Consider the following 288,358-nt stretch of genomic DNA (forward strand, 5'->3'; position numbering starts at 1 on the left):
TTGTGTCTGACCTGTATTTCTTACCTAGAGAAGCAGGCGACAATTCGATGAATGTTAAGCGTACATAGGTTATAATCCTTGCTCATGGGCCTTCAAGATGATCGCTCAAATGTAAAGTAAAACTGTGAACTTTTAGAATAAAAACAGGGAGAGGCTGGGGGTGTAGGGGTCAGTTGGTAGAGTGTACAAAGACATGGATTTGATACCCTTCATCTCATAACCCGGCATATGCCTGTGATCCTAGCTTTCAGGAGGTGAAAGCAGGAAGGTTGAAGCCAACCTAAGACTGTTTCGAGAAGAAGAAGAAAAAAGTAACAAAATCAAGGAAACTACCTGGCCTGTAACTTGAAGTCCCAAAAGTTATAGTCAATATTAAACACAACACGAGGGCCTTTGCTTGGACATCTTCTTTAAGAACCAGGACTTAGGGACTGGCAAGATGGCTCTGGTAAGAGCACTGACTGACAGTCCTGAGTTCAAATCCCATCAACCACATGGTGGCTCACAACTATATGCAATGAGATCTGATGCCCTCTTCTGGTGTGTCTAAAGACAACTACAGTGCACTTACATATAACAATAAATAAATCAAAACAAACAAACAAAAAACAGGACTTAGACTCCCCCTACTTCCATTTTTGAAACAAAGTCTCACTGTTGGCCCCTGGCTGACCCAAAACTCACTATGTAGATAGACCAGGCTGCTCTCCAACTCACAGAGACCTCCCTTCCCCCGCCCCGGCCCCCTGTGAACCACAGGTCCAGCCTGTGTCAGCAAATTGTATTGCTGACCTGTACGCAACATCTTCAACATTGCTTTACTACACACTAGTGACCCCTCCTTGGGTTGAGAGCGTCACACTTGGCTTCACACAAGGTGTCAACTAAGCCAGCATGACAAAGGTTAGGTTCTAATTCAATTGAGAAAAACTTTGTACAGAGGGGATATATTAATGGTTCCGTACCAAGAGATTAAATGAACCTCCCAGGATGAACTCTGCCAGTCTGCAGTCAGTTTCCAACTAGAATCCTTGAATCTTCCCACCACTCTGGGACACTTCTATCCCACTCTGACCATTCAGCATGTTGGTGGTAAATGAAGACAACTTGAGACAAAAATCTCTACTGGTCAGTATTTTCTGACCATTTAAAAACACAGGGAGCCGGGCGTGGTGGCGCACGCCTTTAATCCCAGCACTTGGGAGGCAGAGGCAGGTGAATTTCTGAGTTCGAGGCCAGCCTGGTCTACAGAGTGAGTTCCAGGACAGCCAGGGCTACACAGAGAAACCCTGTCTTAAAAAACCAAAAACAAAAAAAAAAAAACAAAAAACAACAACAACAACAAAACCACACAGGGAAACAAAAGGATGGAGAGCTGGGAAGATTGCTCTTCCAGAGGACTTGAATTTGATCCCCAGCACCCAGTGGGAGCTAAAAAACCATCAGTGACTGCAATCCCAAGGGCTCCACTGCCCTCTTCTCGTATCTCTGGACACTGCATGTACATGGTACACAAACAGTTATGCAGGCAAAATACCCATACACAAAAATAAATAATTTTCTTTCTTCTTCTTCTTCTTCTTCTTCTTCTTCTTCTTCTTCTTCTTCTTCTTCTTCTTCTTCTTCTTCTTCTTCCTCCTCCTCCTCCTCCTCCTCCTCCTTCTTCTTCTCCTTCTCCTTCTCCTCTCCTCCTTCTTCTCCTTCTCCTTTCTCTTCTCTTCTCTTCTCTCTCTCTCTCTCTCTCTCTCTCTCTCTCTCTTTGTTTTATTTTTCAAAATAGCATCTCACTGTGTAGCCCTGGCTTCCCTGGAACTCACTCTGTAGACCAGGCTGGCCTCGAAGAACTTACCAAGAACAGCGTGCCTCTGCCTCCTCCATGCTGGGATTAAAGACATGCACCACCATCAGTCCAGTCCGGCCAATAAAATGTTTTTAAAGCAAAACAAACAAAAGAGATGTGATGGAGCATGACTTTAATCCCAGCATTCAAGAAGCTGAGACAGGGAGCTGGAGAGATGGCTCAGCGGGTAAGAGCACTGACTGCTCTTTTGAAAGTCCTGAGTTCAAATCCCAGCAACCATATGGTGGCTCGCAATCATCCATAACCAGATTTGACTCCCTCTTCTGGTGTGCCTGAAGACGGAAGCTTAGGCAGATGAGTCTCTGTGAATTTGATGCCAGCCTGACAGGGCTAGATACATACTAACTAGACTGGAACCGGGAGAGTTGAATAGGGGCTTAGCCACCAGGAAAGGAAACCCATGAGAAGGTTCCAACTGCCCACTATGAACGGCCCTGGCCTGTGTCTCTAAGAATAGACGTACGTTGGCATTTCCACCAGCACTTGCCCTTGTTACTACCACAAAATTATCTTGAGACTTCTGTTAAACTTAGTCATGGACTAAAGTAGCTCAGAGTGGACTAAATATACACAGTCCATAGATAAGTCTCAAAAAACCACACCGCCACAAGCCCGTGAGGTCAGGAAGGGCCAGTGTTCAGATTATTTTAAGCCAGTCTAAGGCTCACAGTTGACAATCGGCTCTGAGACAGGAGCAGTTGCCTATCTCTCTGAGCAAATCCTACACCATGCCACAGATGGTCTTTAGTGATAGGGATGAGGATAAATCTATCTTGAAGTCTCAGTGACCAAGAAACACGATACTGAGAAATCTGGGAACCTAGCCAGCTCAGGCTGTGCTCCACAGAGCCAAACCTTATAGCCTCACACTGGTAGAGAAATGGTTGGTTTTACTCAAGTCTTCCAGCCTCATTGACTTAGCTACATTGATGTAGCTACACTACGTCAGGCCAGGCATGGTCATTCATCATTCCCGGTGATTCTAGCACTTGGGAGCTTAGGAAGAGAGGAACAAGAGAAGAAGAGAAACGCTGCAAGTTCTACCTGTCAGCACACACACACACACACACACACACACACACACACACACCACACACACACACACACTCAGAACCTAGGCATGTAGCTCAATGTTTTAGCATATGTCCAACATGTCTAAAGCCCTGGGTTTAACCCCTAGACTTAATAAAATACACGACCTCTATCAGAACTAGGAGATATTGACTCGTTGTACTGTGTTAAGATTCCTGCTTCACTAATTTATTTATTCAGTAGGAATCTGTTGACCATTTTTGTTTGTCTTGGGTTTATAAAAACCAAGGCTTCAATACACAGAGCAGGCTGGCCCCAACTGGTCTTGGTCTCCAGATACTCCTGCCTTAGCCTCTCTAGTTGCCAACTAGTAGCAACTAGTGGGGATGCAAACTAACCCACCCACATGCTGATGAACGTGTTTAAACTATTGCGGGCATTGGTTAAGATCTGGCATATATGAGAGATAAACAAGAGGGCTGTTTAAAGATGTAAGAGCATGGCACCACGTGGCAGTACACATCACTAAACCTTGAATTCCAGCACTCGGGAGGCAGAAGCAGGCAGATTTCTAAGAATTAGCCCAGCCTGGTTTACAGAGAGAGTTCTAAGACAGCCAGGGCTACCCAGAAAAACCCTGTCTTGAAAAACCAAAAGAGAAGACAAACAAACAAACGAAACAAAATTAAAGTTCAAGACTCTGAGGAGATGGAAACTAGCATCTATGAGGAAGAACTATGTTTGGAAGCACGGGTCCCAGCTAAGGCTGGATGACTGCAGATTCAAAACTAGGCTAGGCAACGTGTCTGTAATGAGCGGGAGAGATGGGAAAACCAGAGAACTGGACATGGCTTAGCTCTTACAGGCGTCTAGAAAGTTTAAGAAAGCAACAGCCCAAGTGGGGTAATAGAGGGCTGTAAGTTAAAGGATGTACCTTCTGAGTGGATTCTCAACATTGTGACAGTTCATCAGGAGACAGTCCAAATAGAAAATAATATTTTTTAAGATTTATTTATTATATGTAAATTACACTATAGCAGTCTTCAGACACACCAGAAGAGGGCGTCAGATCTCATTATGGATGGTTGTAAGCCACCATGTGGTTGCTGGAATTTGAACTCAGGACCTTTGGAAGAGCAGCAGTCAGTGCTCTCCACTGAGCCATCTCGCCAGCCCGAAAATAATATTTTTATTGAGTTAAAAACACACAGGAGGGCTGGTGAGATGGCTCAGTGGGTAAGAGCACCCGACTGCTCTTCTGAAGGTCCGGAGTTCAAATCCCAGCAACCACATGGTGGCTCACAACCATCTGTAACAAGATCTGACACCCTCTTCTGGAGTGTTTGAAGACAGCTACAGTGTTACTTACATATAATAAATAAATAAATCTTTAAAAAAAAAAAAAAAAAAAAAAAAAACACACAGGAGAAGCCAGGCGTGGTGGCGAACGCCTTTAATCCCAGCACTCGGGAGGCAGAGGCAGACAGATTTCTAAATTCAAGGCCAGCCTGGTCTACAAAGTGAGTTCCAGGACAGCCAGGGCTATACAGAGAAACCCTGTCTCAAAAAAACAAAAAACAAACAAACAAAAAGTCTGAAGGCTTAAGGAAGGGACATATGTGTTTCTCTAGAATATCTTCACGTCTTCCAGATTGTTGCACAACAACAAACAAAACAAAACAAAACAAACAAAAACAAACATACTTCCCCCATCACCACAAAAACAAAACAAAACAAAACCAAAACAAACAAACAAAAAACAAACAAACAAAAAAAACAATGATTTTTCTAGTGAAGGAAAATCACAGAAAAGAGCTAAAAAAAAAAATCTCTGAACACATTTCCCCCTAAGTCACAGGCTGACTTTTAAGGCTTTGGGTATAGAGCAAGGATCCCAATTCCCCCAGAAAACAACAGCCAGCGGGTAATAAACTGAATGGAGCTTTCAGCAGCTTTAAAGGGCCGAAGAAGTAGATTGACCTTAGGGTTTAAACCATGCTGAGACAGAGTAGCCTTGGGTAAACACTTCTCAGTTGAGGCCTCAGAAAGGCAGAACCCTGAAGTAAAAGACTGGTACTCTAAGAAGGACCTTGCGGGCTGGTGAGATGGCTCAGTGGGTAAGAGCACCCGACTGCTCTTCCGAAGGTCTGGAGTTCAAATCCCAGCAACCACATGGTGGCTCACAACCATCTGTAACAAGATCTGATGCCCTCTTCTGGAGTGTCTGAAGACAGCTACAGTGTACTTACATATAATAAATAAATAAATCTTTAAAAAAAAAAAAAAAAAAAGAAGGACCTTGCCCTGGATTAAAGGGCAAGACTACAATAGATCAGCCATTATAAAGCTCAACACATTCCCCAGTGAGATCAAGGTTACTCATTCTGAAAGAGAAACATTTGGAGTGCATTGTTCTTGTGTGCACACATGCATGTGTGTATGTGTGTGTGTGTTGTTGTGCTGGTGGTAAGTTCATTTGTTTTTGTGGGAAGTTTTGTTTTTCAGAGTGTAGCTCTGGCTGGTCTGGAACCCAGTACGCAGATCAGGTTGCCCTTAAACTCAGAGTCCCATCTGCCTCTGCCCCTAGAGTGCTGGGATTAAAGGGGCATGCCACCTCTGCCTGGCTACACCCCAGGCTGTCATTAAAAATGACCTCGAACTGATCATTCTGCCTTCACCTCAGGAGTTGGAATTGCAGGCATGAGCCTCCGCCACACCTAACTGTAATTCCTCTTATGGGGAAATCAAAAGTTAGTATCCGATGTTTTTCCTTGACACTAAGAGGGGGAGTTGAAGGAAAAGCATATTTGCCTCGTGATTTGAAGTGCATTCACATTATCTTACCAGTTAGGGCATCCCCTTTCGGGGAAGAAATGGGGTCAAGGCCACTTGGGTAACTCGGGTCCCAGATCTTCATTGGTTTAGATTCTGTGCCTACTTCTTTCCATCTCCGTGTCATCGTTTCCCAACTGTTTCTGGGTACAACCAATTCTTGAAATTTATCCTTTGTCAGGATGATGGTGGTGGGGATGTTTTGTTTTGTTTTGTTTTGTTTTGTTTTGTTTTGTTTTGTTTGAGACAGGGTCTCATGTAGCCCAGGCTTGCCCCAAACTCAGTATGTAGTAAGGTGACACAGAACTCCTTAATCCTCCTGCCTCCACCTCACGAACACTGGAATTCTGGAATTGCAGATGGACACTTACCACACCTGTCCTTGAACAACCAACCTTTTAGATCACATATGAAAGAAGCCATGAGCTGTTAGGTGGTGGTGGTGCATGCTTTTAATTCCACCACTCAAGGCAGAGGCAGGAAGATCTCTGTTCCATACCAGTCTGGTCTACAGATCCAAGATAGCCAGGGCTACACAGAGAAGCGTAGTATCAGAAAACCAGGAAACAAAAGAGAGAAAGCCTTCGGTTATCCATCAGACCGCCTCCACCGGCATAGGTCAGAGCTATCTTCAGTCATCAGTCCAACACTGATGGCTTTTAAGTCACACAGTCGTGCCTATAAGCATCAGGAAGACCTTGAAGATATAGCATTAGTTTTATTATTTTTCGAGACAGGTTCTTACTATACAACATATTGAAGCCTGCTTCCCTGGTATTACTTCCCTGGCATAACTGTAGCCATTTTGCTTCAGGCCTGTCTGCCAACCTATATTGCAGACACAGAAAGCAGCTTAGCTAGAGACACAGAAAAAGTTTGGCTCAGAGCAAGGCAAGTTGATCATACATCCTGTTATGCTCAGAGGTTTGTTATGTTTTGAGGACTGTACTTGGAAATTCTCCAGCCAAAGCCGTCTCTCAGGGCCAAGCAAGAGAGGGGGCAAGTTGAACTGTTATGTTTGAATGACTAAAAAACGTGGAAGGGCTGGTGAGATGGCTCAGTGGGTAAGAGCACCCGACTGCTCTTCCGAAGGTTCGAAGTTCAAATCCCAGCAACCACATGGTGGCTCACAACCACCCGGAATGAGATCTGATGCCCTCTTCTGGTGCGTCTGGAGACAGCTACAGTGTACTTACATATAATAAATAAATAAATAAATAAATCTTTAAAAAAAAAAAAACGTGGAAAAGGGCATACCACCCTATAGCCCCTGTATCTGCTCATGAGTTCATTGTGGGTTTTCCCCATATAAACTGACCCTGGACAATGTCCATGGTCACAGCAGCTTCCAGCTCCCAACTCTGAAGCTGTGTCCCTGATCAATCGGTTTTGGGGTAGGTGTTTAATAAACTGGGATAGTTTTATCCCAGTCTGCCTGAGATTGGTGTTTGTGTGGTTTGTGGGGCGATTTCTGGACCCTAACAAACCTAGGCAGCCAGGATGCCCAAAACCTCTAATACAACTGTTGGGATTCAGTAATCGCCACTCAAACCATACAAACACTGACCTCAGTTAAGCAAGAATAGTTTATTGAACGCATAAAATGATACTGGACATCCAGGATCACAAAAGGACTTCAGGAGCCTAGTTGTGGTACTAGTCTGCCCTCAGGGTAGAGTTTTTATAGGAAAAACCAGGTTCAAAAATTTAAAGGGCAAGGAGATGGGCAGTTGGTTTACTAGGCAAAATATTATCAGTATTAACCTTTAAGCTGATCGGTCCTGAGTAAGGTAAGGTGGGGAGGTGGAGGGGTGGTGAACAGGGGAATTTCAGAATATTGAGTAACATAACATGAGTATTTTAATCATAACTTTTTAGCTTGTTAGTAGCATTCTTCAGTGTCAGACACATTAGCCATAGTGAGCCCATACGTAGGAGCAGGAAGGCCTGCCTGGTTGTCCACTCTGACTCAAGCTGTTTTAGATATAACAGTTCATATTGACCTTCGATTTGATGGGTCCTCTGTAAAGCTTTGTGGAGCAAAACAGCGTTTGTGGTCAGCATGTCCTTGAGCCAAGTCACTTCTCTGTCAGTGACTGGCAGGCATGTTACAGCAATAATATGGAATAACTGACAGGCATGGAGCAAAATGGTTTCCAGCTATTCTAGCGGGGTCAGGCTATAACAACTTTAATCGTGAGATTATTCAATTGTTGGCAGCTTTGTTTAGATAACAAAACTCCGGATCTTTTTAAATGATATTTAAATTTTTGTCTTGTTTTGTTTTTTATCTTTTTCCAGACAGGGTTTCTCTGTGTAGCCTTGGCTACCCTGGAGCTCACTCTGTAGACCAGGCTGGCCTCGAACTCAGAAATCTGCCTTTCTCTGCCTCTCAAGTGCTGGGATTAAAGGCGTGTGCCACCACTGCCCGGCTAATTTTTATTTTTATATTTTTGTTTTTGGGTTTTTTTGTTTGTTTGTTTTTTGAGACAGGGTTTCTCTGTGTAGTCCTGGCTGTCCTGGAACTCACTCTGTAAACCTGGCTGGCCTCGAACTCAGAAATTTGCCTCCCTCTGCCTCCCAAGTGCTAGGATTAAAGACATGCGCCACCACGTCCGGCTTAATTTTTAAATTTTTATTTATTTTGTTTATATGAGTACATTGTAGCTGTCTTCAGACACACCAGAAGTGGATATCAGATCACATTACAGATGGTTGTGAGCCACTATGTGGTTGCTGGGAGTTAAACTCATGACCTTTGGAAGAGGAGTCAGTGCTCTTAACTGCTGAGCCATCTCTAGCCCTGATTTATGTTTATTTATTTATTTTTGAGAGGGGACCACCGTCTTGAAATCCTATTTTCTGAGTTGGAGAAATGGCTCAAAAGTTAAGAGCACTGATTGCCGGCTGGATGAGATTTAGCACCCTCCTCTGGACTTTCTGAAGACAGCTACAGTGTACCTAAATTATACAGTGTATAATAAATAAATAAAAATCTAAAAAAAAAAAAAAAAAGCACTGATTGCTCTTCCAGAGGTCCTGAGTTCAATTCCCAACAACCACATGGCACACGGTAGCTCACAACCATCTGTAATGGGATCTGATGCCTGCCCTCTTCTGGCGTGTATGGAGACAGCAACAGTGTACCATATACATAAAATAAATAAATCTTAAAAAAGAAAAAAGAAATCCTATTTTCCTGTCAATGCTAATCATTCCTTTTATTCAGATTCAGATGTTAGCTGTGGCCCACACTGAGCCTCTAGGACTGCCCTTCTGCCTAGTGTCCATTACTGGACAAAGTGCTACAAGGACAACGTATGTTTGTTTTGAATTTTCAGCACGGAAAAAACTTGTGGGGCATCTGTCTACATTGTCCTGGAGACAGAATCATGGAGAGTCGAAATGAGCTTTTACGTTTTAAACATGTATGTGCATGTTTGTTCAGTACGCTTGGAGATCAGAAGGTCTTGGATTTCCTGGAACTGTAGTTACGGATAGTTGTGAGTGATGGGAACTTGGTCTTCAGTAGTGTATGGTGGAAGGACCAGAGCATGTAAAACTGAAACACCGTCTGTATGCCATTTCCCTTGGCAGGGGCCAAACAGAATTTGTCTTGAATGCTAACCTTGAACTTGAGATCCTTCCGCTCAGCCTATAGATGCTGGCATGTCTGGCCTTAATTTCATTAGGAATTTTTTTTTTTTTTTTTTTTTTGGTTTTTCGAGACAGGGTTTCTCTGTATAGCTCTGGCCGTCTCCTGGAACTCACTTTGTAGACCAGGCTGGCCTCAAACTCAGAAATCCGCCTGCCTCTGCCTCCTGAGTGCTGAGATTAAAGGCGTGCGCCACCACGACTGGCTTCATTAGGATTTAAAAAAACATTTCTTTCTTGTAAAATAATGAGTAATTCAAGTGTTTAAAATTCTTTTTTTTTTTTTTTTGGTTTTTCGAGACAGGGTTTCTCTGTGTAGCCCTGGCTGTCCTGGAACTCACTTTGTAGACCAGGCTGGCCTCGAACTCAGAAATCCGCCTGTCTCTGCCTCCCAAGTGCTGGGGTCAAAGGCATGCGCCACCACTGCCCGGCTTAAAATTCTTTACTTCCTAATAATTGTAAGGGCCAGTGATTTGCAAAGAATGATACCCCAGACTCACATTGTATGCAACAGCAAAGAGCATTTGTTCCTCAGAGAACCTGCATGCAGGGGTCCACTATGTATCAGGATGGAAGACAGAGGTGTGGCTTTTGCTGGGTCAATTTAAAGCCTGTTAGGGTAGGAGTGGGTGACTTTTAACTTTCTTTTCCTTGTTTGGTTGGTTCTATTGGGATGGGTTTAAGTAGGTACCTTTGTGATTGGTTAAGGCTCTGGGGGATTTTGGAGATTTTTTTCTGATTAATACTTGGCTCAAAGTAGGTGGTAATGGGGCTTCTACAGCTCCTGACTGGCTGCCTGTCAGAGTTTTTTTTTATTGTTGTTTTTTCTTTTTTTCTGGAAATTGGCTGTTTTGGACTTTTCTAGTTCTGGGGACCAGAAACATAGGCCTAGTCTTCCTAATGGCCAGTTTGCAGACTGGCATGGAGTCAGTCTGGCTGTGGTTAACTCATTCCTCTCAGAATGTACTGTGTACTCCTTTAATCCCAGCACTTGGTCAACAGAGGCACGGGGATCTGGTCTACAAAGCTACATGTTGAGTTCCAGACCAGCCAGGAATACATATACATTTTTTTTAAATGCTGTTAGGATTCTTAGCAATTCGGGATTTTCTACCCCATAACTCCCCCTTGCCTTGAAACACTTGGCTCGCACTTGGGAGGCAGAGGCAGAGGCAGGTGGATTTCTGAGTTCGAGGCCAGCCTGGTCTACACAGTGAGTTCCAGGACAGCCAGGGCTATACAGAGAAACCGTCTTGAAAAACAAAAAACAAAAACAAACAAAAAACAAACACAAACAAAAAACCACTTGGCTCTGTAACAATACCAGTATGCTCTTAGTGGTTGTTCAACTGGAAGACATAATCCACCTTTTTCAGTCTAAGTGCAGAGCACGTATGTACCAACATATTAATTTGAAACAACAATCTGAAGCTACTGTGACGAGCAAGGGATTATACTTGCTCATTGCTAATATCCCCGTCAAAGCATTAGCAAGTAATTTTAAGAAATTCTTTCCATCTCTTCCCATTTTACAGGTGCCTCAATTTAAAGCAATAACAGGAAGCCACCAAGCAGGGAAGTCTGAGGAATCTATCCAAAGAGGGCTGGCAGTTGGAGCCTCAGCAGTTTAGATAAAATATTTACACTGGGCACAGTGGAACACACGTGTAATCTCTGCACTTGGGAGGTATAGGTAAGCAAGAAGCAAGGCCAGCCTTTCCTACATAGGGAGTTAAAGTACTTGAGACTCTAAAGATGGCTAGGCTAATTAAGTAAGCATTTACTCAGCTCTAGGGACCATCCTGTGTAACTCATATCCAGTACCAGATGCGATGGAGAATCTCCTAGGGTAGGATTCTGCCCTACCTTTCCCAAGAGGCAGGGGTATTCCTGCATCCAGTAAACAGGCGGAAGACACTGGGAAGACACCTTACAAATTCTTTATTTTGTTAACATTAAAACATTGAAACACACACAGGACAGCAGATATTCAGAAATCCCAATGCCCTATGACAAGATTTTAAAACAAAACAGATCTTGCTGGTGCTAAGACTAGAGCCCAGGTTTAGAGATGAAGTTTCTTGCAATAAGGTTGTCTTTGGTCAATCGGTCCATACTGTGAATCTGCTTCCAAATCACAGATTTGGGCTTCTAATACAGCTCAGTGGTAGAGCAAAAACCTTAACCAGGTTGAGGTCCTGGCACTCCCCCACCCCAATCCAAATTTATTGTGGAAATGCAAATTGCCACGGCAAGGCTTGGTATTTAGCTTAGCTTCTGTGGTAGCAAATCCCCAGTCAGCCTTAAATGTCCTTCAAGGCAAGTCATATCCTAACCCTGCCCCAGACTAACCTGACACGCACAGCTTTTATTGTGGCCATCTGCTTTAGTTAGTTGAATTCTATTTAATTTGAATCCTATCCTGAAATCGAAGCTCCAGGCCCAGGCAGCTACTCTTAAGCATCACTCTATCAAAAGCACCTGGGGGAAGAAAGGGAGAGAAGGCGACTTTCCTCTACGCTGTGGAAGCTAACATTTTTCTTTTGCCCCCCCCCCCCCCTTTTTCTCCGTGTTATAGCTTTTGGCTGTCCAAAACCTACTTTGTAGTGAGGGTGGCCTTGAACTCATAGGGATCTACCAGTTTCTGCCTTCAGCGTGCTGGGACCAAAGGCATGTATTACCTCAACTGTCTGGAAGCTGACATTTTTAAAGCTTACTTTAAGTTTTAAAAACAAAACAAATTACACATCTTCAAATAGGTTTCATTAAGCAGATAAAGCCACAACTTGGAATTCTGGGAAAATTAACAATTTTCCCTTAATAATCCCTTGCTGGCAGTACAGGTCCCCAAAATAGCTGAGTTTGATAGGCATGAAAGAACTTTTATTTAAAAAAGATAGTGCTTCATCAAAGAACATCTGAGAGAATCAGACATGTTGCCTATGCCTTGAGACAAGGTGTCTTAGGGGCAGTGGCTTAGTGGAGTAGCCTAAGGCAAAGCAGACAAATATAACCTGAGCATACCTCTAAATGCTGGACAATTTGGGACCACAAGAATGGAAGTTTCTGAGTGTCTTCCTTTCTGTCACCTACAGATCTCTAGCCACTATTAACTTCCTGAGAATAACCACTTCATTTTCAGAAAAAAGTAGAACAGGAGGGGAAGTTTTTACTTGGGAATTATCTATCCTTCAGCATTGACTTTGGGGGGTGAGTTCGAGTAAAAGCCAGGCTCCTGAGTATCTCAAGCTAACTAGAAAATTTCAAGTCTTTAACAATTGCCCAAACACCTCTTCCCTTTCCTCACCTCTCACAATGCAATGAACTTACTGCACAAAGCTTAAAGCTATGCCTTTACATATGGCTAGCTAGTCAGCCAATTCCACCATTGGACTTATCAACATTCTAGTAGGCATGGATACCTGGGATGTAACTTGTTGCCACAAAGCATATCTCACAGAAGTACCAGACACTGGGGGCAGACAGCAGTGCAGGGGTATGGGAGAAATCAAGTCACTGAAAGGTTATGAGCATTCAGACTTGGAAATAGGTCAAATTCCACACAAGATATTAATGGTGCCCTTTATGCTTAGTGGAAGACTCTCTCCTGTATCTTTTGCATCCAAGAAGCAAGGCAGACCTTTCATGTACCACTTTTAAGCCAATTAGCCTAACTGACAAGACAATTTAGGTTGGTTGGTTGGTTATCACAACCCCAAAATGCTTGGTGCATACTCATATTCTAAATAGCAAGTTGAGAGGACTGTATAGAATTTAAGTAAAAAAATTTCCAGGCAAGATTCCCAAGGGTACTCATTTGATGCCAACAGCACACACAATCCTGGTGTCTCAGTGATACATGACCACACTAATCCAATGAACCATGATCCAGACGCTCCAGTCCCAGCATGTAAACAGATATCTCTGCTCAGGGGTACTAGGTGCTAAATCAATGCAACGTTAACTAGCAGCGGTGAGTCTGCAAGTCTCAAGACCATGCTCACTCCCACTTGTACATATGGACAGTCTTCTCTGTCAAGGTGGCCAGATAGCTGTTCTGATTCGTTTCAAATGGGCAGATGTCCAGGACAGGTTCACCAGCCTTCAGGTTCTGCAGCAACAAGCCACTGCCAGCATTCCACAACTTAAACAAACAAACAAACAAAAAGCAAAAATAGAGGTCAACGGGGAGTCAGGCCAGGTGGGGAATAACTTTCTCTAACCATAACACTCTACAAAAACAGCACCCCTATGCTGCCTTTAAAAGCAAGCCAAGAACTCATTTCTTTCATTTAAGTGCCACAAGTCTTCTACATACTGTCCCTTCTAAAGACAAGGCCACTACCTCTGTCCTCGTGGAACATATATTTATTTTAATTATGTGCGTCTGTGTGGGATACCCGTGGAAGAATGGGATCTTCTGGAGCTGGAATAACAGCTGGCCCTGAGCCATCCAATTTAGGTGTCTGGAACCAAACTTGGATTCTCTGGAGGAGGAGTACACCCTCCTACTGCTAAGTCAGCTCTCCAGCCATGGAGCACACATCCCAACAATGTTTTATTTTCGAAAAGTTTTATTACAAGCATTGTGGGCCGGGCATGGTGGTGCATACCTTTAATCCCAGCACTCGGGATTACAATATATATATATTGTACTTTAGTCCAGTGTGGTGGAGCCTGTAACTGACTCCCTCATATATGCCATTATGCTTCATAGAGGCAAGTGCCTTACAACTGGGCTAGGCCCTCAAACCCCAAACTATTTTAAAATATAAACTGAAACAGGCTCACCAGTGTAGACTGTGACGCTTCATCCCCAGTACATACTAGGACATTGCCATTATTCTCTGGGCTTTGGAAGATGGCACTTTTGGTCAACAGTTTGCAAGTGGGTCCCCCAAGGAATGTTTGTACAGGAAGACAGGAACAGACCGGCTCTCCAGCATCGTCCAGTTTGTAAGACATCTCCAATAGCACAGTTCGGACAGTGTTATGGCTTTTATCTATGAGGCAGAGAATCAGTGTTACATCATGGAGGGAGGTGAAGCAAAAGAAATTAAGTATCTGAACCTCAGATATTTTCAACCGACTTGGCTAGAAAAGCTAAATACATTAAACCCCAAGCTCCTCAAAGCAAACACAGCAATGCAGCACACACGAGACCCTGACTCCTGGGCTAGGATGAAGGAATTACCTGCAGTAGGTTTTTCCTACTAGAGTAACAACTCCAAGAATGCACTGGTTTTATAAAATCACTGCACCCTCTGAGACCTGGGGAATTTATTGTTCAAGTGTCCTAATGGTATTTTCCCTTCTTCCATTGAGGACTCCATTAGCTAGTTATCAGAAAAGTAGAGTTATATCTGAGGTACATCTGAGAGACAGACAAGAACAGGAAAACAAAACGGGACCCCAAGCTTTCTATGTAAATCACAGCATGATTTGGTAAGAGCCAAAAGGCCAGAAGCAGCAATTCAAACAGTTTCTCAGACAAAACAAACACTCTGTTGGGCACTCTGATGATCTGACCAATAAACTTGACAAATCTACCTGTCATACATTTGAATACCAGAGTCAATTCCTTAGAACCCATTTTTAGGCCAGGCGTGGTGGTTCACGCCTTTAATCCCAGCACTCGGGAGGCAGAGGCAGGCGAATTTCTGAGTTCGAGGCCAGCCTGGTCTACAGAGTGAGTTCTAGGACAGCCAGGGCTACACAGGGAAACTCTGTCTCAAAAAAAAAAAACCAAAAAAAAAAAAAAAAAAAAAACCAAACCAACCATTTTTAGTGTTGACTTAAATCAGTAGACACAGATGCTGCTCCACTAGCCAGGCATGGTGACACGCTATCTGGCTGTTTCTAATCCCTTTTCTTAGGTGAAGTGAGGAGCAGACAAAAGAAATCTGAAGTTGAAGAGATGGATTCTTTTCCCTGGAGCTTTAAGTAGTAAACCTGCTTTTGTTATTTGTGAGTTGTCATGCTGCCTGTGACTCACCTGAACCTATCTTCTAATCTGGTTGGGGCTCTCTCAGACGGTAACTGTCTAGGTACGAAAAAACTGGACTCAGGCCAGGTAAGAGTCACAAGGGTGTCTGCCAGTATAAACAAATGTCCTGGAAGAGAGGCACCTATTTACAGGTCAGAACTTAAGGGACAAGGTGCTTGACAGGACAAAGACATTTCTTGTGAACAGTATACCAAAGCCAACCATCACTAAATACCCAGAATCCCATAAGGGCAGGGCTACAGTTCATGCCATTTCGAAGACCTCAGGACCAAGTTAAAGGGGCAAACCCTCACCAAACTGACCACCAGGGATAGATCCTTTTCTTTTCTCTTCTTTTCGAGACAGGGTTTCTCTGTGTAGCCCTGGCTGTCCTGGAACTCACTTTGTAGACCAGGCTGGCCTCGAACTCAGAAATTCACCTGTCTCTGCCTCCGGAGTGCTGGGATTAAAGGCGTGCGCCACCACGCCCAGCTTTTTTTTTTTTTTTTTTTTTTTTTTTTTTTAAAGATTTACTGTAACTGTCTTCAGACACACCAGAAAAAGGCGTCAGATCTCATTACGGGTGGTTGTGAGCCACCATGTGGTTGCTGGGAATTGAACTCTGGAAGAGCAGTCAGTCCTCTTATCCGCTGAGCCAGCTCTCCAGCCCCGATTCTTTTCTTTAAGTGGGAACAAAACAAACCTGTAAATCAATAGCTGCTCGGAGTTCTATCCATGGATTTGGAGGCAGTAGAGTTGAGCTGCCTAGATAGTTCCACAAAACCATGCTGTCCATCTTAACTTTGTTGGACTTAAATATGGAGTAACTAAAACACTGATCTGATATCGGGCTGTTTGCAGCTGGGGACTTTTCTTAGGTGAAGTGAGGGTGAAGTGGACTAAGGTGATGAGATGGACTCAAGGGTAGACCACCTCATCCTGTCACTGTTGTTAGATACAGCAGATTCTAGAGTGCTTAATTCACTTCCAGAAACACATGGCAGGAAAGCTGTCAAATATACAGGGTAGGGAGGCACTCTCTGTGAAAGAAATGGGAGCCACCATCTTCACTGTAGTACCAAGAACTGCAGCACAGCCTGTCAGCCTTAGAGAAGCTGACCAAAGCCACCTGGTTTCTTCTTACCTGTACCTCCTCCCCACCCCCCACCCCCCACCCCCAAAATAGCAGGCCCATAAGAACTTTCAGAACTCACCAGGTCTGTAAGTCACAAGACAGTGTCGGGTGCTGCTCTCTGTCTGAAAGTCTACAAAGCCCCCTGGCTCCAAGGACAGCACATGAGGCTTATGAGAAAAGTCTGATTTTAGCTCCCAGAAGGAGGCATTCTCCAATGTTCCAGCCAGCACCCCACCATAAGGAAATGCAGCCACTGCAGCTTTGGGTAAATATGACAGGGATACCAGAGGACATCTGAAGGCAAAAAAAGGAAATCATGACATACATTCCAAATACAACACTTGGGCTGTTCCAGACCTCATGACCAGAGGACCTGGGCCACATTCCCAACTCAACAGAAGTCAAACAGAAAGATAAGTATCCTCCTGCACCCTCTAAAAAGCAACGAGCCAGGTCTGTAAGAGAAATAAAAAGGAAATACATATAATATTCTGCACCTACTTTCAACAGAGCCGGGATTCAAACCCAGGACAAGTGGCTGAGTTGCACATTTAACACATCAAAGTAGACCTGGCCCCCAGGTTCTCTTAGCATCCCTCAGTCCCTACCTGGTTCTCCCAGCATGTTCCCACCCTCCACTCTGAACTTGCAGCCCAGGGGCTTGCCTTCCCCTCCCCCAGAGGCTTTTTCCCATATAACACAGACACTGTGGTCTCTCCCAAGTCACTTCTCCTTCTTTGTGTGAGTGCTCTCTCTTCCCACTTCCCTCTGTCTTTCCCTATGGTGACTTCACTGGCTTCCTTCGTTCCTTTGTTAACAGTGAACTCACCCAAAAGTGCTTTCCCAACAAATATGTCTTTATATATACTCTAATCTGGCTTGAATTTGCTCATTTCACTGAACTAACTTGTCCAATAGCATACATCATATGATTCCAAAGAAAAACCCTATAACAGGCTGGAGAGCTGGCTCAGTGGTTAAGAGCAGTGGCTGTTCTTCCCGAGGACCTGAGTTCAATTCCCAGTACCCACATGGCACACCTACAACTCTAAGTCCATCTAGTTCCAGAGGATCCAATACCCTCACAGACATACACAGGCAAAAATACCAACGTATTTAAAATTAAAAAAGAAAACCCTGTAACAAAAACACAGCCTAAAAGCAAATCATACTTTAACAACAACAACAAAAAAAGAATGATTTTTTTGTTTTTTCTTTTTCTTTTTTCTTTTTTTTCTCGAGACAGGGTTTCTCTGTGTAGCCAGAATGATTTTTTTTGTTCTGTTGTTTTTTGAAATATAATTTCTCTATGTAGTCTTGGCTGTCCTGGAACTGGCTCTGTATACCAGACTGGCCTCAAATTCAGAGATCTGCCTGCCTCTGCCTCCCTGGGATTAAAGGTGTGTGCTTCCACCATTGGCTGGCCAAAAAACAAACAAACAAACCAACCAACCAACCAAACCAAACCAAACCAAACCAAACCAACCTCTCTTTTTCTCCCCTTCAAGACAGGGCTTTCTCTGTGTAGCCCTGTCCTGGTTATCCTGGAACCTGCTAGCCTCCAATATTCGCTTGTCTCTGCCTCCTGAGCTTTGTGTGGGATTAAAAGTGTGCACCACAATGCCTAGCTTGGATTAGTTTCTAAATTTCCTTAGTCTCTACCAGTTTATGATCAACACTATATGCTAAGACACTTTTCACAAACACCATCCTACAGATCACATTCCTATGAATTTGATTATGCACAGTTATCCAAGCAAAACCATTCTCTTCTTTTTTTCTTTTCCTTGTCTTTTTTTATTTTTTTAGTGAGACAGGGTTTCCCTGTACAGCCCTGACTGTCCTGGAACTCACAGAGATCGGTCTGCCTCCCCACTGCTGAGAATAAACGTGTGCACCACCATACCCAGCCTCACAATTCTACTGACTCTGAAGTGAGAAAGTACCAGACCTTAGATTGCTGGTCAACTGTGGATATGCTTTAAGGAAAGAACTAATACAGTAGCAATCTATAAAGAACGCTGTGACCTACCTAAAGATAGAGTTCTACTTACCTGGCTTTCTGAGGAACTAATTCCTGAATATAGGTGTTTGTGTTCCGTAAGTCATAGATCAGAATTGAACCACTGGCTAGTCCAGCATAGACGTAATTGTTTTCGTCAAGACACCAGCAGCAGCTCCAGACAGGACGCCCAGTGTTGTAAGTCTGCACCACAGTATTTGTTTCTAGGCTGTGAAGAGATCATTACCACTCTACATTAAGAAAATCATGTATATAACGGTGATAATATTTAATAATAAAACATTTCACAAAACTGTACTTACTTTCTCTGTAGTTAAATGTAGTTAATTGTCACAGAGAGCAATGCAAGTTAGTAAAAACTGTAAGGAAAACCAAAACTCTAATCCAATCACCCAGATGTATCCAGTAACAATGCATCCCCCCACCCCACCCCAGACCTTTTGAGATGCTAGGCAGTGAGCCTAGGGCTAATGGTAGGCAAGCATTTCATCACTGAGCAACATCTCTAGCTTCTCCTTACCCCTACTGTTGTTTTGAGACAGGGTCTCACTGCTTAGCCCTGGCTGGCCTAGAACTTGATAAGTAGACCTGATTAGCTTTGATTTCCCCACACACACTGCCATCCCAACATCTATACAACACTGCTCTCGTTCAAACAGTTTAATATGTACTTTAAAATGAAGAGATGGGTTAGAAGTCAACAGCGCCTGTTGTTCTTGGGAGAGGATGGGATTCAATTCCTAGCACTCACATGGGGACTATCAACTATCTGGAACTCCAGTTCAGTTCCGGAGGACCTGATGCCCTCTTCTTGCCTCTACAAGTACTGCCTGCAGGTGGTACATAGCAGACATGAGGAAAACACACGCACACACTCACTCAAGCACGCACGCGCACACACACACACAAAATTCTAAATGGAATTTTAAAAAATTAGGATAGCCCAGCCTTTTTGCAGGCCTACAATACCAGCTATTCAAAAGGAAGGACAATTACAAGGTCAAGGCCAGTCTAGGTAAATTACTATGAGCCTCAGAGCAAATAATGAAAATGACATGGACAGAGCTATGATAGAATGCTGATCATTTCAGACCAGGCTCAATCTGAAGTACTATAAAAACCAACAAATACAATTCAGGTTACCGCACATTTACTTAGTGACCTGCTAAGTCGCCTTTTTAAATTTTTTTTCCCCTTTTTTTGTCCAGTCTCATGCATCTTGGGTTGGCCTTAGTCCCAATCCTCATGCCGCTACCTTTCAGGGGCTGGAATTACAGGTACCTGCTACCACAACCCCTCAATTTATGTCTACTTTTCTGTCTTTGTTTTTAGACAGGGTCTAACTCTGTAGTTCAGGCTGTCCTGTAATTCAACAAGTAGTTCAGGCTAACCTCAAACACATGGTAACCCTCATGCCCGTCAGGACCCTGAGTGCTAGGATTACAGGTGTCAGTCACTACACAGGGCTTAAAGACTTTGATTTTATTCATTTACTTACTTTGAGATGGTCTAGTTACATAGCTCTGATTGTCCTAGAACTCACTATAGATCAGCCTAAAATTTGTAACAGCTCTACCTGCCTCTTGAGGCTGGGTTTAAAGGTATGTGTCTGGCTGCTTATGTACTTATAAAAGAAGACAATAAGAGAACTACGTGCATCCTAACACTAAGATTAATTTGATGTACAGTGGCCCGGGCACCATCTTTCCCTTGACCCCTTACCTGGTCAGCTTAATAGTGCAGTCAAGGGAGGCAGACAGGAGCAAGCCTTTGGACTGACTGCTGAAAGATAATCCACGAATCTGCTTGTTGTGCATAGGAATATACTGACTGCTCTTCATGTTGGCAGTACTCAACATCTTAACACCAAAGCCTACCAAAGAAGAAAGTTAAAACAGGGATATAAAAGTAAGTCACAGCAAATAGAATTGTCTTCAAAGTAATTAGCACCTTTCAAAACGAATTGCTTACCTTTCTTGGAATCCAAGTCCCTAGGAAACAGCTCGTCATACAATGAAAATGAGCATTTCCCTAAGTTATACTTTTTTTTTTTTTGGTTTTGAGACAGGGTTTCTCTGTATAGCCCTGGCTGTCCTGGAACTCACTCTGTAGATAAGGCTGGCCTCGAACTCAGAGGTCTGCCTGCCTCTTTCTCGAGTGCTGAGATCAAAGGCATGTGTCACCATGATAACAAGCACCTTAGGGCTATACTTTATACACCCAGCAATAAACTATCAGTTTACATAAAAATATGGATCGTAAAAAAAAAAATTAAAGCATAAGCTGTATGTCACCATTTATATAAGGTTCTAGAAGGTGTACTGACAAAAGGCAGATCAGTGGCTGCCTGTGAGTGAGTAAAAGGAGAAAAGATAGACAAAAGACATTACAAATTTATACGATTTAATTTTATGACACTTGTAATTTAGTAAAGTTTTGAGACAGGTGGGCATGGTAGGATATAACTACAATTCAAGCATTACTAAAAGTTTGAGACCAGTGAGGTCTATATAGTAAGACCTAGTCTCAAAGAGTTCTTTGGACAAATATCAAGCATACTATCAACAAAAAGAGGTAATTCAAGATTCAAGGACAAGAGCAATAAAGAACTGAGATAAGGGGCTGGAGAAATTCAGATGTCAAGTTTTACTTAAGACTCATTTATAGTTGCCAGGTGTAGTGGCGCACGCCTTTAATCTCGGCACTCGGGAGGCAGAGGCAGGCGGATTTCTGAGTTTGAGGCCAGCCTGGTCTACAAAGTGGGTTCCAGGACAGCCAGGGCTACACAGAGAAACCCTGTCTCGAAACCCCCCCCCCCAAAAAGATTCATTTATAATTATGCTTTGCTTACATGTATGATGTATACCATGGGCACACCTAGTGCCCTTAGGAAGCAAGAAAAAGGGTGGTAGATCTCCTGGGACGGGAATTACAGGTTGTGATGGTTGTGAGCCGCCCGCCATGTGGGTGCCTGGGAATTGAACCCAGGTCCTCTGGAAGAGCAGTTAATGAACTTTACCACCTCTCCAGCCCTAGTTTTGGGTGCGGGTATATGCACATGAATGTGGGTGCCCATGGAAGCCAGAAGAGAGCATTGGATTCCCTGGAGCTAGAAGTGGCATTATAGGTGGTTGTGAGCCACTTAACACAGGTGCTCAGCTTTAAACTATCAAACTTCAAGAGTACCACTTTCCTGTTTGAAAGAGCTCCGAACCACCGGGTTATCTCTTCAGCTCCCCATTAATAAAATGACTACTATATTCTGTAAATTCTCTTATTCACAATTAAAAATATTAAATTGTATTTAAATTTGAATTAATTCTTTGGGCAGCTTTAAAAAAAAAAAAAAAAAAAAAAAGCCGGGTGTGGTGGCGCACACCTTTAATCCCAGCACTCGGGAGGCAGAGGCAAGCGGATTTCTGAGTTCGAGGCGAGCCTGGTCTACAAAGTGAGTTCCAGGACAGCCAGGGCTATACAGAGAAAACCCTGTCTGGAAAAACCAAAAAAAAAAACCAAAACAGATTCAGATTCATTTGCACTGGGATTTTTTTGTTTGTTTGGTTTTTTTTTTTTTTTTTTTTCACTCCTTGAACTCAGAAATCCGCCTGCCTCTGCCTCTGAGTGCTGGGATTAAAGGCGTGCGCCACCATGCCTGGCTTGCAAATCAATCTGTAATGCAAATGACACACAGGGTATATTTTTTCTTCTTGGACTGCAGCAGTGACAAAGGACACTTCCACCTACATCCTCTCTCAGGATAACACTGCTACTGGTATTGGTAATTTGCAAAGTAAAACCAATATTTGTGGAAGATTTTTTTTTTTTAAAGAATAGCAGAAGGCTATGCAGTGATTAAAGAACTACTTGTAGCTGAAAGAGACATTTTTCTATTTGTTCCAGACAGGAACAGGATCTCACTGTGTACACCACAGTGGCCTAACTTGTGCCTCACCTTCCTGAATGCTGCCGCTACAAATGTGACAGCAGACCCAGCTATTAAAGATATGGTCTTTTGTTTTGAGACAGGATCTCTTTATGTAGCCTAACTTTCTTGGAACTTGCTACATAGAACAGGCTGGCTTGGCCTGGAACTCATAGAGATCTGTCTATGCCTGCCTCTTAGGTGCTGGGATTAAAGGCATGTGCCAACATGCCAAGCTATGAAAGGCATCTTTGTAGCATCTGAAGCACTTGCATTAAACTAACAGACAGACAGCAAACCGACAGAGAGACAAACAAAAGTGAGTTGGTAGCCTGTTACCAGTACTTAATCACCACTGAGTCCAAGATCCTTCCGAAAGGGAAGGGAGGGAAGTAGTACATAATGATGATCTCAGAGAGTGAGTTGTTTACCTGGAAGAAAGGAGGCCTGAGGGGAGGGCTGGGAGGCCACCAGGCAGCTCAGACCATCACAATAGGCCAAGATTCGGCATTTTCCCGTCTGAGATATGGTGAAGGTCTTTTCTGAGCTGTATTTGCCTGGGCTCTGGCTGGAGGACAGGCATTTCCCACAAAGTGCTTTCGAGCGACTGCACTGCTGCGCAGCTGAGTTCTGATGCCGCACAACAAACTTTTCCAAGTCCTACAACATAAAAGATGCTATAAGTGAATGCTTCCCCTCTTCTTTGGGTTTCTTTCTTCTTTTTGTCCCCCTCCCCACCCCTACCCCCAACCCCACCCCTGGCACCCCCAAGACAGTTTCTCTGTGTAGCCCTGGCCATACTGGAATTTACTCCATTGACCAAGCTGGCCTCAAACTCACAGAGATCTGCCTACCTCTGCTTCCCAACTGCTAGGATTAAAGGTGAGTGCCACCACCACCCAGCTAGAATGATTTCTTGATTGGATAAAAGATTTCTTGCCAATCACGAAAACGACACGACTCTCAACTGAATTTCAGAGTAACTGAAACTCAGTATTAAGTAACTGAACTAAAGAAAGTAAATATTAGGGTAAAGAAATCTTTAATGGTTGCTATGTCTGAAGCCCTGGGTTTGGGGTAAATGTCCTATCATTGAGATAAACCTAAGTAATATTTAGGTTCTTCTTAAACTGCCCTTCTTTTGAATTCTGATTCCAGAAGTTTTCTGAATTAGGAAGGACAAACTCACCTGGACACGGCTATTGAGTTTAGTGCACTTATCAATAAGGACCTGAAGCTGGAGCCGGCACTGTGCAGACTCTAACTCAGCTTGCTTCCTGAGCATTTGCTCATTCAGTAAGTCACTAGAAGGGAAAAGCCAGGGACAGAGGAGCATTAGGAGAGCTGCAGAAGACGTCCCAGCAAGCCGACACAGTAAGCTCATATTGTGATACACACACTTTACTATAAGCATGTCATTGCAGTTCAATAAAGCACAAAATAATCTCTTTAGTAGCACGTGGGGCTAAACAGCCAGCCCACTGGTTAAAAGCAAGCAATGGAAGCCAGAAATAGGACTTCTACTACAGAATGGAGACTAAAAATAGCATAGGAAAATGAGGGAGAGAACCAATTCACTGCTTTGAGCTAAGACAAATTACAAAAAATTAAACTTGAAAGATTAAAAAAAAAAAACAAACCAAGATTATCTATTGGAGTAAGGGAAAAATCAACTAATGTTGGTTATCACAAAGTATGCAAACTAAATAGCAATCAAGTTAACAGCACTAAAAAGGCTAAAGCTTTAAAAGACAAGGAAGTTTACACTGAGCAAATGCTAACAAAAGGCCAATTAGAATAAACGCAAAATGCATGAATAGGTACAAAAAAATAACATTACACAACCATAAATTTGCATACACTTAAAGATAATTTCAAAATAAGAAACACAAAAACAAGAACAATATTTCACTTGACTGAAACAGCAGAGAAAACGATATGAAAGCGGCAATGACAAGTCACTCATTTATTTATGAGAAATTCAAATGAGCAGGAAAATGTTGGCATATGCTTATAATACTACTAACTAAGGAGAGTCTGAGGGAGGGGGAATCACGTAAGCTTAGAAATTAAGAGTCATTCCTGGGCTACAGAGACTTTAGTTCAAAGCAAAGACAACAGAAGAAACACTATATTAAGAGGGCTGGCTGGAGAGATGGTTCAGCAGTTAAGAGCACCAACTGCTCTTCCAGAGGTCCTGAGTTCAATTCCCAGCAACCACATGGTGGCTCACAACCATCTGTAACGGGATCTGATGCCCTCTTCTTGTGTGTCTAAAGACACCGATGTACTCACATTAAAAAAAAAAAAAAAAAAAAAGAAGGCTGGAGAGATGGTTCAGCAATGAAAGGCATTTATTACTCTTACACAGGACCAGGGTTTAGTTTCCAGGACCTACATGGCAGCTCACACTTGTCTGAACTCCAATTCTAGGGGTTCTGCTGCCCTCTCCTGTCCTTTGAGAATACCAGGCACACACATACTCATGCTGACCAAATACCCATCCTATGTATATTACATAAAGAATCGTTAAGAGAGACAAGGTTGGGGGGGGGGGGGGATTTCAGAATTATCCTTGTCTACCAAGAGCAAGGCCAGCTGGACTCAGTAAGACCATGTCTCCAAACAACAAAGGAAAACAAAAAGCCAGGCCATGGAACAAAATGCTTGAGTTAGCAATAAAAATTTTGTGCAAAAAGAACACAGTAAGCTGGGCGTGGTGGTACACGCCTTTAATCCCAGCCCTCAGGAGGCAGAGGCGGGCAGATTTCTGAGTTCCAGGACAGCCAGGGCTATACAGAGAAACCCTGTCTCGAAAAAAAACCAAAAACCAAACCAAAACAAACAAACAAAAAACCACCACAGTGTCTAGTAAATCACACTATAGCAGTTGATAATCCATGATATTAGACCTCAGAGTTAAAAGCGTCTTTGACAAACACAAATTTAAGAGATCACTCAGGGCTACATCGTGATCATGGAAGCCAACTCAGGCTGAGCCTGGTGGTACAGCTACTCAGGAGGCATGAAGGTCACCAATGAGTGGCTTCTTTTGTCTACAATGTGAGTTCCAGAGCAGCCTAGACAATGTGGAGACCATCCCAAACAACAACAAAATGCCCCCACAATACTTAAAAAGCAGACTTCTTTGCAGATTGCCCGAGTTGCTCTCCAAGAGAACTCATGGGCTCTAGTCAGTGATCTAGCCATCTTCAGAGCAGCTGTGACTTCAGAAAAGCACAACAAGGCCTCTTTGCACGGACTGACTTTTCATAAAGGCCTAAAACAAAAATGGCAAAAAGTAGGATTCAATAGTACAAAGGTGCAGTGTGGGGTCCCAGGACAGCCAAGGAGGGCCTCAAGGAGAAAACCTGACTTACAAAAATGTAGTCACAATGTTTTTATTGACATGTGTGCACTTTAACCACTTTTGCAATGTCTATTATTATGCTACAATGGTATCAGTTTACTCAACTAGTTAATCTACTTGAGCTAGATTATTAGCAACATAAATCATTTTCAACTAAACCTTTGCAAATATACTTTTTTAAAGAACTACTTTACGGGAGCAGGATAACTACGCATTTGCACTTGACAGCTATAAACTAACCTTTCTCATTGAGGTGACCAGATCTCAACAAGGAACACCTTGAGGAAAGATTTGTTTTGGCTCTCAGCATATGGTGACAGCATGAGGTGACGCTGAGAGGGAAGGCATGGCAACAGGTGGCTCCCTGACAGCTCACTTACATCTCTGCCATCAGGAAGTGGAGGGGTCAAGCTAGGTTAACTTTTTTGAGTAGGTTAACTCCTGAGGCCCGCCCTACCCAGTGAATCATTCTGGCAGCCAATCCTGGCTTCTTAAAGGTTTCATGGCCTCTCAAATGGCACCACCAGCTCTAAGTATTTAAACATTCAAACTTTACCAGTAAAATGTGAATAATCATATCCGAAACTTTCTCAATGGTGGATATTTTAAACTTAAGTCTTCCTTTTCTTTATAGAGACAGGGTGTATGTGGTACAGGAAGTGTGGAACTTGCTGGACATTGTTACTTTCTTTTGTTCTTGTCCTAGATGAATCCCAGGGCTGTGTGTGTGCCAGCCAAGTGCCACTGAGCTGGGTCTCCAGTCTCGGCCTCAGACGTGTGATTCACCTGCTTCTTTGCCTATGAACATGTCACCATTTGGGGAAAAAAATTGTATTATATGAGAATGTGGGTGATTGTGTGCCACACCACATACGTGTGGAAATCATAGGGTAACTTTGCGAGTGGGTTTTCTCTCTACCAGGGGTTCTAGGGTTCTAACAATCAAATTCAGGTCATTATGCTTGTACAGAGAGGGCTTGCATCCACTGAGCCATGTCTCGGAAGACAGGGTTTCTCTTTATAGCCCTAGCTGTCTCCTTGCTCTGTAGACCAGGCTGGCCTTGAACTTAAGAGATATATCTGCCTCTGCCTTACTTCCTGGCTATTAGCAACTATTCAGAGTAGAGTCTACGATGGCTTTGTTCTTTTTTTTTCTCCCATGCACTCTATGTGCAAACTTCACTTAACAGATCTTCTGAAAGAAAGCTATTTTAAGGGGAAGAGTGACACACAATCAAAAGCAGAAACACGCCAAGCCGGACATAGTGGTGTGCACTGGTAATTCTAGCCCTGGAGAGACAAAGGCAAGAGGATCACTGGTAGTTCCAGGTCAACCCAGGCTAAGAGTCTGACCGTCTCAAAATACAAACAAAACATGAAATACGGTGAAATTTTTTTTCCTTTGAGCTTCAGTCTCAGGAATCCTAGGCTGACCTTGAACTCTTTTCTCTGTGTAGCCCTGGCTGTCCTGGATCTCACTCTGTAGACCAGGCTGGCCTCGAACTCAGAAATCTGCCTGCCTCTGCCTCCCAAGTGCTGGGATTAAAGGCGCAAGCCACCACGCCCTGCACCAAGCTGCTATACTTCCAACCCTAGCCTCACATTTTAATTTTATTTTTGGAAATAGGGTCAATGTAGCTATGACTATCCTAGTACCAGACTGGCCTCAAACCCACAGAGATCTGCCTGGCTCTGCCTCCTGAGTTCTGGGATTAAAAGCATGAGACACCAGGCCTACCTCCTAGTTTTTTTGGGTTTTGTTTGCTTTGCTGTCTTAGAAATCACTCTGTAGACCAGGCTGGCCTCAAACTCAGAGATCTGCCTGCCTGCCTCTGCCTCCCAACTGCTGGGATTAAAGGCGTGTTCCACCCCACCACCCGGCTCTAGCCTCACATGTTTAATGTTGTATAAACAACAAATCATGCAGAATGTGATTATATAAGTAACTGTCTGAGACTATAATGTCACTGATTCTCACAGATCCCAAGTCAGAAGTAGGTAAAACCCCAGAGTCATAACAAAAGTAGACTGATAATTTCCTTATCAAACATGCTTAAAAAGAAGCAAAAGGAGTTGGGCAGTGGTGGTACACATTTCTAACAGCACTCAGGAGGCTGAGGCAGAGGCAGTGGGCAGATCTCTGAGTTCGAGGCACCAGTCTGGTCTACATAATGAGTTCTAGGACAGCCAGAGCTACACAGTGAAACCCTGTCTTGAAAAACAAAACAAAACAAAAACAAAAGCAGCAGGAAAAAGACTCTAGCCAGGCAGCTTTTCATCTTTTTTTTTTTTTTTTAAAGATTTACTTATTTATTATATGTAATAAGTACACTGTAGCTGTCTTCAGACACTCCAGAAGAGGGCATCAGATTTCGTTACGGATGGTTGTGAGCCACCATGTGGTTGCTGGGATTTGAACTCTGGACCTTCAGAAGAGCAGTCGGTGCTCTTAACCACTGAGTCATCTCGCCAGCCCTTTTTATCTATTTTTAAGACTTTCTGTTCTGTCCTTCCACCATACAGGACCTGGGTCTTTGATCTGCTCAGGAAGGTTTGGGAGTGCATGCCTTTATCCACTGAGCTGTCACCAGCCCTCACTTACCTTTTCATGCGCTCCTGTTCACTAGTGTCCAAAGCTCGCAGGGATCGGGCATAAATGACAACGATGTCACTGTGCTTGGCTTTCTTGTTGCACTAAAGAGTCCAATGAGACACAATCAATATGGTTCTAGGAATTCTGACTTAAGACACAGTCCTCCTTTAGGGCCCTTACCTGAGGACATTTTCGTGTTTGTCCTTTGAGCCATTTAGAAATGCATCTAAATCCAAAGAGGTGCCCACAGCGTAGCGCTGAGATCCGGTGGTCCCCAGCATTGGTCCATTGTTCCAAACATATTGTGCAAGTTTCACCTTCCTCATCTTCCATAGCAGATAGCATGTTGGGCTTCTGGGGAGACTGCCAGATGGAAAGTGAAACGAGTTCAAATAAGTACATAAGTTTATAAACCTGAACAAAAAGCTGCACAAAGAATGTACAACACTTACCAAATTCATGTCATTCTTATAAAATATAATCTGATAAAATACACGTTGTATACTATAGGTAACATCTGCTTCTAGGGGGCGGGGGTGGGGATGGGGGTGTCTGAGGTGGAGCCTTAAACATTCTCAGCATGTCTTCTACCACCAAGCTACATGCCAGCAATACTGATTTTTCTTTGCCTTTGTTGAGAAAGGGCCTGAATACAGAACCATACCGGATTCAAATCAGACTTTCTCACCTTGTGCACCTCACATCTGGCACACTTTCTGTTTTCTTTCTTTCTTCCTTTCTCTTCTTTCATTCACTCATTCATTCATTCATTCATTCATTCAGTATGGAGTTAAAAAGACACCTTTTAGGGGTTGGTTCTCTGTTTACCAAGTGGGTCTCCAGAGTGCCTTTACCAGTAGAAGGCTAAAGAAATCTACTAATTTTGACTTTACCCATCTTTGATTCTCTTTTTGTTCCAAAGCTACAGAAAGTGAAGCAAGCCGGGCAGTGGTGGCGCACGCCTTTAATCCTAGCACTCGGGAGGCAGAGGCAGGTGGATTTCTGAGTTCAAGGCCAGCCTGGTCTACAGAAGAGTTCCAAGACAGCCGAAGCTACACAGAGAAACCCTGTCTCAAAAAACCATGCTAAAAAAAAAAAAAAAAAAAAGAAAGTGAAGCAAAACCACTCTGGTAGGTACCATGACAACCAACAACAGGTAGTAGGTGGGCTCTTTTTTACTTTCTGGAAACAGGCTCTTGCTATACAGCCTAGTCTAGCACTGAACCATGTGCACCACCATGCCCCTCTTCAAATTTATGGCTTCTTTGTTGCCTGCCTGTGTGACGGTGTCAGATCCCCTGGAACTGGAGTTAGAGATAGCTATGAGCTGCCATATGGGTGCTGGGAAATGAACCCAGGTCCTCTGGAAGAGCATCTCTCCAACCCACTTATTGTTCTTTGTCTAGGGTTGAAGCCTCATTCACTAGCATTCCCTCTTCCACATTAGCATGTCTATTAATGTCATCCTTGTTCAAGAGGTTCTTTATATGTGCAAAAACAAACTGATCATCAATTCATACAGCCATAAAATATTCAGCTCATTCCAGTCAAAGGAAGATAAGAGACCATAAAAATCTTACAAAATATAAACACTGATCAATAAGCAATCATTTACAGATACTAACTGCAACTCAAGAAACTACTTTTTATTTATTAGACTGGCATAAATGGCTGCCTGATAATACCAAGTACTACTGGGAGGTTTCCACCCCTGGATGTGTCAGCATTTGGGAGGCTGAGAAAGGAGCATTGCTGCAAACTCACAGACACCCTGAGCCACTTCCTGAACCAGCCAGGAGTCAAGAGGGAGACCTTGTCTCAAAGGGAAAAGAAAACCGGACATGCTTATCGGTGCTTCAATAGCTTGCATAAATTTCCAAAGGCACATTCGTTGGTCACATCAAAAGTAAAACATCTTTCCTTTTATATGGCAACCTCTGCTATAAATAAATCTCATGACTATACTCACTACAATTTGTTAAGGTAACTATATAAAGTCTTGACTTATACGAGAAAATGTTTAAAAGGCGGGGAGGGGGACCCCAACAGGGAGTAGACTAAAATGTGTCCTGTGACAGCAAACAACAGATAGTAAAGCAAGGCCTGTCTGGGCTGCCTAGCAAAACTGTCTGAAACAAAAAATAACAGTGCAAGGTTGGGTGGTGCATGCCTTCAATGGGAGGCAAAGGCAGGGGGATTTCTGTGAATTCCAGACCAGCCAGGTCTATACAGTGAGATCCAGGTAAAGTCAGGACCTCATAGTGAAATCGTGACTCCAACAACAGGCTTTTTTCTTTTTTTAATCACAATGTAATCACATTCTGCTTGAATATTAAAAACTTCATTTATCTCACTTTTTAACTGGCATTTAACACCTTGTTAGGTTACTCTCAAATATCCCTAATTTTTTTTTTTTTTTTTTTTTGGTTTTTCGAGACAGGGAGGAAACAATCATGACTGGGCAGCGGTGGCCTTTAATCCCAGCAGTTGGGAGGCAGAGGGGGGCAGATCTCTGAGTCTGAAGGCAGCCTGGTTTACAGAGTGAGTTCCAGGACAGCAGAGGAGCAATCGCATGGTAAATGACTGAAATTGAGACCGTGTCTGCATCTCACCCACAGAGCCTGGAAAGCTTTCCAACTTAACCTGAAGCCTCATGTAACATTGAAATCTTAACCTACATTTAAAAGGATGTTCACGTTGGATGTGGTGGCACATGCTTGCAACCCTTGCGCTTAGTAGGTCAAGAACAGAGGATCCCCATTTAAAAGCCAAACTAACTTCAGGCAAGACCTTTTATCAGGACAACAATAGCGTTAGGTTACCTCTTTAGGGACTGCATCATCTCCTGTGACAGATGTAGCTTCTTGGTCTGTTGCGATAACTCCTTGTTCTATAAAGTTGTATGTATCCAGACACAGGAGCGGAGACCATATATAAAAGACACAAGTTAGCTATGAGAGACTAGCAGGAGAGAGCCTCACTGCAGCTATCCATCTGAAGTCATAGTATTTATAGTATTCTTGAAAATTTTAATATTGGTTATTTATTATTACTATCTACTTATTTTGCATATTCCATAAGTAGACAAAATTCACAAGTATCCAGCCCTCAATTTAAAAAGCAACTCAGGTGTTAAGAGAGACAGCTTAGTAGCTAGAGCCCTGGTTGCTTTTGCTCACAGCCATCCTAACTTCAGTTCCAGGGAACACGGTACCCTCTTGGGTAGCAGGCATACACATAATACACTCATATATAGATAACCCATTTATACAAATAAAATTAATCTAAAGAATATAAAAGCCTCACAAAGTCTAAGCCCTGCCCCACTGTTTTTGTGTAGATTCAAATGCCAGACAAACTTTAAACTGTGAATACACTTTTTTTTTTTCCTAGACAGGGTTTCTCTGCATATCCCTGGCTGTCCTGGAACTCACCCTGTAGACCAAGCTGGCCTCGAACTCAGAAATCCTCCTGCCTCTGCCTCCCAAGTGCTGGGATCAAAGGCGTGCGCCACCACGCCCGGCTTGTGAATACACTTGTAAAATTCTTTACAATACCACTAAGGACTTTTCCCCCCAATTTAAACAACTGTATTATTAACACTCCTTGAAAAATTAATAGTAATTTGTTACTATCACCTAACAATAGGTAAGCTAGTTTATATTACAGTTGTTCTGTACAGCTGACTAATTCTTGTCCTTTTCACTGCAGTTTTACAAGTCTTCCAAACTCACTCTCTTCCTCTTTGCTACGGACATGGAGAGACCTGGCCACGCACTTCCTACACCGCCAGCTTCTTGGACTTGGCTGACGATTTACTGCTTTACTTTCACATTAGTTTGACCTTGAGAGCAACATGGCCACCATCACATTCTAGCTCAACACAGTTCTAGGACCCAGGCAGAGTGCCAAACATTTTTAATGCCCTGCCACTTAGGAAAACATGCAGGGTCACTTCAGCCCAAATCTGAAGCTGGCCTTGTCAACTGAGAAATAACTCATCTACAAATAAAACCTTCGTATTACTTCAGGAAGATTCCGTGCGTTCACTCACTGTCATTTCCATTTTGACTTGCAGGCCTACCCAGCCTCTAAACAACTCTAAACAATCCTTTCTGGATACTTTATATAATGAATAGAATCACAGAAATTATTTATGCTATACACTGTTCTATTTTTAAGACACTGACATTTTTGTGTTTTGCTGTTACTAGATGCCAAGGTTTTCCTTACTTGAGCCTTGGTTTCATTAACTACGCTTTGCTCTAACAGCAGAATGGCTTCATCCTTTTTGGTATGCCTTTGTGTGCATACACGCCCAGCCTTGACACTGCTCCTAAGACGCCATCCACCTCCTTATCTCTTCTGTCTGTCTTCTCTAGAGATAAGGTCTAACTATGAGACTGGTCTTGAACTTGTGAGCCTCCTGCCCATCCTCTTCAGCAAGTGACTACCAGCACGTGTGAACTACAACTAGCCCATTCTATATACTAATCTGATTCACTTGAAAACTATTCTCTTTCATTGTGTAAATAACAAATCCAACCAATTTCAATGTTTTTCAGCTCACTATCCAGTTGTAACCACATAAGTCTTTTTTTTTTTTTTTTTTAAATGAAAGTTCTGCCGGGCGGTATTTGAAGTCATAAAATGGCGATTTCTCTCTCGGTGTTACAATACCAGCTAGATTTGTTTTTTTTTCTACTTAAAAACAAAATCAGGATCTGAAGAAATGACTCAGCGATTAAGAACATAATGCTGCTCTTGCAGAGTATCAGGGTTCAGTTCCCAGCAGCCACATGGTGACTCACATCCATCTATATCTCTAGTCCCAGAGAATCCAATGCCCTCTTCCCACCTCTTTGACCACAGACATGTACATGGTACACATACATATGTATAGGCAAAGCACTCATAAACATAATAATATAATAAAAATTTTTTAAAAATCTAAATATATTTTCTACAGTAAAAAGATACTGAAAGATACATCTGTGTATCAGGAGGTTTTAAATGTAATCAAGACATCTACTTCAATGGTTTCTGTTTACCTACTGCTAAATAAAATCCATTTACATAATACCTAACACTATACCAAGACTAGAAAGTCACAACTGAGACTGCTGAATTTATCATTTTTTCTTTTTTTTAAAGATTAATTTATTATTATATCTAAGAACACCGTAGCTATCTTCAGATGTACCAGAAGAGGGTGTTAGATCTCATGACAGATGGTTGTGAGCCACCATGTGGTTGTTGTGATTTGAACTCAGGACCTCTGGAAGAGCAGTCAGTGCTCTTCACCGCTGAGCCATCTCACCAGCCCATCACTTTTTTTCTTTTGAGGTAGTCCAACTATACAGCCTAACCTGACCCTGATTCACATCCCCTACAAATGATATTATCGACTTTTGTGCCAACAACACAAGTAAACAGAACTTTTAAATATACAACCTACTCTCTCAAATGTACCAAAGTGACTAAGGCAATGCTATCTTGTCCTGGCTCTATTTTGTGTCTGCTCAAACAATTAAATGTTTGTGCAAGCCAAAACATAAAACTAAAACAACCAGAGGAAGCATACTCAAACACTGCTAAGCTCTGCAAAAAAGATCAATGTTTCAAAGTTCTAACACAGATGTAATTGTGGTTTTTGACTTTTAAAATGATGTACCCCTGAATTTTGGCATTGAGATATACTCTGGCCATTGTTAATGGACTCTTACATTCACAACTGGCTTCATTAGCGTGGTTGTTGGTGACTATCTTGGGTGGATCATTTCAGAATAAAAAACAGAAAGGGAATGCCATTACACAGGGACTGACTTGTTGGAACATAAAGCACAAAAAACTAAGAGTTTATTTAACATCATCATAGCCAGTGAAATTTATCTATGCTTTATGGATTTTAGTTTTGTCAATACAAATCTAGAAAAACAGACCTGGAATGTTGGCTTCAGGTTCTTCTGCCTGGACAACAACCTCTTCATCCTCTGCAGAGCCATCGCTGTCAGAGTCAGTGCCTGACGGTGGATTCCTGGTCTCTGAATCATGAGCAGCGGGTAGTGGGTAAGGCTGAGACCTGCTTACCTGAAAGTAGGCATATAGTGGTGTATGTGGCACATACCTGTATGTGTATAGAGACAAAAGAATCACGGCACAATGGGTCATCCATGCAAGAACAATCAATGACAGTGTCAAGGAAAATCCTAGTTACTTCAGTCTATTTCCAGGCCGTTAAATGCTTCCACTGAAAGCTGAGTGAATCCTAACAGATCATAGGACAGGAGAGACGGCTCAACAGGTAACAGCGCTTGTGCTTACAGAGGACCTGGGGTGGTTCCCAGCACCCACATAGCAGCTCACAACTATCTGTAACTCCAGATTAGATCTGATGCCCCTCCTGGCTTTGATGGGCACTAGGCATACATGTTGTATATATATATACACTCACAGGCAAACACTTGGGCACTCGGAAACAAATGTAACTGGGCTAAAAAGATGGCTTAGTGGTTAAGAGTATTTAATTGGTCTTCCAGACCAAAGAAGCAGGGCTCAGTTCCCTGCCACCACGTGGGGGCTCACAATCATCTATAACTAGTTCTAGGAGATCCAATACCTCTGGCTTCCTTGGGTACCTGGACTCTCATGTGCACACCTCCACACAGCCCTCCACATAGACACACAATTTAAAATAATAAAAATAAATTATTAATATATATGTGTGTATATATATATATATATATATATATATCTTTAAAAAAAAAGAAAAAAGAAAAAGACCAGATTAGGCAAATAATGGTTACATATACTCCTTTTTCCACTCAATTACAGGGTCTTTAGGAGCCTAACCACCAAACAGATCACATAGAAAGGATTCTCTCAGAACAGGCTTTGTATTCCAACAGCACTGAGTTCCCCATGGTGGCTGTCCAACAGACTGTTTTTAAGGATAGGGAACACTACAAAAAGCATGGAGAATCACTTGCTATTCTTTACTAGTCACTCCCTATGTTACTACAGGCATTTGGCTAATTCTCAGTTCTGAAAACTTAATTCGAACTTTACTAACTCCTTTACTATTCTAAGGAGAAATTTTCCCAGTCCTATTCTGCCTTTTGTTTTGTTTTGTACAATCCTGGCTGTCCTGGAACTTGCTAAACTGGCCTTGAACTCACAGGATCCTTCAGGCCCTGCCTCCCAAGTGCTGCAAGTGCTGGGTGGCATGCGCCCCCCACAGCCTGGCATATTCTGCTATTTTTTGGTACAGTGTTAGCATGCATAAGGTCCAGAGGTCCTAAGGTGGATCTCTGGCTCCAACCCTAAAGAATCTCATAAGAACATTGTGTCCTTCCATCCCCTTTTCTTTGAAAAAACAAAACAGGGTCTCATCAAGCAGCCCCAAATAGGTTGGCCTTGAACTCTGAGGTCCACCTGCCTCTGCCTCCCAAGTGCTGGTATTAAAAACAAGTATCACCATATCCAGGTTTTTTTTCTTTCTTTTTTACATTGGCTTTTAACTTGCTATGTAGCCAAGGATGACCTTGAATTTCTGACCCCCGATCTACTTTCCCAGAGCTAAGATTAAATGGTATGCACCACCATTCCTAATTCAGTGTTGCTGGGAATCAAATCCAGGACTTAGTGTGTAGCAAGCAAACTTCTACCAAGTTGGCTACAGTCTTAAAACTAAGAAATCCTTTTTATCTGTTCTTAACTAAGCGTAGTTCTTTTGTTTGTTTATTTTTTGTTTTAAGACAAGGTATCCTCATTATGTAGACCAGGCTGGCCTCCAACTCAGAGATCCTCCTGACTCCACCTCCCACGTGCTGGGATTAAAAGAATGCACCACACCTGGCTGACCCCTTCTTTTTTTTTTTTTTTTTTTTTTTAAAAACTCGTGTGGCGGGCTGGTGAGATGGCTCAGTGGGTAAGAGCACCCGACTGCTCTTCCGAAGGTCAGGAGTTCAAATCCCAGCAACCACATGGTGGCTCACAACCATCCGATCACGAGATCTGACTCCCTCTTCTGGAGTGTCTGAAGACAACTACATAGTGTACTTACATATAATAAATAAATAAAAAAAAAAAAAAAAAAAAAAAAAACTCGTGTGGCATTTTGCCTGCATGTATATCTGTGCACCACCTGAATGAATGCAGTACAAAGGCCAGAAGAGAGACATCTGATCCTTTGGAACTGAGGGTAGAGACAGTTGTTATCTGTCATGTGAGTACTAGGAATTACACCCTGGTTCTTTGGAAGAGCAGCCACTGGTCTTTTTTTGTTGTTGATGTTTCGAGACAGGGTTTCTCTGTACTGCCCTGGCTGTCCTGGAACTCACTCTGTAGACCAGGCTGGCCTCGAACTCAGAAATCTGCCTGCCTCTGCCTCCCGAGTGCTGGGATTAGAGGCATGCGCCACCCCATGATTTAACTTAGTTATTTGATTTTGATTTTTTGAGACAGGATTTATGTAGATCATGCTAACTTCAAACCCAGAGATCTGCCTGCCAAGTGCTAAGATTAAAGGCATGCACCACCATACATTAAAAAAAAAAAAAAAAAAATCTTAAAAGCCGAGGGCGTACACCATGGCTGGGAAGCTCAGGGTAAGTCACCTGCCATCCAAACTCAGGGACCAGAATTCAAATACTCAGAACATGTGTAAACACAAGGATGGCCACTTGTAACTCAGGAAGACAAGAGATTCCCTGAGCAAGCTAGCTATTTAAACTAGCCATATGGGAGAGTTCTAGGTTCAACTGAGACCCCTCCTCAACACCCGTGCATACACAGGCATGCACACAGCTCATATACGCATTTGAAAACATTTTTAATTGAAAACTAAAAGAGGTCAACTATTAAAAGATACTGTTGCTGATAAACTTGCCTCTAGTGTTCAAAGCACGCCATTGAGACCCAACTCAATACTAAATGAAATAAACAAAGCAAGCACTAATTTTATCTGACCTACCAGGATGTGGGAATTCTGAAAAGTTAACCTTGGTGGCACTGGGGATGTGACCAGAATCTGAGCCTGAGAGTGGTACCTCAGAGTGGCATCAATCCCTTAATTCATATTTTACCTGCCATTGTCTTGCCTCTGAGACTCTCCAGCTCTGGCCCTCAAAATGGGTGCCATCCTCCTCCTTGTTCTTATTGGCCCCACACTGTGGTCTGCAGGTGGAGGTCTCAGCAATTCCAGCATGTTATGAAGCCTCTGCAGCCCGCTGATGAAGTTGTTCATTGAAACGGATCTAGCAGCTCCGGCGGTTGGGTTAGCACCAGATCCCTGACTAGGCTCCTCTGAAGTTCCAGGATTGACAACCTCCATATTTTCTTCTGAGGGCTGTACTTCCTCCGTCAAATCAATGGATGCTGGTGGCAGAGGCTGTAGAGTGGGCAGTCCATCTTGGCTGCTGACCACTTCAGCAGGGGCAGGCTGAACATGTGCTCCACCTTGGCTATTGGCCAGTTCAGCAGGGGCAGGCTGGAGAGGTGCCCCATTGCTGACGACTTCAGTTGGAGTAGCTGGTTCTATAGTACCCTCTAATGGTCCCTGAAGATGACTGTATATCACTTCATGATCCATCTCTGGGGATACAGTATTTATAAAACATATTAGTAAAATAGGTTTAAAAAATGTTATGGAGTTGACATGTCTTTCAGAATTTCTGTTTAAGATCTTTTATTAGCAAAACAAGGGTTAAAAATAAAATCCCAATAGTAAAAAATGTTTTGGCAACCAACTCTGAACCATAGAAGATCACCATGAACTCAGGGCCAGCCTGGGCTAAAGAATAAGACTTTATACCCAAAACCAAACCAAACCATTTACAACCATTTTCCTATAAGCACGGTTCCAAAAGAAAAAGGCCAAAATAATAATGAGGCTTAATTATTGGATACAAAAGTAATCCCCCAGAAACCTAGCAACAGTGTCTCCAACTGCATATAGACATTTACCAAAAACAAATATAACACTGTATGTAGCAGGTAACAGTTAACCTTTCATAGCATCAAAAGTGACAAAGGACAAACAGAAATGTCACTTTTTGGTCATGTGGTGCTGGGAGACTGAATGCAGGGCCCTGCACACACTAAGCATATGGCCCACCACCTGGCACCTATCTGCTTTCAGCCAGGCCACAGAAGACATTCTCACAAGCAGACATGTTTGTACTTATAACATTTAAATGTGAGGAAAAACCCGAAAGTGAGACTAGGGGTTGCAGCTTAGCACTAACCTAGCATACACAAGGCCTTTGGATTTATCCCAGCACATATGCAATTGCAACAAAGCCAAGATGGCTGGACTTGGTGACATATTGTAATCCTAGCCCCTAGAGGGTGAAGTCAGAGGCAGGAGAATGGCAAACTGTACTCGCCCGAACTACAATGCAGGTTTCCAAACAGCCTGAGCTATTTAGCAGGGTCTCATTTTAAGAAATAATTTTTAAAAAGATTTATTTATTTTATGAATATGAGTACACTATTGCTGTCTTCAGACACACCAGAAGAAGGGCATCAGATCTCATTAGGGTGGTTGTGAGCCACCATGTGGTTGCTGGGATTTGAACTCAGGACCTTTGGAAGAGCAGTTAGTGGCTCTTAACCACTGAGCCATCTCTCCAGCCCTTAAGAAATAAATTTAATTAACTAAAAAATAAAGTCTAAGATTCATTAGACCTGAGTAATAAATGCAGGTTTTTTTTCTTATTCTAATTTTTAGCACTGTTCAGTATTTTAAAATAAAACTTCCTTCCATGGCATGTCTAGAGAGCAACCAGTTCTGATTTCAACTAGAAGGTAACAGCAGTGAAGTTCACACAGCATCCATTGACTGTCACTGCTGGTGCTAAATAATACTGATCGTGTCTTCCACTTCTCAAAAACACAAGGAAAAAAAGTCCAAAATGATAAACCAAAAGCTACAATCAAGAATATACCAGGAGCTGTTCACTACTAAAACTCTAGCAGACTTCTAGAAAAGAATCTTATCAATTTTAAATTTTTATGCAAAAAAGGTGATAGGCTTTAAAAATTAAGCTCTTCACTACTCAAAAATATGTGAACTGATGCTTTTAATATGGCTCTAAAGTTTAACGACATCCTCACAAGAATTATCTTTTAAAAATAGCTCCCCCCCCCCATACTCCTTGCATATTTCCTCAAAACTGTAATTCCATCATTAGAGAGAGAGAGGAGGATTGCCTCAAGTTTGAGAGCAGTCCGGATTCCAGAGGGGGACTGTCACAAATAAGCATGCCTAAGTTAGGTCTAGATGCACTTAACTGTCCTCTCTGAACAGTGCTTCTTACAGGCTGCTATTTAAAGTTTACAATTTAGTTCCTCAATCACACACACACACACACACACACACACATCCAAAAACAAAACACGTTCCCCAAATCCTGGGCTCGTGCTCGTATGAGCCCCTTCTTTAAGTGACACAAACGCTAGTCCGATGGCCCCGAAAAGTCAGCGGCCCTCAGACCGTGAACTCCACCTCTGCCCCCCACCCTTGCTAAGCTTTGGTTTCGATAAACACAGAAGGCGGGAGCGACGGCTGCCCCAATAAACAGGTCGCCGGGAGCCCGCGGGGATTCAGTCAGACCCGGGTTCGTATCCAGGCTCGCCCTGTTAGTAGCTGCGGAACCAAAGTTAAGTTTCCTAACCTGTCTGCCCACGCCCGCCTCCCCGCAGGAAGAGGAGAATGAAAATATCCTTCGGTCGCAGTTCCGCTGCGGTGATAAAAGTTAAAACAGCGAGCGACAAGGGTCAAAGAGTCAGTCACCGGGGCTCGACCCGCGCGGGAAGCACCCGGAGAACGACTCCGTGGAGGGTCCGCAATCGGTGCGAGCCGAGCCCCGTCTCAGCTCCTCCCGAGCTCTCCCCCACCCCCCATTCCTCAGGAAAGGAGGAGGAAGAAGGTCGAGGTCCTCAGGCCGGACCGAAGGAGACCGCCGAGCTCCCAGCGCGCCCTCCGCCCACCTCGCTGGGCCCCGTGAGCAGCCGCAGAGCAAGGGACCACCACCCGCATCCAGAGGCCCCCAGGGCGGAGAAGAAGCAGGGAGCAGCCTCACCTGAGGGGACCAAGTCGGACGCCTGGCCGACCGCGACTTCGGCCATCGTTACCGCGCATCCCCTACTGCGCACCCGCTCCGCCCGCGCCCAGCAGCTCTTCTGGACCCTGAGGCGCCCCCGCTGGAGCCGCGGCTCGGCGAGCTCCTATTGGCCAGCCACTGCGGACGGCGACCAATCTCTTCTCTTCTTCTTCCGTCGGTCGCCGCCAGCTGAAATAGTGGCGCCCTCATTGGTCAGCCTTTGATACATTTCTGGGCGAGAACCTCCGGCCAAGGCGCCTCCTGCAATTGGTAGTCGTGCGGAGTCCGCCATCTCGCGCCCCTTCCTTTGAACTGTTCGGCGGGAAGAAGCCCTGAGGAAGAGAGTTGGTTTTTTTTTTTTTTTTTTTCCCCTTCCTCTTCTACTGAGAGTGAAAAATGTTAAAAGTGGCCGGGCGGTGATGGCTCACGCCTTTAATCTCAGGGAGGCAGAGGCCAGCCTGGTCTACAAAGTGAGTTCCAGGACAGCCAGGGCTATACAGAGAAACCCTGTCTCGAAAAACCAAAAAAAGAAAAGAAAATAAAGAAAGAAAGAAAATGTTAAAAGTGACTTCCCGGGGGCTGGGGAGATGGCTCAGTGGTTAAGAGCACTGACTGCTCTTTCAGAGGTTCTGAGTTCAAGTCCCAGCAACCACATGGTGGCTCACAACCACCTGTAATGGGATCAGATGCCCTCTTCTGGTGTGTCTGAAGACAGCAACAGTGTACTCATATACATAAAATAAATAAATAATTCTTTAAAAGTGACTTCCCCTGCTTCTTCCTAAGGTTTTATTAAAGAGTTTATCGATGATTTTAAAAGTTTGTCCCCAGAGTTCCAGAGCCTGTAGAGTCTCTCATTGGGTTGAGCAACTTGTCCGCAATGGTCGGAAAAAAAAATTTTTTTTTTAAATCTTGCACAATGTCTTCAACTTGAAAACTACTATGATAAATGGCTTGGAAATATAAATTGTCACGTAAGATTTTCCAAACATGTTTCTGAAGAAGGAAATCTTACTTAAAGGTCTTTAAACAAACAAACAAACAAACAAACAACCCAAAAGCCCTCTTCACAGTGCTGAGGGGATGGCTCAGTGGTTAACATCACTGTAATGCTCTTCCAAAAGTCCTGAGTTCAATTCCCAGGAACATGGTGGTTCACAAACATCAGTGGGATCTGGTGCCCTCTACTGGTGTGTCTGAGGACAGCAACCGTGTACTCATATACAGAAAATAAGTAAGTGCTGGGAACGGAGCCTGGGGACTAGCAGCCAGTTTTCTACCTGTGAGCCACTTCTTCAGTTCCCCGTGTACCGACAGTTATCCTTTCCCTTTTCTTGCTATCAGAACAAGCTGCTGCTGGTGTCCCGAGTGGCTAAAATAAGGAGAAAGGATTTTTGTTTGTTTGTTTGTTTGTTTGTTTTTCGATACAGGGTTTCTCTGTATAGCCCTGGCTGCCTTGGAACTCACTTTGTAGACCAGGCTGGCCTCGAACTCAGAAATCTGCCTGCCTCTGCCTCCCGAGTGCGGGGATTAAAGGAGTGCGCCACCACGCCCAGCAGGAGAAAGGATTTTTTTATTTTTGTATGTACACGGATATTTTGTGGACCAGGAAGAAAAATCTTGAACGGTTCTCTTTGTTGGCTAATTACACAATGAAAGGAAGCAAACAGAAAATTTGACTCTAGCCATCAAAGTCTTTATTAGCTTTATGTAAAATATTTAAATATAGGACTGGAGAGATGGCTCAACAGGTAAGAGCACTGACTGATCTTCCGAAGGTCCTGAGTTCAAATCCCAGCAACCACATGGTGCCTCACAACTACCCGTAATGAGGTCTGATGCCCTCTTCTGGTAAGTCTGAGGTCAGTTACAGTGTACCTATGTATAATAAATAAATCTTTAAAAATTATTTAAATATAGATAAGAAACGTAAATATATCTTGAATTCCTTTTCTTTTCTGAGACAGTCTCTTATAGCCCAGGTGGACCCAGCTGTCCTTGAACTCCCAATCTTCCTGAGTTTCTTCCTTGGTGCTGGGATTTATAAGTATTCTCTAGACTTTGGATTTTTATCATGTCTTTTAAATGTGCATTGGTGTTTTGTTTGCATGTATGCCTGTGTGAGGTCTTCAGATCTCTTGGAATTGGAGTTACAGACTGTTGTGAGCTGCCATTTTGATGTGTACAATTGAACCTGGGTCCTCTGGAAGGGCAGTGTGCTTGTAACTGCTGATCTCTCTAATTCCGAACTACTTTTCACATAGCAGAATACATAGGCCCATGATCAAATACTGAACAATCTCCTGGAAATTATTTATTTATTTATTTATTTATACCCCACCCCAAAATTTTTTAATTAAGAAATTAATAAGTGTAGCACAATGGTAAAGCATTTGCCTAGCATCTCTGAGGCCCTGGGTTCAAGATCCAGTACTTCAACAACAACAATAATTGTAAGTACATTGGTACCATATCACATGGTAAAAGAAATTTGAACCATGCAAATTCCCAGCATTTAAGAGACTGAAGCAGTAGAATTGTTGTAAGTTTGAGCAAGTCTGGGCTACATAGGAAGTTTCAGGCCAGTCTGGGCTACAGAGTAAGATCCTGTCCTTAAAACAAGGGGTCAGAGAGAAGGTTCGATGGATAAGAACACTTGCGGCTCTTCAGTTTGTTTCCCAGAATCCACATAAGGCAGCTTCTAACCCTTTGTAACTCCAGCTCCAGGCGATCTGACACGTCTAGTTTCTGAAGGCATCCCTAGTCTTATGTATGTATGTATGTATGTATGTATGTATGTATGTATGTATACTTTAAAATGCAAAATTGGATGCAGGGGATGTACTTCTACTGGTAGATTGCTTTCACACAAGGCCGTAGATTCAATAACCAGCACTGTATTTTATTTTATTTTATATTTTATTTTATTTTATTTTATTTTATTTCTCTGGATAGGGTTTCTCTGTATAGCCCTAGCTTCCAGGAACTCACTCTGTAGATCAAACTAACCTCAGACTCAGAGATCTGCCTGCCTCTGCCTCCCAAGTGATGGGATTAGGGCAGGGGAGTTCAACCCAGAGTGGTGACAGTAGGGGGCTTTTAACAGCTAGCTGAGGAATTAGGAGGAGTTGGGAAGAAGAGAGTTGGGAGGAGTCAAGAAGAGTTGGGAGGAGTTGGGAAGAGAGTTCTTCTCTTCTGGGTGTCCTTGGTGAAATTTACAAGGCAGGAGTGGGGAGTGAGTTCTTTCTGAATTTTTATCTCCGTGTCCTCGGCACAGGAAGGCAGGCATCTCTGGTTGTAAAATACAGAAACAAAAAGGCTTTTTGCTGGCTCTAGAGAACAAAGAGCTTCTTTCTGGCTGTATTTTTAGAGATCAGGAAAAACAAGCTTGGGGAATGTCCAGGGGCTTTACCTTCCAGGGAGAAATGCTCTAAGTCGGGGTCCCACAAGATCACAGCTTTAGGCTCTCAAGAAAGCCACTCATTTTGCCAACCGAAGACAATGGAAAGGAGTTACTGGCAGGCCCCAACTAGAGGGAGGGTTTGTAATGGAGAAAAAAGCATGACAGAAGAGAAGTAACCCGTGTTCTGTGGCATTTGTACTGATAGTGAGTCCCACACAGCATCATCTGTGTGGCTAACCCTTGGAGAAAAACTTAGAATTAGATTGGAAGTCAGAGAGAAAAGAAAGAAGGAAAACCAGAAGACAGAGCTTGGAATAGTTTGAGTCCTTGGAATAGCAGCTGTAAGTATAGTGTGTGTGTGTGTGTGTGTGTGTGTGTGTGTGTGTGTGTGTGTGTGTTGGAGGAGGGTTGGGGTGAGAGGGACAATCCAGCAGAGGTCCCAGAGAACGCACTCTGTAGACTTAGGCACAATCAGGTCTTCACTTCTGAATCGGGTGTGCGGAAAGCAGGCTTCAAGTGGAGGAACACATTTCAAGAGAGAAAACAAGCGAGCTGGATATGTTATTATACGCCTGTCGTCCCAGTGCTCAGGAGGTAGAGGCAGGAGGGTCCGAAGCGGTGAAGGAACATCAACAATGGAAAGCTGTTGTTAATGTAATTGAGTAAAGGGGTCAAGTTGCAACCCCATTGTTGAGGCCTGCTCCTTTTAAAATAACTGCAGCCATTTTGTATTCGGTCTCCATTTTTGCTCATAAGGTGAAATTAAGCTCAGGTTCTCATACTGCTTCCCAGAAGTGATTGTCCAGAGCTGACACTGAAAAATTCTCCTAAAAGGTCATAACACTATGGTTGTACTACTCAGGCTCTGGCATCTTAGTGCTCTGAAACTCCCCTGTTCACCACCCATCCACCACCCCGCCTACCTCCCTCAGTACCAATCAGCTTAAAGGGTCAGCTAATGATACTTTGTCTAGTTATCCAAAATGTAGTATTGCCTCTACTCTTGGCTTCTGAACTGCTGAACTTGGTTTTTTCCTATAAAAAGCCTGCCCGAGCCAGGCAGTAGTGGCACATGCCTTTAATCCCAGCATTTGGGAGGCAGAGGCAGGTGGATTTCTGAGTTCGAGGTCAGCCTGGTCTACAGAGTGAGTTCCAGGACAGCTAAGGCTGAGAAACCCTGTCTCAAAAAACAAAACAAAACAAAACAAAACAAAACAAAACAAAACAAAACAGCCTGCCCTAAGAAGAGACTGGTACCAGAATTAAGCTCGTGAGTCCTTTTTTATGGTCCCGATCAATCACTCTTGGAGTATGCTGCCTTTTTGCTTAACTGAGATGGGTGTTTGCCTGGTTTGTGTGGCGATTCCTGAACCCAACATTTGGTGCATTGGCTGGGCATGTCCCTTACCCTCAAGCACCCCTCAGTTATTGCTGGTGAATGCCACCAAGCTGGATCCCACCATGAGGAGCAGAGTTTCTGGTACCCCTGCAGTTCTCTTTCCTGGTTTGTTCTTGTTTCTTATTTGGTCTAGACTTTTGGAGACCCAAAAGAGGAGGGCTAGATGCAGCAGAAGGGAGGTCAGGAGACATTTGGCTTCCTCTCTGGTTCCCATGAGGAGAATGCCTGGTTCTGGATCTGGGTCCCTTCAGTGAGACATCTGGTTCTCGTCCCCTCCCCCAGTTCTATTGGTTGTCCTTGGCCCACTAGTCTGTCCACATCTATCAGTTTGTCTGTGACTTCATTTTGTTGCTTGATTGTTGCTCTGTGTTTCATATTCAGGAAAAAAAAAAAGGCTAAAACTTCATCTACTGGCCGTTTACTCCCTGATTTAGTTTTAATTTGTTTCAAGGATTTTTAGAAAAAAGTGCCCGATTGAAACAAAAGCTGATTAAACTCCTGCTGTCCTTGGAGCCCTGCCTCCTGCCTGGACAGGGCTAGCAGCAAGCCAGCAGCTCTTAAAGGGACAGCAGCAGATTCTTGGCTTCTCTGGTAAGAAAGCCCATGGCTCCTTCTGCTACAAAACTTCTGTGCCCATGAGAATGGAATTAAACAGGTAGCAAGGTGCTCCTCTCTTGAAATTAAAATTTTGTCGGTTTTAAATGCATAAATGGGGGGCTGGAGAGATGGCTCAGCGGTTAAGAGTGCTGACTGCTCTTCTGAAGGTCACAAGTTCAAATCCCAGCAATCACATGAGGGCTCACAACCATCTGTAATGAGATCTGATGCCCTCTTCTGGGGTATCTGAAGACAGCTACAGTGTACTTACCTATAATAAATACATAAATCTTTTTAAAAATGCATAAATGTATGTGGCCACTACATCTTTATTTCTGACAGGTCTTAAATGTATAAGTTTACTATGCTCTACATGTCTTGGTTATAAGTATTGGCTTATAAGATATGATGTATGGTTAAGAAATCTGTAACATCAGTCACAGAAAGTTGGCTCAAAACCAGTAACTCGAGCCGGGTGTGGTGGCACATGCCTTTAGTCCCAGCATTCAGGAGGCAGAGGCAGGTGGATTTCTGAGTTTGAGGCCAGCCTGGTCTACAAAGTGAGTTCCAGGACAGCCAGGGCTATACAGAGAAACCCTGTCTCAAAAAACCAAAAAAAAAAAAAAAACAACAACAACAACAACAACAACAAAAAAAACCCAAAAAAACAAACAAACAGAAAAACAACAAAACCGGTAACTCAGGGTTAAAGCCATTCTGGTAAACAACACACGGCCTGGGCCAAACAAAGAAACAGGTCTAAAGATTCTCTTAAATTGGGATAATATTTTTATGTAATTCTTGTTCTAAAAACCAGACTCATAAAAGATAGGATTTTAAAAATGTTTCTTGTGCTGAAGAGATTCCTTAGAGGTTAAGAGCACTGACTGCTCTTCCAGAGGTCCTGAGTTCAAATCCCAGCAACCACATGGTGGCTCACAACCATCTGTAATGGGGTCTGATGCCCTCTTCTGGTGTGTCTGAAGACAGCGATAGTGTACTCATATGTATAAAATAAATCTTTTTTAAAAAATGTTTCTTTACTGAGGTATTAAAGCTGAACTTCCATGCATTCATATACAAGAATTCTTCTTGATGGCAGCCAAACTTTGTAACATAAAAATAATGCTCTTGGTATTGATTTTAGAGACACTGGATTGTTGAAACTGTTAAAAAAAAAAACCCAAAAAAACCTTTGGTTTTGTCTTCTAAAAATTATGGTTACAACTCTATGACTTCACTCTTTAAAAAGATACTTTGCTTTGATACTGCAAAAGCAACTTTTAAAAATATTTAAATATATAAAGCGATGAGACATTTTACAATTTATTCAATATTTTATTAAATGTCTATTAATATACAATGGTTACAATAAGGGAGGAAATTTTAATAAAAATAACTATAATGAGGCTGGAGAGATGGCTCAGCAGTTAAGAGTACTGACTGCTCTTCCAGAGAGGTACAGAGTTCAATTCCCAGCAACCACATGGTGGCTCACAACCATCTGTAATGGGATCTGTTGCCTTCTTCTGGTGTGTTTGAAGGCAGTGACAGTGTACCCACATACATGAAATAAATAAATCTTTTAAAAACTAACTATAATGATGATGGAAACTACAACAACTTCAGAAATTCTAACAGGCAGCAATCAAATTATGGACCCACAAAGAGGGGACAATTATGATAAAAAGCTCAGACAATCCCTATTATGAAAGCCATGAATCTGATGATGGAAATAATAAATATGATAACACAAGGTTTTCTTTTTAGAAAATGCAACTATTGATTAATGCAATATGATGTCAGTTAGATATACATTCCAGAGGGTTTTTTGTTTGTTTGTTCATCTGTTGTAGCTTTGTCTTTTTCATTTCATTACATCAGATAATTTGCTCTGTAAATCGGTGATAATACCAGAAATAAAAATTAAGTGATTTTTTTTTTCTGAGACAGGGTTTCTCTGTATAGCCCTGACTGTCCTGGAACTCACTTTGTAGACCAGGCTGGCCTTGAACTCAGAAATCCACCTGCTTCTGCCTCTCAAGTGCTGGGATTAAAGCCATGCACCACCACTGCCCAACAAATTAAGTGATTTTTAACTTCAAAACTATATTAAAGGATTAAAATGTTAAGAATCACTGCCTCTTGAAATTCACTTCCTTTTAATTTGCCTTAGCTCTGGCAAGACTCCAGCAGCTGCAGCCCCCTCCTTTCAGGCTAATCAGCTCTGAAACTCCCCTGTTCACTTACATTTGAAATAGTGCAATGAGTCTCAGAAGTGTTGTTTTGTTTTCTGAAGCAGGGCTTCTCTGTGTAGCCCTGGCTGTTCTGGTACTCATTCTGTAAACCAGGCTGGTGTGGAATCCACAGAGATCTGCCTGCCTCTGGCTCCCAAGTGTGCTACAACTGTGTAGCTGAACTTCTGACCTTTAAACAGGGTTGAGACTGTGATCATCTATAGAACTTTTGAAGTTGGACTAAATACATTTTGAATGCTGGTATGGCTACAAGTCTTCGGGGGCCATGGAGTGGAGTGTGGTAGTTTGATAAAAATGACCCCTATAGGCTCATATATGTGAATGCTTAGTCATCAGGGGTGACACTACTTGAAAGGATTAGAAGGATTAGAAAGTGTGGCCTAGTTGAAGGAAGTACATCATTGGTGGTGGGCTTTGAGGCCAGTGCCAAGCCCACAGTCTCTTTGGGCCTGCCAATCAATCTTAGCTACTGCTCTAGCATCATGCCTGCTTGCCACCATATGCCCTGCCATGATGATAAAAGACTGACCTGTGAAAATATAAGCAAGTGTCCTCAATTAAATGTTTTCCTTTTATAAGAGTTGCTTTGATTGTGGTGTCTCCTTACAGCAATAGAACAGTACCTAAGACAATAACCTGTCCTTGTGAATTCTTCAACATTGTTTACTTACAGAAACATGGCCCAAATGTGCTCTAGCTTGTATCATCTAGAGTTAAGTTATGAAGAATAAAAGCAACATGTAGAGGCAGCAGAAAAACTCAAATGTTACTTTGTTGTTGTTGTTGTTGTTGTTGTTTAGAGTTCATGGCAAAAACAACTGATCTTTGAGGTAGAACAGTACAGCTGAGCAATCTGTCTTTAGTTTCCCAATAGCTCTGCTGTAGCTAACAGCTCTGACCTGACCGGTTGGCTTATGCTAACAGCTGCTGAGGTTTTGTCTCAAGAACCTGAAGGCCTCAGAGCCTTCAGATGTCAGATGGGAAATTCACACATGATGAGAGAGTCTGGCAGCTCTGCTGATATAACATATCTTTTTTTTTAAAAGAATTATTTGTTTATTTTATATATTGTACATTATAGCTGTCTTCAGACACACCAGTAGAGGGCATCCAATCCCATTACAGATGGTTGTGAGCCACCATGTGGTTGCTGGGAATTGAACTCAGGCCATCTGGAAGAGCAGTCAGTGCTCTTAATCGCTGAGCCATCTCTCCAGCTCCCACATATCTTGTCTTATTTGCTACCTTAACCCTCAGGTCAGATGTCTGCTCAGTTCTGCATTGTACAGAATGGACGGCGTCTGAAAATGTTCTACCTGGAATTATAAGGATGATTCCATATAATCATATCTGATCTCTTCCTCTTCATATCTAAAGACACAAAGATAAAAGCAGCTAAAACAGCATCCAGCTTCACTGAGTGATACCTAGAGCTCTCTAATTCTCATCCTCTCTCTCTCTCTCCTGTCTCTTTTCCTGCTCAGAACCCCTCTTCTCCTCCTTTCCTTCCATAAAAGGCCTTTTTACACAATGCAGTCTCCTAATACCTTTCTTGGTGAGAGCCTCCCATCTTCTGTGATTGCCTAGATTTCCAAATAATGTCCTTTCCTTCCCATCATAACTTGTTCTCAGGTCACTGGCCTTTTCCAGTGACAAGAAAATAAACTTTGGGTCAACATAATATCACCAATTCGTTTGGTTTGTCTTTTGAGACATGTTCTCATGTAGCCCAGCACGACCTCAAACACACTGTGTAGCTGAGGACGACTGTACTTGGAATCTTTCTTTTTCTTTTTCTTTCTTTTTCTTTCTTTCTTTCTTTCTTTCTTTCTTTCTTTTTTTTTTTTAGTTCCTTCTTTTTATTAACACATACACAATTACTTGTCTTCTGGTTTGTTGAAGCAGTAAGTCAGACAACACTTGCCATAGTAATGTCTGTCCAAGTGGCTTCCCATGAAAACTCCAGCACCACACTCATCAGAAGGACACTCTCAACGAAGTCGGCTAATTTTGCCATTTTCATCCACCTTATAGTATTTCAGCACAGCCAACTTAACCTTCTTCCTCTTATGCTTGTTCTTCTTGGGAGTGGTGTAAGACTTCTTTTTCCTTCTCTTAGCACCACCCCGAAGTCTCAACACCAGATGAAGGGTGGACTCCTTTTGAATGTTGTAGTCAGACAAAGTCCGGCCATCTTCCAGCTGCTTACCAGCAAAGATCAGCCTCTGCTGATCAGGAGGAATTCCTTCCTTATCCTGGATCTTGGCCTTTACATTTTCTATAGTGTCCGAGGGTTCAACCTCGAGCGTGATGGTCCCCCCCCCCCCCCACAAGGGTCTTCACAAAAATCTGCATCGTGGCGGCGGCTCCACCCACGATGGCGGATCGGAAAGGAAGATCCGAGCGTGGCCGACGGGGTCTCCTGGCCGAAGGACCCGGCCTTCACTTGGAATCTTTCTGCTTCTACCTATTTCCCACTAAGTGGATTGTCAAGTATCAAACACAGGGCTTTGTACAAGTACTCTTCCAACTATATCACTGGTCTCTGGATCACAGCAGTTTAGAGATTTCTGGGACCTGATGTACAAGTCAGACATGGCCATGAGCGTATTACCAGCAAGTTTTGTACTTAGTTCCCTGGGCAAAGAGAAGGACTACAGTATTTTTACTATTACAACTGTTATTTAACTCAGTGGCTTAAAACAGGAATATATTTACTAAGTTCACGTTTCTGTGAATTGGCAGTGGAGTCATTTTTTTTGGTCTTACGGGGGATCATTCATGCACCTGGATCAATTGTCAGCCTGGCTGGTCTAGCGTGAACTCAGATGAGACCGAACGCCTCTGCTCTGTGTAGTTCTTCATCTTCCCGCACGCCTACAGACCTTGCTCATGGATGGATACTTTTTTGAGAGACGGAGAGAACATTTTAAAGCCTCTGGAAACCTAGACTTGGAAGTAGTCCACTGTTATTTCTTTCACACTCTCTTGACCTAATCAAGCCATTATGCCAGCTTGGATCCAAATACTGGGGCAAATAGAGGTGGGGGCACAAAACCATTTGTCAACTTTTTCAAATAATCTGCAGCTAGTATTAGAAATATATTTTTTAGAAATATTGGTAGTTCTTATGCCAGGCATGGTGGCACAGGCCTTTAATCCCAGCACTTGGGAGACAGAGGCAGGCAGATCTCTATAAGTTCAAGGCCAGCCTGGTCTACAAATTGAGTTTCAGGACAGCCAGTACTGTTACGCAGAGAAACCCTGTCTTGAATGCCTACCCCCCCCCAAATTAATTAATTAAAAAAAGAAATATTAGGAGTTTTTTATGGCTGTCAATTTTGTTTTTTGTTTTGTTTTATGTTTTGTTTTGTTTTGTTTTTGAGACAGGTCTCTATATAGATCAGAACTTGATCTGTAGACCTGGATAGCCTCAAACAGAAATCCACCTGCTTCTGTCTCCCAAGTGCTAGGATCAAAAGTGTGCACTGCCACACTGGGATGAAATTATTTAGTTTAAAAAAAAACTTGGGGGGAGCAATTTATTTATTTTTATTTTATGTACATTGGCATTTTGCCTGCATGTAATGTCTGTATACAAGTGTTGAGTTCCCTGGAACAAGAGTTACAGATGGTTGTGAGCTGCTGGGAATTGAACCCAGGTCCTCTGGAAGAACAGCCAGTGTTCTTAACTTCTGAGCCATCTCTCCAGTCCCATGGAATTGTTTGTTTGTTTGTTTGTTTGTTTTAAAACATTTATTTGTTTGTTTGTTTGTTTGTTATATGTAAGTACACTGTAGCTGTCTTCAGATACACCAGAAGAGGGCGTCAGATCTCCTTCAGGATGGTTGTGAACCACCATGTGGTTGCTGGGAGATGATCTCTGGACTTTCAGAAGAGCAGTCAGTGCTTTTAAGTGCTGAGCCATCTCTCCAGTCCCCATGGAATTGTTTTCTATTTGTAACTAATAAGAACTTTGACAAGTTTGGTGGTCTATGCCTTTAATTCCAGCATTCAGGAGGCAGAACTGGAAGATTTCCTTGAGTTTGAGCCAGCCTGTTCTACACAGTTTTCAGGGGCTACATGGTGAGATCCCATCTCAAGTAAAAGAAAGAAAAAAAGCAAGCAAGCAAGGGAGAAAGAAGCTATTTGCTCCCAGCAATAAGTTGATGCTGCTAACAGATATGAAGGACAAATGTCCACTTTGTCCTCTTACACCTTCTTGTCCGTGGATTCTTCAACCGCAGACAGTCTCTCCAAGATTCCTATGAATGAACGAAAAGAAGGTGAGACAAGAGCGGGTTCCCGACACAGCCAAGCTGGGAACACGAAGACGCCTGCAGTAGATGAGGCACAGGAACGGTGTTTGCCGGGTCTGCCTGCTCCCTAAACCATCCTCACACAGGACTCTAACTTGTCAATCTTTGAAAACCCAAATCTCAAATGAGGCATGATGGTACGTGCCTATAACCCTGGCACACGTGTAAACCCAACTCTGAGGGGGTTCTGAGACAAAAGGGGCTACCAGTCTAGCTGAGAAAATGAAGCCCTCAGGTTCAAGAACAGACCCTGCCTCAAAAAGAACAAGTGGATGACCTGGATCAGCAGCTTGTTCTTCAGTGACAGGGTCTTGAGAGATTAGAAAATAGAGAAGATATGAAAGTTTGGGGATGTGGGTGATCTTGCATAAGCTTTTTTTTTTTTTTTTTTTGGTTTTTCAAGACAGGGTTTCTCTGTGTAGCCCTGGCTGTCCTGGAACTCACTCTGAAGACCAGGCTGACCTCAAACTCAGAAATCTGCCTGCCTCTGCCTCCCAAGTGCTGGGATTAAAGGCATGCACCACCACTGCCCGGCCCATAAACTATTTCTTATGCCAAGTAAGCTTATTGAGTAACACAGCACCTTATTACTTCTGGGTGAGACATGGGGCAGAGTCAGCAGAAACTGTCACACAATGGGACAAAGTCAACAAGAAGCTAATTAATGTTGCACAGGGAAGCACAAGATATCTCAAAAACATTACAGACCAAGCACACAGCAGCTTGGGACTGATAACCAAAGCCCAGTGCAGTGGGGGAGGAGTTGGGTTTCAGTATCTGGAACTTGTCCCCCGCAAGGCCTGGAACACAAGCCTTACCCTACTCTACCAAACATATGCCTCGTTTTAGAGAAGTAACCTTGGCCACAGGCAAAGCCTGAAATCAGGAATCAGCCCAGGCCTCAACAAATGTCGAAAAACAGAGGAGGATGTCTGCCCCCTTCTGGACATAACAGGCATGTACACATGGATATACAAATACATAAGCCAGGTATGGTAGTACACATCTTAATCCCAGCACTTGGGAGGCAGAGGCAGGTGGATCTCTACGAATTCAAGGATAGCTTTGTCTACAGAGGGAGATCCAAACCTGCTAGGACTGTACAACGAGATGCTGTCTCAAAAACAAACAAACAAACAAACAAACAAACAAATGAATAACCCCAAACTTAAAAAAAGTCTAAGTCAAGGAAATAACTGCAAGGATGAAACAAGAAGGAATGAGGGGAGAGAGGGAGGAGATCGGAATGGGATGGATAAAGAGGAGGGGGAGGAGAGAGGGGGGAGGGGGAACATAGGCTGGAGAAAGTAACCGGTCTCTGAACTCCTGCACTCCTGACTTTTAGGCTTCCTCATTCTTAGTTAGGAGGGTGCCGTGTGCATCAGGGGGCTCTGTGTTAAATTAATTTGTTTGTGTAAATTAATTAATTTGCTAGGGGCTGAACCCAGGGGCTCCCTTATGCTAGGGACGTGCTATACTCCTAAGCTACACCTCTAGTCCTGTCTTACAAATGGAATGGCACCCAACCTCTATCCACCCTGCCTTCCTGTCTCCTGAACTGCAACAACCAAAACTGTTTTGAGACATTGTCAAATGTTCCCTGCAGGACAGAGCTGCTGAGTTCACACTGCCCAGGGTGTGAACTACTTTACTGGAGATAGAAAAGAGAAGAGAAGAGAAGAGAAGAGAAGAGGAGGGGAGGGGAGGGGAGGGGAGGGGAGGGGAGGGGAGGGGAGGGGAGGGGAGGGGAGGGGAGGGGAGGGGAGGGGAGGGGAGAGGAGAGGAGAGGAGAGGAGAGGAGAGGAGAGAAGAGAAGAGAAGAGAAGAGAAGAGAAGAGAAGAGAAGAGAAGAGAAGAGGAAGAGAAGAGAAGAGAAGAGAAGAGAAGAGAAGAGAACTTGAGAGCTTGTTTGGAGGTTCTAGCAGGGGAACACAGCTACTCCTGTACCCTTGTGTAAGGACAAGATGTGGCTGCTAGTGTCCCCGGGTTTCAATGGCGGATCTGCCAGGATTTGCCACTGGAGGATTTAGATTTAATATGGCTTATAAGACTAGGATTCTAGTTGTTGCACCCAGTGATTGAGTTACCATTGTTTCTGAACTAAGTTTGTGTGGTGGTCTCCTTCACGTGGCGGTTCGACTGGGTTCCAGAGAGAAGGGTACATCGGCAAAGTGTGGGTTTGCCAGATGAGCACCACAAAAGGCCATGGAGGTTTTGCAGCCTGGGGCTGGTGTGGTAGCAACCCCACCAGTGGAAACTTAGTGAGCTGGGTGGAGAGATTTGGAGCTTTGAGTCAGAGAGTCTCCATGAGATAATGGCTGGCTGGCAAGACCATCCGGGCTGGGAGTAGATGGGTGTTGTGCAGGAACTTGCTGTGTTTTTTTGTTTGTTTGTTTTGTTTTGTTTGTTTTTTTGTTTGTTTGTGAGACAGGGTTTCTCTGTACAGCCCTGGCCATCCTGGAACTCACTCTGTAGACCAGGCTGGCCTCGAACTCAGAAATCTGCCTGCCTCTGCCTCCCAAGTGCTGGGATTAAAGGCGTGTGCCACTGCTGCCCGTTTTTTTGTTTTGTTTGTTTGTTTGTTTTGTTTTTCTGTAACACTTCCCACAACACTCTTGACTGAACAGTACTCTGGAAGCAGAGGCCGGAGGATCTCTGTGAGTTTGAGGCCAGCCTGGTCTACAAAGCAAGTCCAGGATAGCCACAGCTATGACACAGAGAAACCCTGTCTCGAAAAACAAACCAAAGCCGAAACCAAAAATCAAACAAAAGAAACCTTTCACAATCGTGAAATCAACACGCGGCTTACGTTCTCTGCCAGAAAGACTCCTACCGTCCACAGAGGGCCGTTGGGAGGGCTCATGGGCACGACACTCATTAATGATTTCCCGCAACAACTCAGGGCAATCCTGACCCACTGGTTCCTGCTTCTTGTCCTCAGCCACCAGCTCCCGGATCTTCTTAGAATCACAGCCTGGCATGGAAAAAATAGGATATGAGACTTAAAATTTTCATTCACGTACTTCTCTCTGGATAGTGATAGCTAGGATTAGAATGAGGGACTTAGTATGGAAAAAAAAGTAAGAGAGAAGCAAACGACAGACAGCCTGGAAGAAAAAGAAAGAAAGGAAGGAAGGGAGGGAGGGAGGGAGGGAGGGAGAGAGAGAGAGAGAGAGAGAGAGAGAGAGAGAGAGAGAGAGAGAGAGAGAGAGAGAGAATGACAGACCAGCTCTACTGACCAGTTCAGGTATATCCTACATTAGAGAACCAAGAGTCCAGGACAACACAGATAGGAAATTCCTGTCCTCTCAGAAGAGGACCTAACCCCAACCCCAGTAGAGCCAGCCATCATGTTCTTCACCTTCAAATGGGATCTTTCCAGTGGCAATTTCCCAGAGTACAATTCCAAAGCTAAAAGAAAACCAAGGGCTTGTCAGGTGGGTGACTTGGCAGGCAAAGAGCTTGCACTGTGCCACACTCTTTTAAATTTAATCTCCAGAATTACATAAAGGTGGAAGGAGAGAAATGGCCCTAAAAGAAGGTTGATCTCTGGCATCCACACACATTCTGTGTTATGTACACCCCCCACCCCTCTCTCTCTCTCTCTCTCTCTCTCTCTCTCTCACTCCCTCTCCCTCTCCCTCTCCCTCTCTCTCTCTCTCTCTCTCTCTCTCTCTCTCTCTCTCACACACACACACACAAACACACACAGATACATTAAAAATTTTTTTTAAATGGGCTGGAGAGATGGCTCAATGGTTAGAGTATTTGCTAACCTGGGTTCAGTTCCTAGCACCCACATGGCAATTCACAACCATCTGTAATTCCAGTTCCAAGCAGATCAGATGCCCTCTTCTGGCCTCTGTTGACACTGCACATGGTGTATATACATGTTGACATAACACTCATACACATAAAATAAAAAATAAGTATATCTTTAAGGTTTCAAAATAAAACCAAGAAACCAAGCACTCAGCACATTTCTTTTCCCGTGTCCCTGCAATGATTTCAGGGAACTCTGAATCTTCTGGTTACCTCCCTACTCAAGTCAATACCCCACACACCCAGTGCTAGGGAATGTAGCCTGAACCTACACACATCAGGCAAGTACTTCACCACCGACCTGAGCTCCTGTCCCTGTTCAGTAGAATTAAGATGGTCCTCAGAGGAGGGGTTTGCCCGGGACTGCCCTGTCCTTTCCACCCAAGTTAGAATCTGTACAGGAACATACCTATATATTTCAGCTTTTATGTCATAAAGGCAAAATGGATTTTTCAGTCTCTCAGGGGAGACATATATCGTTGAACTGGATCTCTCTGCTTTAGTGCTCTTTGCTGTCCGGCTGATGGAATTCTGTGTTTTGCTTAACTCAAATCCTGCAAGCTAGACAGACAGATGTGTTAGATGCAGACGTTGAAACGGCAAACTCTTGGGTGGAGGGGTAGAAGGGAGAGTTGGGGAGGATGATACTCCCTTGGGGAGATATTTTCTTCTTTTCTTTTCTTTATTTATTTTTAAAAAGATCTATTTATTTATTTTATGTGTGTGAGTGCATAATAGTTGTCTTCAGACACACCAGAAGAGGGCATCAGATCCCATCACAGATGGTGGTGAGCCACCACGTGGTTGCTGGGAATTGAACTTGGGAACCTCTGGAAGAGCAGCCAGTGCTCTTAACCACTGAGCCATCTCTCCAGCCCTATTGGTGCCTGCAGACTTTGCTTTTGTTGATACTAGAGGTTCACTTCATCATATTGTACCAATCAGGAGAAACGGTAAGACAGCTCTTCTCAATAGAATGGAGATGGTGGAAGAAAAGAACAGTTGAAGCATTGGTTCTAAGGGCCCTGTATGGTTGGGCAAGTTTACTTACTAAACTTACTTATTACTATTGCTAGTAACACACTATTAGTAATTTTACATTTGGATTTTAAATTCTTATATATATATTGTTGATTGAACAATTGAAATATTATACTACAACATGTTCAAACATTTAAGTTATTATGTAGATAACAAAACTGTTCAATTTTCATTGGGGAATTCATTATTACCCAAGAGAAAAGAGAAATATTTCACAAGCAGTATATTTGTGAGGCTTACTAGCAATAAAAAAGAGGAGCTAGGAATAATATAATTTCTCGGCTGTAAATAAATGTATAAATTTCCCTGCAAAATCCACAGCTTTTATCATTTATAAAAACCAGAATTTCTTCTTCAGTATTTCAGGGTTTGCTGTTGTGAAGGGTGGGGTGGTAGATCCACTATTCTGACTTTCAACATTTGACTGAAATTGCATGCTTGCCTCAGAGAAATTATTGTAAATGGTCTCCTTTGCCAATGGAGCCATGGCATCATCCCAGTGTTAGACATGGGAAACTTGCCTCAACTTACTCCCATGTGACTTGAGTTTCAACAGAATCCCTTGGTTAGTTCTCCCATTAACAGAGTTTATTTTCTACTGTCAACCAGATCCAAACATTGTGTTTTCCCAGGATGCCTAAGGAATGTCTTGCAAGGAGAGATGGACTCACTTAGGCCATTTTGCTTTTAGTCTGTGTAACTGTGATTAAGTAGATGTTGTGTTTTCAAAAATTTACAAATAAGAACAATGGTGACAATGACTAAATAACTAACAGAGCCAATAGCTAACTTGACAATGACCAAGTAAACTAACATTAGGATTTACTTTCATGGTGAAAGACTCAGCTCCAATCAGTGAGGCTGGAGAAGGGTCATAGAGCTGCACCATGGCTTGATTTTGTCCAGACACACAGTGACATGGGGGAAGACACTTAGGCCAGGGAAAAGCTCCGTCTACATGAAAGAACAGTATCTATGCATCTGTCTGCTGGAAGCCTGTTAGTTGCTGTTGAAATGGGCAAGCTCAGAAAACTCAGCAAAGTGGTACTGCTGGCTGGATGCTAATCTGGATATAAAGCTGTCATAGCAAAGAATGCCAATGGTGGGACCTCAGCTCCGTGCACCCCTACCACCCCAGCCCCCCACCTGCCCTCTACTCCTCCCTCCACACCCCCAGCCGTGGTGGCTGAGATTGACAGCTATCCCTGGCAGTGACAGTAGCCATGGGCAAGAAGAAAACCACCAGGAGGTCAGATTGAGTGTTTTGTGATTACAATCATCATAGGTACTCTATGGATATCCCCTTGGACAAAAGGGTCACCAACAAGGATGTCTTCCGGGACTCAGCTTTGACACTCAGAGCTACTTAAGATCCAAGGTCAAGCCTATGGAAGACAAGAAAGGCAAGGTCTTATGGTTCTTTCAAAAGCTTCAGTTTTAGGTGTTTTTTTTGTTTGTTTGTTTTGTTCCCATCACCAAAAATAAGAAAGAAGAAAAGAAAGTATCTGTGGATGACAAAAATATTCTTTTATAGTTTTGGAAATTTTTGGACAATGAGTTAAAAACTTCTTCCTCTGGGTGAATGAAACAAATTATGGTAGATTCTCAGCTAAACTTTGGCACTGTTCCCCTGAAAAATTGAGAAAGGTAGACTGCCAACCTATGCTCCTTAGTAACCTAATGATAAAAATGATCAATGATATATGAATTGCTTTAGGGTAGGGGTTGGAGGACCATAAATACCCAACAGGATTGCTGTACAACTATTTTTTATGGGAACTGGCTCATCCATTTCAGAGTCATTGAGAGGTATGTCTGGAGAGTTCGAAGAGATGTTGACTCTTTTAAGTCATGAGACTTCAAAGTCTGGGCGGCCTCATACCAACCTAACGGGAGCCCCTATCTTTAATAGCAACTGCTATGTGCAAAGCCACTATCTCCTGGATGAATGTGAGGACTTCCACTGGAGAGGACAGGTCAGTGCTGCTTGCAAGCTGTGCTCCCTGTGAGATCCTTGTAAGTGACCCTGAATGAGAAGTGTGGCCGCACAAGAAGCTTCTGAATCTGATTAACACAAGCAGGTCCCCTAGTAGGTATTGCAGTGACGTAGAAGTGGAGTCTAGCGTCTAAGAGAAATAAATGGTTCTTAGTTTATCCCTGCTCTGGGGGCGTGTGGGTGGGTTGGGAGGCAGGTGGGTATGTCAGAGTCGGGAGCAAAGGGTGGTGGGCACCCAGAAAGCTGTACAAGCAGGAGAAGAGATGGACCCAGTTCTAAAACCCTAGGTGAGAACTAAGATGGCACAGCCTTTCTGCAGTACTACTCTCTTCTAGCATCTCTGTAAAGCTCCGACCAACCCAGGGAGGTCTTGGAGGATGCGCTCACCTTTACTTGGTAGCCTCCGGCTACGAGGAAACTGGAGCTGCTGATGTTTCTGTGGAGTGTTTCCGAATGGTGTAGCCTGATTACAATCAAAAGTAGGGTGTATTAATGACCTTTAATGGGATCGCGAGACATTCTAGCACCCTACCTTTTGCGTGGGTGGCGATCTGTGGGCAACCTAGAAAAACGCACCTGCCCCGAATCAGTGTCAGCAGTGAACGAGTGTAGGGAAGGGGAAACCACTCGGGGGCTTCTGGCCTGACGTCCCATCATCTCTGAGATCATCAGTAGCACAGACAGACTCCTCCAGTTCTGGGTGGTGTCCGTTTGACCCTCCGATACCTGTATAAGCCTCTGGCTGCCCTCAGGACTAGGAGGCTGCGCACACTCATTGTGAGGTCTTTTTCTCTATCCAGCAGTTCCCTCAGGGTTCCAAGTTCACAGTACTCCATGACAATGGAGAACTCAGGGGGCTTCACTAGTGGAAAAGAAGCAAGGTATTGTAAAGATCCAGCCCCACTTAGGATTCCCACAACCACAAATCACCCCTTAGCTTCTGGTGACTTTCTCACTTTGGACATGTACTTTCTTTTGTTTCTAGCCTATGACCTGAGACCTTGACCTCTAGTCAACTCTCTTCACCAGTCCCTTCCACCTAGACACAGATTATGTGGAATTTAGGCTGCGGAATGATTGCCAGAAGGGGAGATGGGAGATGTTGCTTCCTCCTTCTAGGCAACAACAGCAATCATGAACACCAGGGAAAGCATAGCCACATCAACACCGATTTAAGTAATTAAAGCCACATTCTAAAAAAAATAAAGGAGACTGGATGTGGAGTCCCACTGTATTGATCACAACACCTAGGAGGCAGAGCCAGAGCTACGGAGTGAGATTCTGTCTTAAAACAAAGAAAAATACCTAATAGCTGGCGGCAGTGGGAAACTCCTTTAACCCAGCACTCAGGAGGCAGAGGCAGGTAGGACAGCATAGTCTACAGAGTGAGTTCCAGGACAGCCAGGGCTACACAGAGAAACCCTGTCTTGAAAGGGTAGGTATGTCAGACAAATTCCCTGACAGGCAGACAGACAGGGAGAGCAAGGTATAACTAGGTAAAAGGTGACAAGTTTCTAAGATGGTGGCTTCTTTCCCACTCTCCTGACCTGACACAAAATTCTAGCTTAGAACAAAAGCTTGGCAGGGTTGGTTTGGTTTTGGTTTTTTCTTTTTGTTTTCCCATCAGTAGGACACACGCACTACCTCTATGCCACCCAAACCCTGGTTTATAGAACAGTTGTGGGCCAGTCCTGTCTTTGTTCAAACTGACCAACCCAAAATCAGAGAACCTAATTCAGAGTCTTAAAAGACTTAAATCCCAGCCCCGGAGAAGGAGCTGGACCTTCAGACTCCCAAGTCTCTCTCTGTTCTCAGTCTCTCTCTCTCTCTCTCTCTCTCTCTCTCTCTCTCTCTCTCTCTCTCTCTCTCTCCCTCCCTCCCTCCCTCCCTCCCTCCCTCTCTCCCTCCCTCCCTCCCTCTCTCCCTCCCTCCCTGTGTGTGTGTGTGTGTGTGTGTGTTGCAAGGAAATACAAGGAAAATCAGAAGTTCCAGGAGGTCGGGCTGGAAAGGTGGCTCAGTGGTTGCTCTTCCAGAAGACCAAGGTTAAATCCCCAGCACCTACATGACACAACTTCTGTAACTCCAGTTCCAGAGACTCTGATAACCTCTTATGCCCTCCTTGGGCATCAGACATGCATGTGGTGCGAGCAGGCAGAAACTCATGCACAAGTAAAAACCGGAGAGGAGGAAGAAGAGGAAGAGGAGGAGGAAGAGGAAGGGAAGGAAGAAGAGGAGGAAGAGGAGGAGGTTCAAGAAGCCACCTGAGCTACATGAGACCTGATTTCAAAAAAATAAAATTACAAAGCTCCCTAACCCAAACAAATAACCTACCCTTTCAAGACAGGGTTTCTCTGTGTAGCCCTGGCTGTCCTGGAACTCACTCTGTAGACTATGCTGTCCTCAAACTCCAAGATCCACCTGCCTCTGCCTCTGTTGTGATCAATACAGTGGGACTCCACATCCAGTCTCCTTCCTTCCTTCCTTCCTTCCTTCCTTCCTTCCTTCCTTCCTTTCTTTCTTTCTTTCTTTCTTTCTTTCTTTCTTTCTTTCTTTCTTTCTTTCTTTCTTTCTTTCGTTTATTGAGACAGGGTTTCTCTGTATAGCCCTGGCTGTCCTGGAACTCACTTTGTAGACCAGGCTGGCCTCAAACTCAGAAATCTGCCTGCCTCTGCTTCCCGAGTGCTGGGATTAAAGGCATGCGCCACCATGCCTGGCTTTTTTTTTTTTTTTAGAATGCGGCTTTAATTACTTAAATTGGTGTTGATGTGGCTATGCTTTCCCTGGTGTTCATGATTTTTGTTGTTGCCTAGAAAGAGGAAGCAACGTCTTCCATCTCCCCTTTTTAGTTCCTCACCATTACCCTGGGAATTACTCTTAAAAATTTAGCACATGGGCCATGCGTGGGCATGGTGTGTACAACTCTAAGCCCAGTATTTGGGAGATAGAGGTAGGCAGTTCTCTGTGAGTTCAAGACCAGCTTGGTCTACATAATGAGTTCTAGGACAACCAGGACTACTTGATAGAGAAATCCTGTCTCAAAAAGAAGGGGGAGAGGGAGGTTGGAGAGATGGCTCAGCAGTTAAGAGCACTGACTGCTCTTCCAGAGGTCCTGAGTTCAATTCCCAGCAACCACATTGTGGCTCACACCCATCTGTAATGAGATCTGATGCCATCTTCTGCTGTGTCTGAAGATAACCTACAGTGTACTCACATACATAAAATAAATAAATAAACCAGAGAGAGAGAGAGAGAGAGAGAGAGAGAGAGAGAGAGAAATGCTATGTGCTATACAAGGCTCCATGACCTTTCTAAGGCCTGACTCATAGAGACATCATTTTTTCCTTCTCTTTTGTCTTTTCTTCAAGATGCTGTCAAGAGCTTAAGTATGCTTCCTCTAGTAATTTAAGCTTTTCTACTTTCTTTAAAGTTCTCCTCCCCACCATGTGTCTGTTTGTACACCATGTGTCTGTTTGCACACCATGAGGCTATTTGTCCACCATGTGGCTGCTTGTCTGTCCTGTGGCTATTTGTCTATCATGTGGCTGACCTCCATGCTTAAATCGAAAAGCACAGCTCTCTAACCTCTTAAGCTCTCACCTGCAGATCTAAAATTAACTTTTCTTTAAAACTCAGAAAAAGTAATGCATTAAAACTCGGACAGTATACTCTACACAAGCAGTCAAAGCTTGACCAATCCCAGGAGTGCCCTTACCTGTTTGATCAATGCAAATCCCAAATATACGCAAGATGTTGGGAGAATCGAATTTCTTCATGGTTTTGATCTCGTCATTGAAAGTGAACCTCACTATTCTAGGTGGGTGAAAGGAAAAATTAGCATTTGGAATTTGATGGTCCCTTAAAGAATGTACAGTATACTATACATTCAGCGTGCATATAAGCAGGTACTTGAGACACCATCAGCGACTCTTGGTATAGGGAAAACCAGAGTGACAGGCTTGGCTGTAAATCTAACTTCCCAGATGAACTTGGAGGCAGAAGGAATCCTTAAGTGTCTAGGACAAGAATAATCGGATTTGTTCATCTCTTTCGGGTACTTGATAGAATTGTATTTTTGTGACTTATATGGCTATACTGGCTAGTTTTGTGTCAACTTGACACAGCTGGAGTTATCACAGAGAAAGGAGCTTCAGTTGAGAAAATCCCTCCATGAGATACAACTGTAAGGCATTTTCTCAATTAGTGATCAAGAGGGAAAGGCCCCTTGTGGGTGGGACCATGTCTAGGCTGGTAGTCTTGGTTCTATAAGAGAGCAAGCTGAGCAAGCCAGGGGAAGCAAGCCAGTAAAGAACATCCCTCCATGGCTTCAGCATCAGTTCCTGCTTTCTGACCTGCTTGAGTTCCAGTCCCGACTTCCTTTGGTGATGAACAGCAGTATGGAAGTGTAAGCTGAATAAACCCTTTCCTCCCCAACTTGCTTCTTGGTCATGATGTTTGTGCAGGAATAAAAACCCTGACTAAGACAATGGCAAACTAAGATGACAAGTTTTTATTTTATGCTAATATGTCATATTTTATTTTAGTAAATGTCCTGAAAAACTGTGGTATGTGTTCTTGATTAGCAAAAATAAGATTAAAGATTATATACTAGGTGAACATTTATAAACAAAATCCCTTCTATAGAATGGCCTTAGGAATATGGGTGTCACTTATTAGGGAGGGTTACAGCCCCCATCTATTCAGTCCAATTTGTTCATTCACATGAGTGTGGGGCTGAAAGAGAAAGTAATATTTGTGCGCAGTCTGCCGGGGAGGCAGATTGGGACCAAAGTATACAGACATCAACTGTGTTTCAATATGCCAGCTATGAGAAATCTGAAAGTGAAATTAGGTAATTTCATTATGATAGTATAAACAAGAACAAAAACTTACAAAGAAACTTAACAGAGCCAGGCATGATGGTGCAGGCCACCAATCTAAGTACTCTGAAGGCAGAGGCAGGAGAATCTCTGTGAGTTCCAGGCAGGCCAGGACTATATAATGAGACGCCGTCTCAAACAAACAATAACAACAACAGATATCACCACCCCCTAAAATCTCAATCAGTTCCCTGATGCAAAGACCGATAAATTGATCCACAGGACAGATCAGAGACACAGGAACTAGACTGATGTTTATACAGAAACTTATATAGTGTGTGATGCTGCTTCCCAGTGGAGGAAAGAATGGGCTATTTAATAAATAATAGAGAGAAGACTGACTTACTCTGTGGAAAAAAATAAAACTAGACCCTGCATAATATCACATACAAAGACCGAGCCCAAGAGAATTAAAGCCTGAACTTAAAAATTAAAACTGGGCCTGGAGAGATGGCTCAGCGGTTAAGAACACTGACTGCTCTTCCGAAGGTCCTGAGTTCAAATCCCAGCAACCACATGGTGGCTCACAACCATCCGTAACAAGATCTGACTCCCTCTTCTGGAGTGTCAGAAGACAGCTACAGTGTACTTACATATAATAAATAAATAAATCTTTAAAAAAATAAAACTGGGGGGCTGGAAAGATGGTTCAAAGATCAAGAGCACCGACTGCTCTTCCAGAGACCCTGAGTTCAAATCCCAGCAACCACATGGTGGCTCACAACCATTCATAACTCTAGTTCCAGGGGATTCAATTCCCTCTTCTGGCCTTTGCAATCACCAGGCATGCAAGTGGTGCAGACATACATGCAGGAAAATCAGCCATGTGTATAAATAATAAAAATTATTAAAATTTAAATGTATTAAAGTTTAAAATAACAACAATAATAAACAATAATATGTTATTATCTAATCCTTTTAATCGTAGTACTGTTTAGGCCAAGGCAAGTGGAGGTCAATGAGAGTGAGGCCAGAGTTCCAGGTCTGCCAGAGCTACATAGTGAGATCCTATCTAATAGAGAGAAAGAAAGAAAGAAAGAAAGAAAGAAAGAAAGAAAGAAAGAAAGAGAAAAAGAGAGAAAGAAAGAAAAGAAAGAAAAGAAAGGAAGAAAGAAAGAGAGAAAGAAAGAAAGTAAGAAAGAAAGAGGGAAAAAGAAAGAAAGAAAGAAAGAAAGGAAGAAAGAAAGAAAGAAAGAGAAAGAAAGAGAGAGAGAAAGAAAGAAAGAAAGAAAAGTTAATCTAGGCATAGGGAGTGTATATTTTGAGAGCACAAATAATGAGGTGAAGTTTGGGTGTACCTAAATTAAAATTAAAGATGCATGTTTGATGATGGACATCAAAGCCAATGCTGATCATGTGATAATGGAAGATTTTTGCAATATCTATAGTTGACAAATAATTGATGTCCATATACAAGGTTCTTCTGCAAATGGGGAAAAAACAGAAACTGCAAATGTGACAGAAGAGCAGGCAGAAGATAGGAAGAGGTCGGTCACAGAAAAGGGAAGCCAAATAGCTATCGTGAGCAGTGCAACTTTAACCATGGGTGTGTGCTCACCTCTGTGGGAGAAGCAGGAAGACAAGAAAGTTAACATGTTCTTTATCTCGTGTAGATCCTAACTTCTAATGTTTGTGTCTGGCAAAGAAGGGGTTGCGAGAATGGATGTAGACTGTGAAACCAGAGAGGAGATCACAAGAAGAGTTGAGAGAAGGAGGAGGGGCAAAAGGTCACATGTCACACAAAAATGGAAAGGGAAGCTACTGAGGGGAGGGAGGGTTCAGGAGAGGGGGTGAAGATAGGAAAAAACAAATTGTATTTGATGGCATAATGAACCGATGGAGAGATCAGTTGCAAGTACAGGCATACGACCCTTGCCAGGTGGGTTGAATAGTATGGCCCCCATAGATGCATGTGTTTGAATGCTTGTCCCATGAGGAGTGCCATTATGAGGAGGTGTGGTCTTGGAGTAGGTGTGGCCTTGTTGGAGGAAGTGTTTCCCTGTGTGAGTGGGCTTGGATGGATCTTCCTATGCACACTGTGGAAGAGAGCCTCCTCCTAGCTGCCTGCAGAAGACAGTCTCCTTCTGGCTGCCTTCAGATCAGGATCTAGAACTCTCAGCTCCTCCAGCACCATGTCTACCTGCCTGCTGACATGTTTCCCACCATGATGATAAATGATAATGGACTGAATTTTTGAAACTGTAAGCCAACCCCAATGAAATGTTTGTCTTGATAAGAGTTGCCTTGGTCATGGTATTTCTTCACAGCCATGAAAACCCTAAGGCAGGACCCGAGTTTGATTCCCAGCACCCACCCAGTGGGTGGCTCACAACCACCAGTGACTACAGCATCAGAGGGATCTGATGCCTCTGGGCCTCATGGGCACCTTCACTCACACACACTCACTCACACATGTACATGTAATTTTTAAACATGTCACAATGAAACCCAATTCTTTGTAAGCAAATAAAAATTTAAAAGCCAAGCACATAAGATTAAATGTTCAAGCTGGGAGGTGACGGCTCTTATCTTTAATCCCAGCATTTGGGAGGTAGAGGCAAGTGGATCTCTTGTGAGTTCGAGACCCAGCCTGGTCTCCAGAGGAGCAAGTTCTAGGACATCCAAAGCTACACAAAGAAAACCTGTTTTGAAAAACAAAAAAGAAAAAAAAAAAAGAAGGAAAATGATCAAATTTATTAGTAAATGAAATGCCTTCAGATCTGATAGCACTTTATAAGGATAAAACAAATTTAGAAACACCAAGGATCAGTGAGTATATGAAATATAAGTGTTCTCAGGCACTGCAGGGGGTATAGTTCTTAGGCATTGCAGGGGGTATACTATATACTGTGGTTACACCTGCTCCACTCTAAGAGCTTCCTGGTAGTACTTAGCCAATTTAATATATGTGGAACCTGTGATTCAACATTTCCAATGGTGGAATTACAGCCCAAAGAAATTCTTGTACCTGTGTTGGGGATATAGCTTAGTGGCAGTGTTTGCCTCCCTGTGTAAAGTCCAAGGGTGAATTCTCAGTACCTCAGAATTGTCATACAGATTCTGTAAGGGCTACGTATAGTGGCATCACTGTTGGTGGGAGAGAGTTGGAAGCAGATGTTTTACATCCTGGGAAATAGTCAAAATGCACAGTGATACCGAATGGGTCACCAGATTCACTTAAAATGGCTCAGCACATACCCGACGCTGAGTCAGGAAAGTGAGGAATGTAGCGGGTGGACAGACCACTCTCTCTCACCTATGAAAACCTAATGAAAGAGCATATTTTACAAAAAAATACAGCGATACAACACAGAATTCCCAGCACCACACCAAAAAGAGAACAAATTGAGAAACAGGATTATAAGGTAAAAATTTGGTTGTTGTTTTGAGACAAGGTCTCTAGGTAGCCCTGGCTAGCCTGGAACTCTCTATGTAGACTAGGCTGACCTTGAACTCAGAGAGAGCCTGTCTCTGCCTCATGGGTGCTGTGATTAAAAACACGCACTGCTGTGTCTGGAAAAGACTATAAATTTTGAAAGATACATGAAGCCATGAGTAAAAGAGACTTGGGGTAGAAAGAGAGTTGCCCAAGACTGGCCTATTTCTTTTTCTTTTGTGTGCATGAGTATTTTGCCTGCATGTTTGTCTGTGTACCATGTGTGTGCTTGGCACCTGTGAGCCAGAAAGGGCGTCAGATTCTCTGGAACTGGAGTTCCAGGTGTGAACTTGATGCTTGTGCCAAAAATTGAACCTGGATCCTCTGTAAGAGCAAGAAGTGCCTCCCCCCACCAACTTCTCTGGTTCTATAGGCTCTGTTTCTTAATAATACAGACTAAGTCATTTAACCCTTTAGAGCCTGACACCCTCACCCCCATTTAATAAAGGAGAAAATATACCTTTCTCTTTGGGAAGTTGGTATGTATGAAGAGTCATATCCTATAGCTTACCCAACACTTTCGGCCTGGGGGTTGTTGAATACTTTGATGGTAACTGGAGATCTGTGATACTCTCCTCTATAAATGGTGCTCATTTTACTTGTCTTCAGTTTGGTCCACGGAGGTCCAAGATGTTCCTTTGGAATCTCCTTGATTTGGAGATCTTGTGGGATCTCCTGTGTGGGTTTTAGTGAGCCTGAGACAGAAGGAGATTTAAAAAGTCAGTGTGCTAGGAAAGTGTTGAAAGGGAGTGACCTCTTTGTGATGTGGGAGGGAAGTGCCACTCCATGAACCAGACCTGGTCCTGGCTACAGCTTCTCAGGGCAGAAGGTCATCTACTTCTAAGTTACAGCTAAAGTTGGCAGTGAAGCTTTGCGTACTTTCTTGTCCCCTTCTTCCAACCTATTTTTTTTTTCTTACAATGCATGGGATTGAATCAAGGAATTTGTTATGCTCTACTATTTAGAGAGTATTTACTATTGAACTATGTCTCTAGCCTCCTTTTCCAATCTTGCCTATCTTTCCAGTCTTAATGCCAGCCTCTCTCATCTCAGAGCCAACTCTATTCCTGTTGCCACATGGCTTGGCACTGGATCCCTGGCATCATATATAGTTATTTCAGATAAAAAAGGTTGTACATGGTACAAGTTCAGCAACTATACAGCTGTCAGCTGTATGGATGTTTCCTCATGGATTGAAACATTTTCTTCCTCAGAATGCCACAAAGCTCATAGGAAACTTACAAGACTAAGGAAGTTCAAGAAAATTACAGGACTTACTCACAGAAATAGCTCCATAGTAAATGTTGCTGGGTGAGAGGAGACTCTTGTGTAGGAGACCAGTGATCCAGCTTTCCTAAGTTTTTGCTCATGCTACTGTGGGAGGTTTTTAAGTAATTCAAGTGTCCAAGATCATCTATATGCCCATAAAGAACTCTCACCCATGCTTCTGAAAGTAATGGTAATATTTGTGCCCTTCCTCCAGCTTTGAGTAGGCTAAACAAACCCCCTATGGTTTTACAACCTAGTTAGAGTTGCCTGGCCTCACTACATTTGCAATTTCCTATGGAAGCTTTGAGGAGTTGACAGCCTGCTGAGTTTTCTTTGCAACTTAATCCAGCTAAAACAAAGGATTGGTCTGTGTAGCTTTCCCTATATAAACACAGTGTTGAAAATTAAACTTTGAGCCTTGATCAAAAACTTTGTCTTGGCTTCATCCTTCTCTGCGCCGCTCCCCCCAACCTTTTTCATTTCCAGACCCCCTTTCAGGTATACCCAGTTCTTCCATGGCTGCTGGACAGCTACAAATATTCACCAAGATGGATTTGGACAGAATGAATTGTGTGCCTGATAGTTTTATGCCAACTTGACACAGGCTATAGTCATTTTGGAAGAAGAAACTTCAATTGAGAAAATGCCCCCACCAGATTGTATGGGCATTTTCTTGATTGATTATTGATGTGGGTGTGTCCAGCTCACTGTGTGTAGTGCCACTCCTATTTTGAGTTCCTGACTTGACTTCTCGTAGTGACAGAGTGTGACCTGAGAGTAGTAAGCTGAAATAAGTCACTTCCCCCAACCGATTTGTTTCTGGTCATGGTATTTTAGCACAGCAAGAGAAATTAAGACAGTCTATCTTTTCCATTTCTGTCTAGGGTATAGAAATAGACTTCCCAAGAAAGCAAGGGGGATAGCTCAGCTGTAAAGTGTTGCCAAGTGTGGTGCTTTGAATGAAAATGGCCCTCAGAGACACATAGGCACTACTAGGAGTTGTGGCCTTGTCAGAGTAGAAAAGTTTGTTGTTTTTTTTTTTTAATGGTTTTTCGAGACAGGGTTTCTCTGTATAGCCCTGGCTGTCCTGGAACTCACTCTGTAGACCAGGCTGGCTTTGAACTCGGAAATCCACCTGCCTCTGCCTCCCAAGTTCTGGGATTGAAGGCGTGTGCCACCACTGCCCGGCTAGATATGGCTTTGTTGAGGAAGTGTGTCACTGAGGGTGAGATTCAAGGTCTCTGATGTTCCAGCCAGGCCTAGGGTCTCAAAATCTTTCTGCTGCTTGCCAATCCAGATACAGAAGAATTCTCAGCTACCTCTTCAGCACCATCTATGCCTGCATCCTGCCGTGCTTCCTGTCATGACAACAATGGACTAAACCTCTGAAGTGTAAACCAGTTTCAATGAAATCTTTTCCTTTATAAGAGTTGACTGTGATCGCAGGGCAGTGGTGGTGCACACCTTTAATCCCAGCACTTGGGAGGCAGAGGCAGGTGGATTTCTGAGTTCGAGGCTAGCCTGGTCTACAGAGTTAGTTCCAGGACAGCCAGAGCTACATAGAGAAACCCTGTCTTGAAAAATTAAAAAAAAAAAAAAAAAAAAAAAAAGAGTTGCCTGTGATCATGGCATCTCTCACAGCAATAGTAACCTTAACTAAGATACTTTGGAAGTATGACAACCTGGATCTGATCTCTAGAATCCACGTGAGAAACTGGACTTGGTGGTATGTGTATCCGTAACCCCAGAACTAGGGAAGCAGATATAGGTGAATCCCTGGGGTTTGTTTGTGCACACAGTATGTGCACATGTGCAGGTATTCACGCCTGTGCATGCACATATGGAGGGCAGAGGTTGACATCAAGTATCTTTCTCCATTGTTTGCCATTGTATTTATTTCCTAAAAATATTTATTTATTTTTACTTTATATGCATGAGTGTGTGTCTGCATGTTCGTATGTGTACCACATGTGTATATAACCCAAAAAGCCAGAAGAAGGCATTGGATCCCCTCGAACTTGAGTTAGGGATGAGTGCTGGAATTGAATCTGGGTCCTCTGCAGGACTAGTGGACATTTGTAACCACCGAGCTGTCTCTCCAGCCCCTGTCCAACCTTATTTTCGAGACAAGATCTCACACTGAAATCTGTAGCTTGCCGACTGGCTAGGCTTGCTGGCCAGTAAGCCCCAGAGATTTTCTTGTCTTCACCTTCCAAGGTTGAAGTCCCCTGCCTGGGATTAAAACATAGGTCCCCATGCTGTGCAGCAAGCAAGTTGCCCACCTAGCCATCTCCAAAGCCCTTGGTTTGCATCTGTTATAGACAGTCAGTAAATGAACTGGAACTTTGGTGCTGCTCGAGTTTGCATGTCGGATGGCTCTAGAGGCCCCTGTGCTCAGAGCTTGCTTTCCAGGATGGTGCTGATGGGAGGTGGTGGAGGCAAGTGATGGGCCCAAGGTATCTGGAGGCTTCTAAAGGGGATTGTGGGACCCCAGGCTCTTCCTCCTTCTCTCTTTTTTACTTCTTGACTATCCAAGAGTGTTTATGCTTCATTACATGTGTCTACCTGATAAGCTGCTTTGTGACAGACTCAAAAACAATGGGACTAATAAACTAATCGTGGACCGACTATCTTCAAAACTGTGAGCCCAAGTAAACTATCTCTCTTTCTAAGCTACTACCTTGGGTATTTGCTACTGTAACAAAAATTTGATTGGTATAGATGCTATTCATGGAAAAACGTATTATAACTATTTTAGCATTCTTTCTTAAAAAAAAAAAAACTTTTGGTAGTGAGCCAAACCTTTAATGACTGAGTCATATCTCTAGCCCTTAAATTATTTATTTATTTATTCATTCATTTATTTATTGAGGCAGGGTTTCTCTGGGTAGCCTTAGCTATCCTGAAACTCACTCTGTAGACCAGGTTAGCCTTGAAGTCAGAGGCTTGCCTGCCCTTGCCTCTCGAGTGCTGGGATTAAAAGCATGTACCACTATGCCTGGCCTAATTTAGTATTCTGACAAGTACTGTGGATTTCTTGCTGGTCAAGAGGCCACTTTCAAATGCTCCTTCATGGACAGAAGCCTGGATTAACTGTGACCATCTCCCCAAACTGTGAGCTGTTTCCAGTACTATCCAGGAAAGGAAATGCAAGACAGGGGCAGAATAGGCAGGAGCTCCAGCTGACAGATGAGTTCTAATTTGGGAACATTCGCTGCAACAGGGCAGGGCACTGGCCACTTACATTGCTTCAGGGTTTTGTTGATTTCTTCCACGCTAATTTGCAACTGCATCAGGATAACTTTCATATTTTCATTTCTGCGGGAAAAGGGGGGGGAGTGAGCACACAAGTTTAAAAATACAAGTGCTACACTGAAACCTGTGCATCAAAACCAAAATGTTAATTAAAACCACCAAGGTGACAATTTTTAAACTCTAAATAATCACCTGGTGGGAAATATTACTGTTAATATCCACCTCTGCATGAGTATTCATGCCTGCATGCCACCATGCTTCCCTCCATGATGATAACGAACTAAGCCTCTGAACTATAAACCAGCCCCAATTAGATGTTCTCCGTGAGTTGCCATGGTCATAGTGTCTATTCACAGCAATAAAACCCCAACATTAGACAGAAGCCAATCCTGCCCTCCACTTGAGGCAACATCTCCGAGCTACCGTTAACATGCCACCTTCCCTAATCCTGGATTCTCTTTTCTCTTTGATGGTATTTGGTACGATTACAGATGTCTTGGTTTCTCTTATTACAAAAAAGTTCTCATTTGCTTAAAAGTCTCCTCATTTGTACCATTTAGATGTCTTCTGCCAATCTGACAGGGCATTGAATCACCGCCCTCCATATCAAGTCGACATCACAGTTACTCCTCTGGGCTCAGGCATCTAAAAGACATATCTATCTATGTGTTCTCCTGTCCTTGTTTGTTCTCTGGTACTGTGATAAACGCCATGACCATATGAAACCTGAGCAGGAAAGGGTTTCTTTATTTATTTAGCTTACATTTTATAGTCTGTCATCCAGGGAAGCTGGGGCAAGGAGCTTAAGTTAGGAACCTGGTGGCTGAATTGCAGCAAAGACCATAGCGGAACACAGCTTACTGACTGGTGTGCTTTCTGTGACTTGCTCCACCTGCTTTCTTATACAACTCGGGACCACCAACCCAGGGGTGGAACTGCCCACGGTGGGTTGGGCCCTCAGACATCAATCATTAATGGGAAAAAAATCCTCACAGATTCGCCTACAAGCCAATGTGTTGGAACATTTTCTCAGTTGAGGTTCCTTCTTCTCAGATGACAGGAATGTGTATGCCTGCTTGTATGTCTGTATGGAGGTATCAGATCTTGGAGTTACAGACTCTGGTGGTTTGAATGGAATGGTCTCCATAGACTCATGTGTTTGAATGCCAGGCCCAAATGGAGTGACGCTATTAGGAGGCATGGTAATCTAAGACCTTAAGTTATGAATTGGAATTCCAGATATTTTTAAGAGAGAGTAGAGAAGCTGAGGGGACCCATGAGCAGGTAGCAACATGTCCCCTATTCCATAAAGACTTCTCCAGATTTCACCAGCCTCCCCACACAGCAGGATTTCTGAATCACAAGCATACACAATTGTTCAAACTCCTCTACTTTGGCAAACCAAAGTGAAGCTAGGATGCTCCCCGAGTCCATCTGCTCTCCCACCCTACCCCCAACCCTGGCCTACTCTTTCCCAGTCTTTGGGAGACTCACCCGTCTTCCTCTGCATCCTGTCGATCTTCCTGCTGCCAGGATGCTGGCTGGCTGACATCTGAAACGGTATTCCAATGATAAACCTGAAGCAGCAGCAACAGCTCCTCCCAGACGTCTCTCAGCTTCTCATTCACTTCATGGAAGAGGATCTTATCATTGCCCACACTCACAAACTTCCAAATATGGGACTTCTTGCTGAACTTTTCTATCTGCTGGTTAGCCTCCTTCAGGACTTCATCAAAACGGCCCAGGGCAGCAGTAATGTCATCGGGCAGGTTCTTCTTTCCTTGGGCCTGGAGTCTCTGGAGAGGCTGTAGCAGGCCGTGCACACGGTTTCCTAGACGCTGGCATTGTTTCCGGCAGTATTTCATCTTTTCACACTGTTCATAGATGAGCTGGCCTAACTTGATGATCTGTCCCAATTTATCCATAGCTGAAAGAGATGCATAGACTGGTTGAAATACCACAATCCCCTGTGTATCTGTTATTCAGTCGATGGAGATCTGTGATCTCAACGCCAGAAACGAGATACCTCCACCGTGCAAGACAGAGACAGTTTGAGGTGTGCCACATCTGTTCTAGCATTGTGATAAGGTTTGAACTGGGAGTATTGGTCACCAAGCGCTTTATCTTCAGCTTCCATTGCAACACCTGAGGTCATATGACTAGCACCTGACTATGGGTTGTGAGTGGATGGGATTTGTGCTGCCTCTTTGGGCTGAGACAGGTTTGCAAGGAGAGGAGCTCAGGGATCCTGGTATCCAAAAGAATGAGTCCCAGATTCCTGAATCAATTGCTTGGAAGAAAGTTGCCATGTTGCCACTATTTCTGCTATGGACTGTGATTGAAGATGCAGTTTCAGTTGTATGAAAGCCATTATATTTTGGGGGGCATCTTGGTTTTATTATTTAGCCTATTCTAACACAGATGTCCTGTTGAGGTATGAGAAATACCTCCAGGGACTAAACAGGCGACTTAAACCAATAGAGTGAGCTGACTTGAGCATTAGCCTCATGGCTAAGCCTTTGAGTGAGTGATCTTCAGCACAGCTTAGAGAGATGCTCCTGGAGCCAGAAAGATAGATGGTTTAGTGGTTAAGAGCATGTGCAGAACTTGCAGAGGAGACTCACTGTGCTCTTCTGACTTCTGCAGGCACTCAGGCACACATATGGTGCAATACATGCATGCTTGCATGCATGCATGCATACATACATATGTACAGGCAAAACACTCACACATAAGAAATAAGATCATAGATCTAAACTTGAAAAGCATTCTTTCGGTTTCTGGGACTCTGAGTGCAATTCAAACTTCTCCAATTTTTGCTTTGTTTCAAGACAGGCTCCCGCCACGTATCTCAGAATGCCCTTGGTCTCCCCGTCCTTTTGCTTCAGTCTCTTGGTACTCCTCTGTTTTTGACAGAAGGAAGAGTCCAGTGATTCACACACTCTCTTCAGATCCTATAGGAAAAAGCCATAAACTGGGCCTTGGGCCCACGGTCCGTCTGAAAACGTGTGGAGGTTATTGAGCAAGCTGACAGCCACTATTCTGCAAGGATAATGGATCTCTCCTTTTCTCAGGAGCAACCAGCAGTCTGGACTGTCATGTCAGACCTCTTGATTTTAAATCTTTCAAGCAAGCCGAAGAGTGTTCTTAAAATGTTGCTGCCTGGGGCTGGGGGATATTTCAGTCTGCAAAGTGTTAGCTGAATAAGCATGAGTTTGGATCCCCAGCACCAATTAAAACAAACAAACAAACCAGGGCTGGAGAGATGGCGCAGTGGTTAAGAGCACCCACTGCCCTTCCAGAGGTCCTGAGTTTAATTCCCAGCAACCACATGGTGGCTCACAACCATCTGTAATAAGACCTGATGCCCTCTTCTGGTGTGTCTGAAGACAGCTACTGGTTGTGAGCCTTCATGTGGGAAATGAGTTCTAGGACCTCTGCTTGCTCCGGTCAACCCCGCTCGATAAGTCCCTGCTCGCTCCAACCCAAAGATTTATTTATTATTACAAATAAATAAATAGCTGTAGCTGTCTTTAGTTTATCTATCTGTTTTTGAGACAGGATTTCTCTGTGTAGTCCTGGCTGTCCTGGAACTCACTCTGTAGAGCAGGCTGGTCTCAAACTCAGAGATCCGACTACCTCTGCCTCCCAAGTTCTGGGATTAAAGGTGTGCACCACTGTTGGGAATTGGTTTTAATGCTGTCATATTTCGGCTCTCAAAAGCTGCGCTTCCAGACCCGAGGGTTCCTGCCCCCAGCTGGCTTTGACTGGTAGTAAAGAGTTGCCATATAGCCAATGGCTGGGCAAGGAAACAGGGCGGGACTTTTAGTTTGGGGGGGGGCAGGCAAGGGACCAGGGACAGAGAGAGAGGGGAGAGGGGAAGAGGGGAGAAGCAGGGGGAGAGGAAAGAAGAGAACAATCGCTTGCACTTGGAGGGGGAAGGATCAGATTTAAAAGCTGCAGGAGAGAAAGCATCCTACAATGTAGCCGTAAAGGCAATGCAGCCCTACGGAGGTGGGGGTGAAGCTGCGCAGAAGGTAACAGGGCGGCAAAGATAAAATAGATTTAGAAGGTATTAAGCCAGGAATACCAGAGGGAAGGGTGTGTTAGCCGCTAGGGGAAGTTTAAAAATGCCCAGCCTGTGAATTAGTCAAGGCATATCAAAATTAGCTGTCACACGCTTGTGTGTGTGTGTGTGTGTGTGTGTGTGTGTGTGTGTGTGTGTCTTTTGTCTTTTTTTCCACAAATCCAGAGAGCTCTTGGGCTGAGCATGTGCGCGTCCTCCAAGAGCCAAAGCGGTTTAACTAATTCACCACTACACGCCACCACTGCCTAGCTAGATTTGCTAATTTTTATTTTATGTGTACGAGTGTTCTGCCTATATGTGTATCTGTGCATCGCATGCATGTAGAGCCAGGGCGTCAGATCTTCCGGAAGTACAGTTGTCATGTGCATACTGGGAATCAAACCTCTGGAAGAGCAACCAGTTTTCTTAACTGCTGAGCCATGTCCCCAACCCTCAAAATACTCAAAGCCATAGCAAGCTTCTCAATGGCCAGTGAAACAGCTAGGTTAAGAATTATCTTGGAAAAATATTAAAGCAACAGAGGAAGAGTTATCTTGGGGGCTAGATGAGATATCTCAGTAGTTAAGAGCACTTGCTGCTCATAGGACTTGAATCAGTGTCTAGCACCTATGCTGGTCAGCTCACAACTGCCTATAACTTAAGACTCCAGGGGCTCTGAGCCTTACTCTACCCTCCATAAGTACCCATACACATGTGGCACACACACACACACACACACACACACACTCATGAAAGAAAGGAATAAATCCATTTACAGATCAGATCACAACATGGAGAAAATAACTCCCTGAAATTCCAATCTGCCTTTAAAACATAAGTAAAAAAGTAAAACCAAGGACTGGAGAGATGGCTCAGCGGTTAAGAGCACTGATTGCCCTTCTGGAGGGCCCGAGTTCAATTCCCAGAAACCACACGGTGGCTCACATCCATCTGTAATGGGATCTGATGCCCTCTTCTGGTGTGTCTGAGGATAGCAACAGTGTACTCACATAAAACAAATTAAATAAATCTAAATCTTACCAAAAAAAAAAAAAAAAAAGTGAAAAAGCAGCCAAACTGAAATCAAGCATGTGAGTAATTAGTTTTCCTTGTCCCCAGGATTCCTGGGCAGGAGGCACAGGCATTAATGTCAGAGTACTCTTTAATGGCTGAGCCATCTCTCTAGCCTGTCAGGACGCTCTTAGAGAAAAATCAATGGATCTCGGGGCCCAGCCATTCCCAGATGGTGAGCCCAAGTCGTCAAGGCTCTTTCTTGGATGTCTGAGAGCAAAGGAGAAAAATCTGGAAGCACTACTAAATATATTAATTACTCATATCCTCCCCCCCCCCCCCAGCCTGGACTATACAGTGAGTTCCAGGCCAGCCAGAGCTACACAGTGAGATCCTGTTTCGATAAACAAATAAATAAATAGTCTAAAAAAAATCAGATGCCCTTTAAAAAAAAAACTTTACGTTAGATTATTCGTGAAATGGGCCCCAGAAAAGGAAGAGGGCGTTCATAGTTAAGAACTGGAATCCCGCTGAGTAATGGTGGAGCATACATGCCCTTAGTCTCAGCACTTGGCAATCAAGAGGCAGGCAGATCTCTGAGATCATGTCCGGCCTGGTCTACGGAACAAGTTCCAAGTTCCAGTGCAGCCTGAGCCACCCAGAGAAACCCTGTCCTGAGTCCCCGCTTCCCCCACCCCTACCCCAAACCCCCGTAATCGTCTGTGCTGGAAATTAATTGTCCTACTGACTACCCATCTACTCTACGACTTGGGCACCTCGGGGCGGGTCCCCAGTCCCCACCTTTTGCCTTTCCTCGAATGCCATTCCTCGATCTCCATCCTCCTTGGGCAAAAAAAGGTCAGCAGAGATCTCAGCAGAATAACAGCCCAATTTAGTTAGGGAATCGAAACCAACTCACCCTAAGTTCCAGGAAGTCCAATCTGTGATTCTGGGATTCTCCTGCTTCCTCCTGCCGCGCTACAGCTCACTGGATTCTACGTGATCTCCGAGGGGCGCTCGTCCGGTCTATCCTGCGCTCAGTTCCTGTAGGATCATCAGTCTCCCGCCGCTCCCGGACCGCGGTCTTCTGCCTCGTTGACAATGCACGCCAGGTCGGAGCAGGTCCCCGGTGTCCTGAGTCCCCTCCCTTGGTGCAACCTTAAAGCTCTCGCCTCTCGGAGGAACTCCGCACCAGCCGCGGTTCCCGCCTAAAGTCAAATTTGGGCCAACGCAGCAATGCTCCAGCAGAGTCCTCAAAACCAACCTGTCCGACAGCTATTTCTGTCCAGAGTTCTGCTCCGGAAGCCGCGGCCAGTTTGACACGCCTTCCCCCGGCTTTCTACTCCTACTGGAGATATGCCAGCTTCCCACACCCGCTCTCTGGACAGCTCCCAGTTGAAGCCCCTAGTTGGCTGATTCTTTCCCCAAATCCATTAAATAGTTACTCTTCCCAGGTTCTCTGTTTGAGGTCTTGAATTTGGGGGTTGAGAAAATAAGGTTGCAGAGAGCCCTGATAGCCAGTGTAAGGGATAGCCTGGAACTTCAGCATAATTAAAAAAAAAAAAAAAGAAAGAAAAAGAAAAAGAAAACGAAAGTGAGGCGGATGTCCTGAGTCATTTTCCTCTCTCGAGGCAAAAGGCCTTGTCCTCTGACTTCAACGTGTGCACTGGCCCTGGCACGCAAACGCATGCATACCACACCGGTAAATACATAAAAATGGAGGTAACCCGTAGAAGTGCTGAGGCGGTTCCTTTAGCTGCTTTGTGTTGAATAATCCTGGGGCAGGGGATGGAGAGTAATGGAGGAAGTTTAAGGGAGTGTGAAGTTACCCAAGTAGGGGTCAGTTCCTTTTTTTCCCCTTCTAAGGTCATCTCCAAACTTTGTTATTTTTCAAGATGAGTTTATTATTTGTCAGTTATACCCCCAGTTAGCTAGTATAAGAAATAACCTTTCATTAGCTAGTTGGTGGTGGCACAGACCTTGAGTCCCAGCACTCAGGATCTCTGTGAGTTCGAGGCCAACCTAGTTTACAAATCCAGTTCCAAGAGCGCTAAAGCTCTACACACACACACACACACACACACACACACACACACACTCAGATATATGTTGAGATATATATCTCAAAAATAAAACTAAAACAAAATTTAAAAAGAGGAAGGAAAGAAAGAAGAAAATGCCGTTGGCTGACTCATGCTATATAGCTGGGAAAGAATAGAAATAAATTGTATGGGGAGACATTTTACTTTGAGGCAACATAGTTCAGGGATGTCTGGGGGGCTTAGTTTACCTGTTTTCTCACTTCTTTTCTTTATTAAAGATTTATTTATTTTATATTATGTGAGTACACTGTCATTGTCTTCAGACATACCAGAAGAGGGCATCAGAACCCATTACAGATGGTTGTGAGCCACCATGTGGTTGCTGGGACTTGAACTCATAACCTGTGGAAGAGCAGTCAGTGCTCTTAACCACTGAGCCATTGCACCTGCTCCATTTTCTCTCTCTCTCTTTTTTTTTTTTTTTTGCCCTTTCTCCCCACAGACATTCCCCACAAGATCTCATGTAGCCCAGGCTGGCATGGAATTCACTGTGTAGCCAAGAGTGTTCTTAGACTGTTGGTCCTCCAGCCTCCCCTCCTTCATCCTGGGATAACAGAAGTGCACCACCACACTTCTTTTCTGTGGTGCTGTGGATTGAACCCAGGATTCTGTGTTTGCTAGGCAAGTTCCCTATCACCGAGCCAGCCCCCTCTTTGTTTTGTGACAATGTCTCTCTAAGTTACCTGAGGAGGTCTTGAACTTTTGTGATCCCTGCTTTCTTAGCCTCCCATGTGGCTGGAATAACAGACTCGGGCCATCAGGCCCACTTTGTAATTGTTCTCCCTTGTCAGTTGTCTTAGGTCTAGAGATTTATGTATGTGCCTGCCTTAGTTAGGGTTTTACTGCTGTGAACAGGCACCATGACCAAGGCAACTGTTATAAAGACATTTAAGTGGGGCTGGCTTACAGGTTCAGAGGTTCAGTCCATTATTATCAAGGCTGGAACATGGCATCATGCAGGCAGGCATGGTGCAGGAGGAAATGAGAGTTCTACATCTTCATCTGAAGGCTGTTAGCAGAGTACTGACTTCCTAGCAGCTAGGACTAGGGTATTATAGCCCACTCCCACTGTGACACACCTACTCCAACAAGGCTACCACTCCTAATAGTGCCACTCCCTGGCCTAAGCATTTACAAACCATCACAGAGATGATATATTGTGAGTCAACTCTCCTGGCAAAGGCAGAGGAGGGAAAATCTGGGAAATGTGTGACTCCAGGGCCAGCGAGATGGCTCAGCAGGTAAAAGTGCATGCCTCTAAGTGAGAGTTCACCTGGGACTCACACAGTGAACGAAAGGAGAGAGAAAAAAATGTCCTGCAAGGTGCCCTCTGACCATACTCTCACCATGGACATATGCTTACACACATGCACAAATTAACGACAAAGAAAGATGTAGTCTTCATAGAAACTTACTAGATTCATGGGGTAGTCAGCCAGATTCCATGGGGGAGAGGTCAGCACTTGAAGTTCTAGGTCAGAAGGCAGCCTCCACTCTGCTCAAGGCCATGGTCAGAAGAAGTGGGTAATTGTGTGAACTCTCACCAGTCAACCATAACAGTAGCAGAACTGGGCTCACTGACCTGCTAGAGCTGGAAGCATCCGGTGTGAAAGCTTTTGTAGTGGATTTACTAGCATCCCACCATCAATGTGCACGAGACCCATTTTCTCTGAATCCTCGCCAGAGCCTTGTTCTCTTGCTGTTGTTTTTTCATTATTAAAAGCTATTTAAATAGTGTGTGGATATCTCAAAGTGACTTTAATTGGCATTTTCTTGTTGACCAATGATGCTAAATATCTTTCATGGGTTCTTTGCCATAAGTAATTGCTTCTTTGATGAATGTCTGTATCTTCTGTTATTTTTTATTGACAAATCTTGAGAGTATATGTATTACAAATTCCTTGTTCAATATTTGGTATCCAAATGGCAAAGGAATAACAACTAAGGACAAACCGGCTGCAACCCGTCTATAAAAATTAACCCCAAAGGATTGTAGATCTAAATGTAAAACAGAACTAATAACAGTTTTAGAAAATGGTGTGAAATAAGCAGAATTAAATATAGAAATCTTTTCTTACTGAGAAAATTCTTGAAACATTTTAAGTGAGTATGATCAGATGGGTGTGTTGTGTGTGTATGTGTGTGTGTGTTTTTGTGTGTATATGTGTGTCTATGTGTGTGGTTGTCTTATGTGTGTGTGTGTGTGTTTATGTGTCTGTGTCTGTGTTCATGTGTGCTCATGTGTTTATGTGTGTATGTATGTGTTTATGTGTGTGTATGCATGTATGTGTGTGTGCACCCTCATGTGTCTGTGTGTTTGTGTGTGCACACTCATGTGTCTGTGTGTATGTGTGGGTGTGTGTGCACACTCACCTAAGCAGGTGTATGTGGAAGCCATAGGGTGACTCCTCTATTGCATCAACATCTTATTTTATTCTAATACTTAAATTACTTCACAGGTGTTTTGCTTGCATATACATGTGTATACCATGTATATGTAGGGCCCCTGGAAGCCAGAAGAGGGTGTCTGGTCCCTTGGGACTGGAGTTACAGATGGTTGTGAAGACTATATGGGTGCTAGGTATTGAATCTGGCTCCTCTATAAGAGCAACTGTTGTAGTCAGGGTGTTTATTGCTGTGGCAAAACATCATGACGAAAGAGCAAGTTGGGAGGAAAGAATTTATTCAGCTTACACTTCCACTTGGCTGTTCATCACCAAAGGAAGTCAGGACAGGAACTCAAACAGGGCAGGAACCTGGAGGCAGGCACTGATGCACAGGCCATGGAGGAGTACTGCTTACTGGCTTGCTTCATGTGGCTTGCTCAGCCTGCTTTCTTATGGAACTCAGGACACCAGCTGAGGGATGGCACCACCATGGGCTGGGCCCTCCCCCATTGATCACTAATTGAGAAACTGCCCTACAGCTGGATCTCATGGGGGCATTTCCTCAACTGAGGCTCCTTCCTCTCTGATGACTCTAGCTTGTGACAAGTTGATACACAAAAGCAGCAAAACTTTTGGAGGCAAACAGCTGGCTTTACTCCCCCATCTGTTGACTCATCCCTTGTCTTGTGTTTTGAGAACAGGGCAAAATAAACACAGGCGTGCACACTGATCCGCCTCCACAGGTGCTGAGTGGAATAGAACATGGATTGGAAGAGCAAGCAGGGCTCAACACATCTCAAAGCCCAGTGTCTGATGTCTCTCTCTGTGTATCTCTTCTGCACAGTGATTCTTTCAGCCCTTCTCTGCTTTCTACTTTTATGTTAACTTGATACAAGCTAGAGTTATCTGAAAGGAGGGAACGTCAATTGAGAAAATGCCTCCATTAGATCCAGCTGTAAGCCATTGTCTTAATTATGATCAGTGGGGGAGGGCCTAGCCCAAAGTGGGTGGTGCCATCGTGGGCTGGTGGTCTTGGGTTCTATAAGAAAGCCGGCTGAACACGCCATGAAGCCAGTAAGCAGGATTCTTCCATGGTGTCTGCATCAGCAAGTATACAGCAGTGTGGAAGTGTAAGCTCAACAAACCCTTTCCTCCTCAAGTTTCTTTAGCCATGGTGTTTCATCAGAGCAATAGAAACTCTTAATGAAAACACCTTTCTTATGGTAGTTCTTCTTGGTGTGTTGCACAGAATTTTAATTTCATTAAATTTTTTTTTAATTTTAAAGATTTCATTTTGTATTTGTGTGAGACATAGCCAGAAACCAAACAGATGGGGCCATTCAACCTTGGACTTTCAGCCTCCAAAACAGTCAGTGACATAAACCTCTTTTCTTAATAAAGTACCGACTCTCAGGCATTTTGTTATAGCTACACAAAATGGACTAAGACAGATGGATGGCAGGGGTGGCTATAAATAAAGACAGGTGATGCCCTCAAAGAGAATCTTAAGCTAATGGGGGAAGGGACTGACTAGTGTATAAAGACTCTGGTGTCTTGTCTTCAAGTAAATGAACCTGGCGTGTTTCTCTGATGCTTCTCAAAGTTAACCCTCCCCCAACCACTGTTTCTTACCTCTCAATCGTGTCCTGTGTCATCTTCACTGTTGTTCTTGTTGGAGGTTTTGTATTCCACAGAGCCTAGGAGAAGCTGGGATCCCCTCTTTTGTGTTAGCTTTCTGTGTGTGTGGGATGAAGATAGGAGCTCCAGCATTTCCCAAGGATTACACTTATTCTGAAATATGCATTATAGATTCAACTCATTCATTGGGCAGAATACCTGTGAGGGAAATTCCAGCCACTGCGGCTGTTTGGAAATCCACACGAGAGTATTCATTTCCTCCCCAAACAGTAGATAAGACAGGGAAGTTAGACCAGAGAACAAGACGGGAAGTTTTAAAACTAATCACACAAGCATGGTTTCTAAACAGGAACTCTGAAGACTGCCCTAACAAGGCGGGGCTGCATGCTGTCACCAGAGGGCAGCAGAGTCCAGGGACCAGAAGGCAAAAACCCAACTGTTCCTAGGCAGATCTGACGGAGACAAGGCTGACTTACTTATACTGGGCTTTGCTACATGTAGCTTATTGTTCTGTGCACAAGGCAAAAGGATACAAAGTACAAAGCAGAGATCAGAGTTCAGAGCTAAAGAAAGAATGCAATAGAACAGAACTGAGGGGTAGTTCCTCCCGCCACCCAAAGACCCAGTGGTCTGGGGAGTGCTAACACCTGGCTGGCGCTAGGTGCTCAGGCAAGAACAATTGCTAGATCAATAAGAGACAATGTGTGTATTTGCTTTGCTCTGATCAGAATTTAATGAGTTCTTTTGAACATGCTTTCTTGAATTTCTGCTGAGGTTGGATAGATTGTTTAAATGCTATTTATTGCCTTTGGCTACCCCCTGTAGCCTGCCTTTGCTATTGGTGGGTTCTTTTTTTCTTCCACCCTTCTCCAACCCATTTCTTCCACTGTTTCAACCTCCTAACACTAGATAGGAGAGAAAAAAAGGATAGATTGGGAAAACCGACATCTTTACTGTTAGAGTACTTTCTGCTGCGTAGGGGTATCAAGTTTTTGGGGGACAAGTTTGCTCTTCAGGATATCTAGTTTCTTCTTGTTCTTGTTTCTTCTTTGCACAAGACTACCTTAAAAAAAAAAGACATCCAGCTCTTGGGGCCCTAGCGTTTATATACTCTCTGAAGAGTCCCCCAAATTCCCAGAGTCACACGATCGCTGAGAACTGTCTGCCACTGTCAAAATGGCGCCCCTGCTACAGCAAGAGGTAACATAGTCAGCTGCTGTGGACAGTCTGAAGTCTGAAGCAGCCCCATGTCCTACACCTGGGACTAAAACAGAAATGTATTATTTTTCTTAAATGCATGTATGTATGTATGTATGTATGTATGTATGTATGTATGTGAGTACACTGTAGCTGTCTTCAGACATCCCAGAAGAGGGCATCAGTTCTCATTACAGATGGTTGTGAGCCACCATGTGGTTGCTGGGATTAGAACTCAGGACCTTAAGAAGAGCAATCAATGCTCTTAACCACAGAGCCATCTCTCTAGCCCCAGAGTGTCTATATTAACTCCACATCACTGTGTTCAGGAAACATCACAGAAGAGGAGGCATAGAGAATGAGGAATGCTGGGAGATGCTGTCTTTTTTATGTTTACATGTTTTATATGTTTATTGTTTTTTTAATTTTTATTTTTACTACTTTTTTTTATATGTTATTGAAATCATGACCTCACAGTAGCTGTGGTCACCTGTGTAAGACCTATCCAAGATCAAGTTAGCCAAAATCCCAGCATAGATGATTGCCGGGCTAGAGTTTATACTGAGGAACTGTGGGCAGTGGGTAGGTATTGAGGGATGGGGGAACTTTTTGGTTTTTCATTGTTTGTTGTTTGAGATGGGATTTCTCTGTGTAGCCCTTGCTGTCCTGGAACTTTGTAGACTAGGCAGGCACTGAACTCAACACATCCACCTGCTTCTGCCTCTGCTGGGATTAAAGGCATATACTATGACCATACCCAGCCTGTCAGCTTTTTATTATCCCATTGTCCAGAAACTGGGTACAACTTGCTCAGAGTGATAACATCTTCCTCCTTCTAGACCAGTCAGTGTCCCTCCTTCCTAGTGATAATGGAGTCCAGTCACCATCAACAAACACCAATGGGTCTTTGCTGGTTTCTTCTCAATGTTTTATTTTTCAAAATATACAATTTATTTACATCTTTATTTCACAAGTGCAGTTTTGTATATTTATCCCAAAAATCTCTAGATAGCTTCACCGTAAACAGTACAAATCATAGACTGGTCACACTGCCTCTCTTTAGTCTTTGCACCCATTGGGTTTTTGATAAGTTTCAAGTAGTAATCGCTTGTGGGTAAGAAAGGAACAAAAAGGAAGGCAAGATGATTTTTTTTTGTCTTTTACATAAGCTCAATACATAGGATTAGAAAGGGCCATCTGACCAGCTACTTCATTTGGGGCCAGATTAAAAATATTTATGTAGCTTATAAATAAGACTCAGGAGCAGTGAGGGCTCTGGTTACAAGGAAGGACAGTCTGGGTGGGAGAGGGTGGGTGATAAGGCACCACATACAAGTCCCTTCTTGGCTTCAGGAGGCACTTCTGGGAGGGTCCTGAGTGGGGCAGGTTTCTACCTGTGCAGATGGAGGCCAAGTATGACCGGGGCTAGGCTGGGGCTCTCACCAACGTAGACTTCTCCAGCCTCTGTTGGGGAGCGGTTTTGTGGTTTGGGCAGGGAGAGAGGAGACAGAGAAAGCCACTGCTGATCCCCAAAGACAAGGGCCAGGGCTCCTGTCAGCCTTGCAGAGGATGCCAGGCACCCTTGTGCTTTCTGCCCAGGCAGACAAGTACTGGATTACTTCCGCAGCTGATAGTACAGCTGGTATCTGGGGTTGGCAGGGCCCATAGTGGCTGTCCTGGGGTCTGGGAATGGCCTGTGGGAGGCATCATGCTGTTTCTTCTTGGAATAGCCCTTCATTTACTTCTGAATCATCAAACTCTCCCAAGAAAGGACAGGAGAATACGATGTGGCCACAGGCCTGCATGCCATGCTTCTGCTGTGACACCGGTCCCTCTGCTGCATGGGGAAGCCCCCAGGGAGCCCAGGGTTCTAAGGCACAGGTGGGGTCAGTTTCCTTCATGCCCCTTGGGGCCAATGTCTGGACCCTGAAACAGCACTGAGGGCTGAAGCTTAGGCAGGAATGCCAACGGGGAGGCCATCATTCTCTGGGAATGAGCCAGTCCCCAAGGGCCACGGCTATCAAGAGGATGCTATCCTCACACAGGAAGCCGGAAGGGAAGCCCTGCTTTCAGGTCTCCACCAGGCCCCAGGGCTAGACAGAGCCCGTCATGCCTGGCCAAGCTGACCTCAGCAGGTCTAGGTGGAGGTGGGGGGTAGGACATGGGTGGGGTCTGGGGATAGACCGAGGGCAGAACAGAGGGTCTAGGGGTTGTCACTGCATCTTCGGGTGGGCTTCCTCTGGAATGAGGGTGTGGAAAAAGTAATCCCACAGTTTAGTGCTGATGCCAAACCCTGCAGAGGGAGACAAACGGGATAGAGGATGAGGTGCTGGTCGAAGAGAAGAAAGACATTTACCTGGGGAAGGCGAGCTAGGAAAGAACCAGCAGCCAGGGACCAAGGACCAAATACCTACCTGTGTTTGTCCTGTTTCTGGGTTGGCCTGGCCCTACCTGTGTTCCCAGGTTTCCCCCCTCCAGCTTCCCTCTCTTCCTTGCTGGGACAACTCCATCCCTATCCCAGGGAGTTGTTCCTGGAATTCCAGCTTCCCAGACATCAGACACTACCTTCTTTTCATTTGGGCTCGGCTCCAGTGACTGCTGCGGAGACCTGTTTCTTGAATTACATTATGTGGGCTTTATATGTCAGCATGAATATATGTCAGGTACAAGAATCACTTGACTAATGAGTCCTGGGAGTGTGGCTAGGATCTTCAGAGGAACTCATTTCTGATTTCATTCAATTCAAATTATTTTAAGTTTTGATGTGAACTCAAACATTTGACTCAGTTACTGGACAACTCAGAAGTATGTTTGAAGCAACTTATATTGGTGAACCTGTATTATTATTAATTATTATTATTATTACTATTACTATATGTGTATTGGTGTTTTTCCTGTGTGGGGGCATCAGATCCCCTGGAACTGGAGTCACAGACAATTGTGAGCTGCCAGGCCGGTGCTGGGAATTGAACCTGGGACCTCTGGAAGAGGAGCAGTGCTCTTAACCACTGAGCCATCTCTCCAGTCCCCATGAATTTGTCTTTTTAATTACAGATTTTTATAGATCAAGTATTCCTGATGAAAATTTTAGCATATAAATCGAGATGTGTTCTCAGTACAAAACAGACTTAGTATAAGAGTCTGTAAGCTAACTCATATAATGGTCTTTATGTTAATTTCAAGATGGTAATACTTTGGTTATGCTGGTTAAATATATTACACACTTTTTTTTTCTTTTTCTCTTTTTCTATATGTGCGTCGGTGTTTTTCCTGTGTGGAGGCATCCAGATCCCCTGGAACTGGAGTCACAGACAATTGTGAGTTGCCAGGTGGGTGCTGGGAATTAAACTCAGGATCTCTGGAAGAGTCTCACTTTATAGCTTTGGTTGGCCTAGAACTCCCTACGTAGATCAGGCTGGTCTGAAACTCACAGAGATCTTCCTGCCTTAGCCTCCAGAGTACTGGGTTTAAAGGCATGTACCACCACCACCCAGCCCAACTCTTTCTTGCTTTATTTTCTTTATGACACTTAACCACTGTCTGAGATCATCTTTGCCATGTATTGGTTTCCTTGCTTGCCCCTCTCTGCTTAGCTGTCTATACACATGAGCTCTCTGTATAAGCCACTCCCTGAATGGAGCCCGGCTCTTAGTTGGGGCTAAATTTGCCAAATATATCAATAAACAAAAATCAAGGCCTTACCTGATTTCTGGTATTCGAAGTGATGCTTGACATGGTGGGCCTTCATGTTGTACAGGTAGGAGCCCTTGTGTGGAGAGCCGAAGTGCAGGTAGTAATGTGTCATGTCATAGAGGACATAGCCCAGGAGACCCCCAGCAAAGATGATGCCTCCCACGGTCTCAGGCAGAATGAGCCGCAGGAACACATAGAAGAAGGCAATCACTAGGGAGGCTGGCACTGGGGGGAAGACCAGACGGGAGCCATCAAACGGTGCCTGTTGGCAGAGAGGAGCAGGTGTCAGAGGCAGCCCAAGGTGGAGCCCAAGCCCCTGGGCCTACTTATGGCTATGGCGTGTCAACGTGGCAATGCCTCTTACACAGAACGGAGTGGAGCAGCTAGCTGGGTGCTGCAATGAGGGGGATAGCGACGTGTCCTGCAAAGGCTTGGTTGGTATCTTTGTTTGCTTTGAGACAGGTAGGCCAACATGCCTGAAAGACCCAGATAAAGTATCCCATTCCTTATTTCATAGTCAGGATGGGGCCTGGCAAACTTTCCAAGGGCAACCACACCATTTCCCAGGACCACTTGGGTTCTGGGACTTGTTAGCTACTAGACAGGAGCTCTGACCTCAAACACCCAAATACCAAGCCCTTTGTTACAGGGGCTATTGGGACACTGAGGCCTGATGTTAATCCAGACTGTGGCAAGAGGATTCTAGAGGCTGGGCACGGTGCTTCCCCGTCCCCTATTCCTCAGCCGGTGGCTTCTTTGCTGAAGAGGGTTTATGGGAACCCACAGAATCAGAGCCCAAGCCTCTGGCTCATGACCCTCAAAGGAAGAGGGCCGGCTACTCCGTTCCTTGATCCCCGAGAGCTTCGGTTTCCCCTGCGGAATGGGCGCACAGGACAGCCATCTTCAGAAGATAGCTTTACCAGCGTGAGGGGTTTTGTCTGTTTTGTTCACTGAAGTCAGGTTCAGTATCTGGAGTATTCCAAGAACATTGCTTGGTGAATGGATGAGTTGTGAGCTAAAGATGGTGATGGGTCTGGGTGATGTGTGTGTGTGCGCACACACACTAGAGCATGTACACACCCAACACACGTTGTTGGGTGTTGCTTGGATCAGAACATCCAACCCAGCCACCCCCCAGAGAAATCTCAATCGTTCTTGGTTTCCATCACTTCCAGCCCAGGACTGGATTCTTGGGACAGCTCCTAGGAGGTGGTGGTAGCCTTGGGGCTTTGCGGAGCTGGCTGCACGTGCTAGGGCCTGGCGTGGGACCCGCCCTGCTTACCTTGTGGTGCTGGCCGTGCATGACAAAATGCAACATGATGAGGTAATGGCTGTTGCTGGGGGGCTTCATATGGAACAGGAAGCGGTGGATGACGTATTCCACAAAGGTCCAAAAAAGCATGCCCAGCACAAAGAGGCCTATGAACACCGACTCCGGCATCATCATTGAATACTCTGCAGCGGAGACAGGAGGTCGGGGTTGATGAATGCCATGCACACACCTGTGCCTGGTGGCGTCAGAGTCCTTGACTTGTCACCCAGGCTAACTTAGGTATTGTTTCCCTCTGCCTAGTAGCTGTGGGCAAGCTACACTGAAAAGCCCTGTGGTGAGGTGGGAAGAAGGCTGTGGGAATCTATAGTGGGCTTGGAAAGGGCTCTTTACTAGAGTGATAGCTATTGGTCAGAGCGCCAGTGTTTTTCAATGGGGACTGTAGGAGGCACAGCTCTGGCTGAATGCTGGATCTCTCCCTAGAAGGGTGACTCGCTGGCACAGGGGAAGGAAAGGAGACCATCTTGAAAGAGTCACCAGAACCAGGAGTCACTGATGGAAGAAATGAGCAACTGGGGACCGTGAGTAAAGGTCACACAGGCAGGAAGGACAGGAAAACCTAAATACAGAAATGTCAACAGACTCGAAATCACAGTGTCTGAGGGGAAAGGTCAGCCTGAAAGGATGCAGAGAGGCTGTCCAGGTATCTCCAGGGTCAGAGTCCTTGCGATCCAGCCCTCTGATGACATCCTGCAGTTCTTCAGGCTCAGGTCTTGGCTCTATAAGAGCCTGCAATTCTAGTCCTTTCTGCTCTTGTCTAAGCTCCTCTTCATCTGTCTTACCTTCTTGGCTTTACCCTCTGTGATGGTTAGTGTTCACTGTCAACCTGACTGGATTTAACATCTCCATGGAAACACACCTCTGCGTGCTTCTGTGAGGGTGTTTCCAGAAACATTTACACAGAGCGGGGAAGAGCCATCCTGAGTGTGGGTCACACAGTGTCCTGGGCTGGAGTGAAGAGAAGTGAGCCGGGCAGCACTCATCTCTCCTGCTCCCTGACTGAGGGCATCAAGTGACCAGCCGATCTACACCCCTGCTTCAAGACCTGCCCAGCCTTGATGGACTAGCCTCAAACTAGGAGCCAGACCGATCGCTCTAGTAAGGCATTGGGTCAGAGCAATTAGGAAATTTATTATACAGCCCTCTTCCTCACTACTGCTTTAGCTATACTCTCTCTTTCTCTCTCTCTCTGTTTTTTTTTTGTTTGTTTTGTTTTTACATTTTGAAACTTTGTTGTATATTACATTCTCCAAGCAACATTATTTAGGAAGCTACAGAGTTATTCGTGTATGTGTGTATGTGTGTGTGCGCGTATGATGTGTATGTATGTGTGGGTCTTCTATGTCTGTCTGTCTGTCTGTCTCTCCCTCCCCTCTCTCAAAATAGCCTTATTATAAGATATAATCTTAAGGAGCTGGAGAGATGGCTCAGCGGTTAAGAGTACCGACCGCTTTTCCAGAGGTCCTGAGTTCAATTCCCAGCAACCACAAGGTGGCTCACAATCATCTGTAACGGAATCCGATGCCCTCTTCTGGTGTCTGAAGAGAGCTACAGTGTACGCATATACATAAAATAAATAAATAAGTCTTAAGCAGAACATAGTGGTGCATGCCTGTCATTCCAGTAACTGAGAGGCTGAAGCAGGATTGTTAGCTTAAAACCAGTTTGGGCTACACAATGAGAGCCTGTCTCACAAAATTTTCTTGTACCACACATTTCACCCATAAAAGAGAGTTCAGTGGGTTGTTTGTTTGTTTGTTTTCTAGCAGATTTTAAATTGTGTGTCCATTGTCGATCAAGAGTTGGGACTGGATGTCCCCTCTCAGGCTCTACTGTGGAAACTATACCTCTGTCCCTTGGATTGACGCCTTCACCCCACAAACTCTGATTGCTGAGTTTAATCACAGGTTGGTAACCCCCAGATCTATACTTCTATCCCACCTTTGGTCCTCCACTTGCCACTGTGTATCTGCCCATGGTGTACACAGCACCCCAGCACTAACCCTTGGCAAATAAAGCTGACTGCCTTCCTCTTTCTTTGGCCCTCACCCGTCCAGGTTAGTCACTGGGGTGTCCTCCTTTGGGGATAACCACATGTTACCAAAACCGTAAGTTATCTTCCTACTTCCAGCAGTGACCAGGACCTGTCACCCTCACCCACTTCAGATCTTCTTGGCAAAGTGAAAGAAGCTATGGGCAAGGGCCACAGAGTGCCTGCTTCCATTTAAGTGAAAGTCCAGACCAAGTACATTCGCGGTCACAGAAAGAGGGGAGGCCAGTGTGGGGAGGAGGGAGGAGAACGGGAAGGAACTGAGTTCCCTTCTGAGGTGTTTGGATGCTTGAACTCTATAGGGATGGTGCCTGAACTCAGGGCCACTGAGCTATTCAGATTAAAATGGTTTCACCATGTGTGAATCTCATCTCCACTGGTACTTGTCTGTTTCCTTATTATTATCGAGATAGCCTCCCCATAAGCACATGGCTTGTGGAGGAGGAGTGTATAGTTGCTTTTCCTGACAGCCTCTTCAGTGCTAAAATTACAGCCACGCACCACCATACCCGATCTGTAATTTAAATCTATTTGTCTACCCACTCATCCCTCTTAGTCCACTAGTTTTCTTTCAGATAGTTATTTTTAAGAGTGTGTGTGTGAGTGTGTGCTCATGTGCGCACATGCATGCGGGCCCACAAGAAAACCAGAGGTATCTGATCTCTTGGAGCTAGATTACGGAGAGGTCATCGGCTGCCTGACATGGGTGCTGGGACCGACATCAAGTTCTCTGCTAGAGCAGTGCCATTTCTCCAACCCCATGTCACAGTTCTGAATCCCTCTACCTCACCACCTATTGGCCCCCAGGGGCAGAGTCAGACCTCCACTCCTTCTTCTGTACCTTGTTAAGTCGTCCTATGATATCTCATGGCCTCTAACCCAAGTCTAGTCCCCACCCACCCCCACCCCCACACACAACATTCCATGTCCCTTAAGTCCTGTCCTTCCAGACAAGTCACCTGTATGGAGGCCCAATCAAAGCACTAGTGAGTGGTTCCTTAGATATGCCATGTCGGTTTTTTTCCTGCACACACAATTTTGCTGATGCTGTGTCCCCTGGAGTCCCCTTGCCTTTTTTATCCCTGGGGATCAACCCACATGGCTCATGGAGATGTCTCTAACCCACTCCTGGCTGGCTCATGCATCCTTCTCTGCCCTCGGGTGCCACCCTCAGGCACTAGGTACTGTACTGCCATTTGGGACTTTGCCCCCAAGTTGGTGGTAATAAGTTTTATTTTTTTATGAGTGAGTTCTTCTCTATGTGCCCAGGGCTTAACACAGAAGGTTCACAGAGACTTATTGGGAGAGAAGAGAGGTAGAGAAAGACCGTGATAGGCTTGTGCCCGAATAAACTTTGACCTGGGTCCCTCTATGAGCAGATCGGGAGACAGCATAGAGAGGTCCCTCTGAAGGACTCAGGTCGTCTGTACACTGTAGGCAGGCCCAGGCGCAACAGCCGGAGGGCTGCAGAGGAAGGGACACATCCTGAGCATATGGGAAGCAGGAGTGACCACTAGCTTTTTGCCTAGAGTCAGGCTGTTCTTATTTACATTAGCAGTCCCAGAGCTGCAGAGTGAGGCTCTGTCACTTTGACAAATGGCTCCAAGTAGGTCTCCAGGTGCTCCGGGATTACCCTTCCCTTGGAAATGCACATGACATGTGGCTCCACAGGCACCTATAGGTCCTATAGGTCCCACAAGTTCTACCCAAATCTGAAGCCGGTGTCTCCTTTGAATTTATAGTATACCCTGACCCTCTCTCTTTCCCTTATCTTCATTTCTTTCAGGATGTCATTTGTCCAGCAGCTGCAATGGGACCCCACTGAGTGTCCCTTTTACCTGGCTTGGAGAATTCTTTTTTTTTTTTTTTTTTTTTTTTGGTTTTTTCGAGACAGGGTTTCTCTGTATAGCCCTGGCTGTCCTGGAGCTCACTTTGTAGACCAGGCTGGCCTTGAACTCAGAAATCCGCCTGCCTCTGCCTCCCGAGTGCTGGGATTAAAGGCGTGCGCCACCACGCCCAGCGTGGCTTGGAGAATTCTTATTTGCTCTGCCTGTGATTTGTGCCTGGCATGGCAATCTGCGGGAATGAGAAACACACGAGGCAACATGTCTCTCACACCACCGTGGCTGGCACGGGGGCCACAGGCTTACTGGCCTGCCACACTGGACCTTTATCACGCAGGCCCATTTTAGCTGTCTGGAGAGGCCTGTGGTGCTGTGGAGCCCTCAAATCGCTGTCCTGGCCATGCAGAACAGCCCTTTCCTATAGGTCAAGCCTCCACCCGCCTCCTCACCCCAGCATTACCCAGTCTGCCCATCCGATGGAGCTGGTACTGAGTGACATCTCTGGAGATAGCCAGCAGAGGGACCTGGGCCAAAGCTTTAGGGTCCCCTTCCCCCCTCTGGCCACCAGCCCTGGCTGCCCTGTCACTGTTGGTAATTGTTAGGGGAGTGCTGGGCAGACAGTGGGCGATTCAGTGAGCAGGCCTCTGTGCAACAAGCCCTGTGCTGTGCCTGAGCTATTCAGCGTGGGCCGAAAGGGTAACCGCGGCTAGTGGGATGTGCATGGTAACCCACTGGGCTCTGGGCTCGGTTGTGGGGGGCACTTTCTACAGCTTGTTCGTCCCCCACCCTATATTGGGTGAGGCAGAGAAGCCGAGGGTCTCAGTGCTGTGGGAGGCTGACTTGCTGCCCTCAGGGAATGTAGGATGAAGAGAGGCCTCTGTGTGTGGAGGAAGGAAACCGTCTGGTGCATGTCGGGGACAAACTGTGATCAGGCGAGGGAACGTAATACCCTTCAGGTGCCGGGCAGATTAGCTAGTCAGGAGGCTGAGGTAAGCATCAACTCTGTGAGCCAAGATGGCAGAGAAGCCACTCTGAGAAACTCAGTTCTATGTGTTCTTTGGAGAATAGCCCATGTCAAACTCTCTCTGTCCCCCACCCCCTAACTAGAGGCTGGGGTGAATAGCTGGTCTCTACGTCCTAGGCTACAATGACCCCCGAGTCACTCATTTAAAAATTTCAGGCTGTATTTTGTGTCTGTGTGCTCATTTGTGTGTGTGAATACACACGTGTCTACAGGTATGTGGCAGGCATATAGAGGCCAGAGGACAGAAAACCATGGGTGATGCTCTTCCTCAAGAGCCATCCACTTTGTTTTTTGAGACAGAGTCTCTCACTGGAACTTGAAGCCAGACAATTAGGCTAGGCTGGCTGGTTGGCGAACCCCAGGGGTCCATGTGTCTCTGTCTCCTGAGCTCTGGGATCACACGTGTTCCCCGCCCAGCCTGGCTGTTTATATAGAGTCTGTGATCAAACTCAGGTGCCCGTGCTTATGTGACAAATACTTTACCAACTGGGTTATCTCCCCAGTCCCTTCCTCAACCATATTTTAATTAATTGTTTTAAAACCCTGGGAGATAATCTTACATGCACATAACCATGTACTATGTGTGACACATGCATACATTCTGGAATAACTATGTTTCCTCAGCTCTGAGAGGACAGAACAATAGAGGAGTCTCAGGGAAGTGCCTGGTCTGGCACAGGCTTCACAGTAAGAGAAGATCGGGTGTCACTAAAGGCTCAGCTTGTGTTGTGTGGCTCTTAGCTTTGAGGACAGTCTATAGTACTTGCATATCTTTCTCCCATGTTCTCCTCCGATCTGATGTGAGCACGGACTCATCTGATTTCAGCTGTGCCACCTTAAATACTGCTTTCATGTCTGTCTGTGTATGTATGCATGCATCTATCTATCTATCTATCTATCTATCTCTCCTCTATTGCCTTTTGAGGCAGAGACTCATTATATAACCCTGGCTAGCCTTGGATATGCTATGGCAGTTGAGGCTGACCTCCAGTTTGTCTTTGTTCTTGACATGCTAGGGTTACGGGTGTGCACCACCACCATTTTGTTTAGTTTCTGCTCATATGATGCTCGTTTTTGTATCCACGGGTTTGGGAGGATGACTCTTCTCTGTGCTGGGCTGTACTTTGAAGCGTTTGTGATGTGGTTTTCTATGCCCATAGAAACTCAACACAGTTTCCTGCCTTCAACACCCATGGAAACAAGTTAGGGAGAAGCCCGTTGTGGTATTACCTCTTGTGAGTGATGCGAAGAGCCGGATGTTGTCCTGGGTGAGGGTTCGGTAGTAGGACCAGCTGAGGTACAGCACCAGGGGCACCCAGATGATGGGGACACTATACCTGCAGGAGGGCCATCGGGGTGAGAGAGATATACACAGAGAGGGGAGGGGAGACGTCATGATCCAGCTGCCCTGAAGCATACGTTTTAACTACGGAGGGAGGGAGGGAGGGAGGTAATGTGAGAGCTGTGGTCCAAAGGGACAACGGTGTAAAGAGCAGAGGAAAAGAGGCAAAGCTGAGTCCGTTTGCCCATCCCTTGAGATGAGTCTTGAGCGGAAAAGAATTACAGGGTACTACAGTTACTGACCCTTGGGCAGCTATATAGACACTGACCTCTTGTGTCAGGAGGAACTAATTGCAGGAAAAATTGTTTCCATGGGCATGAAAGGCTTCTAACCCTACACAGGTGTTTAGAAAAAAGCAGGTGCACAGGGAAGGATGTTACCCAGATAGGAGGTAAAACCATGCGCAGGAATTGATTATGGATCTAGCCTGTCACACCCCCACCCTCCCCAGTAATTTACAGAGTATCCTTTATTATAAGGAGGGACTCAACTGCTCCTGCTTCTATATTTTCCCGGCATTATCAGAGGAGAGGGGTGGCCCGTTCCAGACCCTGCATGGTGCTCACCAGACAGTCTTGGAGAAGGCCTCGATGAGGTCTGAGTGGAAGAGGCGAATGGGCCTGGCCACTGGTTGGTGAACCCACTCATCATACTTCTCCCCCAAGTGGCCCACCTGCCACAGCAGAGGTTTCTGCCAGTCCACCAGGTCCTGTGAGAGACAAATCGAAAACATGGGATTCTGATATCCGTTTTCCACGTCTTAGTTATAGCATGCTGTTCCTTAGCACCATCTCAGCTTGTGTGGTCTGTGTGGAGCCGCTGCCCCAGTGGTGGCTTTCGGAGAGGAAACTCCATGCCTAACCATACTGCCCCAGATCAGACCAAGCAAGCTCAGGCCAAGAGCCATCAGATGCCTGGTTCTCCCACTGGAGTTGCTAGGTTGGTAGGGTGAGTCTGGAGTTGCCATCAGAGCTCAGCTAATGACTCAGACAGTGTCAAGTATGGCTGAACCAAGAGTTAGATAGGCTGACACCTGGCAACGATGTCTAAGAGCCCATGCTGGACTCCATACATATAAAAACCCATTATATTCTGCATTGCTAGGGCCCACATCATAAATGAATGAGGCCCCTTTCCCTCCAGAGCTGACTTTCTTCTTGATGTTGCCCCGGATAACTCACTCATCCATTCACTGAAGTAGTCACTCCATCAGTTGCTTAACCCTTGATTTTTGTGAGTATACATATGCGTGTGCTAGGCTCACACTCCACATGTATGTAAAAGACCACCTTTGTTTCACACAGCGTGGTGCTTAGCATGGAGACGCTGGAGTCCACCCTGGGTTCAAATCCTGGCTCTACCACTCAGTGTGTGACTCTGACAAAATACTATGAACTTTCTGGAACCCAGTTCCTTCAGCTATAAAAAAAACAGAATGATAACAGCGCCAGTGGAAGGTCTTCAGCAGGATGGAGCATATTAAGCCAGACATTTTAGTGCTGATTCAAAGAAGCCACAATTCAGAGGTAAGAGGACTAGCACAAATGCCCATATTTAGGGTAAGCAAGGGAGACTTGGAACCTGATCTGGGATTTGTTCGTAACATGTAAGACTTGGCTAGGTGGGGAGGGTAACGGCAGAGAGCATGGGGGTATAGATCTGGAGCTGAGAATAACTGTGGTCCAAGTCATAGAGCGGTTTCTTGACACTGCTCTGTGGATTACAGAAAGAAACCTGCTGCAGGCTTAGCAGGACACTCCATTCAGGTCTAGGACCTGGCGTCTTGTCTATCCTACCAACTGTTCCCCAGACACACACAATACACATCTCAGCAGCACTCACACGCTCACTCCCAGGGAAAAGATCAGAGACCCTATTTATTTTTCAAATTTAAAGATTTATTTTTATGCATATTTCTCTCTCTCACACACACACAGACACACACAAAGAGAGAGAGAGAAGAGGAGAGGAGGAGGAGGAGGAGGAGGAGAGAGAGAGAGAGAGAGAGAGAGAGAGAGAGAGAGAGAGAGAGAGCGCCACAGTGGTCCAGGAAACCAGCCTGCTCATCCCTTCACAGGCCTCCTTGCCAAAGCTGGCTCAGCCCCAGCAGGTCTCCCAGGAACTGGCCCTTGCTTGCTGCCAGCCTCTCTGAAATTCTACTGTTGCCACCAGAGCGGGTGGGATCTGGAACAGGCAGGTGAGGCCACCAGTCACTCTTATGTTTGTGACCAGGGCAAGAGGTGCAAACCTCACTCGGTTGCTGCTCTCCTCCTGACCGTCTCTGTAACATCATACCTTAGCCCAGTGATACAGTGAGCTCATGACTTCTCTGTCTATCTGGGGTCTCCAAGTATGCACACATGCACACTTTATACCAGGAAAAAAAACTGGGAGGAACTTTCTAGTAGACCATGCATATACCTTATCTTGCAGTGGTCTGCTGAGCCTTGCCCTAGAAGGGCCTGCGCAAGGTCACATGAGAGCTTGGTTTTGCCCCAACCTCAATACTCACTGAGCATGTATTATGTCAACCATGACAGTAAGAACTTTACATGGCTTAAGGCATTCACCCATTTCTCCACATTCCCGGCTGCACAGGTAACTACAATTACTGTCATCTGCAGGTGTGACACTGATCTGGTAAGGTTGCCCTGGTATATCTTCTTGTTGAATTGCCCTTTTACTTTGGAGTGGGGGGGGGATAGTCACCTGGGTCCCCTATAGTGTTCCTCACCCTGAAGTCCTTAGGGTTTAACACTCGTGGAGCAACCTCTGAGTCATCTCTCCATCCCAAATTGGTTCAGGTTTATGCTTTCTTGTGGTTTCCCGTCTCCTCTGTCCTTTCCTTCTTATTTGCCATAATTTTGTTTTACTTTTAAGAAATTTTATACATATCTATACTGTATGTGTGTATACACATGTGTGTGGGTGCATGCATGCCACAGTGGATTTATAGAGGTCAGAGGACAACTTCCTTCCACCATGTGGATTCCCAGGGGCTGAACCTAGATTACCAAGTTCGATTGTCAGCAGGAACCTTTACCTTATAAGCCATCTTACCCTTCCTGCATTAACTATTTAAAGACACACTACATCAACACCTCCATTGATTCTTAGTGGTGTCTCTGAATTCTTCCTTCTACTTGTTGTCTTAAGAGTGATACCTGCATCTTTTGTTTTACACCTGTCTCAGATGAGAGCCCTGGGTCTTCTATGTACCTCCTGACACCCGCACGCCTAAGTTTCATTTGTGCATTTAATTTAGCCTTAGATATTTTAAGAAAACAGCTTTTGAGGGTCAGTGAGATGGCTCAGTGGGTTCAGGCACTGAGGAGCTGAGTTCAATCCCTGGGACCAACATGGTAGAAGGAGAGGAATGACTCTCCCAACTTGTCTTTTGACCAAGTCCTGTGGCACACATATACACCCCAATAAATGCATGTATTTAAAAAAACAAACACTGGGCTGGAGAGATGGCTCAGCAGTTAAGAGCTCTGGCTGTTCTTCCAGAGGTCCTGAGTTCAGTTCCCAGCAACCACATGGTGGCTCACAACCATTTGTAATGAGATCTGGCGCCCTCTTCTGACATGCAGGTGTATGTGCAGGCAGAACACTGTATCCATAATAAATAAATCTTTAAAAACTTATAGTTATTATTCAGAGGTGTGGCCAGGTGGGCCTCTTCTCTCTACCCAGCAAAGGTTTGAGCAGTTTTTTGTTTGGTTTTTGTGTTTTTTGAGACAGGGTTTCTCTGTGTGGTGGTGGTCTGCCCTTTGATGTCCTGCTGCCATTTGGCCTAGCTAGGTAGACCAGCAGGCCCAGACACCTTCTACATACAGCAGGTTGCTGTCTACAGTCAGTGCCAAGGCTGCCTGTGATCTGCCCATTTCTTTACCCCTCACTGCTGAGGTAGTCTTCCTTGGTGGCCAGGAAGGGTCACTTGACTCTGGGGGCTGAAGGCCTTGCCTTAACCCCATAAACATCCCTCTCATTAGTAAGGGCCAACAGCAATCATTTTACAATAGAGGCTTTGTCCCGTTATTCCAGGGGTATAAAGTGGCACATCCATACAGGCACACAAGTGCAAGCCTTTCTTCTATGCGTAGAGTAACTGTATTGAGGCTCAGAAGGCCAGCTCTTGAAATGCCGGGTTGGTTGACTCTATAGTGAAAACCTCCTTATCTCCTCCCATAGCTTGTTCATTTGATATTTGTTTGTTTTTTAAAAAAGATTTATTTATTTATCTTATGTATATAAGGACACTATAGCTGTCTTCAGACACACCAGAAAAGGGCATTGGATCCCATTACAGGTGGTTGTGAGCCACCATGTGGTTGGTGGGAATTGAACTCAGGACCTCTGGAAGAGCAGTCAGTGCTCTTAACCACTGAGTCATCTCCCCCTGCCTCCCGTTTGATTTTGTTTTTTTTTTGTTTTTTTTTTTTTAAGAATTACATTTCATTTACTTGTGTGTGTGCGCATGCATGTGTACAAGCTCTTATGAGAGTGTGTCACAGGGCACTAGCAGGTCAAAGACAGTCTCCAGGAGGGTGGGTTTCTCCCTACACGACATTGGTCCTAGAGACTGAACTCACGTTGCCAGGCTTGGCACCAAATGCCTTCATTGGCTGAGCTGACTCACAGGCTCCTGGCCGTGTATTCTGAGACAGGATCTTGTTATGTACAGAGCCCTGGGCGACCTGGATTTCTCTATGTAGACAATGCTGTCCTCAAATTTGAGAGTTTTCCTGCCTCTGCCTCTTAAATGATGAAATTACAGGCATGTGCTACTGTGTCAGTTTGTAGCATCCTCAAAACAGTTTCCCAGGAGCTAAGCCCTTCACCTGGTGCTAGGTCTTCCCTTCACCAGGTGCAAGATCCTCCCTCCACCTGCTGCTAGCCCCTCCCTCCACCTGCTGCTAGCCCCTCCCTCCACCTGCTGCTAGCCCCTCCCTTTGCCCAGTGCTAGGCCCTGGTTTAACTGCTATGTGCATACTGTCTTTTTCCCAGCTTCTAGTCCTCCTTACTGAAGGACAGCATCTTCCCTTGGGCTAGTTCTCCCACTCCATGCTGCCTAAGGCTCTGGGAACAGAGGGAAGACACTGTAAAGGTCTAAGGCCACAGTAGGAGGTTGTGGGGGGCAGGGAGGAAGGAGGGAAAAATAGGACACAGGTCATGCCTCCAGCTTCCAGGCATCTGGAGACTTCCGTGGCTCCCTCACTTTGAGCCTGTGGGACCTGGTATGCATAACAGGCAAGTCTAGTGCTCAGTGCAGGGCTGTGTGGATGAAAATGAGGATATGCTCAGAAACTACTCTGGAATGGGTAGGTCACTGGGCTCGGGGTCTTCTTCGGTGGTTTATAGACCTGAGCAACAGGACGGGCCTAGGATGCAGAGGCGAGTCAGTGAGCGTCCAGGCCAAGCATTTGTGTACCCCATGCCCTTCCCCCAACATGGCTCTGCCCCTGCCCAGCCAGGAAGGGGGAGGCTGCTCCTGGCTATGCCAGGAATGCAGCAGGAGGAAAGGGCAGCCTGCTACCCAGAGAGTGGGCAGAGGGGGCCTGCTGCCAGGGTGAGGTGGGGCTGCCTCTGCTTTCCCTCTCATTCCCTAGATTCCCTTCCTCCTGGGCAGCACAGGACACTCCTCCAGGGCTGCCTCAACCTACCAGCAAGTGCTTTAGGGTCTGCTTCTCCCCGGGGGGAGCAAGAGCAAGAGATGACAGCTGCCTGGTGCCAGTAGCTCCTCCCACTGCCCTGAGCTCAAGCAATTGTTTAAGGAAAAGTCCAGGGAACCCCAGAGCATCGACTCTAGGGCATCCTTCTGAGACAGGGAGGCAGAGGAAGCAACAAACCAGTCAGGAGAGACTCCTGGGGACAGAAAGCGCCCTAGGAGTCCTGGCTACCTTTTCTACCATCCTAGTGATAAGCCATCCTGGGGGTCTCCCTGCATACTCATTATCTATCATAAGCCTCAATCTACAGATGGCTGGGGACTGTGATAACCTCACATTACAGGTGAGAATATTGAAGGCTGGCTGCTTAGCACAGATGCTAGGGTTGGACCTGACCCTGAGCACGGAGCTCAGAGCCTGAGCTCTTGGCACCTGGAGACCTAGACCACCAATCAGTGAAATCAGGGGCTCTCAGCTGTGAATTCCCTAGCACAGAGCCGTGGGGATTCTGCAGCAGTGTCTAGTGTTAGCTGCAGCGTTAGGCCAGTTGTTCTGCCAGGCTGTGGTTCTGCCAGGAGTGGTGCAGGCCTCTCCTGAGCAGGAGAGGAGGGACAAACTCAAGACCACCGGGGTAGCTCTGGATCACCTGACTTCTCCCCGGGTGCTCTGTGTCTCTCCACTCAGGATACATGAAGTCTGGGGAGTTGGCAGAGTACCCAGAAGAGAGCCAAGCTAGAGCTCACAGTCTGTTTTGTTTTTTTTTTTAAATCATTTCATAGGTGTGGGTTTGCCATGGTCCTTGTTGACTTATGTTAGACCCTCCAAAGAACAGAGCCCATCTGGACAACATCAGCACTTTGGCAGCTCTGTAGACCCTAGGAAATCCTGATATTAACGGTTATGTATATGGTATTGAGGTCAGGGGAGGAACTTGGAGGCACTGACTGCTGCACTGTCTAGGTTGTATGCAGAAAGATGCTCATGTGTGCTTGTATGTGTCGGTGCATGCACATGTGTATGAGCAGAAATGCATACATGTGTGGAAGCCAGAGGTAGACCTTAGGTGTCTTCATATTATTCATTCATTCATTTATTTACTTATTTCTTCTGAGACAGTCTCTCACTGAACTTGGAGTTCACTGATTGGCTAGACTGGCTTTGCTCATAAGGACTGGCCTGTCTACTTCTCTCCAGTGCCGAGATTACAGAGGCACAGGTGTCGGTGCTGGGACTTGAACTCAGGTCTTCATGCTTGTATGGTTTAGCTATCTCCCCAGATGGACCGATGCATTTTGATTGGTGATACACCTGTCTCTTCAGGGCAAAGGGTAGCCTATGTACACTGACAGCCTCGCCAAGATGAAGGAAGCTGATGCTGCTGGAATCTGGCTTAACTTGAGGCGGGATAAGGAGGAATATGTGGCACTTTGTAGATACCTCCAGAAGCTGTTTGGCTTTCTCCTTCCCTTCTGTAATCCCCTCTCCCAATTACAGGGTTTGGGGAGACTCGCTTTGGGCCAGAGGAGAGGTAAAGGGATTTCAAGAGACATGCCACGCACTACAGAGAAATGGGCTCACTAGGTATGGCCAGCCAGGCGATCAACCCGTGCTAAGCTGCTGTCTGGGTTGCTCACCTGTGGCTAATCTGTGATTAACACACCAGCAAGGGTGCTTAGCTGCTGGCCAGGTAACAGTGGCAGGAGACTTTGGCTCTACTTCACACGACATATGCTTTGGTTTCTGGCGTTTGATTTGTTTGCTTGTTATTTGGTTGGCTGGTTTTGTTTAGTTTGTTTGGTTTTGCCGTGGTTTCTCTGTGTAGCCTTGGCCTTTTGGGAATTCATTTTGTAGACCAGGCTGGCCTTGAACTCCCAGATCTAACTCCTTCTGCCTCCCAAGTGTTGGAATTAAAGACACGTCTGTCACCACTCCTGGATGGCTCCTGACATTGTTAACAAGTTAAAGTTAGCAAGTTAAATTACAGATGATCTCGTGGAAAACGCTTGGCTCAAGTACACACGCAGCAGCAAAACTGTTAATTCAGTCGGGCATGATGGCACACACCTTTACTCTGAGTACTCGGGGAGGCAGAGGCAGCAGCAGGTGGAGCTCTGTGACTTTAGCCTGGGCTACATAGAAAGCTCTGGGCCAGCCAAGGGTAGTGGCTAGTAGTGATAGTAGTAGTGATAGTGTGTCTTAAAAAGAAAGACAGCCACCCCAAGCTGTGCTAATCTGATAGGCATCAGTTGTCTAGGGGTTCCTGGGGGGGATGCTTCAGCAGACCCCTTAATTCCCATCTTCTCTACCTTTTTCCTGGGAGGCTGGCACCCCATTGCCTTCCAATATGTAATGGGAACAGAAGGCTAGCCAGGGAGGGCTCTGAAAAGAACACAGTAAGTGGCCTAAAGAGGAGGCGGGCTGAAGGGAGGTGTGCCCAGGAGTCAAGAGTGACGAGGAATTGTAGTTCCAGGCCAGCTAGAAGACATTTGGGCGTGGGAAGGTCTGGGTGTGGGAAGGAGTTGCAGTCTTGTGTTTTTACCTCCTAAGGAAGTCTGAGTCCTACTCAGCTGAGAGATTCAAGAGGTAATCTAGATCATTCTGGTAAAATTCCACACAGAACCTGAAAGTCAGACGGACCTCGCCTCCTACGGCGCGGCACCAGAGTCTCTTGCTTTTTTTTTTTTTTTTTTTTTTGCTCTTTCCAGATTCTTCTACTCCCAACTCAGCACGGTCAGCTTAGTTTCTCCTTAGTCCTTCCAGCCTGACCCACTTGGCTCCCCCACTTTTAGGGCCGGGAAAGCTGGACCCTGGCAGCCCATGGCTCCCTTCCTTGGCAGCCCAGAGGGTTCCCCTCAAATATATAGCAAAGGAGTCCTCCTCTCGAAAACTCGCCCCTGGCCTGCAGGCCCTCTGTGGTGGAGACAAAGCCACTGCCTTGTTGGTGTCTTTTCACAGCTTCTTAAGATCAACCCACCCTGACCTCCACCCTGACCCCCACCCTGACCCCCACCCTGACCAGGTCAGAAACAAACAGAGCTGATGGCTCCTGGTCTCTTCCTTCCCAAAGAGCTGGAGAGGGCTTGGGTGGTGAGACAGAGGGATGACTCTTGAGAAGAGAAGAGAAAAAGAAAAGAAGAGAAGAGAAGAGAAGAGAAGAGAAGAGAAGAGAAGAGAAGAGAAGAGAAGAGAAAAGAACAGAGAGGGAGGGCAGAAAAGGAGGAGAGGGGAGGCCAGAGAACTCATTTACTCCACCTAGGAAGCATGGCACTCAGATGGCTTTGCCAGGGTGCATGGGCTGGGGTGGGGAAAGCAGTAAGAGGACTCACGTGGAAGGTTGTTCCTTCCAGAGTAGTATGGACCCTTCTTATAGGTCATTCTTAGTCCCTTTCTCTCAGTTGAGAAAGAGGTGGGGGGGGGCTGAGTAAGACCCAGCTGTCTGGTTTGCCAGGTGCTAGGCTGGGAGTGGGCTAGGGAATGTCACCCTTTTCCTCTCTGTATAGTTTTCCTTCTTCCTCATTTTGCAAGTAATGGTGGAATAAAGCCCTGGTAAACTAGATCTTCCCCTTGCCTCATATAATGGTGACTGAGGGTCAGCCTTGAACCAGAGCTCAGAAAAACCATGGTGGGGGGGGACCTCTCCAGAGCAGGGGGTAAAGTGTGTGTGTGTGTCCTGTTCCCAACTTGTAAGCCACAGCAATTTGTGTGTGAGATATTGCATAGGCTGCCACACTGATGTAGCCCCAGTGAGCTCTCTTACAGTGTTCTCCCTAAGCTAATCTCACTTGTGCCTATAGTACCTTCCTCCGGCTACTCACAGCCCTGAATGAGGACAGGCCAGCTCCTTCCAGGTCTTGTCCCAAACCCTTGTCCTCATTAAAGGCCCTTCTGTTCCAGGACAAAGTTCTGTCTCTTGCTGTCAGTGTCCGTGGCTCCTCATTTGTTCCAGCCATCTGCAGAGCAATCCTAAAGCCCCCATGTCACTAGAGAAGGCCATGTATGCTAAGCGCCCCTCTCCTCTAGTCTCTGCCTTGGCCATTGCCCAAGCCCTGTGCTAGCGATGAGAGTAATTATGGCCCCTCCAGGAATGGGAGCCAGAAGAGGGTTCTTTCTGGAAACATGAAAGGTCTTCCATGTGACTTGGGCAAGCCCTTCCTCTTGGTGGTTTATTTTCTTCTTGGTCCCATGGCTCTCGCAGGGGATAGGGGCATGGAATAATCTCTCAGCTTCTTAGGCTAGAAGCACCACCTTTTTTGTCATGAGAGCTCTTACAGACAGGGGATCTCTAAGCCGTGGGGTCACAGACTTGAGGGTCCCGGTCAAAGGGGCCCGGCAAACAACCAGCTGTCAGAAGTGCCTTTGAGACCCATGTCCCATGTCCCTTCTCTGATCGCTTGTATTCCCCAGAACGCTACCCGCACCCCCTCCTGTTGTCATGACTGGGTCGAGGAGGGAGGGATAACTGTCCTATGTGTTTCCGTGCCTCTGGTGTCTGCTGTGGGCAGAGAGCACATAGGCCAGGCCCTTGGAAGCATTCGTGCACTCATATCTATTCCAAGAGATGACAACATTGGGGTAGTGCAGTGATCTCAGATGGAGGGATGTTATTTCTAACATCTGAGCTTAGTTCTCATCCAAGTCCCTTGGAGCCTTGCCGCTTTTCTGTACTTTCTGTAGGGAGCCCCCCGCCCCACCTCCCCTCCTTTTCCAGACCTCACCTCACAGCAGCTAGGATCTGCATGGTCTCTGGTCTACAAACAACATTTAAGACTCTGCATATACCTTCGCTTTCTGTGGCCCTATCTGCCACATAACATTTGCAAGTACCAGGATTCTTTATCCACAAGGGACTCTCCTGAGTGATCATAGGTGCCAGGAGCAGATTTGTCATGTACACTGGTCAGGGTGGGTATGTCGACCCTGTTACTGCCCCCTTTCTAGCTTTAGGGTTCCTGATGGGAGACCTGTCTTATCCCAGGTTATTTAGGGTGAGTTTCTTGCAGAGATCTCATGTACCATTTACCCCAGCTTCTCACCAGCAACCCCACCCCACCCCAGCCCCGACATCTGCAGCTTGGTTTGCTGCCCCAGGTCACACTTGGGCATCGAGAGCACCAGTGTCTCTTTTTCATCTTCCCTGGGCGCGCACACACCACGGCTTCTATCCCCACCCCCTGCAACCCCAGTCATCCCCAGTGTCCTGTGCCAGCTACCTTGTCCCAGTCCACCACTTTGAACTGTGGCTCAAGAGCAGGGTCTGTCTTCTGAGTCTCTGCAGAGGCTACAGCACCATTCTCTGTGGGATCCTGAAAAGAGAAGACACAAAATCACTCATGGGGGTGGGGGGAGAGGGAGGGAGAGAATAGAGCCCCCGAGCGCCTCCAGTCAAAGAGCTGGGAATGGGGGGAAAAAAACCATGGGTGGGACTGGGTGGGTGGAAATCAAGGACATCAAGAACTTTTGCGATCAGAGACACTGGCGTGGGTGTCATTATTCTTTGTGCTTCTCCCTTACAAAACAAAATTGAAAGACGCAGAAAGATCTGAGAGAGCAAGTCGACTATAAGGAAGTGAGAGAGCCGAGGGGTGAGAGAGCTGGCAGGTGCCAGGCAAACCAAGTCCCAGAGAGGTACTGAGGGCACCTGGTGGGGCTCATTGTGCCACACCTGAGGATGTCCCTCCTTCCCTCCCTTCCTGCTTGGTTGCTCAGTGGATTGTGTGGGTCACAGGCTGGTCCATGTGATCTCAGGAAAGGCAGGCAGCTGGGAGCCAGGTCCTCCAGCTATCCCAGTTAGTCCGGGGTCACGTGTGGGACAGAACTAGCTGAGGTGTGCCCAACTGGGCTCAAGGTTAAGTTAAACTAGCAAAGAGGCAGAGCCAGAAGGAAATGGAATGTGCTGGGGAAAATCCGCACAGCTTCAGCTAGCTCCGACTATCACGTGGGGTGAGGCCGGAGAACTCAGATTCGCTAGGAAGTAAAACACAGGCTTCCCTGTAGCAAGGGCAGGGACAGACCTTGCCAGCGGGACCTCCCTGAGCCCCCGTGCTCCCAAACAAACACAAGCCTAGCGGCTCTGGGAAGCCAGCAAGAAGCTCAGGAGGTCTGAGCAGGCAGCTGGGGTGTCTTTTTTCTTCTCCCCGAGACAGAGTATATAGCCCAGATGATCCTTAAACTCACTACGCAGCCCAGTGGATCGCAAACTCATCCTCTGCGTCAGCCTCCCCAGAACTGGGATCACAGGTGTGCACCACCAGGCTCAGCGGCACTGGGGTTTGCTACTGTGCTGACATTTTTCTTTCCTAAGACAGCTTGATGGTGATGGTGACCATGCTGGCATTTTCTGGGGAAAACCCAGATACGACACGACGTTTCTGTAGTTTTGCATCTTTGGGTTCTCAGCGTAATACCTGCTTCTTAAAATATCTCTGTGTATGTGTGTGTGTGTGTGTGTGTGTGTGTGTATTTTTAATTGAGACAGAGACTTGTTTTATATCCCAGGCTGGTCTTAAAACTACCACCCTCCTATCTCAGCCTCTTCTAAGCTGGGATAATAGATATGTATACACAGCTTCCAAAGCTGAACCATTATTATTATTATTATTATTATTATTATTATTTTGTTTTTTGTTTGTTTGGTTGGTTTGGTTTGATTATTGAGACAAGGTTTCTCTATGTAATTCTGGCTGTCCTGGAACTTACTATGTAGACTAGGTAGGCCCCGAACTCACAGAGATCTACCTGTCACTGCCTCCTGAGTGCCGGGATTAAAGGCATGCTCTACTACCATCTTAGTAAGGTTGTTTCATTTTTAATTATGTGTGTGGGTATGTGCACACAAGGGCAGATGAGGGTGTCAGATCCCCTGGACCTGGAGTCACAGGCGGTTGTGAGCTGGGAACCAAACCCACGGCTTCTGCCAAGACTTGTGTGCACTCTTAACCACTGAGCCATCTCTCCAGCCCTTTGTGGTTTTCTTTTTAAACAAAGCATCTTACACTCTCTTGAGGACCAGGAAGGGAGACTTTATAGCACATTATACATGGACACTCACTAAGATTCTGGGCAAGCTTCTTTTTTCTGGTCTGTTAGCAATTCAACTATCTTTCTTGTTCCTTTCTGGTTGGTTGTTTTTGTTTTTCCTTTCAGAGTCTCATTCTAGCTCAGGCTGGCCTGGAACTTACTTGGTAGCCCAGGCTAACCAAAATCTATTGGTGCCTACATTAGCACTAGGATTACAGGTGTGAGCCACCATACATGGCCTTACAGTTATGTTTTAGTTTCAAAATACTCCTGAGGGCTTTGGCCACTGTGCTATTATCAAGCCCCCTCTTTCCTAGATGACTTTCCTTCTGCTTACTCCTGTGATGGCTATCCATGGTTGCCAACTTGACTACATCTGGAATTCACTAAAAGCCAAAATGACCTGGCACAACTGTGAGGTTTTTTTTTTCTCTCTCTCTCTTAATTAAATCATTTGCCCTCCTGGTCTCCCACGGCTCCCTTGGTAGGTCACAGCAGTGTGTGCAGTGGTGGCCACTCCATGACAGGTTTGTCATGGCACCTGGTACTGCCATGGTGCCCAAGAGGAAGGTTATCTGGGTTGAAGGAGCCAAGGTGGAGCCCAGGAGCCACTCCCTGGCACTGTTGGGGATAGCGGGAGACAATAAATCACCAGAGTAAAACTGTAAACAGAAGGGAAGAGTGAAAAACTCATCTGAAGGAGGAAGACCCACTTCTAATCCCAATCTCTGTAGGAAGATACACCTGGGATCCAGAGCTTTTAAAGTGGAAGATAAACCTTTATAACCTGGGCCACACCTTCTGCAGACAGCCTATATAAAGTCATGGAAGAAGGAAACTTTCTCTCTCTCTCTCTCTCTCTCTCTCTCTCTCTCTCTCTCTCTAGCAAGTCCATTCCTTCACTGGCATTAGAGCCTACTTCTTTAGGATTCCCACATGTATTGAAGACCAGCATCCCCCCCCCCCCAATAAAAGTGCTTTTTAAAGGTAACTATCAGTACCACTGCACAAACAAGAGAAGATTCAATACCAAATACGTAGGAAATACAGGTTTACAGCGCAAAAGGCATCTTCTAGAGAAGGGCAGTTGGCAACTTTATATTAATAGTGGAAACAAAATATTTTAAAAGTATTTAACGGGGCTGGGGAGATGGCTCTGTGGTTAAGAGCACTGACTGCTCTTCTGAAGGTCCTGAGTTCAAGTCCCAGCAACCACATGGTGGCTCACAACCACCCGTAACGAGATCTGACGCCCTCTTCTGGTGCGTCTGAAGACAGCTACAGTGTGCTTAGATATAGTAATAAGTAAATCTTTAGGCCGGCAAGCAGGCAAACTGGAGCGAGTGGGGCCGACCGGAGCGAGCAGAGGTCCTGCATTCAAATTCCCAGCAACCACATGATGGCTCACAACCATCTGTATAGCTATCGTGTACTCATATACATAAAATAAACAAGCAAACAAACAAATACATCTTTACAAAAATATTTATCACACTTTGAACCAATTCTAAGGCTCTACTTGAAAAATTATTGAAAGTTCAGTTTCACTGAAATGACAGCTACAAATGGAAACAAACCCATTAAGGCTTTTGTTCAGTTCAGAACGTACTCTCTCTTAATTGCGAGAAGCGAAGGGACAGCTGCTCTGGGGCCCTGTTCCTCCTAAGACCCAGGAAACAGAACATGTTCTTACAGGGAAGTGTGACTCAGCGGCTCGCATGCCAGTATGAAGTGGCCAGTGGTTCTTTCCAGAGAGTTCTTTTGAGTCGTGGACCGACCCCGAGTGAGAGCTGACATCCATGAAGGATGAGAAGAGACACATGGAGATGGTGTAGGCATGAGCTCTTCCTGCCCTTTTCCCCCCTCTTCTGCTGCCCCAGCCTAATCAAAGCTCGAGGCCTGGAGGCCATCAGGCGGAAGTGTCCTGAGTGGTACGCTTTCAACAATTCCTGGAGTGACCACATAAACGAAGTACTCCCTGGGAGGCCAAATGGGACAGCACCCTTCTCTGTCAGAGGCCCGAGGTAGTATCACAAGACTTAACAGGCATCCGATGGAAAGTGACTTCAAGGAGAGCTGGAACCAGCCACACACTGACATCACCTATAGCAGGAACATTCTGGGTTGGACATGCCCCCCGCCCCCCAACCTCCCAATGTGTCTTTTATCATTGATTTTCTTAAGACTAGCTGTGAGACCCCAGAGGGTCTAGAAAACCCTTCCTATATGTAGATAGAAGACCCTCCAAGTGAGGTTTTCCTGGCCCCACTCCTGGGGGAGGGTGGGTGTTCCAGGAACTGAGACTCACCGGCAGCGGCTGTCACACACAACACACACATAGGTCTGGATCCTGTTTTCCAGGCAGTATTTATTTTGTATTCAGGTTGGGCTCACCCCTGCATTCCACAAGCAAGCACTATCCATGAATCAGAAGTGTGCAAAGGTCACCCCAGGGAAATAGGGTACAGCTCTAACTCTAAAAATCTCTAAACTTTTTTTTTTTTTGGAAACTTCCACAATGCATTTAAGACTCTCTTCCTGGAAGGAAGCCAAGGGAACTTTATAAACCAACGGAGAATCCCAAAGCTAAGAAGACTGTTCTGGTTGATGTCTTCAGGTCGGACCACTTTTAGCATTGGGGAGGACGGTGAGTAATTCTGTAGTCACACTTACATTGGCTTTCCCAAGAAGGATTAACACAAGAGCTAACGAGTGTGACTTGACAGCGGATGCCCCTTCCCACTTATGTCTAGTGACAGCTTTCTTATTTAGGGGAAAGGTAACTGAGACAGGATCTTGCTATGAAGTTCAGGCAGGACTTGAATTCACCATCTCTCTGCCTTAGCCTCCTGGTTGCCGAAATCACAGGCATTAGCACAATACCTGACAAGCAAGCACATTCTCGTAGGATCCATGTGAGGGGCACCAGACAGTCCTGTGTGTCTGGGTTCCTCCCAAATTCTTTACTGTGGGAAAATACAAAGGTGCTCAGGGCTGCAAGCTTATCTCCTCTCCTCTCCTCTCCTCTCCTCTCCTCTCCTCTCCTCTCCTCTCCTCTCCTCTCCTCTCCTCTCCTCTCCTCTCCTCTCCTCTCCTCTCCTCTCCTCTTTCCTCCCCTTCCTTCCTTCCTCCCTCCTTCCTTCCCTCCCTCCCTCCTTTCCTTCCTTCCTTCCTTCCTTCCTTCCTTCCTTCCTTCCTTCCTTCCTTCCTTCCTTCCTTCCTTTGCCTGTTGAGCTCCTTGAGGTGGGGGCCTGCTGGCCTTACCTATCCTGAGGCATGGGCCCTGGGATGGCACTCAAATACTTAGTGAATGAGAGGATTCAGTCGTGTATTGGCAGTCGTGTATTGCAGCCTGTTTAGGTGCAAAGATACGAGGCGGGTTTCTATATGGGCAGGGTGGCAGGGGAAGACTGCTCCAGTGCCTTCCAGAGGCTGCTTTTCCTTGGAAAGAGAAAGGCGGCTACAAGGAATTGCCAATGCAATTTGCCGAGGAGGTGACATAGGCTGGCACTTTCCCAGCTAAGAGTCACTGGACCCTGTGGAGAGTGAGGTGGGCATTTTGACCTCCTTAAATCCTTCCAGCCACAGTCTGAGGCCATTTGGGAGAGAAGCATGCAGAGAGCAGTACCTGCCCCAGCTTCTCCCAACTCAATGTCAATCACTGGCTGGTTGCAAGGTGTCACTTGTTCCTGTCTTGTGGCAACAGTTTTGCTTATACCCCTTGGCCTTCCTCCCCAGACAACTCTCCCACACCAAGCTCAGGCCCATTAGACCCAAAACCACAGAATATCTGCCAGGTGTTCCCTGGTAGCCCCCGAGGTTTCCAGATAGCTCCATCAATACATTTATTTCTTGGGGACAGCCTATCCCCAGAGTTCAAGTTCCACTGCCCCCATATAACCTCCTCATTTCCTCTTGGAGCAGGAAGTCAGTTCCTTGTGATAATGGCACCTCAACTCCTTGCTTCTATCTTCAGAGGCTGGATAGGTGACAGTATCAAGAAGAGTAGTCAGGGTGTGGCTTGTGGCTCAGACCCCTTCTGTTCATAGACCATGTCTGAGCAGGAGTAGTCTTTGCTTCCATAAACTGAGACGTGCTTGCATGAATTTCCCCCTCAGACTAGAGCCACCAAGAACGGCACAGTGCACAAGTTATTTTCCTCATTGCTTACTAAGACAGCAGACAAAAGCCAGGCTTACTTTGGCCCCTGGCTTGAGGACGCAGTATCTCACGGGAGAAAGGCCATGGTGGCAGAAGTGGGAGGGAGCTGCTTACACGGATGCATAGTCAGGGAGCAGAGAGAGATGGATGCTTTTCTTTAACTTTCTTTCCCCTTTGTATTCAGTGACTCCCACATTCAGGGTAGGTGTTCTCTGATTAGTTAAACCTTGCTGGGAACACCTTCCCCGCCAGAGGTGTGTTTCCATAGTGATTCAAAATCCCATCAAGTTGATAAAGAAGATTAAGCATCACTTTCAGATAAAAATATGAGAAACCTTTTGCTACAAGCATTGGCACAGAAGGCAGGCAGGCCAGCAGTAAGGGAATACTAATCGAGGTTCAATGTAAAGCAATCAGGAGATACTAATCAATGCTCGACGTCACGTGATCTCGGGCTCCGGGAGAATGGTGGGGATGGGCAGACTGTAGAGAATGTCTGTGATGAAGGGGCAGCTCTGACATAGATCCAGGCCATGGGAGATGAGGGCCTATTTCATCAAACTTAATGCTTTCTAAGAAGATCCAGAAAACGAGATTTTTATATGAAATTTCTAAAAAAATTTTTTTTCTCTCCCTCACTTCTTGTGGATGCTTGGGAAACGTTCTACTGACTTCCAACCCCAGCCCGGGGATGTGCATTTTTAACAAATTCTGTGGTTCAAACTGACATGCATGAATATAAATACAGTCCTCAGTGTGACTGTTGGAAAACTCCTGGTGAGCTGCTAAGTGTGGGTGCCTCACTCATTGAGAAGGAGGGGCAGGGACAGCCATGAACAGGGAGTTTGTTCTTTCCCAAATTCCCAGAACAAAGAATCTAGATGGGGAGGCTGGGCTGTACCCACAGGAAACAGGTATTCAGGGAACCCTGTACCAAGGCCATGGGTGGGTTGGGTAATAAATACACTGGCTCTTGAGGAACTCGGGTCTTAAGGTACATGAAGGGAGAGCCCAGGCCTCCTCTCCTCCTCCTCATGCAAGATGACAAGGATCAGCGTCAAGAGGAGGCAGAAGGTAGGGGCTTGGCATGTTGGTGGATGCTCCTTTATATTGGGCTCCTCCCTTCCTTTTTCTCTGGGAAGAAGCCACAGTCCTCACACCAAGAATGTCACCTTCAGAGTGTCACTTCACAGGACAGTACACCCTTCCATATTCGTAATCCTTCCAACCCCCAGCACTTCAGAACTGGACCTTATTTGGAAATACAGATGAGGGGATTAGGATATGTTCTGATGTAACATATTCTTATATAGCGGGGAAACTTTGATGTAGATGAGTACTACGAAGATGAAGGCACAGACAAGGAAGATGCATCAAGAAAGCCAGGGGGGAAAATCATCCTAATAGAGGTCTACCAGAAGCTGGGGTGCTGCCTGGACCACAGCTTCTCATAGCCCTCAGAAGGAACCTACGAGTTGTGGATACCTTTAAATGTTTTGTTTGTTTGTTTTCAAGACAGGGTTTCTCTGTATAGCCCTGGCTGTCCTGAAACTCACTCTGTAGACCAAGCTGGCCTTGAACTCAGAAATCCTTCTGCCTCTGCCATACCTTTAATTGTTAACTCGCTGTAGCCTAGAGTCATCTGAGAGAAAAGCCTGGATTGAGAATTGCCTAAATCACAATGGCCTGTGGGCATGTCTTTGTAGGACTGTTAATTGTTAATTAGTATAGGAGGACCCAGCCATAGTGGGCGGTATCATTCCCTAGGTAGGTAATCTTGGGATGTATAAAAACAGTTAACTAAATATAAGCAAGCAAACCAGCAAGCAGCATTTCTCCATGGGTTCTGCTTCACATTCCTATTTGAGCTCCTGCTCTGACTTCCCTCAATAGTAGATTGCAACCTGTAAAATGAAATTAGCCCTTTCCTCCCCTCAGCTGCTTTTGGCCAGAGTGTCTTATCACAGCAGCAGAGATGAAACTAGAACTTTATGACACCTTGGCCTCTGTCTTCTGGCCTCCAGAACTTTGAGGTTATATGTTCCTTGCTGTCTAATACACCTAGTTTGTAGTGATTCGTCATGTAAGCTAGTGGGAAGTCATTAAAGACTTATTTGGTGTCTCTTGGGATCCAGTTTATGGGGAAGAGGGATTCAATGGAGATAGAACACATACTGAAGGAGATATCGACATTGATATATGGAGTCAGGGTCTACATCTCATCCTATGCCAAAATGTCAGAAAGCTGAGTCACAGCCTTCCTTCCTGGCCCACGGTGGTAACCCATGCATACCTCTTAGAAGGGACATTCAACTGTTTCCATTCCTAGCTCAGAAGAGGCCTGTCCCCCCTTCTTTAAGGCCCAAGAAGTCACTCCCCAGTTTTCTCCACCTAGAAGTATTGTGTATCAGAGGAAGGCTATGCTTGGGTGTGTGTGTGTGTGTGTGTGTGTGTGTGTGTGTGTGTGTGTGTATGTGTGTATGTGATAACAAACTGCTGCTCTCTTTAACACAAACCTTGTTCTTTGTACCTCCCATCTCTTCCCCTAATGCATAGCTCCTGGGACAGCCATGGCATCTCCATGGAGAGCTAGCATATCAGTAGTATCAACATACGGCTCCCCAAGGGACTGGCAGGGTAGTTGGAGGACACTGAGGACCAGGAGGACCAGGTAACTTGTGCAAGATCTCTCAGATGAGTAGTCTCTGGGAAGGCTAGACAGATGCCCTCTTCTGGGGCTTCTCCGACAAGATTCAGATCTGGGAAGGACTCACTGGGATGTCTCCAAACCCCCAGCCAGGGTCCCTGTCTCCCCCATCCCACCCCTCCCACACTCTTCCAGTCCCCAGTCCCTGTCTTCCCTGGAGAGGGTGTGCCTGGAGGGCTCATGGGGGAGAGAACAGTGAAGAACAACAGAAAGCCTGCGTGCTGCAGTGCAAACAAACAAGTCCAGCATACAGGCCATCTGAAAGGAGGCAGTGTACGATGGGCGGGCGGGGGCTGCAGAGGGAGGGGGAACCGCATAAAGGAATGTTGTTGAGAAAGCTGGGGCTGGGCACCAAGGGATGGACAGATGTCCTTTTATCCCTCAGCCTGGCTTGTGCTTGAAAACCCTTTCTGTGAAATGAAGCTGGTGCCCCTGGCCTCATGTCCAGCTGCTCCCAGCCCCTGGAGGCTCTACACACCTGGTAGCACACTGTCCAGTGATAGGTGCGAGAGGCAGGGCCCTGAGAGGATGATGGTGGTGGGAGGGCCATCTGGAGTCATAGAGAGGGTGTTCTTTGCTAGGAGGGCTTTGTGTTGACAAGCCCACCTTCAGGGGCCCCCAGGAACAGCCTCCTGGGAGCTGGCTGTTTAGACAGCTGGAAACTTTAGCAGCAAGGAAGGCAGAAAGGCCTGGTAGTTTCTACTTCTAAAAAAAAAAACTGTTTCTGTCTCCCTATATCTAAATCAGAAGCCAGGTTTTGCAGGGCTCAGTTCTGGCTAATGTTTTGTGGACCTTGAGGGCCACATCTGACCACCAGCAAGTCACAGTATCCCCAAAGTAGGGCCATAATGAATGTTTGTATTGTCTCGGCCGTGTTAGGTCCAGGTCACTATCCCAGTGTCCATAGTAAGAAGAAAAATAGAGTGAGCTGGAGTGATGGCTCAGCAGTTAAGGACACTGGCTGCTCTTCCAGAGGACCTGGGTTCAATTCCCAGAAAATACATGACAGCTCACAACCGTCTAACTCAATTCCAGAGGATCTGATTCCCTCACATTGACATACATGTAGGCAAAACACCAATCAGTGCTCCAAAAATAAATACATTATTTAAAAAAAGGAAGAAAAGCAGGAAGAACGTGATGGGAAGCTTTTGCCGTGGTCTGACCACCTGTACCCCTTAAGACACATGGAAAGGACAGGGCAATGACTGGGCACCGAGGCCCTTGACTTCAATTTACCATGAATGTGGCATTTCTCCTGGTCATGAAGTGAGGTCCCTTTGATGCCATCACCTGCAACCTTGTCCCTGGAAGCAGAAGCCTGTTTATATAGGATGTCAAAAAATGGACCAGTAGCTTGATAACATTAAATTACCACTTAAACCTCACCAAGTGAGTGTGGCTACTGATGGGTTGTCCATGTGCCAGTGGGTGTCTTCCCCCACCCCCACATGTGCACATTGACAACACAAGTTGAACTCAATGGCATATTGGGGTGGGGTGGGGTGGGGACAAAGGACAATAGGACTTTATGGATTGGGAGGGGGATGTGTTGGGGAAGACTGGGGGGATGTTGGAGCAAGAAGATGGGGGTAGATAAAAACACATTAAAAACACATTGCATACATGTGTGAAATTCTCAAGGGATAAATAAAAAGTATTATGTATGAAAAACATTGCCAGAATGCCCCTACCAGATCTTGTCAGCTGCTATGAACTGTTCTGGGGACAGGGGTTTTGAGTTAGGGCTAACTTTGGAGCTTGGGATAGCCTTGAACTCATAGCTGTCATCCTTCCTCAGCTTAAGTGCTACAGTTACAGGATGTACCACTATGCTACATCATGTTACAGTTACAGGATGCACCACTATGCTACATCATGTTACAGTTACAGAATGCACCACTATGCTACATCATGTTACAGTTACAGGACGCACCACTATGCTACATCATGTTACAGTTACAGGATGTACCACTATGCTACATCATGTTATCCATTTGATTCTCTACCAAGTCTGGCCACGGACTGTTGGAACCTGCATGGGTTCTCTCTGACCTCTGACTTCCATTAGGGAATCACTCCCAAGAAAGTAGTCAAGCAGACAGCTGCATCTGCCCAAGAGATGTCTTATTTAGGGGTTCAGAGGGGTCTGTGCTGGCAATTCTCCCTCCTGGAGGTATGACCTAGGCTTGGTGAGATTGAACAAGGGGAGTTCTCTGAGGCTTCTGGATCTTTCTGAGCAAAGTCCATCCTCTGCTGCAGGAGTGGGATAGAAAGGAACAGAGGTTTGGTTCACATGAGAACATCGGCCACTTCAGGGAGTCAACGCCTTGAAATGTTTCTTTGCGGTATCATACAAACTACAGCCTCTCCAGCCTTCATTTCCTGACTTCTCAGACATCTCTATAGGATGCACTACCACAAGGAAAACGCCAGGAAGCCATCCTCAATCTATGTCGCCCCACTGAGCCAACACACACACAAAACAAACTTTGGATTCATTATGTGATGCCCCGAGATGTAAGGATTGTCCTCTCCATACTGGATACTGCGTTTGACTAATATTTTTAATTTGTTGATACCTTTTAATGATCGTGTGTGCACGCACACACGTGCATGTGTGCACGCTGTGGCACATGTGTGGAGGACAGAGAGGAAAACTCAGAGTTGGTTCTCTCCTTCCCCAATGTGGGTCCCAGGGATCAAACTCAGGTTGTTTGGCTTGGTGGCGACTACCTTTGCCTGCCGAGCCACCTTGTCAGCCATTTTATTTTATTTTGTTGAGACAGAGAGGGGCTCATATAGCATAAGCTGGCCTTTGAACTTGTTCTATAGCACAGGATAAGCTTGAACTGATTGCCTTGCCTCTACCTCCCTAGTACTGGGCTACAGATATATACCCCCAGGCCCAGTGTGCGCATTCCTGCAATGTTGGGGATCAAACCCCGGCTGTGTGGTAGGCAAGCACTTTATAAACTGGGCTACATACTGAGATCTTGGCTAATTTTTAAAAGAGAGACAAAACTGCTGATTTCTAAATAACCACGTACATGACCACCCAGAAACAAGATTCCTTCATTTCTTCATTTCTATTTAAGAAAATATTTGTCGTGTCATTATTTATACCTGTGCAAAACTACATGGTAAGAAACAACAATAGTCTCTGAACTGTTTTTTTTAAACCAACAATAATAAACAACGCCCCTAGCCAACAACAATGGCCTGCCTTATACCTAAATGCTTTGTCTGATTGATTCAGACAATTCCTCCTTCCCTTCCTTGGCTCTATAGTTCCTTCCTTTTATGGTGGAGGATATTTTTGCTTACAGAGGTCGGTGTCCCTGTCTTAGGTGCTTTGGTTGGATCTGAAACACAGGCTGTCCTATGTCCTATAAGCCTATGTCTCTTTGCCTCACCTTTAACCTGACAGCTTCTAGACCTACTCACTGCTGAAGTTAGGTAAGGCTGCAGAGGGGGCCCTCTAACTGGTGATGGGAGGCGGTTCCTGGGGAGTGTGTACTTGGAACTTTATATGGTTACACTCACCATCTTATACTTGGTGGTCACACAGTGTTTTAACCCAAGGGGATGAATTTCTTGACGAAGCCTGGGCGAAGGCTGTCCTGCCGAATGGTCTGTCTGACATGGCTGGGGTAAGCACATACTGCAACATGTCAGGCAGAGGAGACAAGAAGCAGCTATTTGTGACTGGTGTGCAAGCCCACCCAAGAACACAATCTCCTCTGATTTGGGGACTGTCCTCCCAGAGAGGCTGCAGCTCTAGACCAATACTGTCCAACAGAACCTTCTATAGTAAATGCAAATGTTCCATGTCTGAGCCATCTTGTTTACTATAGTAAGCCAGGTGTGATGGTGCATGCAATGAACCCCAGCACTTGGGAGGCAGAAGCTGGCGGACATCTGTGAGTTAGAGGTTAGCCAGGTTGATCCAGTGACTTCCCATCCAGCCAGGGCTACATAACGAGACCCTGTCTGAAGACTAAAAACCAAACGAAACCTAACCAAACAGATGCTAAGAGGAATTACCCTCTTACATTTTATTTTAAATAGAGTCTTAAGATTTTTATTGCTGTGACAAAACACGATGGCCAGAAACAACTTGAGGAGAAAAGGGTTTGTGCCAGCTTACATCCGGTTCCACATCACAGCCCTACACTGGGGAAGTCAGGGCAGGTTCTGATGTAGAAGCCATGGAGGAATGCTGCTTCCTGGCTTGCTCAGCCTGCTTTTCTATACAACCCCAGACCATCTGTCCAGGGGTGACATTGCCCACCGTGAGTTGGGTCCTCTCACATCAATCACACATTAAAGAAAACACATTACAGGTAAATCTTACAAGGGAGGGGGGAGGCGTTTCCTCAGTTGGCATATCCTTTCCCCAAATGACTCACGCTTGTGTCAAGTTGACATAAACTAGCCAGTGCTAATAGCTATGGATGTGGCTACCATGCTGACAGCAAGCTTCAGTCTCATGTGTGCAATTACTGTTTGAAAAGTTTCCTCAATTACTTCTCACTTCCTCTCCCTCCATACCTGCCCTCATTCGTGAAATCCCCTCCTTCTGTTCCTACCCCAGGACCTTTGCCCTTGCTCTTCCCTCCCTGGATACACGTTCTAAGGGTGTAGGCAATGCCATAATCAAGATACGGACTGTTTCCTTTACACCAGGAGTCCTTTTTTTTTTTTTTTTTTGGTTTTCCGAGACAGGGTTGCCTATCCTGGAACTCACTCTGTAGACCAGGCTGGCCTCGAACTCAGAAATCCGCCTGCCTCTGCCTCCCGAGTGCTGGGATTAAAGGCATGCGCCACCACGCCTGGCTGAGTCCATTCTTTTTAAGATTTATTTTTACGTGTGTGTGAGTGTGTGTGAGTGTATGTGTGTGTGAGTGTGTGTGTGTGTGTATGTGTGTGTGAGTGTGTATGTGTGTGTGAGTGTGTGAGTGTGTGTGTGTGTGTGTGTGTGAGTGTGTGTGTGTGTGTGTGTGTGAGTGTGTGTGTGTACATGATTGCAGGTGCCCATGGAAACCAGAGATGTCAGATCCCCCAGTAACTTGAGTTACAGGCCATTGTGAGTTACCCAGTAGGGTACCGCGTATGAGACTCAAGTCCCCTGCAAGAGCTGTATGGACTCTTAAATGCTGAGCTGCCTCTCCTGCCCCCATGGATCGCATAAACAAGCTCCAGATGGGACAAAAACAACAGGTGAAGGAGAGAGATCGAGTATCCAGACCCCTTGATCGGAGGCACCAGCAGTCTGAAGGTGCACAGTGCTTTGCAGCAGACACCAGACATGCTACTAGTAAATATGACAGCCTCTTGGCTCTCTCAGCCTCTGGGCATCCATGTGTAAACTCTGACCTGTGGGCAGTGCCTCCAGTCCCAGGCTGCACAGAGCCAGGCAGTGCGTGGGACCTGCTCTGATGCTGAGCTCAAGGGCAAAGCTGCTTCTACATTTTCCTTCCGTCATGCTCCCCTTTTCCTGCATTCCCCAGATTTTCACAGCCATTCATCCCTCAAATACGTAGGCGCTCCCCACTTTTGACCTCTCCAGCCTCTGCTTTGGACCCTCTAACCCGCAGCATGAACCTGGAGCCTAGGGTCCACCATCTGCATAGATCTGCATGAGCTGCTTTCCTCCTCGATTTTGCTGTTTGACCACAGGGCTTAGGGCAAGCTGAGCTGCCCCAGCCTCTGAAAGGTAGATTCAACTGTGGTATGATCTCAAGGCTAGGATGACTCTCAGCCCCTTCCTGACCTTTGCTTTCTATAGTGGAGTAGCCTCTTGTTTGGAATGGAAAGATATATATATATCTATCTCCCCTGTCTTAGCCCTCCCAACACTAGGATTATAAGCATGTGTGAACATAAACTTATATTAATGTATTTATTGTTACTGATTTTTTTTGGAGTGCTGGGGGATTGAACCCAGAGCTGTGCACATGCTGGGCAAGTATCTACCTCTGCCCTATACTTCCAGCCCTTTGACTTCCTTGGTACAAAATTGAGCTCCCAAATAGTATTAAATATATATGTAACATATTTATAGACATATTATATATTTAAATATATGTAACATATATGTAATATATTTATATATTATATATTTAAGTGTATGTATAATATATAAATATATGTAATAAATGTATGTTATATATTTATGTTTATCACACACACATATGTGATGAATGTAAAGTTTTTAAAGACCAGTCCAAAAACATTAAAACATAAATGTATTGCAACAACCAATTAAAAAGCTTAATTTTTACACTAAAAAAGTATATTATTAAGAAATAAACAAGAAAAACCATTGCGCATAGCTTATTCATAGGATGCTGCTCTTAAACAAATGTATAGAATCTTAAAGGAAGGATCCTTTCTAAGTTGGACCTAATTGATAACTTTTCTTGTATTTTTGCTGTGAGCCTACCCTTTGTTCGTTGAGCTATCTCTTAGCCCCCGATAGCTTTTTTTGCTAAAGAAAATGTGTCAAAACTTCTTGTATAGAAAAGGAAACCCACCGAATTAGCCAAACACAAACGAGAAGCCGAGTGGGAGCAGCAGCAGAGGTGGCTGGAACTGAGGGCACTGAGCTTTCGTTTCTAAGGACTGCCAATCAATCTAAGAAGAGCGGTCGGTCGGCAGGGAGATGTCTCAGTGAACACTGCCCTCGCTACCAAGCCTGACCACCTGAGTTTGATCCCTGGGGCTCACGAGGAAGGAGAGAACTAGGACCCAGGAGTTGTCCTCTGACTGGCACACACTCACGCACTGAGTAAATGAGTAGGATTTCTAAAAAGAAAAAGAGCAACTATTTAATAGAAAACAGGGGAAGGGTATAAAAGGCACTTTCCTGAATATGTATAAATGTAACATGAAAATATTTTGAACTCCTCATATTTTCTATAAGCCAAAAAAATAATGTTTTTCTTCAGCTATTAGTACAGAATTTAAACAAAACAACACCACACTCCGTTGGCAGGAACGTGAGTAAACTGGCATTCTTACAGATTTTTGGACAGCATTTTCATTGACATAAAGTTTGAGGATGCAGCTCAGAGATAGGATGTCTGTTTAGTGAGCACACAAGGCCGTTTATTTGAACACACACATACCCATGTACACACACACATACACACACACACACAGAGGGATTGTTCAGTGGTTAAATGCACTGGCTGCTCGTCCAGAGGACTCAGGTTCGATTCCCAGCACTCACGTGGAGGCTCAAAGCTGTCTGTAACTCCAGTCCCAGGGGGTCTGATGCCCTCTTCTGGCTTCCATCGGTGCCAGGCACGCCCATGGTGCACAGACATACATACAAACAAAACACTCATACACATAAAATAAAAAAGACAAATTAAGAGATTAAAACTGAAGTCTAGTTGTAATTTTTAAAAGGTACTATGCCACCTTTGAACAAACTGGACACTTGCAAACACCATAAACCTTCGAGAACCATCTGTCCAATTAAAGGCCTTGAGTGACTTTTGTTTGTTTGTTTGTTTGTTTTTTGCTTTTTATTTTTATTTTTTTGAGACAGGGTTTCTCTGTATAGCCCTGGCTGTCCTGGAACTCACTCTGTAGACCAGGTTGACCTATTATTTCAGCAGGTCCAGTATCCTACACCTAGAACATTCCATGGGGTCTTCTTGAAGCCCACAGCTGTTGGCTACATGTAAGGATCAAGGCCAGGTGGCAAATGCTACAATTACTAAGGCTCCCTGCCTCTGAGCACAAGGTCATATCTGTCTCTGGCTTTTTTTTGTTTTGTTTTGTTTTTTTGTTTTTTGTTTTTTGAGACAGGGTTTCTCTGTATAGCTCTGGCTATCCTGGAACTCACTTTGTAGACCAGGCTGGCCTGGAACTCAGAAATCCACCTGCCTCTGCCTCCCGAGTGCTGGGATCAAAGGCGTGCGCCACCACGCCCGGCTCTGGTTTTTTTTTTTTTTAACCCATCAAACTATGTTCCTTTTCCCTGCACCTGAAAGGTTCCATCGTTAGGTCCTGGGTATCTACTATACCCATATTTTGGTATTAAAAAGTCACTCAGAAAAGGTGGAACCAGAGGCTCAGATCTCTCTCTCTCTCTCTCTCTCTCTCTCTCTCTCTCTCTCTCTCTGTCCCTCTGTCCTTCCCTCCTCCCTCCCTCCCTCCCTTCCCACACCCTTCTTCCTTTCCTCCCTCTCTTCCTCTTCCTTTTGTTTTGACCCAGGTCTCACGTTGCTCAGGCTGGCCCCAAACTTTCTATGTAGCTGGGGGTAACCTTGAACTCCTTCCGATTCTCCTGCTTCTACACTCTGAGTAGCCACCTACTTTATTCAGTACTGGGGATCAAACCCAGGGCCTTGTGCATGCTAGGCAAGCACTCTACCAGCTGAGCCACATCCCCAGATCTCACCAGTTTCCACCAGTCAGTCTTTACTCTCTGAGGGCACATATATCTACACCATGTGCTATATGTGTGACAGAGTCTCTTCCCCTCTCCTCAGGTCAGATACTGACAGATCAAGTCTGACTGCCAAGATGTACTTCAAGGTCAGATAACTGGGATCAGCTCCTATTGATGCACATTGACCTTCTCATGGGGCTGAGTTCAGGCATGGTGGAAGGAAGCCCCTTCTTGCCAATGGCTCTGCTCTTAAACCTGCTTGAGCTCCATTGTGTCATCAACAGAGCGTTCAGCAATGTTCCTATAGCATATGGTGGACGAGGAACTCAGAAGAAGAGACTTAGAGGATTCCCTGGGCCAGCTTGGCATTCCAGAGATAGCCCCAGCGTAGGCTAGCACTCACTGAGACACCCTACACTGGCCTTACATGATTAAAGGGCACAACCCAAAGCTTAGGTTTAGCCCATGATTCTCAGGTCACCTAAATATTCTCTCTAGGGCAGCCAGGTACAGGTGAGGACACAGTATGTTTGGACCCCGTGGTAGATCTCTGGGAAGGAGACAAGGCCCTGGAAAGTCACCTGATCCTGCACAGTTCTCTGTAGACGTATGTGACCAAGCAGCCGTAACTTATCAGCCACCTCCTTAGCCTAGCAGCCTCCTTCTGCATTCAATAGAGGCAAGAACTGTCCAATCCCCTGGGTGCTCCTCCTCTGTTGCAGCTTAGGCCGGACACCAGGGACCTTCAAGAGCATTGACTGCACTGTCAGACATCAGGCCCCTTAGAGCAGAGGTTCTCAACCTTCCTGATGCAACCCTCTAGTACAGTTCCTCGTGTTGTGGTGACCCCCCAACCAGAAAGTTATTTTCATTGCTACTTTAGAACTGCAATTTTGCTACTGTTATGACTGATAATATTAATATCTGACATGCAGGATATAATGTCCATAAAGCGAGTTCTCCCATCAGGAGTGGTCATAGGTGCCTACAGTCCTAGCACTTGGGAGATGGAGGCTGGAAGATCAGGACTAGATAGAGCCTCGGCTACATAAGAGGGTTTGAGGGTATCCTGGGCTATGTGTGAGTCCTCAGATAGAAGAGAATAAAGGAAAAAAAAGAAAGAAAGACCAAACATTGCCAGCCTAGTTAAACTAACATGATCTAAATCACAGAATCCAGGGTCCAGCTGTAGAAAAAGAGGGTCCTTCAGTCCCTGTGACTCCAGATCCACTTTTTAATCCAACACATCTCCCCATCTTACATTTTAACCTCTAAACCTCCATTCTATAGAGGCACAGCCGTCAGGGGACTGGAGTGTCCAGCCTGTTGATTAATCAGTAACTGAGCATACAGAGAGTGGGGCATGTGTCAGGGGAAGGAGCTCTGGGTTGGAGATCTCCCTCACACAGGGCATGTCCCAGAGGCACAGGCAGTTTATGAGATCCAGAAAGCAAACAGAAGCGATCTAAGAATCCTCTTCCTGTCTTCAGAAGGTTGAGAAGCCCAGGCAGAAGGATAAGAGGGACCCTAAATCATCCCATCTTACTCCAAAAGAAATCGCGTGCTCCCCATTGGCGTAATGTCATGCACAGCCGTCTTCAGTGAGTTAATGGTTAAAACCACTCATGGACCCTCAACGCTGGATCTCTCTGAGCTGAACAATCTATCTACTTTAAGGGTTCAAAATAGAAAATGGAGCCAGGTGTGGTGTCATGCCTCTTTAATCCCAACACTCAGAAGACAGAGGTAGGTGGATCTCTGAGGTCAGCCTGCTCAAAAGATTGAGTTCCAGGACAGCAAGGGATACACAGAGAAACCATGTCTTAGGAAAGGAAAGGAAAGGAAAGGAAAGGAAAGGAAAGGAAAGGAAAGGAAAGGAAAGGAAAGGAAAGGAAAGGAAAGGAAAGGAAAAGGAAAAGGAAAAACAAGACTGATTAGACTGGGGAGATGGCCCAGTGGTTAAGAGCACTGGCTGCTCTTGCAGATGCCCAGGATTCAGTTCCCAGACCCCACATTGTGGCTCACAATCACTAAGTCCACTTCCAGGCAATCTGATACCCTCCTCTGGCCTCTGAGGGCTCCTGTATGCTTGTGGTGCATGGTGCATATCATATCAACTCATTCTCTCTCTCTCTCTCTCTCTCTCTCTCTGTTCCTCTCTCCCTCTCCCTTTCTTAGAAAAATTAAAATTAAAATCTATGATAAATTTGTTTTTTAAAATGCATATTGCCAAACAAACTTAAGTCACCTTACTGTTACTTCTGTAAGGTTTATTGGCATCCAGGTCTTCTACCTAAGTCCTAAAGACTCCAGTCCCAAAGCGCAGCAAAACCATTGTACCACGCAAACACCTACTAGCCGAGGACATGGAGATTTAGCCTCTATATCACTTACTTTTCTGTTGCTGTGATAAGATATCCAGATGAACGCAATGTAAGAACAGGAAAGCTTTATTCTGGCTCACAATTTGAGGGTACAATCCATCCTGGCAGGAAAGTCAAGGAGTTGAAATAGTTGGCTAAACTGCCTCCGCAGCCAGGATTAGAGGCTCATCAGATCCCACTGTCAGCTAGCTTCCTCTTTCTATGCAGCCTTGGATCCAAGCCCAGAGAAGAGCACGGCTCCCTTTTAGGGTGGAGCATCTCCGTCAGTCTAATCAAGATAATCCATTACAGTTATGTCCAGACGCTAACCTAATCTAAACAATTCCTCATCCGCGTCTTGGAGACTTACCTCCTAGCTGCATTCAGATCCCATCAAGCTGACGGTCGATGCTATCCCAGGTCCTGCTCGATTACTGACCATTTCCTTCTGTAGCTTTTCCCAGGCCCTGGGCAAAGAGCCCCATCTCTAATGATTGGAGATTGCTATTATCTGACTACAGGTGATATAACACAACACAAAGGGAGGTTGGGAAAAAAAATCAGGGTCAAAATAGAGGACGTTTCACTATGTCAGTGAGGGTAAAGACAACTCACAAGTCCAGTGCAAATAAGGACCTGGCACATGCAGGCCTATTAATAGTGAGAGTTAATTAGAAGCTGAGACCTCTGAAAGACCCTAAGCTGCATCAGGGGACCAGAAGATAGATGTCCTTGGTCCTCAGATTAAAGCTAGCCCTGCTAGGAAGTGCTCAGAAATAGAGTTAGATATGGACTAGCACCCATTGCTTGCTACTGCATTTCTAAGAAATTACCTATGTTGCTTCCAGTGTCCTTTCCTTGTTTGAAAGGATAGCCAGTCCCCATCCCTCGCTCTACTGTCTGTGAAATACTGGTCTTCATTTAAGGAAGACTCACTGTGACCTTTTTATCCTTGAACTGGCTGTCTCTTCTACTTAGTTCCCTGAATCAGCTGAGGTTTTGTTTGTTTTGTAATGCCACCTTGTATCATATCATGTTTAAACTTGGCACTTTCAAGGACTTGCCAGGGTTAAAGGAGAGCATTCAGGAAGCCAGGCTGATCTGGCATTCACTCTGACCTGGGGCAATAATGGGATCATAGAAGCCACATTTATTCCAATGTAGGGAGTTTCAGAGTGCAGGCCTTGTAATAATTTAACAATCAGGGTGTGGCATCATGTGCTTGTAATCTCAACCCATGAAAGGCTGAGGCAGGAGGATGTTGAGTTTGAGCTTACTTTGGGCTATATGGCAAGACTCTGTCCTAAAAAAAAAAAAAAAAAGAAATAAAACAAACCATGGACCCATGCATGGTAACTTAGGACAATGGTAACATCAGCGCTTGGCAGGTCAGGAGTTCAAGGTGAGACTTCTATTTCTTTCTTTCTTTCTTTCTTTCTTTCTTTCTTTCTTTCTTTCTTTCTTTCTTTCTTTCTATTTTGGCAGAATCTTATGTATCTTATGACTCATGTTTGAGGCTAACTTTAAATTCCCTGTGAGTATGTGTGTGTGTGCATGTGTGTGTGTGCATATATGTGTGCGCGCATGCGTGCATATGTGTGTGATCCTCCTGCCTCTACCTCCCCATTGTTGCAGTGCTAGGATTATAGGCATGCACCACTGTGTTGAGCTTATGGGTGTCAGCAGTCAAACCTAGTCCCTCCTGCATGCTAGGCAAAGAACTCTACTTTTGGATATTGGAGAGAGAGAGAGAGAGAGAGAGAGGAGAGGAGAGGAGAGGAGAGGAGAGGAGAGGAGAGGAGAGGAGAGGAGAGGAGAGGAGAGGAGAGGAGAGGAGAGGAGAGGAGAGGAGAGGAGAGGAGAGGAGAGGAGAGGAGAGGAGAGGAGAGGAGAGGAGAGGAGAGTTCCCAGGGGAGATAACTGAGTGAAGGAAGCCACCCTGCAGAGAGCATGCCGCCTTTCAGGGGAAACTCAGAGGCAGAAACGAAACAAAAACAAACAAACAACCCCCCATCTGAAGGAGGTTAGGACAGAGACACCTCTGAAAGGTGCTGTTGGCTGGGAGGAGGCAAGGGTTCATTGCAGACTTTGGAAGAGCCCTACATCTTCCACTGAGTTGTAGCAATAGAAGGGTTTGCCTGGGTTAAAAGGCGCTTGCAGAAAGCCCTGGAACATCTCCAGCATAACGGAATGTGGAGGGAGGTCTGAGCTGAAACCTTGGAGAGCTGGTAACTCCACTTCCACTGTGGAGTGGGGATGAGAAGTTGGCTCGCTGAACCCACTGGGCTGAAGACCCGGGTTGTCTTCAGCCTTTCCCGCTTTGCTGGCAGAGGAAAAGCAAGAGAATGCAGCACCAGAGACTCAGAGGTGGGGACCAAGGACACACAGGGCACAGTAGGCAGAAGGATGCCCTCTCCTGCCAGGATCCGAGTCCCAGGACCTGAAGCCTGTGACTATGTTACTTTACTTGTCAAAAGGACTTTGCAGATGTTAGTTAAGGATCTTGAATTGGGGGGGGGGGTTATCTAGGATTATCTGGGTGCGCCCAATATAACCCTAAAAGCATTTGTTAGTGGTAGATTGAGACAGAAGAGTCAGAGTTGGAGATGTGATGATGGAGCTGAAGCTAAAATAGTCAGACATTGGCTAGTAGTCACTCAGGGAACACAGGTTGTCCCTGGAAGGCTGAAAAGGCAAGACAGGGTCCTCTAGAAACTCTAGAAAGAATGCAGCCTGGTCTCCTCACGTCCCACCTCTGACCTCCAGAAAGGTAAGAGGATACTTGGGAGTTGCTTTAAATCTCTGCCTGTGGCATTTTGTTACAGTAGCAATAGAAAATGAACTCAGGCAGAAAACCAAAAGGATCAGGTATCCAAGTGAGAAGAGTAGCAGAGAGGCCCCAGCAGGGGTCAGCCTCAAGACTGCAGCCAGGCCAGCAAAGAGAGGGTGTGAACAAACTTCCAGAGCTATGGAAGCCAAGGCTCAGGGGACCCTGGCAAAGGCTGCTTCAACAGAGAGGTAGGTTGCACAGACAATGGGGGGGGGCATGCTAATTGTCTAAATAAACAACCAAAAAAAAAAAAAAAAACCATGTGTGTTAACACTATGTGTCCTATTAGGGAGGTGAGACACCAAACAGCAGGGCTAGCAAGGCTGACAGGTGCCACTCAGGCAATGGTTTGGGATATTTCCTGGCAATGTTTCTGAAGGAAATAACTTTCGTGTGTTTTTTGGACTCCCAAGAGTCCCATTTCTGATTTTCTTCCTCAATTCTTGCTCTCAAGTCCAATCTGAAGCAATGCCAGCAAACACTCTTGGGATCTGTGTGTTGAATCAGTGGCCGGGTCTACAGATGTGCTACTAGCCGGCCCTGGTTTCATCCTCCAGGTAAGACTTGCTGGTGTTACAGCAGGACAGAGCAGTTAGGAAAGGATGGTGACCTTTGCTGGATCAGGCAGGCCCTCCTGGAAAGCTCTTGACAGCCGATTTCAGCAAGCTGACTTCTTATCTCCACCCCAGGACGCAAGTAGAGATAGATTACCAGCTCTCCCAGGTTTCAGCTCAGATCTCCAAGTAGGACGGTGCTGGAGGTGTCCCAACACTTTACAGAAAGGAGGGACTCTAAGGCTTCCTGCATTTAGATTTTCTTCCCATTTAATCACGCAGACCCTGAAACTCTGAGGCTATACTACAAAGCCTAGCAGAACCACAGGTGGCAGGGACCGTTGCGTTCTTAACTACTCGGAAACATCCTATGTGATGTGACTGGGATGTGGCCCCAAGTCCTTCAGACAAATGCCTACCTCCGTGCTACAGTCTGGAGAGTTGAGGTTTATCCTGCCTGGATTACTCTCAGGCAGATGGCTCAGGTCCACCAGATCCTGAGTAAGAATCCTCCAAGCTTGTGATGCAATGCAGGAGAAACTTAGGTCTCTTTCTGACAGTTACCATTCCCCTGGGTGTCAGATTTGTGGTTTGAAAAGGACCTGATGTGGGCTGTGATGAAATCTGTAATTCTTACCAGAAAAAGCTCTACGGTTTTTTTGTTTTTTGTTTTTTTTGTTTTTTTTTTTTCTATACACAATTTCACCCCTTTCACTAGTCTCGGGAGCTGCCCCACAGTGCTTCAGTGTTTCCTATAGTGTGATCCATGATGGGTTTTAGGAGATACAAAGAGACAATTTTTCTCATTTTAAGTTTGGGGCTGGGAATACAGCTCAGTTGGTGCACTGCCTGTCTAGCATGCACAGGGCTGGTCCCAGGACGGCATAAATGGAGCATGGTGGCACGTGTCTGTAATTTCAGCACCTGGGTGGCAGAAGTGGGAAGACCATGGCCATCCTCTGCTACGTCATGAATCTGAGGCCAGGTTGGGCCACCTAATATCTGTCTCCGCCCCTCCCCCAATTTTATATTTATTTTAAAAGTATATATATGTAAGGCTGGGTGTGATGGAGTACATCTTTAAAACCAGACCCTTAGAGGCAAAGGCAAGTGGATCTCTGTGAATCTAAGGCTAGACTGCTCTGCACATTGAGTTCCAGGACAGCTAGAATAACATAGAAAGACCTGGGGTCAAAAACCAAATCAAACCAAACCAAACCAAACAAACACAGAAATGAAAAAAAAAAAAGACACATGGTTGCATTGGTATTATTACCCAGGGTCAATAAATGCTAAAAGAAAAGGTGAGCCTATCTAGAGATGGCTATCCAACATCATAACTCAGGGGGTGTCTGTCAGTGACTCATAGGTGACCAAAGTCTCGGGGACATAATGTCTATGGTCTTGGAGGAAGGTTTACACACTAAATCCCTTCATTGCCCATTTCTCTCTTTAAGTTATTTACTTTATTATGTGCCTGTGCAGAGTCCACAGGGGTGGGTCAGAGGCAGGGGTCAGTTCTCTCCTTCCACTGTATGGACTCCAGGGATCCAACTCAGGTAGGTCATTATGTTTGGTGGCAAGCGCCCTTACCCACCCAGCCACTCACCAGCTCTGCTTCTTTTTTGAAGTGGTGTTCACAACAGGGCTTCATGTCCACAGGTGGGAGAGCACTTCTCTCCATGCCTAGGCTAAGGGGCTTGATCCCACTGGCCTCTGGCAGCCAGGGATGGTGAGATAGCTTCCCCGATCAGCTACAGATCTTTCATCTCCCCTACCCCACAGTATGTTAGCTCAAACAAGTCTGACTTGTTCTCTGTATGTGCCTTTGTGTGAGTGTGAATGTGTGTGTGTGCAGTGCGTACATAGGGGTGTGGCAAAGTAGGGAACAGGGGAAAAAGTGGGGTGAGCCTTCTTTATGGAAGAAGACACAGAGTGCCCCTACTGAACTAGGGTGACTTTGGCTGCTGGCCAGATTAGGTCTGTGGGCCTGGAGTTATACTCTTAGATTTTAGTTTTCTCTATACCCCCAGTTTGGGGCCCAGAAATCTGTTTGCAACGTGACCACACTGGGACTTGGGGATATAACAGGTAAAGAGCAGGTGTAGGGAGCCCAGGGTGAACTGGTTTTGCCTCTGAGTTCTCTCTGACCCTAGGGGTCAGGCAGGGCAAGGTGAAACCAAACCAAATCCTGACGCTGGGTGGTTGGCAAAGCAGGAAGGTGGGGCCATCCAGTGCAGGGGAGGGAGTGACATTCAGAATGGTACTGAGTAGAGAGGCCACACCCTCAGGCTCCCGACTGCAGAACACAGTTACAATACAGGGCAGGTCCATGTACCCTCACAGGCCTGGCCATCTCCAGTGTTCTGATCCTAACTGCTCACTGATCTCTGTAGCAATTTTTCTCACAGCAAAGCTTCTGTTCTGTCAGCAAGACCTGACACCAAACACCAGCTCCCTATACTGTTCTGGGTTCCCCGCTGTCGAATGCCAAGTCTGGACAGTTTATGAAATCTGTCAAATCTTCTATTATGAAATCTCCTTTCCCTTCTGGTCATGGTGGTTAAACTATGCCTTTTCTCTGGAACTCCTTACATCCACTGGAGTTCCCTCCGCTCCTTGTCACTGGAGCAAGGCTACTCTTCCGAAGATGCAAATCTTTCCGCACCACTCTTCAGCTTAAGTCCTTTAGCCTTGCAAGTCAAGCCCCCAAACCCCCAACCACAGCCTTTGAGGCCCTTTGATCAAGCCCCAATAACTTCTAGCTCCCACCTCTTTCTTCCCTTGACCTGCCAGCCCTTGGTCACCTTGGTTCCATTGCTGTCTCTTGACTGTGCCACAGTTTGTTTGTTTGTTTGTTTGTTTGTTTTTTAATACATGCTATTCCTCTGTCTGGAATGTTCTTCTTACCACTTTTGGCTAAGCTCTGTCTTCAATTAGCTCTTGGTGAAAATGTCACTTTCTTCAAGGTAGCTCTTACTGAACCTGCTCCAGACCCAGTATGCAAATATTATAAATATTAATAAATGTAATTAAACAATGACCGAGTCCATAGTAAGGTTCCTTATGAACTTGTTCACTCCATGAAAATGGTAACCATTTCTGTTCAATGGCTGTTGGTGCCCAGCACAGTGTCGTCAATCCGTTTAAGAACCAAGTAAGTGACTAAGAGATAAGAATTAGGCAAGATGGATAAGAGGTGTCTCTTGGAACAGTGGACAGCATGTCCTTTCATCTAAAGATCTAAAAGCACTTGAAAGATCGCGAGCAACAAGGACCAACCGTTGCTTTAACCTAATCACGATGGCCTTGCTGTCACCAGTCCTGCTATCAGGCTTGAGAATAAGGAGTTAGCTTGGCTCCACCTGAGTCTACCAAGAGCTCTGTCTCCCAACCCTCCAGATGGAGACGACTTTGATTCTTGAATAAGAAACACTTGATTTTTGTACTACCTAGTTGTTTGACCTCAGACATTTATAGAACTTCACTGAACCCTTGTTTCCACATCCTGAAATGAGAATAACACCCAGGATGGGTTGAAGGTAAAAATCCAAGATGAGTCTGTACCACACAGCAGTACCGAGAGTTTAGCATAGTCTGGGTTAGAAATATCGACTTCTCCTTAGCAAGCTGGTTCGTGTATTTTATTTCACTCTTTCAAACCCACAACACTGTTTAGGACGGAAATAAAACCGGGGGCTGGAGGATAGAATCAATAAAACGCTGTTCGGGCCCCTCACTCACTCACCCACAGGAGCCCCTGAAGGGGGCAGAGCAGAGTTTTGGATTTGTGTCTCCTTGAACCAAGAGAGTGGTGGGATGGAGAAACTGAGGCCAGGTGAGCCTAGGGACCCACTACTGAAACAAGAAAGGAAACCAGAAAGGCTGATAAAGGAAAAGGAAGAGAAGAGAGAAAGGGGGTGGGGTGGGAGGTAGTGGCTGGAGGCAGAAACAGGAGTCGAAGTTGTCAGGCGGTAGGGGGGCTGCAGAAGGGACATGTTGGAAGGAGGATGCAGCCGGGTCAGGGGGGTAGCGGGAACACCAAGCTCCTGGTGATAGGAACGGGAAATAGGGGGATGGGAGAGGGGGTGTCAGTGACCGGTTACCTGGAGAGAAACTGGGAAAACGGAGGGAAGTGAGGGTGGAGGCTGTCACCTTGCGTTCTCCTAGAGGGCAGGTGATCTGAGCTCTCTAAAGTGGCGGACTGGGGGAGGGGTGTGAGGCAGGGAGCGGGGAGTGCCCCGGGCCGCCTGGTACCTGCGGGTCCGCTCGCAGTTCGCCCACATAGTACTGCTCCAGCCAGCGGCGGGCGTTGTCGGAGTGTCTGTGAGGTGGCCCATCCAGGTCGGCACTGATGTCCTGGCCAGCCCGCGCCAGCAGCAGCTGCTCGCCCCCCGGATGATGCCGCACGAAGCTGGTGAGGTCGTAGAGGCTGGCCCCGCGGCGGACCCAGCAGGCACCGGCCGCCAGGCGCCGCTGGACCTCGGCGGGCGTGAAAGAGGCGGCGGGGGGCGGAGCGGGGGCCATGGCGGGAGAGCGGAGCTCGGATCTCGGAGCCCGGCAGTCTGCTCCGCGGCTGCCCAGCGCGCCTCTAACATCTCGGGAGCCGGGGCAGCCGCAACGGGCCGGCCGCCACCGCACCTGCTCATTTGCATGCCCTGCTCCCATTGGCCACTCGGTGGGACGCGGCTGCTGCCCGGAGCCGCCTCCCCATTGGCCCGCAGGGACCCGAGCCCCGAGAGCAAGACGCTGAGCGCGGCCCGCCAGGTAGCCCTGGGCAGGTAGAGGGCGTGCCCACCAGGTGTGCCCGGCTGCTGGTGGATGCCAGCGCATTGAAGGTGACTGTCAGGACCACCTCCTCGGCGGGCACGCAACTTCTACATCTTCAAGGAACCGCATCTTCAAGGGGGAAACTTACTGTATTCAATTCGGCAGTTTCAAGAGGTGCCAAGGACAAGAGTCACTAGGGCGGAGGTCTGGTCTAGTCCCAGGGGTTGGGGGGTATGAAATATATAAACTCAGCCACAATATATTTAATATTTGGAAATTAATTATATTTAATATTTAATCACATATAATTATATATAATTATTATATAGTATCTATTATATATTTAAATAATTAAATATTATATATTATATAATTAAATATTATATATAGTTATATTTAATGTTTAAAAACTTACGTCGTCCCACCGTGTGAATGCGCATCTAAATGCTGAATATTTATTTCTGAAACGTATATTGTACACATTTTATTACAATTTTAAATAAAAATGAAACAAAAAAATCCCAAAACATATTTCACTGGGTGCATTGGGTGAGTGAACAGACGACTTTAAAAAAGGATTTATTTTACTTTGTGTATGAGTGTGTGTATGCATATGCGCATGCCATCCCTCTGGCGGTCAGAAGAGAGTGTCAATCCTCTGGAACTGGAGATTTGTGGGAAGTTTGTGAGGAGTTGTGTATATGCTGGCAGCCCTGGTCCTCTGAAAGAGCAGCCAGTGCTCTTAACCACCGGGCCAGCCTTCCAGATGTTTTTATAAATTATATTGTATGGAAATAAAAGCCATTATTAGTAAGACAGCTTTGGGAAGCCGCATAGCTGGATTGTGTTTTTATTTAAGCATTTTCTATTGGGTTCATTGTGGACCTTTTGCATTAGTTCTGAGTTGTGGAAGACTAGTGAAGTGTTTATCCTGGGAATTTCTATTTACTTTATTGACTTATGAATTTACTGTATATCTGTCCACCTATCAGCAAATCTGTCACCTCACAATCTTGTAATAAAGACATGGCTGATTCAGTGCCCTCACCCCCAGCCTCCTCCTCTTTTCTCTTGTTAGGGAAGGGCAGTGGCTTTGGAGCCCTTCAGAGGTAGAGGTGAACTGCTGGCCTGCCTGGCAACTGATGGGTGTGTGCACACGTCATCTCTTTTGTGAGATCTTTTATTCTGACTGATCATTGTATTCTTGATTTCTGGATGAGCCACAATCCAGTGAATGGAGAATAAAACTTGTAATATTTCCAAGAAGGAAAAATTATTTATGGTGGGTCTAGAGAGAGAATTGCTAAGACCCTTCACTGCTCTTCCTGAGCACTAGGGTTCAGCTCCCAGCAGGCAGCTCACAATCACCTATAACTAACTCCAGCTCCAAAGAATTGTACCCTCCCTGGTCTGCACAGGAACACACATTCTCTCTCTCTCTCTCTCTCTCTCTCTCTCTCTCTCTCTCTCTCTCTCTTTCTCTCTCTGAGACAGGATCTCACTGTATCTATAGAACTCACTTTATAGACCAGACTAGCCTTAAATTCATATAGATTTGCCTGCCTCTTCCTCCTATGTACCAGGATCAAAGGTGTGCATCACCTCATCTAGGAACACACATAATTAAAAAAAAAACTTTAAAGCATTTGATTTGAGATTCAAAGTTATCTTGAATTTTTTCGTAGGCTCTTAAATTTTGGTGCCTCAATTTTGTCTTACATCATGACGCCTGGGACAGAATCCTGGAGGGAGGACAGGGAATCGTGCCTCCTTTCTACAAGGAAAAGTAGGGGCCTTAGAGGCAAAGCCTGTAGACTGAGTGTGTCATCAGAACCTTGTTAATAACAAGGAAACCCACATACAGCTTTCATTGCTCAGCCATGGATCCTGATTAGTGATCAAACTGCCAGTTCTGAGGCTGCCCCATCCAGATGACTTTTGTCCTGCCCCCAACCCCTGCCGAAAAGCTTTTCCCAGGTTGCTTGTGCTTGTTGTCCAGACAACAGGGCTAGCTAGCACTGTGTGGTAAGCCTGTCTCAGAAGCCTCGGGGCCACTACAACAGTAGGACGGGAAGTCTGACTAGCTGGTCTCACCCTCCAGGCATAGGTAAAAGTTCTACTGTGACTTTAGATGTGCTAAGGAACATGTAGCCATCAGGCCTGGGCAACAAGACCTGAATGGTCACCCTCACCCCATTTTCACATCTACTGTGTTCCAAATATGTGGTAAAAGCAGACAGGCACAGGCTCCTGAGTGTGTTGGAGGATATCGTCTGTGGGAAAGCTCCTCACTATCTGTCCCTCACTGCCTTGTCTGAAGCTGAACAAGCAGACTGACTGTCCATTCAGAATTGTGATACGCATGTTTTTGCCCTAGTAACTTCCTGTCTAGATTTGTGATCGTGCAGATATGCTATTTCAAAAGATGTATAATTAATAGCAGTAATTACAACATTGTTTAGAGAGTAGATACAGCCACCATGAAGGAGGGATGGTAGCAAATACCATGTAGCCATTAGAGAGGATCAGGCAGACCCATGGTTAGTGGATGGAACAAGATCCAGGACACTGTAGTGGGAAACAAGAGGAGTGTGTATGTCATGCTCACATCTTGTTGTTTGTTTGTTTGTTTGTTTGTTTTGAGATGGAGTTTCACCATGTAGCTCTGGCTGGCCTGGACTCATTAGGTAGACCAGGCTAGCCTCAAACTCAAAGAGACCAATCAACCTGCCTCTGCTTCTCAAATGCTGGGATCAAAGGCATGTGCTACCATGTTACTTTTTATTATTTGGTATTTAAAAATATTTTAATGCAAATTTACTTGTAAATTTTAAAACAAAATTTTATAACTAGTTAAGACAGACACTTGAACTTGAACCTACTTTTGTACTCCAAACTGTCGACATTCTGCCTCCTGGTTATCAATCAATAAATAGCCCCCTGACCCTGACTCTGGCTTTTTCCTGCGCTGGAGGTTGGACTCGGATACGTGCTGAGCGAGTGTTCTACCAATAAGCTACACCCTCAGTTTATTTTCACCTTTTATTTTTTGTATTTTAGATTTATTTTATTTGTGTGTATGTATGCATTCATGTAAGTATGTGTATGAGGATGCCCATAAAGGCCAGAAAAGGGCATCGGGTCTCTGGACACCTAGTGGGGTGCTAGGAATCAAACTCAGGTCTTCCAGAAGAGCAGCAAGCACTCTTAACTGCTGAGCTATCTCTCCAGCCTCATTTATTTTAAATTAAAATAATCTCTGCCTCTCATCTCATCTCATCATAGAAATGCTGGGGTTACATAACCAGCCTTTGTTGGCTTTGTCCGACTTTGTGTGTGTTCTAGAGATTCAAACTCATGCCCCCATGCTTGCTCGACAAGCCTGCTACCTTCAGCGAGTCTCCTCAATCTCCTTATCTTTTAGGTTAACAATCTGTGTGTGTCTACAATGAGTATTGCTTGAATTAAGTTGGTTCTGTGGAAAGCATGTGATAGTCACTTGTCATTGTGTAGCTTTGTGTATGTCAGTTGGTGGTGTGTGAGTGTCATTGTGTAGCTTTGTGTATGTCAGTTGGTGGTGTGTGAGTGTCATTGTGTAGCTTTGTATATTTCAGTTGGTGGTGTGTGAGTGTCATTATGTAGCTTTGTGTATGTCAGTTGGCAGTGTCTAAGCATCACCCGTGGGGCAGAGCATCACTGCAGTCTGCCAATCATCCTGTCTTATTCCACTGTATGAACTGATCTATTTTCCCTGGCCTTTGCATAGGATGCACATTCTCTCCCCCAACAACACTTCTCTTATTGCAGGGTGTCACAGAGTAGCTCTGGATGACCTGAAACTTGCTTCAAAGACCACGCTATTCTGGAACTCACAGACAGCTGGTCGTCTCTGCCTCCTGAGTGCTGAGATTAAAGGAGTATGCCGCCATACTTAGCTCTGTCTTTTTCTTCTATTATAAGCATTCCTGTATAAATGGGTAAGGATTTCTATAGCTTATATATCTAGAGATGTAAACTACTGTGTCCTGGGATATACAAGTGCTACATTTACAAGATAATGTATATTAGCTTCTAAGTAACAATACTGATTTACATTCCCATGAGTACCATCTAAAAATCTGTGCCTCTCTGTTGGGAGAATATCTACATAAACCATGTGATATTTTTCCATATTCTCCTCCATATACTTATATATTCATTTTATGCTTCAGGTTATAATACAAATCTACTTAATTCTGTTGCTCAAACTTCTGACCATCGGGAGCTGTTGTATGTCTTTGATATGTTCCTTCGGATATAGAATCAGCCTTTCCTCCATAGCCCTCTTGTTCCTTTTACTGGATAACAGCCTTAGAAAATAAGATGCAAGCCAGGAATGGCGGCAGATCCACATGAAGGTAGCACTCAGACGATTGAGGCGGGAGGAGTACACATTGAAGAGCAGCCCATTTCACCCTCCCCCTCGCAAAGCTAATGCATGTAAATTATGAGCAATTTCGTCCAACAAATTTGCTAATTAGATTAAATGAGCTAATCGTTTTCAAATTCCCACGTTGTTAAAAGTCCATTAAAGAAGAAATAGATGAATGGAATAGCCCCAGGCTTGTTAGTAAAATTCCACATACTTTTAAACTTTCAAAGGAAAATTTAGACTCACGGGGCTTCACTGGTTAATTCTGTGAAGCATTGGCCTTACTGGCAATACTCTCAAATCTGAACTCAGATAATGCTTTTTACACTGAGTCATCTCCCCTGTCCCCTCCCACGAGTCTCTTAACCAAACTTTAGCAATACGATACAACAATATAATAAACAGTATGTCATTGAATAAATGTGGTCTATTTCAGGTAGGGAAGTTTGGTTTCACATTAGGAGCTAAGGAACTTTCACCACATAAACAAACTAAGAAAAAAATTCAAACCTGAAAGATCATCAGATGAATGGCAAAAAAAAAAAAAAAAAAAAGCATTTGTTGTAATGAACCCAAATGCATTTCCATCATCGGCTGTGTCCTCTCATTCCAGTGGGACAGAAAGCATATCGGCAGCCTGATAAAGATTGTCTACAAAAATCCCACAACACACGTCAAACTACATGGTGAAAACGAAAACACTTCCCGATGCACATCAGAAAGAGTGTGAAGATTCCAGTCTTACCATGTTTTTTTTTAAAAAAGGTTTATTTATTTATATGAGTACACTGTAGCTCATATAAATAAATAAACACATATAAATTCAGACACACCAGAAGAGGGTGTGCCTTATAGATAGAATCCTCTTATAGATGGTTGTGAGTCACCGTGTGGTTGTTGGGAATTGAACTCAGGACCTCTGGAAGAATAGTCAGTGCTCTTAATCACTGAGCCATCTCTCCAGCCCCAGTCTTGGGATGTTTGTTTAGCACCGTACTAATTTTTTTTTTAAGGCCATGTCTTAGTCAGGGTTTCTATTCCTGAACAAACATCATGACCAAGAAACAAGTTGGGGAGGAAAGGGTTTATTTGGCTTACACTTCCATACTGCTGTTCATCACCAAGGAAGTCAGGACTGGAACTCAAGCAGGTCAGGAACTGATGCAGAAGCCATGGAGGGATGTTCTTTACTGGCTTGCTTCCCCTGGCTTGCTCAGTCTGCTTTCTTATAGAACCCAAGACTATCAGCCTAGAGATGGTCCCACCCACAAGGGGCCTTTCCCCCTTGATCACTAATTGAGAAAATGCCTTACGGTTGTATCTCATGGAGGCATTTCCTCAACTGAAGCTCCTTTCTCTGTGATAACTCCAGCTGTGACAAGTTGACACAAAACTAGCCAGTACAGGCTGGGTCTTTATAGCTCTGGGTTGTCCTGGAACTCACCATATAGAACAGGATGGCCTAGAACTCACAAAGATCCACTGCCTCTGCCTCCAGAGTGCTGGAGTTAAAGGCACCTGTCTTCACACCTGGCTTTTGTTTTCTTTTTTGGGTTGGGATCTCAAGTGTCCTCAGTCTGGCCTCCTGTCCTCTAAGTGCCTGAGGATGACCTTGAACTCCCAATCTTTCTGCTTCCACTCCCACAGACAGAGATTACACGTGCTGGCTGTTGTGTCTGGCCCTGTAGTAAAGGTTTGGCCAATGGAAAGGTCAACAAAAGAAAAGACATTTCTTCAGGCTCAGAGGAAAGGAGTTGGATTGTCCTTATTGGGAAGTGACACAATGATCTATGCAGAAAATTCAGTAAAAATTCACACACACACAAACTAGAGTAAATGAGGTCAGCAAAGATATGAATTCAAGGTCAATTTACAGAAATCAATTATAGCTCCATATACTAGAAACAAATGGTCAGAAGTTGAAGATTTTAAAATCCACCTAATAGATCATTAAAACGTGAACTAGAGGAATTGGGAGGATGGCTTGGTGGTTAGAGTCCTGGGTCTACGAGCAAGAGCACTGGAAGTAGGAGTCCCCACTACACACCTAAATTCATGCCAGGCAGGCTTGGTGGCTGCCTGTAATCCCAGCTCTCAGGAGACAGAGATAGGAGCCTCCAAAGCAAGCTGAATAATTAGACTAGCTGAATTGGTGATGAGAGACCCTGCCCCAGTGTCCAAGGTGGAGACTGATTAAGGAAGATGTCAGATAGCAACCTCTGGCTTCCGTAGTGAGCATTCCCATGCACCCACCTATGTGAATATCCATATGCACACATACACATCCACCTTGCAAAAGAAAAAAAAATAACTATGAGATAGGAATATGTCTGACAAAGGTCAGTCAGAGGTTACATATTAATAACGACATGACATTGGTGAGAAATTTAGGAAGAATTCTAAGTAGTGACACATACTCGGTTTAAGGTCATCCTTGACTACGTAATGAACATGTGGCTAGCCTGGGCAACATGAGACCCTGCTTAAGAAAATAATAAACTAGAATACTTAGTAGCATTCTAAGAAATCAGTTCTTCCTTATTTGATTTTCATATTTAATGCAATTCTGTTCTGAGAGGTCCATAGCTCTCATCATACATGTGCACACATGCACATATCAACCAACCACAGTTCACTCCTTTGGGTCATTACTTAGCGCGCTCTCTCTCTCTCTCTCTCTCTCTCTCTCTCTCTCTCTCCCTCCTTCCCTCCCTCCCTCCTCCTCCTTTGGAAACACTCTGGGCAAATACTGCATGGAGCAATGAGTCCTGGCACAAACCCGAGGCCATGAACTTGCTGAGGGAGTATATTGGCCACAAGTGACGTTGTGAGCCATCTTCCCACAGTCTGGCTTCTCCTACCTGTTTGCACACTCATGTCTTACTACCCAGAAAAAAAATCACCCCATGTGCAAGCAATGAATCTTGTGGCTTCCCAGCTGTAGCCCCAAAATGGACCTCTGCAGATCTACCAGAGGGAAAGCAAGTCTTCCAAAATGCCCATCAACAGTAGAGACGTTCAGGGAAAACATACGTGGAATCCTTGTACTCAAGAGGCAGAGAAAGGAGGGTTGTTGTAAGTAAAAGGCCAGCCTGGTCTACATAATGAGTTCCAGACCAGCCAGAGCCACAGAGCCACTCTGTCTTTAAAAAGACAAAAATAAAATTTGAAAGGTACACAAAATCGTAGAATGGCTCAGAACCCCTAATTCGGGACTTGTGCATCCCCCACCCCTCAGGTTGTTTAGTGCTGAGATGCCCAGAGCCTTGCCTCCCTCAGTGTCTTCCAAGGGCAGAAAACTCTGACAGTAGTGGTATTGCACTGCATGCAGTAAGAAAGCGATTTCCTTTGTATTGCACCCTCACCCCTAGTCTTATTGACTATGCCAACAAGAAAGCCTTTGTTTGGTGCCGCTGTCTCACATTTTGCCGAAGATTTGAGCTTTTGCTATTCAGCCAAAGCCTAGAGAGTTCATTAGCATCATATAATATTTCTCCTTTGTTATAACTATTGTTATACTACCTTAGACATGTGGCAATGGTGACTGGGTTTTCCATTTCTAATAATGATGTAGAATTCTCCCCAACCCCGCTTCTTCTTCATCTCCACCATGTGTTTTGATACATTTATCACTCTGGACTTGAATTTGAGGTCCATCCACCTCAGCTTCCAGAATAACTAGGATTATAGGTCTGAGCCACAATGACATCAGGTTTGGTTTTCTTTTAATGTATTTACTTGGATGTTAAAATATGAGTAACAGCTTCCAATGGAAAGAAAGCGACACCATCCCACATACAAAACCTTCAAACTAAAATTCGCCCTGCCTGCAAGATGGGCAGGGATAAAGATGGAACAGAGATTGAAGGAAAAGCCAACCAATGACTGGCCCAACTTAAGACCCATCCCATGGAGAGAGCCAACCACTGACACTATTAATGATACTCTACTATGGTTACAGACAAGAGCCTAGCACAACTGTCTTCTGAGAGGCTTCATCCAGCAGTGGGTGGAAACAAATGCAGAGACCCACAGCCAAACATTAGACAGAGAGCTCAGAGAGAAGAGTGGCAGGGATGGAGTGGGGGGAAGGGGATGAGGGAGCCAGAGAGGTCAAGGACACCACAAGAAAACCTACAGAATCAACTAACCTGGGCCCATGGTGGCTCACAGAGACTGAGCCACCAACCAAAGAGCATGCATGGGCTAGACCTAGGCCCCCTACACATATGGAACAGATGTGCAGCTGTCTCTGACTCTGTTGCCTGCCTTTGGATCCCCTTTCCCCTAACTGGGCTGCCTTATCTGGCTTCAGTGGGAGAGATGTGCTTAGTCCTTCCATGACTTGATGTGCCAGGGTGGGTTGGTACCCATAGCGGCCTCACCTTTCTCTGAAGAGTGGGGGAGGGAGTAATAGGGAAAAAGGGTTGTGAGGCTGAGGCTGGGGGTAGAGGGGCTTAGATCTGGATGTAAAGTGAATGAATAGATAGATAGATAGATAGATAGATAGATAGATAGATAGATAGATAGATGAGTGAGTCACAAAAAGAAAATGGGAGCAGCCAGATGGCTCAGCCAGTGCAAGTGCTTGTCATGGAAACCCTGAGGCACTGAGTTTGATCCCTGAAATCCACCTGCAAGTGTGGGTTGTGCTGGGTGGCATGGATCTATAATCCTAAACTCCATCTAAACTCCTACTTTGAGATGGGAGGTGGGGACAAGAAACCATTGGGAAGCTTGCATCCACAGAGCAGCACCAGAAATAAGAGGGACTCGACCTCAATGACAAGGTGGAATGAGAGAAGTGACTCCCTAAAAGTTGTCCTCCGACCTCCATGTGTGTCATCACACACCACAAATGAATAACTAGAAACAAATCTTTAAGGAAAATGATGGCAAATTTAAATCCAACAGGATGGCAGGATTCAAGAAGGCAGCATCGCTTTGATCAGCAAACATGCAGTGCTTGTCTGGAATAGTATTGAGTTGTCTGGGTCAAGCCTTCAGCAGCCTACAGGAAAGTACCTAAAAGGATATGTAAACTCAGAGTTCTGCCAGGAGGAGAGGCTACAAAATCAACCCCACTCTGGGATTACGGTTCAGACAGTCAAGTGAATTCAGGCAGAGGCTGTGGTGTGAAGAGCTTAGCATGTGCTTTCCTGGCGACTCGAGACACCAAGCTGACTCACCACTAGGTGGTGGATGTCCCAGAGGAGCTCTGTAGTGCCCAAGCCCAGCACAGCATGGTCCCTCAGTGAGAATCCTTCTAGAACAAGTCTAGGGCCTTTCTCCCTCTCTATGGAGAGCCCACCAAACTGGGAGGAGCAAGATTTCACTAAGCCGAACCCAGTCCCCTCCACTCCAAATCCCAGAGCAACCAGAGCCACAAGGAAATGAGACAACCACGCTTGTGGATTCTGTTCTGTGTGCTCATGTGAGGATGTGTGCACAAGCTTGTGGAGGTCAGAGGTCAACATTAGGTGTTGCGGTGTTGGAATGAAAATGGCCCCATAGGCTCACAGGGAAGTGGGACTATTAGAAGGTGTGGCCTTGATGGATGGAGTAAGTGTGGCATTGTTGGGGAAGTGTGTCACTGGGGGGTGAAGATGGAGGCCTCTGGGGTTTCAGAAGCCCAAGCCAGACCCGACTGCACTCTCTTCCTGCTACTTGTAGATCCAGTTGTAGAATTCTCAGGGGGCTGGAGAGATGGCTCAGCGCTTAAGAGCGCTGAGTGCTCTTCTGAAGGTCCTGAGTTCAAATCCCAGCAACCACATGGTGGCTCACAACCATCCACAACGAGATCTGGCACCCTCTTCTGGAGTGTCTGAAGACAGCTACAGTGTACTTACATATAATAAATAAATATTTAAAAAAAAATTCTCAGCAACCTCTCCAGCATCAAGTCTACCTGTGTTTGCCAGGCTCCCTACCATGCTAATGATGAACTAACCCTCTGGACTGTAAGTTAGTCCTGATTAAATGTTTTCCTTTATAGGAGTTACTGTGGTTATAATGTCTCTTCGCAGAAATAGAAACTCTAACTAAGATAGGTATCTTCACTCAGTCTCCATGTTATTATTATGCATTGTTATTATTTATGCCTGCATGTGCATGTGTGGAGATAACTGTGAATGTGTGCGTGTAATAAACAGAGGTGGATTTGGGGGGTCCTCCTCTACTGCTCTCTGTTATTAATTCTTTTAAAAGATATTTTATTTTATTTTATTTATATGAGTACACTGTAGCTATCTTCAGACACACCAGAAGAGGGCATTGGATTCCATTACAGATGGTTGTCAGCCACCATGTGGTTGCTGGGAATTGAAGTCAGGACCCCTGGAAGAGCAGTCCGTGGTCCTAACCATCAAGCCATCTCTCCAGACCTATTATTAAGTTTTTTGAGACAAGGTTTTTCACTGAACCTGTAGGTCATCAACTGACTGTGTAGGCTTTACTTGAATGCTTGAGTATTTCAAGTCCTTGTACTTTCATGACAAGCACTCAAGCACTTTACCAACAGGGCCAGCTCTTCTGACTTATTAATTTTTGAGACAGGGTTTCTCACTGAAAGTGATGTTCACAAATTTGTCTAGAGCTCCAGAGAATCTGAATCAATTAATCAATCTCTCTCTCTCTCTCTCTCTCTCTCTCTCTCTCTCTCTCTCTCTCAAGGAGCTGGCTTCAGCAACACTGGACAGAGGCATGGTCCATCAGTAGGGAGTGGGATTAAGGTATCATCAGGATCACTCATGCCTAGATAGAGGAGGGCGAAAAACAGGAAAAGGGAAATGTGTAAGAGATGGATGGTTACAACAATTCAGGCAAGAACTAACAGTGGCCTTGGGCAGGGGTTTTTTACTCCCAGTGCCAAGGATTGAACCAGGGCCTTGCAGGTGCCCAGAAAGCATTGTAACAATGAGCTACACTTCAAGGCTCGAAGTTCAGATTTTTGATATGTTTGAGATAATCTGCTAGCCTTCTAGTTCTTTAGAAGTTCTCACTGGCCAGGAGAACACTAGCCCATGACAAGCTCAAAAGGGCTGCCCTCTGCCTTGTCCTTTCTGCCTGTTTCTGCCTGACTCACACAGACTTTCTGAGGAGGCATTAGCTACAGAAGACAAATGAAGTTATAATGGGGTTGGTGAGTACAGAGAATCTCATCTCCAGGAGGAGCCTAGATCCAAGGAACCGCACACTCCTAGCACTGTCCTAGCTCAGCCAGTTGCTCTGGGTTTAGCTATTTTATTTTACTGAGGTGAGGGTGGGGGCTTTAAAAGAGAGAGTTCACCTGACCTACATTTTGGGTTCCAGGTCAGCCAGGACGACATGAGGACCCAGGTTCAGTTCCCGGCACTGACATCAGGTTGCTCACAAGTACATGTAACTCTTGCTTCTGAGGATTCGACATCTTCTGGCCTCCACAGGTACTTGCATGCATGTGGTACACACACAAATACGCAGCATATACACATACACTTTTAAAAAATTAAATCCTTAAAAAGAAGAGAGGAGAAGAGTACACAGGTGAGCTGTGTTCAGGGTGAAGTTTTCAAATGCTGTCCACTCCTTTCTGCCGGAACTCTCTCTATATACCCTGTTGGTCCAGGATCAGCTATGTAAGTCAAATGTGTTAAAACATGATTATGAGTTTCAAAATGATGCAAGAGGACATTAACCAAGAACAGGGCTCTATGTGATCATGCAGGCACGTATGATGTTGTGTTGACTCTGCCTATAACTAAACGACGCCTCTGATCAGTCAGTTGGCACATCAGGAAGAAGGAGGAGGAAGGCTAGGTTAACTGAGGCTAGGTCCATTTCTATAGATCTGATGGAGATTCTGCTGAACTATTCTTCCTAAAAAAGCATCCTAGGGCTGGAGATACAGCTCAGTTCATAGTGTTCTTGTCTAGCCCTGCATCCCCAGCCCACTCCATCCCCAGCCCTACATATACTATGATGATTCTTAACTGTAATTGTTCAGGAGTTGGGTGCAGGAGAATCACAAGTTCAACAAGATCATATAAAGCCATGTAAACTATATATATGTATAATCGTACGTGTGTGTGTGTGTGTGTGTGTGTGTGTGAAAGGACTCTACTGGGTGATCTGGAAACTTAGGCTAAGCAAATTTCTGTAACAGAACACCTTAAGAAACTGTTAGACTTGGACCCTTGAGGGCTTCCAGAGACAAACCACCAACCAAAGAGCATAGGCACAGGCTAGACCTACGGCCACCCCACATATTCAGCAGATGTGCATCTTGGCCTTCATGTGGGTCCCCCAACAACTGGTTCAGGGGCTGTCCCTGACTCTGTTGCCTGCTTGTGGATCCTGATCCCCTAAACTGGGCAGCCTGTCTGGCCTCAGTGGGAGAGGATGTGCCTAACCCTGCAATGACTTGATGTGCCAGGGTGGGTTGGCACCCAGCAGAGGCCTCCCCGCTTATCAGAGGAAAAGGGGAGGGGGAAGGATCTGCGTAAGGGGGACTGGGAGGAGAGGAGGGCTGCGATTTGGATGTAAAGTGAATGAATGAATGAATGAATTTAATATTAATTTATAATAAATTAATAATTAAAACTCATTGATGAATAAATTAATGGGAAAAACTGTTGAAGGAAATAGTTCTTGATTGGAGTCCAGAATGGACCTAGAGACATCGCTGGGAAGAGGGCCAGGAGGTGACACTGTAGCCATGATGACTTGGTAGCCAGCAGTCCCTTAAGTCCTGTGAGGAGGTGGTTTCCAATGACAGAGGTGTGCATAAGGGAGGCCAAAGCAAGGGTTCTGCCACAAGTCAGTGGGTGCAGTTGTAGGGCAGCTGCCTCAGAAGGGTCTGAGGAGACCCTACCACAAAATATCTGAGGTGGGCTAATTTATAAAGAAAAGAGGCTTAGCATACAGTTCTGGGGATTCAAAGGCAAGAAGCCACAAAGGCTCTGGTGAGGATTTCAGGGCAGACGGCTTCACAACCCTGTGAGCACCTGTGCAAGGAAGAGGTCCTTACAAGTGGAATCGAGACTTACACATGAATCACACACACACGCACACGCACACGCACACGCACACATACACACACACATACACATACACACACACATACACACACACACATACACACACACACATACACACACACATACACACACACACGCGCACACATACACACACATACACACACACACACACACACGCACACGCACACATACACACACACATACGTACACACACATACACACACACATACACACACACACATACACACACACACATACACACACACACACACGCGCACACATACACACACATACACACACACACACACACACACGCACGCACACACACACAGGACATAGAAGAAGGAGACTAATTAGGAAGAGGAAGAGAATTAACAATGGGGGGACAAAAAGATAAGGGGAGGATGAGCAGAGCCCACCATATAGATGCATGTAAATTTCAAAGTAAATCCACTCTTTTGTACATTGAGTATATGCTAATTAAAAGGACAAGGAAAAAAAGAGAGAAGAGCTGGAGAGATGGCTCAGTGGGTAAACATACTTACCACTAAGCACGACGTCTTAGTCGGTGTTCTATTGCTGCTAGGAGAGACACCATGACCACAGCAACTCTGACACAAGAAAGCATTTAACCGGGGGCTGTCTTACATTTAGCCCGTTATGGACATAGTGGGAAACATGTCAGCATGCAGGCAGACATTGGTGTTGGAGAGGCAGTTGCATTTGAATCCCCAAAGCCCAACCCCAGTGACACATTTCCTCCAATAAAGCCACTCGCACTCCAGCGAGGCCACACCTCCTAAGCCCTCCCAGGTGGCACCTGAGGAGAAAGCTTCTGAACCTATGGGACTATTCCTATTCAAACCACCGCATACTACAACCTGAGTTTGATACCCTGGACACACACAATGCAAGGAGAACGTCAACTCCAGCAAGTGGCCCTCTGACTGCCACACGCCTGCTGCTCCTCATCCTCGCCCACCTCTACTAAGTAAATACAAATAAATATTTTAAAAATAATAAAGGGAGAGGCTTCTCCCAGCTTTCTGTTTCACCTTACATGAGATTCTCCTTTGTTTTGATTTGTTGATCTTATAATCCTGGAATTTATAAGGCTGAGGCAGGAAGATTGCACTGAGTTCTGGGCTAGAAGGAAATTTTACCTCAAAAACAGAATGAGGGAGCCCGGCGTGGTGGCACACGCCTTTAATCCCAGCACTTGGGAGGCAGAGGTAGGAGGATTTCTGAGTTCGAGGCCAGCATGGTCTACAGAGTGAGTTCCAGGATAGCCTGGGCTATACAGAGGAACCCTGTCTCGAAAAACAAAAACAAAACACAGAATGAGGGACTGGAGAGATGTCTCAGCTGTCTTGCTGCTCTTGCGGAGGACCTGGATTTGGTTCCCAGCACCCTCACAGAGTAGCTCACAACTGCCAGTAATTCCAGTTTCAGATGATCGCAAAGGTATGGCAAGGCCTACATCTGTTTCAAGTACGGGTGTTTACAAACGAGGGACCAAAGTGTGTAAATAGTAGCAATGAAAACCTCCTCCAGGAAGGTTGCAACCTGAAACTGCTCCCTGATAGAGCTCTCTCTCAGAGACTAGCTAACTTCTCTCCTTGTGCAGTACATAACGAAGGTGCTAAGTTTCAACGTTGTGTAGTAGGTGACCTCCATCAGACAGTGCATGACCCACCTAATCCCAGCTTCTCTCTCTCTCTCCCTCCCCTCGTGTGAAGTGTGTGTGTGTGTGTGTGCGCTCGTGCTCAGGTGTGTCTGCTGCTCCTTCATTTCCACATCACCCCAACCAGGTTTCTAGGATTAAGCAATGCAGGATGCAGCGCTGGTGGGCGTGTAAAGTGATGTTGTGACTCGAGAGAGAGCAACCTAAACGTCCTCAAACTGTTAGACTTATCATAGAATCCGGCATACACTCCTAGCACTGCACCCAAGAGAAGTGTCTGCACAAAAACACATCTACAGGTGTTCCGGGGAATACGGCTTACACAAACCATATTCCCAGCACGGGCTCTTAACTTTCCTGGCAGCCACATTTAAGAAGGTAAGAGCAAATGCAGTGAAATTAATTTTTATGTTATCTAACTAATATACCCCAAATTATCAAAACAATGCATAACCAATACAGAAACTATTATTGGGGCATATTAGAATGACTTGCAGGCTGTGATCCAGGTAATCCAACACTTAGCTGTCTACCGATAGAAGGTCCAAGAATCCAGAAGTTCAGTGCACAAGGTCAGATGTCTCAGCTGGTCTTCAGTGTATGCTGGAGTCCCACAGAAGCAGGCTCCAATGCCAGTGAAGGGAGAGGCTTGCTAGTCAGGTGAGAGCAATCAGGCAAAGAGCAGAAGCTGCCTCCTTCCATGTCCTAAGCTCCCAGCAGAAGGCGTAATCCAGATAAGAGGTAGCTCTTCCCTCCACCAAAGATCTGGATTAAAGGTATGTCTTCCATCTCAAAGATCCAGATTAGAAGCAGATCTTAGGTGGTGGGGACATGCCTTTAATCCCAGCATAGAGGCAGAGATAGGAGGATCTCTGTGAGTTCAGGGCCAGCCTGATCTACAGAGTCCCAGGAGGAAGAGGAAGAAGAGGAGGAGGAAGAGGAAGAGGAGGAGGAGGAAGAGGGAGAGGAGGAGGAGGAGGATTCTTTTTCACTTCCAATTAACCAATAGTCCCTCAGAGTTATGCTCATTCATTTGGGTTCTAGTTAATTCCCAATGTAGTCAAGTTGACATCCAAAAATACCTATCACAAGTCCACCCTTGGTCAACTTGACACACAATCTTATCTCCTTATGTTCATGATTAATTTCCAAATGATAACAATAATCAGGTCATAAGTATGTCTACACGTGATTTAACTATCCCCAGTACAATTGGACACACATTACACATTTAGCACAGCCTTTAGAATTGCCTCTGCCAAGGAAAAGAATGAATCACGAGCAGCATGGCATCCCTGGAGGAACTGCAGAAATCAGTGCCATCATCAAGGACTTGAAAGATGCAGGGGTGGTGGCTCCCATCACATCTCTCTCCCTTTGACTCTCCTGTCTGCCCAGTGCAGACAACAGATGGATCCTGGAGAATGACTGTTGCCTACCAGATGTAATGTCCTTACCTGAGCAGACTAACACATCTCCTTGTCTGGTATCATGTGTGTTCTACCTGACCATAATATTCCCTGCAAATTAACTCCGGGGTCAGGCCATTTGTGGGGGTTGATTACCTATGTTCCTTCGGAATGCACTTGTATGCCCCTCAGATGGTCTTTCAAATCTGTACAGCACTCAGAAGTTAAGCCTTCAATCATCTCTAGAGGGAAACCTTGTCAAGAGGAGCAGGATAACCAGGCAAATCCCAAACTGCCACCCCATGACTGTGAGCCTTGGGGGAGCAGCACTCTGAAAGCCCATTGTCATTAATTCCATGTGAATGAATACTGGCCCTGGGATTCGGGGGCTGAGCAGATACCAGAAAGCACATCACCAAAGCCCAAGCTGTGTGGAGGGATGCTGGCCCTGGGATTCGGGGGCTGAGCAGATACCAGAAAGCACATCACCAAAGCCCAAGCTGTGTGGAGGGATGCCGGTTATCTGCACCAGTTGTACAAAATAACAATATTTTGGACACAGCTGCATACGGGGGAGGGGGCATCGTCTTATTTAACTTCCTGAAATCCAAGCCATCTGGCTTTCTCATTGGCTACACAGGGCTGTTGAAGGGGCTCTGGGCTGAGCAGACAATCCCCACACTTTCTAGCTTCTGGAAGGTTTCTGTTAATCATCCTGACCCCCAAGCAACATAAACGTTAGATATTTGCTGTCATTCGTGATGTGGGCAGGTGTGTAGAAACATAAGAATTACTATACCCCTCTCTTACTCTCCATAGTTTCCTTCACTGTCTGCAGCCTCAGCGGGGGCTTCCCCAACAGCAGTCTGCAGGATATAGCCTAGTAAGGGCATCACTCCCAGATCCTAGTAAGGGCTTCACTCCACAATGTCCTTTCATGCAGAAGAGATGTACACACCATACACTGGGGAAAGGGGAATAATTATCCTCCTTCAGAATTTCATTCCACTTCCCCTATATAGTTTTTTTCTTTAAGATTTATTTATTATATGTAAGTACACTCTAGCTGCCTTCAGACACACCAGAAGAGGGCATCCGATCTCATTACAGATGGTTGAGAGCCACCATGTGGTTGCTGGGATTTGAACTCAGGACCTCAAGAAGAGCAGTCAGTGCCCTTAACCACTGAGCTATCTCTCCAGCCTCCCCTGTATAGTTTTATCCCCATACATGTACACCACCGTCATGGGCCCTGCGGCTTTTGGGTACTGTCATGACTAAATAACATTGATCCTATCAGTGTATCCCATCCCAACACTCCCTAGGGCCCAGGATTCTGTGTATCAGTGAGCAGTAACTTCTCAATTCAGTGTGGGACCTCAGATCACCTTGTATGGCCCTCACCTGTAGAAACCCTTGGCTACTCCTTCGAGTGACTGGCTAAGGAGAGACTCTCTTCCTGAGAGATCTTCCTCTGTAGCAAGAGGGCAGTGGGAACCACCTGTACCTCCTAGTTGCCCATTCCCCCTATTCCTGTGGTTAGTCTGGCCCTAAGGGTCCTCCATAGGCTCTCAATCAGTAAAACAATGTTTGTTTGCCCATCCATTTTGTCCTTAGGGACTCTAGGTAGGCGCAGGTCTGACCACATGTGTGTTCTTGCCTGGCTTGCACCTCTCACTTTCTCCTACTTTAACATCTTTCCTGGTTTAGGGACCCAAATCATTAGGGCAGCCAAAGTCTCTCCTGCTTGATACAGTTCCCTCCCTACCCTGGGGCTGAGCATTACCCTCAGTGCCCCATACCAGCCTTGTCCTTGCTGAGTCAGTTTCTCTCTTAGGTATCCTAAAACACAAGCCTGTCTGGGCCTGTGAGCTGGGCATTCAATACCACTTCCTGCACCCTAAATTCCCTTAGTAGGGCCTGCTCTTCTATCGTTTTCCAGTCCCTGATATTCATGGGGACATCGGCTGGTGTTGACCACATTTCCCTAGTGACTCCGATGAGACAATCCATCAGGGACAGATTCTTTAGATCAGTGAATATTCGTCTTTGATAGTGAAGCCTTTGTCTCAGGGATCAGTGCTTGGTCATCTTGCTCAGCTTCTCTACGTTGGCAGTGCTCAGCTCAGGCTGACCCGTCTGCCTCAGTGTCTCTCGGCGTCACGAGCCCAGTGTTGAAGGACTCCTTCATTGCTTGTTTGAAAGTCTTCTCTGGTTCCAATGGCTCTGGCGCTAAACATAAGGAGGATAACATAGTCTCTGGCGTGGGCCTTGTGAAGACCTCCCCAGCAACATCCTGGACCACAGATTTCCCCTCTCTTTTTATTAAAGATTGAACCTAAGGAGAACTATGTCAGTCCTGTATTGTTCTTTGACTCCTTCCATGAGGTCTAGGTTTTGGGGGTCCCAAGAGGTGTTCTCTCTGTGTTAGCAATCTAACCTGGACTTTCTTCTTTTGGCTCCTAGACACTGACATGCCAATATCTCCATATCTCTCTTTCTTTTATAGAACTTACCCACTAAGCCGGGCAGTGGTGGCACATGCCTTTAATTGCAGCACTTGGGAGGCAGAGGCAGGCAGATTTCTAAGTTCAAGGCCGGCCTCGTCTACAGAGTGAGTTCCAGGGCAGCCAGGGCTACACAGAGAAACCCTGTCTCAACCCCCCCCAAAAGAATTTACCCACTAAGTCAGAGAACAATATCAAATCTATCTATCTATCTATCGATCGATCCATCCATCCATCTTCTATCTATCTGAACTTCTTCCCTTACCAGCAACCTCCCTCCCAGCTGCCCCCCTCAGCTTCAGATCCTTTCTTACCCACAGCAGTAGCCAGGCTGCCTCTGCAGCTGCTTACTGATACCCCTGCCCATGACCCATAGTCCCAGGGCTTGCGATGTCTGCTTTAAACCACCAGCTGTTCTCAAAGCATCTCCACACTTCCAGAGCAGACCCCACCCATCAAACAGGTGTGCCGCTGCACACCACCCAGAAGACTGGAATTTACCCATAGATACACACCCCCCCCCAGGGACCTCACCTTACCTACATGTCTCACTACTCTCTGTACAGGCCTTGGCATTATCCACATAAGGCCTATAGGGACAGACCACTGTGCCAAGACTTCCCCTGCAACCCCACACAACTTGGAGTCAACTCCCCAGACACGTCAACACTTAATGTTGAATTCTTCCAGTATGCCAAGAGTTGCTAAAGTTTCTCCCAACAGCAAAACAAGGTACAATGCCACCAAAGTTCATCCTGGAGCACCAGTGAGTTTACTGGGCTCCCTGACAGAGAAGAGGTGAGGCTTACATACAAGAGTGTGGGTGCTCTGCCCAGAACAGAACCCGATAGAGTCTTTAGCCAACAGAGACTTTTCCAGAGATGCACAGACAGGAGCTTACGCCATTATACTTTCTCTGCCAATGTATGCTAGCCCAGTGGTTCTCAATCTCCCTAATGCTGCGACCCTTTAATACAGTTCCCCATGTTGTGGTGACGCCCAACCATAAAAATTATTTCTGTTGCTACTTCACAACTGTGACTTTGCTACTGTTACGAATGGAAATGTAAATATCTGATATGCAGATGGTCTTAGGCAAAGGGTCGGAACCCACAGTTTGAGAACGACTGCTCTAGCCCCGCCCTGAGACCACATGCAATTAAGGCAGAGCTGGATACAACAGGTGTGGAGGCTATGCCTTCAGCTTCATCCCGATTCCCAGGACCCTTTCCACTCTTCTTTCTATGAGGGGATGTCAGCCATCAACAAGCCTAGCTGGGAAGAGATTTGCAGGGGACATGGCTGAACTCTGGAAGCTTGGGGGTTTTTTGGCCCAGAGGATAGACCTGTACAACAAACAGCCTCTAGACTCAGCACTTTTCTCCCCACGCTGCTGTAATGTGCCACACTGTAATAGTCAGCCTGTATTGGATGTGTCTTGCTTACATCACAACGGGTGACATGCAAGGGCTTTGTTTGATTGCTGCGTTTACTGCTCTTAAGAGCCCTGTGAACATGGCGCTATCATTATGCTTACTGTCCCCATGAGGCAACCAAGAATTAGCAATCTTAGAAAACCAGCCAACAGTCACACAACTACCTAGCAAATGGACCAATCCAGGGAGCCTTAGATGGAAGCTGCCTCCCACAGCTCCGTCTACCTCCCAGGTTGCAAAGCAGGTTTTTTTTAAAAAAAAAAAAGTTAGAACCTTCTTATTATTTGCTATTAGAGAACTTCATACACACACATACAATGCCTTTGGGTCATATTTGCCCCTACTCCCCTCCCTAACTTCTCCTAGATCTACTCCAACTGCTTTAAAATTTTGGCACAAAAGAGAAAAAGTTATGTCGCTGAGTTCAATCTGTGCTGTTCATATATGCATGGCTGTGGGGTTCATATATGTTCATATATGCTGTTCATATATGCTGTGGGGTCATCCACTGGTTTACCCACCATGGACCACACACCTAAAGAAGATGGACTCTTCTTTCCCCAACAGTCATCATCAATAGTCAATAGCTCCTCAGCTAGGTATGGAGGCTCATTACCCTTGCTCTAGGCTATGCTAGAATGTTGGCTGGCTTGATCCTGTGCAGACAACTCCAGCCACTCTAAGATCATCCATCCTATTATACCCAGATACCTTCCTAGCCTCATGGTCTTAGTAATATGTATGGTCCCTCTTCTACAATGCTCTCTGCATCTCTTTTTCTTTCTTTTTTTTGACAGGGTTTCTCTGTGTAGCCCTGGCTGTCCTGGAACTCACTCTGTAGACCAGGCTGGCCTCGAACTCAGAAATCCTCCTGCTTCTGCCTCCCAAGTGCTGGGATTAAAGGCGTGCGCCACCACCGCCTGGCCGCTCTCTGCATCTTGAGGTGAAGGGGTTTGATATAGATGCTCCATTTCTGGCTGAACATCCCACAAATGCCCAACCCCTAGACTAGGACCCCCGAGTTGTACATTTCTGCGTTAATTGCTGTCCACGACGCAGAGACACTTCTCCGGTGAGATCTGAGAGCTGCAGAGATCGCTGGGCACTGGAATGGCTTGGATGGGAATGTCCTCGACAGACTTGTGCATTTGAACAGTTGGTCCTCAGTTGGTAGACTGTTTGGAGAGGCTTAGGAGATGCAGTCTTACTAAAAGTATGTCACTGGTGGCGAGCCTTGAGAGCTTATTGCCTTGTTCTACTTCCAGGTCACCTTTTCTGGTTCCTGTTTGTGGTTGAAGGTGTGATCTCTCAACTTCCTGCTCTGGTTATCCGCTGCCCATACCTCACCTGCCACAACTGACTCTCTTCCTCTGAAACTGTAAGCCTAAGGAAACTCTTCCATAAGTTGCTGTTGGTCATGGTGTTTTATCACAGCAATAAAGATGTAGCTACTGCAGATACAGTAAGATGGCTCAGTTAGTGGGTAAAAGCACATGTTACCCAACCTTGACAACCCTGCCAGCTCTCTTGCACCCATGCCACCCGGGTCAGCTCTCCCATGCTGCCTGACTGAGGAGCAGGGCCAACGCTCCCTCACACCCTCAGGGCCAGCTCACCTATGCCCATGCATCCAGGGGAGGTGTGGTCTACTCCCCCCCCCCCAGTGTTGCAGCTGGCAAAGAGCAGGGCCAGTGCTCTCATCTCATGCCCTCAGGGCCATCTCTCCCACACCACCCCAGCAAGGGATGGGGCCAGTCCTCCTACACCTATGCCACCAGGACCAGCTCTACTGTGCTGAGCTGGCAAGGGGTGGGGACATCTCTGGGCAACCCTTAGACATCAACATGATTCCAGGCAGCAACCTAGACCAGGCCACATGGCCATTAGTGGTAACGTGGGCCACGGACATGATGACACAGACAGCCACTGCTGCAAGGTCATAAACCTAGACATGGCCCTCGGCTCGGCGGTAGCATGAGTCTGGACATCATCATGGCCTCAGGGGGCAGCGCAGGCTCCTCACATCAGACTGTTCCTCACCACCCTCCAGGTCCCAGTTCTGCCTCTCTTCACAGTGCAAAAGCCTTTCCACTTGTTTTTCTCTCCCATCTCTCCACGACATACTTGCTCATTGTAGTGGTGCCCGATGGCCTTCTGGGTGTGGTCCGTTCTACCTGCCCACAAGGATCTCTGGGTGGAGAGCATCTTTAGAGTAATTAAGAGGTTCTTGGATTCTGCTAGCTCCTTTGAGCACCAGCTGCCAAGACATCACAGTATTTACCTGTCCAGGAATATCCTTCTGTATTACTTTAAACAAACAAACAAGAGGGCTGGAAAGATAGCTCAGTGAATAAGAGCACAGACTACTCTTCCAGAGGTCCTGAGTTCAACTCCCAGAAACCACATGGGAGCTCACGGCCATCTGTGATACCCTCTTCTGGTGTATCTAAAGACAGTGACAGTGTGTGTGTGTGTGTGTGTGTGTGTGTGTGTGTGTGTGTGTATTCATATATACATATATATATATACATATATATGTATATGTGTATATATATGCATATATATAAACAAGAACCAAGTTGCGAACACTCAGGTTGACATCCACAATGCATCACTAAATATATTGCATTCTCTCTTTTCCCAGTTCTCCTTGGTCTATAACAAGAACACCCTTTACTCAATGTCAGTTGCACCCTGCCTTGCACTTCTTGCAGAAAGTTCAAAGCCTGCCTTCACTGTCCACATCAATGAGCTTCTGACAGTGGTGGCTGGGAAGGAGATAGTCAGCTTCACCTCAGCCCAACCAAACACCTCCAAGGTGCTGCATAAGAAGAGCTGCTTCGAATATTAAACAATGGGTGCGAGTGACCCATCCATCCATCCATCCGTCACTCTTCAGAAAAGGCCGTCATTTACGTCATCGCTTACTGCTACTTGTGGTTTCTGGTTATACGGGCTGTTAATATTCAGGCAGAGATCAATCAGAACAAGAAGTGGCTGTTGTGACTTCTAACCACGATTTGCAGTGTGATTTAAACAGAGCTCCCAAAGGCTAGAATCTGCCACAGAGCATTATCCTCACCTTTGAATCTTCTCCAGTAGCATGTATGGCTGACTTGAGGCGAGCGGTACCACTTAGAACTGTATTTAGGAAATTAAGCACCTTGGTTTCTACACTCTCTGGAGGTGGCAGTCTTACGACTAAGGATGCTTCTTCTTCGCCTCAGGGGAGGGGTGGTGGAAACAGGAAGGGCTGCTATAGTGCTTGTCTGCACATCCATAGAAGTCCAGTTTTCATAGAAACCCCATCTGTTTGGCTGCCCAAGAAGGTTAATTTTAGAATGGGATGGGGAAAAAAATCATTTTACAGTTCTCCGGATCTGAGCAAGAATTACCCGTGACACATTAAAAATACAGAGTTTTAGTCCAGTTCTTTGAGATGCTGCCTCATAACTACTGGGGTGTGTCCCTGAAATCTATAGGGACTCCAAAAAAAAAAAAACCCCACCTCTCCTCTCTATTATTCAAATAAAAAGCTATTAAAACAATCAGGTAGGTCTAGTGCCACACGCCTTTAATCCCAGAACTTTGGAGGCAGAGGCAGGTGGATCTATATGAGTTTGAAGACATCCTGATCTACACAGTGAGTTCTAGGACAGCCAGAGCTATATGGTGAGTCTCTGTTTCAAAAAAGACAAAACAAAGACAGAAACAAACAAACAAACCCAAAAATCATTAGAATCAGCTTTTTTTTTTTAAAAGAATTCTAGAAATTAACCAGTTGACGTGATCCAGGAAACATTCTTTCAGGAGAAGTCACCAAACGTTGGTAAAAAAACCTACCATCATGATTTTCCCCTGACTTTTATTTTTATGTGTGTGTGCATGAGTCCGAGTTTATGTCTCAGGGCTCCAAAAAAAGTAAAAAATGAGGGTAAAGCTAAATTCTCAATCACCATGCTGGTTGCTGCAGGTGTACCTTACTACATGCGTGGGGCCTTCCGACAGAGTTATTCACTGCAGCCATTTAATCGAGAGTTGGCCACTCCACAAACTAGACCAATACAACCAAAAAAAAAAAAAATGCAGATGTTAATAGAATTAGCCCTTAGAATTAGCCAACAGTTACCATAAACAGCAGCAACAAAATCTAGTGGAAAGACGGACAATGATCTTCTTTCTAAGTGTTATGTTACTTAAAAGGTCCAATCTCAGTGGTCAAGTACTTACCTAACATTCATGAGACACACCATCAAACTTCTGATTAAAAATTATGAGCCTAAAGGCGTCGCAGGGGTGGCTGCTGTGCCACATTTCCGTCAGTAGGTGGCAGAGAGGAAAGAAGCTAAGTCTATGCTCAGTGTTCTGACCTGTGCACCTCTGAATGATCAGTAGCCTAAAACTCCCTGAAAAGAGCGAGCCCGAGATGACCACCAGTCCAGACCGGCGCTGTGCAGATTGGGGGCACAGACCATGCTTGAGGTGACCCCTGCCCGGTTCCATAATGCACAGATGAGGCATAGCACTCCTGAGACCACTTCTGAGATGACCCTAGACTCTCAGAGCCCCTGGGTCCTGCTAAGAGGAGCAAGCAAGTGGTGGAGAAATGGAAGAGAAAGAGAAGCAGAGGGACGTGGGCACCATGAGGAGAGGCAGAGCTGGGGACTCAGGGTGGTGAGGAACAGCCTGATCTGAGTAGCTGGTGATGTCACTGGAACCATGGTGGGGTCCTGGCCTGTGCTGCCATGGGGGTGTCACATCTGAGTCCCTGGCCCTGTAGCAACAGGGGTCTGTTACCACCAAAGGCCAGGTGGACATCCTTGGTCTGGTCTGTGCTGTTCTGGGATATGTTGATGTCTGAGTGATGTGCAGAACTGGCCCACCCCTTGCCTGGGCATCATGGGAGTGCTGGCCATATAGGCATGAGAACAAGAGAGCTGACCCCACCCCTAGCCAGCTGCAGTACTCGGGAGAGCTGGCCCTGCACCTTGCCTGGGCAGTAGAGAAGAAATGGCCCTGGTGGTGGGGGAGAGCGCAAGCCATCCCCTAGGGTTTGAGTGTGGGAGAGCTGGGCCAGACACTTGTCTCCCATGAGGTATCGTGGATGAAGAGAGCACAGACTACTGCAGGTTATCCTCTGGACGTCAGTTACACGTTGTGGCACCCATATGTGTGGTGTGTGTCCCCACACACACGCACACAGATACGTACACACACATACACCACATATGTGTGCACACAAACATACACATACACACATGCATGCACACACACACACACACATAAATGCACATGCACACACACATGCATGTACACACGTATACACACACTGTCTTTCCCCCTCTTTCTTAGTATTAGTTGACTCTGCTTTAAAAGAAAAAAACAGAGTGGGGGGAGAGAGAGAGAGAGAGAGAGAGAGAGAGAGAGAGAGAGAAAACAAACCCAACAAATCACAAGTGGAATAACCAGAAGTTAACTCACAACAAGACAGATAATCAAGCTGTTGAAAGAGTGGCGATCTCATCAGTAAAGAATAGCCACTCTCAAGGACATCTTTGTAAGGCAAACAGCTGATTTCCTACCAGAAGCCATGGGGCCAGAAAGACAGTGTAACAGCAAATTCAAGGGGCGGAGTGAAAAGTATGGTCAACCAAGAGTTCCAAATCTGTCAAAAATTTCTACGACTCACAGTAGCTAAGTTAGGAAACCAGCATAAAGACTTGTACAATGGATAAATAGAGAAAGAAACACAGACACAGACACAGACACACACACACACACACACACACACACACACACACACACACACACGAGTATTTTTCAGCCATAATGAGGAACAAAATCTTGCCATTTGTAGGAAAATGGATGAAGCTAAAAATGCACTAATAAAAGGAGCCAGTGTCAGAAAGGAAAGTGTGTAGTGTTTTCTCTCATATGTGAAACTGTCAAGGGAATGGGGGAGGTGTCAGGGACCACAAAGGTAGGATAAAGACCACTAGAGAGGGGGACTTGGAGGAGAGGAAGGTAATAGTAGTGAGGATATGATTAAAGTATGCTTTGGGGAGCTGGAGAGAGGCACTGAGTTCAATTCCCAGCAACCCCATGGTGGCTCACAACCATCTGTAATGGGATCTTCTGGTGTGTCTGAAGACAGTGACAGTGCCTTCATATACATAAAGTATATGTTTCATATACATAAAGTAAATTAATAGTTCTTTTTTTTAAAAAAAGTAAAGTTTTAATTTTTAATTTTGTTATGTTTCTACGTGTGTGTGTGTGTGGTTCCTGTGTGTACTTGTCAGCATACACACACACATGCACATATGTGTGTATAGGGGTTCCTTTGTGTGTGTGTTTTCCCATGTGTGCTTGTAAGCACACACATACACATGTGGAGGCCATGTTTCAGGAGTCAGCTCTCTCCTGTACAACACATAGATTCTAGGGATAGAATTTAGTTCAGAAGGCTTAGCGGTCAGTGCCGTAAGAGTGTTAATATATTTTTAGGAAAATGTTGAAATGAAATTCATTATTCAGTATAGTTACTATGTACTAATAATAAACACTGGAAAAGGAAATTAGATTAGACAGGGGGCTGAGGAAGAAAGATCTTAAGTTCAAGGCCAGTCTAGGTTGTTATGTGGCAAGTTATCATTTCAGCCAGGGATGCATAGCAGGTTTCTGTTTCAGAATAAAAAAAAGAAAGAGAGAGAGAAAGGGAAATGGAAGGGAAGGGAAGGAGGGAAGGAGGAAGAAGAGAAGAGAAGAGAAGAGAAGAGAAGAGAAGAGAAGAGAAGAGAAGAGAAGAGAAGAGAAGAGAAGAGAAGAGAAGGAAGAGAGGGGAGGGAAGGGGAGGGGAGGAGAGGGGAGGGGAGGGGAGGGGAGGGGAGAGGAGGGAGGGAGAGGAGGGCAGAGGAAGGAGGGGAGGAGAAAGAAGACCAAGAATTCAGCTGAGTGATGGAGTGTTTGCTTAGCATGGGTGATATCGTAGCTTCATTCCTACATTCAAAAAGCAGAAGAAAAAGAAAAAGAAATGTGACATTCTTAAAGAGAACAAAACTGGAGCACCATTGCAAGCAAGCTGACCGCCACACGAACCACAGCCAGTGCTTTGACCTGGGATGAAAATAGTCTAGATTGTAACTTGAATCTTCATAAAGAGACAGAGAGCATTTACAAAAAAGCAAGCATCTTGTATGTTAGCATACAAGACAGGTGTGGTGGTTATTTGGTAACTCTCTGTTATGTCTCATATGATTTAAAAGACAGCTAGATAATAAAAAGTCAATGCGGATGTGCCAGGAAAGCGGGCAGATACGATCTATGAATAAGAGCAGAGAGGAAGGTGGCAAGAGTCGGGTGATGTAGGAGAAAGTTCCTTCCCAACCCCGAGATTGGCCTGCAGTAATCAGACCTCAATCTCGTAAGACCTTGTTTGTAATAATTCTCCTGACAATCTCTGAGACAACTAATACATACAGTCACGATGACAGAGGGATTAAAAAGGACACCTTAGAAAATGTTTACCTAAACAGAGATGAAGCCATCAATGGAGGGAGCTGTGTTTGAAAAAGAGTAAACTGGGGGACACTTGGGGCAGACGGTGGTGCAACCTGAGAAGATGAAATGGGAGCCCATGGGCAGAGACCTAATGCTTACACAAAGCCTTGCAAGCTGTTGCAGATAGTTCAGAATCTAGTCCAAGGGCACAAAGGATGTTCTCTGTCTGCCTCTGCCTCTGCCTCTGCCTCTGCCTCTGCCTCTGCCTCTCTCTCTCTCTCTCTCTCTCTCTCTCTCTCTCTCTCTCTCTCTCTCTCTCTCTCTCTCTCTGTGTGTGTGTGTGTGTGTGTGTGTGTGTGTGTGTGTGTGTGTGTGCATGCCAGGAAAGCAGGCAGATACCATCTGTGAGTAAGAGCAAAAAGGAAGGTGGAAGAGGGTTATGTAGGAGAAAGTTCATCCCCAAACCTGAGATTGGCCTGCAGTAATCAGACCTCAATGTCTGTCTGACGTCTGTCTATCTTTATCTCTCCCTTTGAGATAGAGTCCCAAGTATCCCTGGCCTGGAACTCACAGAGATTCACTTTGCCTCTGCTTCTCAAGTGCTGGAATTAAAAGCAGGTGCCACGACTCCTGGTCCAAAAGGACTGGAGATCACCTAAGGTTCTTGAACCACCCAGAAGGAATCTGGTTGTAAAGGGCTTTCCTACTGTGTTCAGAGCAGAATATCCACTTGGAAGGCTAACCACAGTTGCATGTGATAGTGTTGAGTCTGCAAGGCTTAATTTTATAAAATGCTTCCTGTCGACAACGTGGACCAACTTGGATCCTCTCCTGATTTCATAAAAGATGAAGCTACTTAAATTCTTGGCTCCCATCAACACTCCCACTGCAGGGCAAGTTCTTACAAGCATATTGCCCTGCAAGCTGGATGAGTGGAGTCCTGGAGGCCATAGGGTCACCATGCTTGAAGTAGCTGTGAAAAGAGACCCCTAGAGGTGTTGGAAGGAAGCTCCAAAAGACAGATGAAGGCCCAGACTTATGTTGCTTTCAGCTCCCAAGTACTGAGATTATGGGCGGGCATCACCACCCCCAGGGGAGGTCATCCTCCCACTCAGGCTGTGAGGCTTGGTAGCCAGCACCTTTACCTCTGGGCTATCTCACTGGCCAAATGTTTCTTTTTCTAAAGTGTACTTCTTAGAGGTGTACATTTGTTGTGCATAACTTTCCCAAGAGGGTTTTCGTGTAAATGTAGAATAAGCTTTAACCTCATTCCCTATTCTTCCCTCCCTTCCTCTCCTGATTTTTTTCTTTCTTCCTTGAGACTAGGTTGGGCAGGAACTGATTCCTGTAGGTTGCCCTCTGGCCTCCGTGTATGTGCCCTGGCTTGAGCACACACGCACACACACACACACACACACATGCACACACACACACACAAATGTAATTAAATTTTTTTTTTTAATCCATCAAAACAGGTAGAGCCTAACAAAGTGACTACTTTGAATTATCCCTATGGAAGCCTTTTGCTTCCACATTGAGAATGGTGTCAGGGTTTGTCTTTAACTACACAGGATTACGTATTCCCATTTATGGTTTTGTACAGTAGACTGACTCACATTTTTTTTGTACTTAGATCAACTTGTTGACTTCCAAAAGTGCTTGACTGTACCATAGAGAGAACCATAATCGCTGGCAAGATGGCTCAGTGGGGAAAGGGGCTTGTGGACAAGCCTGAGCCATGAGGTCAGTTCCTGGACACCACATGGAGAAAGGAGAAAACTCATTTTAAGTTGCAACCTCCACATACTACTCTTCCCACAATGAAGGGACAGGCAGGGAGAGACAGATAGGGCCGGGGAGAATCATAGAAAAATGGATTACGTAATAAGGCATTATTTGACTCACAAGAAAGAACACTGTTTCTCTTGAGGAGCTACAACAACACCCACCTTCCACAGTGAAACCCACCTTCCCAATACCACTATGCCCAACTTAGACACCTTTTAAAAAAAGATTTATTTATTTTATGTGAGTACACTGTCTCTCTCTTCAGACACACCAGAAGAGGGCAACTGAATCCCATTGCAGATGGTTGTGAGCCACTATATGGTTGCTGGGAATTGAACTCACCACCTCTGGAAAAGTAATCAGTGCTCTTAACCACTGAGCCATTTCTCCAGCCCCTTTGATATCTTCTTAACACAATCACATCTGTAACATTTCTTTTTCCATATAAAGTTACACAGCCACTGATTTATAGACCTAGGATGTGGAGACTCTGTGACCGTCCTGTAGGTGCTTGGACAGATAGGGTGGAAAACAGATAGGGTGGGCTGCTTTCCAAGGTCTCCGCTGTGGGGCAAACTCAGTGCACACTGGCAAGATTCCACCTGCCCCGAGCAGCTTGCCGGAGCCCTGGGGATTTGGCTGGCCTTGAATCATGGACTCCTGTTCTTGCTTTCTGCTGATCTGTAAGCAACGCGATTGCTTCACTTAACTTATAGCATGTCTTGCTTCAGCCGGCTTGGGCAAGAAGTAAGATTACAGTGCTGGACGCAATGAGATGAAGTGGCAACCGGGGCCTCCTGAGTTTGCTCCACGAGGGAGTAAGATGACGCCCATTACAGCGAGATTTTATATCCCAAGCCACTTGTAAGGATGGGTAGGAAACAGAACGCAAACCCGGATGTGGTGCTGCACGCTTGTGTTCCCAGGAGGCGTAGGATCAGCCTCTCCCACAGAGGACCTGCTTCAAAAAACAAAGAACAATAATGTTATCCCTTTTTTCCAGCATTCCGGGATCCGTATCCTCAGCAATGATCCCGGACCCAGGGAGGCAACTGCACAGATGAACACACAGCAGTTACGACAGCATGCGCGAAATCTGTGCCAGGCTCAAGTCGTACCCAATCCTGTCACAGAGAGAAGTGGGCATGAAGTCTCACCTCTAGGCAAGGACTGATTGGCAATTTGTCATGGCTGGGAGAGAGAGAGAGAGAGAGAGAGAGAGAGAGAGAGAGAGAGAGAGAGAGAGAGATTTCTCTAACAGTGTAGCCCCTGAGAAGATCACCATACTCCAGTGGAAGGCCATACAGTATTTGGGCTGCACAAATTGAACTCTATTGGTTTAAAAAAACAAAAGGACACAAAATTGGGTTGGGAGGTGGCCCTGGGAGGAATTGGGGGAGAGGTGATTGTGACCAAAACACATCATATGAAATTATCAAACAACCGAGTTGCACAAACACTGTTCAAAACGGCTAAGGTGTTTCCTGCTTCGCTGCCGGCCCATGGGTGGCAGGTTTTACTTAGTAAGGATATTTTTTATTGCAAAGAACTTTACAGTCTCCATAGTATGTTAAGTCAAGAAAATAAATAAAGTTCGTGTGGGAAGAGGAAGCTGTTAGTATTGGAACAATAAATAAAAGCCTTTTTTTAAAAAAAATGCCCATGTGAAGATATTAACTAATGCCCTAAGCTGGAATATCACTGTGTAGAATCAACCATGCATTTTGTTTTCAAACCATATTTTAAAACTCTTAAGCTACTGTCAAGAAGTCGTGTATAAGCCGATTCCATGAGATCCGGCATGCTTTTATCTCAGGTGTTGTAGAAATTCCACAAGGCTCAGCTAACACTAGTAATGGGCCAAGAGTCACTAGCAATGAAATTGAGTTGCTCAGTAGCATAGTGAACAGATCAGGTTTCCTTAAACAACCCCTTTGCCTGAAAGCCCAAGACTCCCTCTAACACATCAGTGGCCACCGGCATTTCAATGACTTGCCAACCCTGTGTGTGAAGGGTCTGATAATGAACTTGTTACATCACAACCTCTTTGTAAAGAAGTGCACTGCTGTCCCAATTGTCTCTCACCTATACAAATGAAGAAATGGAGAAAACAGATAGATCAAGAGCCTATGAGACGACTGCAACCAAAGCATGGCCACGGTCAAAAGGCCAAGTCTTAAAGCTGCCCACTGTTGACCTACTAAGAAAGTGGTAACAGGGAGAAACAAAAACAAAACAAAACTGGCCTTTCAGCTGAAACCCTATTGAGAGAAATCACTTTCATGTTGTTGTTGTTGTTGTTGGCTCTTTCTTTACCTTAAAAATATCCATAAAGATGAGACGGTAAACATATGAAATAGCTCAGGAGCTAGAGCCTCCAAGCCTGATGACCTATGCCCTATGTCTAATCCACAGAACCGACGTGGTAGAACAGAACCAACTCCCACCGGTTTTCCTATGGCATCCACATGCGTGCCCTTCCCTCCATGATAAAATATTTAAATTTTTTTTAAGATGAGAAACTAAACTAGGAGACACGCCTCACCTTTTGCTAGCTAGGTAATTAATTAACTACTTGAGATAGGAGTCTCAAGTAGCCCAGGATACCCTTAAATTTACTATATAGCCAAAAGATGCCACTGGTTCTGAGTCTGCTCCTCTACCTCACAAGGTGTGAGGTGACAAGTACGTGCCACAGCCCCTGGTTTATGTGGTGCTAGGACTCAAACCTGGGCAACATTCCTGCTAGGCAAACAAATCTTCTAACAACTGCACTGTATCCCAAGCCTGGATTTTTTTTTGTTGTTGTTATTGTTGTTTCTAAGTTAGAATATTTACAATCAACTGTGGAATGGGGGCTAGTTAAACATAAAGAAAATGCAGACGTCAAGGGAGGAAATTCTCAGAGGAACAGGCAACTGTGGGTTGCTTGTGTGAGTGGAGTGGCGAGTCTTCTAGATTGTTAATCCCCACCCTCGTGGTCCTACTACACAGTTCCATGTCTCTTCAGATACGTAGGTCCCAGTCAGTAGTCAGGATGGATGGGTCAGGCCTCAGAAGGTGAGAGGCAGGGTAGAACATACAGAATTCTTCCATGTACCCTGGGGGGGGGGTGGCATGGGGCAGAAGGGCTCTTCAGCTAATCCGCTCAGTGACACTGGAGAGTCTGACCATGAATTAAATTCATTCTGTAAAGGACTAATCTGCTTCTGACTATGTAGCACCTTGAAAAGAAAAAAAAAATCAAAAGGATCACTCCTAAAAGAGTACAGAACTCAGCCATGTGGTGTTGGCTCGTGCCTCTAATCCTAGCATTTGGGAGGCTAAGCAGGAGGATGGTGAGTTCAGGGCTAGCCTGGACTACTTAGCAATGACTTGACTTTAAAATAAAATGCAAAATGAGTCACTTGCAGGGATCAGGGAAGCTGGCAGGAATTAAAGTAGGCACAGGGAGAGTTGCTGAATTCTATATATGGAAATCAGAAGGAAGATATTGGTACAGATAGCGTTTGGGTGAGGATGAGAACACATTAGTCTCTGGATTGAGAAGTTAATTCTATTAGGAAGCTGTGGCTTTGACAGTCAGACACTGAGAGTGGCTTGTACTGGTTCACCCGCAGCTTGACAGACTCAGGTTCCCATGGGCTGGCTGTCTCTGGCCAGCCTCCTGGATTTCACACACAGTAGCAAGTTTGAGACATTTATCCAGCTTAAAAGGGCACAGCCAGCAAGTAGGTGACATGAAGAAAGAATGCTTTGAAAGAGTGTGTGCCATGGAATCCGTTCCTTCCTGCTTGGTTTGCTCTTTCTGCTTGTTGTGGCATTCCAGGAGGTCTGACAACCCCCAGGATTTCCCAGGAAGATTTCTTCAAGTGTGTCATCAATGGCTCTCCTTGGGATGGACACACCCCCTTTTCAGATTCAGTTTCACTGGAAAGAAGAAAGGTTACACTTTAGAACTAGGGGGTAGGGGGGAAGATGAGGAGAGAGGGCCCTTTGAAGGAACTCAGGAGCATCATGACCAGGCTGAACCTAGGGATAAGCTATGGAGGCTGCTGCTAGGGTCTGGTCCTAACACATAGTGGGTCTAATAACATATGCTACTGAACCAAGGATGATGATGGTGATGGTGATGATGATGAATTATGTAACCAATACTCATACACCCAAAGTTCTGACTTTCTGGATGTCTAAGTTTGTTTTTTAACACACAGAAATGCTTTGACTCTCTAATCTCATACAGTCATGTGACACCCAATGGCACTTCTGATCGACAATGAACAGGACATTTGACCCCAGTCCTGTAAGATTATGATAGAGCCAAATGATTCCAATTGCTGGTGAAGTCAAGGTCATCAGAGCATCACAGGGCGGATGAAATGGCTCAGTGGGGAAAGGTGCTCATGGTCACCGAGTCTGACAGCCTGAATTCCATCCCTGGAACCCACATGGTGGAAGGAGAGAAAGGACTCTCTAAAGTCCTTCACACTTGAAGGACTGTCCTCTGGCCTCACTGTGGCACACACATAAACGAAGATAAACACATGCAATGAAGTAGATAGTAAGCAAGCACAGTAGGTTTTTAAAAAGAACATCACAGTGCAACATTGTAGTCACAGGTTTGTAACAATGCTGCTGTAAACAAACCCTGGCTATTATGTGTGCTGGAATCTTGTCTTGTTTGTTTGTTTTGTTGTTGTTGTTGTTTGGTTGGGGTTTTTTTGTTTGTTTGTTTTGTTTTCCGAGACTGGGTCTCTCTGTATAGCCCTGGCTGTCCTGGAACTCACTGTGTAGACCAGGCTGGCCTCAACCTCAGAAATCTGCCTGCCTCTGCCTCCCAAGTGCTGGGATTAAAGGCATGCGCCACCACGCCCAGCTCAGAAAGTTTAAAAAGACTGGGGAGGAGAGCTGCTGAGATGATTTAGCAGGTAAGAGCACTGACTGCTCTTCCAAAGGTCCTGAGCTCAAATCCCAGATGTACAGAAAGAAGATGTTTTATAGGTGTGTAGTGTGATTTTGTATTTTAGGCAAAGAGTTATTACAAAGAGTCAAAAAGGGTTTGTTTGTTTGTATTTTAAGCATTATTTATTTTATGTATATGAGTACACTGTAGCTGTCTTCAGACACACCAGAAGAGGGCATCTGATCCCATTACAGATGGTTGTGAGCCACCATGTGGTTGCTGGGAACTGAACTCAGAACCTAATGGAAGAGCAGTCAGTGCTCTTAACCGCTGAGCCATCTCTTCAGCCCTGAGTGGGTTATTGTTTTGTTTTGTTTTTGTTTGTTTGTTTGGTGCATAAAGTAAAAAGGTTATAGTAAGCTAAGATTGATTTGTCATTAAAAAAAAACAAATTTAATTTCTACTCATGCTAAAAACTTTGTATGGGCTTATACATTTTACAAAGTGTGTCTGAACTGGAGTTACAGACACGTATGAGCTGCTCTGCAGGTGCTGGGAACTGAACTCTGGTCTTCTTGCAAGAACAGCCATGAATCTTAGCTAGAAAGCCATCTCTCCAACCCCAATGAAGTCTTTCTCATTTCTTCTTACAGAACCTCTCCACATTCAAAGCATTTGCCCAGCTTCATTTATTTTAATTAAAAAAAAAAAAACTAGCCTTTAATCCCAGCACTTGGGAGGCAGAGGCAGGTGGATTTCTGAGTTTGAGGCCAGCCTGGCCTATAGAGTGAGTTCCAGGACAGCCAGGGCTATACAGAGAAACCCTGTCTCGGAAAAAAAAAAAACCTAAGTGTACTGGTGTGTGGCTTTGTACACATAAGTGCAGTTGCTCTCAGAGGCCAGAGATGGACCATCTGGAGCTGGAGTTATAGGCTGTTGGAAGCTGCCCAATGTGTGCGATGGGGGTTGACCTCTGACCTTTGTAAGAGCCATCCTTGCTCTCCACTGCTGAACCATCAAATTTTATAAAATAGGTTTGTTGTTGTCACTGTTGTCTTGAAGACAGGGCTCCGTGTATCCCTGTCTGAGCCTAGGCTCCCTATGTAGCTAAAGATGACTTTGAACCCCTGGTCCTCTTGCGTCCACCTCCCAAGTACTGGGGTTACAACAGTGTGCCACCATACCCAGCTCAAGACGGCAACTGTTAACAGAATACATTGCAGAAACTCTATGTTCACGTGCAGGTGTGAACTTTGACATCCAGGATTGCTTTCACCTACATTTCTAACTCGATAGCTGTCGATGGACAAACATTATTCAAACTGTCTCATTCTTAGACTGATGATACTCATTTTCTACTGCCGGGCAGTGCAGTCTTAGGAGCTTAAAATGTAAAACATTTAAGAGTACCTGGGTATCACATTGGAACCCAGACAAAACCTGAACACCATTCACATCACAGAACACTAACAACCCTTCTCCAAGCCAATAGGTGTGGCAGCTGCTTCTTCACCAACTGCAGCACCAACCTCACCAACCTCACTTGGAGAAGTCCTTCCCACAACTAAGTCTTCAGATATCCGGCCACAGGATTATCCTTGCTTCCAACAGCAATGGGCGTAGGCACTGAATAGTTAGAGAACTATTTCTAAGTTATTTTCTAACAGGTTTACTTTCCACCACTACGTTATCCATGCCAGCATACCCAATAGCATCCATGTGTTCCCTTGGCTGTTTGCTGTTGTACGAACATATAAATTTACAAACATACCACACCTTATAAACTACCCCATCAACTCTTTCTCTGATAGGCTTTCATGACATGGCCTAGGCTAGCTTCAAATTCACTATGTAGCCTAGGTTGGCTTTGAATCCAGAGCCTCACACAAGTTAGGTATGTATTACCTCCGGGGTGACTGCTATGGCTAATCAATTTTTAAATCTCATATATAAATGTGTTGTGTCACCATTCATGGACCAATATTGATACCTAAGGCCATTTTTTATTCAGACAACATTTGGTTGTCACGCCTCTTCAGATTTCTTGATGTAGCCATTTTGCAGCATTCTCTTGATTTTACTTACTTTGTTTTGCTTTGGTTTCTTGAGACACGGTCTTGCTATGTATCTCAGGCTGCCCTCGAACCCACAATCCCTCTGCCTCATCTCCCAGAAAGCAAAACCGGAGTCCATGGTTTTATAGACCTGACAGTTTTACTCAAGGATTTTACAGGATGTCTCTTACTTGGGATTTCTCTGATTATCTACCTAGTGACTATTTGGGGTTCTGTGTTTAGGGTGAGAATGTGCTAGGGGGTAAAAAGTTCTCTTCACATCACACCAATGTTCCTCTCTCACAGTTAGCATGACCTACTGTTCATGTTAACCTTTATACCAATGGTCCTGTCTCATGGATGACATGACTTACTGTCGAAGTTAACCTTTATATCAATACTGGATCCTGTCTCATGGTTGACATGACTAACTGTTAATCTTTTTATCAACTGTTCTATCTCATGGTTGACAAGAGTTACTGCTGATGTTAACCTGATGACCTTTCTGAGCAAATTACATTTACAAAATCCTTGACATAAATAAGGACAGAGGCCAGGAGTAGAATCTCAGTGACCTCAAATTGAGGTAATAAGACTGAACATTGGCATTCAGGAAGACCCTACTACAAGAGCATAAAGAACTCTAAGCCAGACCATAAAGAAGTTGGAAACATATTGGAAATTTAGAACATTATTTGGTCTCCACTGAGATAAGTACTAGTACCCACACTTCACAGAGGAAGAAACCCAGGCACAGGGTCAAAGACACAGACAGGAAGACTTAAATGCAAATGCAGGTAGAGCCCCATAGTCCAGGCCCTTATTAATTATGTACATCGATTTTCCAAGCTGAACATGCCTTGACATGTTAACATGAACAAGGCCTCAGTCCTAACTTGAGTAGCTGAAGCAGGAGGATCGGGAGTACAAAGCCAGCACGTGCCACCCTGTTTCAAGAAACAAACAGCAAAAAGATGCTAAATGTTAAATGCTAATGACTCTGAAGAGCTCATCAGTGGTCTTTAGCCTCATTTCCCTCACATCTTTGTTAGGGTTACCATGGCTACCAAGAAAGTTAGTGACCAAGAAAGCTAGGGAGGAAAGGGTTCATTTGGCTTATGCTTCCACATCACAGTTCATCATTGAGGGAAGCCAGGACAGAAACTAGAGGCAGGAGCTAATACAGAGACCATAGAGGGATGCTGCTTACTGGCTTGCTTGTCATGGCTTGCTCAGCTTGCTTTCTTATAGAACCCAGGACCACCAGCCCAGGGATGGCGCCACCCACAATGGGCTGGGCCTTCCCCTATCAAATACTAATTAAGTCAATGGCTCAGAGCTGAATCTTAGGGAGACATTTTCTCCACTGAAGTTCCCTTCTTTCAGATGACTCTAGCTTGTGTCAGGTTGACATAAAAGCAGCCAGGACACCTGGTTACTGGTAAGCTGGGCATCTTTCCTTAGATAAATTAGCTACTTCTTAAAAAAAAAAAAAGTTTACATTTTGTCCTAGTCAGGGTTTCTATTCCTGCACAAACATCATGACCAAGAAGCAAGTTGGGAAGGAAAGGGTTTATTCAATTTGTATTTCCATACTGCTGTTCATCATCAAAGGAAGTCAGGACTGGAACTCAAGCAGGTCAGGAAGCAGGAGCTGATGCAGAGGTCATGGAGGGATGTTTCTTACTGGCTTGCTTCCCCTGGCTTGCTCAGCTTGCTTTTTTTTTTTTTTAAATATTTTCTTTATATACATTTCAAATGCTATTCCAAAAGTTCCCTATACCCTCCCTCCGCCCTGCTCCCCTACCCACTCACTCCCACTTCTTGGCCCTGGCATTCCCCTGTACTGGGGCATGTAAAGTTTGCAATACCAAGGGGCCTCTCTTCCCAGTAATGGCCGACTAGGCCATCTTCTGCTACATACGCAGCTAGAGATACGAGCTCTGGGGGTACTGGTTAGTTCATATTGTTGTTACACCTATAGGGTTGCAGACCCCTTCAGCTCCTTGGGTGCTTTCTCTAGCTTCTCCATTGGGGGCCCTGTGTTCTATCTTATAGATGACTGTGAGCGTCCACTTCTGTATTTGCTAGGCACTGGCATAGCCTCATATGAGACAGCTATAACAGGGTCCCTTCAAAATCTTTCTGGCATTGTGCAATAGTGTCTGGGTTTGGTGGCTGATTATGGGATGGAGCCCCAGGTGGGGTAGTCTCTGGATGGCTCATCCTTTCATCTTAGCTCCAAACTTTGTCTCTGTAAGTCCTTCCATGGATATTTTGTTCCCTATTCTAAGGAGGAATGATGTACCCACCCATTGGTCTCCCTCTTCTTGATTTTCTTGTGTTTTGCAAATTGTATCTTGGGTATTCTATGTTTCTGGGCTAATATCCACTTATCAGTGAGTGCATATCTAATGACTTCTTTTGTGATTGGGTTACCTCACTAAGGATGATATCCTCCAGATACATCCATTTGTCCAAGAATTTCATAAATCCATTGTTTTTAATTGCTGAGTAGTACTCCATTGTGTAAATGTACCACATTTTCTGTATCCATTCTTCTGTTGAGGGACATCTGGGTTCTTTCCAGCTTCTGGCTATTATAAATAAGGCTGCTATGAACATAGTGGAGCAGGTGTTCTTATTACCAGTTGGAACTTCTTCTGGGTATATGCCCAAGAGAGGTATTGCTGGATCTTCTGATAGTACTATGTCCAATTTTCTGAGGAACCTCCAGACTGATTTCCAGAGTGGTTGTACAAGCTTGCAATCCCACCAGCAGTGGAGGAGTGTTCCTCTTTTTCCACATCCTCGCCAGCATCTGTTGTCACCTGAATTTTTGATCTTAGCCATTCTGACTGGTGTGAGGTGGGATTTCAGGGTTGTTTTGATTTGCATTTCCCTGATGACTAAGGATGTTGAACATTTTTTCAGGTGCTTCTCAGCCATTCAATATCCCTCAGTTGAGAATTCTTTGTTTAGCTCTGTGCCCCATTTTTAATGAGGTTATTTGAATTTCTGGAGTCCAGCTTCTTGAGCTCTTTGTATATATTGGATATTAGTTCCCTATCAGATTTAGGATTGGTAAAAATCCTTTCCCAATCTGTTGTTGGCCTTTTTGTCTTATTGACAGTGTCTTTTGCCTTACAGAAGCTTTGCAATTTTATGAGGTCCCATTTGTCAATTTTTGATCTTACCGCGCAAGCCATTGCTGTTCTGTTTAGGAATTTTTCCCCTGTGCCCATATCTTCGAGGCTTTTCCCTACTTTCTCCTCTATTAATTTCAGTGTCTCTGGTCTTATGTGGAGGTCTTTGATCCACTTAGACTTGAGCTTTGTACAAGGAGATAAGAATAGATCAATTCGCATTCTTCTACATGATAACCGCCAGTTGTGCCAGCACCATTTGTTGAAAATGCTGTCTTTTTTTCCACTGGATGGTTTTAGCTCCCTTGTCAAAGATTAAGTGATCATAGCTGTGTGGATTCATTTCTGGGTCTTCAATTTTATTCCATTGATCTACCTGTCTGTCACTGTATCAGTACCATGCTTAGCTTGCTTTCTTATAGAACCTAAGACTACCAGCCCAGGGATGGCACCACCCACAAGGGGCCCTCCCACCTTGATCACTAATTGAGAAAATGCCCGACAGCTGGATTTCATGGAGGCATTTCCTCAACTGAAGCTCCTTTCTCTGTGATAACTCCAGCTTGTGTCAAGTTGACACAAAACCAGCCAATACACATTTAATATTAGGGGAGTGACATGTACCATATTGAGCTTGCAGAGGTCCAAAGAGGTTTTCTCATCCTATCAGGGAACCCAGGGATCCAACTCAGGTTGTCAGGTTTTCATGGAACGTGCCTTTAACCACTGAGATACCCAGCTAGCTCTGAACTTCTTTTCTTTTCTTTTTGTTTTTAAAGATTTATTTATTTACTTTATGTATATGAGTACACTGTGGCTGTACAGATGGTTGTGAGCCTTCATGTGGTTGTTAGGAATTGAATTTTTAGGACCTCTGCTTGCTCTGGTTAACCCCACTTGCTCCAATCAACTCTACTCGCTCAGTCCCTGCTCTCTCCTTGCCCAAAGATTTATTTACTATTATACATAAGTACACTGTAGTTATCTTCAGATGCGCCAAAAGAGGACGTCGGATCTCCTTACATATGGTTGTGAGCCACCATGTGGTTGCTGGGATTTGAACTCAGGACTTTCAGAAGAGCAGTCAGTGCTCTTACCTGCTGAGCCATCTTGCTAGCCCTGGACTTCTTTTCAAGACCTCGGTTTTGACAGGTGACACAAAGAACACTTTTAGGTTTTTAAGGTCAGAGTTGGCCCAGGCCTGGCCAGGTGGTATCTATCTATGCTCAGAGGAACTGGGCCAGAACCTCCTGAGTTGGGCTATGGAACAGGGTTGTCACTGGTTTGCTGTTCTAGAGATTCAGTGACCCAAAGTCAACCTTGGTTAGATTTATCCTGAAATAAGTCATCCATCTTAGACTTTGGATTTGGAACGGCTCATAAGGACTTGTGTGTTGAAAGCTTGGTCCCTGGCACAGCAGGAGTCAAAGGTCAGGATTTTGTAAGGTGACTGAATCATCTAAATCATGGGGCTCTGGACTCATGGATGGATTAACTCATCAAAGGGATTATAATTTAATGACATCCTTGGGAAATGGTAGAAACTATGGGACTGAACACTCTGAAAGCATAAATCAAGCTAAACCATTTCTCTTTGAAACCATCTATCCAGTGATTTGTCCTAGAGACAGAAAACTAACACAAATTTTAAACCGAGTGCCCTTCTGAGTAGCCCCAGTCTCATGCCGTCCTGTTCCATCTTGCTTGGAACATGAATCATGCCTTGGTCCAGTGTACCCACTGTGAATACCCACTATCTGTTACTCACTCAGGAAGTGTCTCAGGTTTCAGACATCTGTCAAGGCGTAACCCTCATTGTATTTCCTGTCCCCAAAGCACAAGCGAAACGGTGCTGATCATTTGAACGTGCTGAAGAGAAGACATTAAAATGCTTTACGTGAAGGGGATAACTTCTCTTATTTGCATGTGTGTGCTTGTGCGCGGGTGGATATAAGCTCGTGGAGGCCAGAGGAGGATGCTGCCGCCCTCTCCAGACATTCTCCATTAATTCTTTTGAGATGGGGCTCTCTCCTTGAACCTGGGGCTGGAGTCTGAATTTCAATTGAGCTGGAAACCAGCAATCCCCTGTGATCCTCTTGTCTCCCGCCCCCTCAGAACTGGGGTTACAGGAACTTACAGGGATGTAGGATCTGAATTCCAATCCACACAACTGTGAACTAGGATTCCTAACAGCTAATCCATCTGTCCAACACTATATGTTCTTGACAACATGGAAAGAAAAGAATACATTTGTTTACATATATTGAAGGTGATAGACTCAATGTAAAAATGAATCCTTTATTTATGAAGTCATGAAGGTACAGAAATTCATGCCAGTCTCTTTAATTCTTTCAGAAACAAGGGCTTGCTGTGTAACCTTGTGTCGCGCCCGCTCTCGACCAGCAAGAATGACGCGACCACCAGTCCTTCTAACAGCAGTTTATTCAGTCCTGATTCTTCTTGTTTATATCTCCCCCGAACCCTGGGCCTCTCACTCCTTTTATACTCTCTCTCATCCACATACTGCAGGCCACGCCCCCTTGCCAGTCACAAGGCTTCAGCTAATCAGGGCAGCAGGGGCAAATCTCCACCAAATTGGATTCACCTGTATCCTGGTACACCTGCGCAGCACTCAAGATGTTTGTGTCTTATATGAGGAAGTCAGGTGCAAGTCATATGACTTAGCTGCAGTCCCTGGCGCCTTTGGGACTGCCGCCACACCAGCTCCCCACAACCTTGGGTGACTTTGAACTCACATTGGCCCTCTTGCCTCAGCCTCTCAAGTGCTAACATCACAGACAAGCAGCGCCACGCCTGACCTTGTGCCAGCTTTCTTCAGCACCTCAGGATTTACCCAGCTAGCCCAAAGTGGCACTCCCTTGCCAACCATGCTTGGCCTGCATTCAGAATTAGCACCTACATTTGCTCTTTTCTCTTGGTGACTCCTTGGTACGGTCCTGACCTCTGGTCCCCTGTAACTCCCTAAAACAACAAAGACACAAGGTCATTGTGGGTGGCATACTTTTTAAAACATTGACAGGAAAGGGTAAAAATAGGGGAAGGTAGCAGGGAACACTTCAGATTTAATGGAGATGACTGCCTTTCTCCGTCTCCTTCAAATCCATGGCCCTTTCCACACTGACTGATATTGCTTGCATGTATGGATATGCATATACATATTTATTCTTAAATAGAGCCTGCTCCATCCATATTATATTTACATTTCTTTTTATTACTTCTTTCTATAGATTCCCCATGAACAAGAAAGTTCTTCTCATCTTATTAGTCGGGGGGAATGGAGCTTTCGTTTGTTTTGTGTTTTCTGCCTTCTGAGGACATAGCAGCTCCTGAGCATGACACAGGCTGGCTCTCTCCTTCCCTAGACACACATCGTGAGCAAGGCTCCTATTGTGTATTACTTTCCCTGCTGCCAACTGAGAGCAGGATCCTCATAACTTGGCTCTACTACTAGTGGTTTTCACTGTAGAAATATAGAATTAACCAAGTCACTGCTAGTCATTGAAAGCCAAGATTTTCCTCATGTGTCTAAATCTACTTTGAACTGGATATACAGCCGAGGATGACCTTAACTGATCCTCCTGCCTCTGCTTCCGGAGTGCTGGGATTATAGACATGTACCACCGCACCTGGGTTCAGCTACCGCAGCTTTTGTTGTTTTGAAACAAATCTCCTCTGTGTAGCCCTGGCTGTCTTGGAACTCTCGATGTCAACCAGGCTGATCACAGAGATCTGCCTGCTCTGCCTCCCTAGTGTGCCACCACACCCGACTTTCCTGAACCAGCCTTACAAGAGTGCTTTCTGGTGAGTCTGTGCAGAAATGGCCCCTCAGTCTTGCTGTTAAATCATGCTGTGTCATGATGTGACAGAGCGAGAGAAATCAGTCCAAAGGACAGCAAAAACTGCTCCAATCTCAGTTTTGAGAGAATTGCATTACATTAGTTTTTTGTTGTTGTTGTTGTTTTGTTTGTTTTTTTCTGCGTAGGGACCGAGGGGCATGTGTGGAGGTCAGAGGGTAACTTGGACGGGTTGGTTCTCTTCTTCCACTGTGTGGGTCCTGAAGTTTGTCTTGAATCCAGGTAAGCTGCTATCCCACCTCACTGGCCCCAGTCATCCACTATCTCTCTCTCTCCCTCCCTCCCTCCTCCCCTCCTTTTTCTTTCTTTCTTTCTCTTTCTTTCTTTCTTTCTTTCTTTCTTTCTTTCTTTCTTTCTTTCTTTCTTTCTTTCTTTTTCTCTCTTTCTCTCTTTCTCTTTCTTTGTTTATATTTTTGACCCAGGCCTCACCACGGTAGGCCTGTCTGGCTCTGAACTCGAAGTGATTCCTGTGCCTCTGCCCACCAAGTGCTAAGATGACCAGCGTGTGTTAGCATCACTACCCTTATTTTCATCTTCCAGTCCACTCAGGATTCTCCCACCACTTCCTGTCATCTTCGTCGTCTTCTGTGAGCTTGGTGGATGCCCCTAAGCCAATCACCCCGTGACTAAGCTTGAGATAAGATTTGGCCACACTCTGTTTTCTTACTAAACAACCATATTTAAATTGTGTTTCTTGGGCTGGAGAGATGGCTCAGTGGTTAAGAGCACTGACTGCTCTTCCAGAGGTTCTGAGTTCTATTCCTAGCAACCACATGGTGCCTCACAACCATCTGTAATGGGATCTGATGCCCTCTTCTGGTGTATCTGAAGAGAGCAATGCTGTACTCATATACATAAGGAAGCAGGAATAGGTGGGTTGGGGAGCAGGGGGGTTATAGGGGACTTTCGGACAGGAAAATAGGAAATGGGATAGCATTTGAAATGTAAATGAAGAAAATATCTAATAATAAATAAATAAATCGTTAAACTGTGTTTCTCACTTAATTAAATTATGTCACTGACGTAAGGGGCCAATCCCCAGAACCCTCACAGTGGAAGGTAGGAACCAACTCCCAAAGGTTGTCTCCCAACTCACGTGCCATGGTAGCAGCTCTTCCCCACCTAAAGTTTTAGAAATGTAAAATGCAGCTAAAAATGCTAAGTGGTTTAATTTAAACGATAACGGGAGAAGTCGTTCATACCTAACGAAAGGTAGGATTTCCCTTGGCTTTTCTCTGTTGGAAGGGGCCTATATTTCTTCAGTCACTGAATGGACTGGACAAACAGAGAACATCTCACACTTTACTGGATAGGATGAAGACCCAACAAAAAGCCCTGGTCTGTGGTCTTGAGAGAGAGACAAAAGAAAAGGAAGCCTGTGAGCTGAGGCTGCCAGGCATCCACCTCTCTGCCTCCTGACTACAGACACAGTGAGACCAGCAGCCTGAAGTTTCTAGAACCATGACTCCCCACCATGAGGGACTGGACCCTCCAACGGGGAGCCGAAGCAAACCTTCCCTCTTCTGACTATGTTGATCCTGGAAAGAGGACGGTGACTGGAGCACGGACCTTTCGGTTTACAACTGGAGAAGCAGGTTTTGGCCTGTTTGGATAACTCTGGGCTTTTTCTCCTGCTTTCAGATGGAAACGCTCAGATTTGTAGGTGCTCTGCTGCCACCTGCTGTTAAATTTCAGCTTGGAAGCCATGAGAGACAGCTCCGTGGCTAAGAGCCCTTGTTACTCTAGTGGAGGAACTACCTGGGTTCCATTCCCAGTCCCCTCGTGGTGGCTCACGACTGTCTATAGTTCTAGTTCCAAGAGACCCAACACCCTCTTCTGGACTCCAGAGGTGCCAGGCATGTGGCGCAGGTACATGCATGCAGGCAAAAACACTCATGCGCATGAATGTTCAGAAGCCCTGGATCTGGAAGCCGTATGTTGTTACCTGTTTCCAGGATCTCTAACTCCAACCAGCATTTAAACCAGGGATGGCGGCTTATCCTGTAATCCCAGCCAAAAGAACATTAGCTGTTGAGATATTTTCCCTATAAGAAAGAAATCGGTTTATTATGCTGGACACCTAAATATCTTCTTACATTTTCTTCTGTTTCTGATCTCCGTATATTAAGTCTGGGAGGTATACAGATAGATAGCCTTGGGTTCTATCAGTGATTCTCTCTAAATTAAGAAAATACCATTGGCCTGGCCCTGGGGCCTTTAAACCAACGCTCACTCATGGTGGGAGTTCAAAGGGCACTCATAGCTCACACCAGTTCTTACCTCCAAAGAAGAAAAAAACCCAAATAACAACAAAATATAAACAGACAGACAGACAGACAAATAAAAGCTGTTCTGGATAACAAGTCAAAGCAGACAGACAAAAAAAAAGACTCCAAGGGAAGACCTGTTGTTTACACATCACTGTTTCTCTGTGCTTCATATCCAGTCTTAGCTTAACACAGCAAAGCAGAGGGCAGGAACTGGAGGCTGACGGCGATTTATGCTGCTATAGGAGTAAAATTTTTACGAAGGAATAAAAAGCTGCATTTTCCCTCTGCGGTCTGGTGCATGCTGAAGCGTGATGCTCGGTGTCTTCCTCTATTGCTCTCCATTTTGTTACCTTAGGACAGAAATTGTCTCTGAACCAAGAGTGCAAATTTGTCAGGTTTAGCCGTGATCTCCTTAACTCACTGAGTCATGTTGCTGGCTTTTTTTTCCCATTTTTATTAGGTATTTAGCTCATTTACATTTCCAATGCTATACCAAAAGTCCCCCATACCCACCCACCCCCATTGGGAGCATCCTCCATTAGCTGACTGTGAGCATCCACTTCTGTGTTTGCTAGGCCCCGGCATAGTCTCACAAGAGACAGCTACATCTGGGTCCTTTCGATAAAATCTTGCTAGTGTATGCAATGGTGTCAGCGTTTGGATGCTGATTATGGGGTGGATCCCTGGATATGGCAGTCTCTACATGGACCATCCTTTCATCTCAGCTCCAAACTTTGTCTCTGTAACTCCTTCCCAGGGTGTTTTGTTCCCACTTCTAAGGAGGGGCATAGTGTCCACATTTCAGTCTTCATTTTTCTTGAGTTTCATGTGTTTAGGAAATTGTATCTTATATCTTGGGTATCCTAGGTTTTGGGCTAATATCCACTTATCAGTGAGTACATATTGTGTGAGTTCCTTTGTGAATGTGTTACCTCACTCAGGATGATGCCCTCCAGGTCCATCCATTTGGCTAGGAATTTCATAAATTCATTCTTTTTAATAGCTGAGTAGTACTCCATTGTGTAGATGTACCACATTTTCTGTATCCATTCCTCTGTTGAGGGGCATCTGGGTTCTTTCCAGCTTCTGGCTATTATAAATAAGGCTGCTATGAACATAGTGGAGCATGTGTCCTTCTTACCAGTTGGGGCATCTTCTGGATATATGCCCAGGAGAGGTATTGCTGGATCCTCCGGTAGTACTATGTCCAATTTCCTGAGGAACCGCCAGACTGATTTCCAGAGTGGTTGTACAAGCCTGCAATCCCACCAACAATGGAGGAGGTGTTCCTCTTTCTCCACATCCACGCCAGCATCTGCTGTCACCTGAATTTTTGATCTTAGCCATTCTGACTGGTGTGAGGTGGAATCTCAGGGTTGTTTTGATTTGCATTTCCCTGATGATTAAGGATGTTGAACATTTTTTTCAGGTGCTTCTCTGCCATTCGGTATTCCTCAGGTGAGAATTCTTTGTTCAGTTCTGAGCCCCATTTTTTAATGGGGTTATTTGATTTTCTGAAGTCCACCTTCTTGAGTTCTGTATATATGTTGGATATTAGTCCCCTATCTGATTTAGGATAGGTAAAGATCCTTTCCCAATCTGTTGGTGGTCTTTTTGTCTTATTGACGGTGTCTTTTGCCTTGCAGAAACTTTGGAGTTTCATTAGGTCCCATTTGTCAATTCTCGATCTTACAGCACAAGCCATTGCTGTTCTGTTCAGGAATTTTTCCCCTGTGCCCATATCTTCAAGGCTTTTCCCCACTTTCTCCTCTATAAGTTTCAGTGTCTCTGGTTTTATGTGAAGTTCCTTGATCCACTTAGATTTGACCTTAGTACAAGGAGATAAGTATGGATCGATGCGCATTCTTCTACATGATAACAACCAGTTGTGCCAGCACCAATTGTTGAAAATGCTGTCTTTCTTCTACTGGATGGTTTTAGCTCCCTTGTCGAAGATCAAGTGACCATAGGTGTGTGGGTTCATTTCTGGGTCTTCAATTCTATTCCATTGGTCTACTTGTCAGTACCATGCAGTTTTTATCACAATGTCTCAGCATTTCAAACTGACTCAAGTTGCCAATCTGACTCTCTAGAAGTGTGTGCGGGTCATTAGTTTCTGCTGGCTTCTGCCATCCATATTTGGTTCCGAATTCTAGAGTCTGCCTCTTTGGTAGCTTCTTCCCTCCATCTGCTCTAACCACCTGCCTCTCCTCGTCTATGGGTAAGTGTTCTCTCTCTGGCTCCTGGAGCCTGCTGTGTCCTCTGGGGCCCCACTGTGAGGGCAGCTCTCTAGTTCTTTAATTTTTTTTGGAGGGGGGACTTCAAGACAGGGTTTCTCTGTGTAGCCCTGGCTGTTTTGGAACTCACTCCGCAGACCAGGCTGGTCTCGAACCACCTGCCTCTGCCTCTGTGCTGGGATTAAAGGCGTGTCCAGAGGCTCTCTAGTTCTTAAGACACTTGCTCCTCTCCCTTCACTGGGACCCTCCCTGTTCCCTTGTCTCCTCCTCTCAGAAGCTGTCCGATAAGTCCCTCAGCTTCCTTAAGCCCTTCCTGGCCTCTATGGGCCTCTGCAACCTTGTGCCCTGTCTCTCAGCTCCATCCGGGAAGTCTCACAGCTTCCTCATGCCCTCCCAGGCTGCTTTGCCTCTGGGCTCCCACTTGGGGCTTACAGAAACTCCCTCCAGCAGAGTCCCTTTTGCATCTCTTTCCTCTCCCCTCCATGGACTTAGACTTTATTAAAACCACAAACACTTTGGCTTTGGCTTCGGTACATTCAGTGGTCAGTGCTGGCATGCTTGACTTTCAATGATGGCAACTTCTGCCACTGCACAATCTGAAACTGATCCAAAAATCTTTCCTAGCTAAACTTGCTCTCTTCTCCTCAAGTTCTTATCTATACCTGTCCAGGGTATCTCTCACATGTGGATATCCACCTCAGAGCTGTAACACTTTAATGGGAGAAGCCTTTTCCCATCAGAGCTTTAACACTTATAGCGTAAGGCTGACCTCAAACTCATGGTCTTCCTACTTAAGCATCCCAAATGTGACAGACAAGTGTGCACCGCCAGGCCTAGGACTCACCTACAACTTTAAAAAAACAATATAAAGACGTCTACGTGGCCTTGAACTCAGAGATCTGCCCATCATCTGTCTCCTGGGTGCTGGGATTAAAGGCGTGTGCCACCACTGCCCAGACAGTAATTTATTTAGTAGATATTATAATAATAATAATGATATTCTTATTTCCGGAATGTTCTAAGATGGCCTAAGCACAGTAACACACACTTTACAACCCAGTAGTTGGGGGGGGGGGGGGGTCAAGAGTTCAAGGTCATCCTCAGCCAGTTTATCTAAAGCCAGCCTGGTTGTAGGAGGTCCTGATGGGAGTTGGAGTGTGTGTGTGTGTGAAAGGGGAGAATGGAATTGTAGTGTAACTTTTTAAGACTGACCTTTCACCCAGGGCAGTTGTCATCTATATTCATGTTTTATTCCTGTATATCTGAGTGGTCACTAATGTACCAATGAGTGCACAGTGTACCTGGCCATTTAGCACCTTGAGGGCATTAGGGTTGTTTCCGGATTTTAGCATTTAACTCTGAAAAAAAAATGAAGATTTATTTTTATTTCGATCAATGTGTGTGTGCATGTGTACGTGTATGTGTATATGAATATATGCCACATACTTGAGGGTGTCTGCAGAGGCCAGAAGAGGGTGTCAGATCCCTTGGAACTAGAGTCACGCATGGTTATAACTACCCGGGACCTCTGGAAGAACAGCGAGTGCTCTTCACCACTGAGCCATGCCGACAGCCCCTCCATGTTCTCATAAGCCAGGTGGGGTGGCTCAGGCTGTAATCCCAGCATCTGGGAGGCTGGAGCAGGAAGCTTACTGCAAACTGAAGGCTTTCTGGGCCACGGAGTGAATTTAAGGCCACCCTGAGATACAGAGCAAAATCCTGTCTACATAGTGAGTTCTGGGACTGACAGGGCTATGTAGAAAAACCCTGTCTCTACGGTGGGGGGCGGGGGGAGAGAAAGAAAAGAAAAAATGTGAAGGACATTCACTGTTGACCTCTGGATTCTACGCACAGGCAAGCACACTTGCGAATACACAAATACACATGCATGACACACAAAAATAAAAATAAAAAAATAAGCATGTGGCACTGAATACGAGATAGTTTTCCTCCCCTAGTTATTTAATAAGCTGTGTACATTTGGTCTCTGTTCTGGTTCCCGACAGGGTTCAAAAGCTCTTGTTATTTCCCTTGTAATAGGGCCACTGTAAGAATATTTTCAGTATCTGGTCCTGGCTGGAGTTCCTGACACAGAGATCCTATGACCTCTGCCATTTCCTGAAATGATAGCAATATTTTTCCTGACTCTTAGACACCTGGGTAGCCACGGGATACAGACCAGCTGCCAGGGAAACCAACTGTATCATGGGAGGCCCTACCCTTGACCTTAGCGAAGGGCTTAAGGTAGAATGTTTAACCAGTGGCTGACAATTTAGTCAACCATATTAGTCATACCCACACAATAGGCTTGGGGAGCTTCCAGGTTGCTGAAGATGTGGAGGTGTCTGTCTAGAGGCTGATGTTCAGGGGAGCGCTGGGAAGCTCCTTGTCCTTCCCATGTCCTTTGTCACGTGCGCCTCTTCATCCAGATAGCTGGAACTCTTATACTATCCTCATACTAAGTGTCACATGTAAGTAAAGCACTTTCCTGAGTCCTGTGTGTAAGCATACATGTACATGTGTGTACATACAAGTTCTCTGTGTGTGCTTATGTGTATACGCGTATATGGAGGCTCTATCCCTCTCCGACCTCATATTTTTGAGACAGGGTTTCTCCCTAACCTCAGAGCTCACTGCTTGGCTGGCTACACAGGCAGGTCAATGAGCTCTGGAAACCCACTTTTCTCCACGGGAAGCTCTACGCCACACCTCCCCCATGCCCAGTTCGGGTCACAAACACATCCCACCACATCCCAATTTTTTAGTGTGGGTCCTGGGAATCCAAATCCAGGTGCTCATGTTTGTGAAGAAGGCTCTTTACCAACTAAACCATTTCCCCAGGCCCCTGGCTCTCACATCCAGAGACGAGGTCTCATGTAGCCCAGGCTGGCCGCAAATTCTCTGTTGACCAGGATGATCTTGGGATCCAGATCCTCGCCTGTGTTTCCTAAGCGCTAAGATCAGAGGTTTCCATGACTAGCTGTTTTCAGGGATGCTGGGGAACCAACCCCAGGGCTCCATGCATGCGAGATAAACAGAACTGCATCCCCAGACCCTGGCCTTACTTATCGGACCAAGGAGACAGAAGAGCATCACACCTAAAGACTCTAGTTAGGCATCTGAAGTGGAGTGGTCTTGTGAGACAAAGACCTGTATCTTTAGACGCTAAAAGAAAACCAAGGGTGCCTGCTTGGCATTCGCTGGAGAATGTCTCACTGTATGGGGTACAAAGCCTGCACCTAGGATGCGATGTGTACTATGTCAGGAGTCCAAATGGGCATTAGCTACCTGCTCGTCCTGGGCATGGAAAGGATGAAGCAACAGATACTGGATACTCGCACCACTCTGCACAGGCAGGTGGGCTGCAGAGTCCCAAGCCTGAAGGCCAAGTGGGTAGGGAGAAGGGCAAAGCCTAGCAGCGTAAAGCTCGAGACTCCAGGCTACAGATAAAGCCCAGCCTCCCTGGCACAGCGCTCTGGTTCTTGCACCTCTCCAGCCCTGTTTATCAGCTCCAGCCTGTGTTGTGCTGATAAGCGAGACTGCAGGTGCCTTCAGTGATGTCCTTCTCCCTGTCCTTGGCTAAGCCCTTCACGTGCTCGCCTACTCTTTCCCACTGAAAACACTCATCCTTCAAAGCAGTTCAGCCATACTGACACACACACACACACGCACACGCACACACACATACGCGCGCGCGCGCACGCGCACACGCACATACACAGCCCTGGATGCCCTTGTAAATGTAACTTTTATTCTCTTGAAGTAATTGTCACCTCTGAGGTTCACTGCCTCCACCGTCTGCTAACCTAGGCCCAGTCCTGAAAGCTTCTAGCCTCCGTACAATCTAATCAAAGCCTAGAATGTTTTCAGCTGCCGAGGCTGGCTGCTGAATAAGTTCACCCCTTCCTAGTTCTCTCTGAGCTCTGGTTGGCTGGTTCAACTCAGCTGATCTGGCTCAAACACCTCTCCAAGGTGATGAATTCAGTCTGGCTTCTCTCTGGGCCTCTCCTGAATTGCTCTCTGCTTGGCCTCAGACTAACTTTGGCAGTATGTTCTAATCTGGCTCCTTCTCCTTCTCTGGCTCGCTCTGTCTTCACCTGTGTCTAGCTTGTTCTTTACAACCTGTCTCTGTTCAACTGTCCCAGTAAATATGCCCCCCCCCTCTCTCTCTGCACTGCCCCTCAAATAGCTTCCCTTTCCCCTCTTCCTGTGAAAGTTAGGCAGATCCTATTTGTCACATCTTTCTCTGATTGGTCACTTTGTCTGCCACTCAATTAGACATCACTTTCAAGCATGGCTGCTTCCTCCTACAAACCAACTTTATCTTCATTGTTTGAGATTAAAGGTGTGTGCTAAGGGCTGAGCCACACCACAACCAGGAACAGGGTTTGTCAGTAAAAGGCTCAGAGTGCACAGTGTGATCAAATATCCTGAAACATTCCATGTCCTCAACTCTGTTATTCCTTTTTTTCCCCCACAGATGCCAGAGCACAGGTAGAGACATAACCACATTTCCTCCTAAATCCACCTCTGTCACAGTGCTCACCTCACATTAAACACATGCTAAATAAACTAGGCCTTCTGAGATTTCAAAAGGAAACAACTTAATAATGTGTCAACACAGACTTGCCAGTACATGGACTACCAACAGAATAGGTTCGCTTCTGATTCTTACAAGAACGCTAGAGTCTGAGCACGAGGCAAACAATGTTTTATCCTTTGAGTGTGTGTAACACCTGCTGCTGCTGGCTCTGAAGATGGAATGAGAGGAGTGAGCACCAAGTAGTGGGCCTGTGATCTAGAACCCTATTTCCTAAACTTCTGTTCCATGGCTAACAGAACTAATTCAAAATTTATTCTGTTGCTTGGATGATTTTCCTAAGCCCTCACCTATGGGTGTCCACACCACATCCATTTTTCTGGCAGAATGAAAGGCTGTTGTCTCCTTAGCTCCTGCTGCATTAAATCCCCAAAACAAAACAAAAACCCTAGATCCCTCCCCTCGATTCTACTAGCCCTTCAAAGCAGCACTGGGAAGGGCTGCCATGCCCACTGTGGATCAGCAAATGCAGATTGTATGCATCTATAGAGTAGAAAAACTTATTAAAATTAAGCATAATGGACTCTCCATAGTGTCCATGAGGAAAGTGTTAAGTCCTGTGGTCTGAGCAGCTTGAGGTGGGAGGACAAATGCAAGCTGGTGGTCACCTAGAACGCATGGCCCATTCTGCTTGGCAGGGGGCTAAAGAGCCCCTGGTACCCTGGACAGCTAGCACTGCTTTCCCATGGCAAAAAGTTTTTGTTTGTTTGGTTGGATTTGGTTTTTCAGGATAGGTTTCTTCTTTGTGTAAGAACAGCCCTGGCTGTCCTGGAACTCGCTTTGTAGACCAGGCTGGCCTCAAACTCAGAGATCCTCCTGCCTCTGCCTCCCAAATGCGGATTAGAGGCGTGTGCCACCATGCCCATGCCTAGTGTTCTCCCTGGCAAATTCAAAGGTGTTTAGGACACAGGTTATAATATTTTAAAGAGCAAATAAAGCCCAGGTGTGGTGGAATCCCAGCACTCTGGCAGTCAGAGGTCTCAAGTTCAAGGTCAGCTGGGAAACACAACGGTGCCCTACCTCAGACGAGCACAGTAAACCAAACCAAGAGGACTTAGCTATGGTAGAGAGGCTGCTGACCCCACCAGCATCCAGACCACTGTGTTTCCAAACAGGGATATTTCTCACAAATACTAAGTTTTTGTCCTGGTAACTTGGAAATGCAAACAGAACTGACCTATTGAGAGATGTTACATAGTGTCTTGTTTTTATTTTATGCATAAAGAGTGTTTTGCCAGCATGTCTACATAGCATGTGCATGTCTGGTGCTGACAGAGGCCAGAGAAAGGCATCTGATCCCCGGAATGGGAGTTACAAACGTCTGTGGCCTGGCTTATGGTTACTGGGACTTGCATCTGGAAGAGCGGCCAGTGCTCTTAATCACTGAACCATCTCTCCAGCCCCCTATGAAACATGTTAAACTTGAAATGACTTCATAGTCACTAAGAAGGTTTTTTTGTTTTGGAAGACAATGTTCTTACAGAAATAATCCACACAAGAAAACTATGTCATTCTAAACAGGGACAGGGCTTCCATTAGCTTCACGGTGGGGTAGAGGAAGAGACCGCTCTCTGTAAATGGTGTGAACTCACAGAGGACCCAACAGATCTGTGTCTGTGCACATCAGTCCGCCTGTTGTGGGACCAGCATCACGGCAGTGTCGACACAAACGAGGCTGGAGGAGTACAGTGTAATACACTCAGATACCTGCGGCCCTTCCTCCCCCATCCCAGCACACCGGACTACACGTGCTGCTGAGGCACTGGTACCAAACCTGGCACATAGTTCAAGATCAAGCTTATGCCACGGAGTCTCATGACCAATTAGTAATACAGGGGAGAGGTGAGGCCCACCTGCCACCATGAGATATAAGTACGTGTGTGTGTGTGTGTGTGTGTGTGTGTGTGTGTGTGCGCACGCACTAGTAAACAAAGGACATCAGACTGTGTTAGTACACGATTGTCTCTCACCCACATTATTTTACTTTCTTTATATGACAGTTTGGGGGCTGGAGACAAAACAGTTCTGACTTTGCAATCATGAAGATCCAAGTTAGGATCCCTGAACACACATGACACAAGGTGTCCTGAAAAGACTGATAATCCTAGCACCAAGGAACCAGATGGCCTCTTCTGTCCCACACAACATACACTTGAAGACACAGAGATTTACACACACAAAGTAATCCTTGAAAATAGAAAGTGTTGGTTTTTATCTACGAGACTGATTTCCTAATCCATTCATGAGTCTTAAATCATAGTTTCAAACAAAGTGATATACAACACTTACCTATTATGGAACATGTAGTATTTTGTTTTGTTTTAGTTTGAGTGTCAGTGTGTGTGTTGCTGAGGATCAAACACATCACCTCCTGTATGCTAGCCAAGCATTTGATTACTAAGCGATCTCTCCAGATCTTCTTTATGACGTTTGCTTGTAAGTGTCTTCATATATAAGTGAGGCTGGCCATCACCTCACTGTGTAGCCCAGGATGGTCTCAAACTTGAAACCCTCTTACCTCAGCCCCGTGAGTGAAGGGACTACAAACACGTGCAACCATAATCCAATGACACAAATTACTTATGTGTCTCCGGTTAATTAGTTTGGAATCATAAAATTGTTAAATTACATTTTTTGTATGTGTGTGTGTACATTCACATATCAAAGCACACATGTGGAAGTCAGAGGACAACTCTTAGGAGTCAGTTCTTCTATGGTGGCTCATGCGAGGGAGAAAACTGAGGTTAGTAAGCTTAGTGGCAGGCACCTCTGCCCACTGAGCCTTATGACAGGCCCAAGGAATTTAAATTTCTAAGAGAGAGAGATTTCAGTATAGTGGGTCTTGTTTTTTTTTTTAAACTCTCTTCCCTGGTATAGACAAGTGAAACCCCTGAAAATCATGATGAGTTTGCAAGGGAGTTCAAGTAAAAAGTACCCCTGGAGCCCAGCCAGCCTGCCCAGAGGCAGAGAGAGACTCTGGTATCAGTGCTGAAATGCAATCTCATTTCCCCTGTGCTAGAAGAAATAATTATGAGACTCTTGCGGCTAGAGAGAACCTTAATGTCAGATTCCGTTTCCTCTGTCAGATGATCAAAGTCAAATGGCATTTCCTTTACAAGTCATGAGACTAATTCTAGTCCGGTCCAAAACAGTTCCCTTCAACCAGAAGTACAATGCAAAATGAGTCACTAAGACGGTCACTTTCCTTATTCATCCTCTCTCTCTCCCTCTCTCTCTCTCTCTCTCTCTCTCTCTCACTCACTCACTCACTCACACACACACACACACACACACACACACACACACACACACACACACAAGTACAAACTTCTATTAGTTAAAGGAAAGCAGATGAAGAGAAACAGAAAACATATACATCTTAAGTTTCTTATGGGGCTGGAATGTAACTCAGTGGTATGGCTGCTCACCAGTATGTGCAAGGCGCTGAGTTCCAGCCCTGTACCAAGAAAAAGAATGCTGAATATATGTCCATCATATATTACACTTTAGTATTGTATTTTATAAGGCCATCATCAAGGTGCCAACTTCTAAGTCACAGATACCATAGCTCACTTGTGGATGGCACTAAGAGCCAGCGTCTTCTGGCTCAGGAGTCTGTTTTGCAGCTGCTGTGTGCCTTTGTACTGGCATCTGGAGGGTCCATTCCTGGTTCAAGGACAGAATCTTGAAGGCTGATGCTAGCTCTGATGGCTCTGGAAACAGGTGCTTTTCCTCATGAAAACATCCACTGTGGACTCAACAGACAGTACAGGAGGGTCAGCTCTGTGCGTCCCCCTCCCTTCTTCCAGCACCATCCGTGCCCGGCAGCCAAGGAGAAGGGAACACACAGGATCACGAGCGGATGCTGTGACAGTCTGTGAGAGGATACTCTCCATCCTAAATCACGAGGATGGCCCTGGTTCTAGGACTTTCCACCAGCAGCAGCAGAGAGCCTTCTCCAGCACTTATGGAGTCCTCTGGGATTTCCGGAAGTGCCACTGTCCTTTAAGTTCAGAAGGTGCTCTCCAGCAGGCAGTGGCAGCCACACCCCGTGGGACATACCTCCTGGGTCCGAAACCACTCCATCATGTGGCTCGTGTGGCCACCATGCCCACAGGTCAGGCAGAAGTTGGATGAACCCCGCACGGCCACATGGCAGATGGCACACTGGAAGGTGAAGCCTTTGCAGATGGCGCACTGGGTGCCACGGACCTCGCTCCGACAGTGACTGCAGTACACACCAAACTCTGCAAATGGGTGGACAGGGGCAAAGCAAGAGGAGACATTAGTTCTAATAAAAGCAGACTGAGTCTGGCTGGGTAAGGATACCGACTCCTCTCAGGACCCTGTCAGGCTCTGGCAGATCAGTCATTTCTTCCTTCTCTCTCATCCTCATGCATTTTCTTTCTCCCTGGTCAACCACGTAACGCAAAAACGTATCTACTGGGGCTGGGGAGATGGCTCAGCAGTTAAGAGCACTGACTGCTCTTCCAGAAATCCTGAGTTCAATTCCCAGCAACCACACGGTGGCTCGCAACCATCTGTAATGGGATCCCATGCCCTCTTCTGGTGTGTCTGAAACTGCAACAGTGTACTCATATACATTAAAAAAAGAAACAACAGCCGGGCGTGGTGGCACAGCTTTAATCCCAGCACTTGGGAAGCAGAGGCAGGCAGATCTCTGAGTTCGAGGCCAGCCTGGTCTACAAAGTGAGTTCCAGGACAGCCAGGGCTATACAGAGAAACCCTGTCTCAAAAAAAAAAAACAAAAAAAAAAACAAAACAAAAAACAAAAAGAAACAACAAAAACAAAGCCTCTGTTACCTCTAACCCCTCCAGTGATTGGCTGTGGCGATTTTTATTTAACCAATAGCTTTAAATTAAGGAACAAGATTTGCACAACAAAAGCTGGTAAATGTAGCTTCATGAACTTAGTCCTTTAATTCCAGCAGAGGTAGAGGCAGAGGCAAAGGCAGGTGGATTTCTGAGTTTGAGGCTATCCTGGTCTACAAAGTGAGTTCCAGGACAGCCAGGGCTACACAGAGAAACCCTGTCTCGAAAAACCAAAAAGAAAAATAAAAAGCTGGTAAATGTGAGACTTCACTTGTCAGCCTAGACCTACTGTACAGAATTTAGCATCACAATACATTAGCAACAGATCAAACCTCAACAGCTTTCTCTAGCCTTTTGACCACTCTAGTCCACACCTGCCTCTGTTGCCCACCTGCCTCTGTTGCCCATCTGCCTCTGTTGCCCACCTGCCTCTGTTGCCCACCTGCCTCTGTTGCCCACCTGCCTCTGTTGCCCACCTGCCTCTGTTGCCCATCTGCCTCTGTTGCCCACCCGCCTCTGTTGCCCACCTGCCTCTTTAATCTACTTGCCCTTTTTGGCTGCACTTTTCTCTTTGGCCAACCTGGCGTACCTGGACTAAGTTCATGACCCTGTTTTTTGCAAATATCCTCAGCTCCATCTCCCTTCCTGGTAACGCCTGGCCAAGCTGAGACCATGAATTAGCCACAGCACCCACCCACCCACCGCACATCAGCTCTGGAGAGCAGAGGCAGCTGGAGGAACCTTATCAAACGTGTTTGACTTTAGGCTCACTGGCAGAGAAGGGCCTGGGCACGGTGTAACCCTGCTTTTCTTCCTTCCTCAAGCTACAACACTGAATCTCTGCCATAGTGTGCAAACTTCTTCCACGTGCCTTGGCTGCTGCTGCTGCTGCTGTCTCTCACCAGCTATCCTCTCTTCTCATTTCCCAAAAAAAAAAAAAAAAAAAAAAAATGGAAGCCCTTAAATGGGGATTGTGAGACACCTTCATCTCTACCAGCATTTTGCAAATTTCCAGAGGCTGATGGCTCCTCCCTCCTTTCTGACAGGAGGAACAACTGGACCTGGAGTAATGGCTCAGCAGTGAGGAACACTAATGTTTTTCTAAGGACCTGGGTTTGGTCCTCAGGACTCACATGGTGGTTAAAACCTCCTGTATGTACACATGTAGGCAAGACATGTAGGCAAGGCTGGAGAGATGGCTCAGTGCGTAAGAGAAATGGTGGCTCCTCCAGGGGTCTTGAGTTCAATTCCCAGTAATCACATGGTGGCTCACAACTATCTGGTTCCCTCTCTGGCATGCAGTTATATGCATAAAATATATAAACAAATAAATCTTTAAAAAATACTTATGCAGATAAAAAGTAAATCTTTACAAAATTAAACCTATAGCTGGGCATGGTGGCACACACCTTTAATCCCAGCACTTGGGAGGCAGAAGCAGGCGAATTTCTAAGTTCAAGGCCAGTCTGGTCTACAGAGTGAGTTCCAGGATAGCCAGGGCTATACAGAGAAACCCTGTCTCGAAAAACCGAAAAAAAAAAAAAAAAAGAGTAAAACTATAAAAAAACTCAATCTTATTTCTTTTCTTCCCCTCTATCCTTCATCTTAAGTTATATAATTTGAAATCAAACATGAATGGCTCAGCTCGCTATTTAATGGTCTAGATGACTATTTTAGGTAGCCCTCTAGAACTTAGTAAGAAAAAAGACCCAACAGTAGATCTCAGTATGGATTATAAGATGCACAGGGAGACGTAAGGACAGGAAGACTGTAGCAAATGATCACACATGGAGAGACCTCGCTAAGTTGACCCCAGACGATGGTCCTGTGTCATGCAAACTGTCTTTTACTGTTGTAAACCAGCTCTGGGTTTCTTATTGCGTGTGCTTGTTTGGGGCATATGTGCATAGATGCACACATGCCACAGCATGTGTGGGAGGTCAGAAGACAACTGTGGTTCAGTCTTCTTGTGGCTCTTCCAGGACCGGAGCTTGGTTCTCAGCCCACATGGAGGCTCACAACCACCTATAACTTCAGTTTTAGGGGATCCAATGCCCTCTTCTGGCCTCCTACATTCGGGGTACATAAAATCAACTCAGGCATATACACATAACTTTTTTAATCTTTAAAAAAAAAAAAAGGACCAGAATTTTAAAATATAATTAAATTAAAAAATAAACATCTTTTTAATGTAAAGAAATCTATGTGGGCAGATCTGAATCTTTAGTGAAGGAATTATCCCTATGGAAACAAACTCCTCTCAGATCCTGAATATCTTCCCTCCTTTCTTGTGTTTGTTTCTGTTTTGAATTAACACTGCTCTTGCTATAGAACACAGGCTGGCCTCAGACTCCTCTCCTTCTCCAGACACCAAGGGCTAGAATTACAGGTATGTGTAAACACATTTAGCTGATTTAATAGATTTTTTGTTTTCTGTCTGCTGATCTGGTAACTTACAGACAGAGCAGAGAGGAAACTGATCTTTCCACAGAGGGAGATGGCCGTTGTCTCGGGAGACTGGAGGGTATATTTCCTCCAGCCCTTGCTGAGCTCTGGATTTCTCCACGTGCAGCTACTTCCTCCAAATCCAGATGGACTGACTCCTCGGTGCAGCTTACAGTCACTGCTCATGTTAACATTTTGTCTGAGTCTCTTTCAGACCCCTCTTGCTCCCTTTTTACAATCCTGTAATACTGTTTATATTGGCCCTAGGATATTACATTCATTCTCTCTTTGTTCTTTAGGTTTTTATCCTGTTTTGTTTTTTGTTTTTGAGACAGGGTTTCATGCTGTCAAACTCAATATCCATCTGAGGCCGGACCTGAGTTCCTGATTCCAAGTTCCAGGACTGCAGGGGTGTATTCTCACACCTAGCAATAAAAGTGTTTAGTATCAGTTATCTGTCTCATATTTCAAGCTCTGTGAATTACATGCGTGTGCACACACACACACACACACACACCACCCACATCTATTTCTCTGTGTCGCCTGCAGTCTCGCATGGTGCTTCAGAGCAGGAGATGTCAACAAGGGTTTGGCTCATACGTCAGCTCCATATCACTGTGATTCATGTTTTCCTAAAAACTAATTTCAAAAGACAAGTTGTTCCCGGCTATCATTAATCTCTTCTTGGTACACTCTCATGTATTTAGAAGCTCTGAAAAAAATACCACATTGTCAAAATTAGAATTTTGTATTTTTGTATTTTTTTCAAGCATGTATTCGTAGGCATAGCTTACCAAAATAACCCTGCTACTTAGGGTCATCTCTTATAAATATTGCTCTAGTTTATTTTTTTCAAATGGAAACTAGGGACACATATGACATACAGAGTTTTATGAACCTTGTCAAAGCCCAGCATTCCCTGTCACTCGCTAGAGGAGACCTTACCTACTGAGTCCACTGTTTTTGTTCACTGTCTCCTCTCTAAAGACCACTTTATACTGCCCGCTGCTCTACTCTCTGGAAATGAGTATTTCATAAGGACATATTCATACAAATACAGAATGCACTTCTGAGCCTATTCTGTCCCGTATGGCCCATCTCCTCCTCTCTACCTCACTCCTCTATCCCTAAGGCAGTTTCATTTCTACTATCATGTCATAGGCATGCATGGTTTTATGTATACTAAAATCTAGAATCCACAAGGCAGAGACACGTGGAATTCCTTGATTATAGACATGGAATTAGTTCACGTGGAAGGATAATCTCCAGGCACACAACTCCCTGCACTAACGCCACTCACTCTTCCTGCTTTACTGCAATGCCACTGTGTATAGATACCACATTTTCTTTTTTCTAAGAATTTATTTGTATCTTACTTGTATTGGTATTTTGCCTGCATGTATGTCTGTGTGAGCGTGTCAGAATCTTGGAGTTACAGACAGTTGTGATCTGCCATGTGGGTGCTGGGAACTGAACCGGGTCCTCTGAAAGAGCAGTAAGTCCTCTGAACCATCGAGCTGTCTTTCCAGCCCCATATTCTTAGCTACTCTCTGCTGATGGACAGAGGTTGGTTCTATAACTAAGCTATTATAAATCGTGCCGCAATAACCCCTGATGTGCAAGGAGTCCCATGATATACTGACTGAAAAGAGGAAATGCAGCCAGACACAGTGGCACATGCCTTCGGTTCTAGCACTCTGGAAGCAGAGGCAGGCAGGTCTCTGTGAGTTTAAGGCCAGCCTGGTCTACATAGTGAGCTCCAGGACAGTCACAGCCATATAGAAGACACTGTCTTGACCCCCCCCCAGCTCCCCAAATGCACCCCACGAAACAACAACAAACAGTAAAAGCTTTACGAATTTATCCTCCTTGAGCAAGAGTCATGTTTACCTTATCTGTAGATCTTCTCATTTTAGTGTGTTATGTGCTGTCAAGGTGAGCAAAACTCTATCTATCTATCTATCTATCTATCTATCTATCAGAGGCAGGATCTCCTTTTGTAGCCCTAGCTAGCAGGAAATTCACTGTGTGGTCCAGGCTGGTCTAGAATTCAGAGGCCCACATGCCTCTGTATCCCAAGAGCTAGATTAAAGATTTATCCCACCATGCCCAACACAAAGTGAATTCTTAAGTATCATATCCAAGCACTGTCTATTGGCTTCCCAGAGTGGAAACTCCTTCTCCCTCCAGTCCCCCGACCACAGACAGCACCACCTGGCTCTGTCTTCCCTAGCTCTGTTGTGGCTAGACCACATTTGGCTCATACATTATTTACCTAAGCAAACATTATTCAAGCCATGTCTATGACACTTTTCCTTTCTTGCACATTTTGTTTCTCCCAGAATTAGTAACTGCCTCATTCTTTCATTTGCTTAGTTTGCTATGTACTTATCAATAATTCATTACCAAACTCTCCCTCAGATGTCTGTGCCTTCTATAAATATACTCAAGAGTGAAATATATTCGACATTTTTCAACTTCTCTCCTTGGAGCCAGGGCTCCTGGAGCACCTGTTGGTCCTGGTCTCTCTCCAGGTCTGTCATGGTGATCACTTTTCTGATCCCTTCAGTTCCTGGGCTGAATCTAGTCCTGCTTCTTAGGTACACTCAAACTTTACTTCGTACACTGCTGATTACTCGGGCTCAGAATTCTAGGTTAGAAATTCTTTTCCTGGAGATTCCGGAGTCTGCTGCCTGGCCACTGAGTTTCCCAGGGACACTGTCAGCTGTCAGCGCTGATGCCGTTCACTTTCTCTTCCTTCATAGCTGAGCTGATTTCTTTTTCTGGAAGCGTTCTGGGTCCCCGATCTTTCTGCACTCATTGCAGTGGGTGGAGCTCTCCAGTCTGCAAACGTGGCTCTGTTCTCTGCAGAACAAGCTTACAGTCTGCTGCTGGGTTCATGGCCTGTTCTATACCCTGGCAGGGGCAACTAGAGCATCCTCCAAGGTTCATCAAACAAGACCAGCTTTTAAATTTCATCTCCGAGTCCCTCCTGGAGCACCAGGCAGGCCCGATTCCTAAGCCATGGCAGGGTTCTGTAATGGCCTGTTTTCTGACTAAAAGCTCAGGGTTTGGTTTGCTCAGGCAGTAAGTCAGCTGCCAATAACTTGCCCATTTCCTGGCTTTGAATTTATTGCTAACCTTACTTTTCCCTGTGTAGTTAACACCTTTTCACAAAGTCCCTGTGCAGAGGCCTGCCAGGGTCTAGGAGGGAGAGAGACTGTGTGAGGTCAGCCCGCTCCCTCTGAAGCCTTCCATTCCTTCCTGTAGGGAATCTCTGCAGGAAGAAAACTCTGGCTTCTCATCAAGTCACTGCAGTCTCCTGAGTTCTTGTCTTCCTCTTGGACACTGAGCGCTCAGTTTCTCTAAGGGTCCAGGCTGGGAAGCCCCTCCGCTGTGCTCCCTGCATTCGTCCTTTCCATCCTCAGCTCTCATATAAAATATGCTTTTTTAATGTTTTATTGTTTTTGAGACAAGGTCTTACTAAGTATCCCCTAGCTGGCCTCAAACTCACCGAGATCCCCCTGCCTCTTCCTTCTGAGTGCTGGGCTTAAAGAAAGGCATACCTCACTCTGCCTAGATAACACCTGCACTCTAACAGGCTTACATACCAACTGTAGAGTGACTTTTCTAGAGCCCCACTTGTGACCCCTGGAGACCCTGAGCTCCAGTTCTCCCATCTGTTTCTATCTGGGGTTTAACACTGTTACATGCTCAGCTCAACTCACTAGTTGGAAACCCAGAGCATCACTAAAGTGTTGTCTCTCTTCCTTAATCCATATCTGAGTTAAACGCAATGATACTAAGTGTACTTCTTTCTGCTTGCTTTCAAGATGGGGTTTCTCTGTGTAGCTTTGGCTGTCCCAGAACTCACTCTGTAGAATGGGCTGTCCTCAAACTCAAAGAGATCCACTTGTCTCCTGAGTGCTGGCAGATGACACCACGCCCGGCTGAGTCTGCTGCTTTCATTTTATGTGTATGGGTGTTCTGGTACCTGTGTGTTTGCTTGCTAAGCACATGTACGCAGTACCCACAGAGCACTGAGAGAGCTTCAGATCCTCTGGGTAGAGTTATAGACCAAAGTGAGCCACCATGTTGGTGCTGGGAACTGGACCCAGTTCCTCAAGAACAACAACCAGTCTCTTCGGCCCTGAACCATCTCTCTAGCCAAAGTATGGCTATCATTATTTCTAATTGCTTAAATTTCCCCTCTTCTCTGCCACGGGCTCCACTGTGCTTACCATGGGCTTGATAAACAATAGCTGGATGAATAATCATCTCTACTTCCTGTCCACACTGAGTACTATGTCCAAGACATGCCACCATTATAGTAGTGAATCCTGTAATGGTTATATAGCTGCCATTTTCAGAAGGTTAGAAAAGACTCAAACGCTCGGAATCTTGGGCCTATGAATGAGCTCAACCCTCCACCCTAAGGTTATGGGCAAACACAGTCCAAGGCCTTCCCAATGGTGCCAGGAAACACAAAGTCATATTCACCGATCCCTTTGTGAGGGTCAGGAGGGCAGGACACAAACTTCAGCACTTCTGCTCGCTTCTCTCTCAGACCCCAGCGGTAGAGGATCTCTCCGTAGCACTTCTTAAAGTCGTCAAACTGCTGGGTATTGGCAGGGTCCAGGAGCCTGGATAAACCCAAAAGGTCCCGTCAGTTCCTTAGGGGAAGAGGGAGCTCCTTACCTAATGGCGTTTAACCCTAAACTCCATCTTCGTGAGCCCCGAGTGTAATTCTGAAGCTGAGAATTCTGTAGCTGCCACAGGGAAGGTGGCAGCCCTTCTGGGGAAGATGGCTACCTTTTGTTTTTATCATGCTGGTCTCGTTCCCGCTCCCGGGGGTCACTGTAGGTCAGACTCCCAAAGCGGAGCTCCTCTGGCGAAGACTCCCCCCAAGGTGAAGATATGTGTTCTGTCTCTCTTCCTGCTAAAGAAAAGCAAAAGAGAAGAAAGATGGAGGCCGGGGAGGCACAGAAATAGGAAGCCCCTCCCACCTCCCACGCCCCACTGTGTGTCCACTGGATTCTCCGGAAGCCAAATAAGCCAAACTCAAGACTCTGAGAGATGGATGGAGCCCTACAGTCCTCTTTCCTAGTCTACCTCATTGTCTAGGGATTTATCACCAAGAGAGCCTGGTACACATGATAGTCAAGCAAATTATGATGTAGTGATATAGGAGAATTCTATGCAATAATTCATTATAAAGACCTGCTAAATATCATGAGAAAATGCTCATGATAAAAATAAAAGCAGAACCGGGTGGTGGTGGCACACACCTTTAATCCCAGCACTTGGGAGGCAGAGACAGGTGGATTTCTGAGTTCGAGGCCAGGCCAGCCTGGTCTATAAAGTGAGTTCCAGAACAGCCAGGGCTATACAGAGAAACCCTGTCTCGAAAAAAACAAAAAAATAAAATAAAATAAAATAAAATAAAAGCAGAATGCAAAACAGCATAAACCAAATGACTACCCGTACACACACACACACACACACACACACACACACATACACACACACACACACACACACACACACACACACACACACACACACACACACACACGGGAGGGTGTGGTGGGGAAGAGAAGACAATGTTCTGGAATTATTAAGTGAGAGACACTGAGATAGCAATCATTACTTTTTTTCTCTGATAGTTTTTATTCTTTACTGGACATGTATATTCGAGAGTAGGTGTGTGTGTGTGTGTGTGTGTACACATATCTTTCTGTATAGCCCAGGCTAGCCTTAAACTCCCAATCCTCTTGCCTTCACTTCCTGAGTACTGGAATTATTTTCTAAGAGGCAAGGTCTTGCTACGTTGCTCAAAGGATCCTCAGATACCTGGGCTGGGTAACCCTTTTGTTTCAGCCCCCTAAGAAGCTGGGATTGTAGGTGTATATTACTACACCTGGCTAATGTTCTATTTTTATAATCATGAAAATTAAGATCATTTCCAAAAAAAAAAGTTGTTTTGATTTTTGTTGTTTTTGTCTTTTTTTGTTTGGTTTTTTGTTTTTTGTTTTTTTTTTTGAGATAAGGTCTGTGCAACAGAGCCCTGGCTGTCCTAGACTTGCTTTGTAGACCAGAGTGGCCTCTAACACAAAGAAATCTGCCTGCCTCTGCTCCAGAGTACTAGGATTAAAGGCGTGCAGCACCACGCCCAGTCTGAATTTTTTTTTTTAATCCAGGAAATAAAAAGATATTTACTTCATTAAAGAAACCCTATGGCCACCTGGTTTCAGGCTAGCTTTCTCTCTCTCCACTGGAAGGAAACATGGGACGAGATGGATGGTGGAGGTGGCAGATGACCGTGGGTAGAGGTGTGGGGACAAGGTACGTGGAAGGATAAGGGGTAGGTTGTAGGGGTGAAAGTGCAGCACAAAGCTTCCATGTGAACAGCCCTCAGAACGCCTTAGGAACAGCCAGAGTCCAGAGTGGGCTGGGTGATCCCCTCACCAACCTATGTTCCAGCCACCGGTGTTGAACCCTGGATCTGACATGCTGGAGCAGGACCCCGAGGAGGTGAAGCTGGGCTAGATGGGAGGAGGAACACAGTGGCATCAGAACACCATCCCACTTCCAAGTTACATTGGGCGGTGGGGACAGACCTCAAGGGAAGCCAGGACACCATGAACTCACATAGCGGCTGTGGGACACCACAAGATTAGAAGAACGATTAGGGAAAGGCCCAAAAGGGTTTGGTAAGCCCTGAGGCCGGGACTGGGCTTCAAACACGCTACAGAGCATAGCCAAGGTCTGAACATCTCGGAGTTGGCAATAGTGAGCCAGTCTGTAAAATATGGGAAGAGAAAGAAAGAAGAAACTAAGATTAGGAATGAGGGAAGGACCCCTTACCAGCCATTAAACTCCTACTAGGGGCGAGGCTGGAGGATTTTTCCACCCTCCCCTTGACCTTGTCAGAAACAGGACTTCCTACAGGTCCACGGCCTCCCCAACTGTGAGATGGGTCCCATTTACTTTTGTTAGTAGCAACCTAGCTAGGAATCTGAAAGCTTTATCTGGCAGTCAGGCATGGGCTCTAAAGCAACACAGCGTCTGCAGAACCAAGCAGACTGACCTAGCACCTGAGAGAGGTGGTCCACACACTCTTGTGCTCTCTCGGTCTCCCCAGCTCCAGGAAAAACAAACAAACAAACAAGCAGTTTTGTGGTAAGTTTCTATGTGTGTCCTTTCTTTGACCTTATACTACCCGGAGCCGCTCAGAGAACGCTGTCACCACGCCATGTCTGTTCCTGGACTAAGTGAGAATGGTGAGGAACACGTTTACCTCAGGTTTCCTCCCCTTTCGCTCTCAGGACCACCACGCTCAAATCCAAGCTCAGGGACTGAGAAGGATTCTGTCAAGAGGCATCTGTAAGCTAACTACAGCAAGCTTTAAAACCTGCCTATGGAAGAGGCAATGGGAGCATCATCAGCTGCCCCAGGTCTAGCCTCGACCAGCAAAGAAGCAAGCTTCAACTTGAAGCAGTGGGGTTTCTCTGCCAGGACCCTGGGCCTCACTATGAGGAATAATAACTGAGTGGCTCACTTAATGCCTTAAATATTATTTTATATGCTCTGACTTGCTGTATTTTGGAGTAGTAAGTTGGACATAAATCCGATGCTTTTATGAGCTGTCTAACAGGATCCTAGTATTGATAGAACATGAATACCAACACACAGCTCTGTCCTTGTTCCCATGGGGCAAACCACACAGCACCATGACTGACACTTACCATCTCCAGAGCCCAAAGGCCCGTGTGCCCAGTGGTGTGAGTGAAGGCCTAAAGCACTCCAATGAGCATGGGACTCATAAGGGTTTCAAACTCTTGTGAGTGACAAATGTTACTTAATGCCTCATGCTGCCAGAAGTTCATTCTACACAGAGGCCGTTTCTGTGCTAAAAGCAAAGGGCTTTCTTCCCTTCACACCTCTGCACCTCTGCTCCCCTCACCATGGTGGGACCATTTAATGTGTTTACAGACTACAACCCCCTCCACTCATTCTCCTCACTTTTAGCTCTCAGAACCTACAGGGACTCCAGCAGTTGTCGCCCAAATGGATGTCGAGCCCAAGGTGTTTCCAAATCTGGGTCAGACTTCGGCCCAAGGCAAAGATCTGTAGCTACCGTAGCCAGCGACCAAACCTGGACAGACCAAAGGAAGATGCTCAAGTTCAAGCCACAGAAGAGATGCACAGACCCTGCAAAGGGGCCCCATCTGTCTGCCCTCTTCCTACAGTCTGAAACCTCACTACGAGGATGCAAACGGCTCGGGCTGGCAGAATGCTAAGCCCCACTCCGACTTACTGCATTAAAGCTGATGCATTAACAGGGTCCTCAGTGACTGACGATACTATAAAGCTGAGAAACACTAGCCTTAAAACTTTCATTAAAAGCCAAACATGGTGGCTCACGCTTGCAACTCCAGCCCTTGGCAGGCTGAGACGGCCAAGAGTTGGAGGCGAGGCTATCCCGAGTTTTACCCCAACCCACACCACATGGCCAAGCCATGTAAGGAAGAATAACCTTCCACAAAGCAAGCTTCAGAGAGCAAACACATCATAGTCCAAGGTCCAGCTTCTTCAGCGTGCTTGGCCTCTTCTGACGCTTCCCTGGTGAACAGGGTCGGCAGAGACCAAACCAGAGCAGCCCACAGCCCACTGAGGACCTGCTCTTCGTGCCGTGGGTGGAGAATGCCGTCACCTCCATTACAAAGTTTTAGGGCTCTTTTGAAGCTAAAGAACAGGCCAAGAACTAAACAACCTTGGCTTTGTTTCTGTTGACATGAAGTCTGATGATCACCCAAGGCCTCCAACCGCACGGGGCTTAGAATCACCACTCTAATGTCCATTAAATGTCTAGTAAGCCCAAGGCCTTCACTGCCCATCAGAAAGAGATGAGCAACCCCTTGAGACCTTAAAAAAATCGAATACTGCTTTTGGAAAATCTCTTCTGCTTTGTTTTGCTTTTTGTTTTGTTTTTTTTCTAGACAGGGTTTCTCTGTGTAGACCTGGCTGTCCTGGAACTCACTCTGTAGACCAGGCTGGCCTCGAACTCAGAAATCTGCCTGCCTCTGCCTCCCAAGTGGTGGGATTAAAGGTGTACACCACCACTGCCCGGCTTGTTTTGTTTGGTTTTGAAAAAGCAATATAATCATCGTACCCACTACCTGGAACACACTATTCTAAACCCGAAAGGAAGAAGACACAAACTTTGAGTCAAGTCTATAATTTGAGACCAGCAAGCAAATAAAAATTCGGAAAGGCAAACATTAGATATGTAAGATACAGCACAAGGGCAACATACAAAAAGTGACACACCAGTATTGCTCCAAGTACAGACATGCAGCTCACACTCATCGCCAAAGTTAACGATGGCAGGACAGGTTTTCTGCCATGGCTGACTATTGAGTTGTGTTAGAGTCTCCCTCCATAACACACATTTCCTAAAGGCTTTCAACAGAAGCGTGCCCTTGCATCTGCTTCACTGGTAAATGCGAGGGACACAAAACAGGAAGTACATCTTCATCAAGGGCAGGAAGAAAAACAATACAAATTCTTTGAGCATCACTGTTTGTCAATCAGGTCATTTCTGTCTTTACACATCATCAAGTCACAAATGACCGTCACATACAGCTGTGGGTGTCCAGACAGCTAGGAGCAGTCACAGGTTTTATGTCATTTACTTCCTCATGAAGTCAGAAGTATGGCTCATTTTATAGCAGGGACCCTGACGTTCACAAAGTCTGGGCAGCTTGCTGGGGATCACACACAGAAAGAGTGTCAGGGCCCAGAAGTCAAGCAGAGCCCACATGAAGACAAGCGTCTCCCCACATCACTGAGACTGGTCTAGCCTTCCATACCAATTCTGTCAGAAAAGCACTGGGGAGGGAGGAGTTGGGGAGAGGAGAGAAGGAAGGAACGGAGACATGCAGGAAGAGAATAAGGAAGAGGGAGAATACTTAAAGGAAAAGCTGTAACCCTGTTGAGAGAATGTTCTTTGGGGTGGGGCAGTCTTCAATGATTTCATATCCCCCATGGGGGTAATTCTTGTGGTTCCCACACTATAAACCCCTCCAAGGCTGAAGGCCTGAGAGAACTTGCCTGGGGTGTTCTCTAGGACTCTGAGCTGGCCTTGGCTAATTCCTATTAGCTTATTTTGCCTTCTTAGTGTTCAGAGTCTGGTGGGTGGGGCTGACGGAAATAGATTAAACCATTAGGGAGTTTTTTTAAAGGGTTTCTGGGAGAGATGATATGATATTCATTACTAGATGAATGGAAATCTTAGAGATTTTTTTAATTAGATATTTTCTCTATTTACATTTCAAATGTTATCCCCTTTCCTAGTTTCCCCTCCAAAAATCCCTTCCCCCTTCCTCTCCTCCTCTCCCCGCCCCCTCCCAACCACCCACTCCTGCTTCCTGGCCCTGGCATTCCCCCTATACTGGGGCATAGAACCTTCACAGGACCAAGGACCTCTGTTAGGGATGTTTTTAATCAAATGAAAATCAAGGGAAGGCCTCCGTGCTGACTCACTCAGTTATGAGGGAAACTCTGAGCTGCTGGGAGAGCTGCTAGTGACTTCCAAAGCTCAGTCTTGTCATCAAGTAGAGAACAGAGAGCAAGACAGACAGGAGGGGCCTGGCGGTTGCCCAGGGCTGATGGGAAGAACTGACTGAAAGACAAGAGTTTCTTTTTATGGGTGATAAAAACACTCTGCACGGTTTCTAATGAGAGCACTGACAACACTAGGAACTAAGTATCTCACTGTAAGGGGCAGACTAGTGATGTGCAGAACGTGCAGACTAGTGATGTGCAGAACGTGCAGACTAGTGATGTGCAGAACGTGCAGACTAGTGATGTGCAGAACGTGTCTCAGTAAAAAAGAACAATACATGGGAACCTCCGGAGATGAAGGAAACGGACATCTTACACATACTGTCAGATTTTACTATTTAACAATGTACTACTATTTTACAAGTATGGGTGTTTTGCCCGCAGGTATGTCTATCATGCACATGCCTGGTGCCAGAGGAGGCCAGAAGGGGTAGCTGGATCCCCTGGGGCTGGAATTACAGATGTGAGCCACCACATGGATGCTGGGAATTGAACCAAGGCCTCCTATCAGAGCAGCCCGTGCTCCAGCCTTCTCTGCGTCTCTCCAGCCCCATGAAGTCATGTTTAAACTGAGCATCTCTACCTTGAAGTACACGCTGGTAAACTTTCTTATGAAATATTTTTTTAAAAATTAAAAAAAGTAATTGAGGTGAAATGACAAAGGTACAGACAGATTCTCAAATTTAGGCGACAATGATCACTGTGGCATTGAAAAATAAACCCACATAGTTTAAGGGAAAAAAGCCACTTAAGGATCTTCCCCACTTAGCACTAATAACAAAATTTACCCACAGGTGGCAGTGGTGGCACTTGCCTTAAATCCCAGTACTAGGGAGGCAGAGCCAGGCAGACCTGAGTTTGAGGCCAGCCTGCTCTACAGAGTGAGTTCCAGGAGAGAGAGGGAGAGAGGAAAGGAGGGAGGGAGGGAGGGAGGGAGGGCAGACTGGCAAAGAAAATAAAAAAGAAACTTCAAATAGTGGGCACACCTATCAGTGTCACTAGCTGACAATTGTCAAGGCCAGAACCTCACCAACACAGATTGACAGTACCTGGACAAGATCCTTCCTTCCCACAAGCATGGCAGAAGTGGCATTCTTCTGACATGTCTCCTGAGTGTCGTTCACATTCAATCTGAAATTAAAACAAACAAGACTAAGAAGGTTTCTACTTGAACTTCCCAAGAACTCCTCCTGATTTACCAGCCTAGGTAAGTGTCTCTTTGGTTGTCACTCAAAACACCTCCTCTATCTGACAGGCTGGGAAGGGTTAATTAGAGCAGGTGCTGCAGGGCTTAGGGTTCCCACCTGGGGAGGACCGGAAATACTCACCACTTTCAGGAGGAGGCAATAAGAAAAATATTAATTAGCTACCAGCTTTTCTGTTGAGTTCTCAAGGTTTGGGATTTAAATGTGTACATACTAACTGTGATTTCCATCTAAAAAGTATTGTGCTGTGGGTATATCTCAAAAGATAACACTTTCTGTGATGTGTTCAAGGGCTTGGAAGACCTACAGGCCAGCCTCTGCTCCTATTGTCTTTCAATAAAAGAAGGCTCTAAATTCAGCTTGCTGGACCCTGAGCTTCAGCAGAGACCATCGGTGGGCCCAAAGTTATGCTTTCAGTTAGGTGAGATCGGGGGCAAGGAGGGCCCACCAAGCTGGGTGCCTGACCTACACAAAGAGTGAGGTAAGAAATGCACACTTGGGCTGGTGAGATGGCTCAGTGGGTAAGAGCACCCGACTGCTCTTTCAAAGGTCCAAAGTTCAAATCCCAGCAACCACATGGTAGCTCACAACCATCTGTAACGAGATCTGACTCCCTCTTCTGGAGTGTCTGAAGACAGCTACAATGTACTTCCATATAGTAAATAAATAAATCTTAAAAAAAAAAAAAAAGAAATGCACACTCTTTGAAGCCACAGTTTATGGCAATTTGTTAGTCACTATCAAGAAGCTACCACACCGAGTTTCCCCAAGTTGTCTAAGACTTTACAAAGCTCTGCAGCTCCCAAGGTGCCGTGCCCCATGCCGCCTGGGCCCATGGACTTACATGTACAGCTCTCCCAAGGACTTATGAACGGGAAGGAGGCACGAGACATCCTGGATGATGACCTTGCCAGCAGCCTTAATGGGTCGGTTGCCGGAGTCAGAGCCTTCCCGCTTACTCTTCCACCTCCTCGATTTCTAAGGGAGATGACCAGAAGTGACTAACGGGGCCTCTGGAGAGTGGGAACCTACAGTTGCACAGTACATCATATTTGGGTCATTGGTCATTTGCAGAGACTTTAAATTACATCGTGCCCCACAATTACATGAAATCAGCATCTGTAGGAAATAAAAGGTAACAAATGGCCCAAAGCTCTTGATCCAAGACCCTCATGGGGAAACAAGCACCTACTGCAGGGCCATCTACATTCTGCAGGTGCTCAAAAATAGATACCAGGAAGCCAGAATTAATTAATTAATTTAAAAATAGCAGGTAAAGAAGTTAGTAAAGATCCCCCACAAACGGGGAAGGGGGACTTTAGGGTGTTCAGTACTAGGTTCAAAGTTCTTGCCTGAAACGATTCAAAGGTTTTTTTTTTTCTTCATAGACAGTTTCAACAGGGTTAGTTGATATTTTAATTCAGACACGACAGTGTGGGCTCTGCAAGGCTATTATGTCTGAAGACAGAGACACTGGGTAACATAAGACCTTGCTTTTGTAGCAGGCCTGAATTATTTCTATAAGCGATCATTTCTGAAGGTCAAAGATACTTAGTTGGGGAAACCCAGTTAACAGACATGGGAGACCATGGGCGCATGTTTCAGCTCCCAGAGCTGCCTCAGGAAGTGGCTGTGAGGAATGAGAAATGTCGTGGGAAACAAAAAGTCACAGAGTGTCGCCCCATCTGGCATCTTCAAAAAGACAACCAGTTATCGGAGCAATGTCCTATTTTATTTCCAAAAGTTAAAAGAGGTCACCAAAGACACTTGATTAAGCAAGGGAGCCACACAGTTATCAACAGGGGAGGCATAAGGAGCAACTAAAAGGGGCTTGCAGTTTGACATCAGAAAACTAAGGTACTGTGTGTTCTGCCTCAATATGGCCCTAGGCAAGCTACTCCTAGTTAATTACTTGCTGTGGATTTAGTCTCACAGCCGTCAGTCTTTCTTGTCTTATTAGCTAATGCTGAGCTCTGCTATCCAGTCTGAAGTGAGTAAGGTACAGCGAGGAGACACAGATGCAGATGCACAGACTTACTTAACACTGCAACCTAGAACTGCAGTTTCTGTGAATGCCCGTAAGTGGTCAGGAGCCACACCACTCACGTTTCCACTCCTGAGTTCTGTATAATCACTCTTTCAGGAATCTGTCTACGCCTAAATCCAGGCGTTTCAACCAATGCTCTAAGTGTCCACTGAATCGACTTCCCATACTAATCAATATGTCTTGGGACCTACTAAATGTGGGCCACCTGGGTTCCAGACAAGTAAGTGAAGTAGGTTAGCTGAAACACCTATGAATTGTTCATCATAATTATCCACACCTCTTGATTCTTCAAAGGGGGAGGGGTGGGGCAGGGGAGCCTTGACCTGTTATTATGGGGTAAGCCTCCAGTCTCCTACAGGCCCCAATTTCTTGAAGAAGAACTATGTCCATACTCCAGAACTACTATCCTTTTATCCAGTTGGGGCCGCTCACATAAGGGAAGGACATGTCAGAGTGGGCTGGAGCCAGGCAGTGTTAACTGAGACAAGACAGAAGTAGCCACAGGAGCATGCGATGCATGGCCGGCTGCAGGGATAACTTAGTATATGGCTATCCTACAGAGCAGCACAGAAATGCTTAATTAGTCGAAAACTACACACCCACAGGTCTGAGTATGTGAGTGGTCTGAGTACAGGTCGTTCAGTGGTGGCTGATAGTTACTGCCAAGCCTGACAATCATGATTTGATCCCTAGAGCCCATTTAGTGGAAAGAGAAAACTGACCCTCACCGGTTGTCCTCTGCCCTTCCAAGAGTGACACATTTACCCATGTGCACACGAGTGCACAAACACACAGAAGTGTAAAAAGCTTCCCTTTTCATTTCTATGCCAAAAAAGATTCCATTTGGAAGGGAATATGACCATTTAGTGTATCTTCTGGGTTGGACAGAAGGATGCTAAAAACACTGTGAATATGAAGTCACTGTGGCTCTTTAGTACAAAAAAAAGGGGGGGGGGTAAGAGCTTGAACAGGTTAACAACTCACAAAAGCTCATCTAATTATACAATTGAAAGAAATGGAGACCTTGTGAAGGGCAGACGGGGCCTGCTTTTAGAGCGCACTGAAAATAACCCTGCTTTCCTGACTTTGAAAGCAAACCTAACAAAAGCATTTTACTAATTATATGAAGGCTCATGTGCTGGGAGCAGCTCATTTGCAAGGAGACTAGCTCACTTGGCAACAGATATTGGAACAAGTCCAAGTGTCCCGGTATTTGATTTAGGATTTAAAGACTTTCCTGGTGTTAGTGTGTGTTAGTTCTGGCTCTGGACTGTTCATGCCGAGCCAGCAGGTACTCACTGCAGCTCCGTGGGAGAGGGGCATAACCTCCATTTTGTAAATGGAGACATGAACCTTACACAAGGTCACAGTTATGGAGCTGAAATTTAAATAGGTCTATCAAGCTGCTACGCTCCTCTGTGTGTGTGCAGAGGTCAACTTCTGGGGTCCCCCTCAATTATACTATTGGGGGAATAGGCACAGAGTCTCTTACTGAACCTGGAACTCACAAGATTGGGGTGGACTGGCTGGCCAATAATCTGTCTCTGCCCAACTCCAAGACTAGGGCTATAGCCACAGGCCTGATCACCGGGTCTGGCTTTTATACTGGTGCCAGGGATCCAATACAGGTCCTCACGCTTGTGTGGCAGGCACTTTACCACCTAAGCCATATACCCTACCCCAGCTAAGTCCACTTTTGCTGACTTGCTTTTCAGTACTGACTGTTATTTTAAGAATCAACAAAGGTAAAAAATTAAGCCCTCACTAATCTAATGTGCCAGTAATGTGAGTAGTGTGGTCTGTCTTTAAGCAGATCAGCATCAGGACATGGGATGCTGACCCTTAAGCATCCTTCTGTGACTACTTTCCCAGTCACTTCCCTCTCAGGCATTGTGAGCGTATGCTGCTAACTCAGGGCCGTTGGCTGAAGGAGGCCCTGTTGTTTGTTTGCTGTTAACAGCGGTGCTTACCAGGCTCTCTATTGCCAGTCTTCAGTTTGTGTTTGTTTTTGTTTTTGTTTTGTTTTCAAGACAGGGTTTCTCTGTGTAGCCCTGGCTGTTCTGGAACTCACTCTGTAGGCCAGGCTGGCCTCGAACTCAGAAATTCGCCTCTACCTCCCAAGTGCTGGGATTAAAGGTATGTGCCACCATACCCGGCTGAGTCTTTAGTTTTAAGAGAACAGTGACACAGTGTTGTCCCTGGGTAAAAGCCAGATTCACACAAGAATGCTAGGCTTCCCGCTGGGCTTAAGAATATGCCATGCATGCCTGTGTGTGGATGTGTCTGTGTATGTGACCCTTTGTGAGTTTATTAAGATTAGGCATCAGGGAAGAAAAATCAGAGTCCAAAGAGATGTCGTAAGATTCTTCTCCCATCTGCAGACAATCCCAATTGCAGGGTTATAGAGATCAGTAAAACAAACAAATCTGAGCTGCCAATTCCTTGGAAACAGAAAGGCAGTGGTATTCAGCAACCTTCTGCAATTATCCCTCATTGAATTATGGAAATTGGTCTGTCCATTTCCAAACAACAAACTTCCAGGAATTTCCATCTGCTACATATTGGATGTCTACAAGACGACTGTGGAACCTCACACAGCTACCTCAGCCTGCAATGGAGGAGATTCCCCAACATACCGTCACTGTGATTGTAGCTGCCACCAGGGATGAAATTCTAAGTGTAGTATGAGACAAACGCAAAAGTGTAGTATGGTTTCGTTTCTGTGGGGTTTTGGTTTATTTACTTATCTGGTTGAATTTAGCAAAGAATAACTGTAAGGCGCTGCTCGACAGCGCACAGGGGCAAAGCAGTGGTCGCTGTACTTTTGTTTGTTTTTAGTTTTGTAGCATGGCAGTTCTAACGTCTCCCCTTCAGGTTACAGGGATCATTCAGTGAGCCACCAAATGGCCAGTTATTCTTGAAATTCAAATGTAAGAAGGCTTCCTAAATGAAGATATGATACATTTTCAAACAGATGTTAGTTAGGGCCTTGGGTCCTGGATGTCCATGATGAGAAGATGAAGAATTTTTTTAGAGAGTTTCCTACACTTTGAGTAATAAGAAACATTCCTACCCCATCTGTTTTCCCTAAGCCTAACTTTCTCCTTAATACCTTGAAGTACTTTAGGGGTCTTTGCTGTCTGTACAGCTGTCAAGTAACATCACCAAGTTTCTCTTGGGATCTCTGCTTATGGAGAACAAGGAGCTACAAGGCTGAGGTGCGGTTACTCTGTCCAGGTCATGGAAGGGCACCATGGTCTAAAACTTTGCCCTTTGCCCTTCTGCACTGCTCCAGTCCCATTCTGATAGGTCTCAAGATAGATTCCTTTCTGTACTGATAAATGGGTACCTCTGGGAGACAAGGTCTTTCAGTGCTCCATCAACAGAAAATGCCCTTCCTCATAGATGGCATGGGAAGAGACTGAGGGAAGAGAGACAAAGCAAGGCAGACAGGTTATTGCACGATAAGCTCTGGGACCCTGTGGACATCCTGGGAGGTGGTTGTGGAAGATGGCAAAGAGGACAGGGAAGCGGGGGCTGGATGGAGGGAGCCACTAAGTGACAAGCACTATCCAGCTCGTGACTGCACCTCTACTGTTACTGCTACAATCTGAGGCAACATCAATGCCAGTAAATAGGTTAAATGTAAAATTAGCCCAAGAATAAGCCACCAACCGCTTCGCAGCAACCCCATCAACAATGCATAATCAGCAGAGTGGGCAGGAAGCCAAATGAGCTCCTATGTGAAGAGCGGTGGGAAATGGGCTTCGGGAAACCAGTGAAACTCAGCAAGGGAGCCGGATAGAAGCAAATGTTTGAGGAAAAGAGGCCATGCTGGTGGCTCGACCTGCAAGCTGTGGAGAAGTGGTTCTCGCTACTCAGGCTCCGGTTTCAACTGGTTTTTCTAGGACAGGGGTGTTGATGTGTTGCTCTAAACGTTCTTTATAGCAAATAAAATTGACTTGAGGCCTCAAGGCTGCCGTGAGGACACCTTGGCACTACTAAAACATGAAGGGGGCGGGAGAGGAAGACAGAGGAGGGGAAATGGCCAATAGGAATGAGTAGGAAAAGGAGGAAGGAACACAGAATGTCCATAGCAAATTTAATTATGAATGCAAAATACCAGGGTAAGAAGGAAAATTTGCTCCAGAAAATACCCAAAGGATAAAATCAACTCATACAGCCTGCCAATGAAGCAAGTAGGTCTCCCCTCTCTGTATCAGACAGAGGCTGTCAAAACAGGGCTAAATGGCAAAAGTCTCTTCTATCTTCCTCTGCTCCCCCCATGCCAAAGGCAGGCTTTTGAAAGCTCCATGCAATTTGCAGAAGTGCCCCAAGTGGTATCAGGTGAGCTGAAGCCATTCGGTCAGGGTGCCTTCCAAGAACCCAGTAGTGAGTTTCATTCGCAAAGAAGCCCATAGGTGATCCCTAAGTGTGTCCCCATTTGAAATACCCTGACTGGCAAGGAGGCAGTCCTTGGTGCCTGCCCCCGCCAGGTGAAAAATTTACTGCCGCTGGTCCTGAACACCAGCCAGCCTTTCATTCAGGTTCCTCAAAGCCAGGCAGGTGGCATTTTATTCTTGGGCCTCTGGTAGAGACAGGATTAGTCAAGGAGAGCATTTGCACAGCGCACAGTACCGGGAAGTCGTTAATTGCTTGTATGGACCAACGTCGCCGGGCAGAGCGAGGAGACATCTGTGCGTGAAAACGTTACACCCAGGAAGAGGAAGAAAAACACCAAGAAAATTAAAAGGGAAAAATATAGAATAAAATGAAAGTTTCCCCCACATCTGATGGATTTATAGATATATATGCTGCAAATGGGAACTGGGATGACTGGAAAGGCTGAGCCTACAGGTGGAGGGGTTTTTGCCCCTCCCCTCCCCCAACCCACCTGCCTCAAGCCCAGCTTCAGTTTTGTTGCCCCCTAGTCACTGTCTAGGATATAAGGAGGCTGATGCCAACAGGGCTCTGACAAAGGAACCTAGAAGAAGGGATGAGGGACTCTGGCAGGCCTAAGGTCCTGCTGCAAGTGGAGAAACAAGCAAAGAGTTTCCCCGTCGCCTCACAGGTGTGAAGAACACAGCAGAGCACACTCTTGTTCCTCCTAGGCTCTGTTCCCAGTGCGGCTGGGGAGCAGCTTGGTGACTGAATGTCTTAGTACCAGGACTGCAAAACCTATTCCTGAACAATGCCAGGGGACCCAGGAGCTAAGCTGAGAGGGCACTCCCTAGTACTCCAGCATCAGATAAGCAGTATACCATACTGTTTGTGGAGATCAGATCCTACTCCATTAACTTAAAGGCCTCTTCAGTTATTTACATCAGAGCTATTTTAGTAATGGAAACTGAAGCAGAGATGAGAGGCTGCAAAATTTGGAAAATGCCTATAGGTCAATGCTCAATATTTATTAGAAGATCCAGAATAAACAATATTTCTTTGGCCTAATCTGTGCTGTGCTTTCTGATCTATATGAGATTTGACAGGTCTTTAGGTCACTTACACTTAAGTTCTTAGTAGCAAACATAATTTCATCTAGAGAACACTGGGTGAATGCAAATTCAACCTAAGTCAGGCAGATTAAAAACACAAGAGAAATAAACCATGGTCTGCAGGAGGCTGCACGAGACCTGGGGAGCCCAGTGCACTTGCTCCTTGCTAGGCCTTAATGCAGGCCCATCTCGGTCCTTCTGCCTCCCTCTCCGAATACTCTCAGGGGCAGAGGTCAAGTGCACACAAGAAAAATGTGGACACAGAAAATTTCAGTTAGCTGGAAATACTTCCAGAGCAAAAGTGGTCGGTAATACGGATGCAGGCCTCCTGAGGAGAAAACAGTCCTCAGGACGGACTCATCGGCCTCCACAGCGAGGGCGAGGCCACACACAGGAGAGCATGGGGCTCCCACTGCTCCACTCCGTCAGCCTGCTCAGCTTAAAGAGACTACTGCATTACTGCATGAGGAAGCCTCAGGGAGAGGTGCGGTGGTTGCAAATTAACCACAAAACAACTGACATCTGTTTTGGACATCGTAAATACATTGAACCACATGAAACCTTTAGATCGAAAGTGGTTAAATATAAGCAAGTGCCCACAATTTACCTCCACAATTATTCTATGCCATTCTTGACTTGGGTGCCTGTGAATTCTCTAAGCTACACATCTATAACCAGCTAAGTTCACTGTGCATATATGGTATACATCATATGGTATACATCATATGGTATACATCATATGGTATACATCAGTGCAAAGGTTTCATGCTACACTGTGATTTAAAAAAAAAAGTGCTCCCCATTTTATTTGGCAGTTATGTAAAATACTTAAAGGCTACTTTCCTTGTCAGAGCAGACTAGAACAGCCCATTTCCTGTGGAGAAGCAGCATTCTAGGAGCTGGCCCACACTGAAATTTCATAGTCCTTTCTAGCTGCTAGGATGGTTAGCCACATGCTCTCTCGTGCTTCCTCATGAACACAGAGTGGGCAGGGAAGGGGCCAGACCATTGTAACTATGAATGTGGGCATCACTGGTGCCTGGCTCAGGAGCTCGGGCACTGACTACAGATGGGCTTTGCATGAGCACCAAGCCAAATATCTACATAGTCTGTTTTAGCCAATCAAATTGCAAGCATGGGTGGCAGCACGGGACAAGAATCAAAGGGGCATCCAGAATTGCCTCTGACTCTGGGATCTCTTCAAACTAGCCCTGATACTAAATAAAGCCTTCATTTACCTAACAGTAAGTTTACATGGCTTTTAGGCCAGCTAACTCCCCCAATTATCAAATCTACTCAGGTAACAGCTGCCTTGCAGGAAAAGGGGGAAAGGAACTAATTGATTTAATATGAATGACTTGTGGGAGATAGAGTTTGGTGGGTGCCTGAAGGAGGTCTGTGCCAGACACAGGGACAGAATTCCACCCGGGAGCTGGGGAGAGGGAGTGTGGAGGACTGAAGGCAGGCATGACAATAACTAGAGCCACATCCCTGTTTGGCTGGATGGCTTTGCCCAAGATTGGTCAGTCCCAAATGTCAGCTGCTGCCCCTGATGTCAGCCACATAAGCCCCGAGACAGTCAGAGCTGGTCAGCCATCAGTAGGAGCTGGGGGACACACCACTGCAACACATGTGGGGACACTTGCAATACTTGATGGAAAAACTATCCCTTGGATTTTAAATGATTCCGTTGTTAAAGCAAATTCTAATTACTGACAGTCATTATCCCTGTTTTGTGGGAAGCTGAAGAATTCTTAAGGCCACGTTTGTGCGGTAGGTCAGCAGAAATACTGATTGTCAGTGTTGAGGCCTGGTTCTCAGCTTGACAGCAGACAGACTTCTAGGCATTCCCCAGATCTGCAGGCTCCTGCCAGCTCAATGCTAAGTATTTTAGGGTCACTGCATCCTTAAGAACCCCAGAAAAGCTGGGCATGGTGGCACACACCTTTAATCCCAGCATTCAGGAGCCAGGGGCAGGTGGATCTCTATGAGTTCCAAGCCAAGCAAAGTTACAGACTGAGACCCCCATGTTTAAAAAAATAAATAAATAAGGGCAAGTCCACATAGCATTTGTACAGCCGATCCACTCAAATGAGACCTTAAAGTGCAGACTTAAGTAGAAGTAGAAACCCTTCTGGGGATCAGCTTTACACCCACAACTACAAAGCTCCAACTCCATCAAGATCTCCAGCTTTCAGAAGCTTTCAGCTTTCTGTCTGTTGACAGGCATCAGGATATCATGGGAGACCCAAAGTCAAATTATTCTACTTGAAATATGGGAACCAATTCAACTAATGGGGATTGCCAGGACAGATACTTTATACTACAGTGTAAGACACACGTCACAGTCTAGTGTAAGCACTGACCACCTCTACCCATCGTTTACAGTAGTGCAGACCAACTGAGAGCATCACAGCAATGACTGTTCCTACATAAACTAATTAGGAAAGTGAAAGACCAGGGAGGGATTACTAACTTAACTACTGTGCGTGGCACGAGTGGGACAGGAAACGAGAATCCAGCCGGGGTAAGAACTAAAGGCAATGGCTCGGACACTTACCCGTTCCTTGTAATAGAAGGAACTGATGGAGACCTGCTCTTTCTCACTGCGAGTTGGGCTCCCACTGTACAGACGCAGGTTCCCAGGGGCCTCGGTGCGGATCTTCATTGGTGCAATCAAACCAGTATGATAAGCAGACAGGGCTGAGAGAGACCTGTGGTTGAAATGAGAATTACCCATACTAACTGTATTCTCTATACTTGAGTATATTCTTAGCATTTAATGAAACTGAGAATATGGACATGGGAAGAAAAAGGGAATCCAACACACACACAAATGTAAAAAGCATTTAAAAAAATTGGGGCAGTCTGAGTAATTAAACGAAGCCCTGTCTCAAAAAAAATAGTTGAATAATTTAGGAACAAATATAATAAAAAAGAGTCACTAAAGAAGATACAAGGGGCTGGTGAGATGGCTCAGTGGGTAAGAGCACCCGACTGCTCTTCCGAAGGTCCAGAGTTCAAATCCCAGCAACCACATGGTGGCTCACAACCATCCGTAATGAGATCTGATGCCCTCTTCTGGTGTCTGAAGACAGCTACAGTGTACTTACATATAATCAATAAATAAATTATTTAAAAAAAAAAAAAAAAAAAAAAAAAAAAAAAGGGCTGGTGAGATGGCTCAACAGATAAGAGCACCCGACTGTTCTTCTGAAGGTCCTGAGTTCAATTCCCAGCAACCACATGGTGGCTCACAACCATCCCTAACAAGATCTGGCGCCTTCTTCTGGAGTGTCTGAAGACAGCTACAGTGTACTTACATATAATAAATAAATAAATCTTTAAAAAAAAAAAAAAAAAAAAAAAGAAGATACAAGATGGGCTGGCAATATGGCTCAGTGGGTAAGAGCACTGACTGCACTTCCAAAGGTCCTGAGTTCAAATCCCAGCACCCACATGGTGGCTCACAACCACCCGTAATGAGATCTGATGCCCTCTTCTGGTGTGTCTGATGACAGCTACAATGTACTTATGTATAATAATAAATAAATCTTTAAGAAAAAATAAAAAGAAGATACAAGAAAATGGAGAAATACTATAAAAAGGCATGACAAGATTCTACACCGATACAACATCAGATTTCTCTCAACGAATGCACAGAGTCAGTGTAACTGCAATTCCAACATGAGCAGACACTGCAGACACTAACAAGCTGACACAGTTTTATGGAGGTGTGAAGGCCTAGAATAGCCAACAAAAAACTAAAGGGAATAACCTTCGAGAACTTGCATCGCCAAACTTCAAGACTTAGCATAGAAGGCTACATTCGGAGTGATGAGACATGGTGAGAGATGTATAGATCAAAAGAATAACTAGGGTGCAGAAACAGACGGCCAATTTTCATGTGCAAAGGAAGGCAGGCTGCACACGGTGCTGGAACCACCGTTTATTTCTATTAAATAAAACACATGTCCACCCTTACACCATGCTGGAACACCAAAGAGCCTGAAATGAACCATGGACCTTAACCGAGGAGTTTACAGGCTCCCAGAAGAAGATGCGCCAGGCATCTTTATGACCTCGATGAAGACTGAGGCTTTTTTCTTTTGATACAATACAAAAATCACTAACCATAAAATTAAAAAATGATGAATTAGGCAGCATCAAAATTGAAATTCATGATCACTGGACATTATTAAGGAGGGAGGAAAGCCAACCATACCTTAGGACAGAGCCAATGCATATATTCAGCAAAGGATGTTCAATCAAAATAGATAGCTACCACAAATAAGGAAGACAGTGCAGGCACTTGAACAGGCACATCACAAAAGACGACACCCAAATGGTCGATGAGCCACACACAGAAGCTGCTCACACCGCTAGTCATTATTGTGGGAATGCAAATCAGAGCCACAAGGCAATACTCCCTACCCACCACAGGGACAGAAGCTGAAGGGCTGGCAACACAGAGAGAAGCTGTGCAGTCATCAATCCTGAGGCTTTGCTGAGAGGAAGACAAAATGCACTCTCCACTCAGCACAGACTTCCTCAAAGTTAACCTCATGCCTATCCCTATGAATCAGCAATTCCACTCCTTGGGTCAAGAAATTAGTAAATCTATGCAGGAAGAAAGAAAGAAAGAAAGAAAGAGAGAGAGAGAGAGAGAGAGAGAGAGAGAGAGAGAGAGAGAAAGAGGGAGGGAGAAAGAAAGAAAGAGACTTGTATATTTCATTTTACTCTTAATAGCCCCAAACAGGAAATGATCCAAGAATCCATCAACAGAAGAATGAATCACCCTGAGTTATGTTCATACAATGCAACTATTGATCCACGCAGCCACTCAAATCAGGTTCAATAACATTAAGTTGAACAGCGTAAGCCAAATATAAAACAGTTCATGCTGCATGAGTCTAACTCAATTTTGTTTAAAAATAGGCAAAACTAAAAGAGGGTGGCAGACATCAGGACAGTGGTTTCTTCAGGGACTTGGCAAAGGGACCAGGAGCTTTTAGAGGTTAGGACAATGTTCTATATCTTGATCTGAATGTGGGTCCCTGAGCAGTAAACTCTGGACTTTTACATTGCCAATTACACGTCAATGAAAGACTCACTGGAAAAGGTCCCCACGAGGGCATGTGGTCCCAAGTCCAGACCACTACTCATGGTTTCCCTTGAAGACTGGGTGTTAGGACTTTGGGTATTTAACCTCAGTCCTCATGAATCAAGGTTCCATCTGCCTGGTCTAATACAGAACCTGACACCCTCCCCCTCAAACAACAGCATCTGCTCTGATGTGGATTATAGACAGACCCTTAGTACACACCTTTAATCCCAAACAGTTATTTCTACTTGAGAGACAAAGTGACGAATCAGAGAAAGATTTGAGAGAAAGGATACACCCAACTTTCAAGAGAAAGGACAGGAGAGAGGACGCAGTTTTCCCGAGACACTTTGCAGAGAGAACAAGCTGGACACAGGTGAAGACAGACGGGTCAGAGAATGAGAAGGAGGCAGAAGATTAGAACAGATTGCTAGAGTTCATTTGAGACCAAGAATAAGTTCAGTGAGAAGCTGAGAGAAGCCAGTTTGAATCAGTCAGCTTGGAGAGGAGTTTGAGTTAGAACAGCTGAGTTGTAACAGCCAGCCAGAGACCAGAAAGACCTAGAACGGGTGAGCTTATATGACAATTACAGCAAGTGAATGAAAGTTACTTTGTCACCATACAGTAGAAATAAGTTAATTTAATTAACTGAAGAACTGAAATGAACTTTGCAAAGAGAGACTCAGAGATGCAGATTCCTGCCATATCTCCCAGACTCACCTAGGAGTAGGCTCTGTGGGAGACACTGCTCGATGCATCGTCATGGGTCGTGTGAAGTACACCAGGTAACCTGACAAAGGAGACACATGAGTACTGTCAGTGAGCTGGACACGGGAACCCCACAGCAAGACTGGGTAATCCTTTTGTTCTCTGAGACAGGGTCTCACTAGCAAGGGCAAGCTGGAATGGAAATTATAGCAAGCCTCCAGCCTCAGCATTCTAAGTACTGGGATTAAGGCATGAGCCTCCATGCCAGGATTAATAACTATACTTAAAATGTATATATAAATTCGGTGGTACTGGGGATTGGCATGCACACATGCCAAGCATTCTTACCACCAGCTTGGGCAGGCTTTTTCTCTATTTCAGTATACCTGAGGCACATCTCCATAAACTGCCAAGGCTTGTGACTACACTAACCCTTAAAGGGACAAAAGTAAGGGTCTGCTAGATCTAGGAGAGGTGAAAGAATTAAGGCTTTAAGCAGACACAAACTCAGGATGATCAGAACTAAATAGTTAAGACTTGGATTATGGCAGGCCGGGCGTGGTGGCGCACACCTTTGATCCCAGTGCTCGGGAGGCAGAGGCAGGCGGATTTCTGAGTTCGAGGCCAGCCTGATCTACAGAGTGAGTTCCAGAACAGCCAGGGCTACACAGAGAAACCCTGTCTCGAAAAACCAAAAAAAAAAAAAAAAAAAAAAAAAAAAGACTTGGATTATAGCAAACATTCTTTTTTACAAAAATTTATTTGTTTTACTTATATGCATGTTCATGTGTCTCTCTATGTGTATGCGATTGTGTATCCAGGTGCCTGCTGAGGCCCAAAAAGGATGTTGGATCTCCTAGAACTGGAAGGTCAGGTGGCTGTAAGCTGCTGGACATGGGTGCAGGGAACTGAACTTGAGTCCCCTGAAAGAGCAGCGAGTGCTCTGTCCTGCTGAACCATCTCCCCAGGTTCCCTGTAAACATTCTTAGGCTATACTCACAGATACCAATTTAGCATTGCACCATATGTTGTTCTGAGTTCTTGGGAAGTAAAAAGCAAACATTTTCTGATAATTAATACAGAATATAAGCCTTTCTTAGCTACACTCTCTCAGAGTTGAGAGCCAAAGAACAACAAAGAAACCAACCTGCTCCACAGAACCTGGCCCCAGAGGTCCTAGGAAAGGGAATGTTGGCATCCTGGTAGGAGCCGTAGGCAGTGGTCACCCGTGCAAATGTCGGCAAGGGTGGTGTGACAGAGTTTTGGAGTGCAAATGGGTTGCTAGAAGCACTGTCCTCTTGGTTCTGAAATCAAAGATAAGCACACTAGAACCCACAGTGTATCTCTAAGTTGGATTACAAAACAATGGTACAGTACCACAAAGGGAGTCAGGGTCTTGGGATAAGAAGTGGGACAAGATACTAAAGCACAGGTTGGCTCAACAAGTTCATGGTTCCCACCACAAAAGACTCAAGGCACGAGACAAGCTGGCGCAGGCAAGGCTCCAAACAGCTCTGGTTGCGTTTCACTTTCTGCAGTGAAGTGTCCTTTAGGATCTGGAAAAAAACCAAACCTCCATCAGGGAGAGAATCAGCCATCCATATGCTTCCTGCTTGGCTATACTCTGCAAAGTGCCCGGGAGCGTGACGGCACAGGAGCCAGCACACGGCCAGGCCTGGGGCGTCTAGTGGTCCCCACAGGTGCTCAAGGGAAGAGGTTTCCAGAGCCTTACACAGACTACAATGACTACTCTCTCTTTCTAGTGAGTTCTACAGTTTCCTTCCACACATGAAAAATCTCATTGTTTTAAAAACACCGTCACTGGGCTGCAGAGAAAACTGCTTCAAGTGATATAGGCCAGGGCAGAGACTTCTATTCAGCAAAAGTTAAAACATATTGTTATATTTTTATCCACTAAACAGTAACAGAGATATAAACTGACACCCGCATTAAGACGGACACATTAACGGGACCACTGCCGTCACTGCCTGCACGGTGGTGCGCCTCCTTCAGACTCACAGCTGCAGCACATATAAAATTCACAACTGTATAGAAGGCTTGATATCAAAAGTAAAAAGTGTAAAATATCTCATTTGAGGGATTGTGTCAGGGTCTCATGTAGCCCAGGCTGGCCTCAAACTATGTAGCTGAAGATAACCTTGAATCCTGATCCTCCTGCCTCCCATTCGAGATGCTTGGATTACAGGACTATACTAACTGGCTCATTTTCACTAATTATATGTTGGCATGGTAATATTTTTAAAATGTGCCAGGTTAAAGAAAAGTACTATTAAAATTAATTCATCTTAAAATTATTTTATCCTGGTCTACAGAGCATGTTCCAGGATGGCCAGGGTTACTCTGGCCAAAGAAACTCAAGGCAGAGAAACTCTGCCTTGCCGCTGTCTGCACCAAGTGGGCAGCCAGGACAGTGGCTATGAAGCAGGAACTGCAGCATTCGGGGAATGGGCAGCTTCCACAGCCACTGCTCCACGTTTGTCCTCAAGCTCGCCACGGCCTGTTACAGCCACGAGGAGAGACTAACGCTGGGAGCCCAGCCTCACCTTCAGCAGCTTGGCCTTCACGGCAGACGTGATAGTGGTAGGATTAATGAACTGGAAGGAAGGAGCAGCGTTGTTAGGGTACTGCGCCGGGAAGGTCACCAGCATCTTCACACGGTGGTTGCTGCAGTGCACAGACACTGTGCAGCTCCGGTCTGCAGCGTCCATCTGCAAGACAAACAGCAAAGGGACTGCAGAGGCACCTGCACACCTTATCATACTGTGCCGCATCGTCTTTGCGGTGCTGAGCCTCAACGCCGGCCTTGAATAGGCAAGACCTGTCATGTCCCTGTGAACCACACCCTCAGCAAGACACAGATTTTAGCAATCAACACAAATGCTCAGCTCCTAGTAACTGAGTGAAGGGAAATACCTATAAAGGTAAATAAGTTTGAAAAATAATTCATTTTCAGAACAGATTTTTAAGTTTTAGTACTGGTTTAAATAAATTCATATATATATATATATATATATTATTTTTTAATTTTATGTGTATAGGTATGTCTGTATACTGCTCATATGTCTGGTGCCTTTGGAGGGCAGAAGAGGGCATTGGATTCCCTGAAACTGAGTTATAGAGGTTGTGATCCATCATGTGGGTGCTGGAATGGAACCTAGACCCTCTGGAAGAACAGCAGGTGCTCTTAACCAGAGAGCTATCGCTTCAGCCCCAAACGCAAAATATTTTTATCTTTAAAAAAAAAAAGCATCTCAAAGTTGCAATGCTGACTAAAACTTGTATACTTAATTTGTGATGAAAAAAAATAAATAAAGCAAGAAGTTGAAAGACATAACCCGAGTCAACTTAAAAACTCCTGAGAGAATGGATAGCAGAAAATAAAATAGTGACTGTGGGGCCAGGGGCAATGGGGTGTGGGATGGGTAGGAGCAGGGGCAATGGAGAGTAACTGATAACAGGTATAGATGTTCTTTTAAAAGACTTTCTATCTGTATGCATGTGTGCCACATGCTTGTAGTACCCACAAAGGCTTGGGGAGGGACTCAGGTCCCCTGAATTAGAGTTACAGTTATGAGCTGCCATGTGAGTGCTGGGAACCTAACTTGGGTCCTCTGAGAGAGTGGCTAGTACTCCTAATTTCTGATCCATCTCTATAGTTGCATAAAGGAGTTTTTAAATTTTTTTTGAGACAGGTCTCACTATGTACTCCAGGCTAGTCTGGAATTTGATATAGAGCTAAGGCTGACCTTGAACTCATGAACGTCCCTGAGTGTTGAGACTACAGAAGTGTGCTACCACACTTGCTGGTTACAGTGTGGTGGTTTGAATAGGTGTGGTCCCCATAGATTCCTGTATTTGAATGCTTGGCTCATAGAGAGTTGTACTCTTAGGATCTGTGGCCTTGTTGGAGGAAGTGTGTCAGAAGTTCAAATCAGTTCTCTCCCAGCTGCCTGCAAATCAGGATGCAGAACTCTTAGCATCTTCTCCAGCACCATGTCTGCCTGCACACTTCCCACCATGACAGTAATGGACTAAACCTCTGGACTACAAACCAGCCCCAATTAAATATTGTCCTTTATAAGAGTTGGCATGGTTGCAGGATCTCTTCACAGCAATAGAAATCCTAACTAAGACACAGAGGTTTCTTTGTTGAATTCTGTTTTGTCTTTTGTTCTGGAATTAGGCAATGGTGGAAGCTGCACAACTCCCCAATCAAGGCCTTTCTGAAGGCTGACCACCATTGTTCTCAGCAGACCACCACTGTTCTCAGCAGACCACCACTGCTCTCAGTAGACCACCACTGCTCTCAGTAGACCACCACTGTTCTCAGTAGACCACCACTGCTCTCACCAGATCACCACTGCTCTCAACTGGGACAACAGCAGTGCAGGCTAAGCTGATACAGAGAAGCCATTAAAGTAGCCTTTAGGTCTGTTGATTTCCATTGTGGCCAACTAGAAAAAGCAACTGAAGTCAAGTTAGTGAAGAGAGCTAAACCTAAAAACCTCAACTATTCAACTACATTTAAATATTCAAATATTATGTCTTCCCACCAAACAGCTGCTGGCCTTTGAAGTCATTTTGTACCTTGTGTCTCAATTTCTTCATCTGTGAAGCGTGATAACTCTGCATTACAAAACAGCTTTAAAGACTAAACAAATCACAGCACTGTAGTACACATTCCTATTGTGAATACCTGAGCTCCCAAAGCCCTTCTTGGAGTGATACTCAGGTCTCTGAAACAAAGATTCTTGAAGTCTACACACACACACAGACACAGACACAGACACACACACACACACTGTTCCACATTGAGAGCCAGGCCAATCCAAGGCTTTCAGAGGCCCCGCTGAAACAACAAAAAGAACCAAGTTTTATGTTATGTCCTTGCTCAGGAGCAGACTTGGCAAGGTTTAGTCTGGGGCTGCGGTCTGGGCATCAAACAAGTTAAGGTTTTGGTTCCTGGGTACTTGGCTTTTCCCCTTGAAGAGACTGGAGTTATCAGTCCCAAGGCCGCTGTGCTGAGCATGGGGTATCACAAGTACATTGCAGACCAGGCTCCCTTCGTGCAACACAGCAGCTTGATTAGCATCTTGTGGACTTTGTCCCATTGTGTGACAGCCAGTTTCTACTGACTTCATCCCATGTCTCCCCTGGAAACTGTATATGTGAGATGCTGTATTTCTTAGTAAGTTTGCTTAGCCTAAGACATAGCTTGTGCAAGACCTCCTGATCCCAGGTTAACGTTTTCTTTATTGTCTCATCTTCTGGCCTCACTCTCCTTAGATTCTGTCACTGAAGAACAACCTGCTGATCCAGGTCTGCTCCAAGTACTAAGTGAACAAGAGGCTTTGGTCATCTTCTCACTCTGAATTTACAGAAGAGGAAACTAGCTCACAAAGGGGAGATGGAAGAGCACAGTATAATAGCATGGAGAGACAGGAGCTGCAGCTCCAAACTCAGCTCTGCCATTAGCCTGCCCCGTATTCCTGACAATCAGCAGGCCTTCCTTGAGCCAATATCATAAAATAAGGGGATAGAATTCTGGGTGCTACGGAGATGCTATGGTACATGAGCTTCAAAAAATGTCTATGTTTTTAAAACTTCTATTTCTACAGAAACGTGTGAGTTAAAAATGAAGACTGGAGCTAGAGAGATGGCTCAGCAGTTAAGTGTGCTTCTTGTTCTTCCACAGGGCCAGAGTTCTCAGTGCCTGTGTTGGGCAGCTCTGACAGAGACTCTGACAGAGACTCAGTGTATAACTCTGCCTTACCTCCACATTGACATTCCGGATCTGCACGTTGATCAAGGAGAACTCCTGTTGCAGAGTCTGGGGGAGGCCTAGTTGGTCTGATCTCTTCTCTTCCAGCAAACTGCTGGGAGGGTCTTCCTTTATGGCTACCAGGAGAAACAGGCAATATTGGAAATGTTTTAGAAATGTTTTAGTCAGTTCTGGGGTCTCTGCTATGTAACTCTGGAACGCAGAGTGGGGTCCCTCCCCTAGGACATCAGTTACATTACCATCTTCCTCTCCATGGCTTAAGCTGGGCTGGTGATCTATGTCTTGAGGATGTGGGGTCTTCTCTGGTTCCGGCAGGAGAGAGATGCTCTCAATGAACTCATCAACACCATCCAGTATGTCATTGGCACAGAGCTGAAAGCAAGGGCAAAGGGTGGTGTGCAGAGTAGGCGTCAATGCTGAAGTGTTTTCCTAGTGTGCCCAAAACCCTGCGTTTGATTGACAGCAACACCAAAAACCAAAAAACCAAAACATAAGGATAAAGATGTAGGGCTAGAGATGTAAGAGAAATGGTCACTGTGTCTGACTCAAGAGTTCTTTCTTTAAAATGGGAATCATAAAGGACAGAGAGTAGTCAAGAACTGGCATCCTCGAGCTGGGGAGATGGCTTAGTGGTTAAGAGCACGGACTGTTCTTCTGAAGGTCCTGAGTTCAAATCCCAGCAACCACATGGTGGCTCACAACCATCTGTAATGAGATCTGATGCCCTCTTCTGGAGTGTCTGAAGACAGTGTATTTACATATAATAAATATAATCCCAGCACTCGGAGGCAGAGGCAGGCAGATTTCTGAGTTCGAGGCCAGCCTGGTCTACAAAGTGAGTTCCAGGACAGCCAGAGCTATACAGAGAAACCCTGTCTCGAAAAACCAAAAAAAAAAAAAACCAAAAAAACAAAAATATATACATATATAATAAATAAATCTTTTAAAAAAAAAGAAGAAGAAGAAGAACTTGTACCCTCAAATAGGTTTTACCCATCACCAAAATTCCTTGGTTAAATAAAAAGGATAATTGACTCTATTATCATATTGTCTTTTTCCACCATGATCAGAGTAAAAATGCTGAGGAAAAAAAATCTACTTAAATTCCAAGTCTTAGTGGAGTTATTCAGTTAACTCACAAGTACAAATACCATAAGCCCAAGCATTTGGACCAAATGGAATATTCTGGAGAAAAACATTTAAAAAGTGATAAGGTAGCAGATTTGACTAAAATGCTCAGGTGAGTTTAAACTAAGCAGTGCTGTAATCTTCGCCCAGCATTTCCCATCAGCCCTGGGGGAGCTGGTGTGAAAGATGCTCTCAATGCTGTTGGGTATGAACTGCCAGTGAGCCATGCTTCTCACCGTCAGGTGATCCAGCCACTGGATGAGAAGAGGACTGTCCCATGACGGTTCAGAGCGGCACACCAGTACCACTTCCATTGATGTCAGAAACAAATGCTCATATGTGAAAGCACTGGAGGGAGCTTCACAGAGAAGGTGGTACTGACGAGCACAGGGCAGGCTTCCCAATCATGGGGAAGAGACAAATGAAAGGCTAAGCCATGTGCTCACTGTGGTATCCATCCTGTCCAATACTAGGACAAAGGGGACACGCAGAGAGTCTGTAGCCTTACATGCGTAGCCTTACAGTGAAGACTACTTTGGTTCTGAAGACCCCAAGCCCGTGGCCACACAGGCCACCAGCCCACCACAGGCACAATGTCAGCAAACATTCTCTGATTTTTTTTTGTATCTTTTGGTTAAATTTCTAGTGCATCCACTTAATATTTCTCTATAATACCACTGAATACATACCCTCTGCATTTGATAGTCCACTCGCCACATTCTCAAGGTCTGATCACGGGACCATGTAACCAGTTGATAGTCCTTGGATCCTAGAAATCACAAAAAACGAACAACCAAAAAAAAAAAAACACAAAAAAACAACAACAAAAAAATCCACTGAATCAATATTGTTGGTCTCACAGAAGTCAAAGATCTTGAACCAGACCAATGACTGACTGTAACTAACATTTGTAAATGATGATGTGTGGACAGAGGGGTATACTTTGGGACACACTGTGACACACTATAGCTCCCAGACTGAGATGTTTTCTATGCCTTGTTTGGTTTTTGTGTTTGTGTGTGCGTTTTATTTTAGACACCAAGTTGCAAGGGCAGAAGGTGAGGAGACAGGGAGATGAGAGAGACTGGGGCCCATGATGTGAAACTCATAACAAATCAATAAAATGTGTTTTTAAAAAAAATCATTCAGATTTGACATCCATTTTGTTATAGACAGCAGTGGAGTATGATTCATTCATCCATTCATTCATTCATTCATTCATTCATTCATTCATAGTACATACAACCAACAAATAGTTACTACACACCTTAGTCTGACAGGTACCTGCCTAGGCCCCAAACAGTGGCATGAATGAGATTATCTAGCTTTATAGAGCTCCCATTCCAATGGTGGGAAGAGACCAGCAGATAAACATATAATAAAATCCTGGTGATAAGCAGCAGGAGAGATAACAGCAGAGGCTCTTCAGCTAGGACTCCCTGGGGAAGTCTCAAAAAAGCAGAAACATAAATGAAGTGAAAGAATAATTGACAAATTAACAGACAGAGTGTGACACTAAGACCTAGTGTCACCTAAACTTTCACCTCTGCAAATGTGCTCCCAAGGAGCTCGTAGGCGTGTAAAAATAATTGTGTTCTATGCATCGTGGGATCTCATTGTTCAAAATGTTTTTGTTTTTTCTATTTTGGTAAAAAGATACATCTCTTTATGAAGTAAATACTCAGCCTTTCAATTCTCTTGATCAGCTGAATCGTGTTTTTTAGATACTGGGTCTAAAGGGATGATTCAAAAGTTTAGGGTGCTCCACGAAACAGCTTATAAAGCCTGAGGATACTAGGGTAACTCCAGAGCATCTGCAATCTCCCTCCTGGCCAACTTCACACAAAAAAGAATTCAGAATAAATTTCACTCAATTCCCTCACTTCATACATGGGGAAACTGAGGCAACAGACAACATGCTCTGTACTCAGTAACAGGGTAAGTGGGCTCTGGACTAGGGTGAGTCTCCACATCAGTCCCTTCTCTGCATTTTCTCCAGTATTTTAGTTCTGCCTCTCTGAATCACTGCTGAACCCCACTATCTTGTCTCATGTTCATGGGCATCAATGCTTCGATCCAACATCTGTCCTCACATGCACGGGCTTTGAGGACAGGGTCGACCTGAGTGTCCTGTAAATTCAGCTCCAATCCCTGCACTTTCCATGCCATTCGAACTCCCAAGGGTCCTTCTCACCACTGACTTCCTTCACACAGCCTCTTCCTGCCTTCACCAACTCTCCATTCTACTCCTTGTCCTGGGCGTAGCCAGCAGTTCCTGCTGCCTCCCTTATACCACCTAGGTATCTGGCTTCTAGCCTCAGCCTGCTTTGCAATTTCTCTCCTAATGACCAAACATCTTCCTTTTTGTTCAATTACATGTTTTTCTCTCTCTTCACTGTGATCCTTCAGCAACACCCAACCCTCTGACTACTGGTTCTTTCCTATTCCCTTAGCTGCCACGTCCTGATCCATTCCCACAGTGCCGACCAAAGCCAAAGGCATGAGGTGCTCGCTCCAACAAAAACGCACTGAGAAGACATGATAGTAAAAATATACCAAAGCAACAGTAGGTCGGGAAGAAGGTCGAATTTAAGCATACAGTCAGAATAATTAAATTTGTGGAAAGCTCAAAAACATACAAATTCAAACCAGCTTTAGGGATTCACAAATTGGTAGTGAAAGCCAGGGGTATACCTTAGCAGCAAGTCCTAGGTTTAATCTCCAGAACCAACAGACAGACAGACAGACAGACAGACAGACAGACAGACAGACTGAGTAGTCAGAGAAGAAGGCAAGGAGGAGAGGAAGAGGGTAGGTGGAAAACTGCTATTGGTTTGTTAAGGTTTTATGAGTTTTGGGGTTTTTTCGGGGAGGATTGTTGTTTGTTTGCTTTCAAGACAGGGTTTCTCTGTGTAGCCCTGGCTGTTCTGGAACTGGCTCTGTAGACCAGGCTGGCCTCGAACTCAGACATGGTCTGCTTCTGTCTCCTGAGTGCTGGGATTAAAGGCATCAGCAACCCCCACAGTAAAAATTGCTATTGTGCTGACACCATTGCACACACTAGCAAGATTTTGCTGAAAGGACCCAGTTAGAGCTCTCTCTTGTGAGACTATGCCGGGGCCTAGCAAACACAGAAGTGGATGCTCACAGTCAGCTATTGGATGGATCACAGGGCCCCCAATGGAGGAGCTAGAGAAAGTACCCAAGGAGCTAAAGGGATCTGCAACCCTATAGGTGGAACAACAATATGAACTAACCAGTACCCCTGAGCTCTTGAGTCTAGCTGCATATGTATCAAAAGATGGCCTAGTCGGCCATCACTGGAAAGAGAGGCCCATTGGACTTGCAAACTTTATATGCCCCACTACAGGGGAATGCCAGGGCTAAAAAGTGGGAGTGGGTGGGTAGGGGAGTGGGGGGGGAGGGTATGGGGGACTTTTTGGGATAGCATTGGAAATGTAAATGAGGAAAATACCTAATAAAAATATTTTAAAAAAAAGAAAAAAAAATTGCTATTGTGGGCTGGAGAGACAGCTCAGCAGTTAAGAGCAGTGACTGCTCTTCCAGAGGTCCTGAGTTCAATTCCCAGCAACCACATGGTGCCTCACAGCCATCTGTAATGGGATCTGATGCCCTCTTCTGGTGTGTCTAAAGATAGCTACAGTGTACTCGTATACATACATAAAATAAATTAATAAATAAATCTTTTTTTAAAAATTGCTATTGTTATGGCTTGGCTCTGGAAGATTCTAAAGTCTTTGGCCCTTGAAATGATTAAAAAAACAAACCAAAATAAAAACCACCTCTTCAACCTCTTCCTGGAGCGGATCTCTTCCAAGCAAGAGAGACACAATGGAAGTTGGAGAACAGAACTAGGGAGAGGGAAAATGTTGCACACTCTGTTTATTCATCTCTAATTCAACACAGCCCTCCCTCCCTGCCTGCCTTCCATTCCAGTCCCTAGAGCCAGCCCTGGTCTGCTAGTTCACTATGACAACATGACTGGCAGAGATGTCCAGCAGAGCTCAGGAGAAAATCAGAGCACAGCCCTCCCTACTCACTCACCTTCCTTCTGCCTCCTCCACTGGAACTCCAGCACCACGTCATCATGACCCACAAAGGTGTGAACTGGAGCGTTCAAGTCAGACGCGTTCCACAGGAGCAGGCTGTTCTCCCTCCGCAGCTGGGGAACCATCACGGTCACTAGCCCGTTGCTGAAAGGCTGCAGCCAGGAAGGGGAAGCTGGGCTTACTCCATGTGGAATCAGCCGAAACCAAACCAAAGCTGGAACTGTTCCTAACTAAATCAAGCTACATGATAGACACCAGGCATGGTGGCTCGGGCCTGTAATGCCAGCACTGAGAAAGCAGAGGCAAGAGAATTGCCACACCTTTGAGGCTAGCCTGGTCGACATCTCAAATTACAGGCCAGGATAGCCATGGCTACACAGGAAGAACCTATCCTTTTTTTGTTTTGTTTTAAGTTTACGAGACAGGGTCTTTCTGTGTAGCCCTGGCTGTCCTCAAACTCACTCTGTAGAGCAGGCTGGCCTCGAACTCAGAGATCCACCTGCCTCTGCCTTCTGAGTGCCAGGATTAAATGTGTGGCACCACTGCCCAGCTTAGAACCTATCTTTAAAAAAAAATTATGGAAAGCTCAAACTCATCTGGGGAAAATTTTGTCAAATATCATATGATGTCTATTACACACAGCCTCTATGGAACACAGCAAATGAAATATGAGGCTAAGCCAAATGCTTGGATAACTCTGGAAATTCTACCGTAAGCAAATGGTTCTTTCTGGTCCATGTCCTAGCTACTCTCCGTGAGTATGCAAAGCTGGCTGGGAAAATCTGCAGGCAGACGGGCCAGCAGAACACCATCCACATGAAACATCACCCTCTCACTGCCTCCGAGCAGCACGGAATCAAAGCAGAACTTAGTTACCCCAGGACTGCTGTTTGACTTAGTAAAACCCAGACTGCAGGGGAAATGAGGACCCGTTTGGTTTACAACCCGACTGTTATTGAAGGAAAAACACATAGTTACACAAGAGCACATCTATTTATCTTTCCGTCCCCTCCCCATAACACTCCCCAACCTTCCTGTTTATTTTTTAAAGCAAACATGAATGCAGAGATGTCAGCTCCTAAGAACTGCGTCTCATTTCTTGGCAAGTGATCCCAGATGCAAAACAACATAATGTCCAATTATCTTCTTTGCTTCCCAATGTCCCTGGGTGACAGCCTAATGCATAACTGCTGCTTTGTTCATCCCGGGGATTGCTTTCAAAGTGACATTACAGGAGATACACTTATCTCTGACTCACAGCCATCAACGTGCCATGGAAACATGGCTGGAGGCGGATAACCGGCTATTTGTACCATTCTGTGATTTACAAAGGACATTCATATACATTATTACCAATGGAAGGCAGATTGATATTCCAAATGCCATGAAACTGTCCACTTTAGAATGGCAAATATTATCACAATAGTAAAAGGAAGGTTGGAGGCCAGAACAGACAGCAGCAATTAAGATGCTGCTCTTCCAGAGAACCCAAGTTCCATTCCCAGCATCCACTGCAGGCAACCCACAACCTCCTCCAGCTCCAAGGGATATGACGCCCTCTTCTAACCTCTGTGAGTACCTGCACTCCCATGGTATGTACACACATATGAAAAAAATAACAATAAAATCTTTGAGCTGGGATGATGGCTCAGCAGTTAAGAATAATTGTTGCCCTTCCAGACAACCCAAGTTCCACTCCCAGCACCCATGTTGGCAGATTTGTAACTGCAGGTAACTCAGCTCCAGGGGCTCCAACACTCTCTTCTAGCCTATGGACACTGACATGCATGGTACACACACAGAGATAAATAAACACAAAATCCTTTTAAAAAATATAAAGGGCAGAGTGAAAAGTGTCCTTCAACTTTGCAACTGAAAAAAAACTACTACTTAAGATGAAGTATGTTGGGTGGTGGTGGCACATTCCTTTAATCCCAGCACTTGGGAGGCAGAGGCAGGCTGATTTCTGAGTTTGAGGCCAGCCTGGTCTACAAAATGAGTTCCAGGACAGCTGGGGCTATACAGAGAAACCCTGTCTCGAAAAAAGAAAAAAAAAAAAACAAAAAACAAAAAACAAACAAAAAAAAAAGAAGTATGTTTTCCAAGGCTACAAAAACATTAAGCTGGCCCCAAACCAGGTCCTCTGAGTCTACACCAGAGTTCTTTCTCCTATAGCTCAGCAGTGTCCGACTCTGGCCCCTCTCTCCATCCTACCCTGCTGAGCTACTTCCGTGACTAAGAACCTCCACACGCCTGCTTCTCTGTGGAGCACCTATTGAGCACCCCGGAGGCTAAGCACCTAAGGCCACTACTGTAAACCAAGACAGAAGGAGAAACTGCCTCACAAAGAAAGCAGAAAAACGCACACTCCAGACAAGAGGTTTAACAGCTCACTCACCGTGTATCTGGCTTTCCAGACAGGCACCTGGCAAGGGAGGATATTGAGGTATTTCCGAGGCTGGCGGTAATCCCAGAACTACAAGAAAGAACGTTTGAGAAATGATAAATGCCGGGTTTTTTTCTTTTAATTAGGTATTTTCCTCATTTACATTTGCCAATGCTATCCCAAAAGTCCCCCATACCCTCCCCCCCACTTCCCTACCCACCCATTCCCATTTTTTTTGGCCCTGGCGTTCCCCTGTACTGGGGCATATAAAGTTTGTATGTCCAATGAGCCTCTCTTTCCAGTGATGGCCGAAGAAATACTTCAATAGTGTGTTTTCAGTTCCTCCCCTATAACCACGGTACTGTCAGACACGCAGAGAGCCCTTCCATTTACACTAGTCAACATCGCATGAGGATTTCTAGACCTCAACAGGACACACAGGGCAGAGCAACTGCCTCTCAAATAACCACTGTAGCTAAAAGGTAAAATAACGGGTTTGATCCTACATTACATCTAAAAGCAATTTAACACTAGGCGACAACTCACGGCCATCAGACAGACATTTAAAACTTTTCTTTTTAATCTTACACAATCTTTACAACAAACATTGCAGGATGCTACTAATCTCTTTTCCAAATGCAGATTGGAGTATGTTCCTGTTTCCTGAGTTTGGGAGGTTAGGGACAGAAACCCAAATGAACAGACAAACAAGTCACTTGCCAACACAAGGCCAGGGGATTTACAAACCTCCAGAGAGAACGTTCAGTCCTTTACATAGAAAGGCTTGGGCTCAATTTTAGCTAACTGTACCAGAAAGAGTACTGCTATGTAAATCCAATTAAATATGATGATGATGATGATGAAGTCACAAAATTGCTAAGCCAACTTCTGTGGCCAAGTGCTGACCTGCAGGGATAGAGACTTGACCGAAGAAGGATGGTGGAGCAGAGATGACCCTGCCCCATCACCGCTTTGATCAAGGGTGCATAGCCTGATGCCACAGCTACAGAAAACAAGCAAAGAAGAAACACTGTCTAAGATAAATCAAAACTGGCAGGGCTCCTGAACATAAACTTTGAGCAGGTCTTAAGTTAGAGACTACTAGCAAAGCTCTATCCTGTCAATGCTAATGTGTGAGGACATAACTTTTACAGATATGATAATTTGATGAGGAACTGCTGGCTTGCCACCATGAACAGATAAAGGACAATCTTGGTGGCTTTAACCCTTGTGTGGGCCTCTTTACCTCTGTGTGTACTTCTGGCTTCCTTACAAATCCTTTTCAGGTAAACTTTTCTTTCCTAAATGCTTTCTGCCTCTGAGTTTCAGAGAGGGAAAGAAATCTGAACAGATTCAGAGGCTCATTAGTCTGCCGCTACACCATCGCATCTGCTGGTCAGCAGAGCCGGGCTGACACACTCAGGCCCCCAAGGAGCACATGCACTCACAACGCACATGGAGCATACAGCAAACTGCATGTTTCCTTCCAAAATGCTACCATGACCATGCATCCCTAACGTCCGTCACACAAAGCTCCTCCAACGGCCCCAGTGGGAACCACTCACCTTGACAGAGTTATCTTGACTGGAGGTGGCAAAGATGTGCTCACTGTCTGGGTGCCAGTCCAGGCCGTGGATCTTGGAGAGGTGGGCTGCTAGATATTCCACAGCTGTACTGGGTTTCTGCAGCACAATGACGCCATGTTTGTTGACTTTGAAAGAACACTATTGAATGGCTACCACAAAACGAACGGTGTACTGGGCACTGAGGGGACCCTAACAATCTCAGGACAGTTAAGCCTCAACCTTTCATAAGCTCTCTTTGTTCATAGCAAATAAACCCAACAACAGAAGACTTCCCCAGACCCTTCCACATGTCTACCCGCTCCAGCTTAGTGTGTGATTTTAATAGAAGATACAGGTAATGGCTGTCTCTTTTCCTTTCAGAGAGGACATTTCTGTTCCCCTTCTGACACAAGAAGAGGGACTGTAACAAACCCAACCTCAACCATGAGGGTAAGAGTATTTTAGTGACTGGGTACTAAGATCTCCAAAACACCCTATGCACACACATACTCACATCACACATACTCACATACTCACACACACCCCTTCCTCCCTCCCTCCCTCCCTCCCTCCCTCCCTCCCTCCCTCCCTCCCTCCCTCCCACTCCTGAATATGTTTAAAAAGAAACACTACAATTTTCCTTTTGTAATGCAGTTATCCTAATTCAACTGAAGCTTCAGACACAAAAGACATGTATGTCAGGGTTATGTGGAACTCTAGACATGTATGTTAGGGTTATTTGGAACTCTAGAATACCAAAAGCAACTTCTAGAACCAATAAATAGGGTGCAATTTAATTGAATAAATTGTGAACTCACAATATTCCTCCCCTCAACATGTAAGTACTAGGATTACAGACATGTGAGCCAAACCCACCTTTCTAAGAACATTTACGTACACCTAAATGTGTGGTAAACTGAATAAAAACAACCAGATTCAAAGAAGGAAGGAAAGAAGGCACGCAGGCAGGCAGAAAGATGGCTACTGGCAGACTGGACCAAAGATAGAGAAAACAAAACCAGACACTGCTAGGCCATTCCAGTTTTTTGGAATCTCCTTCTCCTGAGAGCCCTGGGAGGCAGACTTCAGCCTGCACGCTGCGCAGTGCACCCCAGCAGGTCCTAAAGCCTTCGCCAGCAGACAGGATGAGCCACTCCCAAGCCCCCGAGCTCTGCTTTGTTTCCCTCTTTCAAAAATGTGTAGTGTTCTCTGCACAGCCAGGACTTTACTATAGGCACCTGGGTTGGGACAGTCATGAAGACACCCTCTCTACAAAGGCTGAGTATCTGTAGCCCCAAATTTCACAAAGCATGGAACAGTGATTGTACCCTAGACTGTATGGAGCTGACTCTTCTGCCTGTCATTACCCCATGGAGTAGCAGGTAGTCGGTGCAGGGAAAGCCTCACCCACCACTCTCTACTAATGCCAAGAGAGCAGACTCCCAACTGACCGTCCATTATACACAGGAAGCGTGCGGCAAGCTCTGCATACTCACTAGTACATGGTACATGAGGCTCTCTGAGGCTGACAAAATACACAAAGGAAGAGGTAAGCATAATCAGTCCCCTGCCTCAGAGACCTATGCTAGAAGGACTGAAAATGGCAGAGGCCCCAAACCAAAGCGTTCACTTTGCAAACAGGGGCAGAGACAGGAGGCGAGTAGGTCATTCCCTGCAAGCACTGGGTCCTAAAGGCTAGACCTCACTGATACACTCACTACTATTGTCTTGATTTTGAAGACAAAGATTTTGAGGCCGGGTGTGCTGGCAGCACACCTGTAATCCCAGTACTCAGGATGCAGAAGCGGAAGGAGAGACTTCAAGGTTCTCCCTCTCCTTTGAAAAGTTTATTTATTTTTATTTTCTGTGCAAGGGTGCCTTGCCTGCATGTAAGTGTATTACGTGAAAGCCTAGTGCCCAAGAAGGCCACAGGAGAGTATCAGACCCCTTAGAACTGGAGTTCATGGTTGTGAGATGCCATGTGGACTCTGGGAATGAGGGAATAAGGAGTAGACAGTGCTTTTAACTCCTGAGGCACCTCTGTAGCAGACTATTCTCAAGAGAGAGGGGGACAGGAAGGGGTAGCATGCTGGCCACGGCAACACAAATCTTTAATCTCAGGACTCTATGGGCAGAGGCAGGTGGCTGTGAGTTCAAGGCCAGCCTGGTCTACACAGTCCTGGTCTACAAAGTAAGCTCCAAGCCAGGCAGGGATACACAGTGAGACCGTGTCTCTAAGAAACAAAACAGGAAAACGGACAAAGACAGGAAAGCCGCTGCAGTGGCTACCCTGATGTCCTAACAGGGAGCAGCAAAGTTGGGCTCAGCCTTAGGTCAAGGCACGTTTACCAACCACTGATCACAAGAGCTTATTTTCCACCCGCCTTCAACAGCAACTCAGATGAGAAGCAAACGTCATCTGGTTACAGTGACATCTTGCCATGCCCACTCTTCAATGTGTTGAGGTGAGTCCTGGGACTCAACAACATCCTCTCCACACCCTCTGGGAAGAACCAAACACCAACTACAGGGAAAAGTCACAACAGACAGGTCACTCACTCGCTTGTCCCATATCCGTACGTCACCATCGTGACTGGTGGCAAGGTAGTTGGCGTTCTTCTTATTCCATTTGACCTGGGAGGCACCAGCTGCAAAGGAAAACAACATGGGGAGAGTGACTGCTTTTGATGCTTCCGAGGCAGAGGAGCATGTCCAGGGATGCTGGGTAACGAGCCCTGGTCCAGGAAGCCCGTCCAGCTTCTATGAGGGCACTGGCTCTGCTGGTACAGAAGCTGTAAATATGCCCCAGTACAGGGGAACGCCAGGGCCAAAAAGTGGGAGTGGGTGGGTAGGGGGGTGGGGGGGGGGAGGGTATGGGGGACTTTTGGGATAGCATTGGAAATGTAAATAAGGAAAATACCTAATAAAAATTATTTTAAAAAGAAGAAGAAGCTATAAACAAGCGAGTTCACACGTAGGAGCAAGAACACAGTCCCCTCCGAGGAAATCATCTCCAAGGGAGACACACTATCGGGGTGAGGAGCCTCTTATAGGAGCAAGAGGGGATAGTTAGGTTGGTAACACTGTTGTCATAAGAATCTGACTCACGGGGCTGGTGAGATGGCTCAGTGGGTAAGAGAACCTGACTGCTCTTCCCAAGTTCAAATCCCAGCAACCACATGATGGCTCACAACCATCCGTAATGAGATCTGACTCCCTTTTCTGGGGTGTCTGAAGATAGCTACAGTATACTTACAGATAATAAAAAAATAAATCTAAAAAAAAAAAAAAAGAATCTGACTCACTCTGACCCCCCCCCTCGCCCTACTCTGTCATTGTTGTTTCTACATGATCGTCTTCAAGAAACACTAACTCAACCCCTAGAATCAGCTCCAGGTTAGGCAGTTTTGACCACACGCTCTGTACCCTACTCCTTTTGTTTTTCTTGTTTGAGACAAGATCTCACTATGCAGACCTGGCTGGCCTTGAACCCACAGAGCTCCGCCTGCTTCTGTGTATCACCATGCCCCGCTCTACACATCCCTCTTGACTGTCATCTCCCATCAGCACAGGTAGCTTTGGCCACTGGCTCTGAGCACATGAACTTGGGATGACATGAACTGGTCTAAGCTCACTAATTAGGCTGGGTGGCTGGCCTGTGAGCCCCAGGGACCCTCCTGTCTCTCCCTCTCTAGATCTGGAACAGTAAGTACACACCATCACACCTGGCTTATTTTACATGAGTGCTGGGGATCAAACTGGGGTGTCCATGCTTGGAAGGCAAGCACTCTGACAACTGAGCCATCTCTCCAGCCTTCAGAGATTCCATACGTGTGTATGTGTATGTATGTGTAATGCATAATAAAACATTGGATAAGTACTATAATACCCATATTTAGCTTCAAAATAATCACAAAGGGAATGAGGGTGAAACAAAATGGAACATATGGTAACAACTATTGAAGCTAATGGTGAGAAGCTTGGAGCAGAGTCAGGTCAGCATCTGGCACCATGGGACTTAGCCACCATGGAGCATGGGCTGTGGGCAGTCAGAGTTGTGCGAAGGATGAACAGGAAGGAACTGGGGAGGACAAGCCAGGGCGCACACACTCACCTACAGCCGACAGTGCAACAGTAGGAACAGGAAGGAACTGGGGAGGACAAGCCAGGATGCACACACTCACCTACAGCCGACAGTGCAACAGTAGGAACAGGAAGGAACTGGGGAGGACAAGCCAGGATGCACACACTCACCTACAGCCGACAGTGCAACAGTAGGAACAGGAAGGAACTGGGGAGGACAAGCCAGGATGCACACACTCACCTACAGCCGACAGTGCAACAGTAGGTTTCCTTGTGTCTCTGAAACAGAGAAAGCAGAATTCAAATGCTCATCATCATGTACCAAGACCCAGACAGCGCGCTCCACCGTCTGCTCACACTCTGGTACTCTATTCTAGGGACATTTAGACTTTACAGTGCTTTAAGAACCTTAAAACAATGTGTAAAGAGAGATCTGTTTGTCCAACGCTTCAGATAAGAAAGCCTGGGTTCCAAATCATTTGAGTGGATCCATAGAAACAGATTACAAACTTCATCACAACCCAGGTAGCCCATGTGTGATGTGTGACAGGAGAGGAAACCACAAGAGTCAGAAGCCTGTGCTGGCCATGGGTACCCACCTTTAAGCCCAATCAATACTCAGGAGGCAGAGGCAGGTAGATCTCTGTCATTTCCAGGCTACCTTGGTCAACATAGCAAGTTTCAAACCAGCCATAATGAAGAGTGAGACCTTGCCTCAAAAGGAGAATCAGAACCCTCCTTGTAAGAACTACCTTCTTATAGGAGGTAGCGGAGGCGGTCAGACCCATTAAACAGAAACTGGGACTGCAGCTGGCAAGAGCTGAGTGCTTCCTTCCAAGTGCTGCAGGGAAAGGGGAGTTGTTTAAGGTGTAAAGTCTACGATTTGTAAGACAAAGCTTTGCAGACAAGATAATGTAGTTACAAACATATGACATTGCAATTTTAGTGAAGAATAATTACTCTGGATACACAAAAGTACAACAGTTGACTACAGAGTCAGTGGGGGTGGCTTCCACAGAGACTATGAGAGAAGCAGGTGGCTCCCTGGTATTAAGGAAGCTCACTATTTATTGTTTCTTAAACTTCCCAAATTAACATTCCATTTTCAACTAAGAAATTTTTATGTAACCCTGGGGCTCACGGGTTTATAAAACAGGTGTAAAATCAAAACACCTCAGATTCATTCTGTGGTTGATTTTGAATTAATTTTTAGGTCACTGAATATCCAAAAATCTTTTCTTGGGGCTGGAGAGATGGCTCAGCAGTTAAGAGCACCCTCTGCTCTTCCAGAGGTCCTGAGTTCAAATCCCAGCAACCACATGGTGGCTCACGGCCATCCATAATGGAATGCCCTCTTCTGGTGTGTCTGTGGACAGTTACAGTGTACTTAAATAAATAAAATAAATCTTAAGGAAAAAAAATCTTTTCTTGTTGCCAATTTTGTTTTTTTTAACAACCTCATACCTTCAGGTGTAACTTAAATAATGCCAATTCAGGGTCTTCAGGGTCTTTTCTCTTTTTTTCCTTAAATTTTCTTCTTCTATTCTTTCTTTTTTTTTGTTTGTTTTTTGTTTTTGTTTTCAAGACAGGGTTTCTCTGTGTGGCCCTGGGTATCCTGGGGTTTTTACTCTGTAAACCAGGTTAGCGACAAACTCAGAGATCTACCTGCCTCTGTGTCCCAAGTGCTAGCATTAAAGGCATGTGCCACCACGCTGGGCTAATTCGGTATCTGAATGATGAAAGCACTTACTGCATGTACATGAGCGGTACTCCCCAGTCCTAGCCCTTGCTTGGCTCCCTGAGGACTCTCCAATTGCTGAAGGCTCCCCTCTACTACTTCAGAATGCCATGATTCTCCTCAGGTGTTGTCCTGAGACCCACAGACTTAAGAGCTGGTCTGCAGGTAAGGGGGCCATATTTGGTCAGGTTAGAGACACACACCTTATTGCCTCAGACCACTGTTGCTGGTTTGAACAGTCTGTCCCCCTCCATCTCTGGCTTGTCACCTGTCTACACTCCCTGCTGGTGGGGTAAAACAATGAAAGTCCCTGCCACGTGGGAGACAGTGACCTGGCAGCCACGGGACCTCCAATACACTGATGGCCCACTGGGAATGACCAGCTCTGACCATCAGCAAAAGAGCTGCTCCTGGACACGGCAGGCCTCAGGCCGGGGGCTCCTTTGACTTTACCTCATGAGGTGCAACCATATGATGAGGCCATTAGCTTCCCTACCCCGCCTCACCCCAGACAGACGGAGAACAGACGCCTCACAGAGCCATAAGAGCTAAGCAGATGTCTTAGCAACTCATCACTTGCCCCCTCTGCAGACCAGCTCAACTCGCAAATGCCAGCATCTGTGCTGCTTTGCCAAAGGGATTTGTCTGGTCTCTGAAGACTGCTTTCCAGAACCCTGGCAAGCCTAAAGAGTCGAGGCATTCACACTTCTGGGGGCAGCCATCAGCTCTGACTGCAGTCCCCTACCCCCCAGGCCCTCCTCAGGTCACAGCTGAGGAAGGAGTTTCCTCGTGGCCATCCATAACTGCCTGTCTTCTTTATCCCTGGCAGCTCTTCTCTTACCTCTTACTATACCTGCTCTCACAGCCTGGTCTAGGATCTGCATCCATGGGAACCAAACTAAGACACTTAAGCTCTAACAAAGTTCTCAGCGGTCCACCAAAAGGCCATGGCCTCTCATTGTTCTTACTTGATATCCCAGATGTAGATGTAGGTGTCCACAGAGCTGGTGACCAGGAGATCTGGCTCAAACACTGCCCAGTCCAAGTCGCTGACAGAGACAAACAGAACAACAGAAAGACAGAACATCAATGTCATATTCAAAAGCATTAACAAATTCCGTTTCTAATGGTTTCATGTCTTCACAGTATGCCTCCTAACACGGCTCAGGGCAAGGCACTAAAGCTCTGTGCGAAAGAACAAGAGTTAACCGAGCTGGGAAGGAAACTCAGGTCCGTCTCCCTAGAACTGCTGGCCATAATCCTGTCTACTCTTGAAAAGACATGGGGCATTCACCTCACAACATGCACTGAGGTGGATGCTGCAGACGCCGCGGGCCACAGCAGGAGGATGCTGCAGCAAGCTCCTGGCCATCCTGCCCTTTTTCTGAGTCCTGATCCAAAAAAGCACAGCTTCCTTTTCTTTTTTTTTTCTATCTCTTTGTAAGCATGCTTTCTCTAAAGTTCCCCTCCCCACAAACATGGCTGACCCATGTACGCAGGTTTGACCCAAACTGCCTGGCCTTTTCCTCTTCTCCACCTTCCTCCTCCGGGCGGCTATGAGACTGTGGCTAACCTAACCCTGGAGCTTTTCTTTGCAACTCTATTAAATTGCCCTTAAGACTTAAAAACAACAGCAGACAAAACATAAGCTCCCCCCTCCCCTAACAACTCCCACTCTTCCTCGCCCTACTCTCTCCTTCTCCCCTCTCTCTGAATAAACAGACAAAACAAGGAGGAAGCATAGTGTGATCTCTGAGTTATCAACCACGGGAGCCTTGGGTAAACCGTCTTAAGCAGTGACAAAACTGTTCCTTCCTGCCTGTTACCCTCAGTCCTAGGAAAGGCAGCAATCCTCAGACACTGTGTACACACATTGTGTATCTCACCTTTCCTATCACTTCCAGGTCAGATGACTAACTTTTCCTATCATTTCCAGGTCATCTCCCCCAGCCCCACACTCCCTGCTAGTACTCTCCAGGAAAAGGAAATAGCAACCTTGTAGAAAAGAGGATCAGGGAGCTCTGGAAAGCAAGCCCCTCGTGGAGGCAGCTCTGAAACAGGAGCCCCCCGAGGCTCCACCCATGGCTGCTGCCGGGGTGTCTTGGCATGCTGGCCACTACGGACACCAAATAGGGAGACTGTTTCATAGCAACAACTCCTTCCTGCAGTAAAACTCAGCCCTGACCTGTACTTTGGTCTAGGCTGTAGCCAAGTTATGCTTCCTAAATTTTAAGTGGCTGTGCTCTCCGTTATCTGTAGGCACTTTGCCTGGAAGTCTGAGCCCTGCTGGCTACTCAGGGCAAAGGCGATACAGCAGGTCAAGCATGTGAAGAGGCTGGCGTCTTCCTTTCATTCATCAAAGGACTGTGACGAAGTGAGACAGGCCAAGGAGCTGCCCAGGGGCAATGCCTACCTGATAACTCGAGTGTGCCCCTGTAAAGTTGTACCAACTTCCCCGCTGCCATCTTTCCACTTATAAAGGTCGACCCGTTGATTACTCTGAGAGGAAGCAAGGACGAGAAGACAGTGAGTGGCTCGGCACATACCTGGGGTGTTAGCTCTCCTAACTGCCTAAGGTAAAGGAGGTGAGGTACAGAAGCTGACTTTATGGCAGATTCTCTGGGTTCAGCTTTTAAAAAACCAGTCCATTAAGTACTGGAACACAGCTTAGTCAGAGAGCATGAGAGCCTGAGTCTGATGCCCAGCATCCATATGAAAAGCTGGGAACAGAATTTCTGCACTGGGGACGTGGAGAGAGGAGAAACTCTGGGGGTTACTGGCCACCCAGCTGAGCCACCCAGCAAATTAGTGAACTCCAGGTTCAGTAAGAGATCCTGTCTCAAAAAAATATGGTGGAGAATGGTCAAGAAAGACATCCCACAATGACTTCTGGCCTCTACATACATGTATGCACACATGCAAACACGTGCACACAGATACACACATACGCACGTGCACACATGAGCAGGAACACATATCCACATGACACACACACACAATAGTAATCATAAGGGGTCAGGCACAGAAATCTACAGTTGCTCTGGGGGAGTGGTTATCAACCTGTGGGTTATGACCCCTTTGAGGGTCAAATAACCCTTTCACAGGGGTTGACTTCTGCATATTAGATATTTACGTTGTGGTTCATAAGAGTAGCAAAACTATAGCTATGAAATAGCAGCAAAAATAATTTTATGGTTGGGGGTCACCACAACAATGAGGAACTATGTTAAAGGGGCGCAGCATCAGGCAGTTGAAAGCCACTGTTCTAGAGAAAAGAATGGAGGCAAAGGATCGAGAGAAAGGTGCCAGAGATGACATGACCCAAAATCTTTTTGGAGAGTGGTAAGTTTCTCAGAAAACAAAACAAAGCTAGGTATAATCCTGGGGAATTTACAAATAGGCACTCAAAACCTGCAGAGGTTAACCAAGCCAATGAACTCCAATTAGGAAGGAATCCCATCCTTGGAAAGAATGAGACATTTTTGCTTTAATTTCTCTCTTTTTAATCATCTGTCTGTGGGGAAGGGGGATGTGCATGTGAGTACAGGAACCCACGCCAGCCAGAAGAGGCCAGAGGTCCCCTGTGAGCCCCCAAGGTGGGTGTTAAGCACTGAACTCAAGTCCTCTGAAAGGGCAGTACTTGCTCTTAACTGCTGAAGCATCTCTTCTAGCTGCCGATGGATGAGGTGTTTGACCCCTCTGAAGGCAAAGAAGGCCAGCTCAGACCAGCTCCCATTCCTCCTCCTTGGAGTATATTTAAGTCATCTGCCATGCAATCCCTGGCTAGTTACACTGTCGCTAAGGAAGGTAACTCACTACACACAGAAATGAAGGCATCCACTTGCTTCTCATTAAATATTTGGATTCACTCCCTAGAAATACAAAGTCTGACACAGACCAGGGGCCAGCAGCAAATTACTTATACATACAAACCTGCAGGGCAAACCTCCTTTTTTATTTTTATGGGGGGGGGGTTAGCCTTTGTGTTATCTGTGCAGTAAGCTAATGCTTGGTACCCATGGAGGCTAGATGAGGGAGTCGGAGCTCCTAGAACTCAAGTTATGGTCAGGAGCCACCACGTAGGTGCTGGGAATCGAGCCCAGGTCCTCTGGAAGGTCATCATTCCAGTGATCTTAACCACTAAGTCATCTCTCCAGCTCCATAAACCTCTTTTTCCCCTTTTATTGAGCAGTGACGACTACATTCTCTTCTTTGTACAGGACAAAGACTTGCCAGCTCTCAATGGCACTCCTTAAATGAACTCACCGAAGCTGCAAAATAGTGTGCGAAGCTGTCATGAGGGTTCCACTGCACAGCTCCAATGTCCCATTTGCTCTGGCGGGAGATCTTCCGGTGACCTTCAAAAGGGGCATCTAGATTGACGATGTACAGGAATCGTCGGCTAGAAGGACATCAGTGTTATAGCCTCACAGCAATGTAAGAGCATGCACACGGCGCTAGAAAAGCACATTCAGAATTGCATACAGCTTGCCCCAAACTCTCAGTTACTAGCACATGACAATCATCTACTGTAAAAGGCACACAGGTAGCAAGTGCCACCCAAGCTGATGGTTATGCAAAGGGGACAGTGTCTCTGTGACAGCTACTTCCAGGGTTGGCCTTCACTCCCACATCCATACATCAGAGTGTGTCTGGTCCCTCTGAGCTCAGCAACTCCCCCAGCCTTTCTCAGTGCCCCTGGCTGGGATCCATATCAATCCCACTGCAGGAGCTGCGTTTCAACTGTGTTTTCTCTACAAGAAGTCTACCAAATGCTAAGGCTCTTGTCTCAATTCACCTGTAGGTCTGGAAACTACACGATGTCTAAAATATCTTTATAAGCCCGGTATTACCAGGCACAGAGCTTTACATTCAATAAATGTGTTAAGCATTCTTGTTACTGGACCGAAATCCTGCAGAAAAATCTCAAATTCCTCTGCAAGTCTACAACTTGGAAATGAAAACCAGATCTATCTGCAAGAACTGATGACCCAAGAAAATGGCATAACAATTAAAGTAACATAGTAAATATGTCAATAGCAAGTTTACAGTGTCAATCAATAGCCAGCCTGGTCTACAGAGTGAGTGCCAGGACAGCCAGGGCTACACAGAGAAACCCTGTCTCAAAAAAAAAAAAAAAAGAAGAAGAAGAAGAAGAAGAAGAATGCTACATATTTTTTAAGAAAGAAAACTCGCTTGGTCAGTGAGTTAACATCCCTGCAGTAATTATTTCATTCCTGGGGAGGAGGAGACAGATGGCTCTCTGGAGCTGGCTACTCAGCCAGGCTTGTGTTACCTGTGAGTTCCAGACCAACAAGAAAACCTACCTCAAAAGTGAACAAAGTAGACGGTGACTGAGGAATGACACCTGAGGTTTCACACACACACACACACACACACACACACACACACACACACACTCTAAATCATTTTTTAAATTCTTTCTGGAAAAAAAAAAAGCCAAAGCCCAGTTAGGTAAACTGAGTGAGTGTCCAGAGAGCCCAGGTTGCCTCAACCCTCCTAACCACCTCTCTAACCATACTAGACTGATTCCTCAGTGAGACAGTATTGTGACAAGAACACTGTCAACTCAAGGCCAAACTACAAACACTAAAATGTGAGTTCACTATGAGAGACAAAACAAGACCAAACAAAACCTCAAAGAACCCCTGCAAGCGCCCTTGTGGTCCTTAGGATGTGAATACTAAAGCCCCGCTCGCTCGGATTGTCCTCACACATAAAGATAGTTTTCGAGTTCCCAGGAACTTATTTATACTTTGTTCCCCAGAACTTGTGGGAGACCAACTCCAAAAGCTCACTTACCCAGAAAGCACTGCATGCTGCCCAAGACAGTCCACAGACATGGCAGTTGCCTGTGAGAAGGAACACAGTTTTAGTTCTACTGACAAAATAACCAGGGGAAAAGACAGACCTACCTTTGACTCTTCTTCCTGTTTCTCAGGAAGTCCTTGGTTGACAATAATCCGTTCTCAGGTGTTAGTGTTCTGCACTTTCCAGTGGCTCTCAGCCTTCTTAACGCTGTGACCCTTTAATACAGTTCCCCATGCTGTGGTGACCCCAACCGTAAAATTATTGCATTAGTACTTCATATCTATAATTTTGCTACTGTTAATGAATTGTAATATGTTTTTGGAGATAGAAGTTTGCCAAAGGGTTGCGAACCATTGTTCTTTTAGTTCCCACCCAGATCTTTTTTGTTTGTTTGTTTGTTTTTGAGACAGGGTTTCTCTGTATAGCCCTGGCTGTCCTGGAACTCACTCTGTAGACCAGGCTGGCCTCGAACTCAGAAATCCTCCTGCCTCTGCCTCCCAAGTACTGGAATTAAAGGCCTGCACCACCACACCCGGCTCCCACCCAGATCTTACATTCACTTTGGCAAATGATCGCTTCTGTTTCACACACACACACATACATACACACACAGACACACATATACACACACTCACACACATACACCAGGACTATACACAACCAAGACAGCATATTCTAAGTTGTGGAGAAAGATGTTATAGAGCCCTCAGGGAATCTAACTAGCACAGAGCAAGAAACAGCTACTAACAAGACCTTCTACTCCGGAAGCTAACCTGGAACATTGCTACCTACATACCCACAGAACACCCATTTCTTTCCACAGCACATGGGACCTTCTTGAAGCCATATGGCATATTTCTCAAATACCATCCCTATTGGATCCAAGGTTTTATTCTTAATATTTTAGCCATTGTTTATTATAAAGGGTTACATGAAGCTATTGTTATGCCAGTTCCCAATGTACTTTGAGCATACTGTCAAACGGACCCCTGCACCTCACTATCCTCCAAGGTAATATTGTTACAAATGTGTCCCATCGACATTCAGTCTGAAATTCCATCTCGTAGATCCTAGTGAGCATCAATGTCATGACTCAGAGCCTCATCTCCAAGTCTGTACCAAGGCTAGTGAAGGTACGGCATGTGGCTGCCTGAATCCTGGCAGTTACAGCCTTACCCTGTCATTCCTGTATCATCTGTTTGGTCACTAAATGCTCTCAGTTCTTTCCAAGAGCGCATGCTAGAAGAACTCACTTTGTGGATGCTGCCACAATCATAACCTATGAATGGCAGCACCAACCCCACCCCCACTGGCCTCACTAATGGTTTTCTCACACGTATCTACCACTCAAAACCCATGTCATGCCTAGTCCTGGAGACATGAAGCCAGACTGTTCGCCCAGAGGGTGAAAAGTGGTTAGAACATCCTTCATAATGCCCTAGAATCCTGAGCAGAGGGAACCCTGGCTGCATGGGCAAGCTTGGCGCCATGCCATCTCTAGAACCCTTCTGTGTGATGTATAGATTAATGCTGTAAAGAGAACAAGGTGGCTTCCCCAACAGGGAGCAGCATCTTTCTAGAGGGCATCTCATGGAGGATCTGACCATAGCCCCAAGATTCTGGGTTCTTGATGCATACCCCTTGTGCCTGCTACACACGGCTAATTAATAAAACACTCCTCTAGCTAGAGTGGCCAGTGGTTTACTGACATGATTAAGGAGCCCAAGTATCCAGCAGGGGAAGAATGGAAGATTAAAGAAAAGTAGTCACCATCACAGTAGATTATTATTCAGCTTTTAAAAACAGGAATTCTGATAGATTCTGATAGGAATGATTCTTAGGATTGCACCAAGAGAAACACACCCAACGAGACACTAGTACAAGATGGTTCCACTTAAGGCTTGTGTGGAGGCTCAAAACTGTCCCATCAGCGTGTGTATTCAAACCCTTGTTCCCCGTGGGAGGGGTTGTTTGGGAAGGCTATGGATCCTTCAGGAGGTGCTGGAGGAGTCATGGGAAGCAGGCATTACCGCTTTACCCCACTTCTAGCTCTCCCTGTGCTTCCTGTGTGTGGCTGGCATGTGATCTCTCAGCTTCCCCTGACATTACGAACTCTCCCTCTAGAACCACAAGCCCAAATAAACCCTCTCTTTAGTTACAGTATTTTATTACAGCAACAACAGCCAACACAAAAGGTTGACACACATGCAGCAGGAGAGCTCACAGAGACAAAGCAGAGGCTGACAAGGTTGGGGGAGTGTTGTTTAGTGAGTATAGACCTTCTATTTGGAAGGCAGCAACTGAGAGAGTTAATCACACCGGCCAGTTAACCTAAAGAGGAGATGGGATTCCCATGCCACCTATGAAAGACAGACAAAGGGGTCCCAGGGAAGGACCTGATGGTGACCTCTGGGAGCTGGAAGCAAGGCCTCATCGACAGTCAGTAAGAAGGCAGGAATTGCCTGGCGTGGTGGCGCACGCCTTTAATCCCAGCACTTGGGAGGCAGAGGCAGGCGGATTTCTGAGTTCGAGGCCAGCTTGGTCTACAATGTGAGTTCCAGGACAGCCAGGGCTACACAGAGAAACCCTGTCTCGAAAAACCAAAAAAAAAAAGAAGACAGGAATTTCTGTCCTAGCCCCTAGAGACTGGATATTGAAATCCACTTGAACAAGCTTGGAAATGGATTCCTCTGAGGTGAAGCCTCCAAGTGGAAACATGGCTCAGAGATGCCTTGATTTTGACAATGAGGCACTGAACAAAGAAACCAGCCATGCAGTGCCTGGACGTCTGACCCACAGAAATCTGAGCTAAGAGATGGTTATTGTTGTAAGTTGCTAAATTTGTAGTGTGAGGCATACAGTAACAGAGCACTAAGAAAAGACAATCTGGCAACAGTCCAAAAGTGCCGTGCCTTTTGTCTCAGGAGCTCTGCCTCTGGTATCTACCCCAGAAGGTAGCAAATGCTTTCTGGACAGAGCTGTTTACTTACAACTCTAGCATGCATATCTACACAATGGAATGCTTCTAGTAGCATTTTTAAAAACACAAAAATGCATCAAGACTGCAAATATATTATAAATCACCATATTAAGGGATCTCCTTTTACATTTATTTATTGTTTGGGGGGGTGGATGATACGTGTGTGTGTGTGTGTGTGTGTGTGTGTGTGTGTGGGTCAGAGGGTAACCTGCAGAGGTTGGGTTTCTCCTACCACATGGGTTCCAGGGCTTAAACTCATGTCACCAAGCTTGGTGGCAATCACCTATATCCACTGAACCATCTGTCCAGCCCAGAAAGTTACTTTTTAAAAGAAACCACTAATTAAAAAAAAAAAGCTACCAGTATATTTGTAGGGAAACATAGGGAGATTATGCTAGGTTGACCCCATGAAGAAGTGGAAAGGAGGTTCTCTCACCAAAACAAGAAGCCATCTGACCAGAGAAAAGGACGAGCTGAGGGGACAGGGGCGACGGTCCAGGGCCTTACTGCTGACAGGGCTCCATACATGAGATAAATGAACGGATGTGCTAAGTGAAAAAAATGACAATGAACAAAAGGTGCTGAGCCGTTATAAAGAACGGGGTGTGGGGTTTTATCAGACGCCAAGGCAAGGGAGGAGGGAACACTTGCAGTGACGTGGGTAGAACTTCCTATCTGCCTGAAGGAAGGGGCTGGTAGATTACAGATAGACCAGCGATTCAAACTTGAATTATGGATAGACCAGCGATTGTACCCCCTATTAAAACTTGTACTGGGGACGAGTGAGGTGGCTGAGTGGCTGAGCAGGTAGCTGTGTTTGCCATGCCAGCCTGACCACCTAATCCTCAGTGGAAGGGAGAACCGCCTCCATCCACAAAGCTCCCTGGCCTCCTACTGTGCACTGCAGCGCTACTCACCTACACACACCTACACACACACACACACACACACACACACACACACACACACACACACACACGACTAAGTAAGAACCATAGAAGAAAGGCATCCTTAAATCAGGCAGTGGTGGCGCACGCCTTTAATCCCAGCACTCGGGAGGCAGAGGCAGGCGAATTTCTGAGTTCGAGGCCAGCCTGGTCTACAGAGTGAGTTCCAGGACAGCCAGGGCTGCACAGAGAAACCCTGTCTCAGAAAAATAAAAGAAGAAGAAAAAGAAAAAAAGAAAGAAAGGTATCTTTAAACAAGGCCAGAGAGATGACTCAGCAAGGAAAAGCAAAAGCACTCGCCATACAATCCTGACAGTCTTAGTCGGTACCAAGAACCCAGGTGAAAAGCCAGATATGGTAGCACACTTCTGTACTTCCAGCATTCCTATGGTGGCGAAACAAGAGGCACTGCCTTAAACCAATTTCTAATCTGTTCTCTGACCTTCGCACACGCATGCACACACACACACTGTGATGCATACATGTAATCCTAACACTTAGCTGGCTGCAACAGGACGACCACATATTCAAAGCCAACATGGGCTATATTCAGTTAAAAACACAGAAACAAACAAACAAAACCAAAGTGACCTAGCAAAGAAATTAAGACAGGATCAGAATCAATGATCGTTCTGACCTAAAAGGCCCTGCTTCCAGGAATACAGCTTTACTAGACTGCAGCTAAGTCTGCACAGACCTTCCTGTCTCCCCTACTCAACCACTCCCATCCTCTGCCTTGTTATCACTTCTTCCCGGGAAGGCCAGGAGCCTGCCACCAGCTGTGCTCCCTGTCATCTCAGAGACTGCTGTGCTAAATCTGGCCATGGCTCTGCAGAGTCAGCAGGACTGAGTGCATCCTCAGTGGAGTGTAGCCTTACAGACTACCTTGGAGCTTCCTGTCCATTCCCGCAGCCCATCTCAGAGCTCTCCCCTCCCAACGCTGCCCCCATATGCCAGCCATTATCAATTCTTTAAGATGAATTCCTGCCAGCCCTCCAAACTCACGTCTGTCTCTTTCTCCTTCCTCCTCTCTCCCTTACCCCGCCCCCCACCTTCCTCCCACTCTCACCTCAGGACCTTTATACCAATGGCTGGTTCTGCCTGGAAGACTCTTCTATCCTTTATCTGGCTAATTCTTTGTCTTTTTGTGTGTCTGTATCTTTGTGTGTGTGTGTGGTGTGTGGTAAGTACACTACACATGCATGTCCCTGTGTGTCAAGGACAGAGGCCAACATGGAGTGCCTTCCTCCATTGCTTGCTTGTTTGCTTGACTGACTGACTGATTTACAGACTTTCTCATGGAACCCTGGAACTTACCAATATGGGTAGGCTGGCTAGCCAGCAAGCTCCAAAGATGGTCCCATCTCTACCTACTCAGTATTTGGATCACTGGGGTTTACAACCATGCCCAGCATTTTATGCGGGTCACAGGGACCCAAAATCAGTTCATGAAGTTTGCACAGCAATTACACAGATCTCCTTCTTCTTTCCCCCCCCCCACCCCGCCCTTTGGGATTCAGTACAGACACTTCTAAGGTTTTGCTGGACCGTCCTCTCACACCCCAGGATGAATTAGCTACATCTGTGTATCTGCAGGACCTAGCATTCTGTTTCTTGGCACTTGAGATATTATAATGGTATTTAATTATAGTACATTTTCTCCATTAGATTGCAATTTTCTTGAGGGTAAAAATCAATTTGCTAGTATAATGCCTACCACATGCTATTTGTTAACATATTAATTTAGTGACTATTTGGTATTAAAGGCAACTTAAAAATGGTCTTAAATGCTTATGCTACACAACAACATATACATCAGTGTTCACAGCAACATCACTCATAAAACCCTAAAAGTGGAAACAATGTCCAACAACTGATGAATGGATAAATAAGAAGCTGTATAGCAATAATGGACTATGACTCACTTATAAAGAGAAATGAGCACTGGACACTCATACAGTGGATCGTTACTCAACTATAAAGAGGAAGGAGCAATCCTAACACCTAGGAGGCAGGCAAAGGCAGGAGGAGCTCTCTGAGTTTGAGGCCAGCCTGGTCTACGGAGTGAGTTCCACAGGGCTACCCAGAGAAATCCTGTCTCAAAACAAACAGATAAAAAACCTGTTTCAAGTCAGGGTGAGGGTATGTTCTAGAAATGATGGTGGGGACGGACATATACTAAAACTCCTTCAGATGTTCACTTTAAACAGGCTAATGTACAGTTAATCCCTACAGCTCAGAGATCTGTTAGCCAGGAAAGCCCATGAAGCCGGGTATACACTTGTGATCCCAGCCTCCGGAGGCAGAGGCAGGAGGAACTCTGGGGGTTCAAGGTCAGCCTGATCTACATAATAAATTCCAAACCAGTCAAGACTAAATAGTGAGAGCTTGCCAAAAACAAACAAACAAACAAACAAACCTCATGCTTTATTATTTTTGTAATATTTTTATTTTTAAAAAGATAACAGGTAATTATGTACTTAGTAATAGCCAAATGCCGGGACAGATTCTATTACAAATCCATTTTTGGACTTGCAGTTAAATATTAGTACAAATACAAAAACTGATCTTGGGCTGGGCGTGACAATACATTCCTGTAAGCTCAGCACTTGGAAGGTGGAGGCAAGGAACATCAGGAGTTCAAAGTCACCTACAACTGAACCGTGAGTTCAAGGCCAGACTAGGCCACATAAACTTGACAGAAGAAGGAAGGCAGGAAGGCAAAGTATGTTGTCTGCTTATCCTTCCAATCAGTGCAAGTCAGAGCTGGGCCATTTCTCAACACCAGTTTGTCTCCAGCCTGGGCATGGACCGTAATGAGTGCATAATCAGATCTCACAGCCTGAAGCCACAAGCTGAAACCAACCGATATTAACAAGAATCATACCATATCAAATCCTATCTCTAGATAAATTATAGAGGCTGACATTGCTGCCAAAGCTGTCTTTGACATCATTGTCTAACATGAATTACAAACAGTTTATACAACAAGAGGGGTGTTCGCTTGGGAAATCTCCCTCTTTAATACAGGAACATCTCCCCTCTCTGAAAACTTAAACGCCACACAGAGAGCATCGTTGAGGAAATCGCCTCATCTTTGAAGGACTCAGCTTCCAATGTATAAAATACGAGGGTAGATGAGACATCACCTAAAGATCACCCCAGCTCTCAATGTCTCTTCTGTGAACCCATTCGTTACTTCCTTAGGTCAGACTTCCAATGCGATAATGACAGGCATCAAGCAGTCTGATGCTTAGCCACTGTGCTAAGCGCTCTGCACAGATGCCCTCATTTAACCCTCCCAGCTAGTCTACAAATAGAGCTGCCAGGGGAATGTGAGGCTAAGGCCTGAGGCCAGCCTGCTGAAGGCTTCCTCGCAATCTCAGAGCTGGGTTGCTGCTGTCTTGAGAACCTGGATTTTGGAAGTGTTCACACAGCTGCTAACAACGGTTCCTGTGGCTACACGGGATGCTTTAACATTTTACTAGAGCATGCTTTTCTCCTGAAGGGGGTCTGCACTCTCAGTACACGATGTAGCTCCTAACCAACCAGGTTCCAAACAACACTTCAGGCACTGACACTGAGAGAATCGATGTCCTATGTTTCCCCAGCATGAATGGTCACTGGGGAGTCTGGGCTTCCTCTTGTCCAGTCTCAGTATTGCCTTGATTTTTGCTTTGCAGTCTTCCATGTACTCAGCATCCTGACGGTGCTCTAGGAGCTCTTGATACCTAGTGTTTGCCTTGCCTTACGGATGAAGAGCTGAAGCTTAGAAAGGCAGTCAGTAAGTTAGCCGAGGTCACCTGGCCCACAGATGGCATCAGCGATGGCATCACCGGGATCCTGGCTCAGCACGCTGGCTCCAAACCTCTCGGCTAGACTGCATTTTCTTACTACTGTTAAGCATTGTTGTTTAAACTTTTAACAAAGCGAGTAATTCACACCTGCTGTGATGTGGCTTACTACTGGGATCTAATTCATGTTTTCTTGTTGTGTTGTTTTCAGGGTTTGGTTTTGTAGTTGGGGTTTTGTTTTGCTTTTGTCTCCTAACTCTCCTGCCAGGATACCTCCCAGACTCTGATAATACAGACTTACTACCCACAGCTTAATGAATCGCTTCAAATGAACAAACTTGTTTCCTAAAGATTTATTTTACTTTTAATTATGTGGCTCTTGGTGGAGAGTATGCGTGTGTACGTGAGCACTGGCACATGGAAACCAAAGAGCATGCATTCCCTGGAGCTGGAGTTACAGGCAATTGTGAGCAGCTTGCCAAAGGCGCCAGGACCAGAGTGTGACTCTCAGCACCCACATACACACAGCCAGGGGTTTGGGGGCTGGAGCTATAGCTCAGCAGCAGAGAGTTTGCTGCCTCCAGGGAACCTGAGTTCAGTTCCCAGATGGCTCACAAACTCCTGTAACACTCTAGAGCCAGGAAACTTGCCACCCTCTTCTGGCCTCCACAGGCACCCACATTCTCTCTCTCTCTCTCTCTCTCTCTCTCTCTCTCACACACACACACACACACACACACACATTTTTTATTATTATTTTATTTTATGTGTATTTGCCTATTTGTATGTCTGTGTACTACATGTGTGCCCAGTACTGAAGGAAGCCAGAAGTTATTGGACGCTCTGGAAGCTATAGACATTTGTGAGCTGTCATATGGTGTTGGAAATCAAACCTGAATCCTCTGGTCCCTTTTTTTTTTTAATCGTAGTACATGCTTATAATCCCAGCGCCAAGGACGTAAAGACAGACAGGTGAATGAATGGTTCCTAAGGACTAAAGCCCAAAGCTGACACTGGTCTCTCTCTCCATGCATATATACACACACACACACACACACACACACACACACACACACACACACACACAGATACCCACACTCATATCATACAAAAGTGCACTAGTGTGTGTGTGTGCCTGTGTTCCCAGACTCATCCCAAATCAACAGCTAATTTATATACAATATACAGGCTAAAGCAATGAGACCCAACACATAAAAGAGCAGAAAGCCAGCCAGCGAGTCATTTCTGAGACTCCTACCTGCTGTGGAAGCTGTTACTATCAGGGGATCTCGGCTTGCTTGCCCTGCTAGTGGCCTCGGTCACCGTCCTTTGTGATTGTGAGACCAAAGTGACTCTGAAGGCCACTGGATTTCCACGGTCCTACTACCCACCCCCAAGCTAAGCCCACCAAGAGCAGAAAAACACTTCATTAAACTCAAAAACCAAATATTGACAGTGTTCGTGGGGCAAACCCAAAGACCTGAGTTAGTTCCCCAGATCTCACCATGAAAGGACAGAGCTGACCCCTAAAAGTTGTCATCTGACCACACATGTGCTATGGCAGGTGCTGGAAATCAAACCTTGGACCTCTAGGCCTTTTTTGCTTTCTTAACAGCCATTGTAGCTCATGCTTAGTAATCCCAGTGCTAAGGTAAAGACAGGTGGATTACATACGCAATACGTAAAATACAAACAACCCAATGAAAACATCAAGCATGCTAGGCAAGCACTCCCATTAGCTACATCTCTAACCCTAAAACAATTTTAAAATTTATAACTTTTACATTCATTTGTTTGTGTGCTGAGGATAGCAGAGCGCATGCTATGGTGCCCCTGCGGCAGTGAGAGGACAACTTTCAGGAGTCAGTTCTCCACTCCCACCATGGGGCCCCTGCAGATCAAACTCAAGTCATCAGCTTGGCAGCAAGCGCCGTGACCTGTGTCTTAATTACTTTTCAATCGCTGCGACAAACACCACGATCCAGGCAACTTATAAAAGCATTTCATTTGGAGCTTCGAGTGTCAGAGGGTCCATGACCGTCACTGCATGTGGCGGCAGGCAGGCAGGCAGGCATGGTGCTGCAACAGTAGTTGAGAGCTTACACCTTAATCCACAAGCAGGAGGCAGAGATAGTTAACTGGAAATGGCATGGGCTTTTGAAACTTCAAGGCTGGCCCCCAATGACACATCCCCTCCAATGAGGCCACGCCTCCCAATCCTTCCCAAACAGCTCCACCAACTGGGGACCAAGCATATAAAATATATGAATCTATGAGAGCCATTTGCATTCAAACCACCAGACTGCTGAAATTATTTTCTAGAATATAAAATAGAATGGGGAGCATTGTGAGAAGTTTACTGTTCTAACCATCTTCTTCAGAGAGGCAGCATAAAGGATTTTCTTTTTTTTTCTATGTAGTAGAAAGCTAATAAAACAGGTTTCTAGCCGGGCATGGTGGTGCACGCCTTTAATCCCAGCACTCAGGAGGCAGAGGCAGAGGGGCAGAGGGGCAGAGGCAGAGGCAGAGGCAGGCGAATTTCTGAGTTCGAGGCCAGCCTGGTCTACAAAGTGAGTTCCAGGACAGCCAGAGCTATACAGAGAAACCCTGTCTTTAAAAACAAAAACAAACAAACAATCAAAAATAATAAAACAGGTTTCTGCCTCTTGCCAATCTACGTCAGACAAAACAGGCAAACTCACACTATAGATATACCCTTTCAACTAAAGAAAAAATCTTAAGGAAAAGCAGAAACTCCCACAAGGCAGTTAAATTACCCAGTTTACTTTGTTCTCCTGCTATGCCAACTGCTGTTTAGGCTTAATTATTTGCTCCTACTTCATAGCACTCCAGTGTAGGTGTCAGTGCCCTCTCTGCAGGTCTCTTCAGTTACATCTCTATAAAGAAATAGGGGTAAGACTGCCTGGGTTTCTGTGAGAATTAAAAGATTTATAGATTAGCATCTTCCAAATTAGCAGGCTTGGACATGTGATACTGGTTCGGCTCTGTCCTGATCCCTAGTGAAAGCAATTAACAAGATCGGTAACTGCAATCTGTCTTCTCCCCTAGGAGTCTGGCACCTCCCTGGGGAAAGCAGACCTCACACTGACAATGCTGACAGCCCCAAGTGTTTCAAGATCCCTTAATCCAAGAGCTGCTGGTCAAATTCTCCACAGGGACTACTTATCAGAGGGCACCACAGAGCAGACTGGTGGGCGGCTCCTCATATCAGCCCTCATGGCAAAAGACAGGATGGAGTTTTAGAAGACACAGCTACCCATTTACTGTAATCTATATTTCCCTAAGTGCAAAGTAACAGGATACGGACACTGTGCCTGGGACACTGTGCGCTAGTAAGACCACAATAAATCCTTACGTTTAAAGGGGACTGGCTCAACAGTTAAAACACACGCTTGTAACCATGAGGACCAAAGTTCAGATCTCCAGAAACCCACATAAGGGGCTGGAGAGAGGCCTCAGCAGTTAAGAGCACTGACTGCTCTTCTGAAGGTCCTGAGTTCAAATCCCAGCAACCACATGGTGGCTCACAACCATCCAAAATGAGCTCTGACGCCCTCTTCTGATGTGTCTGAAGACAGCTACAGTGTACTTACATATAATAATAAATAAATATTTGGGCCAGAGTGAGCAGGGCCGGAGAAAGGAGAGATCCTGAGTTGAATTCCCAGCAACCACAGGATGGCTCACAACCATTTGCACAGCCACAGTGTATTCATATACATAAAATAAATAAATAAATAAATAAATCTTTAAAAAAAGAAAGAAAGAAAGAAAGAAACCCACATAAATATAGGGTGGGCAGAGTAGCCTCCCAGTACTTCTAGACTTGAAAAACTAAGAAACTGGATTTCTCAGAGCAAGTTGGCTACCAAGACTAGACATACTGGCAAGCTCTGGGCCTCACAGAGAGACTCTACCTCCATGAACAAAGTAGAAAAGCAGCCAGGACGATTCCTGACATCAACCTTGGGCCTCCTGCACATGCACCCACACGTGTTATGTGGTTTGAATAGGGACAGCCCCATAGTCTCATATGTTTCAATGCTTGACCCTTAAAGGGAGTGGTGCCATTAGGAGATGTGGCCTTGTTGTAGGAAGTGTGACACTATTGGGACAGGCTTTTAAGTCTCAGAAGCTCAAGCATGCCTAGTGGCCCCCAGTTTTTTTCCTATTGCTGGTTGATCTACATGTAGAATGCAGCTCCTTCTCCAGCACCATGTCTGCCTGCTTCACCGCTATGTTTCCCACCATAATAGTAATGCACCAAACCTCTGAACTGCAAGCTGATTAAAATTTTTCAATTGAATATTTTCCTTTTGGACAGTGGCGGCACACGCCTTTAATCCCAGCACTTGGGAAGCAGAGGCAGGTGGATTTCTGAGTTTGAGGCCAGTCTGGTCTACAGAGTGAGTTCCAGGACAGCCAGGGCTACACAGAAAAACCCTGTCTTGAAAACAAACAAACAAACAAACAAACAAAGAAAAATTCCTTTATAAGAATTGTCATGAAGCCGGGCGGTGGTGGCGCACACCTCTGATCCCAGCACTGGGGAGGCAGAGGCAGGCAGATTTCTGAGTTCAAGGCCAGCCTGGTCTACAAAGTGAGTTTCAGGACAGCCAGGGCTACACAGAGAAACCCTGTCTCAAAAAAACCAAAAAAAAAAAAAAAGAGTTGTCATGGTCATGGTCTCTTCACATCAAAAGAAACCCCAAGACACATGTGTAGACACATGCAAAAACATGCATACGCATATATTTGCACACCACACACATAAAAACACAAAAACTGAAATAAATAAGTCCTTATTGAATAAATAAATAAACAGGTGAATAAAAGTCTAACACACAGAAAGCATTCAGGGCTGGAGACATGACGCAGCCATTAAAGACTAGGCTTACAACCAAAAAATGTAAGAAAGTACTCAATAAATATTTGTTGAATAAATGAAAAAACTTGAGAAGAAATGTCCTAGGTATCAGGAAAGTGAGACACGATGTTTTATTATGAACCTATGTGTGACGCATTATGAGCTATTAAGAGATAAAGTTGAGTAATGAGCTCTGGGGCCAAAGACTGTACAAATCCCAGTGCCACCAGCCACATGCAGGAGGCCTTAGACAACTCTCTCAAGATCAGCCAAGCAGGGACCAGCTTCCTGTTTTGGTGGAAAAAGGTAATGCCTACTTTTTTCTTTGGGGGTCGGGGGAGGGTTCGAGACAGGGTTTTTCTGTATAGCCCTGGCTGTCCTGGAACTCACTTTGTAGACCAGGCTGGCCTTGAACTCAGAAATCCACCTGCCTCTGCCTCCCGGGTGCTGGGATTAAAGGCCACCAGGCCCAGCTAGGGTAATACCTACTTAGCCTGCATGGCTCTTTCAAGTAGAAAAAGAACACATAGATAGACTGCCTAGCATGAAGCCTGACACAATACAGAAAAATGATAAAAACACAGGGATGTAGCTCAGTTAGTATTGTACTTGGATAGCATGCATGAAGCCCTGAGGCCTGCTTAAAACTCTGTGTGGTGGTGCACACCTATGACCTCAGCACTGAGCAGGTAAAGGCAAGAGGATCAAAAGCTCAAGATCTCCTCAGCTAACACTATGCTCAGTGTGCCTGGAACGCATGAAATCCTGCTTCAAAAGAGCCCTAGCGGGGCTGGTGAGATGGCTCAGTGGGTAAGAGCACCCGACTGCTCTTCTGAAGGTCCGAAGTTCAAATCCCAGCAACCACATGGTGGCTCACAACCACCCGTAATGAGATCTGATGCCCTCTTCTGGTGTATCTGAAGACAACTACAGTGTACTTACATATAATAAATAAATAAATCTTTAAAAAAAAAAAAAAAAAAGAGTCCTAGCCTGTGCCTCTAACCCCTGGTCTCAGGAGACAGAGGCAGGAGGATCTCTCTGAGTCGGAGGCCTGCCTAGTCTACATAATAAGTTCCAGGACAGCCAGAGTTACATATGATACCCTGTCTCAAAAGAAAAAAAAAAAAAAAGGTGTGGGGGGGAGATACTGGAGGAAGAGACTGCTTCTTCCTCTTCCAGAGCACACAGGTTAGATTTCTAGCATCCACATGGAGGCTCACAATTGCCTGTAACTCTAGTTCCAGGAGATTCTGTGCCTCCATCTGGCCTCAGCAGACACTAGACATGAACGATTCCCATATAAACAGGCAAAACAACCATACACCTAAAATTTTACATGGGTACCTTCAAGATGGCTCATAGTATAAAGATTCTAGCTAGATACAGCTGTTGACATAAGCTTAAGTTCCACAGTAAAAGAGTATAGATTCCCAAGTGTTGTCCTCTGATATATCATACACTCACTATAATAATGTTTTGTTTGAATTTAAAGAAAGGAAAAATGATTAAAATAGCCAGTCAGTAAAAACTCTTTTTTAATTTTTAAATTAGTTTTTTTAATTAATTTTGTGTGTATATGAGTGTGGGCAGACATGCCACACAATATGTGTAGAGATCAAAGAATAACTTGTGGGAGCCGGTTTGGTCCTTCAGCCATGTGGGTCCTGGGGACAGAACTCAAGTGGTCGGAGGCTGGCAAGAGCCAATACCTGAAACATTTCAAGCACTCAATGCTAATGTTTTTTAAAAGATATTGTTTTTATTTTTTATTGTTCACTTATTGACTGTGTGTACGAGTGCCACGGGATGTGGATGTAAAAGATCCTGACAGAATGTAAAAGGTCACAGAAGCCCTGAAATTGGCAAAATAGATTTCATTGTTAGCAGAATTAGCTTCACTGATTTAGAAAAATAGAGGTACACAATGCTCTGGCCACTCCTTGAAGCCGTTTGTCTGCCAATGTTTTGGCCATTCCTTGAACCCATGTGTGTGCCCACTGATGAAGCCCATTGCCAGGTGTTTGTGATATTGGTTGCTGAGAAAGAGTCAGAAAATCTCCCCAGCAACCACAGCCGGGCCAATCCAGAGTTGCTACACCTGCACCAGACTCTTTCCTTGTACCCCTCCCATACCCATTTCTTGAGAATAGACATTGTTTAGATCTGGAAATCCCCTTCTCCCTCCCTCTCCTTTCCCCCTGAAGGCCTATAAAAACTGGGCCCCTTTTCCCCTCGTGGTCGACTCCTCTACCCCTGCGTGGGATATGAGTCGTCTCCAGAGCTCTGGCTTTCCCCAAATAAAGCCTTGTGTGGTTTGCATCAAGCTTGGTCTCTCCTGAGTTCTTGGGTGTCCACTATTGTCCCGAGGCCTGAGTGAGGGGCTCCTCTCGGAGTCTTTCAGATGGAGGAAGGAGACCATTGTATGGCAGCTGGTTCTTCCTGACATGTGAGTCCTGGAACTCAGGCTGGCAAGCCTGGCAGCAGTGCCTTTGCCAGCCACCTTGCAGGCCTCCAATGTTAACAATTTTTAAAGCTTGCCATGTGCCACACTTCTTAAACATGTGGCCTCATAAAATTCTCATGCCAGTCCTGTAAGTATAATAACCTCCCTTCTACAGGTAAGAAAACTAGGCATAGCCGAGCAGTAGTGGCGCTTGCCTTTAATCTGGGAGGCAGCGGCAGAAAAAGGCAGATTTCTGAGTTCGAGGCCAGCCTGATCTACAGAATGAGTTCCAGGCCAGCCAGGGCTACACTGAGAAACCCTGTCTCGAAAAACCAAAAAGAAAGAAGAAAAAGAAAAAAGAAAAAAAGAAAAGAAAACCGAGGCGTGGAGAGTGATGTGAGGGATGGGCTCACAGGTGTCCAATCTAAGCAATACATGTATCTTGTCAACGACAGAGTATTTCCCACATTAGCAACCACTTAGGCTGAAACAGATGCTCCGCAAAACAGTATTTCACAAATTCACCCCCAAAATGGTCCAAGGTGAGACTTGGTCCAAGTAACTGAGGCTCAGAGAAGTTCTGCAACTTTCCCGAAGTCACCAAGTGCAGTCGACTACCTCAGGGAGTGGACACCTCCCCCAGTTCACTACCTTGAACAAGGTCAGAATCCCTTTAGCATTTACAATCACTATCTTGGCGTCCCAAGACCATAAGCCTGTTTGGAACCCTAAAGGCCATACACGCCTTTGCCCTAACTGTCCTGACCAGTAATCAAAGCTTCCTTAGCTATCCTGACTGACAGCTCCAGATGAGCACCGCGTCCATCTTCCCACCCTGAGCAAAGGGATGGATGAAAAGGCGGGGGTGCAGGGGTGCGGGGATGGGGGGGGGGGCGGGTGAGGGTGTAAACCACGGAAAGCGCATGCTCAGATGGCTCCATTCCCAGATGGCTCCATTCACGCACAGCTCACCTGAGAGTCTCGAAACTCCACCACCACGTTCTCGCTGCTCCAGCGCGCCGCCATCTCACTAGCCCGATCGTGGGGTGCCAGCAGGCGACCCTCCACCCCCAACCCCACCCCCAAGTCCGAGACTCCCCGCGTGAGTAAGCCCCACACAGCCTGCTAATAAATCCGGCCACGCCCAGTTTCTCCCTTTCACTTGACCACAACTGATTGGCTACCCCAATGATAGACCCCGCCTCTTCTGCTTTCTCCCCCAACCACGGACCAGGTCTGCCCCAAAACAGGAACGCCCCTTCATTTCGTCATCAGTACGAGTCACCTGGGCACCCCGCGGCTGCCGACACGCCCCCTGCCGTGAGCTCTGCTGGGAATTGTAGTCAAATGTCAGCACAGCGTCAGTTACCCAGGAAGAGCCTGAGTTCAGAGAGTAGATGGCAGTTGTCCTGTATTTTTGCTGGTATTTGGTTGGTATCCCCGTATTCTCCTACACATAGCCTATAAACAAAACCTACATCCCTACCAAGGGAAAAAACCTCTTCTGATTCCTGCCATCAAGGCTTTGAAAAATCTGAGTGCACAATTTTTTGTTTCATGCTGTACAGCCGTGCCTCTGAAGTAGTTCCTGAGGTTCTCCACGAACAACACTTTGGGGGTGGAGGAGAAAACAAGTCCCTAAAGGTAAAAACAATTTTATAATCTTACTAACATCACTGTGCGGTATAGTTCTCCCGAGGATGTGTAGTACAGAGGGAATTTACTCTGAGAGGAAGTTTAAACTGAATATTAAACGACATGACTTTTTTCCTTCTTTTTTTCTTTTCTTTTTTTGTTTGTTTTTTTGTTTGGTTGGTTGGTTGGGTTTTTTTTTGTTTGTTTTTTTTTTGAGACAGGGTTTCTCTGTGTAGCTCTGGCTGTCCTGGAACTCACTCTGTAGACCAGGCTGGCCTCGAACTCAGAAATCTGCCTGCCTCTGCATCCCAAATGCTGAAATTAAAGGCGTGCACCACCACTTGCCCGGCTGACCCTCTTTTTGATAACATCATTTTGGTTTTGAAAAGTGTTATTTTTTTTCACTGAAGATGTGTAATTAATGTTAATGGTAGTTGCCATTTAACCATAATGGTTTTTTTTCCCTATTCATGGTTTTAATTTCTAACACTAGCAATATCTTTATCCACACAGTTTTTGGAGTCTTAGACAATTTTTGAGGATGAAATAAAAATTAATCAGGAAGTTTAGCATAGTAGATACTAGTTGGCTCCTCTTCAACCCTATCCTTTGAAGTCCTGGGTTAACTGGCTTAGCATCTCTTTGTCTACAGAAGGGGGTATATCATACTTAGCTGTTGAGAGGAGCCAAGCACTAGGCCTGACATGTTGTAAAGGCTCAAGTATAAACTGTCACCAGCATTCCTCTCTGAAGATCGTTGCATGAATGGAGAGGAGGTGTAGACTCCTTTCCCCCAGCAGACGCTGGTTATAAAGGTCAGACAAACTTGTCTGTAGGCTAGGGTGACTATCATTTCACTGTCGTCTGCCTGGAACAGTCTAGGTTTTACCACTATAACCAGCAAAAAAAAAAACTTGCATCCCAGAGAACCCTTCAGTACCAGAAAAAAGAACAGTTGGTCCCTCCATGGTAGATAAATGTTTGGCAGAATGAACTGCATATTATTATAGAGTTGCGAGCAATGTGTGAAGATGGCATAACCTAAATTGAAGACCTGAAGTGGCACCTTGAAGGTGACATTTGAGTGTTTCAGTATATTAAGATTTTGAAGGGTATACTATGAAAAGGAAAAGAGTGTGAGCTTCATTAAGAGTGTGAACAAGGGTCTGGAGAGGTGGCTCAGCAGTTAAGAGCACTGATTGTGGGCTGGTGAGATGGCTCAGTGGGTAAGAGCACCCGACTGCTCTTCCGAAGGTCCGAAGTTCAAATCCCAGCAACCACATGGTGGCTCACAACCACCCGTAATGAGATCTGATGCCCTCTTCTGGTGTATCTGAAGACAGCTACAGTGTACTTACATATAATAAATAAATAAATCTTTAAAAAAAAAAAAAAAAAAAAAAAAGCACTGATTGTTCTTCCAGAGGTCCTGAGTTCAATTCCCAGCAACCACATGGTGGCTCACAACCATCTGTAATGGGATCTGATGCCCTCTTCTGGTGTGTCTGAAGAGAGCATCAGTGTATTCACACACACACACACACACACACACACACACACGCACACACACATATATACATATTTTTTCATATATGTGTGTGTGCGTGTGTGTGTATATATATACATATACATATGTATATATATATATATATATATATATATATATATATATATATAGAGAGAGAGAGAGAGAGAGAGAGAGAGAGAGAGAGAGGACAAAGTGCACGGTGGTGGGGGCAAACGCCTGTAATCCCAGCACTGGGGAGGCAGAAGCAGGTAGATCTTTATGTTCAGGGCCAGCCTGGTCTACAGAGTGAGTTCCAAGACAGCCAGAACTATACTGAACCACCCACCCACCCACAAGAGTGTGAACAGAGATCTTGAAGTGTGAAGAGTGAGTTATGTCCCCATTGAATTCTTTCTGCAGCACTATGCTGCTGTTTAATTCAATAATTATTTACTTAATTTAATATCTCCAAGCCTCAGACAGGCCCCTGGTCTGTTTTGTTGGAATCTGCTTGGCCCAGCATATGCAGGCTACTCCGTGAACATCTGCCCTGAATGGATGCAACCTGCAGTGCTCATGATCCACAGACCTTTCTAAGTCAGAGGGGTACCTTCTGTGCAACCAAAAGTAACGTAAGACTATTCAAATGCTTTGTGTCTGAGTCTTTTTAAAAAGATTTTAAGTGTGTGTGTGTGTGTGTGTGTGTGTGTGTGTGTGTAGGAGGGAGGGGAGGGGGGAGGGGGGACCTGGGGGTGGGGGATGTGCAAATGAGTGCAGTTGCCTGAGAAGACCAGAAGAAGATACCAAAGAACTGGAGTTACAGGTACTTGGTGATTTATTTGGTATGAATGCTGGGAATTAAACTCAGGTCCTTGGAATTGAACTCAGGTCCTCTGCAAGAGCGGTCTACTGATGAGCCATCTCTCCATCCCTATGTAATTCTGTACATCTAGGAGAAAACAGAATTGTCAGTCATTTTCCTGAATGCTTTCTCTCCTATCCACCTGTCAGGGTTTTTTTCTCACAAACTGAAACTCTTTAAAAGAACAGTAACAACCAGCTAGTGGTAGTGCATGCCTTTAATCCCAGTACTAGGGAAACAGAGGCAGGCAGATCTCTGAGTTTGAGGCTAGCCCGGGCTACAGAGCGAAGTTCCAAGACAGCCTGGGCTTCACAAAGAAACCCTGTCTTGAAAAAACAAAACAAACAAAACTATTACAGGCCTAGAGGGAAGTGGCTTACTGAATGAGAGTATTTGCTTTGAAATCCCGAGAAGCAGAACCGCAGGACTTGTGTAACAAATCTAGGCTCCAGTGTGGACCTGAAACTGCAGATCTAGCTTGGTGGAGATGGGACAGGGACAAGAGGATCACTGGAGTTTGCTGGTATTCATTCTAACTGAGGAAACATGAGCCCAAGGGTCAGAGAATGAGAGTGAGAGCAAGAGAGGAGAAAGAGCAAGAGAGAGGGAGAGAGAGAGAGAGAGAGAGAGAGAGAGAGAGAGAGAGACCTCAAAACAATAAGCAGAGGAAACCTGATGCCTTCTTCTGGTCTTCCCATGCACAGAAGCAATTGCACATGAATGAGCAGAAACACACATAGTGGGGGCTGGTGAGATGGCTCAGTGGGTAAGAGCACCCGACTGCTCTTCTGAAGGTCCGGAGTTCAAATCCCAGCAACCACATGGTGGCTCACAACCATCTGTAACAAGATCTGACTCCCTCTTCTGGACAGCTACAGTGTACTTACATATAATAAATAAATAAATCTTTAAAAACACACACACACACATAGTAAGATGCTCCTACAAGTAAGCACAAATATTAAAGAAAAACTTCTAGAGCAAATTGTAATGTGGAGTTCTAATCAATGACAGAACTCAGAGTGCGCTATCACATCAGGATCGTTGGGTGGCTGGAGAGGTGGGTCATAGGTTAAACCACTGGCTGCTCTTCCAGAGATCTGAAGCCCCAAGTGGGGCTCCTCACAACAGTTATAGGGGAATCTGATGCCCTCTTCTGGCTTTCATGAGGACCGGCACACATGAGGCATACACACACATACACATAAATAAACATTTCAAAAATCTTTTTAAAAACATTCAAGCCTGGTGGCTTATGACTTTAATCCTAGCATGTGAGAGAAAAACAGCTGGATCTCTGTGAACTTAAGGACAACCTGGTCTACCTTGTGAGTTTCCAGCCAACCAGAGCTACATAGTAAAGCCCTGCCCCAAAAACAAACAAATAAAAAAATGATTAATTTTAAAATCACTGGATATCAGGGGTTAGACCAACCTCCACATCACAGTGAGACCTCCCCACAAACAGGAAACTATTCTAGCCTACACACTCCACCTTTCTTCTGTCACCCAGTTCCCTCCAATCCCCAATTCTCTATCACAAAGGACCAAGACTGCTCTGAAGATAAAGACCAGTCTGGACTCAAAACAGGGATCCACTCCTACAAAGTAAGATTGCACACATGTTGCAGCATACCCAGGGAAAAGACCATTTTCTAGGCCTGTTCATAAAATCATATCAGAATCGATGAATGTGTCAGTTTTCCTAGCACGTTGTATTCTTACTTGCCTTTTAGCTGGAAGCAGTAAGTACAGCATAACTCAGCTGAATGAGAGGTTCCCGTAGGTCAAGTTTGGCTGGTACTTGAGAGCATGACAGGATGTAAGGGGAAATTACAGCAGAAAAAAAAAAGGAAGAAAGAACTAGTTAGGGAGTGCCTGCTCGTGTACTTAGATTGGTTTAGGCAATAGCTAGAGGGAAAGCTATTCCAAAGCTCTGCCTGTCCACGGTAGCTTGGTAATGTCCTGGGTCACCCTTGTCGGAGCTTTTCTGCAATACTTCCCCAAGCTCTCTTGCTCACATTTCCCCAGCTCTCCCAAGCTTTTCCTTTCTAAAGACAGGGGTCTCATGTAGCCCAGGCTGGCCCTGGACTAACTGTAGCTCAGATGACCTTGATCTGATCCTCCTGCCTCCACCTCTCCAGTGCCAGGATACCAGGATACCAGGAGACCTGGTTTCCACTCCTACAAATCTTCGTGTCGTGTGCTGCAGGCACAGAAAGTACTTTGGATTTCAGGTCCCCGCTCTCTGTTCTCTCGGTGCTTTCTTCCTTTCATGTAGAAAGAATGTAAGGAGACAGAGCGTTTGTGCCTTCCCCAATTGCTTCCTCGGGCCCTTCTTTAACATCTTCCACCCACTCTGAGTCCCACCCACAAAGTCATGTCATGACTCTGTCATCAAAGACTGGAGACTCTAAAGAAAAATCAAAAGTGCTCTGGCTGCCTCTTCCTTCCTGTGCATATCTGAGAGTCATGGGTGAGTGTCCTGTGTGAGGCAGAGGCTGGGGAACCTTGGTGGTCACACAAACCTTAATGAAATGAGCACGCCACAGGGCTCTTACTTTCCCGTCTTTCTAGAAGGTCACTTGATTAGCCAAGACACAAGAAGAGGAGATTCACAGCAAACCTAGAAACCTATGGCCTCAGCTATCTTTTAACAGCAGCCAGCCATGATATTTAAACACAGCTGTGTTTTTCTTTTTCACTGGGTGCTGGAGAGGCAGCTCCGTGGTTTAGAGCACACACTTCTCTTGCTCAGGACCCCGACCCACATTTGGTTCCGAGCACCCAGAGGAGGTAACAATGCCTTTGACCCTTTCAACCCACAAACAGAGACAGACAAATAGACAGGCACACACACACTCACACACAAACACAAACACACAGATGTGCATACACAGATACACACACACAAAATAAAAAGTACAAATGTAATTTTTTTTAAAGAAACATAGGTTGGTTCCATAACTTAGCTACCATAAACAGAGCCTCAGTAAACACTGATAGGCTAATTAGTACCTATGTGATGGGTTGACATGGAATCTTTTTGGTAAATATTCAGGAGTGGTATAGCTACAGTAGTTTTGTTTTGTTTTGTTTTGTTTTGTTTTGTTTTGTTTTGTTTTGTTTTGTTGAGGAACCTCGATACTGATTTCCATACTGGGTGAACTACTTTACACTGCCACCAGCATGATATAAAACAACCCCCATTTTTCTCATCTGCTCCCTCTTCTGTGGGATGTACCAGGGGCTCACTGCTCCCCATCACCACTGTTAAATCCTCTTACACCTAGAAGCCTTGGACCCTTGCTCTGAGACCCACCAGTAATCTTCCTCTCTTCGTCAATCAGGATGTGCTCACACACCCTCAGCCTTGTGGCTTTGCAGATTTGGTTGCTCATTTCTCTGCTCAAATTCTCGTCTTTTCAAGGAAACCGGTAACAACATAGAGTTCTGAGAGTACTCAGGAGGATCGGTCTCAGTGGAAGACTTTGTCTTTCTCCATGGAGGTCCTGGGGTCTCTCTCAAGGCTACGGAAATGTCTCCCATCCTCTGACTAATAGAGACAGAGAAGAGCCCTAGGGTCTTATCGCCACATATTGTTTGATCTGTGTGAGCCCTGGACTTCTCATATATTACTGAGATGTTTAAAACAGGCTTTGAGCATAGTTACCTGCATTTTCACATTTGCAGTGGGCTTTTGCAACATCTTTTTCAGCAGCTCTTTCTCCTATAATAGAAGGTGGGTCAATCAATATTCACTAACCCTGCCTCGCGAGACAGTGCCTCGAAGCAGCAGTAAGAACATGAAGATAAAAACAGACAAAGGAAAGGCAGAGAGGTCAAGGTCCTACCACAGTGGCTAATGGTTACGATCATTGTTTCTAGGAGGATCCAGGTTCGGTTCCCACCATCCATCTTGAGCAGCTTACAGCTGCAGCAGATCTGACATTCAGTCTTCTTGCTTACCCAGACACCTCCACACACATGATAGAAACATAGAATAATTTTCTTTCAAGATAGAGGTCCAATTCAAATAGAGACTTTGCTGTTTTTCTAAGGGATAACAGAATATTGGTAGGTTCTGGGACTCCGTTTCTCTCTTGTCTCCACAAGGATACTTGATCTCCTCATAGCATCTGAACACACACAAAAAAAGGGTTTGCTGCCTTTCCCAGGCACACGCACACACACACTCAAACACACACACACACACACACACACACACACACACACACACACACACACACTGCTGTGGTGCCAGGAATCTAGCACAGGGCCCTAGGCTAAACAAGTGTTTTGACCACTGAGCTATAGTCTGAAAACTCCCTCCCCCACTTTTTTAGGGGAGCATGTTCTTGCTGAATTACCCATGGCAGCCTTGAACCCACCACCCACCATGTTGCAATCCAGGAGGGTTTTGAACTCCCGGCTCTCCTATTTCAGCCTCTCAGGTGGCTAGGATAACAGTCATATGTCACCAGCCTGCCTTCACACCAAGCCATGTGGGTGTAGATGTGTGCATATGTGTCTACATGTTCTGTGTATATCCATGTATGGGAGCATGCATGCAGATATGTATGCATGGGAGGCCAGAGGAGAGGCTGATGCCAGGTATCTCTTCCTACCACTCACCTTATGTACTGAAGCAAGGAGTGTGTGTGTGTGTGTATGATGGATGGAGCTGGGAAAGGCAGCAAGTCCTTTTTTATAAAGTGTTCAGATGCTATAAATAGAACAAGGATTCTCATGGAGATAAGAGGGAAAAGGAGTCTCAGAGCTTGCCATTTTGGCTAGTTTAGCCAGCCTGCTTGCTCCGGGGATCCCCTGTCTTCAGCTCCCACATGCTTGGATTACAGGAAGACGGCACGTCTGGCATTTACATGGGCACCGAGATCCTCAGTGTTTTGTCTTTCACATTTTCCTCATGCTGGCATGGCAAATGCTTTACCCACCTAGGCACCTCCCCACTGGTCTCCTGATGAGACAAACGACAACGTGAAACCCCTCTAAGCCTTTAGGACTGGGCGTGTATGCCTGCCTGTTGCAGTATCATGAATTACTGCCAAATAAATGATAATTTCAGATCCTGAGCCCTGGCTCCTCCATACTGTAATGCCACTTCCAAGAGAAAATTATAATTTGGGTATGTGCACAGGGTGGTGACAAGGGAGGCTCTAAGGTGGGCACCAAAGCTCAACATTAGTATGTTCCTGAAACATACTCTAGAAAGAGTGGGCTTTGCTCAGCTGCTTAAGTGGCAGCCTATGAACAACAGCCCTTTAATAAACCATAGGATAGAATATAAAACTACAGGCCAAATGGCTCATTTGCAAAAAAGAAATATAGCTTGGAGCAGTCCTCATCTTTGTCATTTTGTTTAAATCATTCAGAGCAAACAAAACTGCCATCTGGAGATCCCATGATGAGTATGGTCACTCTGAAACACAGGAGCTCAGTCCTCTTCCGATCAGCTATGCGACCTCTCAGTGTGCATGTGGCATGCATTCATCCATCCATGTAAATGGGTGTGGCACCGGGGGACGATGGGAAACACCTATAACCTTGGCACTCCGGAGGCAACAGGAGGAAGATCAAGAATTCAAATCTAGGGCTGGTGAGATGGCTCAGTGGGTAAGAGCACCCGACTGCTCTTCCGAAGGTCTGAAGTTCAAATCCCAGCAACCACATGGTGGCTCACAACCATCTGTAACAAGATCTGACACCCTCTTCTGGAGTGTCTGAAGACAGCTACAGTGTACTTACATATAATAAATAAATAAATCTTAAAAAAAAAAAAAAGAATTCAAATCTAGCCTCCGGGACTACACAGTGAGCTTTTGCCTCACAAGTAAAAATAAAGGGCTGGAGAGATGGCTCAGTGGTTAAGAACACTTGTTGCTCTTGTAGAGGATACCCAGCGCCCACATGGTGGTTCCTAATCAGACCCAGGAAATCTGACTGACCTCTGTGATCTGTGGGCACTGCATGCAAAGCATGCATGTGGAGTTTATATATATATATATGTGTGTGTGTATGTATATATATGCATATATATGTATGCAAAAAACACACACATATAAAATAATGTTTAAATGAAAAATGTACATGGCCAGAGACAAAAAAAAACTAAAACACATATAACGTGGTAAATGTTTCTCCTCTGCTCCGTTACCAGAACTCCCCAGCTCCCACTGTCTCTCTCTCCCAAGGGGACCCCTATGTTGTATCTCTCCAATTTCTGAATGTATACGTGGATATACATAAATATGTACATGCTAAGAACAGATCTTTAGTTGAGGGGAAGGGAAATCACTTTCATTTAAAAGGGGGCGAGTTTAAATTCCTCAGATTCTTTGAGCTTTTGGAGAGACCATCCCTCCAGGCGTGGAGAAAAACACCTAGAAACGTTGAAGGCTGAGGATGACTTTGAACTCCTGACCTCTGCCTCCACCTCTCCTGTGCGGAGAATATAGGTGTCCTCCACCGTGCCCGGCTTATGCAATACTAGGGATTGAACCCGAGACTCAGTACACGTTACGTGAGCACTCTAGGTCCACCCCTAGCCTCCTTACTCATCTTCCAGGGCTTCACTCTTCGAGCTTCTCCTGGGCACCCATCGTTTAATCAGCACCGTGCTTTCTTTCTCGTGACACATAAATATTCACATATTTCTGACAAGTATTTCTGACGGCACATGGCAAATACTGTTCTAGATTTATTTCTATCGTATTGTCACCGAAAAACCTGTCATTCCCAGCTCTTGGGAAGCAGAGGCAGAAGGTCAGAAGTTCAAGGGCATCCTTTTTTATCTCTCTCTGCTGGAATCCCCTTCCGGGGTGCTTGGAATCCACCCAAAGCCTAGCATACGCGTGCGAGACCGGCAAGCACTCTACCACCGATCGCGATCCCCAGTCCAGACACAGAGGATTATAGTAAACTGTATGTCCCATAAAGCTCATCTCCGCAGACGTGTGAACCGATGGTTGCTTTTAATATAGTCGCAGGCATATGCGACTCTGATGTTAGAATATTTCCATCGCTTCAAAAAGAAACCCATTAGTAGCCACTCTTCAGCTTTCCTTTCAGACCCAAGTGCCCCTAATCTGTTTTAATAGATTATTAGTCACCCAGGACATTTCATGTAAGTAGAATTATATAACCATACAACTACGTGGTTATTAAATTAATGATTTTTTCTACCTGCCACGGTGTTTTCAAAGCTTATTTATGATGTAGCATTTATCAGCACTTTATTCCTTTTTATGGCTAAATATTAGTTCATCGAAATATATATATATATAATGTATGTGGGCCTTTTTGGACAGGGTTTTGTTGTGTAGCCCTGAAATTCCTTCTGTAGATCAGGTTGGCCTCAAGCTCAAAGAGCTCTGCCTGCCTCTGCCTCCTGAGTGCTGAAATTAGAGTCCACTGCCACAGTCCAGCTCATTGTGTAGATACTATTATTGCTTTAATCTATTGATGAATGTTTGGATTGTTTCAATTTTTTGGTTATCTCAAATAATGCTGCAGCTCGGTGTGGTGGTACAAGCCTGTAATCCTAGCCCTAGCCCCTGAGAGGGAGATATATGAGGATCCGAAATTCAAGGGCATCCTTGTCTACACAGGGAATAAAGGGCTAACGTGAGCTATGTAAGTTCTGGTCTCAAAAACAAAAAACAAAAAACAAAAACCCAAACAAACAAAAAAGCAAAATAAAGCCAGGGCTGGAGAGATGGCTTTGTTTGTAAAGCATTTGCCGTATAGTAAGATCCAGTCCTGGGGAGGTGGGAGTAGGCAGGTTCTTTGGGTTTGCTGAGGCTAGCCAATCATGGAGTTCAGGCTCAGTGAAGAACCTATCTGGAAAAGCAAGCCAGAGGGCTGGAGAGATGATGGCTCAATGGTTAAGAGCACTGACTGCTCTTCCAGAGGTCCTGAGTTCAATTCCCAGCAACCACATGGTGGCTCACAACCATCTGTAATGGGCTCCAATGCCCTCTTCTGGAGAGCAACAGTGTATTCATATACCTAAAATAAATAATTAAAAAAAAAAAAAAAAGGCAAGAGTTGTGATTATGGAAGACACCCTACCTGTATCTTCTAGTTTCCACATGCTTGTGTATTCCTTCCCACATAAACAGGTACACACACACACACACACACACACACACACACACACACACACACCAAGTAATGAGGCTGTGCACATTCCTGTATAAGTTCTTTTATGAACCTATGTTTCATTTTCTTAGAAATATACCTAAAAGCCAGGTATACCAGAACTTGGGAGGCAGAGGCAGGTGGATCTCTGAGTTTGAGGCCAGCCTGGTCTACAAAGTGAGTTCCAGGACAGTCAGGACTATACAGAGAAACCCTGTCTCAAAAAACCAAAAAAAGAAAAAGGAAAAAAAAACCCTAAAAACTAATACATATATACATATACACATACAAGCACATTATATATACACACATTATATATATACACACACACATATTTATATATATATAATTACACAAACACACACATACCTCTAAGAATGAATTGGCTGGATCTTATTGTAGCTGTTTCCCACCCCCCACCCCCCACCCCCTTTGGAGACAGAATCTCACTGTGTAGCCCTGGCTGGACTGAAACTATGTAGCCCAGGCTGGCCTTAAGCACAGCCAGCCTCCTGCCTCTGTCTCCCTACTGCTGACATAAAAGATGTGAGCCTGTCACACTCAGCTTGTTTAATCTTCTTGAGGAACTGCCAGGCAACTTTCCAAAACAATCAACCATTTAACATTGCCAGCAGGAAGGTTGGCGGGTCTGATCTCTCCGCAGCGGTTACCATCTTCCTCTGATCATAGCCATTCAAGAGGGCACAAAATGCTTGTTCTGAAGGTTATGAGAAAGGGAACGCCAACTGTCTTGTTCACTGTATGCTAGAATTTAGGAGAGTCTGGAACTTCTCAGTTTTAAATATTTTATTAGGGAATGGGTTATAGCTCACTAGTAGTGTACTTGCCCAGCATATATGAAGCCCTAGCTTTAATCTCCAGCACCTGAGTTGGGGGATAACTATATATGCATACATACACACACATACACACATGTGTGTAGTGAATAAGATGAAAACAACTTTGTTAAGATGGTTATAACGTATTTTTCAAAAGTAGATGTGTCAAGAATCTAGGTTTTTTTTTTTCTGTTTTCTGATTACCATAGTCTTTCTTCTGAGAAAAAAAAAATAGATGTTTCCTTTTTACAGACTGATTTTTATTTGTATGTGTATATGTCTACATGAGTGAGTGCTACCTATGTGCGGGTGCCAATGGAAACCAAAAGAGGTCATCTGATTTCTTGGAAATGATGCTTCAAATCAGACTCAGGTCCTCTGCAAGAGCAACGTACTTTCTTCTGAGTCATCCCTCCAGCCTCTAGTAGTTTTTAAAATTTTCTTCAGATCACTCAGTTCAGTTTTAGAAGTGCACACATTCCTGATTTAGACACAGATAATATTCTGGATATTATCTCAGTGTGTTTGTTTTATTTTTTTTAAAGATTTATTTATTACATGTAAGTACACTGTAGCTGTCTTCAGACACACCAGAAGAGAGCGTCAGATCTCGTTACAGATGGTTGTGAGCCACCACGTGGTTGCTAGGATTTGAACTCTGGATCTTCGGAAGAGCAATCGGGTGCTCTTACCCACTGAGCCATCTCACCAACCCTTACGTTTATTTTTATAAAATTTTATTTACTAATTTTTTTTTCAAGACAGGGTTTCTTTGTATAGCCCTGGCTGTCCTGGAACTCACTTTGTAGACCAGGCTGGTCTGGAACTCAAAAATCCGCCTGCCTCTGGCTCCCAAGTGCTGGGATTAAAGGCATGTGCCACCATGCCCGGCTACTAATTTTTTTTTATATATGAATGACTGTATGTATGCATGTATCATGCCTCTGGGGTTATGGATGGCTGTGAATCACCACATAGGTGCTTGGGATGAACCTGGGGCCTCTCTAAGAACAAACGCTCTTAACCCCTGTGCCAACTCTCCAGCCCCTAGATACACACACGCAATTTGGTTTTTTGTAACAGAGTTTCTGTGTGGCCTTAGCTGTACTGGAACTTGGTTTGTAGACCAGGCTGGCATGGAATTCAGAGATTGTCCTGCCTCTACCTCTCGAGTGGTGGGATTAAGGTGAGCACCACAGCCATGAAAATTTTTGCATTGGCTTTTCTTTTTCTTTTCTTTTCTTTTCTTTTTTTTTTCGAGACAGGGTTTCTCTGTATAGCCTTGGCTGTCCTGGAACTCACTCTGTAGACCAGGCTGGCCTCGAACTCAGAAATCCTCCTGTCTCTGCCTCCCAAGTGCTGGGATTAAAGGCATAGGCCACCACTGCCCAGCTTGTTCGAAGCTTTTAGCTCACCCCCAGCACTCTGTGCTTGCAAACAACCATCTTTCTGTGGCCTTCCAGGCTAGTCACACTGGAAGAGACAAGTCTATTAGCCCCTTTAAATCTCCCTCCAATTCCATTTTCGGAAGCACGGAGCCCACTTGACAGAGTGACAAGAGAAGGTCAGGTTAGTGACTGGGTGATGCTTACGGTGCTCAGAGCTGAGCACTTGAAAAATTATTTGCTCAAAGAATAAGCAAAGTGAAAATATGAGAAAGACTGGGACTGACCTGGCAAGGTGAGTCTCTGTTGCAAAATGCAATTTGGTCAACAAATATTTATTGAGTACTGTGCCCTTGCCTTGTGGCTCTATGTCAAAATATGGCTCTATGTCAAAATACATGATAAACAAAACAGCAATCGGCCTTGGGCAAGGAGTTTCTAAAACAGCTTTCCCGCTGCATGGTTCTTACTTTTTTTTTTTTTTTAATCCACCTATTGATTTTGAGGATTATATTCTAGCCTAAGGAATCGATTCAGACCCAAATAGTTGGTTCTGATCTAACGACAGCAAAGTCTAGGCGCCACTGGGGCACTGTTGTATCTCCTAACAGCTAATCCCAAATGTGTTTGGGTCCAAGCTGATTCCCTCCTCCCCCCCCCCCCCCGCCCCCCATGCTAAACTTCCTAAGGTTGGCTGGGGTCCTTGGATGGAGAACCTCCAAACGAATGGACAGCATATCCACCAGAGGGTGCTGTGAGGGCAGGTCTGTGGCGGGAGGGGAGCTCCCCCAGTGACCCTTCAAACCCAGGTAGGCTTTATTAGTTGGTTTTTCTTTCTTCTCGGTGTTTCCTTCCTACCCGCTAAAACCGTCGTTACCCCTCCCCCCACTCAGGGTCTCGTTTTGAAGACATTGATTCGACTTTCGCCGCGACTCCAGCAGAGCTGTGATCCAGAGGAAGTCTGACCTCTGTCGCAGACGCCCGGCGGCTGGAGACGTCCTGTCCCTGGACCGCCCGGGGCGCAGGCGGTAGGTGGGTGGGGACCTCCAAGGCCGCAGCTCGCTGCTGCGCCGCAGGGGCCGCGAAGGGGTTAACCCGGCGGGGGGGGGGGTGCGGGAGGAGGGAGGGGGCGCGGGCCGCGCGTGCGCTCTGCCGCCCTCCATTGTCTCCACGGCGGCGAGGAGCGCCGGCGAGCGCAGCCCGGGACGGAGCGGGGCGGTGCGGCTGGCTGGCGGGGCCGGCGGCGGCTGGAGCCGGAGCGCGACGCCACGCGACCGCGGCTTCCAGAGCTCCGCCTGGCTGCCCCACCGCCGCGAGCCCTCCCGAAGCCTGGAGGAGTGAGGGCCGCCGGCGCGGGCTGAGGAGTCCTGAGACGGGGGACGCGAACGGCGCGGCGCCCGGAGCCTCCGCCGCTTCCTGCTGCGGGCGAGCGGCCTCCTCCGGCTCCTCCCTCCCTTCGCTGCGGCTCCTTAGGCTCCGGAGCCCGGGGGCGGCCTGTGGCGCGAGGCGCCGGCTCTGGACCGCGCTTCTTCGGACCTTAAGGGGAACATGCATTCGGCTTGGACAGTTTGAAATTCTTAGTTTGGGGTCCCCGCTCGCTTGCTTTTTCCACCCCGCGGATTTTTTTTGAGGATTCCCCCCCTCACCTTTTTTCATTTTTCTCCCCTCGGGGCTCTTTTGTGACTCTCCCCAACCCCAACCCTCCGCCTTTATGTTCGCCCAGACCTCCACCCGCTTCTGAGTAGTGGGGGAGGGTTTCAGCCTCCACGTTCCCGCCCCACCGGGGCCCCGGCGAACATGGGGGGCAAGCAGAGCACGGCGGCCCGCTCTCGGGGCCCCTTCCCGGGGGTCTCTACGGATGACAGCGCCGTGCCGCCGCCGGGAGGGGCGCCCCACTTTGGGCACTACCGGACGGGCGGCGGGGCGATGGGGCTGCGCAGCCGCTCGGTCAGCTCGGTGGCGGGCATGGGCATGGACCCCAGCACGGCCGGAGGGGTGCCCTTTAGTCTCTACACCCCCGCCTCCCGCGGGACCGGCGACTCCGAGAGGGCGCCGGGCGGCGGAGGGTCCACGTCGGACTCCACCTATGCCCACGGCAATGGTTACCAAGAGACCGGCGGCGGTCACCATAGAGACGGGATGCTGTACCTGGGCTCCCGAGCCTCGCTGGCGGATGCTCTACCTCTGCACATCGCACCCAGGTGGTTCAGCTCGCACAGTGGTGAGTCCGCGGGTGACGGAGGCCTTGAAGGGTGGAGTGCAAGGGAGGGCGCGCCGGGGCGCCCGAAACCTCTTAATGTGCTAAGGTATGGGTATGAAGCTAACTCCTGCCCTTCCCCTGGTTCCTTCCATGTCAGAGGATGAATAGGATCAAATAAGATAACTACTGCCTAGGGGGAAAGCTGCCTACTAGGCGTGTGGAGCCGGGTACCTTAGGACTGCAGGCATGTGTTCACTTGTGGATGGCTGAGTGAAACCTGCCTATTGAGGTCGCATTTATTAGCGTCATGATCCTCAAAGGTCTTCTTGTCTGAGACTCTTCATTTCTGCCGCTGCAGCATGGTACCTACCTTTCTGGTTAAGGAGGTAGTGTCTCCTAAACAAAGAGTGAGAAAAGAAATAAAACTAGGGGCGAGTGATTCTTGGATTAGGGTTCTTATTCTCGCTAGGAAAGGGAGGTGGTTTGTTTTTCCACCCGACTGGTTTGCTGTATCAATTGTTTAAAATGGAACAGGAGGCTGGCTTAGACAGGTGTGGTCTGCTATGTGGAAAGCCTCCGTCTTTGGGTTTGCAGGACCAGGATTCTGGTCTGCATGCAGTAGATTTGGCTCAGGGATTCTCACATCCCTCCATCTTTTTTCCCCTGCTCCACGATAAGTGCTTGTTCTTCCCGTGATTGTGCATCTTTTTTTTTTTTTTTCTTTTCATAGAGCCCAGGAGAGGTGGGGTGGTATTGCCCCACAGCTGGCACATGACTAGGGAAGAGGAAGATGGAAAGGATGGAGATGAACTCATTCTGTGCACTTCTGGTGACAGGCCAGGAAAAGGCTGGAGGGGGATTTCCCAGGCCCTGGCTGGTGGTAGGGCAGCAAAGGCCTGGCAGAGACTTCTACAGGAAAACAGGTCTGTCTGCTTGGCTGTCCTGAGAAGCCAGGGCAGGCCTCTAGAAAACTGGTCAAAAGGGGTGTGGGGTTGCTGCTTGTTAACTACCAGTCTGAGTGAAGCAGTTAAGTATTCAGACTCTTGTGCCTGAACTGGGCAATTTTTGTTGCTGTGTAGGAGAAATCATTCTCCTGTCCTCAGGGTCCATTATGGAGGGCTTACCTGTGAGGTCACTGTTGTAGCTCATTGCAAAACAAGGTAGGGTTTGTTTTGTCTTGTTTGGTTTTGTATCTTTCCTTCTTTTGATCAATTCCATAATTTTTGAAGTAACTTTGGTGGGTTATAGTGGCTGGCTTAGAGCTTCTTTGACTTTAACTAAAATGCTGGACATCAGACACAAGGCATGTCTGCTTTTGGTACCCTCTAGTCATTTGGTCTGTGTTGGGCATGTTGGAATTAATAATCTTCCCTAAATAGTTGAGTCCAGAAGTCTCAGCTTTATTTCGAGACGATTATGAGTACACTTGTAAGTGAACTGTTATTGGCATGCTTTTAAAACAATTTTGAGTGCAGCAAGCAAATACCTTTATAAAAGCTTATATGGGGAGGGAGAAAAGGAGTTATCGTTTTGGTAAGATTTCTTAAGTCTGTCTCTTAATAGAAACTTCATTATCCTTGTTCTATTGTCAGGTTCTCTGATAGAGTTATGAACTTACAACTGAGTTCCAATATCTCACACTCTCCAGATATGAAGGCTTAGTGTTCTCCCCACCATCTTACTCCCACCCAGTCACGGGAGTAGGGAGTCCCACTGAGTGATGGGAATACAAGAAAAGTTAGAGTCATCCTTTGGGTGTCTTTAAAGTGTACGTGGCAGGCTCTTGTTAACATTATAGGTAATATTTGTATATATTTACTTATTTTTAGTATATAGAACCACCTGTGCTTTTTGCAAGACTCTGGGCCTATTGAATGCTCCTGGCATCCTGCAGTTCACCTCATACTGCCTCTGAATTCCCAAATGGCTTTTATTGGGGTGGGTGTACCAGTCTGACTGTGAGCTGCCTGTGCTGTTCAGCAGAGGTGAGCATTCATTTGTGTCAGTGTTAGAACAGGCCGTGGAATTTTCTGGGGCATCCTTTTCTCTTGTTCTTGGCTGCAAGGAGAGACGCTGCTGTTTCGCTGCTGTCTCGGCTGTGGAGCCTTGGAGTTAGGTCTGAGCAGCTTTTGCTCTTGTGTAAGATTCCAAAGGTGGGGCTTTCAGTGTTTGACTGACTGCGGGCCTGGAAACTGGTACAGTGTTAGTACTTGGGTTTTCAAGGTGCTTTGGTGACTCCTCACAAGCAGAGAGCTGTCATTAAAGAAATAAGTCAAAGCTGTGGGCTTGTGCTGTGTTCCAAAGTAGAATACTGAGGGCTTCCAGTTTTAGGTCCTCTGCTGAGTAACTTTGACCTTGGACAAGACACAGCACTTTTCTCTAGGCTCATCTTTGTTATTTTAAAAATAGATGTGGTAATCCTCCGCGGTGGCAGCTTGTAACGGTTGTTCTCTAAACCCCAGGAGAGGATATTCTGCAATTGCGCTTGGCTTCCGTGCTTCTGTGTCCCTGTGCCTTCCTCATGGCTGTGACCCTCGAATACTGAGCTCCTTAGGACAGAAATGCTAGCTCTTACTTTCTTCACATAGATAGCTCCTTTGAACCCTTTAGGACTCAACAGAGATTTTTTTCCTCAGTGGGCACTCTTAACATCTGACTTTCTTTTTTTTTTTTTTTTTTTTTTTTGCATGTTTTATAAGCATTTATCTGCTGACTTATTTTTCTTCTTGTAGTGTGACTAAGTTTTCATTTCTGGAAGGCCAGGACCAGCTCTTGAGTGCTGCTGTAACGCTTACACTGCTCAAGTATTTGCTGGATGAAAGAACTTGAATGGCTTATGTGCATCGTCTTATTCATTACTGTAACTCTACTCCTAGTTTACAGGGGAGGTGAGGAGCCCAGGCAGCTGGCTGTAGTTAGCAGAGGTGAGACTGGAGTGCAGGCCCAACAGTGCCAGAACACTGGCTCTTTTTATCGATTACTTTGTTTTGTTTATGTGATTATTTATTGTTTGTTTTGAGACAGTGTCTTAGTATGTAATCTCAGTTGGCCTCAAACTTATTTAATACAGGTTGGCTTTGAACTTTTAATCCTTAGTTTTCATCTTCTGCAATGTTTCAGTTATAGGTATATGTTGCTTATGTTCAACTGTGCTCTAAGACACCACTCTGGCTCCCTTTTTTTTTGTCTGTTTCCAGGAAATAGTACCCTGGAAACGTAACTAGCCACTAAGTGGGAAGAAGGGTAGGCTCATGATAAAGGGCCTGACTCTTAACCTTGAGCAGATAGATGTGTAGTTCCAGGCTTTAGTACATCTTCATCTGTAGATGTCTGTCCTCGGAGTCCTGCGGTCATTGGTGAGGGTCTTTTGTGACAGTATACACCAAAGCAAAAGGCAAAGGGAATCCAAGTGGAACACTGATGGCCTTGTGGGGACAAGGCTATTGTTCCTGCCTTCTCTGTCTCCTTAGAACTCATAGACAGAGCTCCACACGAGAATAAGAACATAGGCCCCAGCTGGAGGCCCTGCTGTCTGGAGTCTCTGCCTTGTATCCTGTTCTCCTATCATTGCCAGGGGAGAAATCCTTTGAGAAGCATGTGCAGCCCTTTCCTTCCACCGGACAGGTGCTGGGCTTGTCCTGAGGTGATTCTGTCTGTGGCTTTTGGTTTTCTGATGCTAAAGGCCTGGCTGGCCATTCTTTTTTGTAGTAGTCCTGTTAACCTTGGAGACGGGGTTTCCAAATGTGGAGAGGAAACATGAAGTATCCAATCCACCTGTGAGGTGAGCTTGCTGTGTTCTACTGTAAAATGGGGTGTGGCTGGCTACTGGGGTGCGGCTGGCTACAGGGGTGGTGTTTGTTTGGTCTGGCTTCTTAGTCATGTTTGTGTATACATATGTATATTCAAAAAAATCCAAATTTGTTTTGTATTTTAACCAACTCACCGACTAGGGCTAAGATGGAGTGACTTAAAAAAGGGTCTGAATATGCTAGCAGCATGTCTCCTGGGTTCTAGTTTGCTGTCACACTAGGATTTCCAAACTTTTTTCTAGTCTTAAATAGTGAGGAACAGTTGTCAAATCTATTTGAGTGGCTCAGGAAGTCTTTGTGTCTCACTGTAGGTATGCTAGAGGTAATGGGCCTTTTTGAGTCTTCTGAAAAAGGAAAAGCATTCTGTGGTCTCTAAAAAGCGAGATCCATTCCCTGCCCAGCTCTGCAAAAAAGTTCCAGCCTTAATGAAGACTTGATTTTTAATGTAGAATTTTTAGTTTTCTATTACCACAAGGGGCTTATTTTCCATGCCTCCTTCAGGCAAAGATAATTTCCTAAGGGTCGTAGTTAACTATTCCCCATGAGATCTGAAAGGCATTGCAAGCAACAGTGGTTAAATTGTTAACATGGTTGTTTTATGGATGTGTATATTTTAATATTAAACAAAGACTCCTCTCCAACTATGTCACAAGGAATGCTGTAAGCCAGGCCACCCTTAACCAAAGAAAGAGCACTCCTCCATTCTTGAAGGACCATGCCACATATTTTACAACTGTGATGATATTCCACCCAGGCTCAATGGGCACTGAACTCAGAATACCCAGTTATAGCCAGCAGCGTGGCTCAGCAGAGAAGGGCACTGGCCCCCTAGCTTGATGAGTTGAGTTCAGTCCCCAGGACCCACTTGGTGGGAGGAGAGAACCAACTCCCCCAATTCTCCTCTGGCCTCCACACGCCCATAGACAGGGCGCACACACACACACAATAAAAATAAAAACTTGTCATAGTTTCAAATTTGGCAGAAAAAAACATCATAGGGAACCAGTGTTGCCCTAAGAGGGATGTTGGTCCCACTCTTATTGAACCTTAAGCTAGGTTAATGATAGCAGGCCTGAGGTTGAGGTACTGGACACTTTTTTTTTTTTTTTTTTTTTTTGGTTTTTCGAGACAGGGTTTCTCTGTGTTGCCCTGGCTGTCCTGGAACTCACTCTTTACACCAGGCTGGCCTAGAACTCAGAAATCCACCTGCCTCTGCATCCCCAGTGCTGGGATTAAAGGCGTGTGCCACCACGCCCGGCTGGTACTGGATTCTTGAAGCAAGCTCCAAACCTGACTCCTAAACTTAGTCTTTAGAATAATAGATGAGTTTAGATTTTTAGTCATTTTTCCCCCTAAGCTTTGCTGTGCCTCAGTCTAAATCAAATGGTTGGTTCTTAGCATCTGAACATTATAATAGGCTTAGGTACTGAAAGGGGCTTCTCAGACGTAGCTTCTGTCCTTCTCAATCTTCTGTTCATAAGCACCGGGCTTATCACTGGGTGGGTGCGATGGCACTCGGGAAGCAGAGGCAGGCAGATCTCAGAATTAATGGGCCAGCCTGGTTCACAAAGTGAGTTCCAGGACAGCCAGGGCTACACAGAGAAACCCTGTCTTGAAAAACCAAAGTGGCGGGAGTGGGGGTGGGGGTGGGGGGGAGGGAGGAAAAACCAGGTTTATCTTTGTATCCTGTCTCGGAAGTGCTGATTGGATAGCAGTGAAGACCAGTGGGCAGGTGGAGGTTTATAAGGACCCAAGTTTCATCCTGAATCAGCTGCTCGGATGGCTTCTAAACGGATGCGGCAGTTCACCTTGCTGTCTCCCTGTCTTCGTTAGCCTTGGGAGGCAAGCTAAAGGGTGAAGTCACAGTATCTCGCTATTTCTATAACTCAAAGTTAGGGGGGACATGATAAGGATTTACAGTGCACTTTTTGGACAACAGAAATGAAACAGACACAATCAGGAGCCTCTGATGAGTGAGGGCTCCCGAGTAGCCTTGCTGACTGCCTGGTGGTTTTTAGGGAGCCTCATAGCAATGCTGATGACAGGACCCTACTCCCAGAATTCAGTGGTGCTGAGGAGACTAAACAGATCCCGAGAGTACAGTTAGAACATCTACATTTGGAATTCAGCTTGTCATGAATTCCCTTTCTTCCTTCTGAAACAGAAAGAACTTGGTGGGTAGTTTGTTTGTTTGTTTGTTTTGGTGCATCCATTGTTTTTGATACTGTTAAGCTAGTTGGGTATTTTCTAGAGGATCCATACAAGTGTCTTTCATCAGCAAGAGCATTCTTCACTGGTGTTTTTGTTTTTGTTTTGTTTTGTTTTGTTTTTCCACATGGAATTAAGCATTTGTCTCCTACATAAAGGCCTAAGCCAGTGTGCCATGGTCTTGACAACTGAGTGGCTCAGAACAGCCTGACAGTAATTGAAGCAATGGCCCTTTCTGTGCTGTTCCCCCTGATTTTCATGAGGCCCCGCTGCCTCTGGCGGTCATTACCTCTGAAGGGCACTGATGTCACACAGGCCCGGCCCAGCAGCGAGGACATAGAGCTGGGGATCTGGGACAGCTCCTGACACTGAAGCGGGTGTATTATGAGTTTCCCTTTCCCTCTTTATCTCAGAGCAGAGTTTCCTGCCTGTGTAGACACTGACTGCACCAAGACAGTACACACAGGCGCCAGGAACTAGTGTAGGTGCTGGGAATGAATTATCATGAAGATGATTAGCGCTCTCAAGAGTCTTTGCTTTTTTTTTTAACATATTTTTAAAATTATTTATTTTATGTATGTGAGTGCTCTATCTGCATGCACACCTGCGTGCCAGCAGAGGGCATCAGATCTTACTATAGATGGTTGTGAACCACCATGTGGTTGCTGGGAATTGAACTCTGGACCTCTGGAAGAGCAGCCAATGAGTGCTCTTAACCACTGAGCCGTCTCTCCAGCCCACTTTCTTCCTTTTTAAGAGTGTTCCTGTGGCTTTAGAGTTTGTCTTCTTTATCAGGTCTGTGTTGCATGAACACTCAGTGTGTGTGAGGCTGCTGTAAGGTGTTTCTTCTGAACTCTGCAGTGACTGTTCATTTTTTCCCTAACCCCTATTTCTGGTCTGGGCAGGTCATCTTTGTGTTTCTAACAGACTAAGAAATGTCTTGTGTGACCCAGCATAAGGGGGCCAGCCCTCTGTCTTCTCAATGGTGTCTCGTTTACCCTTGGGCTTTGAAGTACCTTTGTTGTACCCAGAGTTGCTTTTCTTTCTGGTCACTGTGTTTCATAGGAAACATGAGTCACCACTTTTTAAACCTGTCTGTAAAAGAGCCCCTTGGTCTGGTACGCGTAGGTTTCAGAATCCCATGGTATTGATACTTTAGTGCCCTGTACCCTGGTTGCTTTTTATTTTGATAAAATACATGTAATAAGCCGGGCGTGGCGGCGCACGCCTTTAATCCCAGCACTCAGGAGGCAGAGGTAGGCGGGTTTCTGAGTTCGAGGCCAGCCTGGTCTACAAAGTGAGTTCCAGGACAGCCAGGGCTATACAGAGAAACCTTGTCTCAAAAACCATTTAAACAAACAAACAAACAAAAAAACATGTAATGAAACCTACCATCTTCACCATTTTTCAGTAATCGTAAAGTGTTTGTCTTGTGACTCTTTTCACGGAGCATAATGAATACCCGTAAGTTTCATCCCCGTGGTTGCATCTCCAGTCAGGATTTTCTTCTCTCTTAGGGTTGAACATGTACCACTAATGTGTATTTGAGTGTACAATAGACAGTATATATACACCTTTGCTTCTCCATGCATCTGTCTCGGACGCACGGATTGCTTCCATGTTGTGGATAATACTGCTGTGGATGTGCAAATGCTCTTTGAGACCATTTTTACACCACCACCACCTCTCTAGCGATGGGGATGTTCTAGGCTCTACCACTGGGCCATATCCCCTAGTTTTCCATATATACCTCGGAGTAAAATGGTTGAGTAGTGTTTTTTGTTGATGTTTTGTTTTGGAGGTAGGAGACAGCCCCTCCTCTCTGATTTTGATTCAGGTTGGGTTTTGTTTTGTTTTGTTATAGTCCAAGCTGACAAACTCACTGTGTAGCCGAGGATAAGCTTGAACATCTCCTGCCTCCACCCCTCAGTGCTAGAATTACCTGCCCAGTTTGTTCATGCTGGTGACTGAATTGGTTTCATACACTGAAGGCAAACACTACTTGAGCTGTCTCCAGATTCTGTTTCAGAACTTCCGCTTTCCACTCTTTCTCAGGTCTTGCCCTATTGCTGTCCTGTTCTATCTGGAATTCACTGTGTAGACGCTGCTGGGTTAAATTCAGAGATCTGCCTGCCTCTGCCTCTCCAGTGCTGGGATTACAGGCTCAGCATAGTCACCATATCTGGCTTTTTAATTTAATATTTTAAATAGTGAATGAAAATGGGCGCAGTAAAGAAACAAAATAGCCGTCCCTAGATGAAAAGGCAAAAACTTCATTCTGAACTGCTAGGCTGTCAGGGAGAGCAAGGAGAAAGCCGAGAGAGGAAGATTTTCAGAGTTAAAGGGGAAGGAGAGAAAATGGGGCTTGTGAGCTAGGGTGGGGCTTGTGGGCTGGGACTTTGGAGCCTAGAGGCTAGCACTGACCTTGACAAACTTGTTAGGTACCACCTTGTTATTGGAAGTTCCTCTTGCTAGAGATAAGGAAAACGACTCCCTTCTTACAAGCTGGAACTTTCTGTAAGCCCCCTAGACAATGGGGTCCTTCGGCCTTGGGAAAAAAGACTTTCTTGGGAACCAGACAGATAGTAGCTAACCTAGTGAGAGAGATGTTATGTCTTGTAAGTTATATTTCTGTCACGGTGATTGGTAAATATGATTTTGTTTTTTCCTAGCCATTTATGTATCTTTGAAGAAATACATATTCAGGTCATTTGCCTGTTTAACAGGTTTTTCTGGGTTTTTGTTGTTGTTGTTGTTTTCTTTTTAAATTTCATTTAAATTTAAAACAGCCTTGGCAGTTTGGAATGAACTTCCTTGTTTCTAGTGCCCTTCTCTCTATAAAATATGATTAAAATATGATTAAAACATACTTCACAAACAGCTCTTCCAAATTACTCACTTCCATATTGTGTGTTGTACAATATCTCATAAGGTCAAAGGAGGTCTCTTAGAATGTGGGGGAAACAGAGCTACTCAGTTTGGGACAGAGCTAGAAAGTCCCCAGACCTCAAGCCTGTATGGTCATTTTGCTCACATTTCTGAGCAATTTGGAGACATTTTTGATTCTCCCATCTCGGTAGCCTTTTTCCTGTAGAGAAGAGCTGGCTAGGACTCTTATCCTAAGTCTCCACTAAGGACTCTGGAAATTCTACAGTAATTTAAAGGAGCCATTGGGATTCCATACTAACAAATTAGTTTTGTGAAATATTGCTTATTCTTTTATTTAGACTCTCAAAGATATAATACCGTTTAAGATAGATAGGAAGCTTTCTAAAATACCATTTACCAGTGTAACAACTGTCCCCAGTACCCACGTAAGCCATCAGTTAGTTACTCATGCTTGGTCAGATGTAGTTGAAGCATCTATTGTAACCAGATGCCCTGGAGAGGTTCTAAGACCTGTGATGAGTGCTGGCTTGCAAGCTAGTGGCCTTCTATCGACTACCTGACAAGCCCAGTTATATTATATCTAGCTGGGTTTAGTCAATTCGTTTCCTACGCTTCTCTTAACCTAAAGGCCAAATGCTACACAAAAGGCTAAGCGGATATACGTGTCTCCTGCGTTTGGGTCTAGGAACCTCCAGTGAAGTGGCAGACCTATGAAAAATACTATCATGAGCTGTTCTATTTTGCTGTGGCTTTGGAAAACCTTTGGATTTCTTTACTGAAAATTTGTTTGGGAAAAAAAAATCTTTTTAATGAAACAGTGTGAGTCACAAAGCAGCCACCCCTTCTTATAATAGCATTTCTCACCAGGGGAATTTTTGGTAGCTATTGGGGGAGGGCTGTGAGTAGGTTGTAGATGATCCATCCCTTGGTAGAACACAGCCAGAGGCATGACAACTCTGGTGTTTCCTTGCTGACACCAGGATCTGAATTCAAAATGCAGGACGGCAGAACGGAAGAGAGAAGCCTGGTTAGTGAGTGGATGCTGCAGCATCCAGCAGTGAGATTGGAGCCTTGACAGTGTCAATCCGTTCAAATCCCATTGCAGTATAGAAGGATCATGAAACAGGCCCAGGTCAGACACCGGGAGCCACAGAGGCGCTCTGGGTTCTGAGATGGCAACTGACCTAAGGATGCCCATCCGTGGATCACAAGCACCTTCTTTCAGTGTCTGTGTTTCCTAGGTCGAGCACCATCCTTCAAAGAGTGGATTTGTAGAACTGTACTTTACTTGTTACACTTTTGGTTCAAATTGGGTTTGGGAGGACTGGAAAGATGGCTCTGTGATTAACAGCAGTTTGTTCTTCCAGAGAACCCAGGTTCAATTCCCAGCACCCACATGGCAGATCACAGCTCTCTGTAACTACAGTTCCAAGAGATCCAACACCCTCTTACAGGCAAAAACTCATAAAATAAAGATTTTATGCACATAAAATAAAGATTTTTAAAATGGGGTCTTGTTACATTAAAATGCTTCTTTAATGTAAATTTT

General features: G+C 45.4%; 5 protein-coding genes, 1 non-coding gene and 1 pseudogene across 29 annotated transcripts in view; 2 read left to right on the forward strand and 5 right to left on the reverse strand.

Moving 5' to 3' along the window:
• Window positions 1-11,303: 11,303 nt before the first annotated feature.
• Window positions 11,304-40,582, reverse strand: Rfwd3 (ring finger and WD repeat domain 3). Its single transcript, NM_146218.4, has 13 exons — window positions 40,495-40,582; window positions 37,495-38,002; window positions 34,351-34,535; window positions 31,231-31,298; window positions 28,589-28,771; window positions 28,418-28,509; window positions 23,635-23,749; window positions 22,877-23,105; window positions 20,246-20,396; window positions 18,555-18,731; window positions 16,580-16,794; window positions 14,171-14,382; window positions 11,304-13,523 (listed from the first exon to the last, which is right to left on the reverse strand). The coding sequence occupies exons 1-13, from the start codon at window positions 40,538-40,540 to the stop codon at window positions 13,380-13,382; spliced, it is 2,325 nt and encodes a 774-aa protein (NP_666330.2). The 5' UTR covers window positions 40,541-40,582; the 3' UTR covers window positions 11,304-13,379.
• On the reverse strand, window positions 50,043-50,527 carry Gm6014 (predicted gene 6014; annotated as a pseudogene).
• On the reverse strand, window positions 51,615-78,839 carry Mlkl (mixed lineage kinase domain-like). 7 transcript variants are annotated; one of them, XM_006531442.3, is made up of 11 exons: window positions 78,066-78,186; window positions 73,682-74,114; window positions 72,177-72,250; window positions 68,175-68,358; window positions 63,063-63,160; window positions 60,077-60,212; window positions 59,738-59,813; window positions 56,723-56,874; window positions 55,853-55,902; window positions 55,301-55,465; window positions 51,615-52,437 (listed from the first exon to the last, which is right to left on the reverse strand). In XM_006531442.3, the coding sequence occupies exons 2-11, from the start codon at window positions 74,110-74,112 to the stop codon at window positions 52,385-52,387; spliced, it is 1,419 nt and encodes a 472-aa protein (XP_006531505.1). In that variant the 5' UTR covers window positions 74,113-74,114; window positions 78,066-78,186; the 3' UTR covers window positions 51,615-52,384. The 7 variants fall into 7 exon arrangements, 5 of the variants coding, with proteins under 5 accessions (XP_006531505.1, XP_030099680.1, NP_083281.1 ...); XM_030243820.1 differs by having other exon boundaries at window positions 51,617-52,437; window positions 55,325-55,465; window positions 78,066-78,185; XR_003947349.1 differs by having other exon boundaries at window positions 52,157-52,437; window positions 55,325-55,465; window positions 56,268-56,874; window positions 78,184-78,839.
• A 6,658-nt stretch (window positions 78,840-85,497) lies between these two features.
• Window positions 85,498-134,181, reverse strand: Fa2h (fatty acid 2-hydroxylase). The gene is made up of 7 exons (NM_178086.3): window positions 133,843-134,181; window positions 106,754-106,846; window positions 96,438-96,580; window positions 95,760-95,866; window positions 89,564-89,736; window positions 88,291-88,543; window positions 85,498-86,881 (listed from the first exon to the last, which is right to left on the reverse strand). Exons 1-7 carry the CDS (start codon window positions 134,110-134,112, stop codon window positions 86,802-86,804), a joined length of 1,119 nt encoding a protein of 372 aa, NP_835187.2. The 5' UTR covers window positions 134,113-134,181; the 3' UTR covers window positions 85,498-86,801.
• Window positions 134,182-159,091: 24,910 nt separating this feature from the next.
• On the forward strand, window positions 159,092-159,223 carry Gm24793. Its single transcript, XR_003947706.1, has one exon. It is a non-coding gene; the product is annotated as a small nucleolar RNA SNORA17 (small nucleolar RNA).
• A 29,917-nt stretch (window positions 159,224-189,140) lies between these two features.
• Window positions 189,141-262,488, reverse strand: Wdr59 (WD repeat domain 59). Of its 7 annotated transcripts, none has more exons than XM_006531082.2 (27): window positions 262,288-262,488; window positions 246,252-246,301; window positions 244,695-244,830; window positions 242,842-242,927; window positions 241,397-241,477; window positions 238,932-238,969; window positions 237,167-237,255; window positions 234,608-234,724; window positions 233,055-233,132; window positions 230,652-230,808; window positions 227,276-227,355; window positions 225,698-225,830; window positions 225,450-225,574; window positions 222,220-222,384; window positions 221,116-221,211; window positions 220,803-220,959; window positions 219,668-219,737; window positions 216,404-216,557; window positions 212,990-213,046; window positions 207,149-207,282; window positions 206,149-206,230; window positions 202,516-202,628; window positions 201,122-201,272; window positions 200,943-201,015; window positions 199,283-199,406; window positions 198,971-199,113; window positions 189,141-191,439 (listed from the first exon to the last, which is right to left on the reverse strand). In XM_006531082.2, the coding sequence occupies exons 1-27, from the start codon at window positions 262,339-262,341 to the stop codon at window positions 191,204-191,206; spliced, it is 2,979 nt and encodes a 992-aa protein (XP_006531145.1). In that variant the 5' UTR covers window positions 262,342-262,488; the 3' UTR covers window positions 189,141-191,203. The 7 variants fall into 7 exon arrangements, 6 of the variants coding, with proteins under 6 accessions (XP_006531145.1, XP_006531146.1, NP_795897.2 ...); NM_176923.4 differs by lacking the exon at window positions 212,990-213,046 and adding an exon at window positions 201,561-201,614 and having other exon boundaries at window positions 189,144-191,439; window positions 262,288-262,467; NM_001170743.1 differs by having other exon boundaries at window positions 189,144-191,439; window positions 199,283-199,409; window positions 262,288-262,467.
• A 14,355-nt stretch (window positions 262,489-276,843) lies between these two features.
• Window positions 276,844-288,358, forward strand: part of Znrf1 (zinc and ring finger 1) — an 89,237-nt gene continuing 77,722 nt past the window's right edge. For 5 of the 12 annotated variants that reach the window (NR_156704.1, NM_133206.4, NM_001363488.1 and 2 more), the window contains exon 1: window positions 277,000-277,924. Coding sequence is in view for 10 of the 12 variants with exons in the window: in NM_133206.4 (NP_573469.1) it covers window positions 277,501-277,924 (424 nt within the window). In the remaining 2 variants the exon portion in view is untranslated. Of the gene's footprint in view, window positions 278,010-278,661; window positions 278,827-288,358 lie in introns of those variants that run through there. The other 7 variants (XM_030243316.1, XM_030243317.1, NM_001363489.1 and 4 more) reach the window with 5 other exon arrangements.

Source organism: Mus musculus, chromosome 8 (genome assembly GCF_000001635.26).
Source record: "Mus musculus strain C57BL/6J chromosome 8, GRCm38.p6 C57BL/6J".
Lineage (NCBI taxonomy): Eukaryota > Metazoa > Chordata > Mammalia > Rodentia > Muridae > Mus > Mus musculus.

Excerpts from the sequence above, each read along its gene's own strand:
- Rfwd3 (NM_146218.4), bottom strand. The coding sequence starts at position 40,540 with ATGGCCGAAGTCGCGGTCGGCCAGGCGTCCGACTTGGTCCCCTCAG. Across the intron at positions 23,750-28,417 it reads GAACAGGAGCGCATGAAAAG|TGACTTACTGAATGAGCAAA; the intron begins GTAAGTGAGGGC and ends TTTCCCTTCTAG. Across the intron at positions 20,397-22,876 it reads TCAGGCCTCCTTTCTTCCAG|GCTTTGGTGTTAAGATGTTG; the intron begins GTAAACAACTCA and ends CTTCTTTGGTAG.
- Mlkl (XM_006531442.3), bottom strand. The coding sequence starts at position 74,112 with ATGGATAAATTGGGACAGATCATCAAGTTAGGCCAGCTCATCTATGAA. Across the intron at positions 63,161-68,174 it reads CCCCAGGCCGAAAGTGTTGG|AATAGTGAGGTTCACTTTCA; the intron begins GTAAGCTATAGG and ends TCACCCACCTAG. Across the intron at positions 52,438-55,300 it reads GAGTCTTTCTGGCAGAGAAC|GAATCTTGGAGAGACTGTCT; the intron begins GTAAGCCGCGTG and ends GTTCATTCATAG.
- Fa2h (NM_178086.3), bottom strand. The coding sequence starts at position 134,112 with ATGGCCCCCGCTCCGCCCCCCGCCGCCTCTTTCACGCCCGCCGAGGTC. Across the intron at positions 106,847-133,842 it reads AACTGCGAGCGGACCCGCAG|GATCCCACAGAGAATGGTGC; the intron begins GTACCAGGCGGC and ends TTCTCTTTTCAG. Across the intron at positions 96,581-106,753 it reads AAGTGGTGGACTGGGACAAG|GACCTGGTGGACTGGCAGAA; the intron begins GTAGCTGGCACA and ends TGTCTCTCACAG.
- Wdr59 (NM_001170743.1), bottom strand. The coding sequence starts at position 262,341 with ATGGCGGCGCGCTGGAGCAGCGAGAACGTGGTGGTGGAGTTTCGAGAC. Across the intron at positions 221,212-222,219 it reads TGAAGGCCAAGCTGCTGAAG|ATCCTAAAGGACACTTCACT; the intron begins GTGAGGCTGGGC and ends GTTTTTTTCCAG. Across the intron at positions 191,440-198,970 it reads TGACCCTCACAAAGGGATCG|AGTTTGGTGTGTACTGCAGT; the intron begins GTGAATATGACT and ends ACCCATTTGCAG.